This window comes from Haliotis rufescens, unplaced genomic scaffold (assembly GCF_023055435.1).
Source record: "Haliotis rufescens isolate VD_foot unplaced genomic scaffold, xgHalRufe1.0.p SCAF_18, whole genome shotgun sequence".
Classification (NCBI taxonomy): Eukaryota; Metazoa; Mollusca; class Gastropoda; order Lepetellida; family Haliotidae; genus Haliotis; species Haliotis rufescens.
In genome coordinates this window covers 4,153,033-4,441,390 of record NW_025963868.1, presented here as the reverse complement: position 1 = coordinate 4,441,390, position 288,358 = coordinate 4,153,033, and the positions used below count along the sequence as shown (strand labels likewise).

Sequence of the window (288,358 nt, the reverse complement as noted above, 5' to 3'; positions counted from 1 at the left end):
TAATTGTTAGTGATGTTATCAAAATTAGAAGTTGTGTTTTGACCTTGTGTTGTGTTAAGTCATTTCCGTATGTAACACAAGTTAGCAGAGAGGGGAGAGAAGAAAATCCCATAATAATTTGAATGTGGTTCTTTGTGAGAGTTGCAGAACATTCCATCTACAACAACAATTGTTTTGACATTTAAAACTGACATGTTGACCATTGAGACAGAGGTTTTTGTATTCAAGTTAAAGTTAATTCAGTTGATATGATGTGTTTGTTTTTGATACCCAGGTTTCTTGCGTTGAAAGGTGGAATGTGGATTAACAATTCCTCTTGTGCGAAAAAGTCACTACTGTTGGGCGTGTAGTACTGTTACATGTCATGTCACTACTGTTATCAGCCTAAATTATAGTGAATATTTATAATTTTCTAAAAAAAATTGTTTTATGTGTTATTATCTAATAAATAAGTATGTAATTGTATGTTATGAAAGCAATCTGCCAGAACAAATGTTGTTTCAACACAAGAAGACTTGTGTGATACCTTCAAATCTTATTAAAGTGTAAATTAACAAACCAGATCTTATCATCAGTTTTTACATATTTTCTTCAATTTTGTTTCTTCGAACCTTTCCGTGTATAACTTTTCAGAGAAAAGGATATTATCACCTAAAAAACTCAGTTCAACTGACAATCCTTACTTTAAAACATGTAACAGTAGTGACTTATATTTTGCATTTTACGTTTTTAAACGTCTACAAAAGACATACATGTATTAGGATCAACTAAGGTTGCAAACTCTCCACCTTAACAATTAAACATGTTCTGTTTTGACTCTTTCAACACCGTAGGCCGGTATACCGGCCAAGAAGCCAAAAGTCCCCAGACACCATAGGCCGGTTTATATATTTATTAACCTACCTGTTATATCATTCATTTATTAAATCATTCACATTTCACAATGTCTGAAATATGTATTCCATTTCAATTTATCATTTTCTATCAATAAATTAAAAAATTATTCACTATTTCCCGCAATGTTATTGAAAATAAAATACTAATACTAATAGATTTCGGCAAAAAAGCGTCATTAGAAACCAATTTTTATCCAATGAAATCGAATCTTATAACTACGAAAAAACTCAAGGCGATGTTACGAGCTTGTAGATGAAGGAATAAGCTTTCTAGCGATGTGTCATATGCCAGTCTTCGTCGAATGTGTTATTCATACGAAGCCTCGAAAACGGGGGTATTACTTAATGTTACTGAGCGGACAGTCGCTGTTATCGGGAAATGGGTGATGACAGATACAATTTATAATTCTTTTTAAAATGATTATCCAATTACGTAAACAATGAAAATAAAACAGAAATAGGTAAGATGATTTTATTTAATCTTATATTTGCCGAAAATCGTCAAGTTTTCACTTCCTTGGTCCTTAATCTGGACGTTATCAACGTTAACCACGAACTTAATTAAGTTGTAAATGCATAATTGAAATAATGTGATAAACATGACATTCATATTTATAAACCATAGGATAAGACCTTTCGAATGGTGTATAACATGTAGTAGCAAATATATTTTACAAGCAGATATTTTCTTTGATAAATGTTAGCTTCATCCATCACACACGAGTCTCTGGGAACTCGGTGTCCCAGCAGTTAACACTTCTGGTTGACTGGTGTTGAAAGAGTTAATCAAGGAAAAGAAATATTCCTTTTTTGCAATTTATAGGCACGAAATACCTTACAAATTTTGAAACTGACTCATCCATATATTTGTTAGTCGTGGTATTCAACAGTTTCTAAAATGTCAACCAACACATACATTGTAAGAAAGCTGATCAAGATTTCAAGATGATCATATAGTATGAATATCACAGTGACATGTCAGGCATTTGGTAGGTGACGGATAGTAGATGGAACTTTCTGAATATTACTTACCTTGCACTACCAGCTTCTGTCCACAGTCAGGGATGATTGGTCCCCCTGAGCCTAGTGAGCCTCGATAACACTTGTAATGACCTTCGTCTTCCCAAGTTACATCAGAGAGCACGAATCTAAACAAACCAGTTCCCGATGATGACACGTCTCCAATAAATCTCACTCTAGATGTGAACTTGTCACTGGCAGCTCTGACATCATTGTGGCTTGTGACATGAAGAAGGCATGTCTTTGTCTCGCTGTTACAGACACTGAACTCCCTGGTCCCAGGCTCCGGGAGAATCCATGACAACGTTGCATAGCTGCCAAACCTGACATGCTCAGTTGTTGGCACTGGAAAAGAGAAGATTTATGAAAGATTGACAAGAGGTAGAATTACAAAACATATATGACTTACAAAACACAGAATGTGTATTCTTTGTGAAAGTGCTTTCAACAAGGAAGTTCATGCTTAAGTACATGTAGTGTACCTCGTCTGCATGTAAGAAACCAATTACTGTAAAATATCGTATAAACTACGAAACTGTCAGATCCTATACAAAAGACATTTTTCTCAATACATCTGACTGTTATCATACACACATGAGTATGACTATATACATTGTAGACACTAGCTGTACACATGTGTTGCACTTCCGTACTTTGTTGTTAAGAGCCACATCCTTGCATCTGAACCCATAATCAGCAACACAAGTTTACACTGGGACAAAAGGCCTTCATGTTTGAACCAGGACACAAGATCGAGTTCTTTCTTTTCATTTGTATTGTTTCCCATGGACAACTGCTCTGTAATCAAAATGTTCTTATTTGTGTTGGCTACTGTAGCTTAGCGAGGGTTTTATTTGTACAGTATTTTGTTAGTTTTTTTACTTCATTATCAGCTACCCTCTTCATCATTGTTTATGTAATAACGCTATAACACTACATGTTTTGTGTAAACAAAAAAATTGTTATCTTCTCTACAATACGACGCCGCGATATGACTGGAATACTGTTAAAAGCGGCGTTAAACCCAACTAACTCACTCACTCACTCTACAATACGAAAGTGAAAACTCTTACTCATCTAAAAACAAATCAGCAACCATATCAGTGACACGCACTCGACACAACAACAACATCACCTGGGCCTACAGTCACTTCTTTGGTCCCTTGTGATGAAAGGTTCACCGTCAAGAATATGTTGCTTGTCTGTGTGGAATTTGCAGTCGCAAGTGATTCACATTTTCAAAGCGTAAATCTGAAAGATCTCTTTTCCCGTGTCAACATGTATCTCATCTTAAATTACTTGAAAGAAATTGGTCTGTATGATAAATTATAGATATGTTTGTGAATAATTTTATGCTTATATTAAAATTCGGTGTGATGCTATTATCAACTGACATTATTGAAGGATCAGTCTAGGAGTTGAAAGTACTGTATCATGCAGGAAGCAGAGGTACTGTAAGTCCCCATGATCCCCAGCGAGGTTACTGGTTACTGGTGGCCCATAGCCCGTGTTTTAAAACTGTACATGATATTGTCATGCTCAAATATATTTTATAAATGGTGTTTAAATATTGTATGCTCAAATATGTTTCATAAATAGATTTTAAATATAACTAAATTGTGAAAATCTTTACTTGGTCTTGTTGCTATATGGCTGAAATAATGCTGATGCGACGTTAAAGTTTAACTGACTCACTTCATCTTCTATCAAGCTATGTTCCCCAGAGAAGTCTCCGTTCGTCAGACCAGTTCTGTTTCTAGCGTCCACAAAGAACCAGCAGCACGGGAGACAATGCATTTGCAGCTGCACCACCGAAACTGTGGAACGACCTACCTTCCCAGACGTGACTAATCAATTGCAAGACAGGCTTTAAAAGACAGATTAAAACCCATCTATTCAAACAAACATTCAAAAGTAGTGATACAGTTTGTAGGTTGTCCTCGGGCCTGTGTTAAATGGGCTGTCACAGATGTCCTCAATTATGATACAGGTGAGGTGGGTGAAATAGGGTTCAACGTTGCGTCCAAGATTATTGCACTTATATAAGCGACGTGCATGTACGTGTGTGTGTGTGTTTGTGTGGCTGCTTGTACTAGTCCGGACTGATGCCGATTTATAGTGCTAGCTCACTGAGATACCATGCCGCAGTTTAACATGAATACCCCACTCGGACACAGTATACTGACTCCGAGCCGACCAGTCCTTGTTTTAGCCCCTTAATGCCGAGCGCCAGACAGGGTAACAACAAGTACCATCTTTTAACGTCTTTTGGTATGACGCGGTCGGGGATCGAACCCCGGACCTTCAGCTCTCAGGGCGGACGCTCTACCACTAGACCATGTAGGCGGTCTTATGATACAGGAGGGGGCTAATTGATATTGTATTTTTCATTAAAGCATCTGAACATTTTTTTCCCAATAATTCCTATTCCCACAAAGCCCCATAAACACTTAATCCTTTGTTCAAGGGCTAGTCAGCAACTTCCAGATGTATATATTTTTATGATTTTTAATATTTTTATTTTTATTTTTATTATGTACAGATTAAAAGGTTAAAAAAGAACAACAAAGAGAAGTTTGGGTGATCCTGGCACAGTCAGGTAAGTTAGGCTCATCATAATTATTATTATCATTATAATAATTATGATGACGTACAGATTAAAATTAAAAAATTGCAACAAAGAGGGTTTGGGTGATCCTGGCACAGTCAGGCTGGTTAGGCTCATTATCAGCCCAGGGCCCTTACCCCCCCCCCCCCCCCCCCCCTTACACACAGCCAAGACAACAGCGAATGGGACTTCTCCCAGGAAGCACTGCCTAGTCAAACCAACCCAAAACTTTTCGGAGAATGTGATGACTCCCCAACACTGCAGCCTTCTGCATTACCCAGTATGTCAGAAGGGCTGTATTCCTGGTAGCAAACCCGGGTACTCTCCCAATGTCAGTCAACAGATTGGGAGGTACCAAACCTAAGGCACCGAGAACAATCGGGAGTCGGACAACTTGGTAATTGGGATGCAAGCGTGACATTTTGAAAGGGAGGTATGTTTTTCCTGAATCTTGTCAATCACATTGGTGTCAAAAGGGATAGAAAATTCAATAATATAAATGATTTTATTGGATTTATCAAAAAGGACAAGATCAGGGTTGTTGGCCTGGAACGTCTGAGGCTGTATACGGGCCTATTCCAAAGAATTTTGTATTCATCATTTCCCATGACGCCCTCTACATATTCTGGCTGGTAACATTGTGTGTCAAAACCACAATCATGGCGAGGACGGTAATTATTATTATCATATACAGATTAAAATAAAAAATGCAGCAAAGAGGGTTTGGGTGATCCTGGCACAGTCAGGCTGGTTAGGCTCATCATCAGCTCAGGGCCCTTGCCCCCTCCACACGCAGCCCAGACACCGAATCGGACTTCTCCAAGAAAGTGTTGCCTAGTCAATCCCACCCATACAATTTCGGAGAATGTAAAGACTCCCCAACACTGCAGCCTTCTGCATTACACAGATTGTCAGAAGGGTTGTATTCCTGGTAACAAACCTTGGTACTCTCCCAATGTCAGTCAATAGATTTGGAGGTACCAAACCTAAGGCACCAAGAACAATGGGGAGTCGGACAACTTAGTAATTGGGATGCAAGCGTGACATTTCTAAAGCAAGGTCCGCATATTTGCCATGTTTTTCCTCAATCTTGTCAATCACATTAGTGTCAAAAGGGACAGAAAACTGCAGTGATATAAATGATTTCATTGGATTTATCAAAAAGGACAAGATCAGGTTTGTTGGCCTGGATACGTCTGAGGCTGCATACGGGCCTATTCCAAAGAATTTTGTATTTATCATTTCCCATGACGCCCTCTACATATTCCGTGGATGTACCCTTGTGTCAAAACCACAAGCATTGCAAGGTAATAAAAGTATCGGGCCACACCAAAGCTGAACATCCACTGACAATGTGTTGGACAGGGAGTATCAGTACAGTGATTCTCACCCCAACAATGTTAGATAAGGAACTTTATTGGGGGGATTTGTTCTTATTGCTATCATCATGTGATTCTTCTTTCTAAATATCAACATACGATCTATAAATGTTCTCAGGGGGCACTGGTGGCCCAGTCGTAGTGCAGAGTTGCGTCCAATGGTCACGGCAGAAACCTATGATTGTGGGTTCGAATCCCGGTTCACCCTGATTATGTTCCTAGGTTTGTCAGCACCATACCCATGCTTGTGGGTTTCACCGAAGTTGTAAACGTCTGAGACCTGCATCACTTCGAGCTTTCCTCCCACATTAAGTTGACACGCCGTGATATAACTGGAATCTTGTTCAAAACGGTGTTAAACCCAACTCACTCACTCACTATGTCATCACCATAATTAATCAATTTTTAGTTATAACCTACACATCACCTAAAACTCATAGATCTCAGATCGCCTAACATCCATGATCCTCGACCAAAGCGACTCACTGGAGCAGGCCAAGTAATTCGACAGGGGTGCTTTCATAATGTGACATACACTAATTTAGTCTACTGACGATTAATTCTTAAAACAAAACACAACATACAACATAGTAAGGACGTATTACATTTCAAAATTAAAGAGCAAGTAGTATAAGGGTGATACCAAAGAGATTAATATAAAACATAGGTTTAATAGCTGGGCCTACTAATGAAAACAAGCAGAGAGCAAACAAACTATGGAATACGTACACAGCCACACAAATTACAAAGACGACACAATCCCCCTAAAGTGTGCCTCGTTATAATTAAAACCCGGAATGTTATCAATTGAAACAAACACATTAAATCACACAAACCACAACAAACCGAGTGTGCACGCATTCGGTTTGTTGGGTCTCCATTGAAAATGTGGCAGATTTAATCCTTATGATTTGTAATTTGTGTGGCTATTTTTAATTAAAGTGTGTAACTATTCCATAGTTTGGATGCTCTATGTTGGTTTGCATCGGTAGGCCTGACAGTGTACACACAATACTTAAGAAAAGGTGAGAGAGATGTACTTTACTTTTGAGCAGGAAACAGAAATATATACAACTGTAATATTAGTTTATTAAATCCGTAGCCTTGGCGACTTTCAACATTAATTCATAAGAGACAGATAATTTGTAATTATGTGTTGCAAACAATGACATCAATTAAACAATTAGTATATACCAGACAATCTCCGTGAAATGAGAACAGCCAGTGATTTACAGAGCAAGATATGTCAATCACAAATAACCATCCGTCATAGTAACCTAAGTGCAATTAATCAGAAGCAGACACTTTTGGTTCGCTTTCCTAATCTCGGTGTTTATGATGTGATAATCCAGGAACTGCTCGACTAGCTTTCACAATTAGTTTGACTTCCACTGATGATAACAGAGAGCTTCTTAAGAACATAGGTCATGCAATTGTAAAGAAAACCATGATTAAAATTAGTGCCAATAAGGTCTGGAGTATTGATGACAGCGATGTATACTACTGTTTTATGGATGTCTGGAGAACAGAAAGAATAGGAAAACTTACATTATCAAGGTATTGATACAAGCACTAATTGCAATCCAACGAGACTGCATCGAGGTCATGATAGTGGTGATAACACTATCGCTGAAGATAAGGCTATAGCTGACGCATTAGGTAACATTAGAATGGGACTTGGTGCAGCCGGTGTTGGTTTATTATCAACTATAATCGCCGTGCCTATCGTACTTGGCATGGAAGTAGCACCTGGAGTCGCTGGACTGGCAGGAGTAGCTCTTTAATTTATTTCTCGTAAGAAGCATTGTTTGGTTATGAATCGAGTCTAGATGGCAGTGAGCCAGAACCCCCATTCCCTGAAGACGACAACCGACAGGGAGAGGCAGGCTGACTGCCAGGGCCTTGCAGACTTGATATGACGGAAGGATCTGATATGAATATTATATGCCCTGTCGCCATAGTGCAGGATCAGTTTTCGTCATTTAATGAAAGCGTATAAGGTTTTTTTCTTGATTTACGTATGCATCTCTGGTGTTTATGCTTGCAGGATATGTATGTGATATGATCAGAGGTAATTCAGCACAATGAAAGAAGATGAATCTTGGGATGTTATTTACATCAAACCATGACTGTCAATCTTTCTTTTTTAATATCCATAGCCAATTTTCTCAATGTTCGCTGCTGAGAGGTAACTAGACATATGACCATTCATATATATATATATATATATATTATATGATATACTGATGTATAAGATATATATGATATATTCATATCCAGGCTTGATATTCACTTAAGAGTGCATATTCGATCAGAACTGTCTTGTGTTGTTCATAGTGGAAACTTATTTCAAACAAACACAGCTGTGTAAATTTGGGGTGTGAATAATTCACGCAGACAATGATTGTTGATTTTTTTTTCTGAACGTAAAGACATTAACATGAGCACTGAACACCCTTAATAACAAGTCTTAAAAACTTGAGTACTTGAGTTACGCTTGTATATCTGGACTATCCGGCTTATCCAGTCTTTGGCACATCGTCTTTGTTTCACTTGGTATTTAAAACCTTGATATACAAGGCTATTTGTCTATTTACAATGAAGTTCTTTAGCGTTCCTGGTATTTATATACTACCTTACTGATTACTTTTAAACTGGTCACTGCAAGTGCCTTAATTATGAAAAATTTCCTGAGTTTATTTACATGTTAGCTTTCATAGGTTGTGATGGATACTTGTAAAATCCTCAGTTGAGTTCACTCCCTAACTACTGTGGGGGTTCCTGGCATGACTTCTGTGTTTGTATCAACACAGTAACTGCTAAAAGCGGCGTAAAACCATGCTCACTCACTCAGATTAACTGTTAATCCTCAACAGTGTGCTGGCAAAGTGGGGATAAACCTGTGTCAAAGACGATCAAACTTAGTTTGAATACTTTTTTATCTGTGACATCTTCCAACTAGTGACATTTAGTAAACTTGACAAGTGATTTTGAATATCAATATTCGTGTTATTATAGTTTATCAAATTGTAAATAAAACTTCAAGAAAATTGTGCTACACTCTCTTGAAAAATGTATGGTCTGTGGGTAAGGTTAAATGTCACGTCACATCAGCATTTTTTCAGTTATATTGCGGCGAAATAATTACCAGCTTTTACGACTACGTGTGACATGGCTGCTTTTACATTTCTTATACAGGTGCTTGACTGCCTCAGTAGTTCATGATCAGTCAGAGTTTTTATTGTATTAACAAATCAGTCACGTTTGCAACAATAGATGTTATATTTGTACCGCAGTTACCGATTAACAACTTAAGACATATAGACAGCGAGTCGATACATAACAAAAGTTTTGGACACGATTGACAGTGAGAACGTTGGAGTATATAATGCTATATTGTAAGGTAAATCACTTTTGACATGTTTAAACTCACTTTAAGGCACAAGACAAGTCAAAATTGGCCGCCCTGATTATGTTCTCATGTTTGACAGCAACTATGCTCGTGAATTTCAGAGATGGCTATGATATTTTACCTTGATGTTATTACAATAAGCGAAAATGTCTTCAAAGTCTGCAGTCTGTTTAATAGTACAAAAATAAGGGTGTTAAAAATCTATCAATGTTTTCTTTTATTGAACACAATATTTGTACTGTATTGCTGTAAATAATCTACACTGCTGCCCATCTAACTTAAAAATATATATGTATGATCTTCATATGCCACGGTCTGTGGCCAGAAAAGCAAATACAGTTATGTCTTTTGACCTCTATTATCCCTGCTTACGCTATCATAATGTTTAATTTCAGGCTGCCACACCAAGCGTGAATAAGAGTTATACATGACGCATATACATATTTGTATATATGAAACATTCTAGTTTATTGTGGATACACTGGGTACACATACATAATAAAACCCCGTGACCGATAAATTGGTGCCATGATATGCAGCCAGAAAGGATCTTGTTCATTTCCAGGCCATCCTTATAATCGTTTAATCCTACTACATGCATGGTTAGAGGCAAGATCAAAGACGCCGCCCAGCATTTATTAGACAGTAAACAAAGTTGTCCGTTTTGCTTTGAACCAACATCCCCACCCTGTCGGTAGGGGTTATTTAATCTGTGCGCACATAACTATGTCCAGTCTACCGCAGGGTTTGTTGCGGTGTTAGTGTCGAATGGTTTTGTCACTGCAAACACGAAAACGCCGGGTTTTTTTCGTATATGGTCATTGGACGGAAAAACGACATTATTTGGACGTTTTCAAACCATCGTTTTTCCGTCCAAATAACATCGTTATTTGACGTAGTATATATATATAGTCTGTTACCGTTCTAAAGTCATCCTCTCATATAAGATTATATTGTTCATAGTATCAAAGTTAAATCAACAATATCAAGAGCAGCGATTTAAAACTACTGAAACATCCAAGCACAAGGCTGTTATCAAGCGCTACTGCAGACATGATGCATCGTAAAAACTGTATCGTGATGTCTTCAGAAATACAATTATACTACGAGATAGTACGGCTAACGCTTACTCACCGGTGGGACGTAGACAATATCGCTAATACAGATATAACGTATTTGAATGTTAATACTAAAGACAAACACTCATTATTTTTGCAGCGACGATATAACCCTTGTACACGTGTATTGGTAACTTTCATCAGTTTTGCTCTTCATTTTGATAACTTTGTTTTCACATATACATGTAGCAATACCCGACAAGCATGTCATACATAATTATGGGGTAGTTATCAATCTTGTACTGACTTACTCTGGTGTTTATGAGCGAAGTTTAATGGCTTGGGTGTTATACCCCTGTTTTTCTGGTAATCCTATTATTACTTTATTTCTATCTAATGACGGGGTATTCTCAGGACGACGACCCCTCGAATTTTTCCATTCGCAGGACGACGACCGCCGGTACGCCTTTGATGTGTGGTGTTGTTTTAGGAGGGGATTAACTCCTTGGTTAGTGTCAAAAACTGAAATGTGTTTACTGAATTGGTGAACTCCGATTTTGATAATCTAGTGAGTACCATTTACTCAACTGATTGACTCAACAGTTACTGTTATAAATCTCCGAAAAATGGTAGTCTGTCGCAGTGGACTGCAAGCCCTTCAAAACAAAAATACCAAAAACCGACCTAAATTAATAAATCAAATACTTAAAAGCTCCAACGACCTAACTAAGGCAGGCAAACAAATAACCTTCTTGTGGATACCCGCCCCCGTAGGAATATACGGTAATGAAAACGCCGATAAAGCAGCTAAACTATCCCTCAAACTCCCAGAAATAAGCTTAAACTTACCCATCTCAAAATCAGAAATTAAAAGTGTAAACAAGCAAAAAATCACAAAAATGGCATAACCTATATCTAAACTCAAATAGCCAAATAAAAAAAGTGCTCAGCAAACCACTAACCAAACCAAAAATTCTCCATCCATCCAAAATATTCGACAGAGTAATCACTAAACTCCAAACAGGACACACCAACCTAAATAACCACCTAAAAAAATAAAAAAAACACACTACAGGTAACTGCCCACACTGCAAACAACCAGAAACCCCAGAACACGCACTCATCCACTGCACACACTACCTAACACATCGAACCGCATTACAAACCGCCCTCAATCTAAACAAGGCTCTAACTCTAGAAGCAATACTAATCCCATAAAATAAACTAGAAAACTTCAAGGCCTTAGGCGTATTCTTAATAAAAACGGAACTAATAAAACGCATCTAAAAACACAAAAACCTACCAAATCAAAATAAACAAACATCCACCATACCCAGCTCCCTTAGTTCTCCTCCCCAATCCCATCGGCATCTTTTCCAAATCTCAAAATTCCCAAATTCTATATAAGCAGCCCCTAAAACCCCCCTCTTGGGTTACACAGACCACTTTCGCCCCTTTCGGAAACACATTAAATGGCCTGGCCGGGCCCGTGTGCAAAATACGCATCAGTCGGAAAGCGCACGTTAAATCTCCAAAGTAAGTAAGTAAGTCTGTCGCACGTTAAATCTCCAAAGTAAGTAAGTAAGTAAGGTAGTCTGTCATCATTTTCGATATGGCAAACGCGCAGGTACAGTACACGTTTCTTCCAACTGCACGCGGCAGTAGATACCTTTGTACTGGTGGTTACACCTACCGAGTTGGAAAAAGGATGAGGAATGACTGGATTTCTGTGTGCAGCCGACACCATCTACGGAGATGGAACCTTTTACGCGACTCCACGTCTCTTCTACCAGCTCTACACCCCCCACGCCTTCGTCGCCAACAAGATGGGTTGAGACAGAGCAGGAGCCTTGGAACCATTTCAACAACGACAGCCCTCGCACCAATAACCACCTGGAGGGATGGCATGGGCATGGGAAGTCATCGGCAAAGCCCACCCCAACATCTTTGAGCTGATAAGATTTCTAGGAGCTGAACAGCAGAAGACAGAGTGTAATCTGCTACAGTACCAGGCCGGCCAGCGTCTCCCACCACAAAAGAAGAAGTTCTGTGATATACAACGCAGAATCGATCAACTGAAGACCAGATTGATCCAGAATGAAGTCAGCGTAATTTTCTTTGCTGACCAAGTGTCTCATCTTCTCAAACTGTCTTAATTGCCCATGACTTTTACGTCATCTTGTACATATACATTCTCATTATTTGTAAATAAATCAATATTCCATCCTTATTGTCTTTCATTCGTTCGTTTCAAATCCATTTCCACTTTTTTACTTGCTCGAGTTGTTAAAATAACACTCGATACCCATTGTTCAACTAGATTGGCGGATTAAAATATTCGCAGGACGACGACCTCATTTTTTGCTAGTTTGTTTTCATACGACACAGGGGGTCGTCGTCCTGAGAATGAACCCTAATGACACCCTGTTCTCTGGATCACGGCTCCGTGACTATCCATAACAATTAAGATGAACATTCAGTTCAAGTAAATGAATGAGTTTGTTTTGACGCCACAGTCAGTCAAAAAACAAATGCTGTGAGGTTCGATTACACACTTCTACTAGGTCGAATACGTGGATCCTCAATTTCTCCCTAAAGAGAATCATAGTTCATATGCTAATCCATCTGCGAATACCGTCCCGCTCAAAATGACCTTACTTGTTGCTTAATCTATCATCTATTCCCCCACTCTCACCCCCACCCCCCACGCACGCACAAACAGACACACACACAGACACACACACACACACACACACACAAACAACGGACCTAAATAACCTGGACAGGGAATACTGCTGATAGCCTCTGGTCAACTCAGCCGCGCTATCGCAGAATGTTCGTCCAACTCTGCAGGGGGCATTCTCAGTGGCTTCAAACGCACTGAAATGTTTTCGCCTTGCATCCAAGGTGGTCGACAAGTGAAATCGTTTGAAATTTGGCTATTTTAGGTGGCTATATCTTTTTTGATTACCCAATAAAGTCAATTCATAGTAACACGGTTGTGAAGAAGCTTACAACTTACAACTAATCGTGCTCACATAAAGTTGTAGTTATTATGTCACTGTTTTATTTCTTTAAAAATATATTACGTGTTCATCAAAAACAATTAAGATGAACATTCAATTTCCGATACAAGTAAATTAATAAGTGTGTTTTACGCCACAATCAGTCAAAGACCAATGTTGTCCGGTCAGATGACACACAATCCACCAGGTAGCACATTGTGTACACCCTATCCCCATTGAAGTCTCTACTGTGGGTATTCCTGGTAACAAAAAGGCGCCATGTACCTAGGTATCTCATAAATACATTCATGCGCGGCATTCTCTACCTCGAGAAGATCATATAGTTTACATGCTAATCCGACTCGAACTACCATCCCGCTCAAGATGAATGTTTTATGTAAAATCCAACAGGCCCACATTTACACACACACGCACAAACAAACAAACAAACAACGGACCTAAAAAACCTGGACAGGGAATACTGCTGATAGCCTCTGGTCAACTCAGACGCGCTATCGCAGAATGTTTGTCCAACTCTGCAGGGGGCATTCTCAGTGGCTTCAAACGCACTGAAATATTTTCGCCTTGCATCCAAGATGGTGGACAAGTAAAATTCGTATTAAATTTGGCTATTTTATGTGGCCATATCTTTTTTGATTACCCAATAAAGTCAATTCATAGTAACACGGTTGTGAAGAAGCTTACAACTTTATAACACTTATTCATCTCATTCCAATAGAGCTAATCGTGCTCATATAATCCATATATCATCAATACAAGTTACTTCTTATATAGGCATCCCTCCAGGTTGAATGACAAAAATATATATGTAAATGGTATGATATTTTTTGTAATGTGTAAGCATAGAAATCCCTGGAGTTGAGATCCATTTTCATTGTGTGCAAATTGTGTTTATTTTCATGTAGAGTTACAAGTCATCAAATATTAGAGTGTCTTACAGTGCTTCAGACAACAAGAGAGCTGTACTTTTGAAATAGTCAACCAGTGCACTAACAAGTTGCTACTGAGCATTTAGCCAGTGCTTGTGATATTTTCTTCAGTCTTTTACCCGGCCTTCACCCTTGCCAAAAACTATCTCTTCCAGCATCAGCCACCCTGTATTACAGAAACTTATCAAATGAAACAGCAAAGGCTGATTGTTGTCAGAGACCATAAAACAAGATTTCAATGAAAAAAGTTTATTTTAATGAGCATAGAGAAAAACATTACATACATCAGATGGAAATCTTTCACGAATCACCTCGACAACACAAGATGGACTGACTTTTTTCTGATTCTTCAACTATTTCTGCAAATCCCCAAAGTGAACCTCTTGTTTATGAGGTGTAGATAGATTCTGAAATAAAAAAGTGTCTTTTGTTAGTCAGGCTTTTATGTCAATAAATACCAAAACAGTTTATAGTTCTATCATGTTGACATGATGTGTTTATTACTATAGGTTTGAATACTTCTTGAAATATTGTGGGCATGTTTCAATATCACTGATGTAATTTAATAACCTTACAAGATACATATGCTTTCACAACTTGCTGGCAAATAAACATTTATGGTACTGGAGATTTATTTTACTTGTCAGATTTGTTTGTTGTGCATGATGACACCGGTGGGGCAGGATACTCTCACCTTTCGCGAACACCTGGTATTATCACTATTTGATAGCGATTCATTAACGCGTGCTCATGATTTAGTCAGTATCGTACCATCGACTCTGTTTTTTTTACAGATTTCATATGAATAGAGAAAGCGTTTTTGTCACATTATACTTTGTCAAAATAATATGTACACTGACTAAATAACTGTAAAAGAAGGTGGTAATAATCTTCAGCAGTGTCAGGCATATCACTGGGTGCCTGAATACAAATAGCATCAGTTAACTGAGTACAAATTGTATCAGATCTAAACTTTTATATGTCATTCACAGTATACTTTCATTTGTCATCCACACTACACTTTTACAACAAAAGACAACAATATAGAATATAATAGATACACAAAATAGTTCAATACAGAAATTATTTGCATAAAGTATTTACATTGTGTGATTATTTATTGTCAAAATATTATTTTGTACCTCATACTGTGAAGCATGGTGTGCCATGCTTCTGGTGTACATTGGACAGCGACTGTACACCATGACGGACTGGGAACCTGTACTTTCTTGGCATCGGTGTCTGGCATGACTTGGCTCAAAACTTCATATTTGAAAGATACAACATAGAAACATTAACACTATTGTCATCTATATCTCACCATCACAAAATAAAAAATGGTAACTTGATTTTTTTCATGTATAAATTGTATATGTGTGTATGCATTGAACATGAAATTTGAATATTTTGGATCGTGACTGGATATTTCGTCAGCTACAAACCAGCAAAACCAGATAAATAAAAAATATATAAAGCCTAAATAAAAAAAATAAACATGTTGCAACGATGTATTTTTGCGGCTTTTTGCTTCAACAGTCTGAATCAAAATGATTGTACATGATTATTTAAAGATTAGGTACACACACAAACACACACACACATAATTTCAGTGAGTTTATATAATTTATAATTTGTTTTCCTGTGTTATTATAAAGTTTATTAATTACCGAAATGAGATGATTTGTGTATATTCCAGACGGGAATGGCTGTAAAACTAAAACATTACGTAACACAACTTACTCCATCAACAGGCGTTTGCTGCATACTGCAACGATCAGCTGATCAGGAGTATCGACATAACCATGCAGGAAGTGAACATGTGAACGAGACAACATCGCGGATATTCATTATTATCAAGTGAAACTATGTACAAATATCACTCTACCTCTGCTAAAATACATTTCTTAAATACTACTGTGGTTAGAATAAACTAAAACAGCAAACTTACCTGATCGAGTTACTTCATTTTTAGGGCGTTTGCTTACAAAAACATCCCAGTCAGGGTCTTGATGAGAGTGCTGTCCTTTTAGCCCGTTTCCATATAAGGATCGTACACCATCGGATTCCGATCAGTTTCAGCACAGGACCATGTAACTAATAATAGTAACAAAAACGGCCTTCGGCGAAAACGGCCTTTTGGGGCGAGTTTTTTTAATTTTTATTATTAGTTACATATGGTCCTGTGGTTTCAGAACCAACAGGTATCCAAACTCTCACGGAAGACGACAGCAACTCAGCAAGAGCCAATATGCGCAACACAAATGAACGAATAAGCGCAATTCATACTACGGACCCTTCCAACCATAATCGCGAATCTTACAGTAGGTTATCCATGCATTGTTGTCTTCTCAGTGGCGATTTGGAAAAGGAAATAATTTTAGAATAATTGTGCTTAGCGTTGTATCTTGGAGAGCTCGGCACCGAACAAAACAATAGGCTGCTCATCTGAGAAGATAGAACCACAGACCCCTACATACACCACGTGAAACGCGTCTAATCAAGTCTTATGACGTCATTCCTTTATCAATTTGCACCAATGACGTCATATTGCATAAGCCATGGTGTGTTTATTATGGAAATAGAACTCTCTGTAAATGTGAAAAATATGAACCGATTTTATGAATAAAATAAATTAGATACGTGTGATATTTTTATTGTTTTGCCTCCGAAACTACTAGGTAAATACTTTTCATGATGAAAAAGTACAAGAAAAATAGGTTTATTTTCGTGTGAACTTGCCCTTTGAAGAAAACGGATATTACCAACAGTATGTCAGCCAACTGGAAGATCCACTGCCTGCTACATTCCTTATATACTTAGTGTGTACTAGACGTAACATCCGAAGATTGATAACGTCATTTTTAAGACAGTACAGACTATGGACCCGAAAGATAATATGTCCAGAACGCGTCTGCTGTATATAAGAGGACGCTATGACCGGAAATGTTATAACGTTAGATCGCGAGGGCGAAACATTAAAGTAGATACACGAGAATGCGGATACTGGCTGTATAACACCAAGACATGCGGTTGGAAATCAATCACTGACATGAGATATGATGTTAATTAAACACACAATTTTGCTTTCATATGAAGCATTATGAGGACTTGGGTGCCAATATGCAAGTATTACACGCATTCACATACAGAAGAAATATATAGTTGATGTAGTATATGTTTTAATTAATCTGTACACATGTATAGTAACAATAAGCAAATAAACAAGTCCATGGAAAATGCTTTGTTGAAGTTAATGTTTTCACTTTGACATAATTTATCGTAACAGAATAAGAGAGGGTTTGGTATTCCGATTGAAAGTACTAAAATAACAACAGTTGTTTACTGAACAAAGCTTTTTATGATACAAACATTGACTATTAATTTCTTCTCTCGTTTTCCAATGTAGTTCACTTCAAAATTCTTCTCTGTTTCTAAACTGTTCGGAAAAAAAGTTAACATGATCACAAGGTAATGAACTTGTTAAATGTTACCTTGTGAGATCTGTCAAATCTAACACGAATTTGACGCTATCTTCTGGTTTAGCCATTTCCAATTTCCTCAACTAGTCACTGGGAACGTTCAGGAAAATGTTTCCTTTCTCCCTTAATCCCATCTTTCATGCATGCAAAACAAATACTTAGTGAGATCTTTACATAATCCATACAATAAACTAATGTGCATTCATTCAGATATTGATGGGTGTAGGGAAAAGTCCCTTTGAATGTTATGACTTAACACACATATTTATGTACAGTTTTACAGATTATAATGATATGAATATCAAACTTCATCACCACTTGCAAAGTTCACTAAAATTCCACCACTGGGAAGTTGTCACAGATAAACACGGATGTTAACCAAGTCTGATCTTCTTGGGTTTAAACATATTTATTTTCACAAAAGTGTCAAAATGGATTGGTAAACTAGCGAAGCGTTTATGTTAATACCGCTCCATTACACATGACATATTACAATGAATACATAAATGAAGGTTAGAGGTAACAAATAACTTGTACATGCCAAGCTAGATGTGTATATATAATAAATCTATTTGCAGTTTATTTTAAAGAATCATTTAACTGAAAATCTGCCAGTTTTTTTATATAAAGTGTTGAATAGAATTTAATATTAACATTTGCTCTTCCTTACTCAAATCCGAATTTCCGCATAACACTGTTTGTAAAGAATAAACCATGTTGGTAAAAATGCATTTCATTTCGAAGAGCATAGTAATTTGTAAACACAAAAAGAAGTGTAGAGCATCTTCGGTATGATATCCACAGGAACAAGTTTTTGTATCAAAAATATATCTGTTATACTGATATGCAGCCAAGCCTGAAGCGACTGTGAATGATTCGGCATAATCTGCTTCCATAATTTAAATCCCAGTGTATATCATTATCTCCCTTTACGTGAAGCAAATTCTTAAATTGTGTAACGGACTCTGCCCCCGTTAGGTTTTCTGGTAACATATTCCAAAGTTGTGTTGTAGCTGGTATAAATGAATCTGAATAAGCTTTTGTTTTACACTTCACAGTTTGAAGATTAGTTTAATCCCTTAAGTCATAATTTGTGTTTTCCGAAACTGTATTAGGAATAAGCCTGCAAATATTTTCCGGGGATAAATGGTTATTCATTTTGTAAAACGTTACCAGTTTTAAATTGTATCTTCTGTCTTTTAATGACCTACAATTTGTTTTATTGTAAATCTTCTGATGACTCGTACCCCGGACAGTGCCACAAATGGTTCTAAGAGCATCTAAGTGTAATTTTTCCAATACGTTAGCTTGTTCATTAGTACAGTTGTCCCAAATATGACAACAATAATCAAAAATTGGTAAAATAAATGATTTGTACATAGTTTCTAAGGTAGTTTGGGATAGACGATATTTAACATTTCCTTACAATATCATCAATGTGCATTTTCCATGTACAATAACTTTGTAAAGTCATGCCAAGGTGCTAATGACTTTGTACATCTTTGATTTCTGTACCATTAATAAATAATTTAGATTTGCGACTATGGTTTACTTTATGGGTAAATTTAATAGATTCAGTTTTGGGGGGACTAAATTTAACATGCGATCTGGCAGCCCATTCTGAAATTCTGTCCAAGGCATTATTGAGATCACGAGCTGCTATATCAGGATCTTCTATGATCACATACACAGATGTGTCATCAGTAAAAAGTCTTACATTACTATGTATTCCTTCAACAATGTCATTGATATAGATAATAAACAATGATGGTCCTAGGACCGAGCCCTGTTGCACACCTGCCAAGACATCTAAGCTATAGCCATTTATAACTACCTTTTGATATTGATTTTCTAAGTAACTATTAAACCATCTCAATAAATTTCCACAAATACCTTAATGGTGTAGCTTATAAATTATTCCTTTGTGCCAAACTTTATCAAAAGCTTTACTTACGTCACAAAATACAGCTCTAACTTCCTTAACTTCATCTAAAGCCTTTGCAATAAAGTCATATAGATATATCAACTGATTTAAGGTGGAGTCTCCATGCGTGAATCCAGATTGTAGGTTAGTGGGCACATTATTATTCCTTAAATGGTTGTACACATGTTTTCATAAACATTTTTCGAATATCTTGGCAAAACAACTTGTGAGCGCAACCGGTATGTAATTTGTACATTCATTCACGCTGTTCTTCTTATGAATAGGAATGATAAGAGCTTCTTTCCATAGTGATGGAAATATTGCTCGTTTAAGAGAGAAATTGAATAGTTTAGTAAGGATTGGGGCTAAACTGTTTGCTGTGTTTTTAAGTTCTTAATTTCCAATACCGGGCCAGCTGCCTTTGTGGTGTCAACGGACAGTAGTATATCCCTAACTTCATCTTCAATCAAAATTATATTTACTAATGGATTTACAACTTCATCTGATTCTTCATGTGGAAGGTGTATATCAGGATTACATATGCGAGATTGGTCCACAAAGAAGTTATTGAGAATATTATCAATATCCATGGAATTATCATACATCCTATCCCCAAATAAAATTGGGTGAAAGTTGTGTTTTGCAGTTTTAAGTTTAAGAAATTTCTCTACTAAACGCCACCAAGTCTTTGTACCATGAGAACTATTTATTACAGTATCAATTTTCGATGCATGTGCCATCTTTGCCTTACGGACATAGTCGATTACTTTATTTCTTAACAGCCTAAAATTTGCCAAATCAGCTGTAGTATTATGTCTTTTAGCTTTCTTATGTTGGCGATTTCGTTTTCTTATTGAGAAACGTATTACATTATTGATCCACTGTGGATCCTTTGATCGTATGGTAACAATTTTATTAGGAAAACGTTTATCACAAACTTTTATAATTCGAGATGTAAGTTCGTCAGTAATTGTGTTCACATCCCCCGATGTGAATAATATATCACTATCAATATTCAGAATGTCAGTATTTAAGCCATCTATGTCTGTTGTAGAATAATAGTACACTTTACGTTTGTAGGAATAACATTTAGGGATTATTTCTTTAATGGTTACAAATATTGGACAGTGGTTACTACAATCTGGATGAAGTACACCCGAGTCCCCTACACTATCAATATCTGTCACAAAAAAGTAAATCTATCAACGTACTGGAATGTTCGGTGATCCTCGTAGGCTCTGTAATAATTTGTGTAAGTCCATGAACCATTTGAAAATATTCGATTTTTGGATTATTATCTCGAAGTATATCTATATGAAAATATCCTGCAATTACAGTGTACATATTCATATCGACTGCGTTTCCTATTGATTGATCAATTAGTTCCCAATACGCTTCACTCTTATAGTATCATTGTTTAAGCCGTAGGTGTTTAACTGTCTTGGGTCACTTTGAGTCGGATTCGGATATTAAGTTTGTCCATCTGTGATTGTCGAGTAATCTTTGCTCATCGTGTGTTTTGATGAATATGAGTCCATCGCTGGTCCACGTGCGTATTATTTTACTCTCCATCTGTAGCTTTCGAGCTGTGGCAGCGATCCTTGATTTGTATTTAGTCAAATCATCATAGATGTATATTTTCCCTTTGAGTGACTTAAGCTTGGATCGTTGCTTGATGAATTCCTTTTTGCTGCGGTAACTACGGATACCCCCGACCTAAAAGTCGGCGGTATAATTAGTCTTTCCATTCGTATCATATAACATCATCTTTTATCATAATTTCTTAGGGTAACTCGATGAATTCATTTTGAGGACTTGCAGCCAGGAGTTTATGACTTTCAGCTGTGAATAATAAATAGAGGAAATCTACCACTGTCTCCATAAACCATTGCGCTAGATGTGTTGGGTTTTACACCAAGATTTTTTACATGCAAATAAGAGGACTTTTTCGATATCATTAAATTGGTTTAATCCCCATATTTCAGCACCGTAAAGTAAAATTGGGTTAATTTCAACATCAAAGATCTCAAAGAATGACTTGTAACTGATATCACCAAGGATATGTATATTTTTTAATATACCAAATAAAACCTTTTTGGCCTGAACTGATGCTTCTCTTACATGAATAAACCAATTTAGTTACTGAAATACACACCCAAATATTTATAGTGTGTAGTCACATTCAAAATTGCATCTTTGAAGGACCATTTTTCATTTTTGGCAAGTTTGCAACCATTTTTGAATGCAATAATTTTAGCTTTGACTCTATTAACAGTGAGTTTCTATTCATCAACGTACAGTCATTTTCTAAGACATCAATTTGCTTTTTCAAGTCACCAGCTGTGCTTGATAACATGATAATATCATCTGCAAATAATAGAAGAAAGAGATGAACGACATCTGGATGTAATTGAACGCCGTTTGTACAATTGTTATGGATTTCCGATACTAATTGATTTATGAAAAAGGAAAATAAAAACGGACTCAATATACACCCTTTGGGACGCCAAATTTGCATTCAAACATATCAGACAATAAACCCTTGTCTCGTACACACGTTTTAACATTTTCATACATACTAGTACTACATAATAACTACAACATTTTGGATCCAAGTCCACGTGCAGTAAATAATCTCCATAGTTTACACCTGTGTATAGAATCAAATGCTTTAGAGAAGTCAACAAATAATCCATAAAACTTCCCCCCTTTATTGCTGATATAGCGCTGTATTAGAGATTGCAGAATAAATACATTATCAACTGTTGAATATCCCTCCCTATATCCAGCCTGTGATTCAGAAAGTTTATCCATGGTATTGGCCCAAGACACAAGTCTCTTGTTAATAATAAAAGTAAATATTTTACTGAAGATACACAAGAGAGTTATCCCTCTGTAGTTGTTGACATCATTAGAAGCACCTGCTTTATGAAGCGGAATTAAAATACCAATAGACCATGTTTCCGGTAAGTATCCCTCTTCAAACGTCATATTAAATAACAATTCTAGGTATGGGACAAGTAGATCGGCCGAGTGTTTAAATAATTCAGAAATGGTGCCATCTGTTCCTGGAGATTTGTTACATTTTAAATAATGGATGGTGTTTAATATTTCGTCTTTTGTTATCGGCATATTGAGAATATCCTCTGTAATATCTTTAGTGACATCATCACTGGTACAGTCATCTTGTAAAATACTCGGAAAGTGGTCTGACTCACCAGCAAACAAATCTCCTAAATGTGCAAAAAAGTCAGCAATCTTAACATTATTTTAAAATTCTTTGAGTTCTTAATGTTATTCTCCATACATTGCTTATTGTGTTCAAAATATGCCTGCATACAGCATTATATTTGTTTTTTACGTAGTTGTAATCCTTCAACGTGTGAATATCCTTATATTATCCAAACCTATTCAATGCTCTACGTCTTTTACGTTTCAACAGTTCACATTCAGTATCAAACCATTCATTATTGTATTTACTTGTTCCAGCTGGCTTCTTCATATCATTTGCCGCGACACATAATGCATCTCTAATACACTCTATACTTCAATCAATTTCATTAAAAATCATATCAACAGATTTATCAAGTAATTCTTGTATATAATCGCACAGCATTTTTTCCCATTTGGAACTTTTTAGAGTCCCATTTGAATCTAAATGAATTTTGATTGATACCAGTGTTATTTACATTTTCGCAGGCTTCCCAAGCTTTTAGCTTCAGGGTGAGCGGGAGATGAGGTGACTCTGCACGTGATTGAATAGCAACGTCATGGGCAAGCTAAAACACTCCCGCATACGTAATTACATAATCAATTACGCTTGTCCCATTTTGCCCAATGAATGTATCATCCCCAATTTCACGGTCAGTTCCTGATCTTCCGTTCATGACATGAATGTTGCATGACGAGCACAACTCCAACAAACATTAACCAAAGTTGTTACATTTTTATCACTTGAGAAACGATTTAAACTAAAATAATCGCACATAGAATCCAGCTTTATGTCATCTTCTACAAAATCAGGCTTCGTTCCTGTTCTGGCGTTAAATAGTCCAAGAGATAGCATGGAATTTATTTACCTCAGAGGTCCAAAAGGTTTGAAATGTAGATCATGAAGAAGATTGAGTATACTTTCGAGAAATCAATTTCTTTCAAATTGTATCTTGACCATTTCCTCACAGTATGCCATTAAAGGCATGACTCAGCAAAATTTTTTAGCGCACATGTGATTAAGGAAAATGCGAAAAGTTTAATAAAAATTGAAAATGACTAAAGTTATTTGGGTATTGAAGTGAAGGTATGAGCATATACTTTATAAAAGAACACAATATTGTACCCACTATATCAAAATGTCTTATCTGTGATAGGAAATATCATAATATTTATGATTTTGTTTGCAAAGTACCATCTTTTGTTTCTTCTTACTCCTGTAATATGAGGTTTTAATTATCTCAGTAATTTTGCTTTACAAGCCCAACATTATAGAAACAATATTATTCATTTTCAATACTTTCAAATGATTATTCATGAAGATTCAGAGTTTTATTCAAAGGAGTCAGGATGATTTATTTTTGGTAAAGGGAGATAACTCCATCCTAAAATCATAAACTGTGACAATTCAGACAGTTCAAGTACAATTAATGTAATTAAAAGGACCAGATTTGAATAGAGCTAATCAATTAACCTTTCTAATGAAGTTTTAGTATATAATTTCAATCAAGTGCAATGACTGGTCCCTGATGCCAAGATGGCCGCAATGCTGGAAGCATGTAGACAGCAGGATGGAAAAGGTGAGTTGTTGTAAATACCCTTATCATTATCTTTCACACTGTTTGTCATAAGTTGTGTAATGATCCACAGAATATATCATCACCAGTTCAACAGTATAAAGTCTTGTGATTAGTTATAAAGCTCCTGCAAAAAGTTAAGGCTATCAAGGGAGACTACTCTTAATTTCAAGTATTTCCAGGGAGCAGTTGTTGTATTAGTTTGGGGCTATTCAAGTTTAATTAATCATTTATAAAGCAATTTGTTTGTTTTTTAGATGTTGTGTAGTAGCAACACCATTCATTGACTGCAGAGGCACTTAAATATGAAGAATGGATGATCAAAATCTCAAATGTATTCTGCATCTGGGTCAACATTCAAAAGAACCAGTCAAAAGGTTTGACAGTGAGTCATGGCAACAAATACAAAATGCTGCCAAACTTCGTCTGAACAAGTATTCTTCATCAAAATACCATAAAGCATGTGAATATGTGAGAACTCTAGATCCATTGAACTGTCCTATGGATATCATATCAACTGCTACAAAAATTTCACAGCTATTCCAAAAGAGAAAACTGAGCACCAAAGAAATGCATCTATTTTACTACGTTCAAAATTGCCTGGTATTGCTTGTACTTCCTCTGGGGTATTTGAAAATGTGTGCATTTTCTGCAAAGCTGTTTCAAAGCATGTTGGGAATCATAGAGAAACACTTGAAAGATGTGAGAGTTTTGATGCTGAAGAAAAAATAAAATCTGCTGCTGAAACCCTGTGTGACCAAGCGCTACTTGCTCAGATTTGTGACGTAGATTTCATATCGAAGGAAGTAAAATATCACCATTCTTGTCGTAGGCTTTACCTCAAAAGAGCAGAAAATATATCCATCAATCATGGAGCATCTATGGAGCACTCAGACAACAGCAAAGAAAACCTGAGCAATGCACATGAGACAGCCTTCAAGACATTGTCACTCTATGTTGAACAAGAAATTATTGTTAAAAATGGCGCTGAATACCTCACATCTCTGCATAAACAATATGTGACATGCCTTGGGAGTGAATCTAAATACAGTGCACAGAAGGTGGAAGCTAAATTGCTGAACAAGTACAAGAATGAAATAAAGAGTACCAAATCCTCCAACAGAAAAGGAAAAGTATTTTTTTCTTCAAGTCTATCAAATGAAGATGCGGTCCTGTACGCTGAGGCACAAGCAAATTCCAATTCTGCACGTGTAGTGGACGCAGCTTTTATTCTGAGGCAGGAAATAATCAGGATGAGAGATGAGTCAAAGGATCTACCATTGCCCTTGTCAGCACAAGTTATAGGAAAGGGTAATGGCCAACCCTCCAGTGATTTAATGCGATTCTTTAGAACATTGTATACAGGCTCTCCAAGGCCCAAAGATCCACCTAGTGTCATGGCTGAAAGATGCATCAGGTCATCAGCAGATGACGTTCTCTACAATACTTCAAATGGAACTATCAAACCAGGTAAATATCTAAATCTTGCACTTGGGCTTAAAAGTATCACTGGCAGCAGGAAAGTAATTGAGATTTTGAATCATTTTGGACACTGTGTAGGGTATCACATGGCTGAAATGTTGGAAACGGAGATGGCAACATCTGTATCACAAACTGAATCACCACTTCCAGATGGTCTCCTTCACTCACCTGGACTTCACACTGGCACAGCATGGGACAATTATGATGAGAACACAGAAACTCTATCAGGTGCTGGGACACTTCATGACACAGTCGGTATATGTTACCAGGATATTCCAACAGCCCCAGTTACACCTGAAGATGTTCCAACACATACATCTTTTAAAGCAGGAAGAAGAAAGAGATCATTCCAAGGAGAACAATCTTACATCCAGCCATACATGAAGAAGCCTAGGATTCAAAGGTTTGAGTATCCATTATCCGAAGATGAGGAGCCTGCAAATTATGTACACTTCAGACACATTGACATGCTCTGGATGATGGGTTATTCGTGGAATCAGCAAACCCCAATGTGGATCGGATGGAATGCACGATGGTCTGAGGACTATCTACCACAACAAAAAATTGGGTATTTGAAAAACATAACAGAGCCACCAACACAACTGAATGTGGTTGCTAAAACACTGAGGCTATCTCAAGAAGTTGCAAAAGCCTGTGGGGAAAACATGGCACTTGCCACTTATGATTTGGCTGTAGCCAAACTTGCATTGCAGATACAGGCACAAGAAAAACCCACCTATGACAACGTGTTCATTTGCTTTGGAGCTTTCCATATATCTATGACTTTTTTTGCTTGTTTGGGATACCTCCTGGATGGATCTGGGGGACCATACCTCTTGACCGAGACTGGTGTTCTTGCTGGTGGATCCCTCAAGGGATTTATCAGTGGTAGACATTACAATAGATGCAAACGCCTTCATCCAATACTAGCCCTCGCGTTCTGGAAACTACATTTTCAGTCCTTCCTTGACAAGCACCCTGGAATTGTTGATGATGACATGAAGCAACTGGTGAGTGAAGTCGGCGTCAATCCAACATCAGAGTCTGTCAAACTGGCTTTAGAAAAGAATGCAATTCAAAGAATCCTTGACACATATGATGCCTATTCGGAGGAGACAAGGAATGGGGCTCTTGGGACAACTGCTCAGTTCTGGATCATCTATATCGATCTTGTAAACCTCTATCTGATGTTTAGCAGGGCCTGCAGGACGTGTGACTTCAACCTTTTTGTGTACTGCCTTGGACGGATGTGTCCAACTTTCTTTGCTATAAATCGTGCAAATTATTCAAGATGGATGACCTTGTATCACTTGAATCTACTGAACATAGATATCACACACCCGGGAGCAAAAGAGATGCTAGAAAATGGAGGACTTTCAATAAAGAGAAGCACAAATTCATTCTCCAGAGTACCAGTTGATATGGCACTTGAGCAAACTGTCAATGCTGATGCGGCTTCAAGGATGACAGGAATTTCTTCGTTCATACAATCAGAGTCTGCTCGCACAAGATGGATGATAACTCGCTCTTTAAGAAGCGCAGTGGTGTCAGGTCTTCTTGAGATGGCTGGCCTTGACAGAAAAGATGAAACTTCTCGTGAGCAAAGGCTATGTCGGGTTGTGAGAGATCACCAGGATGTTGAGAAACTTCTCAATGCAAAAGAAAATAGTTTGAATCCATTCAGTGAAGCATGTCCCAACTCCAACCTCTATTGTATCAGTTCCGGAAAGGCTGTACGAGATGAAATAGCCAATGATCTTGTTTCTGTGCTACAGAAAGGAGAAGAGTGGTACAAGCAATTTCAAGATGGCTGTTTCAGTGATGCTCGTCGGTTTGAAAAACCTATTCCCAGACGTAAAGTAAAAAATTTTGCTGCTGAAGCTGTGAAACTTTCATGCACAGACAAAGATAAGAAGGTAAATGAGCTGAAATGCACAAGTGATCTGTTTGGAAGACTACTGTACCTAGCTACAACCTCAAACATCAACCTGCATGAAGTCTTTCAATATCCCTTGACTCCAGTACCTCTTTGCTTTGCCCACATAGACGGCTCTCTCAACAAGACTGACAAATCAAGGCTTCTGTACTGTCTTGAAAAGAAGGTCAAGGATCACTCACAAGCTGTCACTCTTGATGTATGCATTGTTGATGGGATGTTCTTTGTACAGTCTCTCACGAACGTGTTTGTGTGTGATACATACAAGAGTCCATCCATTAAGGATACTGAACGGCAGATGCGTGGTCCGACTGAATTTGAAGCCTTAGTGACAGGTCCTCTCCAGATTAGACCAAAAGAATTCCATCAAGCATTGAGGTCTCCAACGTTCAAATCATCGCTCCTGAGGTTTCTTGTAGAAGAATGGGCAAAAGATGAATATAATTCAATATTGTCAGGACATGAACTGTATGTTGCCATCGACAGTGTGTGCTATGTTTTCACAGCCTACAGTGGGCAAGTTGTCAGATCACTTGTTTCCCATCTACAGTCTGGCCACGAAGAAGCAGATACAAGATTGATATTTCATGCATGCAGTACCAGCAGTGACTTAGAATCGCCAAGGATTTCAGTCAGAGCATCTGATACAGACGTCATTGTCCTTCTACTGCACCATCTGAAACGAATGAATGGTTCTCAGGTATGGATTGACATAGGAAATAGTAGTAACAACACCAGACGCTACATTGATGTCAATGCAGTAGCTTCAGCTATTGGGGAGGATATCTGTGAGGCTCTTCCTTCTTTCCATGCATTCACAGGTTGTGACTACACTGCAGCATTTGCCCAAAAAGGAAAATGTCGTCCATTTCATATGTTGGAGACATCAGATGCATTTCAACAAGCTTTTTCTAATTTGGGAAGCCAAGACGAAATCACAGAGGAAGTTGTCAACATTATCGAGCACTTTGTTTGCATAATGTACAATAAAGGTGACATTTCAGATGTCAACGAGGTCCGTTATTGTATCTTCAAGGACAAATATGCACCTCGTTCTAAATCAGGACCACTTGATAACGTTAAAGGCTGTGATCCATGTGCCTTTCCCCCTTCGAAGAGTGTACTGCTTCAACAACTGAACCGTGTTCACTATGTATTATCTATCTGGAAGAACGCTCATACTGCAACACCTGCATTAAGGTCTCCGGATGAACATGGTTGGAAATTGGTGGATGGCTCATATTCAGTCATCTGGTATAACGGAGACCAAATGCCAACCTCAATACACAGGAAGCTTGATACTTTCTCCTCAGATGACTCTGATGAAGATGAGTTTTCCAATCTGTCTGATGATGACACAGATAACGAGGGCAGTGACTCGGACATTCATTGACGAACATGAACAAAGACATACTGAAAATTGTTGTGTGCAGGATAAACAGTGATATCATTCAAGAAAATTGTGAGATATACCACTAACTGGTGAAATTTGAAAGACGTTTTAAGAACTTGAATCAAATTTTACATTCTACTCACGAATGATAGCTACAATAGAACATTTTGAAGGAGGAGTTATCTCCCTTTGGTGTATTTAAAATATTATAGAGTTAATTTAAAAGTAGCACTAGTTTATGTTTTTGCCAGAAAATGAATAACCTTTGCAGTGTTTTATACTGGCTATGCCCCATTCTAACAAAATTGACATAAGTTTCATGAATTTGGGGAATAGTTTCGTTATGAATCCAATCAAAAGTTGAAGTTTACAAAAAAATAACTCAAATTGCCATTTTGACTGTAAAAAAAAAATATAAATTAAATACAATTTGTCAGTTTTTTGTTTTCATAATAAAATATCATCTTTCAAGATTTGATTTAACATAGAATTTGACAACTATAGGTAACACATACATATCCTGATCATCTCTGAAAACATGCTGTCACCTTCAGGAAAAAGTGCTGAGTCATGCCTTTAACGCCCCCTACTGGCAAAATGGTCAAGATGTATTTTGTAAGAAATATGTTTTTAACTACCCCAGACATAATGCAAATGTTACAAGTATTCAAACCATATGGACCTTTCGGGGTAAATAAACATACCCTATCTCTTGGACTAAAAGGGTCCAACACAAATTACAATAGCATCTCTTAATTCTGATAGGAGTCCAACAAACTGTTTTGAAATATAGTGATGCCATTTTTACAATAAACAGATAAAATGTTATACCAGCTAGATCGCTCAGGATGGATATATACACGTGCATATAATATGTCAGATAGACGGCCGAGCAAGGAATTACCAAAATATATATATAAACAATTTCTCATTATTTTACACCATTTAATATATTGCGGTAGCTGCTTCTTTACAAGTACTATTATCCCACCTGAAAGTCTACCTGTCTTAGAAAGTCTAACAGCATCTTTACTATAAACGTTAAAGTCTGTGAAAGTGACATTCACATCCTCTACATTATCCAACCAAGTTTCGGTGACTCCAATTATATCAAATTTGTTCACATAGTTCATTATCTGTTAACTTATATTTGATGCCTGAGACATTCCGGAAGAGAAAGTTAATGAAGCAATAATTACTGTCGCTTCTCTCACTTGATGGGTTCTAAGTCTTAATGAGCAGTAAAATCAGCGTAAAGACAGTGTATAATATTGACACCTTTCTTCACCAGTTCCATCTCCCTTCAATACCCTATAAGGAGCCAGTGGCAGAAACACAACCATACGCTAAGAACCTTAAGGAGTAGTTTATAGAATTGGAATGTGGACAATCCTACGTCGGCGAAACATCCCGCCCCATCAAACATCAAAACCAGAATCAAAGAGCACAATACTTGAACCATCAAATCGCACAATATCACCAACTGTCCAAATCACAACATGAACTGGAAAAAACGTCCAAATCCTCTCCAATAACCTCCATGACTTGAAGAAAACGAACAGAAGCTGTCCACATTCGCCACCACAAGCCATCCATCAACAGAGGTCAAGGCTAGTTCATCAATTCCGCCAACTTTGAACTCATAAAGCAATAATCACTAGGGCTGAAACGATATCCCGGGACACCGATGCATCGCGATTCACTCCATACGATACGGTGTGCGATTTGTGAGGTGCTGTATCTCGATATCACGATACGTTTTTTCAAAGACGTATGTATATACATTCGTCTTTTTTTTGTAAATAAACTTTTATCACAGATACGTTTCAAATGTGTTTTAACTTTTTTTCAATACCGTAGGCCGGTAGACCGGCCAAGAAGCATCGAGTCCCCAGGCACCGTAGGCCGGTTAACCGGCCAAGCCTTAGTCACGCCAAAATAGTATATATATTTATGGACCTACCTGTCACACCATTCATTTATTAAATCTATCACATCTCACAATGTCTGAAATACGTATTCTATTTCCATTTATCATTTTTTATCGATAGATTAAAAAAGTTTTTCACTATTTCCCGCAATGTTATTGAAGATATAATTCTCGGACACACACTTCAACAACGGGTGCACATTGAACATGTCAAAGAGCATAACAAAGACGTTTCAAGCAAATCTTTAAATAAATAATTATACAAAGTGGTAAATAAAATCAACAAAAATATATCTTAAAGTGGTCAAACTTACAGCTAAGTTATTATTTCCATCTTCTCGTGCGATCGCGTGTAATGTTAGTCAAATGACATCTCGGCTTTCGTCGCCTCGAATTCCCGGCTCGGACACGATGTTCAATGCCAAAATATACGCATGAAAACTCTTTGTCTCAGCTTGTAACCTAGCATGATACATCCACGAAGCTCCATATTTTTAATATAGATCGCGATTTCCTGCATAAAACGTTCAGAATAACACAATTTAACCAAAATATCGTAAAAATCTGAAATTTTCGAGGATTTGTAATTCGATTGCCTGCCTCGGGTCACGTGCTCAAATTTGACCAATCATGAACCATGTAGCAGATTTCGGCAAGAAAGCGTCATTAGAAACCATTTTTTATCCAATGAAATCTTATGTTATAGCTACGAAAAGACTCCAGGCAATTTTACGAGCGTGTAGATGAAAAAACAAGCTTTCTAGCGAGGTGTCATATGTCAGTCACCGACGAACGTGTTATTCATACGAAGCTTTCGAAAACGGAGGTATTTCTTCATGTTACTAAGCGGACTGCCGCTGTTATTTGGAAATGAGTGAAAACAGATACTATTCATAATTCTTTTTACAATAATTTTCCAATTACAGTGTATGTAAACAAATGAAAATCTTTAGTTCTTTTGAAACTTATATTTGCCCCAAATCGTCAAATTGTCGCTTCATTGGTCCTTAATCTGGACGTTATGAATGTGTTAGCTTACATTTTTTTTTATTTACAACGAACTTAATTAAGTTGTCAATGCATTATTTAAATAATGTGATAAACATAACTTTCATATTTATAAACACTAGGATTAGACCTTTCAAATGGTGTATTACATGGCTGTTGCTATAGATCTAATTGTTTTTAATTGTTTTTTTGCCTTTATACATGAAAATGGCAAATCATTAGTTACTGGACACTGGTACATTTAGTATTTACTCCTACCATCTAGTCACAACTCACAAATATGTAGGACTGTAACTTTTGTGTTTGCTAGCCATTACATGGAAATGGCAGATGATTCATTAAGTTAAAATACTCATTACAGTATATATTATTTTACTCATAAACATTCATTCACTTTCATTTAATTTTTCACTTTTAATAAACTAAGTTTAATTCATTCATCTCTTGTCTTCTCTTGTCACTATGTGTATCGTAGCGTATCGAGATACGTATCGAATCGTGATGTAAGTATCGAGGTACGTATTGTATCGTGACCTAGGTGTATCGTTGCAGCCCTAATAATTACCTCACCTATGTACACATAATCCTGTGTAATTGGCTTTTTGTCTTATTGGCTTCCTCATCATGCGTCCTCTGTCCACCATGTTTCAGTATTATCCTTCTGTTGTCATTGTTTAACCTACTCACGTTAATCTCTCTGATGTATGCAATTGCTGTTTGTCTTCGGCCTACTATATATATTCTGTACCACGTTCTTTATTCAGCCTTATTTGACAACAGTATAAGGATGTATGCAGAAACGTCGCCTTTACAGTTAAAAAAAGAAGTTGTTATCCATAAATTGTCTCTACTTTGTCGTCCTTCAACTTCTAAGTTCAAATAATTCATAGGTCAGTGAGTTTGCAAATAGTTAAGACATCTAGTAATTCTAGCACTATATATCTTATCCCACTCTGTACCCTTTATTTCAGAATGAGTGAATGCATATAATGCATATATACGTGTATGTTTGTTTATAGGTATCTATGTTGTTTATGTGTAATGTGAAGTGCTCATAGCTATATATTATGAGTATTACATGAGTATGACTATTTGCTACCCCACCCGATTTTCCTTGAGATGGAATGTTTGTATTTGGATGCAGTCACCATAGTCATCATACCGTATGCGCCTCACAGGGTATGATTGTACTTTTGTGTACAAAACGATCATACATGTATACTGATGCATGCATACACTTGTTTTAACAAACTGCATTCTTGAATGTAAATGTATGAGTTCTACTTTATAGCTATGCTATTTTTCTGAGTGACCTTGAAAACATAGATAATTTCATCCTTACATATCTATGGATGTGAATATGTTTTATGAAGTATATGTTTAAGGGCGTTGTGAATCTTCAGTACACTATGACATGTGTCAAAGTCAAAGATATTTATTGCATGTAATGCCTCGGCCCATATACAAAAGCGTTACAAATAGGTAGTTTTACATGTTTGGTTATGTACTCGTGTTTAACAATTTGTTTCTGAGGGAAATTGCATTTTTAACATATATTGCCAGTTCGTAATATGACAGCAGCATCTTTTGAAAAAAAGAAGAGAAATAAAAGCAGGTACAGGGTAATTTGACAGATGGCATTCTGGTATGAACATGTTTCTTAGATCACAGTAAAAAGGACAAACAAAAGTAAAATGAATTTAATTTTATATAGCTGATTGACAAAATGGGCACAACCTCTTCGACTTCACCTTGAACATGTTTCTTCCTTCATTTATCATGAGATCTAACAATCCGAGCCTAAATTGAATAAATGGACGTCAAAGGGCTTTATGTGTTAATGTAGATAAGTATTTATCTGGTTGAATAGGACTCTTAGAAGTTCTATAAAAGTCATTCATTGTACCTTGAAGTGTTTTCTAGAGTGGAATGCGATTCCTGGTAAAACATATAGACTGTTTCAAAAAGAGTTTAAATCACCAACTGTTTGGTTTAACCATACAAAGCCGTAGCCATGATAGATAGATCATCTTTATTTCCTCGAAATGATGAAGATACATTGTTATGAGATATATGAGTTGATGTATCGCGGGTATCTGCAACACTCGCCATGGACCATGCAATTGGGTGTTGATGGACCAATGAAAAAGGGGTAGCTTTTCGAGACTATGGTATCGCTGAAATGCCCATACTTCTGATCCACATAACAGGATTAGTTTTATTTGGGCATCAAATAATTTTTTAAAAATATATTCAGTGTAAAAGCTCCTACTTTCTGCGAGACAGACATTACATTACATTGATTAAGGCCTTCTTTGCACATAATGTTAAGTCCGAGACACTTTTCTTGAAGTTCATTGTGTGGGTAAACATTATACCAAGATACCTAAATACGCATGCGTGAGGCGTGAGGAAGGCTGATATTTTGAGAGCTCCGACAAAAGTGAATAAAATTGTGTGTTTCAACCGAAATATTTACTTTAGGCAAGACATATCCTGCATGACCATATTCCAAGGACAATTCTCATAACGCTCATCGAAAATTTGAAACTTTTAACGTTGCAACTGCCATACTTTCAACTCTGTGTCTGAGTGAGCGAGAACCATCACTAATAAGCCCGCTATGTCGACAACTCGTGTTAAGCTAACCTCAGACTCTGAGACACTCTCCAGAAAAAGGGAGTTGGAGAAGAAAGTGGTTTTGGTGAGGCAAAGGACGATAATGTTGATACACCGTGTACAAAACAGTTAAACATACCTCGGAGGAAAACAGTGGAAATGATCTGAGTAAACAAAACAATATAAATAACTCTGTCCTTCTGTTTGCCATTCGCGAGGTTGGTGATAGAGTGTTTTCTAGGGAACTTATTCTGGCAACCAAACTATCTGATAAAATTAGAGAAGTTGTTCTTGAAGAAATGCAGAAACTCAGGGATGAGTTCGGGGATAAAGTGTGACATATATGTCCGACAAACTCCAACAGTTCAAGCAGAAACATGTAGCAGACGACGCACATCTGAGGTCCAAGGTTCAGGTTTTAGAAAAAACTATGCTTCACCTACTGCCACTTACTGTGAAAATGTCATCGTTATAAACCATATACCACTTCAAGCTAATGAAGAAAAGAGCATGACCATCACAGAAAATAAAGTGTCTGCACTCTTTAAAGATGGTCTTAAATAAAGGGACATCTCTGTTACTGGTGTGGAGCGAAAGAAAAGCGCCAGTAAAAGACCAGGCATAGTGATTGTGCAGGTCAGCAATGCTGAGCAGAAATCATGAATAACGAAAGATAAGTCAAAGTTAAAGCAACACAAGCGATACGAAAATATCTAGACCCTTGTAAAAGAACTAGATAAACAAGACAAATGTTAAAGGCAGCAGTATTTTTAAAAGGAAAGTACAGAATTAGGATTTACGACTGTGCCATTGGAATTGTGCTGGTTGGTCCACAAAAAGTAACGAAAATTCTATTTTCAGAGAAAATCTTATCAAGGCTAGTGAGTATGATATCATTTCCCTCTGTGAAACATTTGTATGCGAGATTGAACACATACAAATTGAGGGTTATAAATGGTTCGGTCATAATAGAAAACAAGTCAACATGAAAGCTAAACGGGGCTCAGGAGGAGTATGATTCCTTTTCAAGAACAGCTTAACCAATGTGTTCGAAATCTCAGTTTTAGATGATACAATTGAATATGTTTTATGGCTAAAATCAGAAGCCCGCAACATCACCCTCTGTGCATGTGTGTCCTATCTCTCACCTGCAGGACCATCTCTTACGAGGGACCCGGATCTGTTCTTCAGTGACTTGCGACACCAGGTGTATACATATCAAAATGAAGGTATCTTGTGTGTTTGTGTGTGGCGATTTCAATGCTAGATGTGGAATTCAAATGGATTACATCGAGGGAGTGGACAAAACACATCCAAGGTCAGTCATTGATTGCAATGAAAATAGCTATGAAGCTATGTTTAACGACTTTCTTTGTGATGTCAACTTCTGCATGTTGAACGGGAGGGTTTGTGACAGTGACGACTTTACATATGTTTGTACTACAGGGCGATCGGTTGTTGACTATGTTGTAGTATCGCACGAGCACATTTGTCACTACACAGATTTAAAAGTTAAATCCATGTCAAGCATTATCTCTCCGCTTAATATTCCAGTGCCTGATAAAATCGCAAATCATTCTGTGCTCGAATTCAAATTTGCTATCAACGTTTTTGATCGGTAAACTGTTGGTATTGCCCCAGATCGTCATGAGCGACTCGTAGACCAGATATCCCTTACGATTTCTTGATATCACAGAACGATGTGGTACGTTTACATAACTGTATCAAACGCATTTAATCAAGTTTGAATGCACACAATTGTCTTAATGAAGCTTACGACAGATTCACATCTCTTATTCATCATGAGCTTCATAAACACCGACATCTGACACCGATGTTTACCGATATTCACAATCCTCTGTCATACAGGGGTATCTCTCTTATTTCTGTATCCTGTAAAGGAGCTGTTTGGATCACCTCTACATCATTTGTACAATAATCAAAAATAGAAAACAATCAAAATTATCAACATTTTGCTGTTTTATTGACATGAAAAATGTAAACAGAGATTGTTTATGGTTTAAAATATTAATAAATGGCACAAACAGAAAAATGTTTGAAGCTGTTAAAAGTTCATACAGCAATGTGAAGTGCGCTGTGAGAGTAAATGGTTTGCTTTCACCCTGGTTTAAGGCCCCACGGGGACTATAGCAAGGATGCCTTGTCTCTTAATTATTGTTCTCTATTTACATTAACGACCTGGCGGCCAATATACAAAGTATGAATTGTGTTGGTGACGTAAATGATTTAACTATTGGTAATATGTTAAATGCTGATGATACTTTATTATCGGATAAACTGCAAAAATGTTAAAAGTTATCAATGAAAAGTGTCAAAGTGGAGACTTGCACTTAATGCCACAAAAACTAATATTGTTCATTTTAGGCCTACCAACACAAATTGCTCTACAACCAACTTTTCAATTGGTGAAACTCTTTTGAAGCACACTAACAGTTATAAATATCTTGGTTTGTGGCTCAACGAACACATGGATTTTAAGTTCACAATTAATGAAGTCAAGCTTTTGGTGTTTTATTTACAAAATATTTTGATTCTGGTTGTTATACTTAAAGCAATTTATACTTAATTGTAGGAATCCTTGGTTAAGCCTATTATGCAATATGGTGCTTCCATATGGTTTTTTTATGAACATAAAAAGTTAAACACTCTGCAAAACAAAGCATGTAATTTTTTCTTGGCCTTAGACGTAATGCGTTTAATGTTGCCGCCAGGGGGGAGATGGGTTGGAAATCATGTGTCACTAAGCAACGCATACGTGACAAGCACGTGACCAGCAGTGTTAACAGCCGTGTGTTCAGTGTCTGTAGATAATCTGTGCGAATAAGTGACACAAGGACTCAAACAGGTAAAGCTTTGCTATAATCTCGTGTGTGAATGTATTTGGCATCTCCCAGCGTGAAATGGGTGTGTCAGTTGATGTTTTGAGGGCTAACGCCGGGCATAAAATCGGGTGTGAGGTTGTTTGTGTTGACATTGTCGATAATCATGCTATGTGGAGGTGTTGAAGGCAACCCAGGACAAGCAAACGGGGGTAGGTACTTTCCAAGTGACACCAACAGAGGCAGAGTACAAACCAGACTGTCAGCGAGGAATGTTACAGGTCAGTGTTTGCCAGAAATGGCCGTCATCGCGAAAACGTTGAAGGCAATTCAAGTTGAGATGTCAGCTATGAACCTGAAAGTTGATTTTATTTTTGTCAAAGATTATAATTACGATGAGAGACTTGTGAATTCGAAATTGGAAAATGAAGATTTAAAAGAAAAGATTAAAGATCAATCTAGAAATGATAACAGTGAGGCTCAATCAAGAAGATCAAATCTCATATGTCATGGCCTGAAAGAGGAACGTGGAGAATCATGGGATATGAGTGAGTCGAAAGTTAGAGCCTTCCTCCATGATCAAGCCCGGAAGGAAGGATGTACCGCCTTTCTTAGCTACGACAAGCTAATTCAAACGGCAGTGGGTACATTCTAGACGAAGCAACATCAAAGCTGCAACAAATTGGGCAGCGTCCTAACTGCGTGAAGAGATCGTCCCGCAAACCTATTCGCATTGAGATAATCAACATGCAGATATGACAAGGGGAGATAACTCGGACAGTACTTCCTCTGAAGGGAGACAACGCGAGTAGAACGGCCGTGACTCCAGTGATAGACAGAGCTGTGATGCCCCTCAACCAGTATCTAATTTTGCTACTGTCCAGAAAAACATTTTATCAATTGTCACTTGGAACGTAAATGGTCTTCCGATCTACTCTCTCCTGCAATGATTTTGTATATTTTTCTACAAGTTTTGATATATTTGGTTTCTTAGAGACGATTTGTTGTGATGCACAAAATCTGTAATGTAAAACTTTTGATGATTATCATTGTTTTACATCAGAGGCAAAACGTCGGCAGAACCATGGACGACTCTCTGGGGGAATTTATGTTTGTATAAGCAAAGCATTAAAATCATATTTCAAGCAGATTAAATGTAACTGGGGAAATTTTGCACAGAGCACAGATAATCAACCACCATGGTTTGATAAAGAATGAAATAATCGCAAGGCTGAAAAGTACAAATGTCTATATAAGTTAAGGAAATTTAAGTGCGAAAAGAACATCAATGATTGTATATCGGCCAAATCCAACTTTAAACATTGCTGTCAGCAAAAAAAGAGTTTCTATGACAGTAAAACAGCTGATGATATAAAAGAAGCCGCCTGCCAGAGTAACTGTAAACAGTTTTGGAAATGATTAAAACACCTTCTCTATAGTGATAAAGGCAAATCATCTATTTCCCCAGAAGTGTGGTATTTCTATTTAAGAATTTTGTTTCTAGTCGTATTACTGAAAAAGAAATCCAGGACACTATTGCAGACTTAAAGTTGGGAAAAAAACCAGGAGAGGACCGTATACCGCCTGAAATGATCTATTAGCCCCAGAAGTGTGGTATTCCTATTTTGAGAATTTGTGAAACCTGGATCAACGAACTGATCATTTGCTGTTTGATCAATCCATTCATCTTACGATTGTAACGAATTGCCACTTACTGACGAATTGTTATATGGTCGTATTACTAAGGAAGAAATCAAGGACACTATTGCAGACTTAAAGTTGGGAAAAGCACCAGGAGAGGACGTATACCGCCTGAATTTTTAAATCTTTCTAATAATTATTTTCTACCACTTATAGTCTTGTTATTTAACAAAGTTCTTGATAGCGGAGTGTTTCCTAAGGTGTGGAATCTAGGGATGATAATACCATTATACAAAAGTTGAGTTGAAACGGATCCTCACAACCACAGGGGCATTTCTCTTATGAGTCAGTGAGTTGGGTTTTACGCCGCTTTTAACAGTATTCCAGTTATATCACGGTGTGTCAGCTTAATGTTGGAGGAAACTCGAAGTGATGCAGGTCTCAGACGTTTACCACTTCGGTGAAACCGACGAGCACGGGTATGGTGCTGACAAACCTAGAAACATAATCGGGGCGAACCGGGATTCGAACCCACAATCATAGGTTAGACGACTGGGCCACCCGTGCCCCCTTCTTTTTGATGAGAAAATAATGAAAATCCAATAGCTTTTGGTGGTAGAGCTCTTCATGGCAGCGAAAACAACTGGAGTATTACAGAAAAGGAAGGTTTAGCTCTAGTTAGATCATTTCGACCATACCTTGCAAATTCCAAATTCACAGTCTACACTGATCATATAGCATTGAAATGGCTGAAATCCATCAAGGATGCCACAGGTAGGATAGGGCGATGGTCTTTGGAACTTTCTACCTACACTTTTGTTCACCGCAGCGGCAAAGCCAATGGGAATGCCGATGATCTCTCATGTAGGGAATATGAGGAAAATGTTAACTGTAATGATCAGACAGAAGTGGATGCTGAGAAAATGTCTTCTCAGTAACTTCAACTCAGCAAAGCAAATCAACAAGCAGTACCACAATCTTGCCAAACACACATTCATCCACACAGGTCACACAGACAACTCAGACTGAGGATATTAGCACACCTATTGTTAATCACTTAAAATCAGACGCACAGACGACACATTGGTCAGTCGCCTTTGAATATGAAGAGAATTATCAGTCAGTACCAGTTAATGTTGTTGCAGCATTACATGCTACAAATGCTGAAGTGACTCAAGAGACATTGGTTGAAGTAAGTATAAAAGAACATCCAAATTTACGTCATCTACAAAGGATTTGTTCAGATTTCATCCAAATCTTTGACTACAAAGAGGATGATGTCCTTCCACAAGATGAAAAAGATCGTCAAAAGATTCTTATCGAAGCCAATACTTTTGAAATTGATGAAGGCATCCTATACAGATTCGTTCCCCAAAGACAGAAAGACCATGCGGACAAGTTCATTAAACAGCTGGCAGTCCCAAGAACCCTCGGGAATCAAGTCCTGCAATCCTACCATGACTCAGAGTTTGGCGGTTGCTACCATGGGAAAGAAAGGATGCACAACACCATGAGACCTTAATACTTCTGGCCCAAAATGTACAGCGATATTGCTACTGAAATCCAGACGTGTGAGGTATGTCGACAGATCAAGAGGCACTACTAAGGCAAGAAGGCACCACTTCGTCCACTACCTGTAAAAGAGGTCTTCAACCGATGGCACGTTGACATTCTCGGTCCCCTGCCAACAACACCAGACAAGTACAAATACATTTTGGTCACCACAGATGCATCATCTAGATGGTGCGAAGCCTTTCCACTTCGGACCCAAGAAGCCAAAGAAGTTGCAGATGTTCTCGGTATGGCGATCCAAGGACCTTAATTTCAGACAGAGGTCAGAACTTCATCTTCGTGAACTTTTGGCTATTAAATTTACTCATACCAGCCCATACCATTCTCAAACAAACAGCTGTGTAGAAAGGCTCAATTCCTATATCAATCAATCACATGCCTATTGTAACATGTCTCGAAATGATTGGCCCCGTTTTATTCCTGGCATGATGGCCTATCTGATTGCCCCAAATTCATCAAAACAAAAATCCCCATACGTTATGATTTTTGGCCGAGAAATGAGAGCTCCACAAGATGTAGCATTAATTCCAAAAGAAAATTTAGGCCACAATAACAAAAGTTTTCTTTCAAATTTGCTTGAGGAGCTGGCAATCACTGGAACAATTGCAGCTGAAAACACTGCGCGGGCTAAGGAGATGTATTCTGAACAATATAATCGAAAGGCTAAAGAACCAGAATTCGCCGAAGGTCAAAGAGTTTGGCTTTACTGTCAACAGGATGAAAAAGGCCTTTCCAACAAATTAACCAAAAAGTGGTATGGTAGCTATTTTATCATCCATATAGGTCCAAATTATACCTCCACACTACGCCGAAGTTCTGACGACAAAATACACAAACCACTGGTCCATGCCAACAGTCTGAAGCCATATTTTGATCCTGCTGAACTTTGACCGATAAATGAAATGATTTACAGGAAGTCATCATGAACAAATCAGGAAGCGGCTTTCTCGACTTTTATTCCAGACTACGTTTTTAAAAATATATTGAAAAAAAATTCAAATCAATATTTGAAAACTGATCAAAAGAAAATTCTGAAATGTCCAACAAATGGCCAAAATGACTACTTCCAACAGGCTATGGAAAGCAAGAGATAAACAATGAAGCAAGAGATAAACAATGAAGCAAGAGACAAATGATGTCTCGCATTCGGAATCAGTCGTTCAGTCCATAACTGTCGTTCAAAATATCCGTGGTTTAACTTTTTGAGGTTGCATAATTAGAAAACACATTCCGACTGTCAGTGTCTCAATCTGGAAGGCAATACTCTGATTGATCAGAAGAAACGTCCTTCTGACGTGTCACCTTATGGGATGTCCTCAGAAATGTGTTTAGTGGTAGCGAGAGCAAAGATCTGATTTTAATTAGATTGATTTTCCACCTCGTCGAATTTGAAAATGCACATTTTAAAACCAACTTAAACCTGGTAGCTTAACAGTAATGCCAAACAGAAATGAATGGGAACCTTTTTAAGACATCCCCTTCAAAACCGACCAGCTTAGTTGACCAGTCACTTGAAAGATGTTCAGTCAGCATTGTTGCTGTTGTGTGACGCTGTCAGTTGCACCACATCACTGATCAGTGAAACGAATATATGCTGCTCAAGTTTCTGTTTCAAACTAGTATGTTTGTGTAGTGGCAATATGAGACAAACATTCACATCAAGCATGGTCCAGGGAAAATCATTAATACAAACAGCAACTATAAATGTGGTGAAATTTCCTAAATACGTTCATTGTTGGTAATCACCTTATCGACTATGTTCACTAACGAATTTATAAAATATATTTGCTTAACTGGTAATAGTACCATGTCCAATATAGTAATAAACTGTAATCAGAGAAGCATTTAGCATTAAGGCTTTCGTCTGTAATATCAACATATCAATGAATATAAGCCATTTTTGCAAAATTTTGTTTTGTCAAATGAGAAATAGATGTCTCATTAAAAAGTACACTCGTGATCATGTTTCTTGAATTGACTTTCAATCATAAGTCCAACTTACATGTACCGCATGTGACAAAAGTCACAAGATGTTCGTCAAAAGGAGAAATTTATAATTACATTGATTTGTAGATACATTGATAATGAGCTAGAATTAACTGATAATAGACAGGTGAGTGAGTGAGAAAGAGAGTTGGGTTTAACGCCAATTTGAACAGTGTTCCAGTTATATCATGGCATGTCAGCTTAAGTGGGAGAAAGGCCCGAAGTGATGCATGTCTAAGATGTTGACCACTTTGGTGAAACCCAGTAACACAGGTGTGGTGCATCTCCCGAGGCAAGGTAGTTAACTGACTATGAAAGTCCAGTTTCAACACTTGACGAACTAGGCTGGAATTATGGAGTTATATTTTGTTTGGACTAACAAGCTTATGCATAATCCAATCAAAATCGCGTTACGAAATCGACATCCGGTTCGTAAAGCCCCGTGCAGATTTCAGTCGATTGCAGGATTTGCAAAGCATGTGTACTGCCAACTCGGCATCAACAGTTATTGTCCAAAGTCTTCATGTTTTTAATCAAGATGCTCACGTGATTTAAAGCACTTCGCAAAGAAAGACCCGTTATACAATATAGATTTTGATTATCGATCAGATTGTCTCGACTTGGCGTCGCCATTTTGTTTGAAGCAAATGCAAGTGATAGGAGTGGTGGATTCTGATTGGTAAATAGGAGGGTCATAGACGGGACATAACTCGTAATCGCCACTGGTGGCACTACTAACGAGCCCAGAAATTCGAGCCTATTTCGGCAAGGGTGGAAACTGGAATTTAAACTCTGTTCATTACCATACCTCGGGAAAAAGAGGAATGGTGCTGAAAAACCTAGAAAGTAATCGGAACGAACTGTTATTCGTGCCTTAAGGTCGCAACGCTACACAGCAAATATGCGGCCCCACAACCTGCTGGATGCCGAATTATTTTCTGACGCAAATTTGTATAAGATTTGAAAAGTGAAAGTTGTGCGACAATTGTGCTAGCGTGGCACTTGATCTACCTGACTCCGACTATTAAATTACTCAGAGATGTAGAATATTGCTATGCGCAGCACTTGTTCATTGTAACTCCTGTCACTTAGTGAAAATTTGATTTGGATAAGGGTAATATATTTTCGTGATATTTTCTTTACAAGGAACCAAACACAAATATTGATATTGAAACTTCATACGTTAGGTATAAAACATAACATAAGAAATGAAGAAATCGTACTTCATGAAAAAAGGAAGTAAAAGTGAAATGGATGGCCCTATATCATTAGTCCTTAAAATCCAACATTCTCCTGACTGCTCAAGTGCAATTTCAGTAATGTTGCACCATTATTAATGGGGCGCTAGCCCTATAATCAAATGTAGTGAATGTCTAAAAAACGTCAACACTGGTTTTATGTCTTTCACAAAATCACAGAAATACGACAATGGGATTTTGATTAATATATATCTCACATAATTTTCGTTCACGGTATGGTAAAGCTCGAATGGAATTAGACGCTTTTTCGACAGAACATAAAATTACTGATTTTACCATGTAAATAATGACTTGAATAGATAAATAATAGGACAGTATATCTTAATTGGAGAGGACACGCACCTGTTTGGACTCATTTTTACGTAATCAAAGAACCAAAAGAATATTCAAAAGCAAACAAAAATATTTTCAATTTTGGACATATATTTGTTCGATGATATCTGATTATTTCTATTCTCCACTCAGAGTTATACAACAAAAGATCCAAAGAAAGCTCCTTTGGTATAGAATTATCAGGTTCGACCAACGGGTAACATGGCACGGTTTATATTTTTCGTACTTTTTACAATTCCTGAAGAAATAAAGTAAACCCTTTACTATCATGTTATCACAATATTTCTAAAAGGGTGATCCCATTTATTCAATAATATAAAACGAGGGGAATAATTCGTAAATCATTTGTGACTCACGTGCCCTTGGCGACACATCGTTCTGTCTGTCAAACGACATAAAAAACATTCCAAGACCAAGACAATTCTTCCAACATGTGTGCATATATATTTAACAAAAAATGTTTTCCATTTTGTTGAAGTAATATATTCAGTTTTAGTTTTAAAATAAAATAAAACGGCTTTTCACTAACAAGTTCATATGAAATTACAATATTGTCTTTAACACACCAAATAGTGAGTGAGTGAGTTGGGTTGAACGCCGTTTTTAACATTATTTCAGTTATATCGCGGCGTGTCAGCTTAATGTGGGAGGAAAGCCCGAAGTGATGCAGGTCTCAGACGTTTACCACTTCGGTGAAACCCACGAGCACGGGTATGGTGCTGACAAACCTAGAAACATAATCGGGGCGAACTGGGATTCGAACCCACAATCATAGGTTTCTGGCGTGTCCAGGGGACGCAACCCTGCACAGCGAATCGCGGCGCTTTAGACGACAGGGCCACCCGTGCCCCCCTCACACACACTAAATAGATACGTATATGTTGCAGTTACATTTACATTTCATCTTCACCGTGAAGAGCCCGGGTAGAATAGGTCTTCAGCAACCCATGCTTGCCGTAAAAGGCGACTAACGAGATCGGGTAATCAGGCTCACTGACTTGATTGATGCATGTCATCGTATCCCAATTGAGTGGATCGATTCTCATGATGTCAATCACTGGATTGTCTTGTCCAGACTCGATTATTTACAGACCGCCGTCAGATAGCTGGAATATTGCTGAGTGGGGCGTTGAACAGCAAACCAAACCAAAACTGTTTTTCACTATTCATATTCAACATTCAAAGCCTCAGTAAAGCTTTCAAAAAGTTTAAGGGTAGACATGTGGAGGACATTTCCAAATTTGATGCATCAGTGACAAAAATGATGTCCGATGCAATTCCCTATGTTTTTTAGGTGAACAATTTACTTGCCTTTGCACGGGTGCCACCGGTGGGGCAGGGTACGCTCACCTTTTCGCGTCTACCTGGTGTTATTACTAATTCATAAACACATGCTCATGATGTAGTCGGAATTGAACAATCGACTCTGCTTTATGCAGAGATTTCTATTGGATATTTAAAGGGATTTGTCGCTTTATATACAGGGTCTAGGACCAAAATTTGATTCAAACTTCAGTTAGAAAACCATAAACACTTCAAACAGTTTCATTCTATAAGGCTTGTAAGTAAATACGAATGTCATGATTAATTTGTTTAAATTAGTGCGTTTATTTTTTTCCCAAACTTACTGCTGCTAGTCCTGTAATCTCTTACATCTGTGAAGTGAATAGTAGGATATGCGAAATAAGGCAATTCAAATGAGCCAGGTAAATCGGCCGTGACAGAATTTTCTGAGAGCTATTTCGAGAGCTAATACGATCTTTTTAACTTAAATATGGAATGTTTACTGCCAAATACAGTATAGCAACGTGTGCTCTTCCTGTACTTAGTAATGCCGTTGTTTGGATTAGCATTTTATTGTCTTCAAATGACTAGATAAGACATGCGAGCTACGCCAGAGTTGCATGTGCGATGATAATATGAATCAGCTGCTCCCGCTACGTGTATGTTGTTATACTGTGGTGTCAGCCTTTCTACAAGGTATAACAATTAGGTATCAAATTTGCGTGGGACGGGTATTTAAGATTAGGTTAGACAGGATTCTGGATAAGATTCGATTCGATTCTAACAAAGAGCTACATGCCTTGGTATTTCGCTTCAAATGTAGGTTCCAGATAGTAGATGTGACGTGTGTACATGTACTAGTCAGTTAAAATTTAATACTAATGCGACGGTAAATTTTAACTTACAATGTTAGGGAAATCCATTTCACTATTCTTTTTCTTTGTACGATATCGCCATTTCTTATGATTTGTGATGTATAGCCAAATTTCACAGTAGTTAAGAATTGCAATGACCTAGCCCTAATCACAGTTGAGTTGTGGCCCTTTTTCCTTTTGCACATCAACAGCTATCGAAGTGAAATTCCGTCAGTACTACAAGTTCTATTCTTAGCATTGAATGGGTAATGCTTTACCTAGCCATACAAATCCAGTACGTCATTTAGAAATTAAGCTGTAGTTTGTTCACAGACAGTACCACATGCACTTTGGATACAAGATCATAGCAAGTAATGATTCAGATATACCTTTGAACTATCTTGTAAAGGAAACTAGATATCAACCAATCAGTTCACACATGACTTCAAAGAAATTATTGTCAATAAAAGCAACAAAGCCCTTTCCAAATTTACCAAAATAATCCCTGCAAAAAGCAGAGTCTATTATTGAACTTTGACCATACCCTGAACATTCATGAAACACTATCAAATACTGATGATACCAGGCCCCGGGATCATGAAAGTGGTCTTAGCTCAAATTTTGCTAAGCACGAATTTTGTCTTAAGTTTTTAAGATTTTGCTTAGCTAAGATTCGGTCTAAGACTGGATCTTGAAACGGTCTCAGCAAAATCTTAGCTAAGTGTAAGTCTAAGACCGTCGTCATAGGGACACGCGCACGTAATATCGCACTACTGTAATCATTGGATGCCGAGGTTATTTTTCTGACGCACATTTTCCTAAGATCGGAAAAGAGAAGGTTGTTCGAGAATTGCGCTCACTCGGCACTGGATCTACCTCTGGCTATAAAATTACGCAGTGATGTAGAATATTAAATTTCCTATCTGATGGTGTAAATTTAACTGGAAATATTAAACCCGTTTGAAAAAATGACGCTGCTAAGTTTTGTCCGAGAATTTATTCTGCGTCGAAAAACAAGAAATTTCTCCGCCAATAAAAGTACTGTGCGACAATTTTTTTAATTTAGCAGCATTACCGAAACTGTGAGCAAACAAAATACTGCCCAATATTTGAACGACATAAATATATATCAAATGGAGTTATATGAGTATGTATAACGACATAAATTAAATGCAAAATATAGCCTGCCGTAAATGACGAAAACTGATTTACCGCTATCACGTCAAAAGGCGACAGAGAGGGTTTACACACGTTCAAAGGAAAGGGGGCATAACTCCGCTATGCTTAGCACTAGTTTATTGTAACTAGGGTCACTTGGTGAGAATTAGCTGTGGGTAAGGACAGTGTATTTTCGTGGTGTTTTGTTCACTAGGAACCAAACTATTCCAACACAAATATCGATATTGAAACTGTATACGTTTAGGCATAAAGAACCCATCAGAAATGATGAAATTATACTTCATAAAAAATGAATGATAGCGAAATGGATGGCCCTATGTAAACCATAGATTAGTCCTTAGATTCCAACATTCTCCTGATTGTGCAAGTGTAATTTGACTAATGTTGCACCTATCTAATTGGATCACTAGCAGTATCATCAAATGTAATTAATTACTAAGAAAATGACACAATTTTATTTGACGTCATGGCTGCTTGTTTGTCTTTGATAACCTCGGAGAAAGACGACACTGGTATTATGATTGATATATATCTCCCCTAATTTTCGTTAATGATATGGAAAAGTCCATGTGTAAAACGGAATTTGACGCTTTTTCGACACAACATAAAAAGACTGCGTTTACCATGTAAATAATGTCTTGAATAGATAAACAATTCGATAATGTACAGTGTATCTTAATTGGACAAGACACGCACCTGTTTGGCATCAATTTTACGTAATCAAGTACTCAAAAAATTATTTCAAACCAAACAAAATTATTATTCAATATTGGACATGTATTTGTTCATTATTATGTAATTATTTCTCATCATCTTGTCTCAAAATTAGATCATAAAAGATGCGAAGAAAGCTCTCTTGTTATAGAATTATCAGGATAATCGTATAAGGATAATCGTCCACCAACTGGGTACATGGCACGGGTTATATTTTAAAACTTTTTTACAATTCTTATAGAAATATAGTCAACAGTTTAATATCTTGTGGTCACAATATTTGATAACAGATGAACCCACTGATTATATAATGCAAAATTAGAGGAATAATTCATAAGTCGTTTGTGACTAACGCGCACCTGGCGAATCGTTAGATGTCACTGTTCTGTATATCAAACGGCATAAAAAAAAATCCAAGACAAGGACAATTCTTCTAGAAACGTGTGCATATATTTTAACGACAAATAATATCAATTTTCTTTAAGTTATATCTTCAGTTTAGTTGTACAGCTATTCGAGGACACTGTTTACATGAACTTTTAATATTGACTATTACACTCCCTAGAAATACATACATGTTGCAGTTGCATTTACATTTCATCTAGTATCACTTGCCCAAAATAAAGAAATATCGTATACGACACTATAAACTTATCAATTTCATATGTGAGCATTGTTCAAACAAACAGGATATTATTAAAGGTTCATACATGTTGTGGCCTATATCTACTTATGATATCATATTGAACATTGATTAATATCCAAAGTGAAATTAAATGTGTGAAAAAATGGACACAAGACATGCACGATCTACATCATAATTGAAACTGTAAATAGCCTGCTAGGAAACAATGATCGTGTGTACTTTCATTCAAGGACCTTCACCTCGAAGAAATTAACTAATATGTACAACATATATTGGCGTATGACATCACTACCTGTGACCGACTTTTAAAAAATGGCGTGTTGACTGTCAACAGTAAGCGGGATTTTACAAGGGTACTTTCGTTGATTCAGGGTTCGTATATTCATAAATGTGACATGTAAGTAATCAGACCCATTCTGACAATCTGTGTACTGGTTTTTGTTTGTTATATTTTTCATTGAAACCAACGGAAAGTCCGATAAATACCGATGAATACCGTTGTCGTTGTGCATGATTTTGCGTCAGTCATGACAGGAACTTCGACAAGTTCTGTTGAAAATATCAAATCATTGCAATGTTTATATTCCCTAATTCTCCCTACGATTCTCTTCCCGTGTATATTCTGAAAATGCTGAGCCAATGTACTCAACGAATAGACGAATGGCTTTGTTTACATTTCCAACAAGTGCACTTTTTTCAGCGTTCGTTTTCACACCTCATTTATTTTGCTTCATTACATCTAGACAATTTGTATTGGTGACAAAGACCATTTGACATTTGATTCTTAAATGTATGAGGAATTCAAGGATGTAGGTATCGCAGCTGATTTTGAAATATACGTGATGGTATTTGCGTCTCATTACCGGTGTACGTATAACGTGATTTTGTAAACACTATCCAATATGGCTGACACAAAACGACTGAGCAACTGAAGGTGAAAAGCCCCAGTGGCAACAAACTGAAGGAATGTCAAAACTTGAATGATAGGTGGGAGACTGTGGGAACGGGGTAGAATCTATGCCAGTTCACCGGTTAGACCAACCATGAAAAAAATGGTAGAACGACGAAATCTATATCTCTCAAAGAGCACTTCGTCGTCGTACAGCTCAAGGGGGTTGAATCGGTCTCGAAATGTCCGATGAATTGCTATTTTGTCCTTTTTAGCCCGTAGGCGACGCATGAGGTGAGCAACCTTTGCCATCTTTCGTTTCAAGAAATTTTATCTTAAGTCTACTCAGGGGCAGTCTTAGGACTAAAGATCAAATTTTGTCTTAGGCTTAAAATATTCTCATTGATTGTGCTTCCTGATCCCCGATTTAAGACAAAATTTGGTCTTAAGTCTAAATCTTAAGAGTTAAGACAAAATATGGTCTTAAGTTGTTTCATGATCCCGGGGCCAGGTGTTTGCGATAAGGTGAGACAACCAGTGATACCTGTCACAACATACATGCAAAAGCAAGGCAAGTGTTCACCTGAGAAAAACAACCAATGGAACATATGGAACAAGTCAAAATAAGGAATTGTATGTGCAAACACTAATGAATGTAATTTTGAATGAAAATAATAAACAACAGGATTAACTTGTATAATTGTCATCGCCATTATTAATTAATATTTTGAATTCTTGTCTTATATATAATTATTTTATTATAGCTGCAGGGATAAGCCCTTCTTGATAAACATATGTTTTGTTGCCGACTGCGGGTTGACCTGGTATGGCGACAGGCCGCTAGATTATACCAGCTCCTGAAATCAGCCACCACCCTAACATAGTATAATGACAGCAACAGGAAAAGTAACTCGAAAAAGTAAACAGATACACCTGAAACAGCATCGCAGGCAGAATAGAAGAATACCTCCAAAAACTGAATGAAAACACGACACATGTAGCGTAAAACGACAGGTCAGAAAACGAGGTAGGCGAAAAGATTGAATTTCATAAAAGAAGTTTAAAGAATGCAAACTTCAGAACTCACACTGAAATGGAAGAAATAAATTAGGAAATAATGAAAATGCGTGATGTGGCTGATAACAAAACGTCGAGATAGACACTGAGCAAATCGCATGTGACGGAAACGAAATAAAAAATATTAGACAATATTAGACAATACTAGTTTCAGATTTCAGAAAAGAAATTGAAAATAAACTGCTTACACAAGAAACTATTCCCGAAAACAAAACTTGCTAATCAGTGGCATCCCCGACAGTGAACAGCAGAGGTCTAGCATGTCAGAAACCTTTCTTGAACATGTGGTTTACTTTAAAGATTCAGCGGCTGTCACAACACACTACAAATAAGCTTACAAAAACCTCTCCTTAACCTATAATTGTGAAATTTGTACATATGCCTGATACACATGATGTGCGGCAAGCTTGTATATCAAACTCGACAATGTCGAGTGACAGAAAGTTATCGATCCGTACATATCTACATAATGTTCTGTACAGAAGCAAGATGGCGACAAAAGCGTATACACTCTCCGCACAGAACACAAAGTGCAGTCTAAAATGTACGAGAGAGATATCGATGTGATCCTCGAGTACAGAAAAACATATAACCTCTGTGTGTGTGTGTGTGAGAGAGAGAGAGAGAGAGAGAGAGAGAGAGAGAGAGAGAGAGAGAGATAAGCACGTCGATTTGTCTATCAACATTGACCACATGACTGCGTGAAAGACACATTTCTCACATGTTTTCTAGCGGTATCTATGCCGAGGGATAAATAATGTTACTGACTTTAACTGCACGTAAGTAACACAACATCTTCAAAAAGACTTTCTCTGTAAATATAATTAGTCCTTACAACATAAGACACTGATTTCTATCTTATTGTAACAAATAACATCGTTGAATGTAATTGTCAAACACAAGAGTTCCGTCTTATTACTATGATGTCTTCCAGGTGAAGTTGTAATTGAATACATAGACGATTGCATGTGACGTGCATATTTATTATGAAGTATATGTTTGTTTTTACTTTTGTTGAATTGATTCCTTACTACACTACGAACTGTTTCTTTCCTGAGCACTGCCACTGTCACATATACAGTATCAGATGTCATGTACAAACATTCTAACAGATACTATCTATATACCTATGCTGTACCACCCTAATAGAATTAACATACTATATTAACAAGCATACGTGTTTGTTTGTCTGTTTGTTTGCTTTTCAACAATCTTCAGATTGGCATCATGAACATACATCCGCGCAATTATATCAATTTTGATACGATGACATGCAATCAACCAAGTCACCAAACGTGAAAACCCTCTCACAACAAGCACAAGTTGCTGAGGACCCTATATATTCATTAACACCCAGAATCCCCACAGGTCAAACAGAATTCGAGCACTGCACTACTGCAATAAGAAATGACATATAACAAATAATCAGCAAACAATGAGTTTTAACATGTCTGGAAATACAAGCAACGAAGCGCTTTCCGTATTCATACTAAATCAATGACATATATGATTTCATCGGATTTATCAAAAAGGAAAAGATAAGGTTTGTTCGCCTTTATATGTCCGAGGTTGTATACGGGCCTATTCAAAAGAATTTTGTATTTATCATTTTTCATGACGCCCTCTACATAGTCTGGGTCGTACCATGGTTGGACCGTTGGGTAAAAACCACAAGCATGGCGAAGACAGGGGTTAAAGCATCGAGCCACTCCATCAGGTCGCTTAACATACTGGGTTTGTGCCAAAGCTGGGGATCCAATGACAATGTATTGGACAATCTCATTAAATTCATTGCATAATCTACATTTCATATTTACATTTTGATGCTTCATTTGTTGTCAAAATTACGGAAAGAGGGTGGAAGTCAAGAAGTTGCTTCCATTGGATTATGTTGGTTTCTTTTATAGTAGTCCATTTGTTAGTTAGATTAATATCACGCAAGCAGAATCTGGTTAACTACATGGTTGTATGTTCACAATAAAGAAATGACAGAATATTTTGTTAATTCCTGTTCAATATCTAGATTACTCTTTATAAATGTTTCAACCTGTGGCAACAATCTAACAGCGTTCAGTAATTAGTCTATGTACTGTTAAAAACCATTATTTCTAATGAATAGAATAATGAAATATACCATTCCTGCATCTTAATACTTTCATTTTTCTTTCACGCTTGACTATTTTGTCCTTTAACCGCTTTTCGTGTGAACGATTATAAGAAAAAAACATTACTGACGCCAAATTGACCTAAATTCAGTGATGATATTTTTCTAAGTTAGTAACATTGGATAACAGCTTTTGATAGTACAAAATTGTTCCTATTATTTAGTATCTGTATCTTAAATCTTCAAAACTTAGAATACCATTTTCATTACAAATATTTTTGATAAACTTAATACCATAATAAAACACATGCTTTATAATACATACTCTTAAAAAAAAGAAACTTGACATAGATGTAAAACCACTTTTTGCCTAATATCTAAAATAATGACATTAAATGAGAACCAAATAAGTCAAACAGAAAGATGATGTGTCTATAATTCTCGAAAACACATGCAAAGCACATAAACGTAGCGTTTGGGGATCAATTTTACAGCTTCATCCAAACGCAACCGCCTGTAAAAAACGTGCAGCACAGGATCCTGCATTTAGGCAAGCAGGCCCCCTAAAAATTTGTTCATACAGTCCTTATAACAGCAGTGGAGGCGGTGACAGAATGCCAATACTGAATGCAGCTCAACGGAACAACGCCATTGGGAGATTACAAGCTGGAGCAACTCAGCAAGAAGTGGCCAGGTACTTTGGCGTATCAAGACAGACAATCTCCGCACTGTTGACCCGATACAACAACACCAACAGAGTTGACGACAGACTAAGATCAGGAAGACCAAGGGTGACAACCCAAGCAAAAGATCGATACATCCGGCTGCGACACCTCCGAGACCGCACTATCACAGCCACGTCTATAACCACACAGATCCCTCGGGTACGCAGAATACCAGATCAAATGGTACGCAACAGACTTAGGGAGGCTGGACTTTTTACACGAAGACCTGTTCGACGTCATGTATTGACCCCACGTCTACTGGCGGACCGTCTGCTTTGGTACCAACAGAGTGTGGGCACGTGCAAGGTGGAGAAATGTACTGTTTACTGACGAGTCCCGTTTCCTACTCATACGTGCTGATGGGCGCGCACGTGTCTACAGACGCCGGGGTGAACGTTACGCCCCCAACTGTGTACAGCTGTGTGCAGCTCCCATTTGGTGGCGGGAGTGTCATGGTATGGGCCGGAATTCATCACGGTGGTGGAGCCTCTCGTGCATGTGGCAGGTGCATTGACAGGTGTGCGTTACAGAGACTTGATCCTACAGCCTTACGTTCTTCCTCATGTCAACGTTCATGGCGGACAGTTCCAGCAGGACAATGCTCGACCGCATATTGCATGTGTTTGTCAGGACTTCTTACAGCACAATAACATCCAGACATTACCTTGGCCAGCCCGGTCACCAGATTTGTCCCCGATTGAGCATCTGTTGGACGAGTTGGATCGACGCGTTCGCAGAAGGAATCCACCGCCCCAAACACTTCCGGCGCTTCTTGATGCACTTCAGCATGATTGCATCTATGGGTCGTCGGTGTCAAGCGGTGATTGATGCACGTTGTGGGCACAACCGAAACTGACATTTTCTGTACCCCTGTGATATTAACTGTATCGTGTACGTGTGTCTGTCTAGGAGACACGATTAATGTTTTAAACATTGTGTGCATTGATCTTGAAACAGCGTTTCAATTATGGTTTCTGTGTCCTATTTTGAAACAATCGCATTATATTACATTTTGAAAGTCAGTGTCAAGTTTCTTTTTTTGAAGAGTATATGATGAACCATGGATTGTTGTATATGATCATTTTCAAACTCATGTTTTCTATAAATGTAAATGATCAATGCAGTCAAAACATCTCTCCAATAAGGAATGTCCATAGGAGATTAACAATCTCCACTATTAGAACAATGTGAGAATATGTATCTTTTGGGACGGATGTTATTGCTACTTGGATTCTTATTTTTAAATATCGTTTGATGGTGGATAGTTAAATGCATTTATAATCATTCTCAGACCACCCTAAAACTATGCTGGAATCATAATTTTTTCTTTTTTAAATTGTTTTTCGTTCCATAGAAAATGATATAATATTGCGTTGATTCCAAGTATTAATGTTTTTGGCAGGTTAGGAAGTACAGGGGGAATATTAATAACACAGAGATTGTTACAGAGGAATTAAGACTGATACTTAAGATTTTAAAGTCTCCTTTGAGCCGTTCCAGCATTCAATCATTGCCTAAAGTTGTATTATACAACTACTTCCCAACACAGCACCTATTCAGATTGCTTTGGTCTTATCCATATGTATTTTAAGGCAAGACATTTATAAAAAAAAATGTATATTTTGTCAATGGCTGACAAAGAAACTGAGTATCGTCAGCATATTGTCTTAATTTGAGCTATCTGGTTCATTTTCTGTAATACCCTTTTCATTAGATTTATCCCTTATCATTATACCTAGTAGTTCAACTAGGTACGTGGCACCGGGTCTCCCTCTCTACATACCTTTTCTAACATAAAAAAAAGATGAAGGCGACCATTTTGTACAACAGACAGTGAATTATTGGTAGTATTATATTCTAGTATCATAGATAATATCATAGAGTATTCAAATATGTTCAGTTATACATAACCCAGGAATAAAACAGAAACTGATTTAATCACAACATCAACTTGGAAAAAGTCCAAATCTACTCCACCAACCTCCATGACTTCACAAAATGAAAACTAACATTTGCCGCCACAAGACATCAATCAACAATCAAGGCTATTTCGTTCCACCAACCTGAACTCATTAAGCAATAATAACCCCACCTATGTACACTTAATCCTGTGTAAATGGCTTCCTCGCCATGTGTTCTCTGTCCATCATGTTGCTACAGTATTATCCTTCTGTTGTTAATACTTAACTTTCTCCTGTTTATCACTCTCATGTATTCTATTGTTGCTACCGTTAATCCCCCACCTACCATATACATGTATATCTTGTACGATGTTCATTATTCAGCCTCAAAATTAGACATCAGCAAGTACGTATCAGAAGTCGTCAGGATATTAAAAAATGCTCTCCTTGTTACTACTTCCAATGTCAGCTTGACATGGGCAATCCTTCGGTAAAAGTTTGTTCCCTCTCTAATGAGTGTGCCACACGTTGCACACGAGTGGCGAGCGGGACGCACACCCAACGCGTTGCACACGGGTGTCACACGTGTGACGGACGAGTTGCACATGGGTTGCTTAACGCGTTGCCCATGCGTTCAAGGGGAATGAACTTCTAGGCAGTAGTGTACATACATACATGCGAAGAAGTTAATAGTCCAATATTCGATCACCAATAAACATGAGCCGCGACTTTCAAAACATGAGAAAAAAGCAACTATCCAGTCAATATCGGGTGTGTCCTCCCCAAGCTTTGATGCAGGTTCTGACACAGCGCCGACCAGAAAAAGTCTGTCGTCTAATGGCGTGCTCAGGGATCAGACTTGATTCTGCCTGCAATGCCTGTGCTGACGCCTCTCTCGTCTTTTGACGTCGCTGACGTTGCCTAATCTGTCGTCCCAGGTGGTCCCATAGATGCTCTGGTAATGCGGGCTGTATTAGGCGTGGCGTTATCTTGCTGGAATAACGTTTGCGGTTGACGTTAAAGAAATAGCAGTACAACTGGCGTTAACACTTAATTAATGTAGAGTGCAGCGGTGAGATTGCCATCAATAACAACCAGATCCGCCTTCATGTCTCCACAAATCGTACCAAAGACCATTGTACTGCCACAACCGTCCGTTCCCCTGGCCGCCGGGAAATACGCACCCTGACATCTGCTTTGAAGAGTTGGAACCTGCCCTCATCGCTGAACAGTACTCTGCGCAATATTCTCTGCTGCCATTGCTCGACATTCCTCCCCCAAATCATTATTTGACGTTGATCTTCACGTGTTAACGTCATACTATTGAACGGGCGGAAGGCTCTCAGAACATGGAAAGGATATCGTCTGGACAAAGTCTGTCAGCTGATGGGATGACCAAGTGTATATAGTGATGACGTCGCAGTGAGGTATCTGTTCCTTAGGTGAAGCAGCCGTAAATTGCGGTCTTCTTGAGTGATGGAAACTCTGTGTGTACTGCTCGTGTCTGCTGTTCAACCTGTCTGCCAAAACTGGCTGATTAACGTCAGTATTGTCCTTCTCGAACAGCCTATTACCCCAGAAACATGGGCCTGAGTTGCCTCCATATCCAATATTCCCCATCCTCTTTCTCTATGTTCCAATGTTAATCGAGGCATGACCATTTTTGACAACTGAATGTGCCAATGCCAAAGAACATTTTTGAACCCGTTTTATGCCAGATTTACATACATTTCTGTATGATTTTTCACGTTCACATTGGCTTGACGTTCATTTCAACAGGACTTCTATCAAAGAAATGCACAATTAATTGGGACTCATCTGAAAACAAAACTCGTGACCAGCGACTGTTACCCTACTTTCGACGTTGTGTACACCATTGACGACTGTTGAGGGGCGGCACAACAATTTGATTCACGGTTTGAGCTCAATTATGGTTATGGACAAATCGATCCCTTACTCTTGTTGTTCACCTTGGACGATCTGAACAGGGTCAATTAACATATTGGGTTAGTTGGTACCTGTTCCATAGTCTGCTAATCACAGACTGTGGAACATGGAACCTACTAGCCACTGCACGCGGACGTTTCCTGTTTCCAACATGTTAGTAGCTCGTAGACGTTCCGCGCATTGGAGACGCCGCATCGCCAATTCATACACAACACATGAATCAAAATCAGTATCAATAAGAAATAATGGTCCACAATGATTAATCTTTTTGCTCGTTGTTGTTTAACGCCGCACTCAGCAATTTTCCAGCTGTATGGCGCCGGTCTGTAAATAATCGAGTCTTGACCAGACAATTCAGTGGTTGACATCATGAGCATCGATCCAAGGAATTTGGATACGATGACATGCATCATCCAAGTGAGCGAGCCTGACTACCCGATCCTGTTAGTCTCCTATTGCGACAAGCATAGTCGCTTTTTACGGCGAGCATGGGTTGTTGAAAACTTATTCTGCCCCGGGTCTTCACGGAGTCCAGAGATTAAGCGCCCTTTCTTTGAAAGTGACAAAATCAGGAATGAACCTCGCAAATGTGTCTTCAAAGTATAAGATGTGTTTTGGTGTTTTACTGACATAAACGTTCTTGCCTTTGATGTTTGTCCTAAACACTTATCTTTGTGCTAATACTTGATACTAACATTTATATTTCATTACTTCCAACTTTTTCTAAAGAGCATATGCATAAGGGATAGGGCAACGTCTATAAACGTCCTCTGGGGTTGGGACTTGCGCTGCTGGTGCATCTGCCATTGGCTCGGAGACTGTTAACTGTTCCATTTGTCCATTGATAATCACCTATCAGAGCCAATTAACTGTTGGCTTCCCTTGTGAAGTTTCCACCTTTGTCATGTTATTACTTTATTGTTCTTACGGGCAAATGTATATGTTCTCTGCTTCATAGCATTAATTCACCTGATGAAAAAGTAAATTTATGCTCTTAAGAGTTGTGTTCCTCATTATAAAGAAGTTGACCATATTTCCTTATATAATTATGTGTTTTGAGATTGAGTCCTAAGTATCTGCTTGTCTATTTTGAGGGCAAGCAGTTAGACGTATCGGCTCATTGTGAAATATCAAATGGTTTGGTAGATGATGCTAATTATTCATTACAGTTCTTTTTCCCAAAATTGAAAAATGAAAATAGAGCAAAATTCACCATATTCTGGCTTATTTTTACTAATAACTCAATTTGTGAGAGGCTTTAATTACAAAAATAAGAATAATTCAAGTCTGCTATGTGTAAACTATCACATAAATGATGAAAATAAGGATTCAATGCATACACTACCATGAAAAGCTTTTTGGGGGGACTATATTTAATTTTCTCTATTTTTACAACTGAAAAGTGTATTTGGACCCCTAAACAGTATCTGCCACCAACACATTTGACCACAACCACCATGTTCTAGTCTGTTTGATACAAACAAATAAGAAAAACCGATGTTTGCTTTGTTCCACTATGGGGAGGGGTATGTCGTCAGTTTGAGGGTCTGGCCACTGCTCTATATATCAACACAAAAGGGTTCATCATATCAACACCACATGCACAAATATATGCTCTCTGCATCCTATCATTCATTCACATGATCAATGAGTAAGCAAATACTCCGAAACGTTGAGAACCTCATATTAAAGAAGTTGACATTCATAAATTCTCTCTGAACACATCAGAGGATACATAAAGAGCGAATGAAGCTTCCGGCAATCCAAGCAACTCGGGAAAGACCTATTTTACCATATATGTAAATCAATTATGAACTTTCCAAAAGCATTTTGATGGGGTTACTTAGTGCCCTGTCAATACAAAGTGTTCTCCTCAATGGCTGTAGGAATGCTTTTTTTATTCACGAATAAATCACAATATCACAATGGCCACAGAAACACACTAAGACAGCCCTTATTATAAATTTGTTATATTTCACCACTTTCTACAAGGCACTGTGTTTTCGTAGCTTTCGGCAAGGGGAGCAATGTCAAATCTACATTTGTCTGAGAGTTACACAAAGTATGTCATCTAGACTACAAGTTATCGGACTTCTATTTCGTGTGGAAGCCTCGGTTGTTGAGTTGGTTAGATTGCTGATTTTATGTGCTGGCGATTAGGTGCCTCACTCTGAGTGTGTGGGTTCCAATCCCGAATGAGACTCAAAACAAAACGTACTGTCATTTGTTACTTTACTAAGAAAGGGCAACCCTCAAAATCATTTGTTATAGAATCAAATAGAATTGAGAAAGCAGGGTCACATATGTCCTCACACTTCAGCAGTTCGATTTGAAATGAGAATGTACCAAAAAGAGGCACTAGATAAGTTTTCATTTTTTTCTCTAGCTTGATTCCATAAACTTATCTTCAGCTCATCTCTTGGTCATAGACACAAAAAGCGAGCATGCTGAAGATGCAAAGTCAGGTTACCAATGTCAGGTTGCATGAGCTGCAGACGTTTTGGAAGAACACAAAGTACAACATGTTTTCACAAAGTACACACAAGCAACCATGACAGCCACAAGCAAATATTAAATGTATGGTATCATGGAAAGGAATGAAAGGAAGAACAAAGTAAACAAAATATCAGAGAAGTACACATCTACAAACCTGTCCACACAGCCTTAAATCCCTTCCTGACAGACAAATTCAAATCACTTGTTGTAAACACAACCCGGTAGTAGACAGCTGACTGGACAGTGTAGCCCCGTCTGTCTCCACTTAGAAGGGCAAGGAGGTTGTTGGAGGCGTCATAAACCTGCAGTTTACAAAAGGAGGATTGAGTCCCATTTTGACTACATTCCAATTTGCTTGAAAACTAGCTGTAGGCAAATTCGGATTGAAAAACACTCCTACAGATTCTTACATGTGTAGATAGTATAACGATCAAAATAAAAATATAATACATGAATAAAATATTACCATATTATGATTTTCGCAATACATACTAAAACCGAAATTATTGGGAACATGTCAATTACTCTTGTTTTCAGTAACAGTTATTGTTTAATGTAACCAAACATTAACACACTCATAATAATTACAGGACAAATACATAGTTTACCAATCCACAAAGTTCCAAGAAACACATCTTGAAATATGTTTACACAAGAAATTTATGTTCCCTTCACTAAACCCGCAAGAGCGTTGACCCAGTCCGTCCAACCTTAAACTGACAGCACATATTGCGTGTAGCATACTTGTAAGCAATATGTTTTTCTGTAACACTTATAGATGGCTACCTAGTGCAGCCTTCACCTTTATAGGTAACGTCCATTTCGCTGGTGTATGGGCAGTATATCTTTTCGCCCCTAAACAAGGCTTATCAATTGTCATGTCCTGTAATATGTTCTGTGCTCCAGTGATACATCAATAATAACCTGGTTTGCTTACATAGAACAGTAAACCATGTTAATGTAAAATGTGACCGGTTTGATCAGTTGATCGTTCATTCTAAATCGTTTTGTCCCTAAATTTCACGCTTTTAAACATGATACATAGTTTAGTATGTGTCCATGGGTACGTCGTATTATCGCTGATAAGGATACATGCATGCATTCAGTGCAGTGGTTACAGGCGGTGGTACGCAAATTTTGAAGCTCTTACATGTATGCTGCATGTCAAGTCGGTCAGATAATTGTGAATTGTGACAGCAAAACAAGTATTTAGTAGGGATATAACTGAAGAATTTAGAATATTATGTTCAGGAAATAGTGAAGTAACAGGCACTAACAAAGTATATCATAAAGAAATATCCGAAAAAACAGATGGAAATCACTGAGATCATGATTGTATTTGTAATATACATGGTTGGAGACTGTCCGGATGATCGGTGTCTGTTTGTTGCCATTATGCTTTTTCTAATGTGTACTCATAAGCCCTTGAAATTTCTTCCTATTTTCTGTCTGTAAAAGTATTTTCTGAAAGAATCATTGATCTGATATTTTAATTGCACGCTTTGTTCCATATTGGTTCTTATTGCTTTTCAAATAACATACATGTTTACAAACCTTGACAACATCATACACTTCATCCGTAATGAAATCTTCAAACACGAGGGTGACCAGTGTCTCTCCTGCATCAATGATGTAGGTACAGTGCAGATAGTTGCCGTAATTGCCAGGGTAGTTAGGTGAGGTGAAAGAACCAGAGGAGCCTGTGTAGCGCTCACCGCATCCTGAAGTAGACACAATAAGGCTTGTGTGTATATGGTTGTTCATTATGTTTCTTCTTATCAAGAAATTCGAAAAATCAAAGAAATCCAAAACTGTTGAATAGGTAAAAGGTGAAAACGGTCGCGCAAAACGTAACAAAATCTCTTTAGATGTAGACGATTATATTTTTCTCTGCCAATTGTAGCATAATTAAGAATAAGTTATTCAAAGTGTAGAGGCAGTAAATTTAGAGTTTAGGCTAAATGTTGATGTTGAAAGATATAAAACATATCCCCATGCAGAAAGGTACTGTCATTATCTCACCAAAGAAAATAACTAACATGTCCTACTTATGTGTGACAGATGAACTGCTTTCAGAAATTCCGACTTCCACGCATATCTTACAGCAAATCTGTGAGATGCTTTAATTGTACTATCACCTGTGAAAACACTGATATATTACAATAAACTTTTAAACGTTTGTCTGTCTATACATCTGTACATCTGTGACCACAAACCTATGCTGATGTGGCACCGGCGCGGTTGAAGTATTAGAGGACTATGGCTTTTTATAACTGTAAATGATAACACTTGCCCAAATCAACAACTCTGAACTTTAGGCTACATGCACGTAGCAGTGACCAGGAATAACTTTCTGTAACTATTACCCTGTTACCCTGTTGGCAAAAGGTTACGAAGGGGGCAGAGGCTGAGCGTGATACCTCTAGTCGTTGTGCAGAGTTGCGTCTCTCAGTTGTGCAAGGATCTACTGATCATGTATTTGAATCAAATATTTGAACTCAACATACCCTTCAGGTGATCAGCACCAGTTTGAAAAAGGTAGTACGACGTCTATGACCTGTTTCACTTTCGACACGTCCTGGTGTAACTAAATACTGCTCTAACCAGCGTAAGTACCAACTGACACACTCACCATGTTAATATAAAGGTGCAAAATTTAACGAATCAGACGACTTTTCGTCGTTCTCAATTGTTTCACAATTACACAAATTGACATCTAGATATAACCTGATAATTAGATATTAGCAAGACCGTAAAGTTTCATAAATACTTCCTGAACTTATAACGAATCAGACGACTTTTCGTCGTTCTCAATTGTTTCACAATTACACAAATTGACATCTGGATATAACCTGATAATTAGATATTAGTAAGACCGTAAAGTTTCATAAATACTTCCTGAACTTATATGAAACCAAGTCACATGACACAAACAAGGAAGAATACTTTGTGAGGGTGGATTATATTTACTTTCTTGTTTCTATATATAATTCAGGCTTCTTTGAGAATTAAATAGCCATCATAATAAACAGATAGGATAAAAATAAGTCAAATTGCTAAATAATAAACAGCAGTCCACAAAATGAGGTAAAGGTCGCCACATTATGTTGGACTCTCAAAAGAAACCTTTCAAAAAAATTCAATAAAATCCATACAGTGCAGTGCTTCTGTTTCTTTTGCGACATATCGGACCTAGATATTAAAAGATCAAATGTTATGAATACTTTCCATAACAGCCTACAAACACTCATCAACCCACTGCTTTGCTGGTTATGCTATACCAAATGAGGTTTAGGTAGTCCAACAGCATTAACGAAATTAATAGATGAATTGTTATGAATACAGATTTCGAGCAGTAGCCAAGCCACTATTTTGCTATATCAATAAAATTGACTCCCTGTTGGGCCATCCAATTGGTGCGGCTACCCAGACAGCAGCCAAGCCAACCAATACAAGTTAGAAACAATGTGTCCAATTTGTGTGTTATTCTTTTTTATTGTTCTTTATATATCCAAAGAAGATGAGAGGTAATAAGTATAATGCCCAGTTATGGGTTTAACGCCATTAGATAACCTAACCATTTCAAGTAAGATTTGCCTTTAATTAACCAATTAGTCTCGCACCAGTCTTTCAGAAAAATATAAAACTGAGCACTTTTAGAAGTATAGCGTCAGGATCGGCCAGCAGTGTGAACAATACAGAAGTCTTTTCCTATATCTTTACAATGAAATAGGTTTTTCGAAAAAAAAGATACATGTTACCAATGGAAAGATTACTTGGCGCAAAGTACTCTGAAGTCTATACATTTTGTGAGACGTGATTTCCAAAAACGTGTTCACATTGTAGGCATGTGTTTTGCCTCAAAATATATAATTAAATAAACCCACTCGAAAATCGGATCAGATAGGTTTGGATGACATTCGACAGGTTCTGGTTTATCATCGAACAACTAGACCGATCCTTCGAAAATATTTTGGACATTTTGATAATTTATCAGCAAACTGCTGATGGTCGGTGACAATCTGAATCTGAATGTTCATGATTTCATCCCCCTTTGATGGGGCATTTTTAAACATCACTAACAAATTTTAATATTCTAAAGGCCGTTTTGGAAGGCAACCAGTCAGTGTTCTACAAAATGAACTGAACTGGGGACCTATCTTGTGATGTCCTGTGGCACGATATTTCAAACGAAGTCAATGCCAATGTTCTGGAAATATCTGGCAGACATCAGACAAGGGCATGATACACTGTACGTATGTTCGGAACCGAACCCTGAACTTCGGCGTGATCGGCGAACGCAATAACCATTAGGCTAGCCCACCATTACACTTCCATTTTGACGTTCTTGAGAATGTCTGCTCAAAAACAACAAATTGGTCAATTGCTTCCAACTTCCCTGTAAATCATGTCAAGGTCAAAATCATCAATGTTGATCAAGACACTTTGCCATCAAGTGTGAAACAAATCAATTCCAATGTTCTGTAGGGGTCGACCCCATTGCTCAAATCCAAGTAGTCCACATCTCGGACTAATTGTTAATGTTAAATGGATTTAAGGAGAAATCAACTAGTCCCTGAAGATTTTCAACAGCCTCGGACTGACGATGTACTGGCCATGTCTGTGCCTGGAATCTGGATATATCCTATTGACAAATAGCAAATTGGACAAAATGAATGCATTCCATACACTTCAATCAAGATCATCATTATCAAAGGGGTCTGCAAGACACCTTGGCACCAACTCGGGAAACTTCAAACTTGCCTTCCAACCTTCCCACCTAATATAGATGTGATCTCTAAGCGCACGTTTTGAAATATTTCACTCAGAAAAAAGGTCGCCTCTTTCATTCAATGTCTGTGGACTTCCAAAATAACCTTTCAACACACCCAAATATAACTCACAATAACTGTTTCCTAATTGTTTGAATTACGTATGATTCGCATAAATGTTCAGCTTTCAGGAGTTTTTGTACCTCAAAAAGGAAATCCCACAAATTAAAAAAGCGTCAGCCAAATATTTTAGCACCCGTAACGGCCACCCGTTGAGCATATAGTCCAATATTTCTTTTTTATGTTATCATGTTTATTTTACATTTAATCAAACAGTTTGTTTTGTTGATGACAATATTATGAGAACACTCAAGTTCCTCAATTTCCGTAGGCCCGTGAAGATCCGGGGTAGAATGGGTCTTCAGCTACCCATGCTTGCCGTAAAAGGCGATTATGCTTGTCGTAAGAGGCGACTAACGAGATCGGGTAATCAGGCTCGCTGACTTGGTTGATGCATGTCATCGATCCAAATTGCGTGGATCGATGCTCATGATATTAATCACTGGATTGTCTGGTCCAGACTCTATTATTTACAGACCGCCATCATATAGCTGTAATATTGCTAAGTGCGGCGTTTAAACAATTCAAACCAAACCAATTTATGTAAATTAGCAACTTTCGGTGAACTAATTACAGAATTTGTTAAATCAAACTTCGCACTACACCTCTACTGTTCACTGAACGTGTTCACTAAGTTTGAAAAGAATGCAGTAGTTTTCAAGTTATAGGTCGCACAAAAATGTCCTTGGAAGGATGGACGGACGGACGGACGGAATTCCTTGATACCACTATATATTACCGCCCTTTTAGGTTGGGGTACACAAATCTGGATTGTTACATCATTAATAGGATGGAACGGAAATACGCGTCATGATACTCTCATACTCTTACAATCCTTTTGTAAGATCTAACTTAGTTTTCCAAAATATCATGTTTAATTCATCTCATGTTAATTCCTTGGATAAATTTCCGCCAGTTACAAGGAACTTAATTACATCCAAAATGAATTACAATATTCCTAGTTTATCCATCATTGCTGAAACCAAAAGCACACATATCTTTCCCTTGCCAAATTCAAAACAAGGGGCATATAGGGCATGTATCGCTCACCTGGATATTTACACAATCATGACAAAATATACATTTGCATTGTACATGTACATAATGCTGCAAAGATTTCGTAATTGTGACTCTGTCAGCTTTTAAAAGGGGTGGATGGCAAATCTGACAGCATGAACGTGTAGATTTCTAGATACAAAAGTAGCATAAAGATCTTAACCGTTTTCATGTAATGATCCAGGCAAACAAGTTGTTTAAAGCAAAAGCGCCAAGTTTCCACTTTTTCGACCCGACCCGCCCCTCAGACCCTTGGTTGTGTCAGCCCCACCATTTGTACAATTTGTAATCCTCACCGCCGGAGAAGGCTTCCAACCTAATATGGTTGATTGATATCTATCTCTTAGTTCCACAGGAGAAGTCGCTTAAAGCAATATAGCCAAATTGCCACTATTTGGCCCCGCCCCTCAGCCCCTTGGGGTGTCAGCCCCAATATTTGAACAATTTTGAGTCCCCACCACCTAGGCATGCTTCCAGTCCAAAAAGTGGTTCAGAAGAAGTCGTTTGAATAAAATGTTGACGTACGGACGAGGGACGACTGACAGGGGAGGAACAACGCACGGAGGACGGACAACGGACCGACGACAGACGCCACGGTATGGCGGTACGGACCCGGTGAGCTTATAAATGACATAATTAACTAATTTATCATCTTCACTTGATAACTGTTTGTTGACCTGGGTAGCACTTACAGTTGTCTTCATTTATTTGTTGTGTATTTTTGCGTAACATCAAATCTTAAAGTCTCAATCCGAAATTGTAAGGGATTCCATGGTCAATGATCTTCGAATTATTTTATGACACGATGACAGTAGGGAAAAGTAAGACAAATTGGTAGGATAATAACATAATACAGTTCTTCATTGCAAGAAGGATGATTCTGAATTTTGAAGATGTCAATAAAAACTCTTTTTTGAGTATTCCTCATTATGCGCATGCATTGTATTATATAATTTCATATGTATAAGGCTCATATTTTGTCCGACAAGATGGGTACGTTTGAAGAAGACAAAAGGGGGAAATGTGCCCTGTCTAGGGCTAGGTTTATTCAGATTACTTTTCATGACAATTCTTGTTTCGGGGTGGCAGAAGCAGTTTTATACAGACCAACAGGGCAAGTGTCATTGCATTCGAGCAAAAGACTGGTTTTCAGCAGAATATGCAAAATAGAGCACATAAGGAGCATAAAGTCGTGGGGTATGTCCAATAGGAAAGGATACATATGGCAAGTAAATATTGGGAGACATGCCTTACTGTTTCGTTTACCCTGTCTTGGAAATGTGGGATCCATGACAGCCACTGTAACGGTATGGGTAATCATGTACACAGGGACATTTCTGTTCACGCCACCCAGAACACTGATACAGCCAGGTTCTCCGGTCCTGGTGGTTTAACTAGCTGCTTTACAACAATGACTGGTCTTCCGATCTCCCAGTTGACTTGTTCTGGATTTATCTGAGTTCTCCAGCCGTGGTACTATCTCAGTAACAATTTGATCTGCTAGTTTTGATCGTAATGCAGACTTTCTGGGTCTCAGACAACTTGTTTGTTTACTTCGACTCATTCTGAGATCTTTTCGGATATTTATGACTTCTTCTTGGTTATGTGTTGCTCCTCGGCGGAGAATTCTTTCCCGAGAGTTAGGGAGAAGCTTTTCAGGCCAATGGTCTCACACAGGCACTCAACGCTAGGTTATCACTTTAGGATCTTCACTTCCTCTAAAAAAACATCTGTTTCTTCCACATGAGGTTTAACATGACAATGCTAGAATCAGTGGGGTGGAATGGCTTCAGGCATTCGTTTGGTGATATGTCAACACAGGTTTGGTCGCTTTTTGTAGCCATTATGGTTTAGCTTGTCATGTATTGTTTGACTTGGTGGCCAAGTGTTTAAGTGAGTGAGTGAGTTAATATTTAACGTCACATCGGCAGTATTTCAGCCATATCATGACGATAAGTACATTAAAAATACATATATTTAGAGTGAATAAAAACCGGTTAGCAATGGATAGTAAAATAACTAGATTTATCACAGATTATAATAAAAACTAGTAGAAAGCCATAAAAATATAACATCATATGTAACAATACAAGATAAAAATTAGCTATTTATCGCCAGCCACTGAAGAGAGATCACCATGCTAGGGTCCATGGGGACTTACAGTACTTTTTTTTACCAACATGGACCCCAGCCGGATTTGCATCATCCCTTCAGCTGTTGGCGATTATTGACAAATTTAGCAAACATTAAAACAACACATATGCTACCATTAAAAGAGTGGTACAAATAAGTATACTTTGAAAGACTTGGTCTTACATACCCTCTCAGGGGGGTGCCAAGTGTTTGAAGGATATAGTCCAAGAGAAGGGAGTGATTTATTTCACCCAAGAGGTCCATATAAGTTAATGCAAGTTTGAAGACAAAAAAGGCTGAATTTACCAAAAATGTTTGTCTTACAAAAATCTGATGGTCCATTTTCAAACTAGGGGGCGCTGAAGTCATGACTCAGCACTTTTTTTGCATAAAACTACTTCCAAGTAAATGGATGTTTTCATCAAAAATAATGTTTTTTCTTTTAATATATGTTTTCAAAATAGATATAATTCAACAACATACACAGTCTTACACAAAACTTGAGCGTTCTGATATATTTCTGGTGCAATAATACCGGAAAATTGCAAAAATAATCAATGTTGACACTTTTTGTTTATTTCCCTTCCTTCACATTGAAAAGAAACATTGCATAAATTCTATTTTCTGTCACAGAAATGTGTCAGAAATTAAGGTAATATATTTTAACCATTCCATTAAAATGTTATTGCGAAATAAGTGGCGATGGTCATATCATAAATGTTGACACAAGGGAGATAACTCTTTCCAATGGTATTCATAAAAGTTGTCATTTGGATGCATTTTAAGAAATATGAAAGCACTTCGGGTGCGAATCTTTAGTTAATGGATCATCAGTTAAAACAAGTTCCGTTTGAAGCTATAAAGAAAAGCACAAAAACATTTCTCTCTAATGAAGTATTTTACAGCAACTTCAATTTACAATACTTATCCCTTAGCATACCTTATAGCAGTTGCAATGAGAATGGCTGCAAAAGAAGTTTCATGTCTTATTTGGCCTAAACAAAACGTATTTAGTGTATGTGTAACTATGATAAATAATTTGATATTCATGATATTATATTATATACAATCTGTGTAATGTTTGTGAAAATCTTGATTCTCAAAACATATCAGTTAGGGCATCAGATACAGGTGTACTTCATTAATTACAACGCCTGGAAGGGGGGTCTGTCCGGATTGATCCCGGGAACAGCAGCAACAACACAAGACGCTATTTCGACATCAATGCATTTGCTTCTGTAATTGGCAAGGACATATGTCAAATACTTTCATCCGTACACGCATTCACATGGTGCGACTACACAACTGCATTCATTAGAAAGGGAAAGTGTTGATCCTTGTAAATGGTACAGTCATCAGATGCCTTCAAGTCAATATTTAAATGTGTGGGCTTGTCACAGACACGACCAGAAAATTTATTTCTGGAATTGAATATCTTGTGTGCACCTTATATTCCAAACCGGAGATGTCAGACATAAATGACATTTGATTAGTATTTTTAAACAGAAGTATGCTCCTTAAACAAATTCTACTCCACTTGACAGGTGTGACCCACGTGTGTTTCCGCCACCCAAGAGAACATAAGTTGAGAATATCAAACGAACAAACTTTGTATCAAGTGTTTGGAGAAATGCTCACACACCAACTCATGTTGAATATGCACAAGAAGGACATGGCTGGAAGGTAGAAGATAGAACCTACCAAATTGTTTGGTTTGATGGTGACCAAATGCCAGTTCAGTCAGTGAAAGTGACACAGACACAGATGAAGAAGATTAATGTTCATCACGTCTTGAATATGTGAGCTGGTTATACATGTCATTAGCATCCAGAGAACTAAAGTAAATAGCTTAAATAACCATTTGTGTCCTACTAACATGACTCTTAGAGCAGGCAACAATCAAATGGGTCAGTAACTGTTTGATTTCTGGCATCTAGATAGCCAAAATTTGAATAGTTGAAATACATCTGAAATACGAACATGTGGTCATTTCGATTCTCAAGAAGAATCTCACGATATTATGAATTTGAAATTGATTATCATAGTAACATGAAAACTAAATAAGACATGAAACTTCTTATGCAGACATTCTCATTGCAAATGCTATAAGGGAGGCTAAAGAAGAATTATTGTACATGGAAGCTGCTGTAAAATACCTCTTTGTATTGAAATTTATTGAGAAATGTGTTTGTGCTCTTCTGTATATTCTTTATATTAACTATAGATAAAGATTCTTATCTTAGGTGTCTTCATTTATTTATTTTTTAATGTATCCAAATGACAACTTTAATGAATACCAAATCAAAGAGTTATCTCCCTTGTGTCAGCATTTATAATATGACCATGGTCACTCATTTCGCAATATTCCCGTGGGGACCCAGGGAAGATAAACAAGAATGTGTCCTCAGCCCAAAACCAAAACTAAAAATCGTCAACAATGTTGAGTCTCAGACTCCCAAAATAACACCAGAACCAGAACCAGAACCAGTTAAACTTACAAACAGGGAAAGGCAATTATTAAAAAAGAATCAGCTGAGAGAACAGCTTCAAACACCAAAGGCCACCTCTCCTTTAGAGGTCCCAGTGGAGGTTCATTACTCCTTTTGGTCCTCTGGACATGGAGGTAATTCCATCTCCACATGATACCACATAGGAGTACTACAAAGTCTTCCTCACGTTCGCGTGACATTTCTCCTGTGGAAACACCCCCATGAATCCACAAAACATAATACAATGGAATTGCAGAGGTCTTAAGAAGAATTTTAATGAAATACAACTTTTAATGGCTCTTCTATCCTTGTGAAGCAGAGCATAATCCATAGCCCTGTTCCACTCAACACTACTCTTCAAGCTGTTGCTGTCCGTGATACTTTGAACACAGTGTTTACACTGTGTTCACTGTACCTTCCACCTTTCTCAACTATCCGTCAACCAGATCTTCAGACCTTGTACGATCAACTCCCGAAGCCCTGTATCATCATGGGCAATTTAAACAGTCATACTCCCCTGTGGGGGAGTACTGACACAAATAATAAGGGGAAAAGTCCTTGAAGATTTTATCTCAAACGATGACTTATGCATCTTCAATGATGGTAATACCACATATCTTCATCCCGCCACTGGCACATACTCTGCCCTTGACCTTTCACTGACGGATTCAAATATTTTAAATGAATTTGAATGGTCGGTCCATGATGACCTTTGTGGAAGCGACCATTTTCAAAACAATACTTACAACTATCAATCCGTCAGACGAACCACCTTCAACAAGGTGGAACTTTACAAAGGCCGATTGGTCTTTGTTCCAAACACTATGTACTGGAAAACTATTACCTGACAGTTTCAGGAATGTTCCTAATCCTATACAACTTTTTTCAGATATATTGAATGCTATTGGAGACGAAAGCATTCCTAAGTCCTCTGCAAACCCTCATATACGTAAACCATGGTTCAATAATAATTGTAAACAAGCTAGGGAAAATAAGAAGAAAGCTGAAAAATATTTCTGACGACATCCAACTGTCCACAATTTAAATAACGTTAAAATCACGGGCGCTAAAGCGAGACGTACCTTTAAACAGAATAAGCGTCAATCCTGGAGAAACTATTTATCAAAAATTAATTCCCGCACATCCATGTCCAAGGTGTGGAACATGATTCAAAACATTAAGGGAAAAGGATCCAAATCTGGAGTTCACCATCTCAAAGATGGTAATACACTTTTAACTACTAAATCCGAAATTGACAACAAACTTGGTGACACTTGGCAAACCATTCCGCATCATCAAACTATAATCCTCAATTTCAAAAACAGCAGGAAAAGAGAAAAGTCAATTTTAACTCTGATAATGGTGAGGACTATAACGAAACATTTTCCCTCCATGAATTATATACTGCCCTAGGGCAATCTCATGAGACTGCAGCAGGAGCTGACAACATCCACTATCAGCTCCTGAAACACTTGCCCAATTCATGTTTGGAAACGTTACTTAGTATATTTGATGAAATATGGACAACCTGAAATTTCCCTTCTTCGTGGCACAATGCTATTATTATTCCTATTCCAAAGCCAGGACGGGATCATACAGATCCATCCAACTACCGTCCAATATCATTAACTAGCTGTGTTTGTAAAACCATGGAGCGCATGGTCAACAATCGATTAGTCTGGTACCTGGAGACCAATAACCTCCTGAGTGACATCCAGTGTGGTTTCCGAAAAAAACAGAAGTACCATTGACCGTTTGGTGCGTTTAGAATCGTTTATTAAAAGGTCCATTGTTAACAAACAACATACTGTATCAATCTTTTTCGATCTAGAGAAAGCATATGATACAACGTGGAAACATGGTATTTTAAAAGTTTTGCATGAATTTGGATTGAGGGGCAGATTACCTCAGTTCATATCTCAATTTTTAAACAACAGACAATTTCATGAGTACGAGTGGGGATCTACTCTGTCTGATCGTTTCGATCAAGATCAGGGCGTCCCTCAAGGCAGCATACTATCAGTCACCCTTTTCAGGATCAAAATTAATAGTCTCACTGAAGTATTAAACAATAGCGTTGACGGTTCACTTTTTGTAGACAATTTCAACATTTCTTGTTGTGATAAGAATATGAATACAATAGAAAGACAGCTACAGCTCTGTAGCTACAGCTCTGTCTTAACAAAACTCAAAAATGGGCAAACGAAAACGTCTTCGAATTTTCTAAATCCAAAACAAACTGTATTCACTTTTGTCGTAAATACAAACCTCACAAGGATCCAGATTTAATTTTAGATGGTACTCCTATCAAGGTAGTAGAGGAGGCCAAATTCCTGGGCCTCATATTTGACCGTCATCTCACATTCGTACCACACATTAAATATCTCAAGGCAAAGTGCCTCAAGGCTCTCGACTTGTTAAAAGTCGTTCAAATTCCGAGTGGTGAGGGGATCAGACCACCCTCCTTCACTTGTACAGATCGCTAATACGCTCCAAACTAGACTATGGTTCCATTGTCTATGGTGGAGCCTGCAATTTAGTAAAATTGGACACTATTCAGCATCAAGGTCTAAGACTCTGTCTTTGAGCTTTTAGGACCTATCCCGTGAACAGTTTGTATGTGGAGGCAGATGAACCTTCACTCGAACTGTGCCGCATTAAACTTTCACTGCAGTATATCACTAAATTGCACTCAAATAAATCTAATCGAGCATACAATTGTGGTTTCCACCCTCAATATTAAAACCTGTTTCAAAATCTATCAAACCTGGTTCCACCACTTGGAATGAGAATTCAACCACACATCACTGCAGCTAAATAGATTTAAATATTATATCACCTCACCGTCTTCTGCCTTCTCCTCCCTGGCAGATGGTGAAGCCAGAAGTAGACCTCACTCTAACCAATCTAAAAAAGTTGGATACCAATCCTTTGGTATATCAACAATCATATAACCAATAACGCTCCAAATATAATTCTCACAGGTCCATTTTTACAGACGGGTCTACGGATGGTGGCAAAGTTGCAAGTGCCACCATCGTTGGATCCAGAACTGTCTCCTCAAGAATCCCAGATTTGAGTTCAATTTTTACTGCTGAGGCCAAAGCTATCCTAACAGCTTTGACCTATATTCAACAACATAACCAATCTAAACATTTCAACATCTTCTATGATTCTTTATCTTGCCTTCAGGCACTTAAAAGTGTCTCACCATATCAACCTATTATCCTTGATATTTTAGAACTCTATAATGTTCTTTCCACTTGCCAATGTTACATCGTCTTTTGCTGGTTACCAAGTCATGTTGGCATAACAGGTAACTCAAAGCCGATGCTGCAGCTAAATCAGGTCTTGACAAAACGTGATCTCCACTACTGATCCCATACAGTGATTTCAAACCAACTATCAAATCTTATACTCGGGATCTCATGCAAAAGAGGTGGGACACCCAAGTAGGAAGCAATAAACTACACGAATTGAAACCAACAATCGGTCATACCTACTTGGGTTGTCAGTCAAGACATGACGAGGTCGTTTTACGACGATGTCGTATTGGCCACAGTCGGTTTACACACGAATTTCTGCTTAAGACAGATGAGGACGAACCTCCTAAGTGTATCCCTTGTGATGAAAGGTTCACCATCAAGCATATATTGCTTGACTGTGTGGACTTTGCAATCGCAAGGGATTCACATTATCAAAGTGTAAATCTACAAGATCTCTTTTCCCGTGTCATCATAAATAACTTGAAAGAAATTGCCCTGTATAATAAATTTTAAATGTGTATGTGAATAATTAAATGTTTGTTTCTTACTTTGGTGTGATGCTACTCTTAACAGACATTATTGAAGGCTCTGTCCAGGAGGTTAAAGTACCGAAAAAATATTGCCCCCCTGCGTGACACGTAATCCTATCATAATCAATGTAACTATCATCAACCAGTGTTTTTAAGCCAACTCACTGATGAGTTGTTTTTTTTAATATTGGCTAGCACTGTGCACAGCCACCAGTGGCTAAAGTGATGACGTAAATCCTGCTTGGGTATCATGCAGGAAGCAGAGGTACAACTTGTTTTTAAACAAAACTTTGCATCAACGACTAAATTGTAAATATATTAACTTGGTGTCGTCGCTATATGGCTGAGATAATGCCGATGCGACGTTAAATTCTAACTCACTCACTCACTCATTTCGCAAAAACCTTTTAATTACTTTAAATAGCATGGTTAAAACTTATCTTAATTTCTAACACATTTTTGTTTCAGAAAATAGAATTCATGAAATTTTTTTTTTATGCGAAGGAAGAGAAATGATTGAAAAGTGTCAACATTGATTATGTTTGCAATTTGTTGTGCCAACACAAGTGTTATTGCACCAGAAATATATCAGAACGCTTAAGTTTTGTGTAGGTTGTTGAATTCTTATTTATTTTAACACCAAATATTAAAATTGTCTTTTTCTTTGATGAAAACGTCCATTTACTTGGAAGTAGTATAATATAAAAAAGTGCTAAGTCATAACTTCAGCGCCCCCTAGAGTGAAATAATCTGACTTTTTAAAGGAAATCATTTTTGGAAAATTCAGCCTTTTTTGTCTTCGAAACATGTATTTACTTGTTTGAATCTCCTAGGTGAAATAAATCGCTCCCATCTCTTGGATATTCATCAGATTCAAATTTAGCAACGGTAGGCGACGTTAGGAATTTTTGAACATGCTTACAAATTTCCGCCGTCGCGCTGCAGGAGCGAGCAATGGGACTACAATGGCAGTACTCCGGTATGGCTTCGTTAATGTCGGTAGAGCACCGGTAGCGCCCCGTAATGGATCGGCGGCTCTCCTGTTGCTTCAACGTGTAGCGTGCTGGTATCACTGTGATACCGTAGTACGGCCGAATACCACCGAAGTAGTACCGATGCGCCGACTACGTGATACCGGAGCTCCACCGTCACATCGGTAGTGCATCGGCAGCGCAACAGTATCACTCTGCTATAGCTCCAGTCAAATGTGGTACATCGGTATAACATCGGCGGCGGATCAGTAACACTAAGGTGACAGAAAAGTGGTATTTGGTAGCACATCGGCTCTTACATTGGTAGGACAACGGTATCTCAATGGGAACGCCGGTACTACATCGGTATTGCTACGGTCAATTTTGATTTTTCAAGTGCTTTCTCGCCGGAGCTCCGCCGATTTTCTCACTGTTGTTAAATGTTTGCTCTGGTTTAGTCCTGGTGAGGTATATCGGTAGTGTGTGACAGGCCCTTTACATCACAAGCAAATAAAGCCCTAATGGCAATATACAGGTATCAACAGAGAGTAGGTAATATTATTTGTACTGATCTTTTCAGGATTTTTGATGCAATGGTGACACCAATATTGTGCTATGGTTCAGAAATCTGGGGAACAACATATTGTAAAACTACTGAAAATGTTCAGACAAGGATGTGAAAATATGTCCTGAAAGTTGGTAAAAGTACATGCAATAGTATGGTACTGGGTGAATCTGGTGGAGCTCTACTTCAGCTTACATACATGTCAAGGGCAGTTAAGTACTGGTGTAGATTAATCACTCCAGATAGATATAGGCTATCTCATCAGTGTTATTTAATGTTGAAGTCTCTTGATGATGCTGGCAGAATCACATGGGCTACACATTTCAAACATATGCTATTTCAATTTGGGTTTGGTTTTGTATGGATTAGCCAGGATTTTGGGAATATTGACATTTTTATCAGATTATTTAAGGTAAGACTTCTTGATCATTTTAAACAAAACTGGTATTCTACACTACCCTCTTCTCATACATTTATAACTACACTACTGCCTAGAAGTTCATTCCCCTTCCATGCATGAGCAACGCGTTACGCAACCCATGTGCACCCCGTTGACTTCATCGAGGCACTGCACTGAATTGTCATCAGGTTGTAACTTAACGATGGCTTTCAGGGAGGATAATGTAAAGGTAGTAAAAATGACTTTAAACTTTAATGTGTGGGTACACTCCTTCCACACCCGCCCCAACCCCTCAACGTGTGCATGGGTCTTATGTCTTGATCCTTTTTACATAATCTAATAACTATTTAGTTGTGTTATGAACTAATATGTTTATGTTTTAAGGAAATGATTCTTATTAGTATGTTTCCACAAACATACAAATAAATCCTAGCCCCGACATCTGCCATCCTAAGATAATTTTATACAGAATGTATAGAGTATCGATACAGGGATATTGTACCTTTCCCTCATATTATCAACTAAACATACATACACTTGGAAGGGTGATATATATTATTTACGGATTTCCATTTTGAACGAGGAAAATAAAGATAAAATCTATGACTATTGTCATGATAATAATTTATTACATCATACCTGATTTTGGTGTAAAATACTTTTGGCAATCCGAAATCTGCTCTTAAAACTTCGTACAATGACGGACCGCCATCGTGTTGTAGTGGAAAGAGTGTCCGCCTGGATACCCGTACTTGTGAATGTCTCCCACATTTGACAACAGCTGTAAAAACTGTTGGTCCCACTTTCAAATTTTATATTCTGTATAACTAAACACATTGTTTGGAAATTTTTATGTGAGTGTGCAATTCCCTTTTTGACTTGCACCATATGTTCACGTGTTTTTCGGGTGAACAATTGACCTTCCTTTTCATGTGTTTGTGATGGGTGCCACATGTTTATGATATGATCGGAATCGTACAGTGGACAGTGTTATTAGCTGATATTACTAATGAGCATGGACATGATTTGAACGCTTTTATCAACACACACTGATGTGTAGCTCATATGTTGTACCCCAGAAAAAAATAATTATCCTGATAAATTCCAGATATTGCACATTTCATTGCAACCTATTATCTGGTACATCTAATAAAACATAAGAACTGACAGAGATCGGGCTTCATAAATCAAACACCCCTTTCTAACTGTTGTAACCATATAATCTATACGCGTAAAGCTCTCTCTATGACATCTTGAGTTTTTCTTACCTATTTTATTTTAAAATTAAAACAGTTCACAACTTCAGATTAGGCTATGGAACATAATAAAACAAATTTATTACGCTGATGACAGAGTTCACAACGAACACCAATTACATCATACAATATTAAATGTATTTTATTCCTTTGTGTATAGTATGTTAGATAAACTGCAAAAAGCGCTAATTTGAAATGCTGTCACTTCAGTTACCACACCATGTGACAATACTGTGTCTACATTCTGAGAAAAGTACCTCTCTTTGTAAGGAATCGTATTGATGGCCACGCATATTCCTCCATTGGGTTCCACTTTTTACTTTCATGAAAATAATGATTGTCACTTTGTTTTTTTTCTTTGTGGAGACTTTAACGTATGAGTGACCAACAGTTACAACTCGTCTGATCCGGCTCAACTCGAGGTCAGAAGAATAAATGTTTATTGAGAAGGACTCAGTTATTTATAGGAACTGACCACTTCAATGTTCTTGTCGGTGCAAGTGCATCTAAAAAACCGTTAACACTTGACCTGTTTCTTAATAAGGTAATAGGCTTACCCATATTTAATTTCATGTCCCTCGTTACACTTGTAAAATCTCTGAAGAAAGTCTAATTTTTTCGTTATGGGGTCCAAAAGAAAGTAAAAGAAAGATTCATTACGTTTGAAATACCCATGATATGTCCGACATACAATCCCCGTTTATGTCCCAGTGAAGCAGATAGAGCGGGGTAGTTGTGAGTTCACATCACCCAAATATAGCCTCAGTCTACGTTTGCTGTAGATGTAGATCACAACAAATCTATCAAAATTGAGATAATCACCTAACAGTGACAAGACATTTTCTGGCACACGTCATGGATGTATGCATAGAGACTAATACTCACGGAGTAATGATATTCCACAACATACAGCTGATACTGTTACGTTTCAATAAGTTCAGGCCATAATGTTTATTTAGACAATGATTCCACAACTATTATATTAATCTCTTTGAGAAACATTCCAGCAAATGGAAAACAAATGTCACATAATGAACATATTTTCTTGTCAACGTTTTTGAAGAGCTAAGAGATCTTGCATTTAACAGGTATCCTAGTTATGGTTATAGTTATGGAAACATGCGGTGTAATCGGGCAGTGGTTGTACCATCAAGTCAGTGATAGCTTTGTTTTGGTGAAGAATGCAATATATTAAATTCCAAGATCACACAGACATGCACTGGCCAAATTCAAATAGGAAACACCTTTTCCAGTAGACACTTGCATTTATGACAATACACTTATACATCTCTTACTGAAACAATAGACTTGTGCTCCTGCATTATATGTGATGGTGAATTCCATGTTATAGAGCACTGCCTTTTCATGCAATTAATAGAAATATGTTCTGATCATGATTTTATGATTTCTTCATCACAAATAGAGGTTTGATGTTCAAAACTTAAAATTAGTAAACCAGTTATGAAGAACAGGTGATGTATATCCTTCCAATCCAGAAGACTGTTTGTTTTGTGCACAGATGAAGCCAGATACTTTAAGAAAGTATTAACAATGACGTTTGTGGTAAAGGATAAAACGTCAACGCCAGAGAATAACAAGTCTCGATTATCCACCAAAACATATTTCATTGGGCGCAAAATGCAACATAGTGGTGAAAATAATATGAGTGGAACACGGAAAATCAGTGAAGACACCAAGTGTTCGCGAAAAGGGTAAGCATACCCTACCCTACCGGTAGAACGCGCCACTCACCCAATTTGCATAAAAAAGTATGTGTGTGTTGCCTGACAAGGCACATCCGTACTATGCAACCCAGCGGCGGCATGTTAACAAACCAGACAATCAAGTGATGGACAAATAGAAGAAAGAAACATAAGCCTGGTGCGCAGGTTGTTTTCTAACTTTGATTATTGCGTAAGAGAGTTATCTCTGATCATATTGATATTTAAATCATCATTGCATAGTGTCCTTTGCTCGGTATCATCCGAGTACATTATCATAATTGATAACATCTTGTCAAATAACAGTTTGAGTGAGTGAGTGAGTGAGTGAGTGAGTGAGTGAGTGAGTGAGTGAGTGAGTGAGGCTGCTTTTAGCAATATTGAAGCAATAATGAGGCGGGGGACACCAGAAAATGGGCTTCATACATTGTACCCACGTGGAGAATCATACCTGGGTTTTCGGCTTGGTGAGTGAACGCTTTAACCAAAAGGGTACCACTCTGACACCAATTTGAAAACTAAACAAGGGCAATACACAAACGAATAGCATCAGCATAAACCTGCGCCCCCCCCCCCCCCCCCCCCCCCCCCCCCCCCCCCCCCCCCCCCCCCCCCCCCCCCCCCCACACACACACACACCTATATATATATGTATGTATATATATAAGATTCTCTAAAACTAGCAGTACTGTACCTGATTTAACTGTTCAAAATACTTGTGCTTCATTAATATTTCCAAATTCTGTTGGACAATTATAAGCACAGAGTAAATCCTGTTTTGTGTGTGAAATGAAAACTGTTTGAGGGAATTTGATTGAAAGAACGTATCAGTTTATGGATTCCAAATACATATCATCACATTACAACAAAATCATTGTACAATCAGTTGAGTCATATACTCACGTATGACATCAAGCACCTGTCCACAGTCAGACATCTGATCCCCTCTAGAGCCTGGTGAACCCCTGTAACATCTGTAGACACCATGGTCAGAATTCCACACAACATTATACACCAGGAAACTGAACACACCAGATCCTGACGAGTCAATGTTCCCAGTAAACTCTGCTCTTGTCCTGTACGTGCTAGTGATGTCCACCTTGTTGTAGTTGGTCACATGGAACACAATATCTGATGAATAACGTCTCACTGTAAACTCCCTGACAGCAGGCTGGGATAGTCTCCAGGACAAGGTTGCATTACTTCCTTGACGAGCATATACCACTGCACCAGCTGAAACACAACACACCGTCTGTACTGTTGGGAAGTGGTTAATCAACAAACTGAACATCAAAATTACTCGGTTTTTCTCATTTTGCTGTTCTGCAATGTAACTGTTAGTGATACTAGATCACACATATCCAAACAAACACAAGTACTTACTTCAGACATTTTTCAACATAGACACTTTCTCACAATTTCCGTCAAGTTGTTGAGAGAGATGGGAACTTGTTAGGTTTGATGACTGCAAATTGCATTCGATTTCCTGACACAATAATTCTCAACTAGCTAAAACTAATACTTATTTTATAATGTAACAAACATAGAGATAGAATATGTTCATGCTTATTTGCATACATTCATCTTATATTCAAAACACAAAATATCCTGTTCAGGTTCTTGTTTCTTTCTATGACCATATCCATCCCGCCTTAAATGTTTAGAATGAAACACAACTCTTAACTCCTCTCTTTTCTTAGAAATCCTAAAGCGTACTGGTGTGAAATAAGGCTTATCATGGGGCCATTGATGCTTAATTCATTTTCATTCCCCATTAGAGATGAACAGCAGGACAGGCCATATCTATTGATATTTTATTTAATATATCTAGGATTATATTTCATATGATCATATGAAAGTTTGTTTTGTTTGTTTGTTGTTTAACGCCGCACTCAGCAATATTCCAGCTATATGACGGCGGTCTGTAAATGACAATCCAGTGGTTGATAACGTGAGCATCGATCCACGCAAGTGGGATACAAGGACATGCATCAACCAAGTCAGCGAGCCTGACCAACCGATCCCTCTTATGACAAGCATAGTCGCCTTTTACGGCAAGCATGGGTTGCTGAAGGCCTTTTCTACCACGGATCTAAATGAAAGAGGAGAGTGATAAATGTGCAAAATGTGCTCACTATTCAGTACACAATGGCATAGAAGAAAGATAATGTTATAATGTTGGTTGGCTAAATACACTGGGTTTTTTTCAATGAGATTAGAATTGATTTTTTCACAAGTGACATCTAGCATACTATTCAGGTGTTTTGGTCTTATTTACTGCTCATACCAAGGACTCCAACATGAGCCCGTTCGGAATCAAACCACTTTCAACAGGATTCACATATGAGATCTTAGATACTTACAAAGCAAATGAAAACAAAGCTTAATAGAGAAACTAGACTAAAAACGGACTGACGAAAGACATCAAAGGATATTCAAAGCATAAACAATTCTAACAAATGATGACGTACGAAGGTAGAAGAATAGTAATACTTCTACTGAAATCAGGACAACTGCCATGTTCAAAAAGCTTATGTGTGCTTGTAAACATGCATTGTTTTCTATCAATACGTAAAGAAGTAAGCACATCATACATGTCTAAGAAGAAACAAATAATTAAGGTAATTAAACTTCTATTATCAGGTACCAAGGGGTATCTCCTAGTCATAATGTAGCAGTACTGCTTTAGTGATCCTGGTGACCTTGAAGTACTACCAGTAGCCTTGAATTTTGCGTGGCCATATGTTCATACAACCCTTTTGGGTTCAAATATCAACGACAAAATAGTTACATCTTTAGAGACAAGCAGAAGCATCGAAGCACCTCTTTAGTCATATTCTTGATCCTTGTGGCGACAGACAGCAACAAGGGGGAACCATCTAAATGGGGAAAATCGAACGGGTTTACTTGATATTAGCAGCCGTATTAAGGAACGCAAGTTGTCTTGCCTTAATGTTCAGTATTATAAGATATTGTTTCAATAACGGCGTTGTACCTAGTTCATGGGATGAGAATGTATGTAACCTGATACCAAAAGCTGGTATTAAAGGTTCATGTTACCTGCTAGAATATAAAGGTATTATGGTTATTTCAATCCCTTCATTACATGCAGTTATATTAAATACTCGACTGTCTGGTTGGTTGGAGAGCAATACTATTTAAGCTGGTGAACAAAAGGGAGATTCATCTCTACGCATTATCTACTTTAATTCAAAATAGAATAACCTGAAAACAATCAACTTTTCTCAGTTTTGATGATTTAATAAAGGCGTTTGATACCTTTACAAGAGATAATTTGCAGTTCCAGCTGCGAAGAGCTGGTGTAAAAGGCAAAATACTGGACGCCATACAATCTCTATATCGTGATGTTATTTGTTTTGTAAAATTGAATGGATATTTCACTGAACGTTTTCCTGCTTATCGAGGAGTAAAACACGGCTGTCAATTCTCCCCTTCTTTATTTTCAGTGTACATTCATGATTTAGTTGAATGTATTAATAATCTCAATTGTGGTATTCAAATAAACGATGTAAAATTATCTTTGCTGTTGTGTGATGTTGATGTCGAGCGCATTGCTCCAGATGAAGCGTCTCTACAATCTATGCCTAATGTCTTGAATGATTGGTGCAAACGTTGGCGTTAATTATAAATGGTAGCAAGACAAGAAGTGTACACTTAAGATGTCCTTCTGTAACATGACCAAAATTCAATTCAATTGTGGTGATGTCACATTACAGAATGTTGAATGTTACTGACATCTTGGCTAATTGTTCAATTACTTTTTAGATATAGGAAGAACTGTTAGGAAACACTATAAATCTGCCAGTCACGCCTTACCATTGCTATTTGAGAAATTTGATGTTGCAGAAAGTATGTCTAATAATGTATGTGTTAAGTTCTATGAATCTCTGGTTGAACCAGTCATGTTTTATGGATCAGCAATATGGGGTATAAACAAATGTATGCAAGTTATTATCAAAGAAAACAGAGCATGTCGTATTTTGTCCGGGTGTATGTAAAACCACTTTCAATCTTGATATTAATGGTGATATGGGGCTTGCCTCACCATTCATATAGTACAAACTAATGTTTTTAGACTTTTTATTAAGTTAAACAACAGTAATTTGACAGAATTTGCTCTAAGGTTTTTAATTGGTCTAAAATAACTGTAAACATTTGGCAAGTAGAGTAGACAAAAAGCAATCAGCTGCAGTTTAAAAAATTTTTATATTACAACATTTGCTAAAAAGATTATTGTTAAACAACGCTTTCACAGCGTTAATAACTGGAATAAATTATTGATGGGATTATCACAGGTCAGTAGATTGCAACAAATTAAGAACATTTTTTTTTTAGACATGACTCAAGCCCCTAAAATTGAAAAACAAATCTTACAAAGTTCAAATTATATAACTGACGTTAATTCAAGGTAACTCGTCACGCCCCCAATAGCCATACTCTTGACCCATATGGAATCCATACCGGTACTATATATATACAACACAGGTCCCCGCACAACAAATAAAATGATCCAGATATATTATGTACCAATGCAATAAAGAGCGGGAAAACTTATGGTACCAAGGTATTTGTAATAAGAACAGATTGAGACTGCGCGTAGGTGCTGAAAATGGTGTTGATACCAACAAAGAAGATAAGGCTGTTGCCGACGCATTAGGTAACAGATTCTATATTCCCCTAGTCTTTGAATTACTAGATTCCCACATGCCCTTTTATCAAGCATCCCTAGGCGATAGGTTAGAATACGAACTCACTTTAATTGACTACAGTAGAGTAATCAGAACTGGTGGTGAAGATGCTAGCTATTCCATTGACAATATCTCTCTGGAGTACGATATGATAACGGATCCCGAATTAGCCAGACAAATTCGTAACCATTATACAGGAAGTTTAGCCATTTTGTACGATCGCGGGCTGAGACACCGAAAGATCACGAGGGTCAAAAAAGATACGATGTGGAATATCAATCTAAACGTTCCCACGAGGTCGTTGAAGGGTATTTTAATGTTGTTCGAGGACCCCTCCGATGCGTTTAAAAGAAATACTGAGAAGTTCTACAATCCAAAGATTACAAAAGTAGAATTGACTATCGAGGGCGTTCCTAATCAACTATATAGTCAAGGAATGCTAGCGTATCACCAGTGGGATGAGATTAAAAAACTCCCTTCTATAAAACGCTCCCCGGAAGTTATCGCGGTCGTGAAAGATCTGTCTCTCGGGAGTGTATCGATGGGTGAATACCTCACCATGAAGTAGGCGCTATGGCTCGACATGCGAACAACGGACGATGACCAACTACACGGCAGTGGGAGGAGAATAGAAAATGCTAGCGAGGGTGTCACCCTACACATAACGAAGCTCCAAACGGCTGGTAAATTAAACATATATTTGTACGTGATTATGGATGTGCAACTTAATATACAGAATGGAAGATTCGTGCAAGCAATCTATTAATCATCTTTTCCTAAAGATCCCCACTGCGCTATCATATGCGGGCAAACGGGCTGTGGAAAAACAGCTTTTATTCTAGATATTTTAGTCATTATCGGGACGTTTTCGATCATATTATTATTCTGTGCCCGACTATAAGCGTTAATAAAACCTACCTATTGAGAGATTGGGTAATGAATGACGACACAGTACACAGAGTCGATCCGGGCGATCATTTACAAGACTGCCTCCAAGTATGTCACGAAAGATACAAAGGAGAATCAACCCTTTTCGTAATAGACAACTGCAGCGCGAGTAAAGAACTCACAAAAAAGAAAGATATGCTTTAGTATTTAGCATTCTCCGGACGGCATACTCAGCATAGTGTTTGGGTACTTACTCAAAAATACAACTCTGTCCTGAAAGATCTCAGAGAGCAGACCAAATGGGTAGCACTGTTTCATTGCAAAGACAGAGATTCATTCGAGGAATGTCTACGTGGAAATGATGTTATTTATACCAAGCCCCAAAGAGATAAAGTAAGAAAACTGTTATCGGCAACGAAGCACTGTAAACTCGTATTAAAAACTGATCAACCAGCTGCTTATGCAATTGCTTAGCAAAATTATAGCAAAATGTAGCAAAATGTAGCAAAATATAGCAAATTGAACATTAGCAGTTAATATTACATAAAATGTGGTTCGAAATCATCATTCTTTCGCAACAGTTCATTATTACGGGTTGTATTGGATGTCATATTATATTATGTTAGACTTAAATATCTCCTTAGGTATTACATTATGGAATGCGACAAACTCATCGAACAAATGCTCAAAGAATCTGAGCCTGATCAAAATGTAGATAAATCTTTAAATAAATCTTTAGATAAACATAGAGAAAGACTCGCGGCTTTAGTAGCCGGTGGAAAATGTTCTCAATATTTGGGGAAAATTATACCATCGAAAAAATTGATAACGACGAAGAGATTAAAAGACTGTATGCGCGTTACGAGTCTAGACTGGGAGCTACCATGACTAAAATGATAGGGTTGGCTATGTTACAACTATACACAGTCGTAGCTAGTACGTTTCTCCCCATCCCGGCAGACAATCGCATGTATTTATGCGAATCTCTAGAGAAAGACCCATTCATCGAACATGCTATAAGCTCAGTGAGCTGTGAGTTTTATCATAGATACGGAATGTTCTTAGCTCCGTTCACCACAGCTTTAATAATGGCTAGGTATTGTCAATTTAAACATACGTGCCCACTAAATAATAAAGGAGACTCAACAGGTGACACCACAACAGATTGTGAACGAGGAAATAACTGCACAACCACAACAGATTGCGGAACAACGAGTGAATGAGGAACCACCACCAGTGATTGCACCACAAACACAGATTGCACCACATGTGAATGAGAAAATACTAAAAGCTAGAGTGACAAAGAAACTCTTTGAAAATAGCCGCAGGAAGAAAGGGAGGACTGGCGAGGAAAGCGAAATTAATAAATAATTCAAATATTAATCCGATTAAAACATGGGCACTAGTAGGAGTTGCTGGTATAGCGGCTGTATCGTTCTTTTATAAGACCGGAGAAGAGAAAACGTCACCCCCAATGCAACAACAAGTTCAATTAGAGGTTAGCCCCCATATAATGCTATAAGAAGCATGACTACTCCAGTTACAGACGGTAAAATGTTGGTAAACGCGACTTATCATTCAGCGGTGGTCACCGGCTTGGCCATTGGCTATGCCCGTATGGCTAAAATGATTACTAAAGCCACACCTCCGAAGCTAGATTTTAATAGTTATGATATACCATTGATGATTCTGGATATTGGATTAGCAATGGCAACGAAGGATATGCTCATCAAACAAGGGCTTATCCCGGAAGACATAATGAAGTAATTAATTAAACATTTGAATATATTATATTCATATAAACCATGGCAACAATTGCGATGATGGTCGATGGAGCTATTGTTAATGCTCTAGCTTTTTCGGGGAGTAATTTTTTATTTTCTTGTATGAGGGAATCAAAAGCTAAAGAAGTTGAAGAGGAACGTAAACGACATAACAATGCTTTAGAACAACTCGAAGCAGCCCAGTCACAATATATGAGGCAGAGAATGAAGAGATTAGATTTTATTCATGAAGAAATGCGTAAGGAAGGATATTCAATTCAAACGTTTAAGGATGTCGAATCTGCCATGCAAGAATACTTCCTCGTTTATGGGAAAAAACTCGACCCAATACCGAGACCAACAATGAGTCAGTTTTATACACCGTCAGAGGGACAAAAGAACCGCGAGGTCGCATTTGTGATTATGGGATTGACTTCTGTATTGATTTTCAGCTATACCATGACCTAGTTAGCTAATCTATAAATAGCGTTGGCTGACTGCCTAATCAATATCTCACCAGTGTAGATGTGATTTGCATTTAGACAAATGATATGATAGATGTATAACCATGAATAATTGCATATTTACACTCATGGGTAAAAAAACGTATGTAACTGACGCTGTGTTGAAATTTACTGCGGCGTACACAATTATTACATCAGGTGCGGAAACATAAACTATACGTGTTCTGTATGCGGGATACGGGTCAAAGGTCGTTATTGTTTATGTAAGGAACACGGTGCTGATAGGGTCAGGAACCAGATTATTTATGCTAGGAAGAGAGATTACATCAATGAGAGGAATAGGTTGGGGAGAATACGTATTTAGATATATGAAAAACAACCAATTAGACATTTGTCTCATTTTGCATATACCATATACCATTCAACCGCTCCGGAACATATCCCCAGAATCAATTCATTTCTGGTCGAAAAAGATGGAAAATATCATTATACGTGGAAAAACTTTTTTAAACAGGCTATTATACGATCAAACTAAATATCAGGGAAAGAAATATTTCTGCGAAAGATGCCTACATGGGTACAGCAGACAAGATCTATTAGAAGCGCATAAAGAAGACTGTAGAGGTGTTGGACAGACTGCTATCAGGATCGATATGCCTAAAGAAGGAAAAAATATATTAAAATTTGAACATTATTGTAATCAAATGCCAGTACCGTACGTAATTTATGCCGACTTCGAAGCGCTTATCAAACCCATAGAAAATACCAACCATAATAATCAAGATAGTAGTTTTACGTACAAAACTCAAGAACACATTCCTTGTGGGTTTGGATATATAGTTGTAAGGTATGATGGGAAAACAAACACTCCTGTGATTTACAGAGGTCCCGATGCAGCGGGAAAGTTCCTAGAATATCTACAAAATGAAGAGAGTATAATCGGGGAAAATTATAGTGTAAGAAACCCATGTGTATGAGGAGGGATGATTGGAGGGCACATAAGAAATCAACGAGTTGTCATGTTTGTAATAAACCCCTGGATAGGGATTCCGTAAGAGATCATTGTCACGTCACGGGTAATTATCGGGGGGCCGCTCATAATGAGTGTAACTTGAAACTAAAAATGAATTCTCAAACAATACCCATCCCCGTTGTGTTTCATAACCTTAGGGGATAGGATTCACATCTCATTATGCAAGCTATCTCAAAGACCGACGGCGGTTTAACGCGCATTCCTAACAATATGGAAAAATACATATCGTTCTCGTTGACTAAACCTATACATTATAGGGAGAAGGATGGGAAATCTAGAATAAAGCAAAGTAATGGGCTTAGATTCATAGAATTTAGGCGATTATCACGATCTGTACTTAAAAACTGATGCACTGTTACTCGCCAATATATTCGAGATATTTAGAAAGACATGTTTCAAACAATACGGCTTGGACCCGGCATGGTACTATTCCAGTCCCAGACTATCGTGGGATGCATTGTTGAAGAAGACCAGCGTAGAACTAAAACTATGGCAGCTAAAAGGTATTCTAAGGCTAATAATAAATTAGTGGAAGGATATGATCCGAGTAAACCCGACACTCACATATTATATCTCGACGCTAACAATTTGTACGGATGGGCTATGAGTCAACCTTTACCCACGGGTGGTTTTGAGTGGGTAGATGATATCAATGTGAACGATATCCATAATATCGATGCGAATAAAGGATACACACTAGAAGTTGACTTGGAATATCCAAGTTCGTTACATAAAGATCATAACAGTTATCCGCTAGCTCCCGAAAGATTAATGGTTAATAAAGATTGGATGTCGGAATATCAACGCTCCTTGATGGGTAATAGTAGGTTAGCTAACGTAGAAAAACTCGTACCAAATTTGATGGATAAGACAAAATATATAGTTAACTACAGAAATCTCCAGTTATATCTATCGTTAGGTATGAAACTTAAGAAAATACACAGAGTTTTAAAGTTTGATCAAAGCCCTTGGATGGAGCCCTATATAAGGTTGAACACAGATTTAAGAAAGATAGCTACCAGCGATTTCGAAAAGAATCTATATAAGCTCATGAATAACTCAGTATTTGGTAAAACTATGGAGAATCTAAGGAAGCGTGTTGATGTTAAATTAGTCAGATCTAATGAGGAAGAAAGACTCAGGAAACTTATAGCCAGTCCGGCTTTTAACAGAAGCAAGATATTCGATAACGACTTAGCCACGTTGCATATGCAGAAAAGTAATATAAAATTCAACAGACCGGTGTACGTCGGTATGAGTATTCTCGACTTGTCAAAACACTTAATGTATGACTTTTATTACAACGAACTTAAGAAGCAATATGGCAATAGATGCGAGGTGTTATATACTGACACAGATTCTTTGTTGATGGAAATACAAACCGAGGATGTGTATAAAGATATGGCAGAAAAAATAGATATGTACGACACGAGCGATTACCCGAAAGATAATCCACTACACAGCGTAGTAAATAAAAAGGTGTTAGGTAAGATGAAGGATGAATGTGCTGGGACTCCTATAGTGGAGTATGTAGGATTAAGACCTAAGATGTATTCTATAAAGAAGTCCGATAATTGGGAGATAAGAAAAGCTAAGGGCGTTAAGAAGTATGTTGTAAAAAAGCATATCAAACACGAACAGTATAAAGAATCATTATTCAACCGTAGAACGTTCAAACACGAGATGAACTCTTTAAGAAGTTACAATCATAGGATATATGGATTAAGAATGAACAAGACATCATTATCCCCCTTAGATACAAAGAGATGGATTGATAATGATGGTGTAACTAATTATGCTTATGGTTATGGTGGTAATACCGTACCGTCGGGAACTATGAACAACTCTTCTCGTACAAATGCCCTACCCAGTCCATCTTGAAGATAATAAAGAATAGGCTCTCCTTCTTTCGTAACAAATCGACTAATGTTATATGTCTTAAGGGACCATATGGGATCGGTTGCGCGACGTAGGCCTCCTTCAAGTTCACCTGCCTGGTATAAATATCTTACCCTTACTCTGTCCGGAAGTTTTCGTTCTTGGCCTCTCCTCTGTGCTGAAGATTCGGAAGTCACGGATTTCATTTTAATAGCATCGGATGGTTTCTTCCCTATTCATCTTGTTACTTCATTATTCAGCGCTGATACAACGGCTGATAATCGTGTCACCCATTCGGTTGATCTCAATCGTTCCGATTTCATTTCGATCCCATACTGATAGCCAAACAAACGTTCCCCTAATGTCTGGTTAAATCTTTCGACGATAGCTTGACTGCGATGGGCCTCTTTTTCACCACGCCTGATTTTGACATCGTGCTTTGTTAATAGTTTAGTTACCGATCCCATAAACTCGCGACCGGGATCTACTTGAAATAGCTTAGGCCATTTTAGCCGTCCGCGTTTATATATGCGACTCAGTGCATTAGCTACCTCTGTTGATTCTTTCGAGGTTAATGGCTCAGCCTCTTTGTATCGACTAGCCACATCCACTACTGTTAAACCCTATTTATACGTTTTGCGTTTTACCTTATCGTGGGGAAGAAACAAGAGGTCAGCCTGATGAACTTCATTCGTTGTAAAAATATCAAACTTCTTCCTCGGTATATAACGCGGTGCTAGTAAATATATTTGCCACATCGCTTGTTTCTTTAACCAATCCTTTGCCACATCTTTAGATACCTTAGCCGCAGTGGCTAATTTTTTTATAGCTCCTACACCTTTCCAATATCCTCGTGGGCTATAGTAAATTTTATTCATTATTATTTAATATTGATGTTTCGTTTAATACAACTTTTGACTATCATTGAATCGCATAATCATTTTGGCATAAAAATGCCACCTGTAGTAGCAGTATAGGTATATGAATCCGGCTCCACTGGAAGTGGTCCAGAACCCCTATTACCTATACTACTCACTCTGAAAGACAGTTGATAGGTTTTCATGAGAGGATTGCTCATTTCTCCTGCCAAAACCCATCCCGGAAGCTTGACCACTGTCTCAACAACGTGAATATACTGAATCACTGAATTTGGCTACACTACTGTATTTTAAGCTGTCACTCCTGACTATTACATAACGGGTCCATCTCACTTACGAAGTTCCAGGCCTCCGCCCCTTTATGTTTTTTAAAAGAGTTTAGAATTCTACATGTTTTTAATCAATAATATACCTGACGGCCCTATTGGAATTCCAGGCGTCCACTATATGTTTTTTAAAAGAGTTTAGAATTCTACATGTTTCTAATCAATAATATACCTGACGGCCCTATTGGAATTCCAGGCGTCTACTATATGACAGTCATAGTACACATTAGTACACATTGCATACATTACTGATAGTGTGAAACGACTTTTCTTCTTGGCATTGTCTGTAATAAGTTGTTTTTTTATGAGTAACATCCTTTTCGGGTACCATATAAACGGTGATTTCCTACTGTCTGGCCAAGGAATAATCCCTACTGTGTTTGTTTAACTGTAGGCGATTTGGATGGCTATGGCCAAGTCTCTTCAGGTTTGAAAAGCACATCTCGAGATGATTTGTTTGCTCGTGAATAGACACATTGAGTCCGACGAAACTACTTCGCCAAATGGCAGCATGGGTGTCCCAGTCGTCTAAGGCGCCGCTTTTCCATGTGCATAATTGCGTCGCTTGGGCATGCCAGAAATCTATGATTGTGGGTTCGAATGCCAGTTCACCCCGATGGAGTTTCTAGGTTTGTCAAGCACCATACCTGTGGTGGTTGACTTCCCCGAAGTGGTAAACGTCTGAGACCTGCATCACTCCAGGCTTTCCTCCAAAATAAAGCTGTTACGTTGTGATATAACTGGAATACTGTTAAAAGCGGCGTTAAACCCAACTCACTCACTAGGCAAAGAACCAAGAAAATTGAATCCGTTTGCTATCATCAAAGGTATCATTGCTATCTGAGGACAGGTTACACATGTCACAAAGCTTCGATCTGCTTCTCTGCTTGTAGAATGTGCACGGAGACTGCAATCTCTCGATCTGCTCAAGTTAAGAGATTTTGTCAATATCAAGGTTGCTGTCTCAATGCACAAGCGGTTGAACAGAGTGAATTAAAATTAAACTGATTTCTCTTTGAGGTAAAGACAGATATAAAGGTAGGTTATTCAAGGTACAAGGTGGTACTGGATAGGGTATATGTAGGAGTTGTAAAGCTCGGGTAGTTCAATATCTTCTGTGGCGTCGCTGTTACAGCGCAGTCTGTTTATATTAGTTGATTTTGCCACGTCTTTCTGCCACCATTTTATAATTGAGCCATCTGAAGACATTAACCAAGAACTTGATATAGTATTCTACAATAGTTATCCTAATCTAAAGAAGAAATCGACAGGTCTGTTGATGATAGACTTGTTTATTTACAAGATAGCGTGGCTCGAACAGCGGCAGAAATTCAGAAACTCAAAACTGAAAAATATTTCGTATGAAAACCAGATGGGCACTGGTTGCAGTAACATTTCAAACCAGAGACACTCGAAATTTTGAAGCAAATGAAATTTGCTGTTTCTTACTCAAAATTGGACTATTTGCATGATCCACTTTGTGGGGAGGTCTCACGCATTGATCGAATGCAAGAATAAGCTGATTAAGCTAGGCAACTCACCAGATGGAGGTTGGGAGACGGTCCGCCAATATGATTGTCATGATCTTTCTGATGATTCTGGCAATGATTGGCGTATTTCTTGAGCGGAAACCAGAGCTATCGAGAAACTGTACAAAAAGATCATTTATCATCAGCTGTCACCACGTGGCATGGTCCAGCGTAAGGGCCAGCTACGAGTGGTAAAGTTTTGTTCGTTTGTTTGTTGTTTAACGCTGCACTCTGCAATAATAAGATAAGATAATACGTAAGATGGCGCAGTTGGATGTAGCAATTTTGGGCGGGGGTGGTTACTCGTGGTCGTCCTGACCTTGGCGGATCACATGTTGACCCATGCTGTGGAAACCGATCCCATTAGCCTTGTGATGGTGCTCGGCGCTACATTAAAAACCCTGGCTACAGCAGCTAGTTGGGATTCCCCTACCTGCAAGCGGCCTATGACGTTCTTTCTTTGCACTTCTATTAATCTTGACATGTTGTTGAACTGTTACTGTTCGATTGACGCAGATGCAATGCAATCAAAAACCCTGCACTTTAATAATGGTCATAAAGCTGCTGCACGTGAAGTACGTGCAGTTCCATTGCCCTTTTGTTAATGCACTGTGTGCGTTTTTCCGAATCGACGTGTTTCACGTGTTTCACGACTTTAAGATCATTAAGATCTGGGAAATTTGTGACAGACACAATAACTCATTAAACGTCTTCATTTTGCACCTCTTGGTCCGCTTATTTTGCTTTTCTGGCCAAACATATCAGTTTTGCGTTTCCTTTTTGAAGAGTACATATGTATTCAGAGGTTCAGGGCAATTCCTGGAAAATGAAAGCAGTTCCTATCTGAAGTTAACTGAGAAAACAATATGTGAGATGCTTGACTTTCTCATTGACAACATCTACGTAAAACCTGGGGGTAAGAGTTTAGGTTGGTTGGTTGGTTTGTTGTTTAACGACGCACATTCAGCAATATTCCAGCTATATGACGGCGGTCTGTAAGTAATCGAATCTGGACCAGTTAATCCAGTGAATTGACAACACATGAGCATTGATCCACGCAATTGGGATCGATGACATGCATCAACCAAGTCAGTGAGCCTGACCACTCGATCTCGTTAGTCGCCTCTTACGACAATCATAGTCGCCTTTTACGGCAAGCATGGGTTGCTGAAGACCTATTCTAACCCGGATCTTCACGGGTTGAGCAGTAAAGTGGAAAACTTGGCATTTGGTGTCTTGCAGTTATTCTCTAAGGCAATAATTATTAGTATATATCATAATTTCTAGATTATAAAAATAACTTGTCCCCATTAGAGACTGGTATCCTTACCTATCCTGCTTACCTTCTATAATAAGGATAGAATAGAAAGATAAGGCTAGCAGTTTAAGTAACATCAGTTCAAATAAGGCAGAAAACTACTCTTTCAGATTCCATCTAATCACTTGATTCATGACCTCATGTGTATTCCTTTTTAATCCATCAGAGGTGTGTAAATACATTATGCATCACATATTCTTTGTTTTGTGTATTTTTAAAGCAAGACCTAAGACCTTGTCTCGACATGTCATACCTTTATAAACGGGGAACCTATAGTAACTAGTAACTAGTCTTTAACATTGTCCGGTGCTGCTGAAAGTCTTATCTTTATTTTACCTCACTTAGTTCGACACATTCACAAAATCGGCCATAAAACAGTAATCCCATGTGCCTCCAAATTCGTTTCCTGGGTAACAGGTGATATGATTGACATTCACCATTTCTCAAAAGAGTTTTTGTTTATCATCAAGATCGTCAATGATGATGATTCCTTGAAACATATTTCAGGAATACAGACCATTGTCATGTGTCGATTCCCAAACTGAATCTCTTTCACAATATAGAAATTTTGGAAACCACATCTTCCAATAAGTATCTTGGTGTTTATTTCACATATCAACTTTCATGGCATTTTCACGTCAACCAAGCTGCTATACAAGCTAAAAAGGTTTGGACTGGTATATTTAGACAGTCTCCATTTCTAAGAGACATCTCATTTAGATCATATTTTAAATTTTTTGATACAAAGATAATTCCAATGCTACACTATGGTGCTGAAATCTGGGGTATAAAAATCCATGATCAAATTGAAAAAGTACATTTGTTTGTTTGCAAGAAATATTTAGGAGTTAAAAATAGTACATCCAGCATAATGATACATGGAGAAACGGGACGATATCCGCTGTATATTCAATCCTACTTAAAAGTTATTAAATACTGGCTTCGCTTGATAAACATGACTAATGATAGAAACCCTAGGAAGTGCTATGATATATTAAAACTCTAAGGACAGCACTGAGAAACGAAATTGGGTAACAAACGTAAAAGATTTATTATTTATTTCGGGTTTTAATTAAGTGTGGTATAATCAGTGTGTAGAATCAAAACCGCTCTTTTTAATGTCCTTCACCCAGAGACTAAAAGATATGTACTTGCAGAATGTTTAGAATTAACGTCCAAATCAAATAAATGTTTATATTATAGAATCATGAAAAGTAACATTGAAATTGAGGCATACCTCTGTAAACTTGAGTTTAAAAATTTAGGACTGCACTAGCACGATTAAGATGTTCCTATCACAACCTGTATTTAGAGACTGGTAGTGGTAGATATAATCACACTGATAGAAGAAACAGAATATGCACATTGTGTAACACAAATTCAATTGAAGATGAGTTTCAAATTCTCCTGGTATGTCAAGCTTACAAACATTTACGTGATAAATATTTGCCATATTTCTACTCTATACACCCGAATGTCCATAAGTTTGTAGATCTCTTAACTTCATCTAATGATACTATGTTATGTAACCTGTCAACACGTCACCTACATGTGCATGTAAATACACATTGCACTATAGTTCTATGGCCTTCTAAGTACTGAATAAAACTGTGTGAATTGCCTGATTAATTGTTTTTCATCAGTTATGAACAGTTTATATTCTTTTTATCAACTAATGTTTCTTGCCCAACCTTCAAGGAATGAAGACTTTGATTCAGCATTTTCTCTTCTGCTGCCTATTATTTGGTTTATTTTTTATTCCAAATTGATTTTTGATATTTTGACGTTGATTGCCATGAGGAACGTAATTTCAAGTTCTATCCAGGATATATCTTTCCTTGTTTCCTCTAGTGTTTGAGCAGCAGCATACACGCAGCAGTCAAGGTCATTCAAAGCAAAGGCCGTATTGAGAGTGACAGAAATTGCATTAGGTATAACCTTGGAGGTAGTATACCCACATCCCTTAATTCCAACAGAAACCAATATAATATAATGATCTAATATATGATCACTGGACCAGATGGCCTCCACGTAATTCGACAGAGGTGGTTTCATAATGTGACATCCACTTAAACTTTATTTTAGTGATGAATAATTCTTAAAACAATACAATTCTGTAAGTGCGTTAGATGACGTCACCCAGCCAAGCTTTATCCCCCGCCATCGCCAGAGACCTAGCATTCAACACTATCTCACGCTAAACCCACATTCTCCTCAAACATCTTAGAGGACATGTTGAAGACACAACAAAACACTATGCACACTAAATCAGCGGATTCACATCACATATATGGCTGATATTATAAAGAATCATCATTCATCCCTGCAGAACCAGAAGTATCCCCTTGCCAATCGGAAGACAAGGTCATTGAGGTAAAGCTAGGGTTCTTTGTAGTGGAAATGGTAGTCGGGTCTGAGACCCTGTACCCATCATGGACTTGCAGATACATGCTCGAGAGGGGCGCAACACAGTACCCATCCTCCATGAGGATGAACATTGATCTGTAAGTGTTCAGCGCTCGATGCTTGGACTTAGTCTTATTGGACTTATATTTGATCTTGGTGACCACAGACATCACAACAGTCATGGCCTTTTTCCAGAAACAAGGAAGAACCAGATCAATTGGAATTATAAGTGATACTACTCGTTTCTTTGCGTTGGCGAAGCCGATCAGCTGCAGGTTAGATGCTTGTCATATACAGAGGAAGTTTAACATCTTGGCAGACAGTTTATCAAATGGGAGAGGAAAGTTGCTACGGAATGGTGTCTTCATCGAGATACAGATACTGAAAACTCCTCTCCAGGACTTGTTCACAGCATGTTTGAACGACAAACTCCCAGGGTACATCAGTCCAGTATCGGATCCAGTATCGGATCCAGTATCGGATCCAGTATCGGATCCCAAAGAAAGTAGACGCATTATCGATTAAATTGACGGGGATATTTGTGAAAGCCTTCCATATGGTCTGCATTATCATTCTCAATTCTCCGATATGACCAGTTCAGTCTTGGTTTCCCAAAGGGCTTTTGCTACCCCAGGACAAACTACTCAAGTTACTGGTATCCTGAGACTTTCTCTATCAACCAATATCAATATCAGTAGTGAAGACAGTCCACATAGCCTTCATCTTCATCAGTAACTCTGCTCTTGGAGACCATCTTCATCAACCATTCATTACAACAGTTAGGAGAAGCTCTGTCAATGACAAAGAGGCAAAAGGGAAAGGTATTCCTTTGTTTGCTGATGTCCTGTTTCATCTCCACCAAGGTCATAAGTTCTGTCACAGTACCATCGCGATGATACACGTTAGCCCTAACCACAGTTCTCCTACATGATGGATTTGCATTTGGAGAATACCCCGTCCTAAACACACTTATTCGATTTTTTTAAGGATGTCAAGGCTCCACAGACATTGCCAAGATGAAAGCTATCAATCAAACCCATTGACACGTGCAAAAGACCCAAAAGACTTTTCCACAAGCCATTACTACAGTAGCCAGTCTCAGGACTCGATGATCTTGACTTCACAATCCTCACTCATGTGGAAGACCAGAGTTCCATAACAATCTCTATCCTGTTTGTGCAATTCGATTTTACCATGCAGATAAAATATTCTCCATCCCGTGCAAGACAGCCTGCGCTAAAGACAATACTAAAGCCATTGGTTAACGGCTGGTATAAAGCTCATAAGTCAGGGGAATGGTGTCAAAGCCACCGTAGGGGACGTTAGAATGTGAAGTGTTGTAATCAGTCCGGGAAGTGACGTTTACTACATATTTGTTGAACTCCAGATCTTTTTAGGTAGTTCAGGTAATTGTTTACCAATATATTGGTCCAAACAACGGAAATTGGGTTGTTTTAGGAACGCTTAGGTGTCCTATGGGTTGTGGATACTTGGCAGTGAAGAGGTCTTCTGTTGCAAATCTGTAGATTTTGTAGTATGACGACAACCAAAATGCATTATGTATGGCTATTATGTAATAGAGGTAGTGGTCCTTGAATTATTAACAATACTAACTATTGTTCTATTTTTTAAAACAAGAGTCATCAGAAAGTTGACATATTCCCCCGGCAGCTGTCTGTAAAGTAACCACCAGTAAATGTGCAATTCTGTATGTAATGAGTCAACAGTTGAATGTTCTTTAAGAAGCATACATTGTTTACCCACTGAATGGTTTTCGAATTCTGGCCCGGAAACGAACCCGCTCCCCAATGGAGTCTAGGTTCAACTTTTTTCCATAAAAATATGTAAAAAATAATAATTCTTAAAAAAAATATCAAAAGGCACCACTTCAGTATGTGGTTGATAGCTTTGCCAAGTTTCGATCAAATACATTGAATGGTTTTCGAATTCTGCCCGGGAAAAGGAAATGATTACGGACGGACGGACGGACGGACTGATCACTATATCCCCATTATATATGCAACTAGTCAACTAAATTGTAAGGCACTCGTGAAGAGCAACCTCCTCTTGGTTAGTGCTGGGTAACGCTAATAGCTCTTCCCCCGTGTGGACTCGGGGTAGAATATGTCCACAGCACCCCATTGCTGGTCGTACGAGGCGACCGAATTGGGCAACCCGTTTGCCGTGGGTTGTGCCCCTGTGTCGGTGGAGGACGGGATTCTGGTGGTTGAGGGCACTGGAGCCAGGAACAGTGTTCATTTTGCCCAACACACCACTTCGACCCTTACTTCACCTAGACGGGTGGTAGTATGGGCCCGATTCTATCAATCGGCTGGTCATGTCATGCCCTGTGCATGGACAATCTCTTATTTTGAATCACATGTCCAATGTTAAACTGTAACATTATATTCAAAACTGTTGTATTGTTACTTTTGCCTAGTCACCTATGCTAGAAGGCGGTGGCTCATGGGCCAATCTGGTGATATAGACCTCTGAATTCCGAGTTTCTTGGGAAACTTGTCATGGGCCGAACCAGTCAGACATTTCTTCTTTTGGAATTCTTGGCTATTTATGTCTGTATTTCTGGAGTATAACATCCTTGAAACCCTGGTGTTGCTGTCTGGCTTCCACTGCAACATCATCCTTGTTGGGTGGGGAGCAAGGTTGCTGAAACTTATTCTCATACCATGGCTCAACTCTCACAATCTGGTTCATCCAAAGCAAATAAGAGAAGACATTTATCTTCTTCTGATGATGATGAAGAAGTATCTACTTTAGGAAAGGATTCTTGGCCAAGATTCTTGGTCATAGAAGCTGCAGATGGTAGTCCATTAAAACTTAATCCTTTTGCTGTATCCAAGGGCATCCAAGGTGTCTGCGGAGACGTTAAAAATGTTACTCGCCTCCGGAGCGGTTCACTTTTAGTAGAATGTGTGAAGAGGCAACAATCTCTCAATCTGCTGGGTCTACAGCAGTTTGTAAACACCCAGGTTGTTGTTTTAGCACACAAGACACTGAATACGTGTAGAGGTATTGTCAGAGACTGGTCGCGTTGTCTTTCAGACATGACAGAAGAAGACATTGTATCTGAGTTACAAGAGCAAGGAGTATCCTCTGTAAAGCGTTTTACAAGGAAACTGGATTCAAACATTATCAAAACAAACACATATCTTTTTTTACTTTTGGACTGACAACACTTCCCAAATCCATTAAAGCAGGTTATTGTAACATCGGTGTGAAAATCTATGTACCAAATCCACTCCGATGTTATACATGTCAAAGGTTTGGACATGATGCAAGGTCTTGCACGAACAAAGCAAGATGCTCACGCTGCAGTGGAACTCATGAGAGCTCCGAATGCACAAATGACATGAAGTGTGCCAACTGCAGTGGTGAGCATGTGGCATCTTCTAAATCCTGTCCGAATTTTGTACATGAGACCAAAATTATCACACTCAAATGCAAAAATAACATCTCTTATTTTGAAGCAAAGAAATTAGTTCCTGCACAATCAGCACCTACCACTAGTCTAACATATTCAGCTGCAATTTCTTCTTCTTCTCCAGTCACTCCTACTAAATCTACATCAGTCTCGACTTCCTGCCAAACAGTGATATCTTGGATTAATGAAGCCCAGATAAACTTAGATGAAAACATACAAATATCACAACATTGTCAACGTTCTTCAGCCAGCCAGACTGAGGAACCACAACCAGAAACAACCCTAGATACTGATTCTTCTCGTGAAATAGTCCAGGGTGTTGTTCACTTCACAAAAACACAAAAGAAACAGCTAAAGAAAAGGACCAAAGCTCTTCAACATTTGGAGGTGTCATCTCCTTTGGCAGCTCCTGTTACGGTTCAAAATTCACTTGACATGGACGTTGCTCCTTCTCATTCAGTGCCTTAAAGTGGCACATCCACACGACCACGGTCCCCAGTTGAACCTCCATGAGCCAGTCTATCAATTTAATACAATGGAATTGCAGAGGACTTAGGAACAATTTTAGTGATTTTCAATTATTGACACAAGATTTACAACCATCAGCTTTTAGTTTACAAGAGACATATCTAAAAAATACAGATAAATTTGATCTTCGTCGGTACACTTCATATCATTCATTTTCACCTCCAGGAGATAAGACATTGGCGGTGCCTCTATTTTGGTGAGGCAGGGTATCATCCATAGCCCTGTCTCTCTTAAATGCAACCTTCAAGCTGCTGCAGTTAGACTTTCTTTGCACATAACCTTCACATTGTGCTCCTTGTACATTTCTCCGTCTTCCTCCCTTCAGCAGTCTGACCTTCAAAATTTGTTTGACCAACTTCCTAAAACCTGTATCATTATGGGAGATCTGAATGGGCATAACCCTCTATGGGGAAGTACAGACTTCAATGCTAAGGGGAAACTTCTTGAAGAGTTCATTTCAAATAATAATTTATGCATCTTTAATAATGGTTCCGACACATATTTACATACCGCTACAGGAACTTTTTCTGCACTTGATCAGTCACTCACAGATTCAAACATTTATAACGAATTTGATTGGTCTGTCCATGATGACCTATGTGGCAGTGACCATTTCCCCACAATTCTTTCAGCTAATAACCCAACTGATGATCCACCTGCGACAAGGTGGAATTTTACTACAGCCAATTGGCCATTATTTCAAACACTTTGTACCGACAAATTAAAATCTGATATTTTTATCAATGTCCCTGACCCTATTTAGTTGTTCACGGACAATCTAAATAATATTGCTGATATAACTATTCCCAAGTCCTCTGTTAACCCACATATTCGTAAACCATGGTTTACAGATGATTGCAAACAGGCTAGGAAGAGTAGGAGGAAGGCTGAAAAATACTTTTGCCGTCACCCTACAGTACACAATTTAAATAATGTAAAGATAAATGGTGCCAAGGCTCGACGTACGTTCAAACAAAATCGGCAACAGTCTTGGAGAAACTTTGTATCAAAGATTAATTCTCGTACACCAATGACAAAGGTGTGGAACATAGTACAAAGAATCAAAGGGAAGGGTTCAAATTCTGGCGTTCATCATCTTAAAGATGATCATGGTCAACTAACTGACAAAGTAGACATCGCAAATAAGTTGGGTGAAACTTTAGCCAAACACTCTTCATCAGCCAATTATAATCCCAAATTTCAGAAATATAAAAATCAACAAGAAAAGAAAACTATTAATTTTAATTCAGATAAGGGTGAAGACTACAATGAAGTATTTTCACTACAGGAGCTCAATACTGCCCTAGCATTTAGCCAAACACTCTTCATCAGCCAATTATAATCCCAAATTTCAGAAATATAAAAATCAACAAGAAAAGAAAACTATTAATTTTAATTCAGATAACGGTGAAGACTACAATGAAGTATTTTCACTACATGAGCTCAATGCTGCCCTAGCACAGGCTCATGATACCGCAACAGGAGCTGATAATATCCACTATCAGCTCCTTAAACATTAACCCAATCCATGTCTAGAAACACTTCTAAATATTTTTGATAATATTTGGACAACTGGACACTTTCCTCCTTCCTGGCACAATGCCATTGTTATCCCTATACCAAAACCTGGCCGGGATCATACTGATCCATCTAATTATCGACCTATTTTGTTAACTAGCTGCGTTTGTAAAACCATGGAACGCATGGTCAATAACCGATTACTATGGTTTTCAGAAACCAATAATCTTATTGCCAATATTCAATGTGGTTTCCGCAAAAATCGAAGTACTATTGACCATCTGGTTCGTTTAGAATCATTCATTAAAAATTCCATTGTAAATAGCCAGCATGCTGTATCAATCTTTTTTTATCTTGAAAAAGCTTATGATACAACATGGAAACATGGTATTTTAAAAGATTTACACGACTTCGGTTTAAGAGGCCGTTTGCCTCATTTTATATCGCAGTTTTTAACGGACAGACATTTTCAAGTTCGTGTTGGATCAACCCTGTCTGATCATTATAATCAGGGAGTTCCACAGGGCAGTATCTTGTCTGTTACATCGTTCAGTATAAAAATAAATACTCTATCAAAAGTATTTATTGACTCAATTGATGGGTCATTGTTTGTGGATGATTTTAATATCTCATGTCGTGGAGAAAATATGAGCACTATTGAACGCCAATTACAGTTGTGTCTTAATAAAATTCATAAATGGTGTCTTGAAAATGGCTTTAAGTTTTCACAGACCAAGACCAATTGCATCCATTTTTGTTGGAAATATAAACCTCATAAAGATCCTGAACTCTTTTTAGATGGCACTCCAATCAAGATTGTAAAAGAAGCCAAATTTTTAGGATTAATTTTCGACCATCATCTAACTTTTTTGCCACATATTAAATATCTAAAGACAAAATGCCTGAAGGCCTGAGATTTGCTAAAAGTCGTATCAAACTCAAAGTGGGAAGGGGATCTGAAAACCCTTCTTCACTTATACAGATCTCTTATTCGCTCTAAGTTGGACTATGGCTCCATTGTGTATGCCTGAGCTTGCAAGAGTAATTTAAAAAAACTGGATTCAATCAACCATCAAGGATTAAGACTTTGTCTTGGTGATTTTCGGACTTCCCCGGTTGACAGCCTGTATATTGAGGCTGACTTTTTAAAACAACACCGTATTAAAATTGTCTCTCCAGTATATTACTAAATTACGTTCCAATCCCTCAAATCCTGCTTATGACTCCGTTTTTAATCCCCTATATGAAGAATTGTTTCAGAAAAAAACTCCACTTGGAATTCGGCCCAAATCTCATATTAATGCTGCAAATCTAGTTCTGGACATCATCACTCCTTACCGACCTTTGTCTTCTCCTCCCTGGCAGTTGGTGAGGCCAGAAGTAGACAGTTCCCTCACACGTTATCTTAAATCTGACACTAACCAGCTATTATATCAACAGGAATATTTACAATTAAGAAATAAATATGACACTCATCATTCAATCCTTCTGATGGGTCCAAGGATGGTGGCAAAGTAGCAAGTGCCACTGTCGTTGGATCAAAAATATTATCCTCCAGAATACCAGAGAATAGCTCTATTTTCACTGCAGAGGCCAATGCTATTCTTACAGCATTGATATACATTCAACAACAGTCTTCGTGTAAACAAACTATCATCTTTTCTGATTCTCTTTCTTGCCTTCAGGCACTAACTAATATGTCTACGACTCATCCACTGATTTCAGATATTTTAGAACTTTACAATGATCTTTCAACTGTCCAATTCGACATCGTCTTTTGTTGGTTACCCAGTCATATGGGCATAAAAGGTAACACAATGGCTGATGCTGCTGCGAAAACAGCACTCAACAAATCTGTGACACCACTTCTTATCCCATACAGTGATTACAAACCTGTGGTTCGATGTTACATCCGAGATCTGATGCAAAAGAAGTGGGACACCCAAGCAGGTATGAATAAGGATCCTCCGTTTTGTATCCCTTGTGATGAGAGAATCACGGTCAACATGTCCTGCTTGACTGTATTGATTTTTCCATCACAAGGGATAAATATTTTAATGTCAAAACAGTGAAGGACCTTTTTAGCACTGTTAATTCACATTTAATCATTAAGGTTTTAAAAGATATCGATCTACTTCACAAATTTTGATGTAAAAAGTTATGTTTTTTTATAAATCGGTAGTGTATAATTAGTAACTGAGACTGTTCGTGGCTATACCCTCAACGGGGGTTGAAGTAGCGTAAAATAATTGTCCCCCTGAGAGGGTATGTAAGACCACCTCTTTCATAGTATATTTATATCTACCTCTATTTTAACTGCAGAATATTTGTTAACTTTTTATATCTGGCTAAACTCGCAATAATCACCAGTAACTTTGGGAAGTGTAAATCCTGCTGGGGAACCATGCAGGTAGCAGAGGTACCGTAAGTCTCCTTGGTCCCTAGTTTGGTGATCTTAACCTTGTTGCTGGCGATCTATAGCCCCATTTTTATATTGTGTCGTACCTTAATAATCAGAATTTTTTAGTGTTCTACAACTAGTTTTAAGTCAATCTGTGATATATTGCTAGTTATTATACTGTCCCTCGTCGACAGTTTTTATACCTCTTGTATAACTTGTTCAAGTCACATTATGGCTGAAATATTGCCGACGTGACTTTAATTAAACTCACTCACTCACTCACTAAATTGTAAACTTAATTTGATCTACCAGACACCAGAAACATGTGATTTACATCACAGAGCAAGAGACGGCAATCACCAAAAAAACATGCGTCAGAGCGAAGGTACCACAAAATAACATCATATAGGAAACGCAATGTCATCGTGCCTGGCGTTCCATTTGTGCATGATCAAAGGTTACTGTGATGATGACTGGTGCAACCCAATTTTCATTACACCTTCATATTGTCAATGGATGTTTTAAAATATTTTTCTTCAAGTGTGTCCACCTCCTCTGAGGACCACTGAATAGAGCCTCTGCCCAAAACCGAAAGGTTGGTGGTTAGATCCCCGGCCCCTTCATACATGAAGACAATACAAAACTACAAAGCTACAAACCTTGAATAAGTTGTGATTGGTGGTGTGTTTTGCCATACGGGTCAGAAAAAGGAGATCATGTTTTTTTTATTGTTACTTGGTGTAAAAATCTATTAAAGACCGAATTCCTTTGTTTTTGATGAAGCCTCCAATGGCCATATTTAAGCTACCAGAGTAAGGTAACTCACTTAAGCCAAAACCGGGAATGGAAGAGAAATTATTGACAGCATAAAACAAGTTCTCGTTTGAAATCCTTGCAAAGCTGTTCAGAATTGTCCATGCATTGGCCGAACTTGGACGACCCTTCACATACTGATGCATCACACACTGACATTTTGACAGTTTCGATGCAAATATTAGGTAGACGAGATCAGTTTTTTTAAGCTGAGAGGATGCCGTGTAGTAATTGATCTTGATTTATTTATTTCTCAATTTGCGTTTTACACAAAAATATAATTCTAAAGTTCATCATTGAAAGCAGTACATTATATAAATGTACAAATAAAAAAGCCGTTAATTAATACAAATAGAAGTCTTGCATATGCCATTTACTGGAAGTAGGGTAATGCCTTTACAGATAGTGATAGCAATGGTGATCGGGGTTAATGGCTAGACATCTTCATATAGCTGGAATAGTGAGTGCGGTGTTAAACTACAACGGTATGATATACGGCAAAGTGAGAGGACATCAAACATGACAGTAGAAGATATAGCTGTAGCAATTTTAAGCACAGATATACTACAGAATTTAGTATTTTGGCTAAACATGTTTAGAATATGCATGGGAAGAGAATCGTTGCTAGAATTGGAGAATTAAGATTAGATACATTGCAAAGATTTGGTAAATTCAACAGAAATTGTCAAAGTTTCTGTCGGTCGTGACGCCATGCCTGACATAAAAACACGCACAACAACAACGGGATTTATCAGATTTTCTGACTATTTCTCTTGGTTACAATGAAAAATAAAAACAAATAACAAAACACAGATTGTCAGAATGTTTCCATTTACTTCTATGCCACATGTACGTATTTACGATCCCTGAATCAACGAAAGACCCTCGTAAAATCCTGCATACTGATGTCCGTGAACAGGCCATGTTGTTAAATTCGGTCAATGGTATTGATGTCATACGTCAACATTGTTGTAAATATTTGGTATTTTCTTTGAGGTGAAGGCTGCTGAATGAAAGTAAACACGATCAGTGTTCAATTATGATGTAGAATTTGCATATATTTTACATGTATTTTCACACAATTAATTTCATTTTGGATAGTTATCAATGAAGTTTGAATACTGAACGTAAGAAATTGGCCAGTTTAATGTGTCGTATATGATTCTTTCCTTTAGACAAGTGTTTGAAGATGAAATGTAAATGTAACTGCAACATATACATATTTATTTGGTGTGTAAAAGTCAATGTTGTAATTTCATATAAACAGGTTAGTGAATAGCCGTTTCATTTTATTTTAAAACTAAAACTGAATATATTAATTAACCAAAATGGATGACATTTTTTGTTTAATATATATGTTCACATTTTTAGAAAAATTGTCTTGGTCTAGGAATGTCTTTTTATGTTGTATGATGGACAGAACGGGGATTTGCCAGGGGTGCGTTAGGCACAAATGATTTATGAAATATTCCTTTCGTTTTAAATCATTTGATAAATGGGATCACCATTTTAGAAATATTGTGATAACAGGATATTAAAAGGATTACTTTATTTCTCCAAGAATTGTAAAAAGTATGAAAAATATAAACCGTGCCATGTTACCATTGGTCGAACCTATCCTGATAATTCTATACTGAAGGAGCTTTCTTTGTATCTTTTATTGTATAACTTTGAGTCGATATGAATATAAATAATCAGATAATAATGAACAAATACATGTACATGTGCAATATGAAAATATTATTTTTGTTTTGAAATATTCTTTTGGGTTTTTGATTACGTGAAAATGATGCCAAACAGGTGCGTGCTTTGTCCAATTAAGATACACTTATCTCATCTCATTTATCTATTCAAGTCATTATTTACATGGCAAAATGAGTAATTTTATGTTCTGTCGAAAAAGCGTCCAATTCCATTTTACACATCGAGCTTTTCCATACCATGAACGAAAAGTATGTGAGATTTACCAATGTCCTAGGCAGTATTTTGTTCACTCACACTTTCCATTAAGCTGCTAAATAGAACCAATCGTCGCACAGTACTTTTATCAGCTGAAAAATGTGTTTTTTAACGAAGAACAATATCTTGGACAGCACTTACCAGAGTCTTTTTTCGAACCAGTTTAATATTTGCAGTTAAATTTACACCATCAGATAGGAAATTTAATATTCTACATCTCTGTGTAATTTTATAGTCGGAGTCAGGTAGATCAAGTGCCACGCTAGCGCAATTGTCGCACAACTTTCACTTTTCAGATCATATTAAAATTTGCGTCAGAAAAAAAAATCGTCATCCAGCGGGTTGAGGACGGTCGAGTTGTGTCCATCAGGCACGAATCACAGTTCGTTCCGATTACGTTTCTAGGTTTTTCAGCACCATTCCTCATTTTCCCGAGGCATGGTAATCAACTGACTTTAAAATTCCAGTTTCCACCCTTGCCGAAATAGACTGAAATTTCTAGGCTCGTTAGTAGTGCCACCAGTGGCGATTACGAGGCATGTCCCTTCTATAACCCTCCTATTTACCAATCAGAATCCACAACTCCTATCACTTGCATTTGCTTTAAACAATATGGCGGCGCCAAGTCAAGACAATCTGGTCGATAATCAAAACCCATATAACATAACGGGTTTCACTTCGCGAAGTGCATCAAATCACGTGAGCATCTTGATTTAAAACATGACAACTTTGGACAATATCTGTTGATGTTGAATTGGCAGTACACATGCTTTGCAAATCCTGCAATCGACTGAAATCTGCACGGGGTTACAAACCGGGTGTCGATTTCGTAACGCGAGTTTGATTGGACCATGCATAAACTCGTTAGTCCAGACAAATTATAACTCCATGATATAACTGGAATACTGTTCAAAGTGGCGTTAATCCCAACTCTCTTTCTCACTCACTCACCAGTCAAGTATCAGTTAATTTTAGTTAATTATCAACGTATCTACAAATCAATGTAACTGTATTTTTTTCCTTTTTACAAACATCTTTCGACTTTTGTCACATACGGGAAGCGGGACTTATGATTGAAAGTCAATTCGAGCAGCATGATCACGAGTGTACTTTTCATTGATACATCTAATTCTCATTTGACAAAACAATATTTGGCAAAAATGGCTTATATTCTTTGATATGTTGATATAACAGACGTAAGCCTTAACGCTAAATGCTTCTCTGATTACAGTTTATTACTATATTAGACATGGTACTATTACCAGTTATGCAAACATAAATTCGTTAAAGAACATAGACGATAAGGTGATAACCAACAATGAACGTATTTTGGAAATTTCACCACATTTATAGTTGCTGTTTATATTATTGATTTTCCCTGGACCATGCATGATGTGAATGGTGTGAATGTTTGTCTCATATTGCTGCTACACAAACAGACCAGTTTGAAACAGAAACTAGTGCAGCATAGATTCTTTTCACTGATCAGTGATGAGGCGCAACTGACAGCGTCACACAACAGCAACAATGCTGACCTAACATCTTTCAAGTGACTGGTCAACTTAGCTTGTCGGTTTGAAAGGGAATGTCTTAAAAAGGTTCCCATTCAACTCTGTTTGGCCTTACTGTTAAGCACACAGGCTTAAGTTAGTTTTAAAATGGGCATTTTCAAATATTGACGAGGTGGAAAATCAATCTCATGAAAATCATGTCTTCACTCTCGCTACCGCTCAACACAGTTCTGAGGACATCCCATAAGATGACGCGTCAGAAGGACCTTTCATCCGATCAATCAGGATGTTGCTTACCAGATTGGGACACTGGCAGTCGGAATGTGTTTTCTAATTATGCAACCTCAAAAAGGTAAACCACTGGTATTTCGAACGACAGTTATGGACTTGACGACTGATTCCGAATGCAATACGTCATTTATCCCTTGATTCATTGTTTATCTATTGCTTTCCATAGCCTGTGGGAAGTAATGTCATACACATTTGGCCATATCTATTGATCAGTTTTCAAATATGGATTTGAATTTTTTTCAAAATACTTTTAAAACCGTAGTCTCGAATAAAAGTCGCCAGTTTGAAACTGGAATGGTAAAGTTGGGTAACTACATATATGCAAAACAACAATTGCCTACACAAATTGTTTTTAATTGCTTTTCGCGGCAATCCATCGGTTTGACCGATAGATTAACTGCCCATTATCAAGGGGAAGCTACTCTAACCCTAGTCCATGAAACGTCATGGCCAATCAGACGTTGTTCACAGTCAGCCAGACATGTCATAAGTGCAGTCAGATGTACTCACAGCGACAATAGGAAACAAGGTAATTATTCGAATGCATTTTGGCAAAATCCAGCTGTTTGAATTTGTGAAAAAGATTCCAAGCCACAGAGGTGTACAAGCAAAGCTATGGAAAGTGATCCCGCTTGGCTAGTGCCCTCGCAATATTGTTTCCCAATCTCCAAAGTTGCCTAAACTTGTAAAATGACGCAGCTACGTCACAGTTAGACACATATTTTGTCTTTTAGTGTTTTCTCTTTGATAATAAATGCAATTATCCCAGTTATTTCTCCGGATTTACGTTGGTTAATTCTGACTCGATTGCCGAATGACAAGGGCGACGCCAGTGAAATGAGTCCCAAGTTGACCTTTGATATTTGCATGTATAAAATGTATCTGCCGAGAAACCCACCCATTATATGATAAGGAATAGTTATCCTAACTAGTAAAACGATAAAGCGCTCATTAGTGGCATGTTAAAGCAATATAAGGAAACATAACTTGTTAAATTTCTGCAGGCTCTCAGTATCGGTGCAGCTTCTATAATGAAAGTCACAGCTCGTTAAATTGGATAAGGGAATCTCGGTATATTAGCGATATTTAATGGCTAGTGGCCATAGGAAGATAACGCCTACGCTTGTATCACAGTGGACCATTTAACAATGAATATTTTTTACAGAAATCATGTGCGTTAAATGCGAGTTGACACTATTTTTTAAAGTGTGTTTTTTTTTTGAAAAACTACAATATACCACACGGTAACATTTGTGCACTTTTGCTTGTTCTACAACGTTTCTGAAAATATTTAGGCCTCCATTTTCATTAAAAAACCATCATGAACTCTTAAAAAAAAAAGAACTGTAAAGCCAGATTTGTGCGAGATAGGAAAATACATTTATAGGAGAAACTGTACAAGGTATTGAGCCAAAATGCAGTGGAGAGAACACTTGGTGAATGTTGTCATCTCAGTTATCGGTACATAGAAAAAGTCCGAAGTGAAGGTCAGCTCCATCAATAACGCGTGTGTCCCCCCATTGGAATCGATAGCGGCATGACATCTCCTGCCCATAGAAGAGACAAGTATGTGAATCAAATCCGAGCTGTATGCAGTTGAGCATTGTCCTGCTGAAATACACTATTGCCGTTGACTGCAATTGGGAGGACGTGTGGTAGGAGAATTCCGTTCATGTATCGTTGAGCCGTAAGGTTGTCCTGGATATGGACCCAACCTGTTCTGCCATGATGAGAGATAGCCGACCACATCATAACACAACCCCACCAAACCTTTCCACTTCCTGTACACAGTTTCCACCGTAGACCATCTTTAATCCCCTCGATGGAGGAGAAATCTTGATTCATCGCTGAACCAGACATCACTCCATCGCAGTTGCAATCGCATTCAAATCAGATCTTAGTTCTCGCAACCGCTCAACAAAGATCTGAGGACATCCCATTATGGGTTACGTCAGACCAACCTTGCGCGAACTTTGACTGACCATTCGAATGACCAATCAGAAGGCAGCTTTCTCGTGCTTTATGGCACTAATTGGCGACTATGCTTCGAAAAACATTATGACAAATTCTTGATTACAAATTTGAAACCTGAACAAAAGAAGATTGTGGAATGGCTAATATACTACCTATCAAAAGTTTAGACTCACTGAAACCACTCACTATATCTCGTAAGAAAATCGTATTTGTGAAAGCTACCGATAAAAAATAACAAAATCATTCATTTAGGTCTTCATATCCTTGTTCACAAGGACGTGTGCATTGATGATTAGTGAACCAGAATGCCGTATTGGCTAGTACCATACAAAAGTGAAATTGCAAAATTTAATAATGGGTATGACCACCCCTGGCTCCAACACAGACATTGCATCGACGTTGCATACCACGAAAGAACAGTTCAATCTGCAGCTGGGGAATGTTTGCCACTCCTCAAACAATGCATTGCGAAGTTGGCGAAGGTTAGCAGGGGGAGGAACTCTGGCATAAACACGCCGTCCCAGCAGATCCCAAACATGCTCAGTGGGGTTCTTATCGGGTGATAATGCTCGCTAATCCATTCGATTCACCCCATTTTGTTGTAAACAAGCTGACACGATGCGAGCTCTGTGAGGCCTGGCATTATCATCTTTGAAAACCGCGTGACCTGGCATGGCCCTTAAGAATGGAAGCACAATAGGAATGATGATCTCGTCCCTGTATCTCTGGCCAGTCAGATTTCCATCCTGTACCAGTAAATCAGTTCTTCCAGTCAGGGTGATACCTCCCCAGACGATAACGGATCCACCTCCAAATCGATCATGCTCCACAACAGCAACGTCAGCGTACCGCTCTCCCTGACGTCTGTAGACTGGGATCCGACCATCGTTGAAATGCAGATTGGACCTTGATTCGTCGGAGAAGAGTACCCTTGCCCATCTGCGGGGACCCCAGCGTAAATGCCCATTTCCCCAATTCAGTCTGTTCTGACGGTGGCGTGGTGTAAGAGGGGGTCTTACAGCTGGACGACGTGCCCGCAGTCCATAGTGACGTAATCGGCGGCGTATTGTTGATACAGATACACGTCGTCCTGTAGCTTGTTGGAAAGCATTATTGGCTGCTGTGGCTGTAATGTGTCTGCCCCTGAGAAACAGCAAAAAGACGCATCGGTCATCTTGCTGTGATGTTACCCTTGACCTACCCGACCTGGGTCGATCCTGGACGGAGTTGGTCTGTTGAAAGCGTACCCAGAGGTTGGAAACTGCCTATTGGGATACGCCAAGACGTCTGGCAACAAACCGTTGTGATCTGCCATCTTGTAGCAGTGCCAAGGCTTGATGTCTTTGCTCAATACGGAGACTTCTCCCTCTACCCATGCTTGCATTAAAGAAGAATTTCTCCACTAACTCAGAAGAGCCAACTGCAATCCTTATAAAGATGAATTGCACGAGTATCCCGCGTCAAATTGCTGCTAAAACACGTGCATTATCGTGCATGTGAACACCTGCGTTTTGGTGCGAATTTTGTTTAAAAATGTGCGACATTTCACAGAGTTTTATCAATTAATGAACGAAAAACTCTAATCTTTTCACCGATACAGATTTGGTTTTACGCCACAACAGTTCATGTGCTAACAGTACCTGTACAAAGTTTAGAATATTTGGCATTATCTGGTTTGAAACAGTTGAGTATAGTGAGTGACTACATTTACACTGGTGAGTCTAAACTTTTGATGGGTAGTATTAGAAATCACATTACGATTGTCACTTTCATATTCTGATAAGGGATGCTCTGGATGGTCGGATGAAAGGTCGATCTGACGTGACCCTATTGGGGTGTCTTCAGATCTTTATTTAGCGGTAGCAAGAACTAAGTTCTGATTTTAATAAGATTGTTGCAGTTGAGGCCATACCTTGTGTTGACGACACCAATGCAGTCATTGTTGAAGATGCTGTCTATTCAATATGACGCGTCGAACAGGACGTCTTGCTCGTAGACCGGTTCCTCTTAAACGGTTTCGTACGGTCCTGTCTGATATTCTGTGCAGTCTAGGTATTTGGGATGCGGTTGAGGTTGCTGTGGTCGTCCTTTCACGTAGCTTGCGCAGTCGGATGTAGCCATCTTGGGCGGGGTGGTTACCCTTGGTCGTCCGGACCTTGGCCAATCACGTGTTGACCACTGCTGTTGAAACCGATCCCATATTCTCCTACCACATATAATATTATATCAAATATGTGATGGTGCTGGCCGCTACATTGAAAACACTGGCTATGATGTTATTTCTTTGCACTTTTGTTAAACTTGTCATGTTGTTGAAACTGCAACTGTTCGATCGACGCAGATGCCAGGCAATCAAAAACCCTCCACTTTAATATTGGTCATAGTACTGCTGCACGTGCAGTACGTGCAGCTCAATGGTTCTTTTGTTAACGCACCGGGTGCGTTTTTCTGAATCGTACGTGTCTCCTGACTGATGGTTTGCATGTCCTTGTTGTGATCTTTCTAATTCGGGAAATTTGTCCCTGACGCTATAACACATTAAACCTCGTCATTTTTGCACCTCTTGGTCCGCTTATTTTGCTTTTATGTCCAAAAATGTCCGTTTTGCGTTTCATTTTTTTGTTGAGTATATTTCTTTGTGCTCTTATGGCAACCTCTTAATACTTATTAAATAATCCTTCACCACGTCTGACTTAATATAATATTATATCACATATGTCAGTCTCTCTCATTAATAACTACACAATTGTCACAATACATACGTATACTTAATGTATGTGATATTGTCTCAAATTGCATTACTTTAACTTTTTTTGTGGACACATTATTGTGACACGCAGCTCCTACCAACATATGATTCTCAAAAGAGATAGAAACAAATGCACTGCTTTTCAGCGGCCAAGGGATATTAGCTCTAACAGCTGGTGTTACTCTACAAACAAATATTGTCTCCGTGTGTATGGTCGTCATTGTTTAAACATGTGATCTATCTATTTTGGCCTAATTACACGGCTTGTATAGCTTTAAAGGTTTTTGGCAGCAGGGCTGTGATAGAATATTCTCGCTACAGCCCACCTGGTGTACATGATGGAGGATGCAACTTAATACTACCTACTCTCTTCGTAAACTGACCATAAACATCTTTCTGATTTATTTAGGAAATTATAATTACTTCAGAACCTATTATCGGCCAATTCAGCAATGACGACAAACACCTAATTGTCACATGTTCAGTGACAACACTTTGGAAATCCCTCCTGCTATGTTGACGGTGTCGGCCATTTGTATTGTGTGCACTTGAATTAAATGCATTATACTGCACTGACCTACTGAGACATGTATTTGCAAAAATGGCACTATTAAAATCTTGTTGATGTGACCCAACTCAAAAGGCTGTTACTATTGGCATCTTGAATATACAAACTATTTTGTTCTGCGAGAAAGTTGGTGGTTATGTGGTCTTAGTACACACATCAGATCATCCAACCCACGGAATAAAATAGTGTAAAAAAATGGTGGACGAAACAGAGCCATTAGAAAGTATTAGAAAATAGTGCCAATGTACTGTAGCTCACCTGGATATGTAGTCAACAGTTGCTCTTCTCATTGCTACTCCCCTCATTGATAAATATTTTCTGCATTAATACTGAAGATCAAATGTATTAACTGATATTAAACAAATAAATAGCCATCCACAATGTTTCTATTTTTTTATAGAAGGGTCGACATAAACAACAGGTAAACACTTCGCGCAGAATTTCAACTCTGAGCATCATAAAAGATTTTAAGGAGGACATTTTTTTTCTAATACCTTACAATTTTCCATTTGTTTCACAAAAAACACAAATGTATTATTAACGCAATATTAATAAGACAAGTTCCTTGAATACGTCCAATAGTTATTTCTTCACATAATTGAGTTAAAATGAAAGATTATGATATTGAACATGTTTAACTGTTGCAATTAGTCTTGTGGAAAGATAGGGTCATCTTGCACTAGAAAGATATATTAACTTTCTTTTTGTAATTCTCGTAGCGAATTTTGATGTTCCCAAGGCGAAATATTGTCCCATAATGTCCATTAGCGGCAATATTGGATTTCCGACGAAACTATATAATTGGCATACCTTTTTAACGAGCCATGTACACAAACATACGACTATTTTTTGGGTGTAATTAGAGGAAGTGATTGAAAGGGATATTTTCAAGATTGAAATAATATATAAACAAGTAGGTACATATAAACACGAAAAATTTGATAATGTCAGCATATTTTACCCATAGACATGCAGATATCTATCTAAATACAAAGCAATTGGATATAATTTCCATGAAGTCTGGAAGAAATAGTATTTAATTCACTTAAATTGATAGCTATTCGATAAAAAAACTAACTGCGAGTCACAGTAACAAAGAAATAATTACACTGCTTGTTTACTTTACTATATCTAAACATGTCACATAACATATCACACCCGTGAAGATTCCAGGGTAGAATAGACCTTCAGCAACCCATGCTTGTCGTAAAAGGCAACTAACAGGATCGGGTGGTCAGGCCCGCTGACTTGGTTGATGCATGTCATCGGTCCCAATTGCGTGTATCAATGCTCATGATTTCAATCACTGGATTGTCTGGTCCAGACTCGATTATTTACAGACCGCCGTCATATAGCTGGAATATTGCTGAGTGCGGCCTTTAACACCTAACCAATCAACCAACCAACATAACATACCAGAGTATTTTTGTTTGTAATTTGGGTAATTCTGGAAAGACTTGCTTACGCGGATTTAGAATGAATTGACTTCCATTGAAGTTGTTACCGTCTAACACACGTCCGAGATAGTGTAACACGTTATATATCTGAGGTCTGATGAAATGGAAGCTGTGCCTAAGACCCTAAAATACATGGTTGTCATTCGAAAGGCTGATGACCCAGATGTTTTGAAACAATGGATGTGCATTTTCCTCCTCCCGTATCCCTATTATCCCCTGCAGTTAGTATTACACATCCTCCTAATGTTGCATAACTGAGGAATTCGTTACTCGTGATTCTAGTGAAAGTGACGTCTGGTGGTATGAGTTTACTTGAGAGTAAGGAACACTCCACAGCAGTCAGAAGTGCTATGTTGTGGTCTCTAAATGGTAAGGCTTGCAATGTATCCCTTGTTCATATCACAGTGCTAGCATATCGCAATTGTTTGCTACTGTGGTGGGAAAAACCGGTAGCTTCTACAGTCAAAACACATTCAGTTTTAGTGACTGGTGATGTCGCGTTATTTGCTCCGTCTTCCCGAGGCAAGAGAGTTAACTGACTTTAAAAGTCCAGTTTCCACCCTTGCCGAACTAGGCTGGAATTCCTGGGCTCAATCGTAGTGCCACCAGTGGCTTTCCAAGTTATGTCCCGTCTATACTTCTCCTATGGACAATTCAGATTCAAACAAAACGGTGGCGCACAGACAGGATAATCAATATCCAATTGTGTTAAAACGAGTCTTACATCCCGAAGTGCAGTGAGCACCTTGATTAAAAACATGAAGAGATTTAGAAAATATCTGTTGACAACGAGTTAGCGGTGCACATGCTTTGCAAATCCTGCAGTCGACCGAAATCTGTATGACAGTTTACCCACCGGATTTCGATTTCGGTGCGCGATTATGATTGAACTATGCATAGACTCGATAGTCCAGCCAAAATTAACTCCATAATACCAGCCTAGTTCGGCAAGTTAACTCACTTGCCTCGGGAAGATGTATTTGCTCAGGCTGTAGGTGTAAGTGCTCTGTGTGCTTTTTTCCTGTAAGATTTTCGGCTACAGCAGGGCCTGTAATATGCATCTAGTCATACGTTTGACTCTGTAAAGTCTTTTGACGAACTCCTTGCATTTGTGCGACGTAATGAGGAATCCCGTAGTTCACAAGAGCCAGGGCTGAAGGTTACCACTTAGTCGGTAGTTAGTGCCAAGGATGATTCTCAGGCCAAATCAAAGTGAAGAGATATTATGCAGCAGTAAGTAGCAGATATAAAGTACTTACAACAATGAAACTACTGACGATAGGCAGGACTCTTGTAGGGGTGGATATATCTATAATACAGTTAGAGGGCATGCAGGCCCAGTTCAATGTCAGTGGTATGGTGGTGCAGAAAGTTTATACTCAGATTAGAGATTACTGTGGACTAGATAGTCACCTCCAGAGAGGTTATGGAGTTAACACTGATCACATGCATGATAGAGAGAAAAGCCACGAGGGATCTCCAAGAGAGGGACGCTGGTAGATCCAAATCATAATAATATGTCCCACAACGGTAAACCAGATGTACATGCAGGTATGTTGTTAGAACCATTTTATTATTAACATTGTTCGCATCTCCCATTAGAGCCTTTGACAAATCTCTTGGAAATTGAGTATCTTGATTGATTAGCACTTCAATATCTAGGATATGTGGCAGTGGACCTTGGCACGCATGGGGTTGGTGACATCCTTGCTGTTATCTGATCCAAACGTACAGTAAATACAACTGCTCAGTTTCTATTTTGATAGGTACCAATGTGCTTAAACAATTGATCGAAACATGTCCCCGTGGGAGTGAATCAAGGTTTCTACAAAAGGCCAAAATTGAGACCCAATTGTACTTAACATTCTTGACAATATTTCTGAGAGAAAAGGGAACTTCTCAAGCACAATAGATGAGGGTAGTCAAAAGTGCCGAGTCGAAGTCTATTGTTGTTTCTCAGAAAAGCAGCATACTTGAAGGTGGATATGTTGACAAGCGTTTGAGTTATGCTCAGTCGTGTGCTTTGATTCAGGCCACACTTAGATCAGCTATACCCTCTGATTTTCACATAGAACTAAACAATTTTATGTACCACTGTGAGTACCAAGATACTGACTAAGTAGGCATTAACGATGTCACTACTAGGACCATCATGATCCCACCCAAGTCATTTTGTGAGATGCAACCTGGCACAGTTGAAGATTTTTTTGGTAGTCAAGTCGGGTACTTCTCATCTATCTATGGATAGAGATACTTGTCAATTAAATGCCTTTTTTGCCGGAAAGTGTTGACATGGATACTGAAACATGGACTTTAAAGGATATTAATGCAGGAGGAAGTTTGATGTCAACTTTCAATGACGTTGTTTTTCAACCTAAGGATTGATAATATTTAGGATTTACAGTCAAACACAGGATGAGTCCAGGCAATCTAGACCATTTTTTCACATTACTTGGAACAAATTGCAACAGAATATATTTCACCCCTAATGCATTTCTTCAAGGTTCCCAAAATGCCATACAAAATGGCAAACATGTCAAATTTGCATAATCAAATATAGCCACCAATGATCAATATACATTGTTTCTTCCATAATTCAGATGAGGCTGAGGGGCGGTCAGGTAGCCTAGTGGTTTAATTGTTCGCTCGTCATGCGGAAGACCAGGGTTCGATTCCCGACATGGATACAAAGTGTGAAGCCCATTTCTGGCTGCCCCCGCAGTGATATTGCTGGAATAATGCTAAAGATGGCGTAAAACCATACTCACTCACTCACTCAGATTAGGCTCAATGTTTTGATGAAAGAAGTATGTGTTGTTTTGCAAAATAGCAATATATTATGTTTCCAAAACGATATTTACAACTACTGAATGTTATTGACTTTTGACAAATAAAAAAATAATCTACATGAACGCCAATTTCAAGATTGCCGTCAAGTTTTCTAAATGTGTGTTTAGAATGTTAAACGTATATGCATATAACTTGGCACACAAACACACTATAATATAGTTGATACTTTGACATAAGACATTTTATCACCAGAGCGCCCTGGTGGCCACAAATTCCAAGATGGTCACCAAGAGATTGATGGATAGACATTGAATATCAATACACTGTCGGCCTTGATATCATATTTGAGTGATTTGACCTTCTACATTGGGGCACATAGACTCAAGAATGCATGTAGAATACTCAGTAATTTGCATCAATCCAACATAACCACCATAAATCATTATTTATCACTCATATGATATGTTTTGGCGAGTTTAAATATCCCTGTTGACCCCTGTTGTACCCTAGTGGTTACAGTGTTCGCTCATCACGCCAAAGACGCGGTTCGATTCCCCATATGGGTGCAGTGTGTGAAGCTCATCACTGGAGTCTCCACCGTGATGTTCCTGGAATATTCCTTAAAAGCTGCGTAAAACCATACCGGTTGACTGACTCACCCCTTGCTTATCTTACATTAAGATACTACTGCCGAGATATGACCCAAAGAAGAAAAACTATGTATATTCTGCGAGTATGAGGATTTTATGATCCTCCAACGACAATTAAGTAATCAACAAGATATCAAATTAAGAGCAATACCAGCCAGTCTAGAGACTCCAGTGGCGATTTTCAAACACAATAGGTTCAGCAATTCCAGTTGAGAAACGACAGCCACATAAAAGCCGCGAAGTGGTGGACACTACACCCAAACACTGACTGCTCTGTGATACTTTTTACAAAGTCACATTTGGCAACTGCGATCCTTCTCAAAATGCTGTTTTATTTCACTGATCTGATGAAATCTGAAGCCATCAACATTTCTGCAATTTTATCAACCATCTGATAAAGGCCCATTTTATAATAGACCATTAACAAGAACCCTCAGTTAGTTAATCAAAAGTGTCTTGAGTGTGAACACTTACCATATAGGATGTCTAGTATATGGTGTAAATATCTCAGTGAGTGAAGTACGACCTCTTTGGCACAGACCCCCTCTAAAGTAAAGATTTCAGTTCATCTTCGCGTAGCATAACACCACAAAGTTGGGGTTCATGTTTTCGTTTACACTTAAGCTTCAGTCCCTGTTATATAGTTCCCTGTTGTACAAATCGTCTGGTTCATCTCCTAGCTTTCAGAATAATTGTCCCCTCAGGTATAACATTTAACATAGGCAAGTCTTCATGGAATTAAACTCCTAATTCATTGGAATGCGTGTTTATGCCGATCGCCTTGTTAGCATATAACAAGGATTCGTTGCTATCCGAGTAACTGACAGCAATCCAACGTGAGAGCTTATATGTCATTAGAAAACTCCAACTGTTTATTTTTTTCATTAGCCAATGTTTCTTTATATGGCTCTTCTATCATCTTCTAAAGTTTTATGTGTATTTCCCTTTCTTTTTGTATCTCAGCAACGTTTGATTTATTCGATACTAGCAAACAAACAAATACTTCCAGAAAACGCCAGTTCATTTACGTCTGCACCATCTATCATCATTGTAATCGCCATTATTAATTAATAGTTTGAATTCTTGTCTAATTATTTTATTAAAGCTGCAGGGATAAGCCCTTCTTGATAAACATATGTTTTGTTGCCGACTGCGGGTTGACCTTGTATGGCGACAGGCCGCTAGATTATACCAGCTCCTGAAATCAGCCACAACCCTAACATAGTATAATGACAGCAACAGGAAAAGTAACTCGAAAAAGTAAACAGATACACCAGATACAGCATCGCAGGCAGAATAGAAGAATACCTCCAAAAACTGAATGAAAACACGACACACGTAGCGGAAAACGACAGCACAGAAAACGAGGTAGGCGATAAAAATGAATTTCTTAAAAGAAGTTTAAAGAATGCAAACTTCAGAAATCACTCTCAAACGGAAGAAATAAATTAGGAAATAATGAAAATGCGTGATGTGGCTGATGTCGAGATGGACACTGAGCAAATCGCATGTGACGGAAACGAAATTAAAAATATTTGACAATATTCAGAAATCAGAAAAAGAAATTGAAAAAAACTGCTTACACAAGAAACTATTCCCGAAAACAAAACTTGCTAGTTGGTGGCATCCCCGACAGTGAACAGCAGAGTTGTAGCGTGTCAGAAACCTTTCTTGAACATGGGGTTACTTTAAAGATTCAGCGGCTTCCACAACACACTACAAATAAGCGTACAAAAAACTCTCCTAAACCTATAGTTGTGAAATTTGTACGTATGCCTGGTACACATGATGTGTGGCAAGCTTGTATATCAAACTCGACAATGTCGAGTGACAGAAAGTTATCGATCCGTACATATCTACATAAAGTACAGAGGCAAGATGGCGACAAAGGCGTATACACTCTCCGCACAGAACACAAAGTGCAGTCTAAAATGTACTCGAGAGATATCGATGTGACCCTCGAGTACAGTACTCGAGAGAGAGAGAGAGAGAGAGAGAGAGAGAGAGAGAGAGAGAGAGAGAGAGAGAGAGACATGTTAATGCTGATAAGCACGTTGATTTGTCTATCAACATTGACCACATAACTGTTCCATCTTGAAAGACACATTTATCCCATGTTTTCTAGCGGTATCTATGCCGAGGGATAAAAAATATTACTGACTTTAACTGCACGTAAGTAACACAACATCTTCAAAAAGACTTCAAGACGTTGTAACTCTGTAAATATAATTAGTCCTTACAACATAGGACACTGATTTTTATTATTATGCAACTGATTCATTTATTCAAAAATACTTGCGTTCGATACCGGAAGTGCATCAGTTACTGGCAATGTATTGAGTTTGTTGTTTACTTATACTTGGGCGGTTACGGTATGAATTTGGTATGCCATCGAAGGAAATGAGAATGTTTTATACATCTTTATGTATATATTCACATTTAATTCAGAACACTTCCAAACCTTTCCATCCAAACCTGCAGTGTTTTATGCCACAGAGACAAAACAATTCTTATTTGATATGGACAAACATGTAAAGAATGACAAAGTACACGAAGTCATCCAGCACCAGTTTAACAAAAAAGTCAAAGAACTTAAGCCAAGCAGCTGACTGCCGGACAGAGATGAGTAGGGAGGCGCTAAGATCACGGATCCGTAATGACCCGGATTTTACGACCCGGTGACATTTGTATATGAATGTGATTATACATACCAAACCGTGGTGCATGTATACTGATGCATACATATATTTATTGTAGCGAACAACATCGTTGAATGTAACTGTCAAACACAAGAGTTCCGTCTTATTACTATGATGTCTTCCAGGTGAAGTTGTAATTAAATACATAGACGATTGAATGCGACGTGCATATTTATTATGAAGTATATGTTTGTTTTTACTTTTGTTGAATTGATTCCTTACTACACTACGAACTGTTTCTTTCCTGAGCACTGCCACTGTCACATATACAGTATCAGATGTCATGTACAAACATTCTAACAGATACTATCTATATACCTATGCTGTACCGCCCTAATAGAATTAACATATTATATTAACAAGCATATGTACGCGTGTTTGTCTGTCTGTTTGTTTTTCAAAAATCTTCAGATTGGCATCATGAACATTCATGAACATTATATCAATTGTGATACGATGACATGCAATCAACCAAGTCACCAAACGTGAAAACCCTCTCACAACAAGCACAAGTTGCTGGGGACCCTATATATTCATTAACACCCAGAATCCCCACAAGTCAAACAGAATGTGAGCACTGCACTACTGCAATAAGAAATGACATATAACAAATAATCAGCAAACAATGAGTTTTAACATGTCTGGAAATACAAGCAACGAAGCGCTTTCCGTATTCATACTAAATCAATGACATATATTATTTCATCGGATTTATCAAAAAGGAAAAGATGAGGTTTGTTGGCCTTTATACGTCCGAGGTTGTATACGGGCCTATTCCAAAGAATTTTCCATTTATCATTTTCCATGACGCCCTCTACATAGTCTGGGTCATACCATGGTTGGACCATTGGGTAAAAACCAAAAGCATGGCGAGCCACTCCATCAGGTCGCTTAACATACTGAGTTTGTGCCAAAGCTGGGGATCCAATGACAATGTGGACAGTCTCATTAAATTCATTGCATAATCTACATTTCATGTTTACATTTTGATTCTTCATTTGTTGTCAAAATTACGGAAAGAGGGTATAAGTCAAGAAGTTGCTTCCATTGGATTATGTTTGTTTTTTTATTGCAGTCCATTTGTTAATTAGATTAATATCACGCAAGCAGAATCTGGTTAACTACATGGTTGTATGTTCACAATACAGAAATGACAGTATATTTTGTTAATTCCTGTTCAATATCTAAATTACTCTTTATCAATGTTTCAACCTGTGGCAACAATCTAACAGCGTTCAGTAATTAGTCTATGTACTGTTAATAACCATATTTCTAATGAATAGAATAATGAAATATACCATTCCTGCATCTTAATACTTTCATATTTCTGTCACGCTTGATTACTTTGTCCTTTAACTCCATTTCGTGTGAACGATTATAAGAAAAAAACATTACTGACGCCAAATTGACCTAAATTCAGTGATGATATTTTTCTAAGTTAGTACCATTGGATAACAGCTTTTGATAGTACAAAATTGTTCCTATTATTCAGTATCTGTATCTTAAATCTTCAAAACTTAGAATACCATTTTCATTACAAATATTTTTTTATAAACTTAATACCATGATGAAACACACGCTTTATAATATATCCTCTTCAAAAAAAGAAATTTGACATGGATGTAAAACCACTTTTTGCCAAATATCTAAAATAATTACATTAAATGAGAACCAAATAAGTCAAACAGAAAGATGACGTGTCTATTATTCGCGAAAACACATGCAAAACACATAAACGTAGCGTTTGGGGATCTGTTTTACAGCTTCATCTAAACGCAACCGCCTGTAAAAAACGTGCAGAGCAGGATCCTGCATTTAGGCAAGCAGGCCCCCCTGCTGAATGGATATAAAAAATCCACATCAACGGCTGTTCATACAGTCCTTATAACGGCAGTAGAGGCGGTGACAGAATGCCAAGACTGAATGCAGCTCAACGGAACAACGCCATTGGGAGATTACAAGCTGGAGCAACAGTACTCAGCAAGAAGTGGCCAGTCACTTTCACTGCAAACAAGAAAACGTCGTTTTTTTCCGTATATGGTCATTGGACGGAAAAACGACTAAAAATTCATTAAAATTGATTAATTGGTGAGCGTCTAGAAAGTGTCCGGAAAGGGGTCGAGTTTTTCAAGCGTAAAATGGACGGAAAAACGATGTTTTTTGCCCAGCCTTGTGCAACTGTTAACGGCCAATGAGAAGGCGCTGGTCCCCCGACGCACGTGATGCCTAAGGCTTCCTTTCGGAAGCATTAGGATTCGTATTTCTGGCATGCCTTGCTCTAGTATCTGTCGCGCGTAGTGCAGCGAGATTTGCTGATAAGCCAGTTTTAGGATATGTAACACGTTAAAGGAATTCAGACACGCGCCAAGAAGTCAAACCAAACCATGTTACCAAGTTTATTGTGATAACATATCCCTCCGCTATGCACAGTTACCTCTATAGGATAATGGGTTGTGTTTCATTGGGTTATAACAGTAACTATTTTTTTATGTGAAGTTTACAAGATATACGGCTTTTCCATTGGACGAGAGGTCGGTCACATGACGTTTTTCACGTGACTGAATTCTTGAAATGACATAAACACTGACCACTTCCACATTCCTGGGGAAAACCCTGGGAATTCCCTGGTATATGTACGAATTCATACAGAAGCACTGTTTCTCGTTATTTAGACCCTTTAATTTTGAACTTAGCGTCTTAGCTTACTCTGGGATAAGTCAGTGAGTCTGCTTGCATAGCCCGTTTAAGGATACCCTCGCTACAACCCATCCTAGAAAAATAAAAACGAAAAAAAACAAAACATCCAAACTATCGTAGTGACAATCTACAACAATCTATGAGTTTACCTTAGTATCTAACTGACACATCTTTACAATCACCTTTCAATGATCGGCCAATTGATCAGTGATGACAAAGGCTTGAAATAACCACAGGTTTATTAACAACTTCGGAAATATCTCCCGTCACGTTTATCGTGTCAGCCATTTTGACGTTTTGTACTTGATGTAAATGTAAATTGTGATTGACTTACTGAGGCAATTCTTTAACAGATCTTCTCATCTACTGAGGATATTGTTTGGAATATATTTCTAATAAACAGACTAAAAGGGATGTTCTTGGCTTTTGGGGGAACTATTCTTTTCTGGGATGGCCTATTAAAGCTAGTAGTAAGTGAAGGCACCATGCGTGTATATGATCTGTTATTATATGTGTTTAAATTACGGTTTTTGGGCGTTAATAAAATACACAGACGCAAGTATATTCTAATCAAATCAATTGGATAAATGAAGCAGCCTGGTTCCCCGGGTGTGCTGCGCTGGCGCTACACTGACCCAGGCAATGACTGCACAATGGCCGCCTCCACTAGACAAACAAACATGGCGGACACGCCATGTATTTCTGTAGAAAAACGCTAGAACGGGTGGTTAAATATTTTTCTTAGCATTTTCATGAATGCTCTTGCAATGTATAATGTCACGAGAATAACGTCCGTTGTTACTTTTAGTGAACATTATTTAAGCTGTTTCGAGACTCGAAAGTGTTCGTCACATCGGTGAAATGTAAACAATGACACACACCACATTTCCAATATGATATGCGCGTTAATATTTCGTGTCAGCTCACTGTTATCACGAAATCGTATACATGAAACGATCTGCATTTTGCAAATTTGATGAAATAAATATCGCCGATTATGCCCCGTTTTTTCCCATTTCCCATTTTCCCATTGTGAAATGGTGGTTTAGCGGAATTATTGAACGCCCAGTATCCTTAACAATCGTGTTTAATGATAGGGTCTGTCATTGGTTCAGATATTTGGCCTCTGGATTTTATTCACGTGAAAATCCATTTATTTGACATTTGTTTCTTTATTACACAATGAAATTAATCATAAACATATCTAATAATTTTGGAAACATATTGGATTAATTTCAGTCTAGTGTTCCTGAACTAGATCTATGTGTGTTCTTGTTAAAATGTCGGGTCTCAATGGGATAATAATAAAGACTATGATCATAATTAATTTGGTACAGTGGCATACACATCCATGAACATCTATATGATGCAATATAGCCACTGGGGAATCCGTGTACAGAACAACATAAAGAAGTGTGCATACCATTATTATTGAAAAATAGTTATGATTATAATTACCATGTTAGATGAAATATCTGTGTACGAAATTATCTACAAATAAACGACTCAATAAAAGAGGTTAAGTTACATTATTGTTCAAGCAAAGGACAAAAACCCAGCCTGATCATAAAGGTCCACTCGCTAATTAGGTTCTTGTTTACTTAAGAGCAGAGTTGGCCATGTTAGATGATATAACCAAAACCCAGGCGCTCCGGCGGGGGGACTAACTGGTCTTGTTATTGTGTGGTATGAGCTGTGACGTAGACCCAAGAGAATAATGTAAAAAATGAGACCAACTCAAGTCCATAATCATTGGTCTAGATTTCAACAGCTCTTGTCTGAAATAAAGAATTGTTCTGTGCTCCTTTTTAATTGCATTATTTTCATTCTGTAGACATGGATAGACCAACCAGGAAAGAAATTGATGGAATATTAATATCACATGTTACCACTGATCCAGTCAAATTCATCACATAATAATATATTTAGTATTTGATATTACGACATTTGATTATCAGGGCATGATCATGTACATGTTCACTGTAGTAATGTACATACTAGTCAACTTGATTATAATTTTTATTATAGTGTAGCGCGGCATGAACGATTACTATATCATCCTCACTTGTCATGTATTACCATGAACAATGGACGACAATTCGAAAGTCTTATTTGAGCTATAAATAGCTTCAATAGGGACAGTGCCGGTGTCAGTACAATTTTCGAAGTTAAAAATATGTATCTACAAAATATAATCTGAATCAGCCAAGAACAATATTTATTTATTAACGCTTACTTACATGGATAGAATTGAGGCAATCTAGGCTTGACAAATAGTTCTAGACTTGAGTTGGATTCCTTTTAAATTTATTCTCTACAGTGTATGGACTTGGAGACGTACAAGAGCGACAGTATCGCATGGAGAACTGGAGAACTGGGTCAGTGTAATCGGATATGTTGTGGAGTTTCGGGTTTGGGCTGTTTGCTGAATAGAACAAGGGCTCACGAACATGGGCACAATGTAGAGATTAAACCATTAGCACCTCTGTTTATATAAGATATGTTATTGTGATTTGAAATCTCTTTTGAACAATTGCGAGTTATTGTATACTCTGTATTCTTTCGTTATGGTAGAATATATATTTTCTATGTTGCTTGTTGAATTATCCACAAATAATGAGAACTACAACGTAAACCTCTCTCTGGAGATATACAATAATACTACTGAAGGGCATATCTGACTAATCGACTAATATTTCTTTCTTAAATACTGTCCGTTACAGGAATTCTCATCATTATATTATACGTTGTATAGTTTAAAAGTCAAATAATGGCGAATTGTGTATCTTTCTACATTTTGAATTCATTATAATTTCTGCAATAAAACCTTAACATCAGATAGTGATATAAACGAATATGATCTATACTGTGATAAATGAATTATTAATTTCGTATTATGAATTAAATAAACTGAAATATGACAGTAAAAACAAATTATTTTAATCTGTTCGTGTGAAAAGGTAACGAGAGATCTAGGCAACTCACTAACGTAACCATTTGTGAAAAAAATCAAATATTCAAAGTTTAGGGGTTTGAACATGTACATTGAATGACAGACAAGAAAGCAACGCAATAATTAAATTATGAATCAAATTATGTTATAAATATAACAGAATATATTGAAAATATAAGTTTAATTTTTAATTGTTGGAAGGTGTTTAATACTAGTTTTTGTTTGAGTGTTTGTTGTTAAACGCCGCACTCAGCAATATACCAGCTATATGACAGTGGTTCGTAAATAATCCAGTCTGGACCAGACAATCCAGTTATTATCATCAAGAGCACCGATCTACGCAATTCGGATACGATGACATACATCAACAAAGGCAGCGAGCCTGACCACCCGATAATGTGAGTCGCCTTTGTACAAGCATGGGTTGTTAAGGCCTTTTCAAATCCCGATCTTCACGGGTATTCTTTTAATAATAAGGTACAATGAAATTATGTATATGTCCATAATAAGTGTGTATAGGTAGATGGATAATATGTCCACACACGGCAATTAGATGATGGGTTCTGTTACAAGTTATAAGTCCACATTTCAAGACTTGTATTTGATATTCTTAGCAACTCCACAAAAGCTACACAATGGCGACAAAACGGTACCAGCACCACAGATACCAATAACACATTTTTTGAACATGAGATACATATAATTACTTTAAAGTTAAAACTTTTATCTAAATAGAAAATTAGATTACAAAGAAACACTTCCGACATTTTTCGTAATATATTTTTGTTTGGAGAGAGAAGTAGTGACTGGAATCTGATGTAAACAGGTTTTCCCTTCCGCTCAGGCCTCACTGCAATGCTATAGCCCCAAATGAAACAGTCCTAGATGTTCAACAGGTTCAGGCTGAAATTTCCATGTCACTGGGGCTCTTTTTAAATTAAATATAGTTTCTCGTTTTAATCTCGTTTTTAATCAAAATAATAGCCGTGAGGTACAACTATCCAAAAGATCCCATGCATGTCTATATATCTTCAGACAGACTCTCCATGTTCCTATCGATATGTGTCAAAATACAAATGAATGATATATTACAGCACTGGTGAATAGGTTATATGCGCATGTCAGCGTCGATCCAACAATATCCTTTTGCGCAAAATACATGAATTACGGATGAATTAAAGTAGTAATAACGTTTAACGCAAATATATGTCCAAATGTATGTACATCAGTATCATCTCGTGATCTTTATTCGTGCTTTAAGCTCTTTTTCTGCAGGAGAGTATGGTGTGTTACATCACACCAGAAAGCCAGTTCCAAATTCAAGTCATAATTTCATGGTCCGCCTTGTATGTTGGAAACCAATATCGCAATATGGCTGAATATTGTTAAAGGTGGATTAACCCGATTACTCACATAATTATTCCATTTTCTTCATGCACGTTCTACAATCATCTACGAACACTATCTGTAAGGAGGTATATCTATATTCATCCAAATGTCCATACATATATGTCCAGATATATATGTATGAAACAAGTCGTCCTGCACTCTTCCTTAAAAGGTTAATGCTAAGCATTTCCTCTGTATGTATTTATATATGTAAATATCGTTTTAATGTCAACGCAATGTCAAAAGTCCACAGTTTGTTTAATAGTACAAAAAGTGTGTTATAGATCTATCAACGTTTTCTTTTATTGAACATAATATTTGCACTATATTGCTGTTAGCTGTAAATAATCTAGCCTCCCCATGTACGTAACTTACATATATTTATGTATGACCAGAACAGCAAATAAAGTTCTGGTAGATAGGTACCTCGGAGATTTAACGTGCGCTTTCCGACTTAAGCCTATCTCGCACACGGGGAAGCACTTATACTATTAGGGTAAAAAAGCGTAATGATTAAATAAAGAAGTGCAACCCCCCAAAAAAAATATAAGTTTACAGCCTATTCTAATAAAGTTAAGGGGGTTGGGGTTTGGCTGGGTGGGAGTGGATGATAAAGTTTGGGCCTGGGGGTAGGGGGGCAAGCGTGGGAAGGCACGGCGTCGGCTGGCGAGCGTGTGTGGCTAGAAGTCTAGCGGCGGTATCCTTGTAGTAGTCTCTTGGTAAGGAGGGCGGCGGTATTGGCGACGAAGTGGTTTGAGGTCGGTACGCAACTACTCTGGAAGAAGTGGTACAAGTCTGTGTAGTTTGTGATGTCGTACTCGATGTCCTGTCCCCACTTCTTGTGCACCATGACGAAAGGGACTCCTTGTTTGGCGTAGAGATGTTCCTTTGGGGTGTTGATCTGGTCAACCTTGAGATCCGGCCGGGCCTTGTAGTGGTTGATCGGAATATCTGACTTTGCCACTAGTAAATAAAGTTCTTTGGTATTACCTCTTTTATCCCTGCTGACGTTATCCTAATGTTCAATTTCAGTCTGCCTCACCAAGCGTAAGAAAGCATTGTACATGATCTGATAAACCACACAGATGCAATTAAGCAAATGAATATTTGCTGTGGGCAAATATCTATTTTCTATATATATTTGTGGATATGAAGCATTCTAGATAATTGTGGGCAGACAGAATTGTGTTTATTTCCAGGCCATCCTGATCGTCGTTTACTACTATAAGGTGTATGGATGGAGGCAAGATCAAAGGCGCCGCACAGCATTTATTCGATAACAGACGGGGTCGTCCGTTTCGCTTTGAACAACCACCCCACCCTGTCTGTAGGAGTTATATAATCGGTGCGCAAATAACTGTGTCGAGTCCACTGCCGGGCTGATGCGGTGTCAGTGTCAGCGATGAACATGAATGCTCAAATTATAGACCTGTAACACTCACAAGTTGCTTAGCCAAAATATTTGAAAAATGTATATTCAATTCTCTGATAACAGCAAATATAACCTTAGAAATAGATTCAACATACAAACAATCAAATGTAGATCATTTCTTCTGGATATGATCAACCTGCGGAACCCTCCATCCGATGAAGTAACTAATGCTCGCTCATTAAAAGAAATCAAATCCTTAATTAATCGTTCTGATGCAATTCTTAATAATTTTGACTTCAAATATTTTCGTAGATCATGCCAAATTGTCCACTGTCGCCTTAGGCTCGGCTGCAGTGACTTAAACGCTGATAAGTTTAGACGACATGCATCAGACATACCAGACTGCACTTGTGGATATCACCTTGAAGATGCAATTCACTTTTTCTATAACTGTCAAAAAATATGATAATATCAGAAACACTGTGTATTTCTACACACATGGGTATGCTCTAAAAATGATATTACATGGCAGTAGTTAAGCAGTTCTACAAACATGACTCTTCTTAAATCAGTTCACGACATCATTGTCAAAAGCAAAAGGTTTGAGTAGCTTAATTTTATGCATGTAGTAAAGGAAAACTGCATTACCTTATTTCACAGACACCACTTGCTTCAGTGTATTGGCTTCGTGTATTTCATTTGTGCATTTTGTATGTTTATGTTCATCACTCTCTTATATATATCCAGCTGTTGTTAAGTTGTTACCTGGAGAGGTATTACATAAGCAAATTTTGCTTGTTTACCGATCCAGATTTCTTTTGAAATAAAAATACGTTTAAGCCAACACTACTAACCCTAAAACACATGAATGTAAACTATTCAAAAAGGGGCACTAATCTCTGGCTTCTTCTCGGGTGTCGGACTCAAACTCAAACTCATTTATTCTTAGAATAACATGACATAAATTTATCTACAATTTTTATTATGTACAATTTAACAAAAATAATAAAAATAGGATACGTGGATACTAATACAATTTACCAATTGTATTGTACACATTGTTAAGGAATTTAGATAGGCCTTTTAGATTTCTTACACTGTTAGTGGTCATAATTTTCTTAAATGTTTGGAAACTTAAGATATTGCTTATTTAAGAGTTCATATCGCCGTTGGTCAAAAGCTTCACATTGGAAAAAATAATGCAATTCATCTCCACAGCGATAGAAACACAGAGTGGACACTGGCTGTCTTCCCTGGGAATGTTCAGCCATCGACCAGTTTCAACTGGTAATTCTTGGTTAGAAAGTTCTGACTTTTAGTATTGGGATAAATATTGATTTTGAGAGAAGTAGATATTTCTCAAATGAAGGTTGATTCTTCAGGTAATACGACCTTTGGATTTCCGCTTGGGCTTACTAGCTGCCGTGAGTCAATTTTCTCGTTAACGCAACCGAGCGTGACAAGAGACTGGGCTACCAGTCTGCAAGGACAGCTAAATAAACTTACGCATTTTTGAAAACTGATTGGTTACCCGTGATCTATGTAGTTTTCGACAAAGGGCGCATGGTAATTAATTTCTTCAGCCTAAACAAACAGACAAATAACGGCGAAAGCTCGTCGGATGTCGTTATTTGGAAATACCCCTGATGGTTACAGTTTAATAATAAAAAAGTATCCCTGAGTGAAAGCATTTGCTGATTTCGGATTGCGTGGATGATACAATTACTACTCCCTTGTTGTCATCCACATTTTCTGGTATAACCCTACACTTGTGTATTTGTCGTAATTCACTTGCTGCTCAGTTAATGAATTTATAACATGTATACTTAGTTGTAGCACCACTCAGATTACCCGACAAAGGTTCAAATTTGGTCTTTCTTGTACCTGGGGTAATTATTCAATCTAAATCCAGGTTTGAAGTGAGGTGGAATGTGAGTTATGTAATATGCACGTGGCAGCCCAGCAAGAGATGTATGATCAGTTGCTTTACTTTTTCTTGTAAATCAACTGATCATTCCCAGACATCAAAGGATCAACAGGAAATACGTTGATTGATTAATTAATGTTATCTTGCACAGTGGATATGTCAAAAGTAAGTGTTTACATGTGAAGGTAGGTTTTCTTAACCTAGGGAATACACTCATATCATGGCGTGAAGTACAGATGTAGAAACAACATACTTTGTTCATAGGGTAACCGATAATACACTGACTGGTTGTTCATTGTTATCTAACTCAATGTATGTTTTTAAGAACCGTGGACATTATAAAAATAGTTGTCACGTGGGCTTTCTCGGCTAACTTGGCACCTATGTGAAACAATTGAAACAAACTAAGTGATCAGTTAAGAAACAAACACGGGTTATAATATTCGATGCATTTAAATAACGTTTAAAAACGATATATTTAAATATTTTAATATATTTCATATATATTCCAAATATTGTTTCCAAATAATTATTATTAAAGTATTTGCTTCTCACATAGACATTTGACATCGAATAAGTGTTTTTGTACAGCTGCACACGCAAAGGATATTGTTCCTTTATGTTGATATTCCCGGATACATTATAACTTTGGTAGGTTGTAATAATGATATTTGCATTTTGTTTTCATTCATTCGCTGCAGCTTTAAACAGAATCATTCTTGTTCCTTTCCGTTTGGTTGGGAAGTTTTTCGAAGCGCGATAGACGTTGTTTTCACAAGTATTTTCTTTTGTAAGCGTGTATATGTTACAGTCAATGTGTAAAATATGATACACTCAGGCAATTTATTAAATATCTAAATATTTCAGTCATTTTACAAATTGACTGAATAATCCATTCATTTATTTAACCGACTGACTAAAAATGATAAAGACGATCAAAAGAGCTTAAACACATGACAATATATTAATTAAGCTAAGAAAAGAAGCCAAACAATACAGAACTGTACTTGGTGATGATATTAAACATAAACAAATATTTGGAATTCGTTATCATATTAATAAAGATGGACATATTTTTCAGTTAATTTGTAAAATAAACTGAATATTTAGGCGTTTAATAAATTTCCTTAGTGAAATCTGTTTACATTTTGAATGTAAACATATACACACGGTAAAATAAGCAATGTTCAGATGAAATATTTACTTTGTGTTGCAAGTCAAAATAGTGTACACGAAGGTCGCACAATAACCAAGCAAGTGACTTATCAAAACTGCATCACCATTACCGATGCTCCCCACAAATATACCTACATTTCCAAAACTGTATTTCATTTTTGTTGATCAATGTGACCATACGTCCTTCTGCTATCATTCAAAATGCGCTTACGAATGGCGAGCACAGGTCGCGAACAAGTTTAGATTTCTGCTATATCATCCGGGTACTCACTTGGAAAATACAGTAATGCACAGGTAACAACTACTCCCGCGGAATTGCTTCAGATCAGTGCTCCTTTGTACGTTGAAATACTATATATTGTGAATGCCAAAATGATGTATCAAGGATCAAGTAGAAGAAACATTGACCGTAGCTCTGGGAGTTTATTCAACAGACCCGTGAAAATAACACTGCTGTATCTTATTATTTATTTTAGATGACGCAGTCAAAGCTCACTTTTCCTGGCGGCCATTATCGAACGGCCAGCTAAAATACAACCCCGCGCTTACGTCTACAGGTCTCTTCCTGTAGTACGGTAATTAGTATTCTCTCCCTCAAGTGTATCCTCAATGATATAACCCACCCTCATTAATTACATGCTGCTCTTTTCCAGCCTCACGGCTATGGAGCTGTGATAAAGAGTCCAAGTCATCATAAAGTAATTAGGGTCCAATAAAAACAATGCGCCGCCAAACCTCATACATATTATCACTGAAAGTCGTACTACAGACCGTTAATGTCAAATCACAATAAAAGCATTTCAATTGCAATAACATGTTCCAGGACCATTTATTCTCTTAACACCATCGGATTTAGAAGCAATGGTCGTATAAAACAAGACAGATTTATTTAATCACAACAGTATTCATGTTATTCCCACAAAATCACATAAAGAAAGGAGACATTAGCAAAGACATGTGTATTATCATTTTTCGTCAGGATAACAAAATTGTCTCTCCTTGTTACCACCTCCAGGTTCAGCTTAACACGGGTCCTCCTTTGGTCAAAAGTTTGTTCCCCCTCTAATGAGTGTGTCACGCGTTGCACACGAGTGGCGGACGGGGTGCACACCCGTGTGCAACGCGTTGCACACGGGTATCACACGCGTGACCAACCCGATGCACACTGGTTGCGTAACGCGTTGCCCATGCGTGTAAGGGAAATGAACTTCTAGGCAGTAGTGTATCTACAAATCAATGTTACTGTAAATTTGTTAATGCTGACTTCCTGCATTCCTGTTCATTTATCTGACTCTACCTGTAATGGGATATCTTCAGATATTTGTGTAGCGGCAGCAAGCACTAAGATCTGATTTTATTGAGATTGCGTGGAAAATTTACTTTTAAACCTGTATTTGTTCTGCAAAGACTAGCCACCCAAGAAGCATTCAGACTGCTCTGCTACAAACCCCTTAAACACATCAAAAACAGATTCTGTTATTTTTAATTCAGTTTATTTCGTAAGTGTATGTTATTGGCCATCAGCCCATGAATCCATGATTACATTTGTATTATAATCGATGTTAAGCATAAGTATTATGAAAAGGCCAAATGAAAGATTGAAGAATGCGATGTACACTTGTGCAAAAGAGTTTTCATACAACAGGTAAGCGGGGTGCTATCATCCAAGTCTATTAAACAGTGTTCAGTTATAATATTTATCCTAACTACTAGATCGATTAAGCCCTCATAAGAGTCGTGTTAGAGCAACACAAACAGGGACACATAACAAATTCTTTTGATTTACTGTTACCATGATCACATATATAATTCCATTTATCAAAGGCAACATTGTTTTGACAGTTGTTGTCCTAGTAATTAACTTGTTCAATCAAAGAAAGTGCTCACACATTTGTGCAATGTTCTATTAAAAAAAAGTGGGATAAATAATAAGGGAATGAAGGTACTGAAAACCCAAGCAAACCCAGCAAAGACCTAGTTTATCACTTACGTAAATCCTCTATAAATCTCTCAAAAGTACTTGGATAGGATAACCTGGTTCCTTGTAAATACAAAGTGTTGTCCTCGCTGGCTCTCAGAACATGAAGATTTTTTCATGAATAAATAAGTTATATTATTCGAAGTAACCAGTTCTCATAAAGCAGGGTTAACATTTCATATAACCAGTCCAGTCTTACATAAGCATGTTCTAAAAGGAGGTACCAGACAGAATCCATTCTGTTTCCAGAATGATTCTCCCTTTTCCTGGTCCCTGGTTTGATTTCCTTGTGAAGCTCATCTATGAAAATTTGGTCATAGACAAAAATGAGAGCATGCCGGAGATCTACTGCAGTCTAACATTACCCATGTCAGGCTGCATAAGATATAGACACTTTGGAAGATCACAATATACAGTATGTCTTCACAGAGCGGTTTGTACATCAACAATTACGACAACAAAAAGGGGAAATTCCAATATATCCAAAATATACAAAATACATGTTGTACATACACTGTTTATTTTGTATATCGTAAGAACAAATTTGTTAATGCAGCCTATACAAAGACTGTTTATTGTCTGTATATGTGGGCATATTTTAGCACTGCTTCATTCAGTTTCTTTTTCTTTCTTTTTGGACTTTAGTAAGGCTTACGTTAACTAACTACATGGAGTATGTTGTTGATTGTTATTTCTTATATATAACTTCACTGAAAACATCACCAATGATTATGTACGGGACTGTATTCTTGTGTATGTGACAATAATATTTTAATAATACTTTCATAATGATCACTATATTTGGAGGGTTATCACATAATTTGTATTAATTGATGTTGATAGCATTTAATAAAATAAAGAAATATAACATTTGAGCAGACTTTAGTATCGGAAAGATCAATAATATAATATGTTCACTAGTTCAATATTATAAAAAGCATACGTCGATTTCAAGACTCCAGCTGCAGCTTCATTATTCAAAGATAATTAAGGACTGACTGTATTTCTTTCAGTTCATTGAGGTATGAATCGAAAAAACGACAAAAACGTTTGTAAGAATCCGCTTTGTGGATTCATACAGTTTGCACAACGGTTTTTCGATTCATACCTCAATGAACCGAAAAAATACACAGTCAATGCTTATAATTAAATTCGAGAACGTAAAACATATTTTATCTACAATAGTTTAACCAAAAACAGTTGTATATATGCAAACAGACAAAAATGACGAGATTGATAAACATTCCTGGCGTGACATGAATCAGGTGATCGTTTAATTTATGCACATAACTTGACACGCCTACACAGTCAGTAGCTAATCAACGGAGAGTAGGATCCAAACAATGTTCATTGGACCTGTCAATTAAGGCAAGAGGCGAAAAGAACTGCAACAGTCAGACTGTAACCAACCGGAAGAAATATGTCCGGGAGAAGGCGGCTGTTTTCAAATAACATGGTCAGTTACCGCCAGATTCAAACATAACTTCCCTGATTACGTAAAACATAGCTGGAAAAATGCAAGTTAGAAATGAAACCCAAGGACATGAAAGTTGAACTGAGGCGAGCGGGAAAAAAACAGGCAAGCGAGCCTGCACGTTTGCTGTTTCATTTAATCTCGGCCTTCGGTTTCAAAGGGTAGTTTCGACTATGCATATGCATGAAAGTCGCTAAATGTCCTGTGCATGACGATACATGTGAGCAGAAAGGGAATTCCCTCGACTTTAATATTGGGAATCCGCAACATTCCGAAGTAATAAAAGTAGTGAGCCTCGGTGGGCGTTGCTTAATTTTGTACATTCATTGGGAAATGAATACAATAACACGTGACCAATTCAGTTAATCAGAATGCAGGAATTTCAATGAACACAACGACAATTCAATTATTACATAATAGTATGATACAATGTGTAACTGCTGTTAAATATACAACAGATTTTGTACAATGATAAAACATAAATATACAGTGTATGCCAGCTTTTTTACAAATAATGAGTGAGTGAGTATGGTTTATTATTTGTAGCAATATTCCAGCAATATCATGGCAGGGGACACCAGAAATGGGCTTCACACATTGTACCCATGTCGGGAATCGAGCCCAGGTCTTCGGCGTTACGAGCAAACGCTTTAACCACAAGGCTACCAAACCGCCTCTTTTTACAAATAAGAACATCTATATATACAATTAGTGTACTATTACTTTACGAGTAGTTTTGTACAATGATGATACAATAAATACAATAAAATGCATACGAGCTGTTTTTTACAAATATGAATATATTAAAATTTTTGGAATTAAGCAATATAATATTTCCGCATTGCAATCAAACAGGCCATTCATTTAAACCATCACATATATCTGTCCCTTGGCAACACCGCATGATTCTTTACCACAGGACCCGTGAAGATCCAGGTAAGAATAGGACTTCAGCAACACATGCTTGCTGTAATAGGCGACTATGCTTGTCGTAAGAGGCGACTAACTTAGTTGATACATGTCATCGTTCCCAACTGCAGTGATCGATGCTCATGATGTCAATCACTGGATTGTCTGGTCAAGACTCGTTTATTTAGAATATAGCTGGAATATTGCTTAGTGCAGCGTAAAACAACAAACACACACTCTAAACACACAGTGGTACTTCACAAAACCGAAAATATTTTATCTGTTTACATCAGCACACATCACTGTAACATCCTATCGTGTTCATCATGGACTGACCACAACAGTGTTAGCCATTATAATGCTATCTTGATTGATGTGTCAAACCGAACCAAACCATATATATGTATGCATATGGTATGCTTTTTTAACCCAGAGTGGCATTAATTTAACCCAGCCAGGCTTGTTTGCCAATCTGGCCATGTAAACTTAACATGGAATAAAACATAAAGAGCGGCTTCAATTATAATACTTGTGATGATATCTAATCTTTGCATATTTCAATTACTTTGTATTAAATTTGTAAAAAGGATATATATATACACCTGGTCATAAATATCGCACCAACCACTTTTTTCACAAAGTAAAACTGGATCTTCAACCTCATAAAAATGGTGCTTAGGAAAGCACATTAAACTCTTTTTATGGCCTCATGTGAGCGTTCAGTCAGAAAATTGACAACACAAGACCGAATTTGAGCACTAATTGTGGGTTTAATTGCAGCAAACTAAAGTTCACTAAAATCACCGTGAAATAAGTATGGCTGCCGGAGTCGCTACAACAGACACACAACGCAGTTCACATTTCATTAATGTCGAACACACTAGTAAGGTCCACTATGACTGGCTAACTCAGTATTAGTGTAACCGCCTCGCACTTGGATAACATGTTCTACACGTCTCATGCTGGTCACCAGACGTCTGAATCTCTGTTGGGGGATCTGTTGCCACTCATCATGCAATGCATGGGTCAATTCCTGAAGGTTCTGAACTGGAGGATCCCTTGCTCTCACCCTACGTCCCAAAATGTCCCACAAATGCTCAATAGGATTAATGTGGACTTCTGCAAGGCCAGGGTAGTGTCTCAATGGTGTTGTGTTGGAGATGCTGAACAACAGCTCGAGCACGATGTGGTCTGGAATTATCGTCCATGAAGACTGGACGTGTGGCGAGAGCATGTTTATCGAAATGAGGTACAACAGCACCGCCCAGGATCAAGTTCTGGTACCTCTGTCCATTCAGTGTTCCGGGAACTGTGATGAGATCAAGTTTACGACAACCCCACAACATGACGGATCCACCCCCAAATGGAACATCAGCTTGAATGTTCCTCTGATCATATGCTGTGCCTCTCTGCCTCCAAACTCGCGCCCTCCCGTGTGTATGATGCAGCAAAAATCTGCTTTCATTGGACCAGTGGATCCTGCTCAATGTCCACAGGTTCCAGCGAGCACGTGCCTTGCACCAGGCTAAACGGGCATGGCGGTGCTGATTTGTGATGTCTGATTGGTCGTCTTGCTTTCAATCCTGCAGAATTTAGGCGTCGTCTGAAGGTGCTGATGGACACTCTGTTGTATGAATGCCATCCATGTCGCAGCTGTGTACAAGTAGACTTTGGGCTTCGTCTAGCTTGGCGTACGAGAGCACGATCTTCCCTGTCATTGGTTTTTCTCGGACGTCCAGACCTCGGTACATCCTTCACTTCACCGGAAGCAGTATGCTTATGTATTAGCCTGCTGATGACAGTGTGATTAATGTTCAGTTGTACTCCAATAGCACGACATGACATACCAGTCTGGTGCATACCAATAATTTGCCAGCTTTGGTTCTGAGGCACTGGACGCATTTCAATGGCTGGTCAGAGTGAGTGATTGAGTGAGTGAGTGGTTTTACGCCGCTTTTAGCAATATTCCAGCAATATCATGGCGGGGGACACCAGAAATGGGCTTCACACATTGTACCCCTGTCGGGAGTCGAACCCGGGTCTTCGGCGTGACGAGCGAACGCTTTAACCACTAGGCTACCCAACAGCTCCTGGTCAAAATGAAGCCTAATTTATGCCTAAAACCAAATTTTAGCTGTATCAACAAACATAACATTCGCCAAAAGAGGCTATGTGCATGCTGCATTTTTAGCAATCCAACCCCCGGTACAAGCATGCTCAATTCAAGCATGCACGTGCATCTCGGAAAAGGGTGTGTTTGTGATATTATCTTCACAGATTGTGTAGTATATGAAATCTGTACTTGTAGTTTAAAAATTCCGATAATTATATTTTCTACTTTTACTGAAAAATGTGTGGTGACGAAGTGTATATATATATATATATATATATATATATATATATATATATATATATATATATATATATATATATACAGTCAAGTCCCGTTAATCCGACATCGACGGTTGTGTATATATTCTTGTGGTTTGAATTATTTTCATTACCGGAATACTAACATTTAATATTACAAGTAAAAAATATCAGTAACATCTCAATATGTCTAGAATTAATTCCGTGTTCCAAAGAGCGTCTATTTAAACGTCTTCATTTTTCCCTTGTTAATAATTTGTATCTGTAACATTTCTATATATTTTCATGTGTCTGTTGTACATTAAATTTACGATCGCAGCTTGTTGAACAAGACTAAGCTGAGCTCATTTATTTCAATATGGTAATAATAAGCGAAATTCCACGTCTATTGCATCAGGATATGATGACTATTCATATATACCGTACAGACCGACAGCTCAGCACAAACCAATTTCCACACTTTCCAGTGATTAAAATAAAGCTATCACCGCCTAAGTAATCCACTCCGTTTGCTAATCTCCTATTTGCACTGCGGCATGTTACTATCCACATAGCGGCCTACCGTACAGACCGACGCCTCAGCACGAACCAATGTCCACACTTTCAAGTGATTATAATTTAGATATCACCACCAATGCAATCACCTCCGTCTGCTCATCCGTTATGTGCATTAGACCATAATGTCTACTCACATACCGTGCAGCGCTCCAGGAAAAGTACCTGTCAGTATCAGTGCAAGGAGAGTACGAAAACCCGCTAAGACAGTGGAGTACTAATTAAAACTTAAGCACAAATTTCAGTAATGTTACGCTCCACTTAATCAGTTGTATTTTAAAATTTGCTAATAATATTAGTTGACTTAAAAACACTGCATTTTGCACATACAGAACAATTACATAACAATACATAGCAATTATCACCCTTTTCCAATACATACAACTAAAACATAGGGCGACTTAGAAACACTGCATGTTGCACATACATAACAATTATATAACAATACATAGCATTTATCACCCTTTTCCAATACATACAACTAAAAACATTGGGCGACTCAGGAAACACTGCATGTTGCACATACAGAGCAATTATATAACAATACATAGGAATTATCCCCCTTTTCCAATACATACAACTAAAAACATTGGCGACTTAGGAAACACTGCATGTTGCACATACAGAGCAATTATATAACAATACGTAGCAATTATCCCCCTTTTCCAATCAGTACCACTAAAAACATTGGGCGACTTAGAAACACTGCATGTTGGTGAGGTGTGAGGTGAAATTGGGTTTAACGTCGCGTCCAAGATTATTGCACTTATATAGCGACGTGCATGCACGTGTATGTGTGTGTGTGGCTGCTTGTACTAGTCCGGACTGATGCCGATTTATAGTGCTAGCTCACTGAGATACCATGCCGCAGTTTAACATGAATACCCCACTCAGACACAGTATACTGACTCCGAGCCGACCAGTCCTTGTTTTAGCCCCTTAATGCCGAGCGCCAGACAGGGTAACAACAAGTACAATCTTTTAACGTCTTTTTGTATGACGCGGCCCGGGATCGAACCCCGGACCTTTCGCTCTCCGGGCGGACGCTCTACCACAAGACCACGGAGGCGGTCACACTGCATGTTGGACATTCAGAACAATTATATAACAATACATAGCAAGTATCCCCCTTTTCCAATACATACAACTAAAAAACATTTGGCGACCTAGAAACACTGCATGTTGAACATACAGAACAATTATATAACAATTCATAGCAATTATCTCTCTTCAACAACATATACAACGAAAAACAACTTTGAACGTAAACAGCATCGTTACAAAGTAGTTTATGCTGTGTATATCTCATCAATACGAAATTGTTAAGACTTTGTATATCTCATCAATACAAAGCATTTACAAGCGCGTATAGCTGGACTTTTTGTGCGGTGAACTAACCTGTATCAGCTGCAAGGTGATGATGAAAAGGTGTGAAAGGAGACAAATTACAAAGTAAACAAGATATCATATAAGTAAACATCTACATACCTGTCCATACAGCCTTAAATCCCCTCCTGACATCCCTATGATTCGTAGTAAACACAATACGGTAGTAGACGGCTGACTGGACAATGTAGCCCCCTCTATCTCCACTTAGATGGACAAGGAGGTTGTTGGAGGCGTCATACACCTGCAGTTTATAAATGGAGGGTTGAGTCCAGTTTTGCCTACACCCAAATTTGCCTCCAAAAAAAGGCATTCCCTTTGTCACCAATTGTGCTCGCCTCCTTGATTATCTGGGTTTTTTTATGCATAAGAGCCAGAATTTATGCCCGGCTCAGCAAAATCAAACTTAAGGTTCCAGTAAATAGATGATCTGAAATCGTTAAACAATTGCTACATATGCAATTCACTTTCACTGATTTAGCCGCCTGGGCTGGAAATAAAAGAGAACAGATATATGGATTTCACCCCTGTATATACAGTATGGTAGATGTGTGCCTGTATCACATAGCCACGATGTTTTTGCATGTTTTCCTCCGGCCCCAAATCTGGCCAAGCCACTTTGATATCACTCAGAGAACCGCTCTACATCTCAAGCTTTGGCGGGTAAACATTGATGCACTGCATCTATGTCATCTTGTGTCATCTATGGGGACTGAGGTATTCCAGAATATGCCCTACTTTGCATGACGATACTCGTTTCTGATTGGCTACTGAATGGGCCTTTATTTCACCAGGTCCCTGCTGACAAATTCCATATACCCCACTGGGAAATGTCGAACTTCATTACTCTAACCAATGGGAATACAATTATATGATAATATTATCTCGAAACTGAACACCTATCTAATGTAGTTTAGCTAACTTAACAGAGCATATCCGATTGTGATACATTGGTGATAACTCGATTGTTAATGTCGTCAGCTGGATATCTGTCAAGATGTCCATGAAACGGTTCTCTAGCTATATGGATGAAGTAATATCAGAAAAACGGTCAAAAATTATTCCAGTAAAGAGGAAGAAATCGCACAATGCATCTTCCAAATTCGACGTGACTATCTCGGGCATAAGGGACAGAACACATTATTTGAGGAATTTGGTACGTTGCATTTAGCTCAAGTTCTCGGTATCTTTTAAATGGATCTTCGTATGGTGTGTTTAACATCACTATCAACACACGAGCTGTGAAATCGACAAGGTCACTGACCACTACTGGTACAATTATACTTCCATGCTCTATTCCTTCTTGGAATAAATGACTTATAGAAACAGCGCACACTACCTTGTATACGTCTTAACAAAATAACAACTATACATACCTTGACAACATCGTACGATGGCTGCGTAATGAACTCTTCAAACACGAGAGTGATCAATGTGTCTCCGGCATCAATGATGTAGGTACAGTACAGGTTGTATTTGTAATTGCCAGGGTAGTTAGGTGATGAGATAGAGCCAGACGAGCCTGTGTAGCGCCCACCGCATCCTGAAGTAGATACAATAAGACTTCTGTGTATGGCTTGTTTACAAAGTATTGCCTTAGATCAAGAAATTACAGAAATCCAAGAAACTGAAAACAAATGACAATTGTGTGTGAATAAGTGAAAGGTTAAAAATTTAATCCAAAAGGTAACAACATCAATTAAAATGTGGAAAGATATTTTTCTCTGCTAATCAATGCATAACTAGAGTTTAAGCTGAATGTAAATGTTGAAAGGTATAACAATGTAACTTTTGCTGAAAGGATTTGTCCTTATATTACCAAAGTAAAAAGGTTTACTGATACTTTCTCCTCTGTAACTAAAGTAAACATATATGTTGCACCATAAACCAATGCTGATGTTGCACCTTGACGGTGGATACATTAGGATTCTATGGCCTCAAACTGAGAAAAAAGTATATCTGTCATATCTAAAATCTGTCAATTTACAGGACGGAAAATAAACAACAGTTTATCAGTTACTTCACCAAGTAAGGAACTCTGAACAGTCAATAAGATGTATGTTGGTAGCAGTGACCAGGAATAACCTTTTGCAATAATTACCCAGTTATAAAAAGGGAAGAACAGGTGACCTATGACACTGGGAGTAGTTTTGCAGAGTTGCGCCCCTTAGTTGTGAAAGGATCTGTTTATCACGATTTTGAATCAAAGATTTGAATTCAATATGAACCTTGATTAGCACCATACTGGTATTTGTGATGTTAAACAAAGTAACTTTTGGTTCACTTTTGACTCTAAACGCTGTTCTGAGCTGCGGAAGTACCAACTCGCACACTCACCATGTTGCTATGACTGTGCCAAAGTCAACCATAACAGCCGTATATGCTTTTCAATTCTTTTTGAATGAAATAATAATTCTTGTCATTCTAAATTGTTTCACACTTAGGCAAAATTTCATCTTGATATAACAAGAAAATCTAATATTAGCAATACAGCTTAGTTTCTAGAATGTATACTGAAATGAAACTCAGTGTATATCAGTAATGTGGCCTTGTCATCTACCTCACAAATTGAGGAAAGTGGATACTATCATACTTCTACTCTCTACTAACAAGAGGGATTATTGACATATCCATAACGGAGAGATTTACGTTTTCTGTCCCTAAAATGAAATTCAGGTTTCTTTAAAATTTAAAATAGTCATCATAATAATCAGATCTGCAGGTTTCCAAATCATCTTAACTACCAAATATGTACCAAATAAAAATAATCAGTGAAAATGTTCACTGAGACCCTTGAAAATAAAGGTCAATATCAAATCAATACAGTGTGGTAAGCTCGCCACTTTAATTCTTGGACCTTTTAAAAACATTTCAATAAAATTCATGCAGTGCAGGGACTCAATTGTTAAAATGTTTCTTTGAGACATGTGTCCTAAACATTGACGGACATTTCAGATGAGTGTTGCGACATTTATTGCAAATGTAAAAACATGGACAACTGATTTCTTAAAATGTAAACTGAACCAAATTAAAAACTTCACAATCCTAAAATTTTAACATTTTGACCAGTTATCAGTGTGGGCCCTTATTGTGTATTTAAACAGTAATGGCCACGTATTGTCTTCAGATAACACCCATTTTTGTCCAGGTGAATCGATCAAAATCATGTGCACAGCACTATAGTGGCAAAAGTGTTTTTTCACGTGCAACTGGTCACGTGGCCATAATATCGCACGTGTTTTCAGCCATACTTGTTAGCGGTCATTAACAAAAAAAGAAAAACACAAGAAAACAAAAGTCTTTACGGCCATTTGTCATGCCACGCCTTGGAAATGTGCAACGTGAACGTGCCATCATCATATTGCAGACGGGAACGTCCGTAGCCGAAGTCGCAAGGACGATGGGTTGTAGTCGACGGGCTGTTTATGATTTACAGACGCATCTACAGCAAACGGGTACCACCGCTGATCGCCCTCGGCCAGGTCGACCACGTGTGACGTCACATGCAGAGGATCGTCAGATTGTCTTACGTCACCTCTGTAACCGATTTTTGACGGCTACATCAACCTGTTTAGGGGTAGACTGAGTGCGCAAACTGTTCGAAACCGTCTGAGAACTGCTCACTTTCAAGCACGACGGCCATACTTCGGGCCGATTCTGACTCAATTACACAGACGTCAACGTCAATTCTGGGCACAGCGACACTTACGATGGACTCAGAGGAATTGGAATCAAGTCGTCATCCTGATTTAATCTTCGATTTACTGATGGTAGAGGAAGGGTGTGGAGGCGCCGTCATGAGCGTTACGCCCAGTGTTGTGTACAGGAAGTTGACAGATTTGTAGGCGGAAGTGTCATGGTGTGGGGTGCTTTCTGTGGCAATGCACGTTCCAGGCTTCTTGTCATCCGTTGCAACCTCAACCCTGCTGCTCACCGCGACCAGGTACTGGCACCAGAACTTCTGCCTTTTATGGCAGCACATGGACCCGGTTTGATCTTCCAACACGACAATGCCAGACCCCACACAGCAATTTGGACAAGGAATATCCTGCAGAATGCGGGAGTCAACGTCATGGACTGGCCGTCAAGGTCTCCCGACCTCAATCCCATCAAACACGTCTGGGATGCTCTTGGCAGAAGTCTGCGCACTCTCCAGAACCAACCACAGAATTTGCGAGATCTTGCCACCATTTTGCAGCAACAATGGCGTCGTCTTCCCAATCATGTGTTCACAAGCATCACAAGGTGCATGCGGAGGCGTTGTGTGGCAGTTGTCAACGCACATGTTTGCCATACACGCTACTGAATTTGTGTGCCATCAGATTCTCGTGCTTGGGACTTATGATTTAAACTGTTGATGTTATTACCGAATACCGTAGGTGCTTGAAACAAATTATGGTTGCCACCGTCAATTAAAATCCTTCTTTGGACATTAATGATTAAAAATTACCTTCTCTGATACATTTGTCCGTTGTATATCATATGTGGGATTGCTTTTAAAAATTTGAAGTTTTTAATTTGACTCAGTATAATAACCTGTAACAGCATTGACGGACATCAGAATAATGACAACAGTAGACGGATGGGTTATCTTGTATACCAAATGAGGTAGTCCTGATGAGGTTTAGATATTCTACCACCATTAACAAATTTAAAAGATTAAATGTTTCGAAAAATTCCATAACATACTTTGAGCGATAGTCAACACATTATTTTGCTGGTTGTGTAAAGTTGGATGTGTCCTGCTTTGGCCCATCCAATTTGCAAAACATCTTTGTTCAATGAGCCGTGAAGGCAGCAACCCGTATATATATATATGTTTTTAGAACAAAGACAAACCGTGAGCAATGTCAAAAGCATAGCGTCAACCAATTAATCCATCAGTGAGTCACTGATCGTGGTCTTCTGACACCGGCAGCAGTGCCAACAATACGGAAATGTTTGGCTATATGTTCTGAATGAAAACAACATGTTACTGAGGGAAATATTACTTAACAAAAAGGAAAGTATTTTGATGTCGATACATTTTGTGAGATAGATTTCGAAAACCTAACACACATTGTAGACATGTACTCAGTGACAAAGTATATATTTTGCTTGACCTTTAAATCGTCACGTGCCATGTAAAAAAATCTGATGGTCCATTCTCACCCTAGGGGGCGCTGAAGTCTAAAGTAAATGCGATAGTTTACATACATACTGTTGTGTCATTAAAAGCCTGCGTGTAATATTATGTGTCTATAGTGTTTTCAAGCTAAGAGAAAACTGCTTGTTTGATATGGTGACTCATCAGGTGGTATGCGGGATGCTGCCCTTACATCTTTCCACCGTAGGTAGTAACCTATATAAGAGCTGTACAGTGATCCGTTGCAGAGTGTTTAAACAAGCTCAGACATGTCAGGGGCCTTTCAGACGAGTCAATGATGTAGGGGTGATTCATTCATAAAACACACTAGAGGCTCAGTCTAAGTATGTATTGTGACCACACCTATCACCCCTCGCATGGTTGTGATGGCAAATGTCAGATGTTTGAATGGAAACGTTTATCACCTGCTCACAGTGAACTCATCCTTTTTTGTAACCCTTTATAAACTGAAGAGCGGCATTAAAATTTCATATTGTTGTCTGCCAACAGCCGAGACGGACGTTGTGTAAATTTAAGCTGTTACACAGTGTGTTACCAAGGTAATTGAATGTTATTCCAGTCTAAGTATGTATTGCCACACCTATCACCCCTGGCATGATTGTGATGGCAAATGTCATATGTTTGCATGGAAACGTTTATCATCTGCTCACAATGAACTCATCCTTTTTTTATTACCCTTTATAAACTGAAGAGCGGCATTGAAATTTCATATTGTTGTCTGCCAGCAGCCGAGACCTACGTTGGGTCAATTTAAGCTGTTACACAGTGTGTTACCAAGGTAATTGAATATTATTCAAGCACAAAAACCTTGCTTTCAAAGATATCTTTTAAACACTGTTACATGGTTAAATAAGGAAAGTGAAGTATTTTATGGTTGAGATAACAAAATACGATGCTATCCTTATGATACATTACTAGTATAATTCGCAACCGAGACCACAACATCGCACTTAATCTGTATTTATGAAGCAGAAAGTCTGTTGCTAATTTTAAGAACTTCTATAGTTTGTTTTATTTTGTTTATAGAATGGAATCGAAACAAAACTATCCGAACAGTGTGATGACACTGTCTGAGTTGGAAAGTTTGGCCACTGTGAACAATTGTACAGATGACCTAGACGTAATCTCAAACGAATTGAATTATTAACACCAAGAGTGAGTGCACATCCTGTATCTACACCAGTGTCGTCAATAGGTAACATCTGTAACATCTGCCAGAAGTCCTTTAAGCAGCAGAAGGGATAACTTGGAAAATCATCGCTGTCACCTTAAACGGCAGCGATCAACACCTACTGGCTCGGAACCGAAACGTCACTGCTTACAACCACTGTCAACTGATAATACACTCCACCTGCTCCACCTGCTCGACTAGCAACCTGTAACCGGTAACTGACTCGAGGTATCATAGCAAGCATGCGGTGGTCTACAGAGGACCACAAGTTATTTCTCACTTTATTGACAACTTGCTGGTGGAACAGAAGGTAATTAATAAGTATCTGAAGGACATTGAACCTGTGACACTGACTGGAACTGACGAAAGAGTTTTTCAAATGGCTGATCAATGCCACATATGTTGTCAACCATTCAGTGACCAGTCATGTAAAGTTCGGGATCATAATCACGTGATGTCTGGTTATAATTACCGTGGAGCAGCACATCAGAAGTGCAATCGCCAATACCAAGTTAAAAAGACAAAAGGAAGAGATGGGAAGAAAAGGGAAGAATATTTTATCCCTGTTATCTTTCACAATCTCCATGGCTATGACAACCACTTAATCATGAAAGAATTAGATAAAACAGTCAATCAAAAACTCAAATGTCTGGCTGACAATCTGGAGAAATACATTTCCTTCTTAAATGGAAAATTGAAGTTTATCGACTCCTTGCAGTTTCTGAATTCACCTTTGGAAACTTTGGTGGACAATCTGAGGGCTGAAGGGTCAGCAAAATCTAAGATCTTTAGGGATGAATTTCCACATGAACAGCACATGAGCTTGCTATTCAGAAAAGGAGTGTATCCCTACGATTTTATGATGAATCCTAAGGTGCCATGAGTAAACTTCCCACCCAAGATCACTTCTACAATACTTTAACTGATAGTTCTATCTCTGATGCAGACTATAAACATGCACAGCAGGTTTGGTCTACCTTTGATCTCAAAACCATGGGATACCACGACCTGTATATGAAATTTGACGTGTTACTGTTAGCTGATGCTTTTGACAACTTCAGGGATACAGCTTTGGCCTTTTATGGTATAGATCCAGCTAGCTATGTATCACTACCAGGTATGGCTTGGGATGCTATGTTGAAAATGGGGAATGTAGAGTTGGAACTCTTGACAGATTTAGACATGCATTTAATGATAGAAAAGGGATTGAGAGGGGGTATTTCCATGATCTCGACCAGGTACGTGGATGCTAACAATCCACATGTCAAGGACTATGACCCTAATGACCCTAACTCCTATCTCATCTATCTGGATGCCAATAATCTCTATGGTCATAGCATGTCTCAGTGTCTCCCTGAACGAGATTTCAAGTGGGTGGAAGATGTTGATCAATTAGATGTGACAAGTATCTCAAATAATGCAGATGTTGGATACATATTAGAAGTAGATTTAGAGTATCCCAAGGAGCTACATGACAGTCACAGTGATTATCCGCTAGCCCCTGATGCCATGTTAGTTACTGACGACATGCTCTCCCCTTATACCCAAGAGCTTAGAAAACAGCTGTGCATTAAAGGTAAACCCTCGGAGAAACGTGTTCCCAATTTGTATGACAAACATCACTATGTGTTACACTACATAAATTTGAAGTTTTACCTCAGTCAGGGTATGAAACTGACGAAAACCCACAGAGCCATAACAGATAATCCATTAACTAAAAATTCGTATCTTAGGTGCTTTCATTTTTCTTAAAATGTATCCAATTGACAACTTTTATGAATACCAAATCAAAATGTTATCTCCCTTGTGTCAGCATTTATAATATGACCATGGTCACTCATTTGTCACTTCGCAATAACCTTTTAATTACTTTAAATGAAATGGTTCAAACTTATCTTAATACATTTTTGTTACAGAAAATAGAATGCATGCAATTTTGTTTTAATGCAAAGGAAGGGAAATGAACGAAAAGTGTCAACATTGATTATGTTTGCAATTTGTTGTGCCAACACAAGTATTATTGCACCAGAAATATATCAGAACGCTTACGTTTTGTGTATGACTGTGTATGTTGTTGAATTTTATTTATTTTGACACAAAATATTAAAATTGAAAACATCAATTTACTTGGAAGTAGTATTATGCAAAAAAGTGCTAAGTCATGATTTCAGCGCCCCCCTAGTGTGAAAATGGACCAACATATTTTTGTAAGGAAATAATTTTTGTCTTCGAACCATGCATTTACTTGTCTGAATCTCTAGGGTGAAATAAATCGCTCCCATCTCTTGGACTTTTATTCATCAGATTAAAACTTAGCAACGGTAGGTGACGTTAGAAATTTTTGAACATGCTAAAATAATTCCGCCGTTGCGCTGCCTGAGCGAGCAACGGGGCTACATTGGCAGTACTCCGGTATGGCTTCGTTAATGTTGGTAGAGTACCGGTAGGGCCCCGTAATGGATCGGCGGCTCTCTGGTGGCCTCAATGTGTATCGACGTGATACCGGAGCTCCATCGTCACACCGGTAGTGCATCGGCAGCGCAACGGTATCACTCTGATATAGCTCCGGTCAACAGTGGTACATCGGTATAACATCGGCGGCGGATCGGTAACATTAGGGTGACAAAAAAGTGTTATTCGGTAGCACATCGGCTCTTATATCGGTAGGACAACGATAGGACAACGGTATCACAACGTGAACGCCGATACTACATCGGTATTGCTACGGTGCTTTCTCGCCGGAGCTCCGCCGATTTTCTCACCGTTGTTAATTTTTTGCTCCGGTTTAGTCCTGGTGAGGTACATCGGTAGTGTGTGACAGGCCCTTTACATCACAAGCAAATAAAGCCCTAATGGCAATATACAGGTATCAAAAGAGAGTAGGAAATATTATTTGTACTGATCTTTTCAGGATTTTTGATGCAATGGTTACACCAATATTGTGCTATGGGTCAGAAATCTTGGGAACAACAATTGTAAAACTACTTAAAATGTTCAGATGAGGATGTGAAAATATTTCCTGAAAGTTGGTAAAAGTACATGCAATAGTATGGTACTGGGTGAATGTGGTGGAGCTCTACTTCAGCTTACATACATGTCAAGGGCAGTTAAGTACTGGTGTATATTAATCACTCCAGATAGATATAGGCTACCTCATCAATGTTATTTAATGTTGAAGTCTCTTGATGATGCTGGGAGAGTCATATGGGCTACACATTTCAAACATATTCTATTTCAATTTGGATTTGGTTTTGTATGGATTAGCCAGGATGTTTGGAATATTGACATTGTTATCAGATTATTTAAGATAAGACTTCTTGATAATTTTAAACAAAACTGGTATTCTACACTAACCTCTTCTCATACATGTATAACTACACTACTGCCTAGAAGTTCATTCCCCTTACATGCATCGCCAACACGTTACACAACCAATGTGCAAGCCGTTGACCACTTGTGTGGAACCAGTCCGCCACGCGTGTTACATCCGTGCGCATCGCATTGAACACGGGTGTGCACCCTTTCGTCACTCGAGTGCAACACGTGACATACTCATTACAGGTGAAACAAACTTTTGACCAAAGGAGGACCCATGTTTAGCTAAGTGAGTGAGTGAGTAGGGTTTTACGCCGCTTTTAGCAATATTCCAGCAATATCACGGCGGGGGACACCAGAAATGGGCTTCACACATTGTACCCATGTGGGGAATCGAACCCGGGTCTTCAGCGTGATGAGCGAACGCTTTAACAACTAGGCTACCCCACCGCCCCCATGTTAAGCTGAACTTGAAGGTGGTAACAAGGAAAGAAATGTTTGATATCCTGACGAAAAATGTCAATACACATTGTATCATATGTACTTGCTGATGTCTCGTTTTTAGATGTGATGGAAAATGTGAGTACTGTTGTGGCTTCTACATGATGTTTGCAATGGTGAGAATACATGATCCTGGTAAATGTTATTGCTATTCAAGTGCTTTTTTAAAATTTTGACATTTAAGGTCTGTAGTACGACTTTCAGTGATCATGTTTATGAGGTTTGGCGGAGCATTGTTTTTATTGGACCCTAATTACTTTATGATGGTTGGGTCTCTTTGTCAACCTCTCGTGAAGCATGATGCACAACTTACCGATTACATGTAAGACATGAATGTTTTATCTCACACTCTTACTTCACGCATGGATAGATTCGAGGAGAGTATGGGCAGATTAGAAGACAATGTTTAAAAAAAGCTAAAACAGACGTTTAATGCCAAACTGATAGAGAATCGGGAAGATGTGACTAGGAAAGTGAAGGAGGTGCACGACAGACGAGACATACAGCATATACAGTGCAACGAGAGAGACGTGCTCAATAGAGAGATCAATGAGCTGAGAAACAGAGCTGTTGGTAGAGATGAAGACATATAAAACTAAACATTGTGCTCAGGAATGTTGCAGAAACAGAGGGTGAGAATGTTAGAAATAAAGTCAAAGCCATGATCAAGGATGGTTTGAAACTGAGAGGTAAAGTGATAGACAAAGCTTTGAGAAAACTATCGACGGATACTCGCCACCCAGGGGTGTTAAAATTGAAATCTTGAAAGCTGGGAGATACGAGGAACTATAGAAACGTCTATGTTATGGCCGATAAAACCCGGCAACAACGCAAGTACGAATCAAATCTGAGAACAATAGCTACTGTGGTGGGGGGTGACAAGCTCTCGGTGAGGGGTGCACAGTTGCATCTAACACGATCACATGATGATAACAAACACACCGTCAGAAACACGGACAGAACGGATCGAGGTGACAGTGATATTGACAACCACGATAGAGGCAACAGTACACATGTGCATGACTGTCGGGAGACAGAGAGCAGGCGAGACTGGCTTGATGGAGACAGGAGACCAAGAGCATCCAACAGGAATGGAGGGGACAGGAGATCACCTGCAACACAGACCGGGGACTCTCATCCATGGAGGCAGGATGGTAGAAGATAGGCATTCTGCGGGTTCACGAATGTTGCTGGCTGGACAATTCTGAACAATAGTCTCATATTACGCCGCGAACTGTTATAATCCGGTGACTTAGATATAATTGATATAGCCGAAACTCACCAACGTCAAGACGACGAATTGACAATAAATTGATATACATGGTTCGGACATAACATAACTTTATTGCATAACTATGCTAAACATGGATCTGGAGAAGTAGGATTTCTCATTAGGAACTCTTTTCTTGATAGTTTTAAGAGTGTCGGTATTGAAAATAAATCCAAGGAAGGTATACTTTGGATAGAGCTCTCAGACCATAGTAACAGCAAATTTTATATTTGTGTTTGTTATCTTCGCCCAGAAAATTCGACAAGGCATGTCTGTGCTAGAAAACATAATTGGGGCGAACCGGAATTTGAGCCCACAATCATGGGTTTCTGGCCTGCCCAAGGGACTCGTTATTAGAGTGGACAGTCATGTTAGAACCAACAATGTTGCTGTTAGGGAGAAGGTTGTTGTTTATGCATCTAAGTACTGTACTTCGAATGTACCAGGTGATTTTCTTACATCTAATGATTGTCGTAACCAATTGAATGATATCATTTTACAACTTGAGGCTCCTACTCACTCCCAGATTGATCTCGATACTTGATCTGACAGGTTAACTCGGTTAGTTCATAATGAAATGCACGAGACGTAAAGTTCTCGCTCATATGTTCCTTTTTGGAAGAGGAGTAATAAAAAGAGGCGAGGTGGAAAGGTGGAGGTTTGTTTTGGAATGCAACATGTGAGGCGAAAAGAAAGTGGTGTAAATGTAAGCATGGACCCGGCAGAGTGAGTCTTAAGCATAGTTTTGTTATGAGGAGAAAGGAGTTTGATAAGCCTGTTCAAACAGCTAAGCGCGATATGTGAGTGAGACTAGCAAACAAAAGCAGAGAGACAGAAGCAGATTCCAATGAAAGTTGTGTTAAAGGATGGTACAGTGAGTGAGGAATGGAATACAGTGCTAGATATATGGAAGAGAGATTACTGTCAGTTGCTGAATGGGAATGCTGGATCTTACAGTGAAATTGTGCATAATGACAGACAACATGATGAAGATGTTCATGTCCTTTTCAATGCCAATATCACAATGTTTGAAGTAGCTAGAGCTATAGACAGAAGTCACCGTGGCAAGGCACCTGGCATAGATGGTATTCCTACTGAATGTATAAAATCTCAAAATGTAATATCAGCAATGCATAAAATATTTAACTTTTGTTTAAGCACTGGTAATATTACCACAAAGTGGTCGATGGGAATAAATAACCCTATACAAAAGAGCTGTACATTGAACCCTACAGATCCCTTATCGTATAGAGGGTTAACCCTCACGAATGCAATTTTCAAGATGTACTTTAATGTCCTTAATCAAAGATTACAATCTTGGACAGAATCTAACGGTGTATTGAATGATGCCCAAAATTGTTTTAGAAAAAAGAGGTCCACTATGGACCATATTCACACAGTATGTTCAATTATAGAAACTAGAAAAAGAATGAAAAAATCATGGTTTACTTCTCTTATAGATTTTAAAAAAGCCTATGATTTCTATTAACAGAAATCTGCTATGGCAAAAACTTCACAATGTTGATGTAAATGGAATCATGCTAGTAGCGCTTCAGTCACTTTATGTTAAATGAAGAGTGAGAGTAAATGGTATGTTTAATTTACATCCTGGTTTGATGTTAATCGTGGCTTGAAACAAGGGTGTTTACCGTCTCCTATAATGTTAATTTTTTTCATCAATGACTTGCTGAATGGTATGACTGAATCCAAACTTGGCATTAATATTGATGGTACTATTATTTCTGCCTTAGCGTATGCTGATGATATTATTTTATTTGCAGAATCTGAAGATGACTTCAACAAATTGTTACACATATTGAATAACTTGTGTGAAACCAATGATGCTGTTATTTACGCTAATAAGTCTCATGTTGTACATTTTAGAAATCCTAGCGTCCCAAGAACCACACAACAGATTTGTATGGGTAGTTCGGATTTAAAGCCCCATCTGCGGTAGGAACTACCGCACTCTAGTGGGCGGAGCTTATACGAGTGATCTGACAGGTCAATATGACGTCATGATAACACACACATTTCACTGGTTATTACGTAAACGGGTGACGTCATGTAAACACCCACCCACGTGGGCCGTTTGACAACAAGGACGTAAGTTTTAATGGTAATAAATATCTATCAAACGATTCCAAGACTTTTCAACAAACGCGTAGGTCTTTGGTTTCAAAACCCACCTGCCATGTCGTCTTCACATCTTCATAAAATGATACCGCGGAATGTCCACGATATATCCAACGCAGTCCATAAAATGATACAGCGGAATGTCCACGATATATCCAACACAGAAATTATAGACGTTCTTGTTCTGAGCTATTCTAGATCTCCCGACGACAACGAATTAATACGTTTGTCGTGATGAATATGAACAGTGTAATTGAACAAAAACAACAACATAATATGTGTCACGGCACCAATCGTTATCCTGTGGTGTACGGTATATCTGCAGTTTATAAATAGCATTTCTCACATATACATGGTAATCGGTGATTTCAACAGTGTTTTTCTTCGTTGTGTTCGTCTTGCCTTCATCTGGAATCTGGATGACAACGATCGTGTAAAAACCCCTGGTAATGGTCAAAAATATTTTCACGTGATCAAAGTAGTTTTTTTTGTCGTTTCCGTGACATTTTTTCATTGCCCGTAGCAATGTATTTTGGCACACTTGTCACACTTGTCCGATGAAGCTCTTCGTGCCGAAGTAACTCGATCCGTGAAACTTGGCGGGTCCCAGTGACCCAGATCCCTCTTGATTGGCATGCCAAGGTTCATTTGCATAAGGCCATCCATATTTTTTGTATGTGTTTCTCCCCTCAAGCCTAAACTAACCAGAGAGCGACCGGACGAGATAAAATATATATTACTTATCAAAAAATGTCTTTCAATACTTGTGTAAGTTATTTTATGACATTTAAAAAAAGAGTTTAAACACTTGGTACTAGAATCTAGTCTATGAATTTGTTTATTATGTAGATCGATTCGATTCTTTAATAAACAAAGGAACAAAGATAAAGTTGATCTGGTTCTTTTATAAAGTTGAACTAGTAGTATTTCTTTTAATAGATCGGTGCGCAATTTTCCACAGCGGCAGCAAAATTAAGACACGAAAACATTATATTATTTCACGTCGCAATGGAAATAAGAATATTAAAATACGGACAGCCTCACAGACTTCGAAATGATGTTCAAATAAATATTTGTTCACATTAATTCTGTCATGTGCGAGAAAATGGATTTCAACATTATTTTCATCAAGCTTATTCAGGTCGCTGGCTGCACAGATCATCCTCTCTTGTAAACTACTTCGGCATGAACACATGTTTTGTCGCGAAGCTCAAAGCAACAATGTTTCTCTCAGATACATTTTTTTCTCCATCCATGACGAGCATATGTCATAATGTGCCTCAACAACCTTCCTGGTCAGTTGAATTCAACAATGTTATACACACGGCCTCATTCACAGCTTCATCACAAGATTCCTTCCAAATACCCACCACGTGATCAGGGTTACGACCTTGGGATGAATTAATAAATTAATTTGCACTTTTAGAAAAGATTTTTTTTGGTGAATATTATTATTCAAAAATATCCTGTACATGGTACTTTGGGATTGCACTGCGGATTTATTTTATTACTTTATAAAACTTTTTGTTTTCCCCTTTCTGACCTCGCGATCTCCTAGCAACCACGCCCCATGAGTGCATCGAGTTGCTGCTTACAACTGACAAGAACTTTGCAATTTCGCTTGTCTTCAATATGAGCAACAAAACATTTTCATGTAAATCCTAATTTGACGAAGAGTTGTTCGAGATAATCAGGGAGCCTTTGGTCATTTCGATTGTGACATTGGTGACTTTATCGTGGAGAAAGTTCCAATTCAAGATGACTTCATTCCGATTCACAACTCGAATCGACAAGATGGCGCCTCTCTTCCCGCCCTTGCAAGTGCAACAGAAACTTTGACAAATTCAGTGCCGATTCTTGGGAGTAGTGAATCAGTGTCACAGCGAGATTTCATTGTGGAACCAGATGAAGCCGAATATGTATGTTCACACTTCTTTTGTCAACCATGCGTGACACGGCACAGACAATCGCAGTTAGGGAATGGTGCGGCCACCTTGTTGCAGAAATTCGTCGATTCGAACACATTGTTTCTGGACTGAGCTAAATAAACGAAGTGTTTGGAGAGATCGTAGATACTTGGACTTGAAGAAACGGAATTATACGTTGCAGCAAATGAAGGATTGGTTTGGACAAAACGGGAAAGGGATCCCAGATTGTATTTTAAAATTTGTGCGCGAAGTGTATCCAAATACCGCGAACAAAAAATACATGGGACAAGTGTGGATCTAATGATCAAACTCAGTTTTGTGTGTGAAAATTCTGTGAAAGAAAAGGAAATTCATAATTAAAGTTGTCTTGGAATATGTGTATTGGAGTTTTCGTTTATCGTAAGTACAATATTATCCGGATACGCCTTCTGTAGGCCAAAACATCAAGTATATTCAGTTACTTATTTACCAGTTGCTTATGTGCATTGTTATGTTGATACACGTAACATATTCATCTATTGTAGTCAAGCTGAGAAATATTGGCGCAACTTCTGGTGCTTCAAATTAGGCCCCTTCCTAAACACTAGTTGAAAAATCTCTGTAAAAATTTACGTTTTATGGATATAAATTGATTATTGTGTGGCACAAATCTAACTGTTGAATGCAAATGACCAAAGCTAAACAAATATCTGTAATTTTCGGATTGAACTGAAAGAATCGCGTCAATTTCGTATTTAAGTATCGTTACTGTTACATTAACTGAAACTGATGTTCTGCTGCTGTTCTGCCGTAAAAATATACAACACAATACACTTTGACCACAAATGCATTAAATGTGCCACATGTACGCATGACCATGTGCTTTGCTATTTATAGCGCAAACGTAAATAAGCTCCGCCCACTGTGATCGATGCAGACGCCAAACACGATCGATTCGATTTTTTAGGATAAAACTACAGAAAATTTATTGACTTATATCTTGATATGGAGCCATTTGTTGTATCCATGGTTTGTCACTCAAGTTGATACGAAGTTTGACGGTCAATGGTGATCTTGTTCCTGTATGGTTTTCAAAAAACGTCTCCCGACACTCGGTTGTGTTTACATTGTCAGTCATTGTTCGAAACTGAAACACCGCCACCTTGCGGGCTATTTATAGTCAGGGTGGGGCTTTAAGTGGTGTTAACTGAGGAGTAATAAAAAGAGGCGAGGTGGAAAGGTGGAGGTTTGTTTTGGAATGCAACATGTGAGGCGAAAAGAAAGTGGTGTAAATGTAAGCATGGACCCGGCAGAGTGAGTCTTAAGCATAGTTTTGTTATGAGGAGAAAGGAGTTTGATAAGCCTGTTCAAACAGCTAAGCGCGATATGTGAGTGAGACTAGCAAACAGAAGCAGAGAGACAGAAGCAGATTCCAATGAAAGTTGTGTTAAAGGATGGTACAGTGAGTGAGGAATGGAATACAGTGCTAGATATATGGAAGAGAGATTACTGTCAGTTGCTGAATGGGAATGCTGGATCTTACAGTGAAATTGTGCATAATGACAGACAACATGATGAAGATGTTCATGTCCTTTTCAATGCCAATATCACAATGTTTGAAGTAGCTAGAGCTATAGACAGAAGTCACCGTGGCAAGGCACCTGGCATAGATGGTATTCCTACTGAATGTATAAAATCTCAAAATGTAATATCAGCAATGCATAAAATAATTAACTTTTGTTTAAGCACTGGTAATATTACCACAAAGTGGTCGATGGGAATAAATAACCCTATACAAAAGAGCTGTACATTGAACCCTACAGATCCCTTATCGTATAGAGGGTTAACCCTCACGAATGCAATTTTCAAGATGTACTTTAATGTCCTTAATCAAAGATTACAATCTTGGACAGAATCTAACGGTGTTTTGAATGATGCCCAAAATTGTTTTAGAAAAAAGAGGTCCACTGTGGACCATATTCACACAGTATGTTCAATTATAGAAACTAGAAAAAGAATGAAAAAATCATGGTTTACTTCTCTTATAGATTTTAAAAAAGCCTATGATTTCTATTAACAGAAATCTGCTATGGCATAAACTTCACAATGTTGGTGTAAATGGAAACATGCTAGTAGCGCTTCAGTCACTTTATGTTAAATGAAGAGTGAGAGTAAATGGTATGTTTAATTTACATCCTGGTTTGATGTTAATCGTGGCTTGAAACAAGGGTGTTTACCGTCTCCTTTAATGTTAATTTTTTTCATCAATGACTTGCTGAATGGTATGACTGAATCCAAACTTGGCATTAATATTGATGGTACTATTATTTCTGCCTTAGCGTATGCTGATGATATTATTTTATTTGCAGAATCTGAAGATGACTTCAACAAATTGTTACACATATTGAATAACTTGTGTGAAACCAATGATGCTGTTATTTACGCTAATAAGTCTCATGTTGTACATTTTAGAAATCCTAGCGTCCCAAGAACCACACAACAGATTTGTATGGGTAGTTCGGATTTAAGTGGTGTTAATTGAGGAGTAATAAAAAGAGGCGAGGTGGAAAGGTGGAGGTTTGTTTTGGAATGCAACATGTGAGGCGAAAAGAAAGTGGTGTAAATGTAAGCATGGCCCCGGCAGAGTGAGTCTTAAGCATAGTTTTGTTATGAGGAGAAAGGAGTTTGATACGCCTGTTCAAACAGCTAAGCGTGATATGTGAGTGAGACTAGCAAACAGAAGCAGAGAGACAGAAGCAGATTCCAATGAAAGTTGTGTTAAAGGATGGTACAGTGAGTGAGGAATGGAATACAGTGCTAGATATATGGAAGAGAGATTACTGTCAGTTGCTGAATGGGAATGCTGGATCTTACAGTGAAATTGTGCATAATGACAGACAACATGATGAAGATGTTCATGTCCTTTTCAATGCCAATATCACAATGTTTGAAGTAGCTAGAGCTATAGACAGAAGTCACCGTGGCAAGGCACCTGGCATAGATGGTATTCCTACTGAATGTATAAAATCTCAAAATGTAATATCAGCAATGCATAAAATAATTAACTTTTGTTTAAGCACTGGTAATATTACCACAAAGTAGTCGATGGGAATAAATAACCCTATACAAAAGAGCTGTACATTGAACCCTACAGATCCCTTATCGTATAGAGGGTTAACCCTCACGAATGCAATTTTCAAGATGTACTTTAATGTCCTTAATCAAAGATTACAATCTTGGACAGAATCTAACGGTGTATTGAATGATGCCCAAAATTGTTTTAGAAAAAAGAGGTCCACTATGGACCATATTCACACAGTATGTTCAATTATAGAAACTAGAAAAAGAATGAAAAAATCATGGTTTACTTCTCTTATAGATTTTAAAAAAGCCTATGATTTCTATTAACAGAAATCTGCTATGGCATAAACTTCACAATGTTAGTGTAAATGGAATCATGCTAGTAGCGCTTCAGTCACTTTATGTTAAATGAAGAGTGAGAGTAAATGGTATGTTTAATTTACATCCTGGTTTGATGTTAATCGTGGCTTGAAACAAGGGTGTTTACCGTCTCCTATAATGTTAATTTTTTTCATCAATGACTTGCTGAATGGTATGACTGAATCCAAACTTGGCATTAATATTGATGGTACTATTATTTCTGCCTTAGCGTATGCTGATGATATTATTTTATTTGCAGAATCTGAAGATGACTTCAACAAATTGTTACACATATTGAATAACTTGTGTGAAACCAATGATGCTGTTATTTACGCTAATAAGTCTCATGTTGTACATTTTAGAAATCCTAGCGTCCCAAGAACCACACAACAGATTTGTATGGGTAGTTCGGATTTAAGTGGTGTTAACTGTTACAGCTACCTGGGTTTATTGTTGACTGAGCATCTTGATTATAACACAATGGCAAAGACTGCGGCCAAATCAGCTAACAGAGCGTTAGGTCTACTTATTTCCAAGTTTAAGACAATAGGAGGTCTGCATTTTAGCACTTTTTCTAAGTTATATTACACTATGGTGTGGTCTGTCTTAGCTACGGCGCATCTGTATGGGGTAACCGTGATTACCTACTGTTAATGCAGTACACCACCGTGCCATCAGATTTTGCTCTGAATGGGTGATACCGGGTGGATACCTCCGATTGTCAGACAGTGAATATGTATAGCTAGACAATGGTGTCATTTTTGAAATATGCCTGATGGATTAAATATAAAAAAAATTATGGGCTGAAGGCTTTCAGCCAATCACAAGAACTGGAACTCACGTTTTCAGGCAAAATTGGCCGACCAAAACATACAGCATATTTTCAACATCACCACTGGTTTAAATACGAAAGATATTTCAAGCAAAATACAAGATGTCCTCATGAAAAAATATCTAAAAGCTGCCAGAAATTTCTATGGAAAGATAATGTTCATACTGGTGAAAGTAAACTCCGTACGTATAGGATTTTTAAAGATTGTTATTGCTGTGAAGAGTTTTATGCCCCGGAGTTACAGATCTGCCTGTACAAAATTTAGATGTGGTATTGCACCTTTAAGGATCGAAACAGGCAGATATACTAATGTAAAGGTTGAAAACAGAGTGTGCTTTAATTGTTTTTATTTGTTATTAGTTTGTTGTTTAACAAACCAACAACAAACCACAACAATTAAAGCACACTCTGTTTTCAACATTTGTAATGATCATCTTGAAGATGAAAAACATGTTTTATTCGAATGTCCACTATACATTATTTACGGGTATAATGTCTAAAATGTCCAACTTTTTAAACCTTTCAAACAATGAGAAATTGTGTGTCCTTTTTAAACATGAGGTATATGTCACTGCCAAAACCTGCTTTTCAATATTACAATGCAGAAAGCTATTGCTTTATTGATAAAACGTTTTTATATGTATATATCATCGAGTTCTGTCTATCGTCTCTCATAACTTTACATGAGTGGCGCTGTATTATCATTTTTATGTATAAACGACTATTTTATGCATGTTTTTTTTATGATTTTTACAGCAGTGATACGAAAATAAAATATCTGTCTGTCTGTCTGTCTCAGCTCCATAGCCGTGACGCCTTGTAAAGGGCAGCATTTGTTTAATGAGAGTAGGTCATATCATTGAGGATGCACTTCAGGGAGAGGGTTCTACTAATTACAGTACTACAGGAAGAGACCTGGCCCGGGATCATTAACTAACTTAAGACCATATTTTGTTTTAACTATTAAGATTCAGACTTAAGATCAAGTTTTGTCTTAAAACGGGGATGACGAATCTCAACCTATGAGAATATCTTAAGTCTAAGAAAAAATTTGATCTTAAGTCCTAAGACTGCCCCTGACCAGGCTTAAGACAAAATTTGTTGCAAGAAAGATGGCGGAGGTTGTTCGCCTCATGTGTCGCCTAGGGGCTAAAAAGGAAAAAATACCAATTCAGCGGCCATTTCTACGCTGCTTCAACCCTCTTGATATGTACAACAACGAAGAGCTCTTTAAAACATTTAGATTTCGTCGGTCTACCATTTTTTCCACCGTTGGTTTAAATCGGTGAAGAACTGGCACATCCCACTCAGCGTTCCCACAGTCACCCACCTATTATTAAAGTTTTGACATTCCTTCAGTTTGTTGCCACTGGGGCTTTTCACCTATTAGTTGCTCATTCGTTTTGTGTCAGCTATATTGGGTGGTGTTTACAAAATCACGTTATACGTACACCGGTAATGAGACGCCAATAACATCACATATATTTCACAATCTGCTGCGATACATACATCCTTGAATTCCTCATACGTTTTAGAAACAAATGTCAAATGGTCTTTGTCGCCAATACAAATTATCTAGATGAAATCAAGCAAGCTGTGCTAAAAAAAATGCACTTGTTGGAAATGTAAACAAAGCAAAATTCAGATTTTACACAGTGTAGTATTTTGGACGAGGCATTCGTCTATTCGTTGAATACATTAGCTCAACATTTTCAGAATATACACAAAAAGAGAATCGTAGGAAGAATTAGGGAATTAAAAATAGATACATTGCAATGATGTGATATTTTCAACAGAAATTGTCGAAGTTTCCGTCCTGTGTGACGCCATGACTGACGCAAAATCACGCACAACGACAACGGTATTTATCGGAATTTCTGACTATTTCCGTTGGTTTCAATGAAAAATATAACAACAAATAACAGTACACAGATTGTCAGAATGTGACTGATTACTTACATGTCACATTTATGTATATACCAACCCTGAATCAACGAAACTCCCCTCGTAAAATCCCGCGTAGTGTTGACAATCAACACGCCATTTTGTAAAAGTCGGTCACCGTTAGTAGTGATGTCATACGTCAACATTGTTGTACATATTAGGTAATTACTTGAGGTGAAGGTCTTTGAATGACAGTACACACGATCACTGTATCCTGCTATTTACAGTTTCAATTATGATGTGGCACTCGTGAAGAGCAACCTCCTCGTGGTGAGTGCTGGGTAACGCTAATCGCTCTTCCCCCGTGTGGAACCGGGGTAGAATATTTCCACAGCACCCCATTGCTGGTCGTAAGAGGCGACCGAATTGGGCAACCTGTTTGCCGTGGGTTGCGCCCCTGTGTCGGTGGAGGAAGGGAGTCTGGTGGTTGAGGGCACTGGTTCCTGGAACTGTGTTCCTTTGCCCAACACACCACTTTGACCCTAACTTCACCTAGACGGGTGGTAGAATGGGCCCGGTTCTATCAATCGGCTGGTCATGCCATGCCCTGTGTATGGAAAACATTGATGTCATTCATGTTTTGTATTTTTGACACCTGTAAATGAATGTTCTCATTGGAAATCATATGTACACTTTTGCCTAGTGTCCCATGCCAGAAGGCGGTGGCTCATGGGCCAATCTGGTAATGTTGACCTCCAAACTCAATATGTATCCAATTTCTTGTCATGGGCAGAACCAGCCTGGCACTTATTTTGGTATACAGATATTGCTGTTTGTGTCATATTTTCTGGAGTATAACAACCCTGTAGCCCTGGTGTTTGCATCTTGGAGATCCGGTGCATTGCAACACAGTCTATTATGATACTCCATGGTGGGTGGGGAGCAGGGTTGCTGAATCACTTCAACATAATCATGGCTCACTCACAATCTGGTTCAAAACGACGCCATTTAGACTCAAGTTCGTCCGATGACGCTGATACTCTTCCACCTGATTCCTGGGCTCGATTCCTTGTGATCGAAGCCACAGATCATGAACCGCTAAAGCTGAATCCCTTTGCTATATCCAAAGCCATTCATGGATATTGTGGAGAAGTTAAAAATGTCACACGATTGCGTACTGGATCTCTTCTGGTGGAATGTTCGAGGAAACAACAATCCCTCAATTTATTATCAATTAAACACTTTGCTAATGTTGAGGTTACTGTTTCAAAGCATAGGACATTGAACTCTTGTCGTGGCATTGTTCGCGACAGGACACGCTCCCTTTCGGACATGACGGAAGATGAAATTGTTTCAGAACTCAAATATCAAGGAGTACAAGCCGTCAAACGTTTCACCCGAAAGGATGAAAAATCAAATATTGTCCTAACGAACACATATTTGTTCACGTTTGCTCGTCCATCAGTTCCAACTTCAATTAAAGCAGGTTATGTCAACATCCGAGTGGATGTGTATGTCCCCAATCCACTCCGATGCTATAAAAGTCAAAAGTTTGGTCACGGTTCGAAAACCTGTAGCCGCCCCGTTGTTTGCCATCGTTGTGGTGGCAAACACGAGAGTGCGGAGTGTACTGAATATCTCAAATGTTCAAACTGCGAAGGCCAACATATGGCCTCTTCCAAATCCTGTCCTGTGTATCAAACCGAGACCAAAATACTGAAACTTAAATGTGAAAAAAACATCTCTTTTGCCGATGCTAGAGAGCTTGTTGCCAGTCAGTCAACAGCTCCTTCAACTCTAAATTATTCTGCTGCTGTGTCCAAATCTGCAAAAACATTTTCATCGGTTCTGTGTCAAACCGATTTGACATGGGTCAATTCTGACCGACCTGTTACAAGTGCTTCTGTCCGTGACATTCCAATCTCTGACAGTAAATCCGCATCATCACCGTGTTGTGTTCAGGCTGAAACACAGACTTCATCTGAGGCATCTCCTGACGAGCCATCTGTTCAGGAGCGTAAATTATCCAAAAAGCAAAGGCAAAGGTTAAATAGGAAACAATCACCTAGCACCCTCTCTTCTTCGGAAGTGTCTCTTCAGAACTCCTTTAGTGCTCTAGACATGGAGGTGACTCCATCGTTAGGCACTAGTGATAGGAGTTCATCTTCCTCACGATCACGTGAGAGATCGCCAATCGAGCCGCCATGAGTCACTCATCAAATTTAATTCAATGGAACTGTAGAGGACTTAGGAATAATTACAATGAGTTACAACTCTTAATACAGGATTTTAAGCCATCTGTCATATGTTTACAGGAAACATATTATAAGGATACTGACAAATTTGATATTAGAGGTTATACCCCCTTCAATGTATTTTCCCCTCCTGGTGCTAAAGCCACTGGAGGTTCTTCAATTCTAATGAAACACGGCGTCATCCATAGCCCCGTTCAACTTACTACTCCGCTTCAAGCTGTTGCAATCCGTGTGACTTTGCACATTGTTTTTACATTGTGCTCGCTATATATCCCACCATCTTCTTCTCTCCGACAGTCTGAACTTCAAGCTCTCTATGATCAACTCCCAAAACCCTGTATCATTATGGGTGATCTAAATGGGCACAATCCGATTTGGGGAAGTGTTCAGACAAATAATAAGGGGAAACTTTTGGAAGATTTTATTTCTAACAATGACTTATGTATCTATAACGATGGCTCAAACACTTATCTACATCCCGGTACAGGTACCTACTCTGCACTGGATTTATCACTCACTCACTCTGATTTATTAAACGAATTTGAATGGTCCGTCCACGAAGACCTCTGTGGCAGTGATCATTTTCCAACTATTTTAAAATCTGTCTTACCTTCAGATGTTCCTCCTTCAACAAGATGGAACTTCACTAAGGCCAACTGGCCTTTATTTGAAATGCTTGCATCCAACAAATTAAAACCTCATCTATTTATTGATGCGAATGATCCTGTACAATTATTTTCAGATGAATTAAACAAAATAGCAGATGAATGTATTCCTAAGTCCTCTACAAATCCACATATCTGTAAACCATGGTTCAATAATGACTGCAAACAAGCTAGGAAGGCACGGAAAAAGGCTGAACACTATTTCCGTTGCCATCCTATGGTCCATAATTTGAATAAATATAAAATCTTAAATGCTTAAGCCAGGCGTACGTTTAAACAAAATAAACGGCATTCTTGGCAACATTATGTTTCCAAGATAAACTCACGAACGCCCATGTCCAAGGTATGGAACATGATACAAAAAATTAAAGGTAAGAGTTCTAAATGTAGCGTCCACCATCTTAAGAATGGGGATGAACTATTAACAAATAAATCGGATATTGCAAATAAACTAGGTGAAACGTTAGCTAAACATTCTTCTTCCTCAAATTATGTCCCTCAATTCCAAAAATTTCAAAAACAGCAGGAAAAGAAAACTATAAATTTTAAATCAGATAATGGGGAAGATTACAATGAAATATTTTCGATCCATGAACTTCATACTGCTCTTGGACAATCTCATGATACTGCTACAGGAGCTGATAATGTACACTATCAACTCCTGAAGCACTTACCACAACCGTGTTTAGAAACCCTTTTGTTGATTTTTGATCAACTATGGACAACAGGTAAGTTTCCTTCTTCCTGGCGTGATGCCATAGTAATACCCATACCGAAACCTGGACGGGATCACAGTGATCCCTCAAATTATAGACCCATTTCATTGACCAGTTGCGTTTGCAAAACCATGGAACACATGGTCAACAATAGATTAACATGGTACTTGGAATCAATTATTTAATTACAAATATTCAGTGTGGCGTTCGAAAGAATCGAAGTACCGTTGACCATTTAGTACGGTTAGAATCATTTGTGAAAAATGCAATCATTAATAACCAGCATGCAGTGTCTATCTTTTTCGATTTAGAAAAAGCGTATGTCACAACGTGGAAACACGGGATTTTAAAGCATTTACATGATTTTGGATTGAGAGGCCGTTTGCCTGAATTTATATCCAAGTTTTTAACTGGCAGACAATTTCAGATCCGCGTGGGCTCTACCCTGTCTGATCATTATCATCAGGATCAGGGTGTCCCACAAGGCAGTATTTTGTCTGTCACTTTATTTAGTATAAAAATAAATAGTCTTTCAAAGGTTTTAAGTGATTCAGTAGATGGATCACTTTTCGTGGATGATTTTAATGTTTCTTGTCGAGGAAAAAATATGCATACAATAGAGAGGCAGTTACAAATCTGTCTCAATAAAATTCATAAATGGTCCCTCGAAAACGGGTTTAAATTTTCGAAATCAAAAACTAATTGTATACATTTCTGCAGAAAATATAAGCCGCATAAGGACCCTGAGCTCTATTTAGATGGCACCCCTATCAAAATTGTTAAAGAGGCCAAGTTCTTGGGCCTTATTTTTGATAGTCATTTAACTTTCCTTCCACATATTAATTACCTTAAAGCTAAATGCCTGAAGGCACTCGATTTGTTAAAAGTAGTTTCTAATTCTAAGTGGGGAGGTGATCAAACAACCCTCCTACACTTGTATAGGTCATTGATCCGTTCAAAACTCGATTATGGCTCCATCGTCTACGGTGGAGCCTGCAAAAGTAACTTTAAAAAACTCGATACTATCCATCATCAGGGCCTAAGGCTTTGCCTTGGAGCCTTTAGGACGTCACCAATTCACAGTCTGTATGTAGAAGCGGATGAACCTTCTCTTAAACAACGCCGTCTGAAATTATCGTTACAATATGTCACTAAATTATATTCTAATCAGTCAAATCCAGCTTTTAACTGCGTCTTTAATCCTCTTTACCAAGATATTTATAATAAAAAATCGTCTGTTGTTCCACCACTTGGAATCAGAATCCAGTCTGACATGTCTGCCGCAAATATTAAATTGCAAGATATAGCTCCCTTTCAACTGTTTAAATCACCTCCTTGGCAAGGCCAGAGGTAGATCTTTCCTTAACAAAATTAAAGAAATCAGTTACTAACCAATTAATTTATCAACAAGAATACCATCAATTAAGAAACACTTACGACACTTATAAATCTATATTTACAGATGGATCCAAGGATGGTGGCACAGTTGCTAGTGCCACCGTCATTGGATCCAGAACATTATCTTCACGATTACCTGATAGCAGTTCCATATTCACAGCAGAGGCAAACGCCATTTTTACAGCACTAAAATATATCAGTAATCAATCAAAACATACACAATTCATTATTTTCTCTGATTCACTTTCATGCCTTCAGGCAATTAAAAATATGTCATCCAAACATCCACTTTTAATCCAAATTCTCGAATTATTTAATGATCTTGCTACTGGCCAATATGGTTACCAAGCCATGTTGGCATCACTGGTAACACAATGGCCGATGCTGCTGCTAAAGCAGCACTCACCAAATCTGTGACACCACTTCTCATACCCTACACTGATCATAAACCTGCAATTAGATCTTACATTCGTGATCTGATGCAAAAGAAGTGGGACACCCAAGTAGGTATCAATAAATTACATGAAATTAAACCAAATATCGTTTACACCTACTTGGGCTGTCAGTCCAGATTTGAAGAGGTCATTATGCGACGATGTCGTATTGGCCACAGCAGATACACAAATGAATGTTTATTAAAAGGTGAGTATCCTCCGTTTTGTATCCCTTGTGATGAAAGAATCACGGTCAAGCATGTCCTGCTTGACTGCATTGATTTTTCCATCAAAAGGGATAAATATTTCAATTCGTCATCTATTAAGGATCTTTTTAGCAGTATCGATTCTCGTTTAATCATTGGTTTTTTAAAAGAAATAGAGTTGTGTGCAAAATTTTGATTGTGTTTTGTGAAATATAAATATTTTATGATCGGTAGATTAAATTAGCAACTGAGAATGTTCGTGGCTGTATCCTCGAGGGGGGTTAAAGTACTGTAAAATTATTGTCCTCCTGAGAGGGTACATAAGTTCCACTTCTTTCAAGGTAAATTTAGAACTACCGTGTTTTTAATCGTAGAATATGTGTCATTTTAAGATGTAAGGCTAACTCTGCCAATAATCACCACCACTTGAAGGGATGATGTAAATCCTGCTGGGACCCATGCAGGTAGCTAAGGTACTGTAAGTCCCCATGGTCCCCAGTATGGTGATCTCCCTTCAGGGGCTGGCGATCTATAGCCCGTTTTTATCATGTTATTGTTATGTATAAGTGTTATCTTTTTTATGATTCCATACTAGTTTTAAAATCTTTTTCTGTGATAAGTCTAGTACTTTTTACTGTCCTTCGTTGGCAGGTTTTTATATAAGTATAATTGTATTTATAAACATAAAACCTTGATAGTCACGATATGGCTGCAATATTGCCGATGTGACTTTAAATATAACTCACTCACTCAATTATGATGTAGATCGTGCATATCTTTGGTAAATTTTTTCACACATTTAATTTCACTTTTGATATTAATCAATGTTCAATATGATATCATACGTAGATATAGGCCACAACATGTATGAACCTTTAATAATCTCCTGTTTGTTTGAACATTGTTTACATATAAAATTGATAAGTTTATAGTGTCGTATGCGACATTTCTTTAATTTTGACAAGTGTTAGTAGATGATATCAAACTGTTTACTATATTTCTCCAAGAATTGTTACAGGTTCAAACATATAACCCGTGGTGGATGATTATACTTATATGATTATCCTGATAATTTTATACCAAGAGAGCTTTCTTCGCATCTTTTATTGTATAATTTTGAGACAAGATGATGAGAAATAATTACATAATAATGAACCAATACATGTCCAATATTGAATAATAATTTTGTTTGGTTTGAAATAATCTTTTGAGTACTTGATTATGAAAAATTGATGCCAAAACAGGTGCGTTTATGGTCCAATTAAGATACACTGTGAATTAACGAATTGTTTATCTATTCAGACATTATTTACATGGTAAACGCAGTCGTTTTATGTTGTGTCGACAAATCGTAAAATTCGGTTTTACTCATCGACTTTTTTTCATACCATGAACGAAAATTAGGAGAGATATATCTCAATCAAAATACCAGTATCGTCTTTCTCCGACGTTATCAAAGACATACATGCAACCACGACGTCAAATAGAATTGTGTCATATTCTTAGTAATTCATTACATTTGATGATACTGCTAGTGATCCAATTATAAAGGTGCAACATTAGTCATATTACACTTGCACAATCAGGAGAATGTTGGAATCTAAGGACTAATTTATGGTTTAGATAGGGCCATCCATTTCGCGATTACTTACTTTTTATGAAGTACCATTTCATCATTTCTGATGGGGTTTTCTATGCCTAAACATCTACAGTTTTAATATCGATATTTGTGTTGGAATTTCTGGGTTCCTCGTGAACAAAACACCACGAAAATACATTGTCTTTACCCACAGCTAATTCTCACCAAGTGACCTTAGTTACAATAAACTAGGGGCGGTCGGGTAGCCTAGTGGTTTAAGCGATCGCTCGTCACGCCTAAGACCCGGGTTCGATTTCCGACATGGGTACATTGTGTGAAGCCCATTTCTGGTGTCCCCCGCCGTGATATTGCTGGAATATTGCTAAAAGCGGCGTAAAAAACATACTCACTCACTACAATAAACTAGTGCTAAGCATAGCGGAGTTATGCCCCCTTTTCTTTGAACGTGTGTAACCTCTCTGTCGCCTTTTGAAGTCATAGAGGTAAATCGGTTTTCGTCATTTACGGCAGGCTATTTTTTGCATTGAATTTATGTCGTTATACATACGCATATAACTCCATTTGATATATATTTATGTCGTTCAAATATTAGGCAGTATTTTGTTCACTCACAGTTTCGGTAAATCTGCTAAATAAAAACATGGTCGCACAGTTCTTTCATCGATGTATGCTAAAAAGCGGAGACATTTCCTGTTTTTCGACACAGAATAAATTCTCGGACAAAACGTAGCAGCGTCTTTTTTTCAAACCGGTTTGATATTTACAGTTAAATATACACCATCAGACAGGAAATTTAATATTCTACATCTCTGTGTAAGTTTATAGCCGGAGGTACATCCAGTGCCGAGTGAACGCAATTCTCGAACAACCCTCACTTTTCCGATCTTAGGAAAATGAGCGTCAGAAAAATCATCGGCATCCAATGATTACCGTAGCACGGTATAACGTGCGCGTGTCCCTGTGACGACGGTCTTAGACATAGACTTAGCTAAGATTTGCTAAGACCGTTTTAAGATTTAGTCTTAGACCGAATCTTAGCTCAGCAAAAGCTAAAAAACTTAAGACAAAATTCGTGCTTAGCAATATTTGAGCTAAGACCACTTTCATTATCCCGGGGCCTGTAGACGTGAGCGCGGGGTTGTGTATAAGATGGCCGTTGCTTAATGGCCGCCAGGAGAGGTAAACATTGAGCTAAGCAGTGTTGTTTTCAGGGGCTTGTTGAAGAAATTCCAAGCGCTATTGTCAATATATCTTCTACTTGATCTTAGATGCATCATTTTGGCATTTACAATATATATATTTTTAACGTACATAAATAGTTTACTCGTCATATGTCATGAGTATTTTCCAATTCTATTGAACTTACAGGCAATAAATGTAATTTTTGGTAAATATGAAACGTCTCATGTAAAACATGAAGTAAATACGATAGTAAATAATAATATTCAAATCGCATTAGAATACAATCATAACTAGATACATATAAAATCCTAAAGCCTGTATTCCACATTCAGAGCCAGGAGGAAAACTCATTAAATAAAGGGAAGAAGTTTGCCTTTACATATATGTAGAGACATCATCTGAATATGACTATATATGTAAATGTCACGATACTGTAGCTATCTACACGAAGTATTAAAAAATGGACATAAGGTCACGGAGACGAAAGCTATAGATACTATACCATATTCGATGTTTTAGGTGATAACGTATATTATTTGATATACTAAATTCAGTTATTGATATCTTCAAATCGACTTGCAATTTCAGTGAACATTTCATTATATAATAAAATCAAATTTGTGATATAAATTCTTTCTTTGGTATCCATAAATGAATTATTGATATCAAGTAAGGAAAAAATTGTGAAAAGGCGCCCTATATATTGTTCCTTGAGGATTGTATTGAGTAACGCGATTGCATCACGGCTATAATGTTTATTGCTAGTCTTTTTTTCGGCACCATCATTTCTTTCCTCATGAAAAAGGGTTTATAAAATGGCAACTTATAATAAACCAAAGAAATAATACTAACCCGACCTGCATTTATTTATCTCTCTGTCATTATTATCGTTAACATGTGTCTACGTTTAAGTGTACATACTCATAATGTACATCGTACTGATTAAGGAATGACACATTATCGTAACATATATACACTGTATATACATGTAGCTCGCAAGTATTTTAATTCTATTGCACCCGTTACCCCGAATTACTGTGCAACGGTTCACCTCTTGTTTTCAGACGTGCCCATTCAGACAAATAAGTCAGGTGTGACAGTTATCATAATCTCACCGGTTATAAAGATTTGATACATGCTGATTGACACTCTTGATGGGTCAGTGATTAAGACAACAGATCAATACACACGCTTCCTACCTATTCAGTAAGTACGTGTGATTACATGGTTGTATGTGTCCATGGTATGTATGGCTGTATGTACCATTACATGGATGTATGTTGGTTGCTTTGCTGTTTAACGCCGTACTCAGCAATATTCCAGCTACATGACGGCGATCTGTAAATAATAGAATCTGGACCAGACAATCCAGTGATTGATATCATGAGCATCGATCCACGCAATTTGGATCGATGACATGCATCAACCAAGTCAGCGAGCCTGACCACCCGATCCCATTAGTCGCCTCTTACGAAAAGCATAGTCGCCTTTTACAACAAGCATGGGTTGCTCAAGACCTATTCTACCCCGGATTTTCAAGGATTCAATTGATGTATGTAAATTATGGGTGTGTATTTATGTATGCGTGCGTGCGTATGCAAATGTATGTAAATGTATGTAAGCCTAGATTACAAAATAAATGCCTCGGTCGTTTGAAGCCAGTAATTGTAATAATATATTATAATTTACAAGACAATTAGTTTTCGTGTATAAAGAGAAATAAGGGTATCAACCATATAGGTATAACCTAATAAAACAATGACCGCGCCGACTTCGTACTCAAAGAAATAATTTCTGAACACAAAGCACACTTGAACTTCACTTTAAGGTAATTTGACGACATAGATAACCTCAAAAAGGAAACTTATTATCATATCACATTAGGTAAAGTCATTATTTTCATATGTTTTAAAACATAGATTTCCATTAATTTTGTTACATAATGATCGTGCATGCATATCAACATTTTACATAAAAAAATAAGATTGTCAAACAGGTCAAGGTGCCAATATAATTATCATTCTTAAAATATTACAGACATTACAATCAAACATCAGGTGCAGTATCATTTGAAATACAAAGTTAGTAAATCAAACAAAATAATGAATACAAATCTTTCCTAAGTTAAACAAATATTGCAGTAAAGCGTCTATATCATATCATATCCAGCCATCATGTCAGAAAATAAAGTTGCTGATGTGTAACAGTATTTAAAAAGTTTAAACGAAATTACTTGATAACGTCCTTCAAATTTATCACATAACATCTTATTATGCAAAAAATCTGGTAATTTTACAATATGTAAAATAAATGGGGTGCAATCATAGAAAATACTGTGCTGTATCATCGAAAATATATTATTTGTGAACAATTAGTGTCAAAACATTTGTATTCTTGAAAACAAATGGGGGGAGTCATTTGAGCCTGGGGCGTTATCTGAGCCTACGCAGAGGAGTCGTTTGGGCCTAAGGGGAGTCATTTCAGCCTCCTACACCGGGAAGGAAGCCTACTCTCGCAGTAGGTCACTAGAGCAGAAACTGCTCTTGTGGAATAAGGTGAGTATAGCAGACAAAGTTGGGGGAATATCGACTGTTTTGTGAAAACAATGCTTCAGAAAGATCGCATCCTGTCCCTGTGAACAAACCTACAAATTACGGATTGAACGCCAAAAGTGTCTGTCAGGTTTCTTAATGTTAAATTACTTTTGCTGGAGAATATGTTTCTTGTACGAGTGCTATGTTAAGGCTAGGCTTTACTTCCGTTTGTCTTTATTTACCAGGCCCCTTATGCTAACAAATAGCCTAACTGTTTATATTACTATGTCCTGCTATGCTTTAACTCTAACAAAGCTATAAACTACTATTATATTAGGCCTTAATCTTTCTCCCTCTGTAACACAAGCCATAGGTTCTAGTATTATATTTAATATATCCGTATATAAATAAATCATTTATAATATATAGTCAAAATATATAAATATAAATCTACTATACTCCATGATATTCTATAATAGTCTATGATACTCTATAACACTCTATAATATATTACAATATAATACTCTATAATGGAAAGGAATGGAATAGAATAGAATATGGTTTATATATATTGACTGTGAAGTCAACGTAAAACCTATAACTCATGATAATAATCTTTGACAACTTTCAATTGGTGACATATTGATGAACTTAGCAAGTGTTTATTAATTTTGATATTCATATTATTATAATCTGTCAAATTGTACATACATTTGTGTGTTAAATCATAAATATTCAAAGGGACTGTTCCTCACACCCATCAATATCTTACTGAATCAACATTAGTTTATTGTATGAATTATATGAAGATCTCACTAAGTATATGTTTTATATTTTGCGTGCATGAAAGATGGGATTAAGGGAGAAGGGACATATTTTCCTAAAAAGTCTTCAATAACAATTGGAAATAGCTGAACCTGTAGACAGCATCAAATCCGTCATAGATGAGACAGATCTCACAGGGTAACATTCAAAAGGCTCACTACCTTGTGATCATGTTAACGTTTTTCTTAACAGTTAAGAAACAGAGAAGAAATTTGAAGTGAACAACATTGGAAAATCAGAGAAGAAATTAATAGTCAATGTTTTTTATCATAAAACACTCTCTGGTCGGTAAACAACAGTTGTTTTTTTAGTGCCTTAGAAAATCTCCTTCTTGAGGGTTGTTGTAAGGTCCACTACTGCCAATTTGTCTAGTCAGTTACCCGTGATTTAGTTCAACGTCTCCAAAAATAACATCATTAAAATATTGTACAGTTGTTGGCATCGTCGTTATAGTATAAAACACAAGCACGTTGCCAGAAGTTCTTAGCCTAACCTCCATACTGGATGGCCTCTTTACAAGCAGGTTATGTCGCCTAATATGGCCGACTTGATCGAGTCCTCGGGGTTGTAGAAAGAGACCTACTCTTGCCAATATCACCTCTTAATCGTCCAGGATCCCGCCTAGTACCTTTTTTGAACAACTGGTGATAATGTTGGCTTTAGGTAGCTTGATTATAATTGCTAGTTGGACCTGAGACTCACTGTCGATGTGCAGCTGGCTGCGGCAGGGACATGTAATTCTAATAACAACCACCAGTCGGTTGTACATTTTATGTTAGGTCATGCGAAAATATTGCTGTTATTGTTTATGTTAACCTTCATAACATTTATGTCACTACATCAAGATAAGGAACACACATAGTATATTTTTTTCCTTATCTAGCTTAGTGACATAAGTATTATGATTTTTCTTTAAATATGTAATTCTTATGTACTCCATAACTTCTAGAATGCCAAACAGTTACTAAATATATAGCCAACTTTATGGAGGTGTTCAATTCCAATAGTTTCATAAAACATGGTTGGGGTATATCTCTTGCTGCTGTTACAAAATCATAATACTTAAATCATGAAAGTGTCGATCCAGGAAGAAAGAAAAAAGAAAGAATAGTCCATCTTCCTCTTTGAAAGCTTTGTTACAACAAGGTGCAAGGTGCGATGGAAGGCACCTAACCAGTTCCATTCTTGATATATGCAGCAAGCTATGCGCTTTTGCAGCCACTTCAAGACAGAAATCAAATCAAAGGTATTCGTATTTCCACTGTTGAAGGTTTCAATCGGAATCAAGATTGAGATTTAAAATCCCAACTGTCTTACAACAGCGCAAAGATCAGTTTGTGCAAGTGGAATATGACTCAGGCATGTATTTTGTAAAGTGGATTGTAAGCGCCTATGGTCGATGGTAACTAATGATGATCTGTGCAAGTGGGCCCAGTTCATAAAAAAGAGCATCACAAGAGGTTGTGTTTTACGTGCTGCAGTCATGTTGTTACATACGAGAATGAGCATGTTAAAATCACTTGAAGTCGACAACTGACAGGGAAAAAAGCAGGCTGACTGCAATGGCTTGCGACTTGCTGCCATGGAAAGATCTGATAAGAATAGCAGTTGCCCTGTCGCGGTGCTGCAGGATCTGTATTCAATAATTAAGGAATGCACAGAAAGATTTTCTTGTTTTACGGAAAAATCTCTGGTGTTTTTGCTGGCAGGATTTTCATGCCATATGAAAAGGGGTATACTTCAACAGACTGGAATAAGAAGAATTTCTTGGGATGTTTTTTACATTAAACCAAGAGTATCTCATGGTTCAGAATTGTTCATAATGATGTTTAACATTAAAGATTAGTGGCTGTCCTCTTGTTTGTTTGTTTTACCTAATGACAGCAGTCGGTGTGAATGTGTATATAAAATGATTTCATGGATCTCAGGAATATTTGAATGAAACAGAAATATTGAAGTAAGAAGTTTTATGACATGTCAATATTACAAGCAAATTCAAGAAAAGTCATGATTGTGGATTATTATACCTTTCTAAATCCTAATCATGACGATAGTTGCTTGACCAACGAAAAGTAAACACATGCAATAACAGTGTCAGAGCTATGCAGAAAGTTGTCTCTATTTGAACAACACCACATGTACATTGGAACTACATTTCCAATAAATCAAAAATATATCCATAAATGTGTTAGTCGTGGTATTTAACAGTTTCTAAAATGTCTACCAACAAATACATTGTGAGAAAGCTAATCAAGATGTCAAGATTATCAAACAGTGTGAATATCAAAGTGATATTTCAGGCATTTGGTAGGCAACAGATATGTATCAGATAGTAGACGGAACTTTCTGAATATTACCTACCCTGCACCACCAGATTCTGTCCACAGTCAGGGATGATTGGTCCCTCTGATCCTGGAGAGCCTCTGTAACACTTGTAATGACCTTCGTCTTCCCAACTTACATCAGAGAGCACGAATCTGAACAAACCAGTTCCCGATGATGATATGTTTCCAGTGAATCTCAGTCTAGATGTGAACTTGTCACTGGCAGCTCTGACATCATTGTGGCCTGTGACGTGAAGAAAGCATGTCTTTGTCTCGCTTTTACAGACACTGAACTCCCTAGTCCCAGGCTCCGGGAGAGTCCATGACAACGTAGCATAGCTGCCGACCCTGACATGTTCAGTTGTGGGCACTGGAAAAGAGAAGATTTATGAAAGATTGACAGAGGTTAGACTTGCAACATGTATCACTTATTAAACGAAGAGTGTGACTTAATCATGAAAGTTTGTTTGCAACAGCAAACGCAACATATCACATTGAGTAAGGTCAATGCTCCAGCAGTGTACCTTGTATACATGTAACATCCAACTGATTACTGAAAAACATCATATTAACTAACAAAATGTCAGAGCTCACATTAAAGACATAGTCACAAACACGTGAATAAACTATATATGTGGCAGTGTTGTATGTACAGGCACTCTCTGTATTTTGCATATTTGTAAATATTGCATTGAAATGAAGTATTGGCCTATTAATGTAGTAAACATTTACAGCTGTTGTACTCTACAATGTTTTTTTCAACAGAAACGTAACCTATGTGCTTTTTTACTCGACTCTATATTTAAGCCTTAGCTTCAACAATTATTTGTTGTGGGGTATGATAGGTAGGCTGGGTCATTCTAGAATGTTTTCTGTTGTGTCTTTGTTTAAGTCACCTTACACCTGATTGTTCCAGTCTAGACATCCTAGCACTGAGCATTTTACATGCAAACCAACCATTACACCTCAACGTATTGAGTGACCACAACCGTCCCTTGCTTGGATTTTAAGTTGATCACTAAGATCCTCCGTACAAGTTAGTGTGATATACCCTTCAACAAAAGAAACTTGACATAGATGTAAAACCACTTTTCTCAAAATATCCAAACTCATTAAATGAAATGTGATTAGAATTAGTCAAACAGAAGGAGGATGTTTCCATAATTCGCGGAAACCACATAAATGTAGCGTTTGGGGATCAATTTTACAGATTCATCCAAACGCAACGGGCTGTAAAAAAAGTACAGCACAGGATCCAGCATTTATGCATGCATGCACCCCTGCTTAAGTGGTATAAAAAAACACATCAACGGGCGTTCATACAGACCTTAAAACGACAGTAGACGCGGTGACAGAATGCCAAGACTGAATACAGCTAGACGTCACAACGCACTTGGCAGATTACAAGCTGGAGCAACTCAGCAATATGTGGCCAGGCACCTTGGCGTATCCTAACAGACACTCTCCGCATTATGGACCCGGTACAACAACACCAACAGAGTTGACGACAGACCAAGGTCAGGGAGACCAAGGGTGACAACGCCAGCACAAGATCGATACATCCGACTGTATCACCTACGAGAACGCACTACCACAGCAACGTCTACAACCACACAGATCCCTGGGCTACGCAGAATTTCAGATCAAACAGTACGAAACATATTGAGGGAGGCCGGACTTTTTGCACGAAGACCTGTTCGACGTCATGTACTGACCCCACGTCATCTTGCAGACCGTCTGCATTGGTGTCAATAGAGGGTGACATGGGCACGTGCAAGGTGGAGAAATGTACTGTTCACTGATGAGTCACGTTTTCTACTCACACATGCTCACACGTGTCTACAGACGTCGGGGTGAACGTTACGCCCCCAACTGTGTGCAACAGGTCGTCACATTTGGCGGCGGGGGTGTCATGGTATGGGCCGGAATTCATCACGGTGGTAGGACGCCTATCGTGCATGTGGCAGGTACATTGAGACGTTACAGAGACTAGATCCTTCAGCCTTACTTTCTGCCTCACTTCAACGTTCACGGAGGGCAATTCCAGCAAGACAACGCTCGACCGCATATTGCACGTGTTTGTCAGGACTTTCTACAGTGCAACAACATCCAGACTTGTCCCCGATTGAGCATGTGGGACGAGTTGGATCGACGCGTGCGCAGAAGGACTCCACCACCCCAAACACTTCCGACGCTTCTTGTGGCACTTCAGTATGAATGGCAGCACATTCAACAGCGTGTTATTCACAACTTAATTGCATCTATTGGTCGTCGGTGTCAAGCGGTAATTGATGCAAGTGGTGGTCACAACTGATACTGACATTTCCTGTGCCCCTGTAACATTAACTCTATTGGGTACGTGTGTCTCTCTGTGCGACGATTAACACTGCAAACACTAAAACGTCGGATTTTGTCGTATATGGTCATTGGACGGAAAAACTACGTTATTTGGAAGCTTTCAAACCATCGTTTTCCCATCCAAATAAAGTCGTTATTTGACATCGGAATTTACTGGGAGAGAACGATATCATCAAGCTCCTCCCTTTCTTGATTGACATTGTCAATCAAGCAACAGCCTCTACCAGTGTTTATACTTCTCAGATTTCATTGGTCAGTTCTCGCGTGTTAGATTACAGGCCGGAGTTTGACGCTGTACTCGTACCGCTTAGCGGAAGTACCGAATTCAATCGTTCTGCGCATGCGGATTGTTGAGTACCTTGTCGATTTTTTCTTTTCTGTGCACGCACGATATTGCGGATTGTTTCCTTTAATGTCACCACTATTTGAGGGTGATTCATAAACACATTCGCATGGACGGAATCGTACAATTCGCTATCATTTACGGTATATGTACTTGATCGTCACGCAATTTTAGTCAAAAATAATTAGGAAACCGCAAGGCGAAGGAACGGCTAAATATAGGAAAAGGATTAATACTTTTGCAATCTATATACTCATGAAATCCGCAAACTAATATCAAACTGAACCTGAATAATATGCTGGCTTTCAAAACTTATTTTTGTGGAAGGTGACCTTGGTGTATATTGCCAGATATTATATGCCTATTTTTTTCTTCTGATATTGCTTGGAATTTATGAACATATGTCTATTAATAATGTTAAGGTTCGTCCGCCTTCCAATTGTCCGATTTCATATTTGCATATGACAATTAAGCAGTAATCTGCATAATATTCTAATGTAGTCAACCAAGTTCTGTTGTTGTAAACATATAAGTGTCAAATTCCAAACCTGTGATGTCTTTTGAGACTAACACTTAACGCTTAGTCTCTGAAAATATATAATATCGATAAAAGCAAATAACTCCATTTTAAAATTGAAGGGGAGCCCCAGTGAGATGGGAGATTCAGAGATGAAACTGAGGAAAATCTAGGGCTCCGCATTATGGCAAGGACTTAGCAAAAGGGAAAATGATATGGTTCAGGGAATGTGAGACGGATATGGTTGGTTCCCCCCACACACACCACGGAACTAAAATTGCCTTTGCCTGAATAGGAATGGCTCTGGTCAACTCCGCTGCGCTACCAGGGGGCATTCGGCATTCTTTGTGGCTTGTGCACGCTGCTGAAATGTTAATGCGTCCAAAGATGTCGGACAAGTGAAATCGTGTGATATCTGGCTTTTTTACGTCGCTATCTCTTTCTTGATTATCTATAAAGTCATTTTATAGTTACACGATTGAGAGGGAACTTAATTCCAACATTTACAACCACACACGCACGCACGCACACACATATACATTTTACGTTACACGGCCCTGAATTGAGAAGACGTGATCACGAAGCTCATCCATATTAGTTCCCATCAAAAGCCGAACATACCTTTAATGTGCTTTCTTGCATCAGATAAACATTCACTGACGAATTTGATATAACTTTTGTTAACAATTTAGACATAAACTGTGAATTATGTCTCGTGATTTGGAAGACGCGAGTGACTATGTGGATGCTGTGTTGTCACAGCTGGGTGTACTTCCGTTGGTACCCTTATACTTCTGCGAACCTTCAGCTGCTAAAATACAAAAAAATAGACGTACATGAATTTGAACAGTCTACTACTCCTTATGGTTGCGGGGAAGGTAACATTGATTGTGACAACGTGTGTAACGAGTGTGTTAATAACTAACTCAGACATCCGAGCAGAAATTAACACAATGAGGAGAACGTCCGACAACTAGAACATTCCCATACAATATTCACTGACAGCCAATCATACAAAGAGGCTGGAAGCTGTTACGAGCCAAGTGAATACTAACTTCGCGAATGCTGTGAAAATGACTAGTGACAGTGACTGAGATCGGAGTATTGTCATTCGAAATTTGCATGTGACACTCGAGAATCAAACGATAACAACGTCACAATCCAAGTTGTCAACAAACTATTTCGAGACGGCTTGATATTTGCCTATGTGCGGGCGGCAAGTGCAAAGCAGATGACACGCAAGGATAATAAGCCAGGGATTGTTTTGGTGACACTAGAGACAGTCGAATACGAGAGAAAGATGGTGTTGAAAAAAAAGAATCTGTATGCCATAAAGGCTATTCAAGCGTGTATCTAGATCACACACTCTCCAAAGCGGACTTGACGTCTAGATGGAGTGTGCAAACAATAATTAACGAACTTGGTCATGGTAAAAAGTTGCGTTTCCACGGAAAACGTCACGTAGCTACCAAGAAATAAGGGTCAGTGCGGGTGGATACTGGAATCCAGGTGGATAATCACAGCAGGAAAGCTCTAACAAACAATTTACAGATTTTTTTTTGAAAAATCTTGAATACAACATATTTGGTGTGTGTGTGAAACGTTTCTATGAAAGGACGACGCCCTTAATGTTTTACTTGAATAGGCAATAATAGGAATATCACTAACGGGTATGTTGGGTGGGGTTTTTTTTAATTCTTGTTTTAAAGACTTTTAATGTTTACGTTTTAGACAATGACACAGATAACATTATTTGGTTCAAGGTAGCATCGTGCGTAGATTCAGATTGTGTACTTGTTATCTGTGTTTGCAATCTTGTGCATGCTTGTTCCAGTAGGGCGAACGACAGTGAGAGGTTTTTGTAAGTGTACGTCTACCAAAACTTGAGTTCTGTTCGTATCGGTGGTGATTTTAATTCTTGAATTGGCTCAGAAAAGTATCACATAGGAGTGATAACACAGTAACACAGAGAGAAGTTATCTTCTGTAACGAAAATACATTTGGTCATGTATTAATTTACTTTTGGGTTAACTGCAACCTCTGTTTATTAAACGGCCGCATTGGTTAAAAAAACTTCTCGTATGTAAGGAATGGCTGCTCTGTGGTCGTTTATGTCATAACATCGTCATTAAACGAAGACGTGTGCTAAACGGTCATTTAACCGATGAATTCCTTATGCATTGCGGTGAAAAGCAAGGTTGCGTGTTGTCGCCGACGTTATTCTCAGTTTTTATTAATGACTTGGTTGATGATATTAATGACCTAAACTGTGGTATCAATATTGATGGATTTATGCTGATGGATCTGTCTGTATGCTAGCACGAATACAGAAACATGAAGGCGGATATAGTTATAGTTTGATGGATGTTAAGGAATGGTGGGAGGAGGGTGTATTTAAGTAAGCATGAACACGGATGCATAAGGGGTGGATGTAGAGGTATAGTGAGAGAGGTGTGTATGTATGTAAGGATGAGTACGGATACATGAGGACGGATATAGTAATACAGTGTGATGAAAGGTGGGGAGGGTGGGAGGGGAAAGCATGTGTGTGTGCATGGGAATACCAGGGTTAGCATAGATATAGTGAGAGTGAGCATGGTTTTACGCCGCTTTTAACAATATTCCAGCAATATCACTTTGGGAGACACCAGAAATGGGCTTTACACATTGTACCCAGATCTCTCTTATCTGTCAAAACCATCGACTTAATTGCCCTCACCCCCTGCAGTTTTCTGTCCCATATTGCCAACAAGGTCGACCACAAGGGCGAGGGAAGGGTCGCCTATTTTTGCACTCCCTCTGTCCAGTTATACTGTGCCTATCGCAATATGTTGTGAATGAGTAGCCTTGCTGTGGCTAAACATGTTGTTACAATTTTGCAACAATTTTGATATGTAAACCACAAATATAGTTCAGTTTTATGTCATCTTAACACACCCTTTGAATCCAACTTCGGGTTAGAATAGGTCTTCAGCAAACCATGCTTGCATTTAGAGGCTTGTATGCTTGTAACCAGCGACAAACGAGATTGGTTTGACAGGCTCGCTGATTTGGTTGATGCATGTCATCGTATCCCGATTGCGTGCATCAATGTTCATAATATCAATCGGTAGATTGTCTGGTCCAGACTCTATTACTTACAAACCGTCATCATATAACTGAAATATTGCTGTATACTCTGTTAAACCAAAAACAAAACAAAAATATACCAGAATCCTACTTACACATAATCAAAGTTTCTTTTGAGCTGGCATGAATATTATAAAATAATTAGCAATTAGATATGCTCACAATTCCCTCTATTGTTCTTCATGAATACTGTAAATCATGAAATTAAGGCAATAATGAGTCACCACATTAATGCAAGTATCGACCCCTGTTCAGAAATGCGTTATGAAACTAATGAGAGTAGTCTTGCAAAAAAACACCCACACTGTAGACTCAGAATTCCATAATGTAGCATTGGCTGATAGATGTTCGACCGAATAATATCATTTGTTATCGTCACAAATTTAACTTAGACTGCTGATCTAATTCCCATTAAAGTATGTTAAAAAGTCAATAAGTCCATGGGCTTCTTCACTAAATGTATAGTGTAGAGGATAAGGATATTAAGGATAAGTTACATATTTTAAAGAATTATGATTTTATAGCCATTATTATTCCTTCAGATTATTACAAACAAAAGTTATTATTTTTAAGTATTAAACATAGAGAGAAGTATGGAGATTATGGAGACTATTAACATTGTCATTGTTAACATAGTTCTTAATTCTTAAGGATATTATGTTTTGTTTGTACTTAATGTTGATATCTCATATAAGAATAAACGATTCGTGGTCGTTGTTTATCTTACAATAAACCACTGCAGGGAGAATAAACCACTCGGGGCTCCGCCATCATGGTTTATTCTCCCTCTTGTGTTTTATTGAACGATACATTACTCCCACTTATCGTTTGGTTCTTAATTACATGAATATACACTGACATCATCTCTCACGTTTATCAGTTAACAAAAGCAACAATAGCATTTCCATTATCATAAGAAATCCTTGCCAAAAGTAGAGCCGACTGCACGATTCCGACAAAACCAGGAGCATGATTCGCCATCAAACAATGATGACACTGGGTGCTCGCAAAAAGTCAAACACATGCAAAGCAAGCCAAATCTTTACCCGAAAAGGTACTGGAACACACGGTTCGAGTCAAAATAGAGAATTGCATCAGACATCATAGAGTCAAACCTGGAAATGCCGTCTACACGTCCAACACAAAGCCCCACCGAGGCCCCGAATCCTCTAAAACCGACCAGACAACCCCCGAGCTCGACGCTTGCCGAAATCGAAAGTTCTGATAATTACATACATTTTCCCCTGACCTAAAATAATCTGTACTAAACTACCGGGCAAAAGAAAGTTTTCACTTTAAGAATAGTTGTATCAAAAGCAAAAAAGATGGTACAGGTTTGAACCCCCGCAGAAAACAGTCGCCCAAATACAACATGATCACGACCACAACGCAGATTTTCGAAAGCAGCTTTCAAAATCATGCATTGTTGAAAATATGCAAAACGTGATTTTGAGACATTGGTCCAAATGCACGTGCGTGATTGTGGCATAAATACCGACGTTTGACAGAGCAGGCATTCAGTAAGCAAAAAACCACCAAGAATATTCCCAGACTTACACAAGCGCAACGAGACAGAGCGATCGGTATGGCCAACATGGTGGGCTACTCAACGTCAGATAGCCAGAACCTTCATCTGCTCCCAGACCACCATCAGCAAGTTGATAATCCGCTACCAACAGACAGGACTGACTCAAGACCATCCAAGATCGGGAAGACCGAGAGTGACAACACCGCCTGGCGACCGCTACATCCGGCAGATACACCTCCAAAAACAGATGTGTGACGGCGACGTCAACGGCATCAACAGCACTAGGGCATGCCATCAGCAGACGAACATTCCTTCGACGCCCTCGTTAGGCTGGTATACGAGCCTACCTACCTTTCCGTGGAATGGCCTTGACCCGTCTACACCGTCAATGTAGACTGCAATGGGCACAAACTGTACCTCAGTGGCAGCGACGTGACTGGGCGAGAGTGCTCTTTACAGATGAAAGTCGGTTCTGTCTGTTCAGGAACGATGGCAGAGTTCGAGTTTTTCGACGAAGGGGAGAGCGACTGGCGCCAAACTGCATTAGAGAAGTTCACCCGTTTGGAGGTGGAGGCATGATATCATGGTATGGGGTGGCATTTGTGGCCAGATTACAACACCGCTGGTTATCATCCGAGGAAACCTGAATGCTCAGTGATACAGGGATGAAGTGTTGATATCTTTTGTGGTGCCCTTTATTCAACATCAGCAAAGAGGATTAATTTTGCAACAAGACAACACCGCCCGAATTGTTCAAGACTACCTGAACAACGTTAACGTCAACTTATTGCTCTGGCCACCTTGTTCTCCAGACATGAACCCCATTGAACATCTCTGGGATCATCTTGATCGTCAGCTGAGACAACATGTACCACCTCCAGCGAACCGACAGGAACTTGAACAGACTCTATTGAACTTATGGAACAGGATTCCTGTTGACGTTATCCGCCGACTGACGACGTCAATGAGGAGGCGTGTGTTGGCGTGCATGGATGCCCAGGGTGGTCTCACTCGCTATTGATGACGTGTTACCTGACTACTGTGTCATTAATGGACTCTTCATGCACTTTTTCAATGAACTCTGATTTGTGTAATTTTTAATTTGGACCCCTTGACTCTTTCTTTGTGTATTGCGGAGAATGCAATATCGGCATTACAATGCATTTTCATTCTAATTCATGGAAAATGTATTCTGTTTATAAACTAATCATCATAAATCTCACATATGCCTTTGTTTTTGGTGTTTGGTAAAGTGAAGTCGGTGAAAACTTTATTTTGCACGGTAGTTTAGTTCTGGATTAAATCGTATTCACCCGTATAAATGGTCTCCAGTTAAGGAGACAGAATACTTACACTTTCTGAAAGTAATGTGTGATAAGACACGCACCAAAACAAGACTCTTGATGTCCGTTGCACTTATTTAAAAAATGTTGGGTTAACAAGATGCTTGTATTAAAGTGCTATGCTTTGCCTGCTGTGCTATCATTCTTATTTGAAATACTGACATAACTTGTTACCACTCATCTTTCAATATAAATTTAAACAAGGTTGGGTTAATCACAAACATATTTGTATATAAACCACAGTTATAATCACTTTAATTTGATGATTTGAACATTTCTAATAAGAGACCTTGCTAATTTCACAGCTATTAGCAAGGCCATTATACATTTCATCATAATTATGCTCAGAACACTGTGTAAAAGATGAAAGTCATCTGAAAACGATATAATAAAGAATTTCTTTCAACTAGGTTTACTCCAGTCATTATACTTAAAGGCATCAGGTTAGTCTGGCATACAGACCCAAAAAACAAATAGTCAATACAACCGAAAATTTGGCAAAATAAAGAAAGTCTCTTAGGTCCTTTTTATTATATTTTATAACTATTATTTAACAACTGTTGTTTCTGTAAAATATGTTTATTTCAGAGATTAGATGATAGTCCAGCATCATGTCTGTGGTACGTTCACTGCATCAGTGTTGACATTAACATGATATTTACACGCGACGTCTAGCAATATCCAGCAACATTGCGATATTGGTATCACACAGGCAAGACAGACCATGGAATCCTGACTTGAATTTGGAAGTGGCTTGCTGTATTATGTAACCACTAGTCTAAACCTCATAATCTCCTATAGAAAAAGCGCCAAAAGCACAAATAAAATCACGAGAACAAACTGACGCATACATATCGACATCTATTTGCGTAGTATTACTACGTGAATTCATCAGTATATATGTGTTTTGTGCAAAAGGATATCGTAGGATCGATGTCCTTCTTCGGGTGCCCTTGTTCTATTCAGCAAACAGCCAAACCCCAAGACTCAGCAAATATATTCAATTACACTGACCCTGGCTGGCCCCAGCAGAATTCTCTGTGGAAGTCAGTTCTTCGTGCGATAGTGACGCCCTAGTGTGTCTTGCAGCCCGTAGAGACTAAATTTCAAAGAAATCCAACTCAAGTCTAGAATGATTTGGCAAGTCTAGATTGCCTTACTTCTAGCGCTGAAATTAAGCATTGTTCTGGGCTCCTGTGCATTACATTTTGTAGATACATACCGATACTGCAAAAATTGTATTAGTCTACTGACACCAATGAAGCTATTCATTGCTCATTGTCAACTGAGGATATCATACATTTATCGTTGATGCCGCTTAACACCATAATATACATTATAATCAAATTGACTAGTATGCAAATTACTACAATGAACCTGTACATGATCATGCACCTCGTAATATCAAATACTAATATTTTATTGTGTGATGAATTTAACTGGATCAGTGATAACATGTGATATTAGTTTCCAATCAATATCTTTCCTGGTTGGTCTATTAATGTCTACAAAATAAAAAATAATAAAATTTAAAAGGAGCACCTTCTTAATTTCAGGTTTGAGTTGAAGCAATCTAGACTTTCCAAATCATTCTAGACTTGAGTTGGACTCCTTTTTTAATATATTCTCTTCGGTCTGGGCTCTACGTCACAGCTCATACCACACAACAACAAGTCCCGTCCGTTATAGCACCTGGGTTTTGGTTATATCATCTGACATGACCAACTGTGTTCTAGTACACAAGAACCTAATCAGTGAGTAATCCTTATACGACTGCTAGCAAGTGAGTGAGGGAGTATGGCTTTACGTCGCTTTTAGCAATATTCGAGCAGTATCACGGCGGGGGACACTGGAAATGGGCTTCACAGATTGTGCCCATGTCGGGAATTGAACCTGGGTCTTCAGCGTGACGAGCTAACGCTTTCACCACTAGGCTACCCGACCGCCCCTTCACTGCTTGTAAAAATCTGATATCTCACCTCACAGCTGGTTGTATATATAATTTCTGCGGAATATTCGGAACAGAGTGAGTGAGTTGGTTCTATATATATATATGTGTGTGTGTGTGTGTGTGTGTGTGTGTGTGTGTGTGTGTGTGTGTGTGTGTGTGTGTGTGTGTGTTTGAAATGACTGCAGGGCTCCATTTTGAAAAGAAATTGTGTGAGCTGTTTAACGCCCTTAATATTCCAGTGATATGACGGCGGTCTGTTGTATAAGAAATATATGCAACTTGAATCTTCAATCCTGGAAGTTGTACCTTTCCCGCAAATACAGTATACAGTTTTAAGGTATCAAGTGTAATATACTGTATATTAAATGCAGTATCCAGTGTGTCGCGAGCTCGGCAGTGGGCACATTTCTTTCCCCCCTTCCTCAGGCAAACACGTACTTCATGGGGGCCACGAGGTCACAGGTCAGGCGTGGACTCGTCCGTTGTCTTATACGGCCAAGAGTAAGATCTTCCGGACGACCACTGCACTAGTGGCATGTGGATTTTTGATGAGGCACTGCATGGTCTGGTTTTATTATCTTTTTAAGAATATGACACTTTTAGAAGCTATATATGCATGTCAACCAGCGCGAGTGGGACAGTTTGGAACTTGGAGTTGCATGAGCATTAAGTACCTACAGACAAGACCCTACAATAAAACGCTATGGACCCGCGGACGGACTTTTCAATTCAAGACGCGTCAGGTAGAACTACTACTAAGATGGTGACTTCCTAACTGCAACATTAACTGAACTTAACGCCTTCTTCACCAATTCATTTTGGGGCGACAATGCGACAAGGAGACCTTGAAAATTGTGGTGTTGTCGCTTTGTCGCCATGGTAAAATACAAAAGGGTTATTCAAAACGCGACATCCACTTTGTGTGAGTTTATTGGAGTATAAAACTTCTTAGAGTGAGGGGCAAACTGTATGAACGGCTGAGCTTGATAGCGGAAACCCCAGGGAATGTGGAAGTAGTCCGTCAGTGTTTACGTCATTTCAAGAATACAACCTCGTGAAAAACGTGTGAATGTCAAAGTGTACACTTATGAATTTCGCGGTCATGTGACCGACCTATCGTCCAATGAAAAAACCGTATATGGTGTACACTTCACATTAAAAAGTTACTTACTGTTATAACCAAATAAAACACAACACATTGTCCGTTAAAGGTATCTGTACCTAGCAGATCGATATGGTATCGCAATAAACTGGCTAACATGGTTAAGTTTGACTTCTTGTCGCATGTCTGAATTCCATTAACATAATTCATATCCTAAAACTGACTTATCAGCAAATCTCGTTGCACAGCGCGCGACAGATACTGGATCAAGGCATGCCAGAAATACGAAACCTACTGCTCCCTAAAGGAGGACTTTCGTATCACGTGCATCAGGGGACCCGCGCCATCTAATTGGCCGTTAACAGTTGTACAAGGCGGAGCAAAAGGCATAGTTTTTCCGTCCATTTTACGCTTTAAAAACTCGACGCTTTTCCGGACACTTTCTAGACGCTAACCAATTAATATTTTTTATATGAATTTTTAGTCGTTTTTCCGTCGAATGACCATATACGGAAAAAAACGACGTTTACGTGTTTGCAGTGTGAACTTAGTGTGAAACAAACAAGCAACCAAAAAATGAAGTACAAATGTATTACGAAATTACCTAGGTTTACAAATCAATACAAATTACTGCACAGCAACTACGATGGCAGTACACAATAGAGTGGCAGTACAAAATTCAAGGAAAGTACATAATATGATGGCACTGGTCAGGATCAAATACAAAAATACAATGGTGACAGCAACAGTCAATGATAATAGTATCTGCACTCAGCGGGGACAGTGGTCGAGCTTCCGAGAAAGGTCAAGGCAGGGAATCAGGGACGATGATATTCACAAGAAAGCTTGTCTTTATGTAATGAAATGTGTGAGAGAGATACGAGAGGCACGCTCGTGTCCCGTTATATACAGTCTACTAGCTACTGGAAATTTCAAACATTGCCCTCATAACAAAGAATATTCCACATGTTTCTATAACACACTATCACAGTCCACGGTATTCCGGAAGTTTACACATGACACTATCATCTAAATATAGTATCTTCCTCAAAACTGCTTACATTAAACAGTACTACATTTCTGATAACTAATCAATGTCCAAATACCATTTGCAATGAGCTTCTATCGAGTTACAACAGAAACAATGTAACACAGTTACACAAAACATACACTGCCATATAACACAGTGTATTCAGTTATATTAGGGCACTGTTTAAATATTTGTCAAAATTGGCAATTTATATCGTTGAGGTCAGTAAGACAAAGTAGAGAAAATTTATGGATAAAAAAACTTCTTTATTTACCAAACAAGCTATCAACCTTTCTTATGCCGACCCCAAACCTGAGATCGAACACCTCCGCCAAGTCTTCACTCACCTAAACAATCTATCCAAACTCGTCGACAAAGTCAGATCCTCTGTTCTCCATCCCACATCCAGAAACACAACCAAATGCTGAGAACCTTAAGGCGTAGTTTATCAAATTGAACTGTGAACAATCCTACACGTAGGTGAAACATCCCGCCGAATCAAACATCAAAACCAGAATCGAAGAGCACAATACTTCAACCATCAAATCAGACCATATCACCAACTGTCTCAATCACAACATCAACTGGAAAAACGTCCAAATCCTCTCCAATAACATCCATGACTTCACTTACAGAAAACGAACACAAGCAGTCCACATTCAGTCCACCTATGTACACATAATCCTGTGTAATTGGCTTATTGTCTTATTGGCTTCCTCATCATGTGTTCTCTGTCCATCATGTTTCAGTATTATCCTTCTGTTGTCATTGATTAACTTACTCACGTTAATCTCTCTGATGTATGCAATTTCTGTTAATCCTCCGCCTACTATTTATATTATGTTCCATGTTCATTATTTAGAGAGATTCTTTATTTCCTCTAGAAGTTAATCCGAAGATTATACATAATTAATGAAACGTATTCACACAAACTCATATTACCTGTACATATATACAATACAAGACAGTAGCACCAGTGTGATGCCATTCACACAGTACAAAAGGTTACATCAGATAACATAATCAAGGTAAGTCTTTAGTGTAAGTACATAAGCAGAAAATATCAGTATAACAGATTCCCATGTAACTATATCAATACATTGTGATGAGTGAGTATCAGCACCAAAGAAAAATGACAACATATCTTCTTCATCTTGTAATTCCAACTGGACATTCGTTTCAACATCAAGCAGATCAATAAAAGTAGAAAACAGTTCATTTCTTTCCTGCAGTAGAGCTTCACAATGTAATGTGATGTGATTATCATAATCAAAGGCATGCTTGTTACACAATAAACAGTCCCTGGAAGTTTTGTTTCGTGATGAAACTCTAACACAAAATTTTAAACTTGACCTCTGTTCTGGGTACAGATATGCTAGTTGCCATAGTATATGGCGAGTAAGATTTGTGTGTATTAGCATGAAGCATGAAAGACCTGTATTGACAGAAACTTTTCTGCGCCACATATTTTCTTCATATTCATGAATGGTTTTATTAACCAGTTGCTTCCAGTTTCTATTTTAAGAAAATACACCACAGCTTTTATATGTACAAAGGTTGTTTCATAGGTTATACTTGTTATGAACTGATAATAAATCTCCACATACAGATTTAGGATTAGTTGGATTTGCAATGTATGCACAAAAAAGATGTTTAACAAAACTGTTATAGGTTAAGTTACATAAGCAGCCAAGCAGCTGAAGTTTACAGTTATCGATATAGCCGATCATTGCCCAAAGCCCAAGATTAGCAATAGTGGATTTTGATGGAGATCATTTATCAAGTCCGTGTACAGTTCGCGCTAAATAGCGTTGAGTATTTTCAATGACATTAATGTTTTGACCCTTAATATCAAGGACTTGATTTACATGACAGATTATGCGTTAGTAGTATGCCACCATACATGACAGAGTCAGAGGTTGTTATATTTATATCACCAAGTTTGCAGTTAATATCTAACCCCTTTTGATTTGTCTTAGAGAAGACAACAACATTACTTTTTGAAGGGTTATACGTTAGTCGCCACTTTGAGGCATATGAATGTACTGCATCAAGTACTTTTTGAAGCCCTCGTGGCGAGGTGCTCACAAGAGTTGTGTCGTCTGCAAGCGAAACAGTTGGAATATCTAGACCAAATACACAAATACCACTATTTGCTTGTCTAAGGGCTATTATAAGGTCATTAATGAAGACTAAGAAGAACCAAGCAGAGAGAACTCTTCCTTGTCCGACACCTTGCCTTACATGGTATATATCTGACTGGTCACCCTGATAAGTAACAAAAGCATCGTGAATACCATTTGGTGTAATTTATAAAAAAGGCTGTCCTGCCATATTCTGCCGAAAGCCTTTTCATTGTCTAAGAAAGCAGCATATACGGTAGAATCTCGCTGTATGTAAAATTGAATACTTTCAATAAGGGTAAAAACGGACATTATTGCCCAATGTTCTTTCCTAAAGCCGAACTGAAGCATGTCAGGGAAATCAGGATTTGACTTTATCATTTTTAGTTCAATGCGCTTAACAAAAAGTATTCAAACAGCTTTCCAATGCATGAAGTTAAGGTTATACCTCTATAGTTTCGGGGATCCGATTTGTCATTCTTACCCTTGTATATAGGAATGACCATTCCTAGTCTATAATAAAAAGGAATGTATTGTAGTCTTAACATAGCATTAAACAGGGCACACAGATATCTTATCAAGGATTCACCCCCGTGAATTATATGCTCGTTTGTCACTTAATCAGGCCCATGGGACTTGTTTCTACTCAGTGTTTTTTACAGTTTCATTTACTTCTACAGTGGAAAATTGTCTTTCTAGTTCCTCTTCAGGTGCCCCTATCTCTTCGTGAATACGTTCTAGGGAAGAAGATATTTCTTTTCGAAAATTTTCATCAAAAGTGTCTGAGCAAGATGGCTGAGCTAGATCAGAGTAATATTTTCCCCACAATCTACAAATGTCCAAGGGTGTTGTGACACTCTCTCCCTCATAGTTGAGTTTTGTTATATCTGTAGTTTGTGACTTTTCCTTTCTTACAGTTTTGTATAAGGAATGTATATCAAGTTCAGATGTTTTTTCGATTTCTGTAAGGACTTCCTTCCTTTTACCTTTTTTGGATTTGCGATAAAGGCGTCTAAAACACCTTTTTTTCATTGTTGTAAGATATACGTCCGTTTGAATCTTTATCTCTCGATCTACCATTTTGAATCCAAGCTCTTCGAGCCACCCTCATATGATAGTGTGCGTTATCAAGACCATCTTGTCTCCAAAATGGTTTAAGAAAGAGCTTAAACACACTTTGTGGGATACATTTGTTACCTGCATGTATAAGAATTTCATTTATGATGTCACATTGGTTTTCTAAATTTTGTTGATCTAAGGAGTGGGGATCTGGATTGCCATCATATGCACATTTAATATAGCTATCAACTTCTGCTTGAAACATAGAAATATTAGTCTTATTTGCTTTTTCCCACTTAGGGAAAACTCGATTTATGTTTTGATCGTGGCTAGTTAGCCCTTCTTGTGATATAGAAATATGACAAGGAAAGTGATCAGATATTTCATAAGGACAGCTTGCTATAATGTAACAGTCTGTAATGAAGTTCCGTAGCCATGACGGTAAAAGAATATAGTCTATAAGGCTTCGTGACGTGTTATCTTTTGATCTGCATGTATATCCTGGTCCTCCGAATTGTACCATATTTACTGCATGTAATAGATGTCTATTTTCTATAACGTTTCTAAGTAGCTTATCCCGTGCTGTTAGATTGGCCTTACAAACATCAGCATTTAAATCACCCAAGATAAAAACTGTTCCTAACTCACACAGATTATCATATATGTCCATCAGTTCATCAAGGGCATTACAGTATACAGAGTTTAACACATTTGTAGATTGTAGTCGATATACATCAACAGGCAACAAGGTCAACTGGCAGTGATAAGGTGTTACAAATATAATCGGTACCATGGAGGATCCCACGTACATTCCATGTTAATAAGGACAGAGTCATTTGAACAAATGTGGATAGAGACATGAGATTAAGCATTCTGAATATAATATCACAACTGACAGAGACAGTCTGGTCATAGCCCATTCTGTGTTTAGGTACATAGTCTCTACTTCTGATGTCAGGGGGCCAAAAATCTGACTTACCAGCCACGTTAATTTCATAGTCATCAACGTCCATGTTAACTTGCACAGTATAGGTATCCTGATGGTTATAGTTCATTCTCTTCTTCATGAGTCGCACACATGTCACGCGAACATGTTCGTCCTGGGCATAGTTGTATATCAGATCTTTCACAGTCTCAAAAGGTTCATCTGCTCTAATGTTATACAGCACGATCCGTTTGGTACGCATTCTTGGTACACCTTCAAGAGTTCGATAGGTTTTAGCTAAAGAATTAAAAGGATAAGATTCATATCCAGCTTGTTTACTTCCCGATTCACCTGCATCGTTGTCTTTGCTTCATTGTCTTCGTCTCACAGAGTTCCAGGAATCATTATCACTGTGTTCACCATCATAAGTAAAGTCGTACAGATAGTTTTTGTTGCTGAGATCAAGGCAGTTGTCACCTTTATCTGAAGATGTTGATATTCCAGGATTTGCTGATATATAAACTTAATTTGTCTTCTGTCTATTTTCTGTATGTATCATATGGGCGTCTTTATTTGGTTTGTCATTATTGTCTTTATGTTGGGCACCTGCATTGGGGTCCGGTAAAGTTTCTCTGGTTCCTGGTCCAAGGTTCAGCTTGCATCTCAATTGGATGGACTTCATTTATTGTGGAAATGGTTCCATTTGATTTAGGTCTATTAGGGGTATTTGAAGTATTCAGTTTAGACGCCATATTGCTGACCTTCGTTTCTATGAACTTTAGTTTAGTATCAATTGAGTAGTTCATGCGTAATGCTTCGCTTTCCAGTTCATAGATATGGTCCCTGAAGCATTTGTTTTCCTGGCTATTAATTTTAAGTTCAGCTCTGAGTTCAGCTCGTCGATTTTCTGATTCATTTTCTGATCTTTTAACTCATTCACCTGTACTTCCTTCTCGTAGATAGTGTTTTTCAATGTCAAAACTTCATCTTCGAACTTCTTCTCCAGTTTCTTAATCCTGTTGTCTATTGCATCATTCCCTTGGTTAAAACACTGTTGAGATGGAATGTTTGTATTTGGATGCAGTCGCCATAGTCATCGCACCGTAAAATCAGCATTTGCTGCAGCCACTACGCGCCTTACAGGGTATGATTGTATTTTTGTACACAGTACAATCATACACGTATACTGATGTATACATGCAGTTATATTAACAAACGGCACTGTAAATATATGAGTTCTGCTTTATAGCCATGCTATCTTCCGAGTGACGTTGTAAATGTATACATAGATGAGTTCATCCTCACATATCTATGGATGTGTATATTTGTTATAAAGTATATGATCTTAGGGCGCACTTCAGTACACTAAAACATGTGTCTTATTGACGTGCTTTTTTGTTGTTTAACGCCACACTCAATAATATTCCAGCAATATAACTGCTCTCTGTAAATAATTGAGTCTGCACAAATATTAACTGCCAATCACGTGATGCCAAAGCCTGCAGTGGGTTTCGTATTTCAGGCTGTGTTGGCATGCCTTTCTCTGGGATCTGTTGCACATAGTGTGGTTTTAAGTCGGTTTTAGGATATGTCATCTGTGGAATTCAGATCGCGCCAAAAAGTCAAAATAAACCATGTTACCAAGTTTATTGAGCTCACATATCACTGTGCACAGTTACCTATATCGGACAATCAGTTGTGTTTAATTTGGTTACAAGAGTAATTTAAAGTAAATCTTAAGAATTTCGAGATGTTGCTTCACATAACCCAGCATTTATAGTGATTAGGATGGACTAATATTAAATGAGTCTTTTATGTGTACACATACACGCACAGCACCTTGTACCAACTACCATATCCTTCAGTGGTCGGAATTTGCTCGGATATCATGAGAGATTAGGGTGTTTGAAGTTACCAGAGTAACTGTGATGCGTCTAGCCTGTCTTGTTTGAGCGATGGACTGGATCGTTATCAAACATGTGAGTATAACCCATGTGTTGTATTGATAAATGTAAGTAAGAGCCGATAGACTGCGTGACGTTAATGACCCTTGGCTGACCAGGCGAGTTGTGGAGGAATGTCTCCTACTACTGACCATGACGGTGCAGAACGGAAAATACTTCAGGTAACTGAAAGAGGTAATTGCAGTACGATATGTTGGGAGTCTTTTTTCTTGAACAAAATGTTTAAGACAATCACATTCATAGTTCTTACTATTTCTACATTTCCATCCCCCCCCCCCCCCCCCCCCCCCCCCCCCCCCCCCCAGAATTATGTTTGACAGTACAATTCCCTTATCAGGATTATGGCTATGTTATTTCCCGTCTTGTTTCAGAAGGAGTAGTTCGGCTTGTGATGTCTCTTACAGGTAATTTTGATACATTCAAGTCCGCTGACCGTCCTGTCCCATCTCGTGTCCTTTCAGGTACGATTTTCACAAATTCATACAGATTGACCACTCAACCGCCGTTACAGCCATTCCAGCAATCCCTTTCTCCCCCAGGACCCTTCTCCCCCTATATCTGAGCAGGATTTAGACTTATCACTCAGGGTCTTTTGCATTATTCCGGTCTCCCTGATATTTCCTGGTCAGGTTCGTCGTCAGTAGACAGCAGACACGTCTCATGCTGCGGAATGGCTTAACCGTTTCTTTCATTTCAACTTTCAAAAGTGGAATGATGCACATAAAGTTGATGTTTTCCCACTGTTATTGAAGGATTCGGCGTATAGCTGGTACAAAGACCTTATACAATTGATCAGGACGAAATCATCATTTTTGACGAGATAAAGAAATTGTTTATGGACAAATACGCCCACCCTAAATACTGATGGACCCTTTTAGAATCTTTTGTGGGTCGTAGGTTATCCCTGACAGAATTAAGATCCCCATTCCCCGATACAATACTTAATATACCACCCTACCCTACGTGGCGACCACCACGAAGCGAATTTCAGACGCAGTCGTATCTGGACAAACAAAGACAGCGGTTCACCTCCACCCCAGGACAGATTATGTGTTAGAGATGTGGTGGTAAGTATGTTTTTTCTCAATCATTCAGAAAATTGGACATTTCCAAGTAGTATGCAGGACTAGATACCAATCAGGTTCCCCCTCCCCAAGCAGAAAGCAATTCTAGTCACGATCACGTAGCCATTTGTGCACTGTGCTGAGAAAAATCTTGACCATACTTATTTGAAGTCACATAAATCACCGGTTTCCATTTCTCCATGTGACAACAGGCCTAATTCTTCTCTTTTCCTATCCACGCAAAACGGTTAAAACGGTTTGTAGGTAGGTCAACTAACCCACTCCCAGATGTTGCTACAGACAATCCAATTACTCAGTCTCTACTTTAAAATTCTGATCCGGAGACGGGCATGACAACCTTGCTGTCACAGAAATTAACCCCACGCAGGCATAAACTGCTACCTGGGATTCCTAGGAGGATGACGTTGTCATAGGAAAACAAAGTCTAGCCCATAAAGTCAAAAGAGAGACATACAACAAGATTCACTTGACAATTTTCACTGTACAGGAGGCAACATATTATTACATGATACAGAATCGAAGTCGTTAAAGAAAAAGGGTAAGCATTAGAAATCTGAATATATTTCAAATGAGGTTTCAGATTAATTGTTATATTTCATTTCCTTTTCAGTTATGACACTGCAGATGTGTTGGAGAGGCACACTCTAATATTGATTTTGGTATGTGTTTTATTTCAGGTTTATAGTTATATGATGCTATATGCATGGAGATGGGCCCATATCAGGCAATGCTATAGATTATTTACTACGGTGTTAGATGATTCAATTGGCACAAGGTTATAGAAAAATACAATCGTGCATATATGTTGAGAATGTGTATTGTTATTGTCAAACGTTTTGTTGAGAATATTCAGATTACTCAGATTATGTAGTCCTGTGTTGGTTTATATTGAAAAATGCAACTCATATTCAGAGGTTTCTGACCAAACTAATGTTCTGGTCAGGTTGCATATATTCATTCTACTACTACTTCTACGGGAAGTTACCGGCTGCACAGTCCTTCGGGGACGTTGTAAATATTTCGCAGGCAGTTAAAAAGCATGTGTATATGAGAAATGAAATGAATTACAATATACAAGATATGACGACTACGGGTCCCAAAGTTACACGATATCCTTACAATTACAGTGAAGTGAAATACAATAAGGAGAATGGAAATACAGCCATGAGAACGGAAGGTTTCATGGATATGTGGTACTGATACAAATATATGATTAATAAGGAAAACGTTGTGATGATACATATTGATACAGAATTTTTACAATAATTGGATGTTGCTTACTCGCACGTTTATTAGTGTGAGATTACCGTTTCCTACTTGTGACGACTGTTACCATACTTTAAAGATACAGTTTGTTACTACTTGCAGGTAAAGACTCGAAATGAATCTCAAGTTTATATTTATGTTTATGTAAGTATTTCTTCTTCTTGTGCTTTTTAAGTGCAAGTTTGTAAGACAAATAAACGCATTTCATCCGATCTCGCGGGTATTGAAACAAACCATAACGATATTAAACAAGTCACTGAACAAATACAAGAAGTGGAGTCATTTATTTTTATAAGGTTGAAAATATTGTCTGACTGCCTCACATTCTTAACTGCTGTTCGACAATGAATTGATTAAATGAATTTAGGCATTCAACAACTAGTTAATCAACGCTTGCTTCCAGTTTCGGAAGTTAAGAAACCTTTAAACATGATTCAAAAACGTCTCAGCGCATAAGGATCCAGGTTATTGTTATCGGGAACGCACTGTTCACGGACTTCAGATTCAATTTTAATTTCGCTTATTGTTCCTATCCAGACTAATTCTACTCTCCTTGATGTATATCGCATTAATTCCTTTGGCTTACCAATTAATCCATCAAGTGCGCATGTCAATCAGGTTATGAATTTACCGGATTATCTCGCTGTTTCGGAAGCAAAGGATCAGTACACTGAATTTTCTACTAGGTATTTCCAAACATGTTATGGTGAACAGGAAAACACAGTCCAGTTTCTCATAGTCCAAAGCTAAAAACAGCACTCACATGTACACTAGCTTTGTTCACTCAAGTCGCACAAAAAAGTCAAATCCTTGTGTGATATTAAATTCCGATTAAATGGGCAGTGTTCAAAGACTCTAGAAAAAGAACCAGGTACAATTCTTTTAATTGATATAAAAACATACATGCAATGGTCGCATTGAGAAGCATCCAGCGTGTCAGATTTGTATATCAAAAATTCTTTGTCACTGCATGTTTAAAATTGGATGAATTCGACATAGACATGATAATTCATACTTATGAGAAAAAGGACAACTGCTTCAAAATCATACCCACATAATCTCTTATTTCTATCAGAATATTTTCATTCGTTCATATCAAAACAATTTAGAAGTTTACAACCTCTTCTTGAGGATTCTGCTTTTAAGATCCCACATTTATTAATTGATGATACAGTTTTTTAGTGAAATCGGTAGAAACGACAGAGAATTTTAAATTGATTTATGCCTTATTTCACAGCGTATGAAAATGGCACAGATTATTTCGAATAATGTAACTCCTTTAACACATTTTTGTATTCAACAAGTATTCTTTACTTACTACTTATTGTTTGATAGCCCCAATTTGCAAATTCGAACCCTGATCCAAGTCTACATATATTTCTGGACGAATTGCAGTAACTTGGCTGAAAGCGTTTCAATTACAATTTTATGTAACTTTTCTTTTACCTCTGACAAACCCATATGGTGGGCACCATCATATCTATTCGGTTAATAACTTGCGTAACCTCTCCACCCCACCATCTGGTTTGTGAGGACCGTTGCGAAATACCCTTTGTTCAAGATGGATATTCATGCACGTAATATTTAGTAATGAAATGCCTTTGTTTTAACACCGTTTACGGACCAGCCATTTGTCAGCGTTATAAACTATTGTCGCCAAGGTACAGCGAGTATATTAGATTACGAAATGGTTTCGATATGGAAAAATGCCCCATGTTCAAAGTTCTATGTTTTAAAAATACACATCTTATTTGTTCTCCTCTTTTACAAATACAGAATCACAAGGCGAATGTTTATTCCTACTTTTTACCATATAGCTATTGAAGATAAGCTGTATAAATATATGTATCCTTTTTCAGTTTGTGTGCAGTCTGGCATAAATTTAAAAAAAACAGTTGACTATGTAATTCTTTATTTCTATGGTTTTAAGTGTATATTTTGATAATTTCATCTCCAAACAAAAGTTGCATTGTTCTCCACAAAGGCGCAATTATATTCAAACCTTTTTCTTCAATCACTTTTTGAATACATACGAAATCCGTAAAATTATGTAATATGGATTATATAAAAGTTGTTACAGGCCATGTACCGACTTATGAAGGTTTATTACATGTCATAAAATTGAACTCTTGCCGGGACAAAATAAGCAATGCATTCTCTAATTAACACCTGTAACAAGGGACAGGCCGTTTGTGTTTGTGCTCAGGGACGGTGTTACGCAATTGGTGTATTCACGAAATAAAAACAACAAACTGTAGCCAGGGTTTTCAAAGTAGCGCCCAGCACCATCACAAGGCTATGTTTACAACCCTTAATGTAAAGTTACTATAAATGTATTACGGGTTGCGTGTTAACTCTTAATGTAAAAAAATATATTAAGAGTAACAACCCGCAACCCTTAATGTAAAAATAGTTCTTTTTACATTGAGGGTTAATATCGTACATATCGCTCCTCATTGTAAACAATTCTTATCAACAAAATTTGATTGGAAATATAGGGTACGCTTTGCTATTTTCAAATTTTTCATTGTTTTTTGCTCAGTTTCTTGTAATTATTCATAATAAGCTACAGCGTGAGAAACTGACGTTGCTCAGATCGGAGAATAAGAGGGGTTATTATTACAATGGCAGGCTCGTTATTGAGGACATAAACTGTCCGATATTGGCATTGTTTCTTTTGTCTCGCAACATGACATTGTTGCTTTATATGAAACATGGTCAATAGAAAATTACTTTAGTGATAACTTTCCAGAATATAAACGTTTTTGTTTACCAGCAACAAAAAGGTTCAGGAGGTATTCGGGTTGGTTGGTTTGTTGTTTAACGCCGCACTCAGCAATATTCCAGCTATATGACGGTGGTCTGTAAATAATCGAGTCTGGACCAGACAATCCAGTGATTGATATCATGAGCATCGGTCCACACAATTGGGATCGATGACATGCATCAACCAAATCAGCGAGCCTGACCACCCGATCCCGTTAGTCTCCTTTTACGACAAGCATAGTCGCCTTTTACTGCAAGCATGGGTTGCTGAGGACCTATTCTACTCCGGATCTTCACGGGAGGAATACTGGCTTTGTTATTGATGTTCGATACAGAGAAAATGCGATTACTATTCTGTTGGATAAAAGTATGTTTGGTTTCAGTAGAGATACATTCTGTGTGTTTACATATATCCAACCGGAGAGATCGACCTGGTTTGACAACAAAGATAGACACATAGGGGTAGAGATTTTGCTGTATTTTTTATAGTACCCAGCTGTTACTATCATTGTACTTGGATTTATTTTTTTCTGTTGTTTCATGCCACACTCAGCAATATTCCAGCTATATGACGGCGGTCTGTAAATAATCGAGTCTGGACAAGACAGTCCAGTGACTGACGTCATGTACATCGACCCACGCATTTATGATACGATGACATGCATCAACCAAGTCAGCGAGGTTGACCACCCGATCCCGTTAGTCTCCTTTTACGACAAGCATAGTCGCCTTTTACGGCAAGCATGGGTTGCTGAAGACCTATTCTACCCCGGATCTTCACGGGAGGAATACTGGCTTTGATAAAGTATTCACTGGTAAGATGTGTTATTGATGTTCGATACAGAGAAAATGCGATTACTATTCTGTTGGATAAATAGTTGCCTCTTACGACAAGCATAGTCGCCTTTTACGGCAAGCATGGGTTGCTGAAGACCTATTCTACCCGGATCTTCACGGGTCCATTGTACTTGGAGACATGAACAGTAGACCCGATGTGATGCTGGACTATAATTACGAAGAACGATGTTATTCACCATGTTGAAAGTAATGATTACTTAGTAGATTTTTTTACACAATTTGGGATGGAAAGATATTCATATGATAAAAAATCTTTTGGAAATATGTTCAATTCCTTACATATATATTGTGAATGGAAGATTTGGAACTGACTATCAAATCGGTGACGGTACATTTTTGGGGACTCACTGTTCACGGACTTCAGATTCAATTTTAATTTCGCTTATTGTTCCTATCCAGACTAATTCTACTCTCCTTGATGTGTATCGCTAGGGTGTAGTGTGATAGATTATGTTTTTGCATCGAGTGATGAATGTCTCTGTAAAAAAAACATGAACAGTGCCATTATTTAAATGAGTTCAGAAAAACTAAAGATAACTCATCCCTTATTAAGTACAACAAAGTTTGCAATGAATACAAATAACTATGTAGAATCAAGAAGGACCAGTATGCACAATGTAAAAGGGGTGACCTAGAAAATGCCCCAATCCTATTGATATGCAAGACTGGGGGGACTATTTCTCGTTTTTGTATTCTGAACAGATGGGTATTCAAGATAATCTTGGTGAGGTGGGGGACAGTGAAAGAACTGACAATTGACGTATTAGATTCCCCAATCACCAGATCCGAACCTTTTGAAGCATCAGTGCCAAGAAAAATAAAAAATCAGCTGGTCTTGGCGACATTATCAGTAAATATCTAAAATATTCGTCAGCTGTTATAATACCTTATTTAGAAATCATATTTAACACCACTTATCAAAACGGTGTTTCCCTGAAAGTTGGGCTACTGGGATTGCAAAAGAAAGGGGACGCCTCAGTTTCTGATAATTATAGGGCTATAAGCCTCCTGGTTATATTTTATAAAGTTTTTACATCTATTTTAAACAAATGACGAGTGTATTGGGCTGTAACACTTGTAATATATCTGAATGTCAGTCGGGGTTTCTAAAAGGTTATTCAACTATTGATAATTGTTTTGTTTTAAACTCTGTCGTTCCACGCTATCTTTCACGTAAATGAGATAGATATTATGTAGTATTTATTGATTTCTCTAAAGCATTCGACTCCTTTCAGCGTCATCTGTGGAAGCTATTATACAAAAATGGCTTAAATGCTAAAATGGGTAAAAAGTTACAATCCATCTACAGTAATGTAAAGGTTTGTGTTCGTTCAAACAACAGAGTATCTAGTACATTTGATTGCTTCAAGGGTGTATGCTTTGTCCCTTTTTGTTTTCAGATTTTTATAAACGAATTGGCTACAGAAATGAAACGACATTGTCGTTTTGATGTTCAGTTACATCCGGAATTTATTCATATTTTTCTACTTCTATTTGCGGATGACCTTATTGTGTTTGGCAATACTGTCAACAACATACAAATGAAGTTGAATATATTGCATGATTACTGTTGTAAATGGGAAATGTCAGTCAATTTATCGAAAACAAAAATAGTTGTTTTTAAATATGTGGGAGGTTTATCACGTTATTAAAAATGGTATTATGATGGAAATGCGGTTGAAGTAGTTACTGGATACAGTTATCTTGGCTTGTATTTTGGCAATAGATTACTGAGGTCGAATGTTTTAAATAATACTGCAATTCAGGCAAGAAAGGTGTTCATGGTCCTGTTAAGTAGTATACAATCCTTGAAACCATACTCGCCTCACTTTTATTTCAAATTATTTTATACAAAGATAACACCAATACTTTCATACGGGGCTGAAATTTGGGGGTTCAGTGACATAGAACCATCAGAAAAAGTTCAATTGTATGCCTGTAAGCGTCTTTTAAACGTAAATTTATCAACTTCAAATAATTGTGTGTTAGGCGAGTATGGTAGATGTTCTTTTCAGTCGCTTGCTTTTCAATATGCAGGAATCTCGTTTACCCATAAAAATGTTACAATATGTTGCGGTTGTATGATTAACCTAAGACAACGTAACTTCGGTAACGAAACTGTTATTTTCAGAATAGGATTTGGTGATGTCTGGTACTTACAAACATGTGGTAATAAAACCGTATTTTTAAATATGTTACGTCAGTGGTAAGGAGACAACTTCTTTCAGGTTTATCATAGTGATCTGTCCAAAAGCCCAAAAATGGCTAATTATGCACAGTTAAAAACATCCATTTTATATGAGAACTGTTTGAGTAGTATAACTGTAAATAATTTCAGGACCACATTGAGTCGTTTTCGGCTCAGTTCTCAAAATTTAGAAATTTTGCGTGCACGACATTTCAATATTCCTTGTGAATTTAGAAAACGTAAAGTTTGTAACCTACACAGTATCGAAAATGAAAATCACTTTTTGTTAATGTGCCCATGTTATAGCCACCTATGGCAAAGTAACATTAAATCTAAATTTACATCTTTCAAAATGTTCTGAAGTGTAATACACTACTGTCATCGCCAATGTTGTAAGAACACACATACTCCAACTTTGATAATATGCAATTACGTTGAAACAGCTTTTTCAAAAAAAGAAGCAAAGGAATGTGTTGTATTTTATACTGTTTGCAACTGAATTGCATTTCGTGTGTACAAAAATGGCCAAGGCCTACAAGTACTGAATAAAATGAAGACAAATTATACGTAATAGAATATATTTTTCCTTCAACTTTTCTTCGTGCGTTTTCTCAGTGACAACATATAGTAGAGCCATGGAACTTGTGTTAGTGCACTGCACCTTTCATATTCCAACAACCTCTCAACAACGACATCCTGGTCGTTATTTACAGGTTTTGTTTATGGGTCAACCGATTTTGTTAATTCTTGGTACAAAGGTGTGTCAAAAGACACTATACAATATGACTTTACTTACGTTACTACCTTGATTCCATGGCAACGGAAAGCGGCATCTGCAGAGCTGATTGATCGATATTCAGATATTTTGTTCAAATTTGGTATTTAGGTACAATAAATTTCAGGACTCAACCGAATAGGTTTTCTTACCATCATGGCAATGTAACCGAGTCATCTTATTGGTCAAAATTTAGTTGTTCGACTTTGTTAAAAGATATTTAGATATATTTTTGCACACAAAGCACATTTTATTACAATAGCAACGGAACGAATCCTCGGCTTGGTCAATCTCAGATAGTTAACCGTCTTTAGGACTATTTTCACATACTAATAAGTGCTCTTTATGAAACTAAGTGTGAATGATCAGCACAACATCCAGTAATAAAAAACTCATTCAGAAATCCAAGATGGTCTCACAGTCGGCATTTTGTAATTTAAATGTCTAAAACATCTAAATGAGTAAATATGTATTCATGAATATCATTTCATTAGATTATTAGTGTTTTGTACCCCCACAACGAAGTTGGTTATAATGGAATCAGCGTGTCCGCCTGTCTGTCGGTCTGTCTGCAGAATATAACTTTCCGGATAATTCCTTCTAAATTAATTGGCTGATTTCAATTAAACTTTGTATAAGTGTCCACTTCAAAATGTTGTTGGGCACATTGCAATTGTTTCTTCATTTCGGCGGAGTTGTTGCCTTTTAGTACTTCGTCGTTTAAATTTGTCTGGACAACTTCTAAACTACTAAACCAATTTCGATCAGATATGTACGTAGGTGTAGCTACGAACACTGTACGACATGCCTTCATTTCCATTACCATTGTGGTACCATGGCATAGGAACAGAGGCCTCTGATTTGTTGAAATTTAGTAATTGTCCGATTTCGTTCAAATATGGTATATTGACATGTTATGGGTCTCCGAACTCAACCACATAGGTTTTGTTTTAACTGTGTCAATAGAAAGGAGGCCTCTGATTGCTCCTTTAAGTACTCTACCCTATTTCGTATAATCCTAAAAAAAAAGGGGTTGCAATCATGTCATCCAATATGATTGCAGAGGGACGTTTGGATACTTATGTTAACATTGTCATGTCTGCGGGAGGTATTTAATTCCCGATAGGACAGTTCTAGTTAGCTTAATTTTTATCCGCACATGCAAAGTGTTCGAAAGGCTTTGGTGACGTATTGTCGTCCGTCTTTGTACGGCGTGCCTCATCCGTCATGCAAAACTATTGACAATCCATCATGATTTATTCATAAAATATGTTGAAAGATAGCATTTACAGCTCACCTGGTCAGCTGGCCAGAAGATTGAATGGTCGGTATCTAGCTGACATTGAATACTCTACAGGTCGTATGCGTAATGTTCTTTGTTCCCTGTTTTCAATCAACAATGGTCTTACTACGGGATATGCTAAACTGCTTTAGAAAAGGCTTCATATCCGAAAAACATACAACGTTTCATGGCTATTTTTGACTCGACACGGTACTTGGGAAACCGACGGGCTGGGTTTTTTTTAACAAACACATCATTGCATTTGGAATTCCTGTCCCTTGTAATATCATATGGTTCTGATGTATGTTCAACTGTCACATCCTTAATACTGCTTCAACATGCCCATTATTTTATTTCTAAAACTCTGTTAATGGGCCATTCTAACAACCCACCACCATCTACAGCTTTGTCTGATGTGCTTGGTCTGAGTCATCCTTTCAGTCGTTATGGTATTAGGATAGTAACGGAAATGAGGTTACCTTGCAGTGTATCAAACTTTGATAGAAATCGGTTTAAAGGGTTAGGGATCATAAACCCTTTTATAAAGCCTGCATATAGCAACCAGGTGGTCGTTGTAGAGAGGAAATCTAAAAATGATTAGGTATTTGCACATCTAGACAAAGTAACGATCAATTAAATCTGCGAAGTTTCATGAATGTTCGATGAGTATTATTTCATAGTGATTACCCTCATGTAAAAATTAATATTTTCTGTCACTTCAACCCATAATGTAAATTAAGAGTATATTTTACATTAAGAGTTGTAACAATGGCGAACCCGCAATCCTTAATGTAAAATATTATATATTATGAGCAAGGGTTGTAACAAGAGTTAACCCGAAACCCTTAATGTATTATTTTTTACATTAAGAGTAATTTTTACTTAAAGGGTTGTAACAAGGCTATGGGATCGGCTGGGTCAACACATGTTCAGCAAAGGTCGGGGCGACCAAGAGTAACCATCCCCGCCGAAGACCGCTACATCCGACGGCGCTACCTACGTGAAAGGACGACCACAGCCACCTCAACCGCATCTCAAATACCCGGACTGCGCAGAATCTCCGACCAGACCGTACGAAACCAAACTGTTTAAGAGCTGTAGGTCTACGAGCAAGACGTCCTGTTCGACGCGTCATATTGAGTCGACAACATCATCAACAACGACTGCATTGGTATCTTCAACACAGGGTATAGCCTCAACTGCGATTGAGAGATGTCTGGTTCTGCGACGAGTCAAGATTTCTCCTCCGTCGAGGGGATGGAAGAGCACGGGTCTTCAGACGTCAGGAAGAACGTTACGCCGGACACTGCGTACAGGTGGGTGGGGTTAGCGTTATGATGTAGGCGGATATCTCTCACCAAAGCAGGACAGGTTTGCACCATATCTAGGATATATCAACGATATATCAACGAAACTCTACCACACGTCCTCCCGATTGCAGCCAATGGCAACGGTGTATTCCAGCAGGAAAACGCTCGACCGCATACAGCACGGATCACAAGATCATGTCTTCTTTTTTTGAAGGGTATATATGATTGGTTTGTAGACATCGGTTCAGTTTTAATGGCCTTGATTGCATACTGTTCACTTTGCTTGGTATTGGATTCGTCTAAGCGCAATGACCAGATTATCTCACCATGGAGATTGGGAATTTGTTTTAAACTTTAAGCAAGTGTTGTGCCTTAGGAAATTGTTTAGCATACAGATATGACAGTATAAAACCTCATTTTGCATTTACAAAAGTTAACAGTATCAATACAATCTTATTACGCCAATGAGTCAATTTCTTGTTCTGAAAAGTGTCCATGTAAAGGTATTAATATTCATATTCCCCTTGTTAATAGTTTGTATTTTTATTTATTTTCTTGTGTCTGTTGTACAAAATATTTACAGTCGTAGTTTGTTGTTTATGCAAACAATATTAAGCTGAGCTCGACTTGATCTCAATATAGTACTAATAAACGCAATTCACTGCCATTGCATCAGAACATGATGTCTATTCAATCTTCAAACCGACAGCTCCGCACAAACCAAATTCAAAACTGTAAAGTGATTATGATAGAAGCTTTCAACTCCCAGGCCTGTGCAATCCACATCTTTGCCTAAACTGCTTCATGCACTAGAGTATGTTACGAATCACATAGCAGCATACCGTATAAACCAAGCCAAGCGCAGCACAAGCCAATTTCAACACTTTAAAGTGATTTTAATACAGATGTCACCGCCAATCAGGTCACCTCCGTCTGCTAATCCGCTAAGTGCATTTGACCATAATAAGTACCAGACGCCTAAATCACTTACCTGTCAATTTTGTAAGCGAGGAAAGATATTTGCCATGTTTTTCCTGAATCTTGTCAATCACATTAGTGTCTAAAGGGACAGAGAACTCAATGATACATGTGATTTCATTGGATTTATCAAACAGGACAAGATCAGGTTTGTTGACCTTTATAGGTCAAAGGCTGTATACGAGCCTATTCAAAGGAATTTTAAATTTACTATTTTCCATGACGCCAAATATATAATCTGGGTTGTAGCATGGACCTCTGTGTCCAAACAACAAACATGGTGAAGACGGTAATGAAAAGATCGAGCCACTCAATTATTTTGCTTAAGATACTGTGTTTGTGCCAAAACTGACACTGATAATTCAGTAAACAACTGCCACACATTGTAACTCGAAATCAACAACATACATACATACATATATATATATGCTTTCTTCATCCAATCATTCATTCATGTGATAAATGAGGAGCAAATACTCCAAAACATTGTGTACCTCATATTAAAGAAGTTTACTTTCTTAAATTCTCTTTATGAACACAACAATGGATACATAGTGTGCGAATGAAGGTACCGGCAACCCAAGCATCTCGGCAAAGACCTATTTTACCATATATGTGAATCAATTATGAACCTCCTAAAAGCATTTTCATAGGGTTTTGTAGTGCCTTGTCAATACAAAGCATTCCCCTCAATGGCTGTTAGAATAACAAGACATTTTTCGAGAATAAATCACAATTACCAAAGAAACATACAATATGCTATTAGAAGTAAATACGCAATGCCTCTCGATGGCCGAGTGAGTTAGATCGCTGACGTTGTGTGTTGGGGATTAGGTGCCTTTTTCTGAGAGTGTTGGTTCGATTCAGTACCAGAATTTGTACATGTACTTTACTGAGAAATTTGTAGTCCCAAATACAACATTTGTTACATTGTATTACTTTCTGAAAGTCACTGAGTTTTCATAGCTTTCGGCAATGGGAGCCGTGCCAATTCATATTTACCTGGTCAATCACTGGATTGTCTGGTCCACACTCGATTATTTAAAGACCGCCGTCATACAGCTGGAATATTGCTGAGTGCGGCGTAAAAGAACAAACAAACAAACAAAACAAACATGTTTGTCTGAGGGGTACACAAAGTATGTGATCTAGACTACCAGTTGTCAGACTTACATTTCATGTGGAATTCTCGGTGGTTGAGTGGGTTAGATTGCTGACTTTAATGTGCTGGCAATAAGGTTCCTCCCTCTGAAAGTGTGGGATCAAAACCCGGATGGGGCTCAACCCCAAAAGTACTAAAATGTGTACTTTACTAAGAACGCGTTTGACCCATTTTAATTTGCATGAGCCACAGACGTTTCGGAAGAACACGATGTACAATATGTTTTTACAAACAGAGTATATGTAAGCAACTGTGAAAACGACAACCAAATGTTACATGTAACGTTTTAGTGAAAAGAAGTAAAAGGAGACAAGTACAAAGTAAACAAAATAACGGAGAAGTACATGTCTACATACCTGTCCACACAGCCTTAAATCCTTCCTTGACAGTCCCACCATCCGAAGTAAAGACGACCCGGTAGTAGACAGCTGACTGGACAATGTAGCCCCGTCTGTTTCCACTTAACTGGACAAGGAGGTTGTTGGAGGCGTCATAAACCTGCAGTTTATAAATGAAGGGTTGAGTCCAATTTTGACGACATCCAAATTTGCCTAAAAGTTACTAAAGGCAGATTCGGATTGACAAACACTCCTACAGAGATAATGAGCACGACTCTAAAATGTGTGAATACTATAATGATCAAAAATCAAAATATAATGTTTGAATTATATATTAACATAATAATTGATGCCATATATGTTACTACTGAAAACTAAATTATTGTCAACATGTCCAATTCTCCTGTTTTCAGTAACATTTATAGTTCTAAATAACCAAACATTGAACACACTCAGACTGATAACAAGATAACCACATAATGTACTCATCCTCACAGCACCAGGAAACACATCTACAATCACAACATTTGAACAAATATGTTTACACATGCAATGAACGATCTTTTCAAATGTATCTTCCCTTCACTAAACCACAAGGTGCCCTGACCAAGCCCTTCCAACCTTAAACTGACAGCACATGTGGCATGTCGCATACTTGTAAGCAGTGTGTGTTTCTGTAGCACTTAAATATCATTAACCAGTGCAGCCTTTACCTTTATTGGACAGGATAGTCCGGGTCCCGTGACCCCAGGACCGGTAGATCCCAGGGATGACCGGGTCGCTGTGACCCCAGGTCCGGATATCCCTAGGCTGGGTCAGGAGTACCCCCAGGGATGACCGGGTTGTGGTGACCCCAGGTCTGTATATCCCAAGTCCAGGTCAGGAGCACCACAGGACAATGCAGAGGTCGTCCGGGTCTTCGACCCCATGACACCGACACCTCTCTGTGTCTCTCTCCCTTCCAAATTACTTTCTCATCAGAAGCAACCGAGTCAGCCCCCATTTTGCCAAAATATTAATAAATTTGTATTTTCATCATACTACTTGTTTTGTTGTCGTTGCCCAAAATCAAGAATATAATCTGACTACAGAAGACATCACATCATCGTCATTTTAACAATCTCGTCATTTTTGTCTCCTTTCATAAATACAACTGTTTTTGGTTAAACTATTGCAGATAAAATATGTTTTCGCTGCCAAATTTAATCATAAGCATTGACTGTGTACGCGGATTCATACAGTTTGCACATTGGTTTTTCGATTCATACCTCAATGAACCGAAAGCAATACACAGTCAATCCTTAAGATGGAAATAACTGAAATCATGTTGGTATTTGTGATGTAGATGGTTGAAGATTGAAAAGAATGTATGGATGATCAGTGGCTGTTTTTTTTGGTCATAATGTTAAAGTGATTAAGTAATCATAAGCCTTTCAAAATTCTTCCTATTTTCTGATTGTAAAAGTATTTTCTGAAAGATTAATTAATCCGGTTCATTTACTTGCACGCTTCATTCCATATTGGTTCTAATTGTTTTACAAATAACACAATGTTTACATACCTTGACAACATCATACCAAACTTCCGTATTGAAATCTTCAAACACGAGAGTGACCAGTGTCTCTCCTGCATCAATGATGTAGATACAGTACAGGCCGTTGTTGTAATTGCCAGGGTAGTTTGGTGAGGTGAAAGAACCAGACGAACCTGTGTAGCGCTCACCGCATCCTGTAGTAGATACAATAAGGCGAATGTACATGTGCTTGTTTATCATGCATCTTCTGATAAAAAAAATCAATGAAATCAAAAACTGTCGAGTGTGGATGGGTAAAAGGTGAAGACTTTGGTCCAAAACGTAACAAAATCACTTATATATGTGGAAAGATATTTTTTTCTGCCAATTTCAGCATAATTAAGATAATAAAGATTAAGTTTTTCAAAGTGTAGAGGCACTAAATTTGGAGTTTAGACTAAATGTTGATGTTGAAAGATATAAAACATATCCCCATGCAGAATGGTTTTGTACTTATCTCACCAAAAGAAATAATTTATTGAGGATGAATTACATGTGACAGATAAACTGCTTTTGGAAATTCCATATCTCAAAGCATTTTTACAGTAAATTACAGTTTCTGTCTGTCTGTCTGTCTGTCTGCCTATCTGTGACCATAAACATATGCAGATGTTAGATGTTGTAGCTGCACGGTTGATGTATTATGGGACTATGACCTCTGATGTGAAGAAAATGTTTGTCTGTCAAAGAATCAAAATCTGTCAATGTACCTGACGGATAAACAGTAAATGATAGCAATTTATCAGTTACTGGCCCAAAATGAACAACTATATGTAGGTAGCAGTGACCAGGAATAGCTTTCAGTAATAATTACCCAGAACAGGTGATCAAGTGGTTAGAAGCTGAGTGTGACACCTGTAGTCGTTGTGCAGAGTTGCATCGCTTAGTTGTACAAGGATCTGCTGATCATGAATTTGAATCCAAGATTTGAACTCAATATAATCCCTGATTGATCAACTCTTGTTTGAAAAATGTAATATGACGTTTATGACCAGGTTCACTTTTGACACACAGTGGTGTAACTAAATACTGTTCCAACCAGCGTAAGTACCAACTCACACACTCACCATGTTAACATGATTGTGCCAAATTCAACTATTTGAACATTAGACGCTTTTCCGTCGTTCTCAATTGTTTCCCACTTACACAAAATCACATCGAGATATACCAACCTGAACAATTTATATTAGCAATACAGTTTAGTTTCAAGTCACATGTCATGTCAAGTCATGTGTACTACTAAACTACTACATGTTTACTACTACTTTTATTTCCATACTGGAACATTTACTGTCTCTTTTCCTAAATAAAATTCAGGTTTCTTTAAAATTAAATAGTCATCATAATAATCAGATAGAACCTGTAGGTGTCCTAATTATATTAACAACACGATATGAACAAAATCCCAAATGAGCAAAATGGGACCTTGAAAATTAGGTCAATATCACAATAACAAAGAACGGTCAGCAGACTCTCCAAAATAATGTAAAGGTCGCCATTTCAATGTTGGACTTTCTTAAGAAAATCCATACAGCGCTTCTATTTCTATGGGACGTTTGGGACATAAACAGACCTAACCTTTAATGAATTTGAGGTGAGCGTTGGGACATTTTTCAAAATGTACAAATATGGATAGTCAATGCTTAAAAGTGTGAACAACAGTTAAGGGTACCGGAATGAAACAACAGTAGTCTGTCGGAATACAAGGTACACCACACGAGGTAGTCCTGGTGAGGTTTATGTAGCCCACCAACATTAACAACATTAATAGATTAATTGTTATGAATACTTAACAGACGTCGAGCAGGAGCCAATCCACTATTTTGCTGTTTGAGTAAATTTGACTCCCTGTTTGGCCAACCAATGAGTGCGGCAACCCAGACAGCAGCCAAACTGACCAATACCAGTTAATGTGTCCAATTAGTTTCTTATTCTTAGTTATTGTTTGTTTTATATATCCAAAGAAGATCAGAGGTAGTTAGGAATAGTTCCCAGTTATAGAGTTAAACAATTTACGACCATCGATTTTTTATCAGTCTCAATAACCGAAACATTTCAAATAAGATTTACCTTTAATTAACCAGTTGGTGTCGTACTAGTCTTCAGAAGAAAAAAAAATGAGCACTTTTCGAAGTAAAGTGTCCTGATTGGCCAGCAGTGTTAACAATACGAAGTCACACGCTATATCTTTGCAAATGAGGGTTTTTTTTCAAAATAAGAGACAGGTCACTAACGGAAAGATTACTTTGCTCAAAGTATTTTGAAGTCGATAGAGTTTGTGAGACATGACTTCCAAAAACGTTCACATAATAGGCATGTGTTTTGCGTTAAAAATATATTATGCTAGTGCCATTGTCTTTCAAAAGTTTGAAAGAGTTAATCGTATCCAACCATGGTTAAATAAGTATACCCACTCGATAAACGAATCAGATAGGTTTTCAAACGAGTTTTATATTTTTGTTTTCTGTTGTTTAATCTGTAAATAATTAGGCATTAACAAAACTATCATCAATACATAACAAAAGGGGTATTTTCATATCTGTAATAAATTTGTAAATTGTTAGTGAAATCGTTCTAAAATCAAAAGTCTGCTATAAGTGTAAAAGCAAAAATCATTTAAAAATATTTATTGCGTTTTTTAACAATATGTACATCAGGCAGTTGCGAATATCTGATTACAGTTAGATGTACATTAATGTTATAGAAACAAACAAAATAATGTCACGGCTATTTTCGTGCACCTTATGTGAAAATGTATAATGCGTCTGACACAATTATTAAGAGAAAAATCAAATAAAACTTTAAATAAAAGCAACAGAAATTTGGCATTTTGATAAATCTACTACCGTTTCCAGATGACGATAGTAGGCAACGTCAATCGGATATACTTATATGACAAATGTATCGTTAAAGTAACATTGTGGTTGAGTGGTGGATTCTCATATTTGGTTGTACTTTGTGCTTATCTTGGGTGTGACAGACCAAACAATTTTAATGTTAATTTCTGAGAACAAAAGATTATCAGCAGACTTCTCCATGTCAGTGACACCATATCTGGTGACGTACTGAAAGATTGCTGTCATATTTCGTTTTTCGCTCGTTGTATTAACGACATATGAATACACGTCATTTCAGAGGTTCGAAAGAACGCAATGTAAACTTTGCTGACATTGAAATAATATCTTACGCTAAGGTTGAGCGAAACCTGCCATGTTTGATTTCAGTACGTCTGCTAGTATTATGACAAGGCATTTGTCTTTTAAGATATCAAAATGTTTCATCAAAAAGATATTTAAGTCGTGTATTGATTCCTGCAATGACACGTTACACGTTACAAAACAATTTTTTTTCTCATTTCACCAACTAGCATGATCACGACAATTAGAAGTGACGAGCAAAGTAACTTATTTTGGTTTGTCTGACTCAAAGTCTTGACAATAAAACATAAACATTGCATTGAGCAACTAGTATTCATATCGATCAGAACGTGTTGTCTAAATTGTGGGGAGGGTTTTCTGGTATCAGTTATTGCAAATAAACGGGCAGTAGTCAGGTATGGCCCCGAAGAACACTGAAGATGTCCAACATCTCGCCCATCCGCCCAACAGTAAGTGTTGTTGTAGTTCGGCGAAATGCAGAATTTAACAAATGATCGATTCCCTGTTTCAATGATTGTATCACATTTGAAACTTTTCCTTCGCACTTGGTAGCTACACTCGCGATATTGTTTACATTATATCCGATAATGTGTCTATTCAGTCAAAAATATAGGGAATTATTTCTAGAGAAAACAAATCGATAATGACTGTTTGTCACATATGCATGCCTCGTTAAACAATTTTTTTATTGGATTAACTTTTGCTCATTTTAAACTATGATTCGAGGGAAATGAGTTCACATTTGCATAAACAGCATCCTGTCAAAAATTGAAATGAATTTACATCCTTTGGAAATTTACAGGCCAAATGAAAACGCCCGTCTTGCTATCAAACTTATCTTTAACTCCCGGAAACCATCCACATTTGTCTTCCTTATAACTTTGCAAAGCTGTATTAATGTGTATGCATATGCATGTACAAGGAAACAACATCACATCTTGCCACTGATTTAACAATCAACCTATCGCCAGAGCATAGTTCAAACAGGCCCTTGGCAGTCAGAGTAGAACACATTATCTATATTTTCTCTTGTTATGCACTGTACACTGTATTGGGTGCATGTTTCAAGAAATAATGGTAAATTTTATAATGAATTGTATATATATTACTTATCCTATCTCACTCTATGGGGGCGGTCGGGTAGCCTAGTGGTTAAAGCGTTCGCTCGTCAGGCCGAAGACCCGGATTCGACTCCCAACATGGGCCCATTTCTGGTGTTTCCCGCCGTGATATTGCTGGAATATTGCTAAAAGCGGCGTAAAATCAAACTCACTCACTCACTCACTCACTCACTCTATGGATTCCTCCTACTTCTTTCGATCCCTTGCTGGAAACGTCCTTGACCAAAGTTTCCAGCTTCAAAGCTTTAGTTGCCCAGCCACCCATGCATCAACCATGACGACCATCCCAGTACCTAGGTCATGCACCCGGATCTCGTGCAGCATGCTGTCCTCGATCTGATTCATTGACTGCCTGATCATTCTCTTTCTTGGAGCTGATAGGCTAGTGTAACTGTGATGCGGGATCGGAAGGGCGGGCAAAGATCATGTGAGATAGGATAAGTGTGAGTGAGTGAGTGAGTTGGGTTGACGTAGCTTTTAACAGCATTCCAGTTATATCACTGTGTGTCAGCTCAATGTGGGAGGAAAGCCCGAAGTGTTGGAGGTCTAAGACGTTTAGAACTTTGGTGAAATCCATGAGCACGGGTATGGTGCTGACAAACCTAGAAACATATAGGGGTGAACCGGGATTCGAACCAACAATCCTAGGTTTCTAGCGTGCCCAAGGGACGCAATTCTGCAAAGCGTATCGCAGCGCCTTTGATGTCTTGGCCAACCATGCCCCAAGATAGGATAAGTATTATAAATACACAACAACTTATCCTAGGTCTCTTTGCATTTATCGCACGGTTCGACGGTCGGTTGCAGATTACCCAAGTCTGTATTCTGTATTCAAAACTTCAGCGTTCAGAAGTATTTCTGGTGCAATAATACTTGTGTTGGCACAACAAATTGCGAAAATAATCAATGTTGACAATTTTCGATCATTTCCCTCGCCCTCATATTGAAAAGAAACATTGCATAAATTCTATTTACTATAACAGAAATATGTCAGAAATTTAGATTATATTTTGTAACCATTCCATTAAAAGGTTATTGCGAAATAAGTGACGATGGTCATATTATAAATGCTGACACAAGGGAGATAACTCTTTGCAATGGTATTCATAAAAGTTGTCATTTGGATACATTTTAAGAAATATGAATGCACCTCTGGTAAGAATCTTTAGTTAATGGATTGCCAGTTAAAACAAGTTCTGTTTGAAGCAATAAAGAAAACCATAAAAAAAACATTTCTTTCCAATGAGGTATTTTACAGCCACTGCAATTTACAATACTTATCCTTTAGCGTACCTTATAGCAGTTGAAATGAGAAGTTTTATGTCTTATTTGGCCTACACAAAACGTATTTAGTGTGTGTGTATTCATGATAGAATATCATACACAATCTGTGGAATGTTAGTGAAAATCTTGATTCTCCAAACATATCTGTTAGGGCATCAGATACAGATGTACTTGTTTTGCTGCTTCATCACTTACAACACCTGGAAGGGGGACCTGTCTGGATTGATACAGGGAACAACAGCAACAAAAAAAGACGCTATTATCGACATCAATCCAGTTGCTTCTGTAATTGGCAAGGACATGTGTCAAATACTTTCACACGGTGCGACCACACAGCTACATTCATTAGAAGGAGAAAGTGTTGACCCTTGTAAATGATCCAGTTAGCAGATGCCTTCAAGTCAACATTTTAATGTGTAGACTTGTCACAGACACGACCAGAAAACGTTGTTTCTGGAATTGAAAATCTTGCCTGCACCTTATATTCCAGACCGGAGATGTCCGACATAAATGACATTTGATAAGTATTTTCAAACAGAAGTATGTTCAAATTCTACTCCACTTGACAGGATTCGAGGGTGTGACCCACATATGTTCCGCCATCCAAGAGATCATAAGTTGAGAATATCAAACGAACAAACTTTGTATCAAGTGTTTGGGGAAATGCTCACACACCAACTCATGTTGAATATGCTCCAGAAGGACATGGCTGGAAGGTAGAAGATGTAACCTACCAAATTGTTTGGTTTGATGGTGACCAAATGCCAAGCTGCATCACCAAGGAACTGACGACCATACCTCATGATTTGAGTATGAGTCACAGTTCAGACAGTGAAAGTGACACAGACACAGATGAAGAAGATTAATGTTTATCATGTCTTGAAGATGTGAGTTTGGTATACATGTCACTTAGCTTCCAGAGAACTAAAGTAAATAGCTTAAATAACAATTTGTGTCATACTAGCATGACTCTTAGAGCAGGCAACAATCAAATTGTAAAGTAACTGTTTGATTTATGGCTTCTAGATAGCCACAATTTGAACAGCTGAAATTCGTCTTAAATGCGAACATGTGGTCATTTCGATTCTCAAGAAGAATCTCAAGATATTATGAATATGTAATTAATTATCATAGTTACATGTATACTAAATAAGACACAAAACTTCTTATGCAGACATTCTCACTGCAAGTGCTATAAGGGAGGCTAAAAGATTATATATTGTAAAGTGAAGCTGCTGTAAAATACCTCTTTGGATTGAAATTAATTGAGAACTGAGTTTGTGCTCTTCTTTATATTTTTTATCAGAGCTTGTTTCTGATAATCCATGAACTAAAGGTTCTTATTTTAGTTGCTTTCATTTTTCTTAAAATGTATCCAAATGACAACATTTATGAATACCAAATCAAATCCCTTGTGTCAGCATTTATAATATGACCATGGTCACTCATTTCACAATAACCTTTTAATTACTTTAAATGGAATGGTTAAAAAAATTCTTACGCTGTTGTGCTGCCGGAGCGAGCAACGGGACTACAATGGCTGTACTCCGGTATGGCTTCGTTAATGTCGGTAGAGCACCGGTAGCGCCCAGTAATGGATCGGCGGCTCTCTGGTGGCCTCAATTTGTACCGTATCGATGTGATACCGGTAGGGCATCGGCAGCGCAACGGTATCACTCTGCTATAGCCCCGGTCAACAGTGGTACATTGGTATAACATCCGCGCCGGATCGGTAACACTAAGGTGACCGAAAAGTGGTATTCGGTAGCACATCGGCTCTTACATCGGTAGGACAACGATAAGACAACAGTATCACAACGGGAACGCCAGTACTACATCGGTATTGCTACGGTCAATTTTGATTTTGTAAGTGCTTTCTCGCCGGTCAACAGTGGTACATCGGTATAACATCGGCGGCGGATCGGTAACATTAGGGTGACAAAAAAGTGTTATTCGGTAGCACATCGGCTCTTATATCGGTAGGACAACGATAGGACAACGGTATCACAACGTGAACGCCGATACTACATCGGTATTGCTACGGTGCTTTCTCGACGGAGCTCCGCCGATTTTCTCACCGTCGTTAATTTTTTGCTCTGGTTTAGTCCTGGTGATGTACATCGGTAGTGTGTGACAGGCCCTTTACATCACAAGCAAAAAAAGCCCTAATGGCAATATACATGAACCAAAAGAGAGTAATATTATTTGTAATATTATTTTCAGTCCAAATGCGTTCATGTCTTAGAGATACTGGATCATGTTATGTGATATGCTCACACACTAATACTTTTTGACTAGCATCTCCAAAAGCAACAATGCTGATGTCCTTAGCATTCTTCCGCCAACCATGTCGGGCATCTGACATAATGTTAATACCATCTAAATGTTTATATCCATCTACTTCTTCCAATAACGCTTTGTCTCAGGAATCTCAGATTGAACAATGTTCTTGTAAGAATTCAGTTGATCCTTCCTATATCTTTGTGAGAGACTTCCAATACCAGCAGCTGAATAAAATCCTTTATACTAGACAGGTATGAAACCACTGCCGTAAAATGCATGTCCAAGTTTCTCCTTAACTAGGAATTTGTTGTTGGGAAGATAAGGTGATGATGCTAAACGGTACTGGTGTGACGTAGAACACCGCACTTTCATCGTTAAAGCATGTCCTTTGTAGTTGGTCTGCTTTAGAGACAGTTTACTTGAAAATTTCCGCCCAAGCTGATCTGCTACATCTAGGCACATTTTCATGGATGACTTGGATATGACGAAAAACCTGTCATCAGTGTCCCCAGCCCCTGCTCTGAGGTGTGTCACGGTTGGATCTTCTGGGACAGTCAGGCAATGGTTTTGGAGGTAGTACATCAAGACACGATCGAGTACGGCAGCTTTATTGGCAGGCATATTAGTTTCTGCCTGAAAATGTATGTTCACCTGAAGAATGCCTCATCATCATTACCAGGTACTTCAATAGTGAAGCGCGCTGATCGCCCACTTTGATCCGCCATAGTAAAAGATCACTTTTATCTGTTAGATAATTCAGAAACAAGAGATTTTGTTGTAGTCAGTAGTCAATTGAAAACAAAATGATAATGAAGTCAGTCACTAAGACAAGTGCTTGCCAGAGCCCACTTTTTTAGAGGTAGGGGAGGAGATACATGGCAAAACAACCATGGTACAGAAAATGGTAATTAGAGTGTGTCTAGAATGATCAGTGGTTGGACGTTGGGGTTAAAGGAAATATTGACATTAAATTTACTGAAAGATGACCCAATACCAATAACAAATATATCTTGCACAACTGTCTCCACCCCCACTGATATAGAATGAAGGGTCCCCCAAAGTGTGCCATGCTATCATCCCAGAGCAGGAGGCCAGTGCATGGGGGGTCAGTTTCACTCCTAGCTGATGGGAGAATGTAATTTGAAACCATGAATGATATTCTCTTTCCATCCAGACAAGTTGCTATGGATACTCACCGCACTCTGGCTATCTGACTGACAGGAGGGAAATTAAAATTTGAATCACAAAGTTTATATTTCTTTTCTAAATGCAGACTTATTTGACTATCTGTACCGATGTTTTTCACAGCAAATATTCCTATCAACCTTTTGCATGGTCCTAACAATTATCATCTTGAAATACTAGATAGTATTCGAAATATTTCATAAAATGTATTTGAATGTTGCTCTGCTCTTAGCATTAAGACAGTTGGTGCCATACTGGGAGGACACACCCCCTGCCTCTTTTATACCCGCATGCCGGCCTTTAAACCATCAACCATGATGTCTAAAATAATACATTTACCATTATCGTTGAAACAAGTCTTGTGTGTTTTATATTCTTCATTTTTAGTTTTGTATAATGATAGAAGAGGATAAAAAGAAATAAACTTGCCACAAGCTCTGGCTTTTCGGGATGAAGGCAACGAGCTTCCCGTGGATAAGCAGTATAGTCACAATAAACACGTTTACCCATATACACCCCTACATGCACATACACATACACATACACACACCTATACATATAACCATACGTGTACACATATATACATATACATACGTGCACACGGATGCCAGAACATATTCACATGTGCATGTACATATAACAGTACTCAATATGCATTCCAAATTAAACCAAATAAGGTGTAAATCAAACAGTCTACAGATACATTTTTTCACAATTTAACTTACATATTGTGCCGGTGAATAAGCAGTCCATAATGTAATCACGGATATACACTGATAAATATCGGTCGCTATGAAAATATGTCTTGTCTGTGTCACATAACTGTGATAGTCCCTCACGGCAAAAAGTGTTTTCACTCGTTGACACCCCCCTCCTCCCCCCCCTCCCCCCCCCCTCCCCCCCCCTCCCCCCCCCCCCCCCCGAGCTCTTGCGCGTGCATGATATAAATACCCAGTAGATCGATGAGATACATTCAACACATTGAATTGTCCAACATATAGCCTATTAAGAGACAAATATAGCACAAACTAATCTAATTTCTGAAAGCCATAATAAAACAAATCTGTTCTCAGTGGAGTTGCCTCCCTTACACCAGTCTGTGGCTGGAATCACAAACCGGTCACATGATACTCGGAAATCGGCTCGAGTCAACAGATCAACAGATATCGAAGTTTCCAGTTCGATGATGGTGATGTATTACCTCGTGCATTCGTAGTGATAGTCTTAGATTCCCCAAAATATCTGGAAAAAATCACTGAAAGCCGGTATCACGAAATATATTCGCCCCCAGAATAAAATCTCCCCCCGGCGAATTTATACCGGTACAGTTCCGCACCTCTCGAAATAAAATCTCCCCCCAGAATATTTCCTCCCCCGGTCGTTTTATAAATACTTGCCATGCAGTTCAATAGTTGATGTTATTTTGGGTTAGGTAATGTTGTAATCTATTTTTAGCCATTGATTCGATTACTTTGCATAAGTTTGAAGTTAGGGATATTGGTCTATATGAGTTAGCTTGATTAGCTGGTTTATTAGGTTTAGAGATTGGTATGACTAGGGCCTGTTTCCAGGGAGTAGGAACCTGTCCGTTTAGGTAGATGAGATTGTATAGTTTGAGTAGTGCCTGGAGTAGTTTTAGCGGGAGATTTTTAATTATTTGGTAAGAAGTTAGGTCAAATCCTGGGGCTGTGCCCTTTTTCCTGTTTTGGATTACGAAGAGGAGCCCCTCCATTGTGAAGGGTTGGTTTATTTCTAGATTGTTATTGTTTGGTTTTTTTGTGGGTTTGTTTTTTTGTTTTAAGTTTATCTTGGAATTTTTGGCTGAAGTTGGTGTTACTGCTAACGGCTAAAAAGTGGTTGGCGAGATTACTTGCTTTTTGGGCGGGGTTGGTTGAGATGTTAATGTTAGGGTTTTTTTATGTCGTTTTAAGCCTCTAATGTCGTGTATTTTGCGCCAGACCGTTCTGGCATCTGTACGGTTATTTATACCTTCGCAGAATTTTTTCCAGTCTCTACTTTTGGCAAGTTGGACTCGTTTTTTAACCTGGTGGTTTAGTTCGTGGGCTATGTTTAGATGTTTGAAGTCGCGTTTTGCTTTATTGAAGGCTGATTTACGTTTTCGTCTAGTCTGTTCTATCTCCTCATTCCACCATGGTACCGTGGGTTTGCCTAGCCTGTCTTAGATGTTTTGAAGGGGATGGAGGTTTTGGCTGCGTTTATTATATAGTCTGTTAGGTTTCTACAATAGGTTTCTGGATCATTATTTTCTATTTCGTTTAAGTTAGCTTCGTTGCAGATATCTTGGAATTGGTCCCAGTTAGCTTTATTGTAATGGAATTTTGGTTCTTGGTTTTCTGTTTGGATTGGTACGTTTGTATTTCCTATGGTTATGTTTATGGGGAAGTGGTCACTACCTAGCGGGACGTCGTGCACTTTCCATTGAGTACTTTGAGCTAGATCTGCGGTGCATAAGGTTAGGTCGATAGCCAACATTTTTTTGGTTTATCTTATCGTACCTCGTGGGTTGGTTGTTATTTAGGAGCACTAGGTCGTTTGTTTCTATCCATTCGGAAATTAATTTGCCATGATTATCTATTTTATCATCCATGCTCCATGTAGGATGGTGAGCGTTAAAGTCTCCTAGGAATATAGTAGATTTATCGCTTATTTTGAGTAGTTTGTTTAGATCCTCAGGTTGGACTTTTTGTTCCGCCCAGTGGTACAACATGTATACATTTATGATGTTTATTTTTCGGTTATATAATGTGATTTTAATGCCGTTGGCTTCTAGGTTTAGCTGTCTTTTTTAATTTCTTCGTAATTTATATCTTCCCTGATAAATATTAGTCCTCCTGCGCTCTTCTTGTTTTTGGTTTAGCTCTGTCAGTTCTAACTGAGTTGTAGTTAGGTAGTGTGAATTTGGATTTTTTTGAGAATTTGGTTTCCTGGATACAAGCAATGTGAGGGCCTTTATTTAGTTTAAATTTAGTTTTTAGTTCATGGCCGTGGGAGGTGAGTCCGTTGGCGTTCCACTGAAAAATATTTAGTCCTTCCATTATTGGGTTCGGGTGATTGGTGATTTAGTTTTTAGTTTTTAGTTTATTCAGTGACTTCTTTTAGATGGAGGTTAAAGAGGAAGAAGGGAAGATGGGTTAATTTTAGATTGAAAGCTACTTTGTGGAAGGATTTTATGCTAGCTTTTGGTGAGTTTTGACTATGCATGTATACTAGGAGTAAGGTGAGGTTATTTAGGTTTTGGGTGTTAGCCGTTTGGGGAGTTTTGCGGTTTAGTTTTTTCTTCCTTTTTGGGGCTGAGAGGGAAGTTTGGTTTGTTTTAGTTGGAGTAGTGACTATTGTTTCCTCAGTAGTGGAGGAAATCTTCGTCATCGTTTAGATTAGGCTTAGCTGTTTGAGTTTCCATAGGGGAGGCATGTGATGTGGAGGGTTGTGTAGGTGTTTGCGGGATGGGTGTAGCTGTGGATTTCTTAGTGTTTGTGTTTTGTTGTTGTGCTTGCTTGTGGGGGAGTGTTGTTGCCCTGTGGGCTATAGGGTGCTTGGATGAGGGTCGTGTTGTGGCTTTCGTTTTGTGGTTTGTTTTGCATGCGGGGGTTGATGTTTTGGCTATGTTGAGAGGTGGGAGGGTTCGTGGTTGGTTGAGTGGGTGCTTGTGTGTGTGAGGTGGGTGCGGTTTCTCGGTAGGGGCCCCAGACAGAGCTGTCGGTTATGGGTGTGGTGTTTGTTTGTGGGATGGTGGTTGGGTGTGGTGTAGGAAGGAGTGGTTTGGATGCTGGTGTAGCAAATTTTCGTGTTTCGATTTTGGCCGTGTCTATGTTTATGTGTTTGTTTGCCTGCTGGGTGAGTGTGTGTATGTGTGGGCATTGATTTGAAAGTGAAGTGTGTTGGATGGATTTGCAGTGGATGCACCAGGGTGTGCATGTGCCTGGGCAGTCTGTTTGTGCGCATTTTTTACATTTAGTTTTAGGGTATGTGCATTGGGAGGCAGTGTGATTGTATTTGAGGCACTAAACCCAGATCAAAGCGGTTTCACTCCTGGCCGCTCAACCCTAGATAACCTCGCCCGACTAGAGCAAGATATTAAGAGAGGACAACTAAATATACAATATACCACAGGCATCTTCTTAGACTTCTCTAAAGCTTTCGACATGGTATGGCACGACGGGCTAATACAAAAACTTTAAAAAATAGGACTCAAAGGTCAGATAATAAACTACATCCAGGACTTCCTAAACAATCGTAAAATAACCGTGGGTATAGACCAAACACTATCGGACCGATGTCCCCCAGAAAATGGCACTCCCCAGGGCAGTATCCTCAGCCCCACCCTCTTCAATATAATGATAAACGATCTATTCGATGGCCTATCCCCTAAACTAAACACATCAAAATTCGCGGATGATCCGCACTAAAAGCATTAAAAGCATTAAAATGGCCCAAAATTTACTCAAAAAATCTCTAAATAATATACAACAATGGGCTGACAAATGGGGCTTCTCCCTTAACTCAGAAAAAACAACAGGAATAGTATTCAAACTCCCAAGTTAGAGCCAGTTAGGCATCTTAGGGTGTTTAGGTCTTTACTGCATTTAGTTGTTAGGTTTTGGATGTGAGCATCCCAGGTGAGATGTTCATCGAAAATAAGTCCTAAGAATTTGGTTTGTTTTTGAAATTTGATTATTTGGTTGTTTAGCTGGCTTCTGATAGAGACGATGTTTAGTTTATATGCTAGTCGTTAGGTATAAAGATTGTTTAGAAACTTTAGAAGTTCTAGGACAGTTATTGACACGTGTCGTGTCAGCCCTATGGCATTCGCGATTGTCCACTTCCAGAAAACATCCTGTGTTGGTTTAACATGAATTAGTAAAGGTTAATAAGGGATGTTCAACACGTTAATTAATGTCAAAACACTGTCATTTCCTGCCCAGGATATCACACCCCTACACGCTAAGGTCGGTGAGAAACATTCTAATCAAAGAAAACACACAGTCAAGACTCTAGATTCCCGTCGTCTAGCTACAAATCCTGTGATGTATTAAAGGTTGAAGAATTTTGAACTGAACTGTCCGAAAGTTTATATCTAAAATTTTGGAATTGGATACAGTGATAAAGTCTTATATCAATAGGTAGACTCATAAATATTGGTTTTATGTTTTAACGGAGATATGATGTTTTCTTATGAAATATCGCGTATTAGTGTAATTTGCATGCTTTACCATTCATTTTACCGTTCTAACCCATGTGAATGTTGTAATATCAGTCAATCGGGTGGGAAAACACCCCAATCCTCGCTCTATAAAGGGGTATGTCAATCATTTTGCAAGTTTAAATGACCCCTGATACTTTATGAATACTTTATGACAGTTTATGGAGTCAAAATCAATGCTGATTATTCATAAACTTAATGCTTCGTACTATAGGCCTGTGGCCTCTTCAGTGCTGAATAAAGATTGAAAATACATCAGTCAATCAAAGAAGAAGGTAACTTTATACATCAGAGTTCTTGAGAATTAGTTCATGTTTTGTTCTTAGACTTACATTTCAACCATCGATTGTGTTCACATGTAGACTCAAACTGGTATATTAAAAAAATGTATACAGACAACAAAAACTGTATTAGAAACAACAAACTCTGTAAACTTTTAAGCATAGTTTTTGTATAGCATTTCAAAAGCCTGGTTTGTTTGCATTAAAATTAAAACAAAGGAATCTGTAATTAAAATGTGTAAGGTGAAAAAGCTTTTACATAAAAGAGCAAAATACATGGGGGAGAGTAAATATATAATTCTATATAACTTTTCTTGAATGGAGCACATTTGAAAAAAAAGACAATCCAAGCATATTCGATATTACCATGTTTAAAGAATTTATATCAGTCATATATTTCTAACGTAGATCACCCGTATGTAACCCAGGTATAGCATGCATAACGAGGAACATTGTAATGTTGGTACAGTTTAACGTGACTTCGTGCTTTAGCATTACACATTTTCATATTCCTCTAGGTTTTAATGTTTATTTGTTTATGTATTTTTTATTTATTTTTTTCTCTCCTTTATTTTTTCTGGGTTATATATTTATCTAAATATACATTTAGTTACTTGTGTGTGTGTGGTTGTTTGTTTTTATTTGTTTATTTTTATTTTTATTGATTTTGCGGGGTTTTTTTCTTTTCGGGTGTGGGAGGGTGGGGTGGGGGGTGGGGAGCACTTTTCCTTTCGTTTTTCATAATCATATTTTTTTTAAGTTGTATATAACGTATGAATCCCTTCTCGGATTCACCGCCAGCCGGATTGTAACAATTACATGATCACTTTGCTTTGTCGATGCCGGTTGATGTTGTTCAATACAGGCTGATAGTGGGTGTTTTTGAATCTATTCTACATGCTAAATCATTTCGGGAAGATGATACACATTTCTCTATATTTTGGGTTGCTTTGCTTATATAATTTCCGATTATCATTCTTAGTTTTACTTTTTCTCTTCTGCTGTGGTGATATCCATCCGAATCCAGGACCTTTGCATAGTCCAGATTTAAAGATTATATATATCCAAACGTACGCAGTCTTAAAGAAAAAGTAGATTTTATCAGTGCTGAATTAGATAGTTATGATGTTGTATGTTTAACAGAAACCTGCTTGCACCATGATATTCTAGCCACTGATATTACACTGATACCATTTTCATATCGTAGCCTGTATTAAGGAATATATTTTAGATCTAAAATCAGAGTATAACGGACAGCCTGAGCTGGAGGCGCGCGTGGATATATTGACAGTTTGTACGTAGTTAGTGTTAAAACCGAATGTTCGCGAGGATTAATAAAATTTCTGAACTCTGTTACAACAGTAACCGTACATGTATTTGTTACATTAAGTCATTTCATTCAAATTTGTTTGGTATGATTATGTCTTATAATTATTTTAGGATGGAAGGTACAGTTACCAAATAAAATATGCTGAAATATCAATTCATTATGACCATATTTCATAATCTATTGTTTAAAGTAACCCTCCTTACATTAAAGAGAACTATTTAAAGAATATAGTACTTAAAGACATTGCAACAAACCGAATAGTCAGGGGGGAGACTTTATACTGAGGGGGGAGACTTTATACTGAGGGGGGCGCGAAACATATCCGCCCGGGGGAGATTTTATTTCAGAACAGATTCTCCGGGGGAGAATTTGTACGGGAGAGAGTTTATACCGGGACACCGGCAGCAAATCATTAAAAATTTGTACACAATTAGAATGGCCAACAGCAGGGTTTAGGTTGCGCATGGATACATCAACAGACAAGGCATGGGACACAATCAACGCAGAATTGTGGATGTTATACATGAATGTCAATCCTTTCAAACCTTTCAAGCAGCCTTCACAATCAGCAATCGCACCAAACTTTGGTTTTTGTTTGGATTAGAAGGGTTTGAACTTAACAATAGCCCGCTAGTACAGGGCTAGTACAAATCCCTGTAGGCTGGTACATATTTCGAAATTTCCCAATTGTTGTTTACATTAAAAGGGCACCTCATCTTTACTCAGTCTAGTAAAGCTTTTGAGTTTACTCCTAACCTTTCCCTGGAAAATTTTGGCACAGGCAGCATTACCACTCTCCTCGTGTTTGCTATCAGTGTAATATGGAGCCACCTATTCTCAAAGTGCTGATTGAAATAATCAGCTGGAGGAAATCAACTTGCCCCAGATGTTAATATTTTTCAGTTTAACAATAGAATTTTCCCCAAACCTGAAATCATTGAGCCAAACACCCATCAAAGGAGATCAGCTGTTAGAATACCTGGATTCCTATCTATTGTTAACTAAAGCCAGTATTTTTGGTTGTGGTTTCACAGAAGGATTCACTTACATAACACGTGTCCCAGAGAGGCATGTTTAGTTTGTTTGCTAGAATCAGCGCAATATGGAACAAACTGTATTTGAGAAAATGTGAATGAAGTAAGTTTAGACAGAATGGCCGATCCATATCATAACACACTTTTAATGCTTTTTGGTTATTCATGGTAAATCCTCGTGATATTCACTTGCCTGGAATCAAGTTCTTGCACACATATTATATCAGCAAAGCATTACAATTCACATGTGGTATAAGTAGCTCAATATTTGGAAAACAAAATCCACCTTCATCAAGTGGATAGTGCAAAGAACGGTACATTCCCAAGGGGAGTTAATGCATTACTCCGACGACTTTCTATGCTGAGGATCTGGAATGGATAATTCTGAATGGCAATAAGTCCTGTCTTTATTATTAGCAACTTGTGATGAATTACTAATGCCAAAAGCCAGCCACAAAATAGTAACACCAACCCCATTAATAGATTCCCTTTGAATTCAGCTTGACACAGTCAGAATCGAGTAAACCATAGCAGCAATCGAAAATTTTCTTGGTTCTCTAAATTACATAGGTATGGCCATAACCATAGGCACAGCCTTACTTCGGAGATCCACTGATTCGATTTTGGGATATTAAGAGTGAGTTTTAGTGAGTTTAGTGAGCCACTTTTAACAGTATTCCAGTTATATCACGGCGTGTCAGCTTAAGGAAAGCCCGAAGTGATGCAGGTCTCAGACGTTTTTCCACTTCGGTGAAACCCACGAGCACGGGTATGGTGCTGACAAACCTAGAAACATAATTGGGGTGAACCGGGATTCGAACCCACAATCATAGATTTCTGGCGTGCCGAAGGGACGCATCTCTACACAGCGAATCGCGGCGCCTTAGACGACTGGGCCACCCGTGCCCCCGTGATATTAAGAAGCTTCATCATATCATCATAAGGTTAGAGTTACAATAAATATGAAGGATGTCTTTCTGATTTGGCTTCCATTCCTAGACAACCTCATTGGAATGTCATTATTCCTGGATCAATGCTGGATTACAAACGAAGCATGACAGCTCTAAACAGACATACATTAGGAGACATCACATGGGTTCGGAGCATACTTACCAGGACGCTGGACTAATGGTTCATGGGCGGAGCATTGGAAGAATATAGGACTAACATGGAACCATCCCACTTCAATCTAAGTTCTGTCTAACATTTGGGCTGATGAGCTCAGGAGCCAAAAAATGATAATAAACAGTGATAACCAGGCAGTTGTTTCCATATTGAACAAGCAGTGAACTACATGCGAGAAGACTATGCAGTTTGTTGGTCAGTCTGTCCTTCATTGTCTCAACATTAATGTATTAGTCAAAGGTTAGTATAAATACTATTTTTAAAAACCAACAAATATGTTCCTTATCTGATGTTTCGCCAGCTGAAATCAGAAGAAAAAACCAAACAAACACCAGTTCCCAGGAATCTGTGGCTTATCTAAAATCTGAGGCCATTGGGGCACACAAAACACCAGTGACGAGCAATACTCAACATACCTACGCAGCTGCATTAAGGTTATTTGACAAGTTTTGTCACCAACATAAAATATCTCTGATTTGGACTGCGAACGTAGATGATATTTCATGTTTCATAGCCACTAAGTCAAGGACGATTATCTCCAGCTTTGCACCGCTACGCTCTGGCTACTGTCCTTCAGACAACCTTTTAGTTTGCAAATGCATGCAGGGATACAGAAATACAGCAGCTCTGGTGACGACACCCGACGTTAGACACCCAATCATAACTGACATGTTAAAGAGCCTAACTACTGCCCCCCAGTCTGTTTGTACATCATGTTATCAAGCTTCTCTACTCCCAATTTGCCAAGTCACGTCACTAACCACACATCTGTCTTTACGCTCCAACAAGGCCAGTTCTTCATCCATATGAGTGGTAAACCTGTCATCAGATATCAGTTCCTACAACACACACTAATTTAGGATAGGAGCCGCAGGGAACACAGGTAACAAAGGGAATACCACATAACATACTTTGCACATGGGGTAGCTGGAAATCTCTGTATATGCTGTGTACATTCGCAGAAATATGTTCTAACAGCTCATTTCTGACAGAAATATGGTTAGTCAGCTCCAGTCTGATATATGGGGCTCACCGGAGAACCGTTTTAAGGCCAGAGGGTTTGGACCTGAATCTTCAGAAGTATTGACTCAACTTAAAATGGTAGAAAATAAGACAATTGAAGTTGAGCTCATTGCTGCCATTCCTACACCAAAAATTAAGATGCAGTCCTTTACCAGCTTAATTTGGGAGGTAATGGTCTCATGGATGTGCTACGAATGGTGAGTTGGGATCTTACAAAATTTCACACGATGCCCTACATTCACTTAATATGGTTAGATAGTCTGCAGAGAGTCACATGGCGGGGTATACCAGACGGAAGAGTGATAGCGTGCAAAGGAAGAGATTTAACCGATTCGGAAGAAAGGTGCCCTGGACCTTGAAAGGCGTGTTCACGGGCACAATGAAATTAACATAGCCCACAGGTTTCTTCAGACAGGTTGGCACCCACCTGTCAGACATTGGCAATGACAAATTTGTTTACTCCTTTGAAGAGGTTCTTGAGGTGTTTGCTGGTTTGTCCGCTCATTTCCAATTCTTGTTTCATTTGTATTTCTGGTCTTATGCTTAATCCACAGGGGAAAGAGCTTGCCATAAGGTCGTGGCAGGCGTAACACGTTTCTCATAAACTGTAAGTAAGTTGAACCTCAACGTACATGTTGCACCTCATGAAGTGTACCACAATCACAGAGGATGGCAGTGTATCTAATGACACAGGATTGACTGGAGCTCACGCCTCAGGTTGTGTTTAGTCACGGAGGATGAACTGTACGTACTGTGTATATTCCAGCCCATTTGGTCATGATGTGTACATTCCAGGCCATTTGGTCACAATGTGTATTGTTCCAGCCCTTTTGGTCATGATGTGTATATTTCCATCCGACCTGATAATGGTTTTGTATTTACTCCTTTGAGTAATCTGTGTACTGTGTATTACTGCTTGTCATGACGTCCGCCTGTATATGGGGCAGTCGGGTAGCCTAGTGGTTAAAGCGTTCGGTCGTCACGCCGAAGACCCGGGTTCGATTCCCGCCATGGGTACAATGTGTGAAGCCCATTTCTGGTGTCCCCTGCTGTGATATTGCTCGAATATTGCTAAAAGCTCCGCCTGTATTGTTATTTAATAAAGCTGCGCCTGTATTTTGCCTCTTAGTATGCTTCTTGTTATCTTTTGAATTAATTCATTCACAATTCGACTTCATCGAGGCACTGCACTGAATTGTCATCAGGCTGTAACTTAACGATGGCTTTGAGGGAGGATAATGTAAAGGTTGTAAATATTACTTTAATCTTTGATGTGTGGGTACACTCCTTCCACACCCGCCCCCACCCCTCAACGTGTGCATGGGTCTTATGTGTTGATCCTCTTTACATAATCTAATAACTATTTAGTTTGTTATGAACTAATATGTTTATGTTTTAAGGAAATGATTCATATTAGTATGTTTCCATAAACATACAAATAAATCCTAGCCCCGACATCTGCCACCCCAAGAGAATTTTATACAGAATGTATAGAGTATCGATACAGGGATATTGTACCTTTCCCCCATATTATCAACTTAACATACATACACTTGGAAGGGTGATATATATTATTAAAGCATTTCAATTTTGAACGAGGAAAATAAAGATCAAATCTATGACTATTGTCATGATAATAATTTATTACATCATACCTGATTTTGGTGTAAAATACTTTTGGCAATACGAAATCTGCTCTTAAAACTTCGTACAATGACGGACCGGCACCGTGGTGTAGTGGAAAGAGGGTCTGCCTGGATACCCGTACTTGTGAATGTCTCCCACATTTGACAACAGCTGTAAAAACTGTTAGTCCCACTTTCAAATTTAATATTTTGTATAACCAAACACATTGTTTGGTATTTGTATGTGAGTGTGCAATTCCCTTTCTGACTTGCATCATATGTTCCCGTGTTTTTCAGGTGAACAATTGACCTTCCTTTCCATGTGTTTGTGACGGGTGCCACATATTTATGATATGATCGGCATCGTACAGTGGACAATGCTATTAGCTGATATTACTTATGACCATGAACATGATTTGATCGCTTTTATCAACACACACTCATGTGTAACTCACATGTTGTACCCCAGGAAAAAATAATAATCCTGATAAATTCCAGATATTGCACATTACCTTGCAACCTATTACATGGTACATCTAATACAACATAAATACTGACAGAGATCATGCTTCATAAATCAAACACCCCTTTCTATTTGCTGTAACCATATAATCTATGCGTGTAAAGCTCTCTCTATGACATCTTGAGTTTTTCTTACCTATTTTATTTTGAAATTAAAATAGTTCACAACTTCAGATTAGGTTATGGAACATATAAAACACATTTATAACGCTGATGGCAGAGTTCACAACGAACACCAATTACATCATACCATATTAAATGTCTTTTATTCCTTTGTGTATAGAATGTTAGATAAACTGCAAAAAGCGCTTATTCAATGCTGTCACTTCAGTTACCACACCATGTGACCATACTGTGTCTACATACTGAGAAAAGTACCTCTCTTTGTAACGAATCGTATTGACGGCCAATATTACTCCATTGGGTTCCACTTTTTACTTTCATGAAAATACCGATTGTCACTTTGTTTTGTTTTTTCTTTGTGGGGAATTTAACGCATGAGTGACCAACAGTACAAACTCGTCTGATCCGGCTCAACTCGAGGACAGAGGAATAAATGTTTATTGAGAAGGACCAAGGCATTTATAGGAACTGACCAGTATATATATATAGTGTGTGTGTGTGTGTGTGTGTGTGTGTGTGTGTGTGTGTGTGTGTGTGTGTGTGTGTGTGTGTGTGTGTGTGCTTCATCAATATCTCCAAATTGTGTTAGACAGTTATAAGCACAGAGTAAATCCTGTTTTGTGTGTGAAATGAAAACTGTTTGATGGTAATCTTTTGTGTATTGCCCTTGTTATATATATATACATAGTGTGTGTGTGTGCTTCATCAATATCTCCAAATTCTGTTAGACAGTTATAAGCACAGAGTAAATCCTGTTTTGTGTGTGAAATGAAAACTGTTTAAGGGAATATGATTGAAAGAACGTATCAGTTTATGGATTCCAAATACATATCATCACATTATAACAAATAGCATTGTACAATCAGTGTGGCCATATACTCACGTATGACATCAAGCACCTGTCCACAGTCAGACATCTGATCCCCTCTAGAGCCTGGTGAACCCCTGTAACAACTGTAGACACCATGGTCAGAATTCCACACAACATCATACAGCAGGAAACTGAACACACCAGATCCTGACGAATCAATGTTCCCAGTAAACTCTGCTCTTGTCCTGTACGTGCCAGTGATGTCCACCTTGTTGTAATTGGTCACATGGAACAGAGTAATGTCTGATGAATAACGTCTCACTGTAAACTCCCTGACAGCAGGCTGGGGTAGTCTCCAGGACAAGGTTGCATTACTTCCTTGACGAGCATATACCACTGCACCAGCTGAAACACAACACACCGTCTGTACTGTTGGGAAGTGGTTAATCAACCACCTGAACGTACTTCAGCACATTTTTCAACAAAGACACTTTCTCACAATTTCCGTCAAGTTGTTGAGAGAGATGGGAACTTGCTAGGTTTGATGACTGCAAATTGTATTCGATTTCCTGACACCAAATGTCAGGTCAAACTAATACTTATTTTATTATGTAATAACTGGAGATAGAATATGTTCATGCTTATTTGCGTATATTCACCTTATATTCAAAACACAAAATATCGTGTTCAGTTTCTTGTTTCTTTCTATGACCATATCTATCCCGCCTTAAATGTTTAGAATGACACACAACTCTTAACTCCTCTCGTTTCTAAAAAATCCTAAAGGCTTATTATGGGACCATTGAGGCTTAATTCATTTTCATTCCCCATTAGAGATAAACAGCAGGACAGGCAATATTTATTGATATTTTATTTAATATATCTAGGATTATATTTCATATGATCATATGAAAGTTTGTTTTGTTGTTTAACGCCGCACTCAGCAATATTCCAGCTATATGACGGCGGTCTGTAAATAATCGAGTCTGGACCAGACAATCCAGTGATTGATAACATGAGCATCGATCCACGCAAATGGGATACAAGGACATGCATCAACAAGTCAGCGAGCCTGACCACCCGATCCCTCTTACGACAAGCATAGTCGCCTTTTACGTCAAGCATGGGTTGCTGAAGGCCTATTCTACCACGGATCTTCACGGGTTTCATGTGCAAGAGGAGAGTGATAAATGTGCAAAATGTGCTCACTATTCAGTACACAATGGCATAGAAGAAAGATAATGTTATAACGTTGGTTGGCTAAATACACTGGGGTTTTTTCAATGAGATTAGAATTGATTTTTTCACAAGTGACATCTACCATACTATTCAGGTGTTTTGGTCTTATTTACTTCTCATACAAAGGACTCCCACATGAGCCCGTTCGGAATCAAACCACTTTCTACAGGATTCACATATGAGATTTTAGATACTTACAAAACAAATGAAAACAAAGCTCAATAGAGAAACTAGACTAAAAACGGACTGACGTAGGACATCAAAGGATATTCAAAGCATAAACAATTCTAACAAATGATGACGTACGAACGGCGTTAGAGAATAGTAATACTTCTACTGAAATCAGGACAACCGCCATGTTCTGAAAGCTTATGTGTGCTTGTAAACATGCATTGTTTTCTATCAATACGTAAAGAAGTAAACATATCATACATGTCTAAGAAGAAACAAATAATTAAGGTAATTAAACTTCTATTATCGGGTACCAAGGGGTCTCTTCTAGTCATGATGTAGCAGTACTTCTTTAGTGATCCTGGTGACCTTGAAGTACTACTAGTTGCCTTAAATTTTGCATAGTGGCAATATGTTCATACAATCCACCCTTTTGGGTTCAAATATCAACGACAAAATAGTAACATCTTTAGAGACAAGCAGAAGCATGGAAGCGCCTCTTTAGTCGTATCCTTGATCCTTGTGGCGACAGCAACGAGGGGGTACCATCTAAATCAACCGATTTTACTTGATATTGGCAGCCGTATTAAGGAAGGCAAGTTGTCTTGCCTTAATGTTCAGTATTATAAGATATTGTTACCAAAAGCTGGTATTAAAGGTTCACGTTACCTCCTAGAATATAGAGGTATTACACTTAATTCAATCCCTTCATTACATGCAGCTATATTAAATACTAGACTGGCTGGTTGGTTGGAGAGCAATACTATCTAAGCTGATGAACAAAATGGTTTCCGAAAAGAGAGAGATTGAACGGATAATCGATATGCTTTATCTACTTTAATTCAAAATAGAATAACCTGAAAACAATCATCTTTTGTTAGTTTTGATGATATAAAAAAGGCGTTTGATACTGTTACAAGAGATAATTTGCAGTTCAAGCTGCGAAGAGCTGGTGTAAAAGGCAAAATACTGGACGCCATACAATCGATATATCATGATGTTATTGTTTTGTAAAATTGAATGGATATTTCACTGAACGTTTCCCTGCTTATCGAGGAGTAAAACACGGCTGTAAATTCTCCCCTACTTTATTTTCAGAGTACATTCATGATTTGGTTGAATGTATTAATAATCGCAATTGTGGTATTCAAATAAACGATGTAATATTATCTTTGTTGTTGTGTGACGTTGATGTCACGCTCATTGCTCCAGATGAAGCGTCTCTACAATCTATGCTTAGTGTCTTGAATGATTGGTGCAAACGTTGGCAATTAACTATAAATGGTAGCAAGATAAAAAGTGTACACTTAAGATGTCCTTCTGTCACATGGCCAGAATTCAATTCAATTGTGCTGATGTCACATTACAGAATGTTGAATTTTACAAACATCTTGGCTAATGGTTTAATTACTTCTTAGATATAGGAAGAACTGTGAGGAAAGAAATGACTTCAGGGACTACTGAGGACCCAATTTTAACCAACTGAGTTACCGATCCCAGCCCTTCTTGGTACTGTGTATAAGGTAACTATCTCACCAGCAAATTTCCCGCCTCTTGTTGGTGTTTTTGTTCGTTTGTTGTTGATCCTGGTTAGAATAGGTCTTCAGCAACCCATGCTTGCCGTAAAATGCGACTATGCTTGTCGTAAGAGGCGACTAACGGGATAGGGTGGTCAGGCTCGCTGTCTTGGTTGATGCATGTCATCGATCCTAATTGCGTGGATCGATACTCATGATGTCATTCACTAGATTGTCTGGTCCAGACTCGATTATTTACAGACCACCGTCATTTAGCTGGAATATTGCTGATGGGCAATGGAAGTGCAGGTGCAGCAGCACTATGAACGGTATTAAAGTGCAGGGTTTTTGATTGCCTGGCATATGCGTCAATCGAACAGTAACAGTTCAACAACATGCCAAGATTAATAGAAGTGCAAAGAAATAACGTCATAGGTCGCTTGCAGGCAGGGGAATCCCGATCAGCTGCTGTAGCCAGGGTTTTCAATGTAGCGCCGAGCACCATTACAAGGCTATGGGATCGGTTTTCACAGCTCGGGTCAACAGGTGATCCGCCAAGGTCAGGACGACCATGAGTAATCGACCCCGCCCAAGATCGCTACATCCGACTGCGCAACCTTATCCGATGACCACAGCCACCTCAGCCGTATCCAAAATACCCGGACTGCGAAGAATCTCCTACCAGACGCGTCATATTGAGTCGACAACATCGTCAACAACGACTTCATTGGTGTCGTCAACACAGGGTATGGCCTCAACTGCGATGGCGAGATTTCTGGCTCAGCGACGAATTAGGATTTCTCCTCCGTCGAGGGGATGGAAGAGCATGGGTCTGCAGACGTCGAGGAGAACGTTATACCGGAAAGTGCGTACAGGAAGTGGACAGGTTTGGTGGGGGTAGCCTTATGATGCGGGCGGATACCTCTCATCATGGCAGGACAGGTTTGGTCCATATCTAGGGCAATCTTACGGCTCAATGATACATCAACGAAATTCTCCCACCACACGTCCTTCCAAGGCAGCCAACGGCAGCAGTGTTTTCCAGCAGGACAACGCTCGACCGCATACAGCACGGATCACAAGAGCCTGTCTACACAACAACAACCTTGATGTTAACCCCTGGCCCTCCAGATCCCCGGATTTGAACCCCATAGAGCGCCTGTAGAATGAATTGGATAGACGGCTACGGCGACGTCAACCACATCCCAGACGTTGCAGCAGTTGGCTTTTGTGTTGCAAGCCGATTGGGTTCCCATTTCCCAGGATGTGATTCGTATACTCGTCTCTTCAATGAGCGGGAGATGTCGGGCCGCTATCGATTCTTACGGGGACATACGCGCTTTTGATGGCAGCTGACCTTCACCTTGGACTTTTCCTATGTACCAATAACTGAGATGACAACAAGTGTTCTCTCCACAACATTTTGGCTCAATACCTTGTACGGTTCCTCGTATAAATGTACTTTCCTACCTCACAAAAATCTCTTTTTGAAGAGAATATAAGTAAATGTATGTGTGGTCACAACGGTTTTTAATAAAAGCCCCATGGATTGAGGAATGAATTTTTTTCCTTAAGTTTGTCATGTGGGATTGTGCTGTACAAAGTTGAAAAATATTTTGACAGAATGGAACTTTTTTTCTAAGACTGCAAAGGTCAAGCAAATCCGTTGAGTTTTTGGAGAATGGTATTAATTCCATTTGTCTCAAATACTTTCTGTGAAAATAAAGATAGTCCTTCCTTGGTTATATTAAGGATTATGGTTAATCATTCAAACTGGGATTTTATGGTACATTTGCTGGACCAAGCAATATATCTCTCTTTGTACGGATTTTTATGGAGCTTTGGAATCAAGTACAAAAGAGGAATGGACATGTCTTCGGATTTTAGAGCCAAGTCAAAAGTTGATAGTACTGATTTATGGTTTGGGCAGATTTCCTCAGTTGACTTACTGGCCTTACACGTAGTATTAATTGATATGCCATTTGAACCAAGTTCTTTGATCAAACAATAAATGTGGTGATGCTTACATATAATGTTTATGTTATTTGTGGTGTCGTCATTTGGAACAACTACAAAGTTGTCATGAAAGTTGACTTCCGGTTGCGCATGATCGGCCGCTAACGGTTTTTTTCCGCTGGCTCACACCGACCCATGGATAAATTGTAACAATCTTCATTAATGGAGGCCTAAATACCAACTACAAACATCAGAAACCAAAGAAAGTGGGGTAAACTGTTAACTTTGGTATCTATTTCTGTGATTTTGCCAACCTTACGACTTTTGATATTTCTGTGAAACGAAATACATGTCGGACACTCAGCGCCTCACTCGCAGTAATATGGCTAACATGACTAATGTTGAGGAGATTATTAAAGCTTCTGAGAAAAGACTTGCTGAGCTAATTAGAAAAACAAAAGATGAAATTCAGGAATCCATTGACTCTTTAAAACTGGATGTTTCTGACATGAAAGAAAATGTGAGGGGAATTGAACATGACGTTGCGAATCACGACAGCGAAATCAAGAAACAACGTGAGGAGCTATAAGCCAAAAGAAGCCGTCGTTTTCAGCTAGAGAAACAGGTTACTTTTGAGGGAATCCACGACAGAAAACCAAACTTGCTCATCTATGGAATTCCGGAATCCCCGGAAGAAAATACAGAACAGGTTGTTCGGGCATTCCTCGTCGATAAACTAGCATTCTCACAAACCCGAGTAGATGACATATACTTTAAGGTGGTACTCCCTGTATCGGGGTATCAAAAGAAACACCGCCCTACATCCCTTCATCTATATGCCGGTTCGGGAAGCTGTCTATGGAACCAGGAAACTACTACGAGAAACCGTGATAAGTATCCAAACTGACTTGCCAGAAGAAGAGACGAGCGATTCTGAGTAGGGAAGCGTCATCGATTCGTGACGCGGATAACATCATCTGGACAAGAATAAGAGTTGTCTCAGCCAAAGTGATCCTTGAGACCAAAGATACCAAGGAACCAGGATCTTCCTGGCGCAGGGTTGACCAGTAGATATTGTAACAATAACAGGACGCGAACACATTAAGACTCTCTCTGTTTACATGTAACTCACTGCTGATAATACTTTCTCACAGACAATAAATAAGTAAATAAATGCTCGGTCTTATATTATTTCACGGCATATAAAAACTGTCGAATTTGTAACATTTTGGGGGAGTAATTTATTTTCCATAGTCAACATTTTGACAGATTGTTACATGTCCAGTTTGGTTCGTAAGATAGGTTTCTACACACAGGCAAAATGTTCAACACTCAATGTGTTGAGTTGTACTCGTCGACCTCTATTTATAACATGCACGCGCAAGGTGAGAGAAGTAGGGTCAACGAGTGCAAACACGTGTTGCTCAGATGGATTCTCGCGGTTTTGCGGCAAGGACAACACGTTATTTTGTGGTGACTGTAATGTGTCAGTGTATCATCGTGAGGACATGTGGAATTACTTTTTCCCCGGCACAATATGTAAGTAACATCGTGAAACAATTTAACTATTGCCTGCTTGCTTTAACCCACCTCATTATGTTGAATACTATATGCATGTGCTATATGTGCTTGCAGCCGTGTTTACGCATGTATAATGTATATATGTGTTTATTTACGGTTATATATATATGGGGGTGTATGTCCATGTAGGTATATGTAGGTGTATATGGATAAATGTATTTATTATGACTACCCTGCTAATCCATGGGAAGGTAGCTGCCTTCTCCATCTCAAAAGCCAGAGCTCATGGCAACAAGGGATATTTCTTTGTTTTTATTCTCTTAATCATCTTCAATCGTTTTTCAAAACAAAAACTCATTCCAGTTGGTACATGCCTATATTTCAAGAGAAAGATGGATTAATAATACATGGGAGTAAATGATAAAATACATATAGTCTCAGCTAATTGTAGAGGCCTAGCAGCAAAGACCAAAAGAAAAGAAGTCATGAATTTATATAGAAAAAAAAATTCTCTATCATTTGTTTGTAAGATGTTCATATTTCCAAAGATAATGAAAATCTTATGAAAAATGAATGGGGACGTGATAGTGTTATTGCACCGTACAAGTCAAATACACGAAGTGTAGCAATCCTCTTCAACAACAATTTTGAATATAAAATACACAAGACTTGTGTTGACGATAATGGTAATTGTATTATTTTAGACATTACGGTAGATGGTGTAAAGTTTACGCTCACCACAGTGTATGCCCCAAACTCCGATCACCCTTCATTTTACAAAATATTATTTGAAAAAATTGATAATATGGATAATGACTCCTTAGTAATATGTGGAGATTGGAAATATCCCTGAAGAATCTTTAGATCTTACAATTACTGATTCGCTATTCTTAGAGGCATTTTTTATGAAAGTAAGAGGAAAAACTCTTATTCTCATCTTCTACACACTTGAAAAAAAGTAAAAGAGAAAAAATATAAAGAAATAGAAAAAGATATATTGGAATTAGAAACACGAGTAAGGAACGACTTTCAAAACGTTAGCGAAACATTGTTATCCAAACTGTCAGAACGGAAATCTGAGCTCGAAACAATTAAAGTAGGAGAAATGAGAGGAACTCAAATACGTAATAGAATACAGTGGTATAACGAAGGAGAGAAACCAACTAATTACTTTTGCCACTTGGAAAACAGGAATTATGCGAATAAACTTATCAATACTATTATTACTGACAAAGGTGAGGAAATAAAAGATGGTTCTCTAATACTAACCGAACAGAAAAACTTTTACGAAAAATATACAAGTCGACAGACGATATTGACGCTGAAGGTTTAGGTTGTTTAAAAGACATAGCCACTCCAACTTTATCCGTCAATTAACCAATGACAGGCGTACACATCACGTGATTAACGACCTCACCGGTTTACTTAGGTATTTAAGGACACACACGCCCCTAAGCAATGCTTCCTATAGTCACTTATCTACTGGTGAAGCCCCACTAGTCAGTTTATCTTTATATTTCTGCGACATCATTAGGTATGTCGACTAACATAACGCCGGCCCCGTCCATCTCAAATTTCGAGAGCTCTACTTCCAGCACCACGGAAATAGAAGTTGATGTCCATCTAGACCAAGATGGAGGCAATCCTTTAAAACGGAAACGGATTACATTCGGTAACATCCCCGTCAACACCGGCGTTGAGACCAAAGCAGTGTCTTTACCACCGGATCTTATGCAATCCTACAAAGATCTTCGTAACGTAGTGAGCAAACGTGCACGAACCCAAGTACAGTCAGATTACTTAGGTGCATGTATCACAGGTGGACTGGTACCAGACCAGTTCATGACCATACCACCGGTCACACAAACTACGTACTCCATGGATCTCGCCCTACAGCGCAGCAACGCTGTTAAGACCTGCTGTACTACACCCATGAGTACACAAAAAGAACTTTTAGAACGCCTGCTTGTTTCAGTGAATGAATCAGTGAAACTCTTGTAAGATAAAATCGTCTCCAAAGTAGACCCAAACTCTCAAGCAGTCAAAGATAGAGAGCACAAGTCCACACATGAAAAATTCAACACTAGATTTGTGAGCCTACAACAGGCGACCATCAAATCTGACCCCTTTGCCGCCAAATTTAACGTGCAAGGGGCCCCGACCCAGAAACGGGCTAAATCTCCCAAGTATCGCCGCTCGAGACAACCATCACGTGATCGAGGTCATTGACCACGCAGACCACGACAGAACTTCCGCCCCGACAGGGGCAACCAAGGAAAAACTTCTCGTGACCTTAAACGGGCCTTAGACTTGTTGTCAAAACGCCTGAACTAACAACAACAGCTTGTGCAATAGACTTTCTATCCTTAATCTGAACAACAATTCAGATAATAAATCTGGTGAAACTTATCAGGACAACTTTGTTATAAATCTCTCCAATTATGACCTTGATCAATCCGAATTAGAATTAGACTCACCTTTAGCCCCACCCCTAAGGTTTACTGACAAAAGTAAAACCTTTTCTGATCTGAAACAATTTTTCAGAAAGCTACGTCTTACACACCTTTTCCATGATTCTTCTATTGATGGTACTTCACACCCATTCCAAAACACACTGGATAGCAAATTCGGTCCCAAAAGTACTTGGCCCCCTAGACCCTACACCGACCCAACGCTTGAGTCGTTTATCAAAGCAGTCTCCAATGATTTTTACAAACTTGGTAATATAAAATTCAGACGCCAGAACATCACCGGCGCGCAAAGAACTGCACTACAACAGCTAAAAAACAATAGTGAAATCATCATTAAAAAGGCTGATAAAGGTTCGGCAGTAGTAATACAGAAGACTACTGATTACATCAAAGAGGCAGGGAGACAGCTCTCTGACACTAAGTTCTATGTCAAATTAGACCAGAAAGAATTTCTGAAATCGTTGCCAAGGAACCAACCAATCTGTTCCTTAAAGAAGAACTATCACACAAATGTTTTATGGGACTCTTACCACAAAACACAAAAGCAGGCATATTTTACCTGCCCCCGAAAATACACAAATGTTTGTTACCAGGAAAAAATACCGGGCCGTCCCATCATCAGTGGGAATGGCACACCTACCGAAAATATCAGTAGCTTTGTAGACAAACACATCAAAGTATTTGTTAGCAAATATCCCCGTTACCTCAGGGATACAACACACTTTATACAGAGATTAGAATCACTTAATCTCCCTAACAACCGAGACATCATGTTTGTTACTATGGATGTAACCTCGCTGTACACTAACATATCTAACGGCGAAGGTCTTAGAGCAGTTGCACAAGCCATTCGTAAGTTTAAACCAGATTGGCAACTCTCGCCCACGGGTTTACTTTCTCTCCTTAAAATTGTCTTACACAATAACAACTTTGTGTTCAATAACCAACATTATCTACAAGTTTGAGGTACAGCGATGGGGACCAAAGTCGCCCCATCCTACGCCAACATTTTTATGGGAGAATTAGAAACTCGGACTTCTACGCCCGATTTATTGACGACATATTCATGATTTTGACACTAGGAGAAACCCGCCTAGCTGCATTCATTAACTATCTTAATAATGCACACCATTCCATTAAATTCACCGCAGAATTTTCCAGGAATAAAGTGGCCTTTTTGGACACGTGGGTCTTATTCAACCAAAAGGAATGCAAACTGCAGTTCACTTTATACAACAAACCAACGGACACACATTCCTATTTGTTGTACACGTCTTGTCACCCCAGTCATATTAAAACAAAAGGGCCATTCAGCTAATTCCTGAGACTTAAGAGAATCTGCTCTTCTGAATCAGATTATGACACACACAGTAGAAATCTCATCAACTACTATCTCAAAAGGGGTCACCCTAAAAAGACACTACAAATCCCGGGCAGACGCGTGCAAAAGAGAATCAAATCACTCTTAGCAACCAAACCGAAACCTGCTCCAATCAGGAAACAGGTGCTCATAAGCGACTACAATCCACTGAACATGGAGCTCAACAGGATCATTAGAAACCGGTGGCATCTACTCACCGGATCTGACACTTGCAAAAGTTGTTTATCAATTCCCCATGTCTCGGCCTATAGAAGGAATCCCACAATCAAGGATTACCTAGTCAGGACAGTACTAAACTACCCACCTACTAAACCGCAAATGAGCGGCAAGGTAGTCAACTTCATAGATAAAAGTTGCAAGAGAGTAGGATGCAAAATTTGCAATTCCTTACGCAAAACACATACGTTCCACAGCTCAACATTAGGCAAAAAATTCAAAACCCACAAGTTTGAATGTACAAGTAAAAACATAGTTTACTTGCTTACTTGCAACAAATGCAAGAAACAATACGTCGGGGAATCCAAAAGAGAATTTCAGACCAGACTGAAAGAACACTTTGAAGACATCAGCTACAAGAGAGACAAACCTGTAGCCAATCACTTTAATAGTGATGATCACAGCGCCAAAGATGTAAGATATAACATCATAGCACAACTGAAGGAAAACCCTGAGTCTCCTGAAACCACAGTTAAGAGGAGATCACTCGAACTGAGGTGGATCTTTGAGCTAAAAACGTTCCACCGCACGGTCTCAATGACAGAATAGTTGGCTGATTATCCCCCCCCCCCCCCCCCCCCCCCCTTTTTTTGGTCACCTTGCTGGGGTTTTTTCTGACAAATCAGCCCCATTCTCAGTCGACAATTCCAGCACACGCCAGTCACACAACAATACCAACACCGCATTGTGACGTCACAATCACACCAACATAACAAAGTTGCGTGACGTCATTACGTCATGAAGATAACAGTCTATCGTCTGTAAACCAACAGCCCATCAAGATGTTGGCTTTACACTCCTGTGCTGTCTGTGGGGAAAACTATACTTCTAACCGTATCGAGTGTGCAATCTGCACTAAATCCTTCAAACGGCCCGACGATGCACGAGCACACGTCAAACGCATACATGGACCTTACCTGGAGGCAAACTACAAGAAGGGCGAATATCTCATTAAGAAGTCTGGAGGACAATCCTGCCACAACAGTAACGTGAGTGTAAAATCCCACACCACATATCATCGTTTTCCATCTCCCTGGATCCCGGTGCCGCCCTTTACTTAATGGGACAATTACGTCATCGCAGGAGGCGACTTGGACACAGAGCCATGGACGGTGTTCCCCCAACAGAACCCGGGAACAACTACAAAAACCAAGCCGGTAGCATCGCCCTAGAACTCGACAACATCCTAGAAGAATACTGGGAACTCCGACCCGGAGCTACCCACACGGACATTCTCCAAACCAGCATGCTACTGACCTTGTCAATTCCAGCATCCATTAACTGGCACACTCAGCAACCCGCTTGAGATCTACCCATTGTTCCCCACCAGCCGTATATTCCACCAAACACTGGACACATTATTTGTACAATTTTATCCCATTTTTGTCATATAATAATAAAAACACAACACGTGTTTATTTCACCTTTTATTCCACTCTCTCGTTTTCCTTATGCTCAGTATGACATATACAGAACAAACATTGTTGAACAAATATAATCACTTATGTTCATCATATGCTACAATCTCGTGTCCTAACCTAAAATAGCTTTGTTAAAACAACTGTGTCATTTAGAACAAATCATTGTCATAATCACGATCCTTACAACCAAATAGGTGTCTGTTAAAACCGGCGGCCACTTTCCTCAAACCGGCGACCACTCACTACCGCCACCGGCGACCCGTCCAGGCCACCGTTAACACATTCGGTAATAACACCTGCGACAAAAACAATAATTTGGTTCAACTAGCATATTCAAACCGGCGACCCACCGGTCCATAAATGCATCAAATAGTCACAAAGCCATACACAACCACCGGCGACCACCCATTCCTGGCGGCACCAGTAAGTCGCCACAACCGGCGACTATATATTACGCCACTACACCGGCGACCCGGTAGCGGCGTGTCACCACAATAACACACCTATCCGTCAATTAACCAATGACATGCGTACACATCACGGGATTAACGATTTCACCGGTTTACTTAGGTATTTAAGGACGCACACGCCCCTAAGCAATCAGTCCGAAGAGCGCAAGTCACGCGAAACTAGTCACTTTCACTATTGCTTCTTATAGCCACTTATCTACTGGTGAAGCCCCACTAGTCAGTTTATCACTCCAACTTTAAATAACAATCTTTCAGAAGAACTAGATGAAGCAATAAAAATGAACGAGATAGCTGTGGCTATTAAGTCAATGAAAAATAATAAGAGCCCGGGAATTGATGGTTTCCCTATCAAATTTTTCAAATATTTTTGGAAAGATATCAACATTTGGATTTATCGTTAAAGCAAGGACACTTTCAAAAACAACTCTTTGAGTTTAACAATGAATAGAGGAGTTAAAACGTGCATTCCAAAATCAAATAAAGATAGACATTTCTTTAAAAATTGGAGGCCCATTTCTCTTTTAAATGCTTTATATAAGGTTATTAGCACTTGTATAACAAATGGGATAAAAAAGACACTGGATCTCCTTATCAACGATAACCAGACAGGATTTATCCGAGGTAGGTGTATTAGCGAAAACATTAGACTCCAATATGACATCATCTTCGAAACAAAACGATTAAAGAAGAAAGGCCTATTAATATTAATTGATTTCGAAACAGCCTTTGACACAGTCTCTAAGCGATTCATTATGAAGGTTTTAGATAAATTTGGTTTTGGAACTTATATGCAAACATGGGTAAATATCCTGATCTCAAACTCTACTTCTTGTGTCATACAAAACGGTCACTTGTCTTCATTTTTCAGCAACGAGAGAGGATGTAGACAAGGAGATCCGATTTCCCCATACTTGTTTCTTTTCGTCGCAGAAATACTAGGCATAATGATAAGAAAAAATGCAAATATAAAAGGTATAGCCCTTGGAGAAATCGAGCATGTAAAAGGTCAATATGCCGATGACACCAAACTATTTTTAGATGGCTCAGCAACGTCTCTAAATGAAGCAGTAAATACACTGAGAAAGTTCAATAGAATGTCTGGCTTACAAATAAACACAGACAGAACTAAAGCTGTATGGATAGGCTCAATGGCAGGGAGTTCACTCACATTATGTCCTGATTTGACATTGGACTGGCACAACGCAGATTTCGATGTACTTGGAATTAAACTAAACGCTGATTTGATGAACCTTTGGGTTATCAACACTAGAAAAAGACCGGAAACAATTAGAAGAATTCTTTCAAACTGGCGGAAACGCAACTTGACATTAATGGGGAAAATAACCGTAAAAAAAACCTTGGCTTTGTCAACTATAGTTCATATATTAATTGCTTTACCAAATCCCCCAAAAGAATTCATTAAAGAATTAAACATGGAAAGAAAGACAAAATAAAAAGAGTAAACCTAGTTCGAAAATATGAAGATGGTGGCCTTAGAATGGTTGATATTACAATGTGTATTTACTCACTTAAGGTATCGTGTATCAAACGATATCTTTCCAAACCAAACAGCTATCCTCTTTCAGGCTTTCCCTTACAAGACATCTTCAGTTTGGGCGCTAATATTCAAATGCACTTCAATATCACAAACCCATTTTGGAAAGACACATTAGACGGTTTGAACAAATACATAAAAACGCACGAAATAAACGAAAACGATGTTAATGAAATATTAATGCAACCATTGTGGTACAATCATAAATGGATTTATTTGACTCGAACGGCTTTATTCCATTCCCTGAGCTGAAAATAATGTATGGTATAAAAGGTACTTTATTGGACTATAACCGTTTGCTCTTAAATATCCCAAAGCCATGGACAGATCTTGTGCATGATTCAAATAATCTCAACACAATGCAACTAAATATTTCTTCTCCATGGCTTTATTTACTTAAGACAAGCAAAGGTTCTAGCATATTTTATGACAACTTCATTTCATCATCTAACTTTTCAGAAATTTGTGAGAAGTGGGAACAAGAATTTAATAATCAAATTAATTGGAAATATGTATTTTTAAAATATAGAAAATCTACAATAGATACAAAACTATGAGAATTCAAATTTAAATTCTTACACAAAATTATATACGCTAAAAAGGAATTGTTAATGATGAACTTGGTTGACAACAACCTTTGTTCATTTTGCAATTCAGACAGTGAAAACATCGCTCATGTATATTTAGAATGTTCTTGTGTTAAAGAATTCTGGGACGAATTTAATGCCTACATTAACGTTTTTTTCGGTCATGTTTTCATTACAAAACAAGATATCTATTTTGGAAATACAAACAACATCACTTATTGATTTTGGCAAAAAGACACATTTATGTAACACATATTAAAGGAGCAAAACCATATTTTAAGTCATACAGAAATATACTGAAAAATATTTACCATGTGGAATTGTTCCTTGCAAAAAGAAACGGAACAAATAGTTCTTTCTCTAAAAAATGGAGTTAAATGGAAAAACAATAATGCAGACGGATTAGCTTCCTTAATCTATATCTCTTACAATTTTACATTGTATGAAAGGTGAACCTACTGTCATATCACTTCCTGTACATTTTTCCTATTTTAATTAACATGGAATTTGATGCCCCTCATGATACGATGACTATGTACCCTCTGGAATGAATAAAAACAATTTAAAAGAAAAAAGTTGCCATGAAAGGCGGCCAGACTTTGGATGACAGCTTAGTGGGACCGAAAAGGCTGATTCCAATTCCGTTTTCCTCTTTTTAAGTTTGTACATTCTGCAAATGGCAACATCCCGCACTGAAAACCACTCTGAAAGACAGTCGATAGGTTCCTCTTCTTTTTTGGAAGTTAACACAGAAACATAACAGTTTTAGTTTGAATTTCGTTCCACTTACTTGACACAGGGCGCTATTGTCCGTGCTCAAGGAACTTCTGGTTCCCACGGACGGTGATAGTGTGTTATGAAACATGTAGCAATTTCCAGTAGCTTGTTAGGCTGTATATATAGTAGGACAAGAGCGTTTTAAGTGTTCTCACACATATTAGGTCTGTCACACTTTTCATCGCTTTGGAACCAGGTTTCATGTGAGGATCGCTCATCAATCCTGCAAAAAACCCATCTCGGAAGCTTGACCACTGTCTCAACTATAGTCTGGAAGTTGATTTAAGGTACCGACGTTTACTACAATATCTGAAAAACTATTGGACCTACTCCAGTCAAAGTTGGTATGAGATAATTAAAAAGTCATACATAACTGGATATTACATTCAAAGAAAATCGGTGCATGAATAAAAAATCTGTCTATTTAGCTATCACTATATTTCATCAACAACCAGACCTTTTCGGCACTGGTGGAACGAGCATTCATTGTAACAGCCATCTGCATAATGCTACCCCTGCGCCACAGGGCAATATGACACAGTTGAACCAATCAAATCAACTCGAAAGGTTGCACGGGAATAACGCACGCACGAATGTTAGCGTTGGGCGTCTCAAGCATTTATTTAATAATATTTTTCCAGTTATTTTTGCATTCTTTTTCAGGTCAGTGTTAATGACTTGAATGTATCATTCCTTGCCACATGATTATATTTCATGCATCATGTCATTAGGTGTAATATATCATATGTAATTATTTATTTAAACAAATCATTGCGTTCGGGGCTGTTTCGGGTGAAAGAGAATCAAATTCTGAGCAATGACATTTTAAACAAAAATTAAGTTGCCATTTTTTTATGTCTTCCATGGCGTTTTAAATTTCCGATCAAGAGGTTTTGAACAAAGTGACTATTACATAAGGTGTCCATCTCACTAACGAAGTTCCAGGCCTCTGCCCCTTTATGATTTTGAAAAGAGTTTAGAATTCTACATGTTTTTAATCAATAATACACATTACGGCCCTATTGGAATTCCAGGCGTCAAATGTATGAAAGTTTACCTGAAGTGGTAAACGTCTGAGACCTGCATCACTTCGGTCTTTCCTCCAACATAAAGCTGACACGCCGTGATATAACTGGAATACTGTTAAAAGCGGCCTTAACCCCAACTCACTCACTCACTTCTACGCAAATTCGATCCGACTATTGACCACGTGTCTTGGTTATTGAAGCTATAGGCAAAGAACCAAGCAAATTCAATCCGTTTGCAATCCCCAAAGGTATCATTGGTATCTGAGGACAGGTTACACATGTCACAAAGCTTCGATCTGCTTCTCTCCTTGTAGAATGTGCACTGAGACCGCAATCTGTCAATCTGCTCAAATTAAGAGATTTTGTCAAATATCAAGGTTGCTGTCTCAATGCACAAGCGGTTGAACAGAGTGAAATAAAATGAAACTGATTTCTCTTCCAGGTAAAGCCAGATGTAAAGGGAGGTTATTCAAGGTACAAGGCGGTAGCGGATAGGGTATATGTAGGAGTTGTAAAGCGCGGGTAGTTCAATATCTTCTGTGGTGTCGCTGTTACAGCGCAGTTTGTTTATATAAATTGATTTTGCCACGTGTTTCTGCCACCATTTTTTAATTGAGCCATCTGAAGACATTAACCAAGAATTTGTTACAGTTATCCTAATCTAAAGAAGAAATCGACAGGTCTGTTGATGGTAGACTTGTTTATTTACAAGATAGTGAGGCTCGAACAGCCTCAAAACTGAAAAAGATTTCGTATGAAAACGCGAAGGGCACTGCCTGCAGTAACATTTAAAACCAGAGACACTTGAAATTTTGAAGCAATCGAAATTTGCTGTTTCTTACTCAAAACTGAACTATTTGCAAGATCTATTTTGTGCGGAGGTGTCACGCATTGATCGAACGCAAGGATAAGCTGATTGGTCTGCCAATATGATTGTCATGATCTTTCTGATGATTATGGCAATGATCGGCGTATTTCTAGAGCAGAAGCAAGAGCTATTGAGAAACTGCACAAAAAGATCATTTATCACCAGCTGTCACCACGTGGCATGGTCCAGCGTAAGGGCCAGCTATGAGCATTAAAGTTTGTTTGTTTGTTTATTTGTTGTTTAACGCCGAACTCAGCAATATTCCAGCTATATGACGGCGGTCTGTAAGTAATCAAGTCTGGACCAGACAATCTAATGAATGACAACAAGAGCATGGATCCGCGAAATTGGGATCGATGACATGAATCAACCAAGTCAGCGAGTCTAACCACCTGATCCAATTATTCGCCTCTTACAACAAGCATAGTCGTCTTTTACGGCAAGCATGGGTTGCTGAAGACAACTTGTCCCCAATAGAGACTGGCACTGCAAACACGAAAACGTCGTTTTTTTCCGTATATGGTCATTGGACGGAAAAACGACTAAAAATTCATTAAAATTGATTAATTGGCAGCGTCTAGAAAGTGTCCAGAAAAGGGTCGAGTTTTTCAAGCGTAAAATGGACGGAAAAACGATGCTCTTTGCTCCACCTTGTACAACTGTTAACGGCCAATCAGATGGCGCTAGTCCCCCGACGCACGTGATGTCTAAGGCTTCCTTTCGGAAGCTTTAGGTTTCGTATTTCTGGCATGCCTTGCTCTAGTATCTGTCGCGCGCAGTGCAGCGAGATTTACTTATAAGCTAGTTTTAGGACATGTTACATGTTAATGGAATTCAGACACGCGCCAAGAAGTCAACCCAAACAATGTTACTAAGTTTATTGTGGTAACGGCTTTGTACAGTTACCCCTATCGGATAATGGGTTGTGTTTCATTTGGTTATAACAATAACTAATTTTTTAATGTGAAGTTTACAAGATTTACGACTTGGACGCGAGGTCGGTCACATGACGTTCTACACGTGACTGTATTCTTGAAAAGGCGTAAACACTGACTACTTCCACATTCCTGGGGTAAACCCTTGGAATTCCCTGGTACGAATTCATACAGAAGCGTGGTTGCAAGCCCATTTAAGGATACCCTCGCTACAACCCATCCCAGAGAGAAAAAACACGAAAAAAATCCAAACTGTCGCAGTGACAATTTACAGAAATCTATGAATTTACCTTAGTATCTTTTTGACACATCTTCACAATCACCTTTCAATGATCGGCCAATTGATCAGTGATGCCAAAGGCTTGAAATAGCCACAGGTTAATTAACAACTTCGAAAATATCTCCCGTCACGTTTATCGTGTCGGCCATTTTGACGTATTGTACTTGATGTAAATGTATTACGACGCTCTGTCATTGTAATTGACTTACTGAGGTAATTCTGTAAAAGTTCTTCTCTTCTAATGAGGATATTGTTTGGAATATATTTCTTGTAAACATACTAAAACATATGTTCCTCGCTTTGGGGGGAACTATTTTATTCCGGGGTGGCCCATTAAATCTAGTAGTAAGTCAAGGCACCATGCGTGATCTGTTAGTTTATGTGTTTAAATTACGATTTGGGGCGTTAATAAAATACATTGACGCAAGTATATTCTATTCAAATCAATTGGATAATTGAATATGCTTTCTTTTACATATTACATAACATCACTGCACAAAATATGAACAGTTGCAGTAACACACTACGGTAATCGCATTAAACATCATTTTCAACTGTACAGTATTTCAGTATTTCAGTTATATCATGGTGTATCAGACTGATGTGGGATAAAAATCCGAAGTGGTTCAGGTCATCCAATGGGTGTTCGGGAAAAAGTGAGCGTATCCTGCCACACAAGTGGCACCCGTCACAAACACATGCAAGGACAAGTCAATTGTTCACCTGAACAAAGCACGGAAACACACAATGATGCCCGTCCTCAGTTTTACCGAGCATGTAAATTAGTTTGTCCGTCAAAAACATGGACGAGTATAAACAATATGTTCATTCACGTAATACATGTCATACATTTGACAAAATGTATTGACTCGGAGCATTATTGTTAATCACAGCGTATGCAGTTGAACTCATCACCCATCCCATTATTGATAACCCTTCTATGAAATCAGAAGCTTCAACACTCTATCTTTTAACTGGCATGTCAGACTTCTATTTCATTACTCAGTTTTATTTGCACGGATTACTATGGAAGGGACATTGTCTCTTTGTCGCATTGTCGCATTGACGCCTTTACAAAAACAAGCAAAACGTGTCAAAATTAACAAAAGCGCGACAATTGGCCATTTGTCGCATTGTCGCGTGTTCGCATTGTCACTCTTTGATAATCCTTTTCTTTATTTTACAAAAGGGCGACGATGCCGTAACGCGACATTTCAAGGTCAAAATATGTCTCGTCGCATTGTCGCCCCATCACAAATGTGTATAAAAGGCGTAAAGTTCAGTTATTGTTACAGTTAGGAAGTTCAACCTGATAAATGTACGTCTTGAAATGAAAACACAAGTCCGTCCGCGAGTCCATAACGTTTTATTGTGAGCTCTTCCCTAAAATTGCTTAGTGTTCAACTCCCAGTTCCAAACACGTAGTACCTCCTCAACAATCCACATACCTCCAGTGCAGTGGTCTTCCGGAAGATCTTACTCTTGACCGTATTAGACAACTGACGAGTGCACGCCTGACCTGTGACCTCGTTGCAACCCTCGTGATGTGTTTGCCGAAGGGAGAGGTGTAGGAAATGTGTGCTCCAGCCCAGCGCAGAGCTCGCGACACACTGTATACTGATGTATACAGTATATTGCAGTTGATATACTGTATACTGCAAGCGATACTTATTTGCGGAAATGTTACAACTTTCAAGATTCAAGATTCAATTTGCATATATTTCATATACAACAGACCGCCGTCATAGATCATGGAATACTGCTGAGAGCGGCGTTAAAACAAATTGTTTTCATAATGGAGCGCTGCAGTCATTTAAAATAGAACCGTATACATATGTACATGTAGTACCAACTCACTCTATTTGTTTCGAATATTCAGCAGATAATATATTATTAACCAGGTCTTTGGGAAAAGATATCAGATTTTTATAAGCAGCCACATGGGGATGATAAAGGACCCCTCGCTGATTAGGTTCTTGTTTACTTAAGAGCAGAGTTGGCCACGTAGATGATATAACCAAAATCCGGGAGCTCCGGCGGGGGGCAAGCTGGTCTTGTTAGTGTATGGTATGAGCTGTGACGTTGACCCAAGAGAATAATGTAAAACATGAGACCAACTCAAGTCTATAATGATTGGGAAAGTCTAGATTTCCAGAGCTCTAGCCTGAAATTAAGAATTGTTCTATGCTCCATTTTAATTGTATTATTTTCATTTTGTAGACATGGATGGACCAACCAGGAAAGAAATTGATGGAATATTAATATCACATGTTACCACTGATCCAGTTAAATTCATCACACAATAATAAATTAGTATTTGACATTACGGCATTTGCTTATTAGGGCATGTTCATGTACATGTTCACTGTAGTAATGTACACACCAGTCAACTTGATTATAATTTTTATCAAAGTGTAGCGCCGCATCAACGATTACTTTATGATATCCTCACTTGTCATCGATGTATTGACATCGAACAATGGACGGCAATTCGAAATTCTTATTGATAGCTTCAATAGGGACAGCGCCGGTGTCAGTACAATTTTCCTAGTTAAAATAAGTATCTACAAAATATAATCTGAAGCAGACAAGAACAATTTATTTTTTATTAATGTTTACTTTCATGGATAGAATTAAGGCAATCTAGGCTTGCCAAATCGTTCTAGACTTGAGCTGGACTCCTTTTAAATTTATTCTCTATGGTCTGGGAGACGAACGGGCGTCAGTATCGCATTGAGAACTGGGACAGCCTTTATCAAAGTAAACGGATATGTTGTGAAGTTTCGGTTTTGGGCTGTTTGCTGAATGTATAGAATTGCGAGTTATGTATACTCTGTATTCTTTCGTCATGGTAGCATATATATTTTCTATGTTGCTTTTTGAATTATCCACAAATAATGAGAACTACAATGTAAACCTCTCTCTGGAGATATGCAATAATACTACTAAAGGGCATATCTTAAAAAAAAATGGGACTTCCCGACAAATATTTCTTTCTTAAATACTACCCGTTACAGGCATTCTGATCATTATATCATACTTTGTACAGTTTAAAAGTCAAATAATGGCAAATTGTGTATCTTTCTACATTTTGAATTAATTATATTTTCTGAAATAAAACCTTAGCATCAGATAGTGATATACACGAATATGATCTATACTATTATAAATGAATTATCAATTTCGTATTATGAATTAGATAAACAGATCTACGCATTTGGGATACGATGACATGCATCAACCAAGTCAGCGAGCCAAGTCGCCTTCGTACAAGCATGGGTTGTTGAATGCCTATTCTAACCCAGATCTTCACAGGTATTTTTTTAAATAATAAGGTACAATGAAATTGTGTATATGTCCATAATAAGTGTGTATAAGTAGATGGATAATATGTCCATACACGCCAAGTAAATGGTATATGCATTAATTTAAATGCAAATGATTCAATGATGAGTTCTTTCACAAGTCCATATTTCAAGGCATGTATTTGATATTCATAATAACTCCACAAAAGCTACACAATGGCAACAAAACGGTACCAGCATCACAGATACCAATAATACATGAGATACATATAATTACTTTAAAGTTAAAACATGTATCTAAATAGAAAATTAGAAGGATACTCTTCCGACATTTTTCGTATTTTGTTTTCGTTTGGAAAGAGAAGTTGTGACTGGTATCTGATGGGTGCAAACAGGTGTTCCCTTCCACCCAGGCCTTACGGCAATGCTATAGCCCAAAATGAAACAAGCCTTGTTCAACAGGTTCAGACTCAAATTTCTATCCCACTTGGGCTCCTTTTAAATTTAATTATAATTTCTCGTGTCGATATGTGTCAGAAGAAATGAAATATTATAGCACTGGTAAATAGGTTATATGCGCATGTCAGCGTCGATCCTATAATATCCTTTTATGCAAAATACATATATACTGATGAATTAAGGTAGTAATACTACGCAAATATATGTCCAGATGCATACATCTGTATCATCTCGTGATCTTAATTCGTGCTTTGAGCCCTTTTTCTACCGGAGATTCTGGGGTGTTACATCACACCAGAAAGACAGGTCCAAATTCAAGTCATAATTTCATGGTCCGTCTTGTATGTTGGAAACCAATATCGCAATATGGCTAAATATTGCTGAACGTGGTATTAACCCGATTACTCACATAATTATTCCATTTTCTACAGTCATCTACGAACACTATCTTTAAGGAGGTATATCTGTATCATCCAAATGTCCATACATATATGTCCACATTTATATGTATAAAGCAAGTCGTCCTGCAATCTTCCTTAAAAGATAAATGTTAAGCATTTCCTCTGTATGTATTTATATAATGTAATATCGTTTAAATGTAATGCTGATGCAGTAAACGTACCAAAGACCTAATGCTAGAATAACATCTAATTTCTGAAATGAACATATTTTACAGAAAAAAAACAGTTGTTTAAACAATACTTATAAAATATAAGAACAAGGAGCCAAGAGCCAAATATTGGGATGTGTTGGACATATTTGTTTCGGGGTCTTATGACAGACATACCTGATGCCTTTAAGTATAAAGATAAGTAAGTATAGATGTTGTTCATATTCAAATATGTTCGTGATTAACCAAACCTTGAAAAATATTGAAAGATGAGTGGTTACTATTTATGCCATTATTTCAAATTAGAATGAGAGCACATCAGGAAAGCATGGTACTTTAATATACGTATCTTGTTAACCCAATATTCTTTTTTAAGTAAGAGCAGCATGTAAATCGAGAGTATAGGTTTGGTAAGTGACTTATCACACAGTACTTTCAGAAAGTGTGCATATTCTGTTTATCGGCAATAAATAACATAAGACGATTCATACGGGTAAATACGATTTACTTCAGAACTAGTATAGATTATTTAAGGTAATGTAATCAACAGAACCTTGGCTGGGTTTGAAGGATTTGGGTCCTGGCTTGGGCTTTGTGTTGGACGTGTAGGTGGCATTTCCAGGTTTGACGTATCAATGACAAAAATGATGTCAGATGCAATTCTCTGCCTTTTCGGGTGAACAATTGGCTTGCCTTTGGATGTGTTTGTGGCGGGTGCCACTAGTGGATCGGAATGAGCTCGCGTTTTTGCGAGCATCCAATGTCATCATTTATTATGATGAATCATGAAACATGATCCTGATGTTGTCGCAATGGTGCAGTTGGCGCTACTTTTGGCAAGGGTTTCTCATGATAATGGAAATGCTTATGTCGCTTTTGTTGACCGATAAACATGAAAAGATATAATGTTAGTGTATATGGTCATGTAATTAAGAAACAAACGACGAGTGGGAGTTGTTTATTGTACGATAAACAACGACCGAGACTCGTTTATTTCTATATGAGATATCAACATTACGTACAGCCTCTTTTAGGGTGTTAAATTAGGAAAACATACACGCTTTACAATATTTACCCGTACTTAAATAATGATGATTCCTTGAATAGAATCCGACAGCGGCCATGCTAGATAAATCCATTTTAGGATTTGAGTTTGGTCCCGCATATTCTCACAATTTTCTCGTCGATTATCTGTACCTTTTCTCCCAATACCGATTGTCATATCACTCTCACTTTCGGATTCTCCAGCAACATTTATTGGGAACAACTCACTAGACACATACCTCTCAAAAATAAAGTCAAATTTACAAATTTTACTTTTCAAGTTGTGAGTGCATGTTCGAATCTCAATAAATGACGTCATGATAGAACAATGTTTTATCGTGAAATAAATATCGCTTCCTTCTTTGTTCTTTGTGATTCATCGCGTAGCTATCTTTTATCATCAAATGCCAATTTCTAATTGCTTTATCATGACGTATCCGTGTCATGTAGCAAAAACATACACAAATATCGACTTCGACGTTGAATAGTGTCATGAAATATGATTATCCTCTTGTGTGCAATATTTCTGGTTGATAAATCTAACATATTCTTACTTTAAGAATAGCGACTATACATTATTATATATCCCTTATTAGGTCTCTGTAACATTTGCAAAATGATACAAATATAAAAATACAACTGAACCTAAATGTAATGTTTTAATATCCTTACGTTGCTGAGTGCAGCATGTAACAACAAACAAACAAAACTAGTATCTTTAAGAATTATGTTAACAATTCCGATGCTAAAAATAATCTCACAATCTCCATACCGCTTTCTCTCTATGAAAACATAATAACTTTTTTTTTTAATAATATGAAGGAATAATAATGGCAATACTATCATATTTATTATCAGTATTTATGTAACTTATCCTCAAGTGAAGTAGTCCTCCACACTATACATTCAGTGAAGAAGCCCATGAACATATGAACTATGTAACATACATTCATGGAAATTAGATGAACAGTTGAAGTTAGCAAATGATATTATTCGGTCGAACGTCTATCAGCCATCTATTCTATTCATGAAGAACATTTCACGTGGGACCAGCAGAGGGAATTATGACTATCGACTTGCTAATTATTTTTTATATTCATGCCAGCTCAAACGATCTATTGGCTTGATTTATTGTTATAGTATCCACAAAATAAGTAGGATCCGATTTTTTCCGTTTTTGTTGAAATAAAACTGAATAATATTTGCTGTTTACATATCAAAGTTTGCCAAATTGTTACAAAATGTTTGCCCACAGCAAGGCTACGTTTCCCCAACATATTGTGCTAGGCACAGCATCACTGGACTGAGGGAGTCTTGTTCAAGATATGTCCCCCATCATTGGATCCAGCACAGTCTCCTCAAGAAACCAAGATAAGTTCTATTTCTACTGCTGAGGCCAAAGTTATCATAACAACTTTGACCTATATTAAACAACAAACCCAGTCTTCAAACTTCATCATCTTCTCAGATTCCCTTTCTTGCCTTCAGGCACTTAAGTTTCTCCTCGAATCACCCTATAATTCTCGACATTTAAAAAGTATATAATGATCTTTCTACTGGGAAGAGTTAGCTCCCTTGGTAAGTAGAGGTGTTCACACATCGATAAATAACACATTTTTACACATTTAGTGAGTGAGTGAGTGAGTTTGGTTTAACGCCGCTTTTAACATTATTCCAGTTATATCACGGCGTTTAACACATTGAAGTAACTCGAGATGCAAGAAAGGTCAGATGGGGGTATCAACTGAAGTTTGGAGGGCGAGAATAGGGTGTTTTGTGCACCCCCAAAGGCGTGAGATAAATAGGTATGATTCAACCCTACAGCCCCACGAGTGAGTGGACGCCGTTTATGGCGACAGGATACAAACTACTTCTGTGCAGTGTTGTGCTTCTGTTTGTCCATGTAATGATTACAGGATAAAGTACAGCAACATGGATCAAAGATCTGCGTCAATCATTTATTCCGCCACCAACACTGTTTTCCATCAGGTGACTTATATTATCGACGAGAAACAATGTTTACATGTCGAAAACAGGACACTCCAATCATAAATTGGGTTCACCCGTTTCTACCCACGTTGTTACACAGATCCAGCAACATTGAACTAAACCCTTGACCCTCTGGTAGCGAACGAGGCGACCTCAAGAAAGCTATAATTAATCAAATCAAGAAATCAGAGGACAGGTTATCTAAAGATATAAGTTCAAGTAAGGATGAGATCAGATACATGAAAAGAGATATCAGTGATTTGAAGTCAGTTGTCAGTTCAACTATAGAACCGCATGACATACTGATGGAAAGTTATTTTTATGATTTAGAATCCAAAATGGAAAACCAAGAACGCAGAAACAGGAGAAATAATGTAATAGTATATGGAGTGCCTGAATCACAACATGAATTATATAAATCGTGTAAGGAGAAAGAACTTGAAGTACTGAATAGTGCCAGAGAGATAGAGGATAAATGTCCCCCCCCCCCCCCCCCCCCCACACACACACACACACAGACCCCACCCACCCTCAATTCCAGAGATGTAGAACATGCGCACCCTCATAAACCTCGACCTCTTATCGTGAAGATGCTACACTGGGACGACAATATAGAAGCTGTGTCAACAATTGCCTACACAAATTGTTTTTAAATGACCTTTCGCGGCAAACCATCGGTCTGTCCGATAGAGTAACTGTCCCTCACCAAGGGGAAGCTACTCTAACCCTGGTCTATGAAACGTCACGGCCAATCAGACGTTGTTGACAGTCGGCCAGTCCTGTCATAACGTTGCGAAGTGCAGTGAGATGTACTCACAGCGACAAAACAAAACAAAGTAACTATTCGAACGTATTTCGGCCAAATCCAGCTGTTTTAATTTGTGGAAAAGATTCCAAGCCGCAGGGGTCTTCAAGCACAGATGTCGAAAGTGATCCAGCTTGGCAAGTGCCCTCGCATTATTGTTTCGCAATTTGTATCTCCAAAGTTGCAAAAACTTGTAAAGTGATGCAGCTACATCATAGTTAGACACAGATTTTAATCTATTCTTTCAATAATGAATGCAATTATCCCAGTTCTTTCTCCAGATTCCCGATGGTTATTTCTGACTCGATCGCCGAATGACAGGGGCGATGCCATGTTTATTTATAAACAGTGAAATTAGTCCCAAATTGACCTTTGATATTTGCATCAATACCCGCATATGACGCCAACGGATATCGTTGTTTATCCCCCGCCACGAAGTGGAAGGGGATATAGGAATGGGTGCCGTCCGTCCGTCTTTCCGTCCTCCTGTCCTTCCATCCGTCCGGTTTAGAAAACCATAAACAAGTCAAACAGTTTCATTCTATAAGGATTGTAAGTAAATACGAATGTTATGATTAATTTGCTTGAATTATAGCGTTTACTTTTCTCCCAAATCTACTTCTGCTAGTCCTGTAATCTCTTACATCTGTGAAATGAAAAGCAGGAAATGCCAAATAAGGCAATTTAAATGAGCCAGGTAAACAGGCCAGGACTGTGAATCTTCTTACAGTTATTTCAAGCGCTAATACGATCTTTTTAACATAAATATGGAATGTTTTCGGCTAATTAGAGCACAGCAACGTCTGTTCTTCCTGTACTTAGTAATTCAATTCTAACAAAGAGCTATATGCCTTGGTATCTCGCTCCAGATAGGTTCCAGATAGTAGATGTGACGTGTGTACATGTACTAGTCAAAGTCAAAAGAAATTTATTGTACAAAAGGCCTCCGGCCAATATACAAGAAAGAGTTACGCATGTAGATACAATCATAAATGTTACACATTGGGATATACACGTTGTTTGATTAATTCATTTCTTTTGGCTAATGCATATTTAATATAAAGATTTAATAAATTAGATTCGTTGTTTGTTGCCAGCATAACTACAAAGGTGTTTATCGGTGACATTGCTTTAAAATAATCTTTTATATATATTTTTCGAAGATCATTGTAAAATGGACAGACAAACACAAAATGAGTTTCATTTTCTATCTCCAGATTACACAATGGACAAATTCTTTTCAGTTTTTCAATGGACAGTTTTCTTCCTTCATTTAAAAAAGGGCTAGTAAACCAAGACTAGTCGATATTTAATAAAATGTCCACAGAAGGAAGATTTGGTCTATTTTAATCACACACCCAAAGGTCTGTAACAATTGACGAAAACTACGAGTGACATGGAGGGCGGATGGTGGTCAGGGGGCTGCAGAGAGGGTCTTAAAAAACTTAACAAAACGCTCTTTTATTCCCCACAAGAAAGCGAATGTGGCATACCCGAATGATCTACATGATAGTTATACATATAGTTCTATAATCAGTTTTGAGAAATAATGATAAATCTACTAAAAGTTATTAGGACTTTTTTCTTGTTAACTCACACTGTAATATCACAATTCAAATAATGCAACAATTTTGTGTTCTACACCAGATAACCTGGTTTTTTTTTTATTAGTCGTGTATCAATTTCATGATTTTGCATCTCTTAAATCGTCAACGCCTAGTATCTTCTAGAAATGACATTTAGTCACAATCCGTTTTGTCAGGCCAATCCTATGCGTAAATCCGATATGGACCATGTCTATGTTTATTTGTATAGATAGTGTGAACTTTATTGTTGTGTGTAGATGCCTGGAAAAAATGTGTGAAAAACAACGAATACACTGCACGGGAAGGACATTTAGCGTTCATGCATGATATAAATTAGGCACATTTTAAAACCCTGTGTACAGAGACAAAATCAATATTGAAGTTTTCAATTTCATAAAATGATTGTGATATTATCCATTGTCAGTATGTCAATATGCATTGTGGTATGTCGGCGTATCTCTGGATTTAGTCTTGTTTAGGACTGTACTGTGATCTTTTTAATGTCGGATGCTTTTCATGTGAAGCTTATGATTATAAGAAATGTAGCCTACGATACTACAGCAAAACAAATGCAATAGTGTTATAAGGTTAAAATGCATCTAAAAAACATTAGAAAATTGAAACAAATTAAACCTTTGATACAATCAATGATGTTGTTGCACTGTACATAACGGTCATGACAGAAGCTTTGGGTACAGAAGGGAATCGATAGAGTCAGTCAGGTTTTACCTCTCTGTGACAAGTCTAGCCTGTCTTGTTTGAGCGATGGACTGAAACATAATATGTGAGTATAACCCATGTGTTGTGGTGATAAATGTGAGTAAGGGCTGACAGACACATTCCAGGCCCTGGTCCATTTTGGTCCAGACTCGAATATTTACAGACTGTCGTCATATAGCTGGAATATTGCTGAGTGCGGCGTTAAACAAGAAACAAACAAACAATCAAACAAACATAAACTCAAGCTGGAATATTGCTGAGTGCGGCGTTAAACAAGAAACAAACAAGCAATCAAACAAACATAAACTCAACCAGAAGCGTCAACTCATTTATGTTCAAAGTCACATAATAACAAAGCTGTATTTTTAACGGTGAGTGTTGTATTTTAAAATATGGTAATTTTACAACATGTTTGCATAAACACTGACACATCCAGTGGAAGAAATTCATTCTATTGACATGTTTTGCGAAGAAGGTTAACTGTCCAATATTCGATCACCAATACAAATGAGCCGCCAATTTCAAAAATTGAGAAAAAAAAAAGCTTTGATGCAGGCTCTGACACGGCGCTGAGCAGAGAAAGTCAGTCGACTTATGGCATGCACAGGGATTGTTACGTGGAATGCACTCTTGTGACCTGAGTTGGCTATGACTATCCAGACATGTGTACAGCATACACAGTACGTAACATGGTGGCAACAGGTGACTTTCTCACTCCTCTATGATACCACGACCTATTTCTGTCAGTTTTATGTCTGAAATGCTATAATGGAAGCCCAGGTGTTTCAGACCACGTGCGTTCGTCTGCTATCATTCAAATGTCTCAGCAGTGATGTCACTCACTGAAATGAATGAACACTTGAATCTATTAGCTTAATTTGACCAGATAAGTGACATTCTGCACACTCGAGAGATTCCTGTCTGCATTTGTCGATGTCAACTAGCTACAAGTGTGTATTGTCTGTGAAGATAGTCTAGCTTTGCTTCAAGTCTTCAAATATGGCCGACAATCCTCATCAAGCTCAACGGCCTGTTAGTGGTATCAAACCTCCATCACCTCTTGTTATTGAATCCAACATTGCTGAAAATTGGAAAACATTCAAGCAGAAATGGACGAATTATTCTATACTTGTGAACCCACCAGGATATGGAAGGGATAATCAAGAAGCTTTGCTCCTAAACACACTTGGTGATGAAGCCTTAAAAGTTTTCAATGGATTCCATTTTCAAACACCAGAAGCTGAGAGAACTGTCAAAGAAATTCTAGACAAATTCGAGGCATTTACTATTGGTGAAGTTAATGAGGCATATGAGAGACACATCTTCAATCTCAGAAAACAGAAGGAAGGAGAGACATTTGAAAATTTCTTAGGATCAATCCGTTCTCTTGTGAAAACCTGCAACTATTGTCAGAATTGTATCTCTTCAATAATAAGAGATAGACTCATCCTTGGAGTAAGAGATCCCGACACTCAGCAAGCACTGCTCAAAGAGAGGGACCTCACTCTAGAAAGATGTATCGACATCTGTAAAGCCACTGAAAATGCGTCAGTTCTGTCAAAGTTGATCAGACCTGAACCTATCAATAGAGTTTCAATAGACCCTTTGAGATCAAGGCAAAAGAAGCCTCTTCGATCAAGTCAAAAGATGAATTCTCCATCGAGAAGTCAGAGACCCCAATCCCAGCATGAAAGAGACTGTAAATTCTGTGGTTATTCTCATATCATGGCTCGTAGAAGTTGTCCCGCAGGGGGAAAAAAGTGCACAAAGTGTCACCAGCTGAATCATTTTGCACCAAAGTGTCCCAGTAAGAAGCAATACAGCAAGTCAACAATGTTGAGCTTCCAGATGAAGATTGGATAAATTATGTGCATGAAGATTCAAACACGGACAAGCCTGCTAAATGTAGAATGACTGTGGAGGGAAGAGATGTCGTCTTCACTATTGATCCTGGTGCTGCTGTTAATATCATTCCGTCTTCTATTGTCCAGGACAAGTTGAAGAGTCTGAAACCTACAACTAAAAAGTTGAAGATGTGGAACGAGACTGACGTCACTCCTCTTGGGTGCCTAAACATTCTTGTTCAGAATCCTGCTAACAAGAAAAAGTATTCTGTTGAATTTGTTGTTGTAAAAGAGAACTTTGCACCTCTACTAGGTGTCAAAACTGTTACACTCATGAACTTAGTCACAAATCATGAGAAGAATATGGAGCGTGTTGCCAATATTGAAGTTACTGAGAAGTTCAGTGATGTGCAGGATGGTAAACTTGGTACTTTTAGTGGTGTTGTTCATCTGTCAGTTGATAGTGCAGTGAGGCCAGTTGTGATGCCAAACCATCTTGTTCCTGTTGCACTGCACTCAAAGTTGAACACTGAGTTAGACAGACTTGAGAAGTTAGGTGTGATTGCACCTGTCAGTGAGCCAACCCCCTGGGTAGACCAAATCACAATTACGCAAAAGAAATCAGGTGAACTTCGAATTTGTTTGGATCCGCAAGAAGTAAACAAAGCCCTTTGTAGAGAGCATTACACTCTGCCTGTGCTTGAGGATACCTTACATGAACTAGGAAAGTCTAGAGTTTTCTCCAAAGCTGACTTGTCATCTGGATACTGGCATGTCCAACTCGATGAGGAGTCAAGTCTTCTTACGACCTTTCAAACTTGTTTTGGTCGTTATCGATGGCTCAGGTTGCCATTTGGACTTTCTGTGTCATCAGAAATCTTCCAAAATAAGTTGATTCAAGCCCTTGATGGTCTGCCAGGTGCCGTCTGTATTGCTGACGATGTGCTAATTCATGGTCGGAATCTAGAAGAACATGACGCTCATCTTGAAGCATTTCTAGCAAGATGTCGCGAGAGCCATATCAAGCTGAGCCCATCAAAACTTGAACTGTGATGGAGTGAAATCACCTTCATGGGACATTTGATAACCAATGATGGTTTGAAGTCTGACCCCGAGAAGGTCCGAGCAATTCAAAACATGGTTCCACCAACAAATCTTGAAGAACTTCGACGTTACCTTGGTCTTGTGAACTACTTGTCCAAGTTCTTGCCAAACTTAACTGATGTGCTAGCTCCTCTGCGTAACCTTGTCAGAAAGGATGTTGCCTGGACATGGTCCAGTTCTCAACAGGAATCCTTCCAAAAGGTGAAGGACATGGTTACCAAGGCACCTGTATTGTCATATTATGATCCAGAGAAAGAGCTGACAGTTGAGAATGATGCGTGTGAACATGGCATTGGCTCAGTACTAATGCAGGAGGGAAAGCCTGTCGCTTTTGCCAGTCGCTCGCTAACTGTCACTGAGCAAAGATTTGCTCAGATAGAAAAGGAAATGCTCACCGTGACCTTTGGTCTTGAGAAATTCCACCATTACACATATGGTAAAAGTGTAACTGATCACAAGCCACTAGTGTCTATCATCAAGAAGCCCTTGTCTAGAGCTCCCGATAGCCTGCAGTCATTACTACTGAGGACCCAGCGATATGTGTTCAATCTTCAGTATTGACCTGGAACAGCTATTCCTATTGCTTTCCAGAGCGCCGTTGCCTGACAAACCTTCCTCTGAAACTGTGTATGTGAATAATGTCTATCATCTGTCAATCAAGGACAAGCTCATGAATGACATTAGAGTTGCAACTGCATCTGAGTGAGTGAGTGAGTATGGTTTTACGCCGCTTTTAGCAATATTCCAGCAATATCACGGCGGGGGACACCAGAAATGGGCTTCACACATTGTACCCATGTCGGGAATCGAACCCGGGTCTTCAGCGTGACGAGCCAACGCTTTAACCACTAGGCTACCCGACCGCCCCTCAACTGCATCTGATGAAACCCTCACCAAGTTGAAATCAACTATAATGGAAGGATGGCCAACACATAAGGAGAATCTGACCTCTGAGCTTACAAGATGGGATAATTCTTCGTGGACGTAGAGTTGTCATCCCACTTGCATTGAAAGATGAGATCAAGAGAAAACTTCATGTTGGTCACATGGGGATAAACTCTTGTCTACGCCGTGCAAAGACACTTGTGTTCTGGCCCTTGATGTCAAGTGACATAAGACAGTACTTCGAGTCCTGCGATATTTCTGCTCGATTCAGTGATAAGCAATCACCAGAACCTCTGATTTTGCATGAGATTCCTGATCATCCCTGGGAAAAGGTGGGAACTGATATTTTCACCATTGAAGGTAGGAATTACCTTGTGACTACTACAGCTATTTCTTTGAAATTGACTTTCTGCCAGAAACCACTTCTGATGTTGTGGTTACCAAGTTGAAGCACCACTTTGCTCGTCATGGTATACCTAAAGTCGTCATCAGTGACGGAGGACCTCAGTATACCAGCGAGAAGTTCAAGAACTTCAGTCAGTCTTGGGGTTTCTCTCATGGAACTTCCAGCCCTGGTAACAGTAAAGCTAATGGTGCTGCCGAAGCTGCCGTTAAAGTAGCTAAAAGGATGATGAAGAAATGTCTAGCTGCTAAAGAGGATCCTTACCTGGGATTGTTGAATGTGAGAAATACACCGACTGAAGGCGTACAAACAAGTCCACCCCAAAGACTATTTGGTCGCCGAACGCGTACTCAAGTTCCTTGTACGTTAAAGACTATTCAATATGATTCTGGTCCGGATGACAAGCAACAACTTGAAGACAAAAGGATGCTTGTAGTTGAGAGACATAACCGGAAGTGCTCAGGAAGACCTCTCAAACCCTTACAGGTTGGTGATACTGTCAGAATGCAACCCATTCAAACCGGCAGGAAGGAATGGAATGAAGCTAGTGTGACAGCTGAGATCAAACCAAGAACCTACTCTGTGAGATCTGATAATGGTCACTGTTTCAAACGGAATAGACAAAAATTTCGTCTTGCCAGAAAGTCTAGAGTTGAGGATGATGTTAATCTTGAGATTCCAACATTCCCAAACTGCCAGTCGCCAAGAAGATCTAGAGATGATGAACTTATCCAGGATAAGCAATGTGTTCAGTCTAGTGCTAACCTCTCTAATACTCAGACTGATTCTGTCATTCCAACAAGAGATGTTCCAAAGAATACCTTATCTCCAAAATCTGACATGTTTAAGACAACGTCTGGGAGAGTAGTTAAGCCAGTTAAACGGCTTGATTTGTAATTCTTGGATGTGTTCTTTAACAGTTTTCAAAAGACTGGAATAATAATGTGTTTCTGATGTTGTTTAGTTAAAACTAATAATTTTGTCATTGCAAGTTGACAGCGAACTTTAATTCAGGAATTATAGGAAAGTGCTTTAACAGAATGTTATAGTGAACTGCATACTGTATCCCAGTATATGGACCGCCTCGGTAATGACACTCATTTCTTGGATTAATGTACCTAAAGTTTTATTTACTTTAATTACTTTATTTGTTTTCCTCAAAGGAAGGGAGATGTTACGTGGTATGCAGTCTTGTGACAAGAGTTGCTTCCCTTGGCGTATGTCAGCCATGCAAGTTCTAATAAACGCTGATGCTTTAACCTGAGTTGGCTATGACTATCCAGACATGTGTACAGCATACACAGTACGTAACAGGGATCAGACGCCATTCTGCCTGCAGTGCCTGTGCCTGCACTTGTCTCTTGGCTAACGTTGCCTAATCTGACGTCCAAGGTGGTCCCACAGCTGTCCTATTGGAAACATGTCAGGAGATCTTGCCGGCCAAGGAAGAACGTTGTTGGCATTGAAAAATGCTCTCGTTATGCGGGATGTATGATGCGTGGCGATATCTTGTTGGAATAAGGTGTAACGTTGAAGAAATGGCAGAACAACTAGTGTAAACACTTCAGTGATGTAGCTCGACATTCCTCGCCCACCTCATTCTCTGACGTCGATGTTCACGCATTAACGTCATACTCTTGAACGGTCGGAAGGCTCTCAGACTATTGTCACAAAGTCGTCTGGACCAAGAGCGTGTTGTCCCGATGACGTCCCTGTGAGGTATCTGTTCCTAAGGTGAAGCAGCCGTAAATCGCGGTCTTCCTGAACGGTGGCAGCTCTGGGTCTACCGCTTCTGTCTGCTGTTCCATCTGTCTGCCTAAACCAGCAAACTGACCTCAGTATCGTCCTTCTCGAACATCCGATTACCCCAGCAACAATGGCTCTAGTTGCCCCCATAACCAACATTCCCATTGCCCATTCTCTCTGTTCAAATGTAAAGTGAAGCATGACCACTATTGGCATCTGAATGTGCAAATGGCAAAGAACATTTTCGCACCCGTTTTATACGAGATTTGCAAACGGGTATTTATCCAAGAGCTATGCCCTTTTCCGAGCAATAAGGGCATTTTCACACCCAGCACATGCATTTTCGTATGTCAGTGATAGGAATGAATAAGTTGCGTTTACGCAATAGGGTTTAATCGATATAAAAAGGTAATTTGACAGTGGTTGAAAATATATTGAAAACAATATTTGAGGTGACATACATACATACATACATACATACATACATACATACATACATACATACATACATACATACATACATAGCTGGAATATTGCTGAGTGCGGCGTTAACCAACCAACCAACCAACCAACCAACATACATACATACATACATACATACATACATACATACATACATACATACATACATACATACATACATACATACATACATACATACATACATTTCTGTTATGATTTTTCACGTTGACATTGGCTTGACGTTCATTTCAACAGGACCGCTCCTATCAAAGAAATGAACAATGAATTGGGACTCATCTGAAAACATGACTCGTGACCAGCGACCATTACCCCACATTCGACGTTGTCTACACCATTGACGACTGTTGGTAATACCTCGATTTGCGAGGGGCGGCACAACACTTGACCGTCAAGCATAGAGATGAGCTGCATGTAGACAATTTCTAATTGTCTGACCTGTTGAATTTGATTCGCGTTTTGAGCTTGATTTTGTAGAGCCTGGTTTTAGATCAATCGCACCTGTACTCTTGTTGTTGACCTGGGGCGCCCTGACTGGGATCAATATATTAGGTTTGTTGGTACCTGTTCCATATTCTGGTAATCACAGACTGTTAAACATGGTACGTTTTGGCCACTGCACGCGGACTTTCCCAGTTTCCAGTATGCCAGCAGCTCGCAGACGCCCCGCGCGTTGCAAACGCCTCATCGCCAGTTTATACACAAACAATGAATGAAATCAAGTAAATTTCACCTGTATGATAAGCAGAATCAATAAGAAATAATGTTCCACTCGACCTTTCAAAAGTGTCAAAATAAGGAGTGACCAACGCAAATGTGTGGCGCTACTGCGTGCGGCACGTGCAAAGTATAAGATGTATTTTTGTGTTTAACAGACATAAATGATGTTTGATGTTTGTCCTCAACACCTATCTTAGTCCTTATACTTGGCATTTACATTTATATTTATATTTATATCTCCTACTTTCTTCTGAAGAGCATATGCATGGGGAGAGGGCCACATAGGGAGTGTCGAATAACATTCCGCAATTCCATGGATCATTTATGTCAATAAAATTTGTTGGAAAATAACTTACCTGTCCATACAGCCTTAAAACCCTTCCCGCCATGCTTCGTAATAAACACAACACGGTAGTAGACAGCTGACTGAACAATGTATCCCCTTCTGTTTCCAAATAGAGTGACAAGGAGGCTGTTGGAGGCGTCATAAACCTGCAGTTTATAAAAGGAAGGTTAAGTCCCTCTTTGACAACATCCAAATTTGTCTACAAAGTAACTGGAGACAAATATGAATTGAAAAACACACCCATACAGATATAACTCTTATGTGTGTGAATTTTATATAAAAACATTCAATTAAAAATATGTGAAGTAATTGATATTATATCCAAAACATTTACAGTACCGGCGCTTAGTCTGCATTCAAAGAATACTTCGACATGGTTTTATTATTTTAAAAAGAGGTTTACAAATAATATACAACTACTGGCATGATGGGTATCGTAGACATATTTTCATGTGGTTGCCAATCCATTTCTGACCCTAGTCTTTATTGAAACAATATACATTTCACTGTTGGTTTCATTCATGTGAGTGCTATGAAATGAAACCAGATGCTTTTTAGCACATGCCTTAAGTACAAGTGATGAAACACTACCAACTTTGCAAAGCATAATGATATTTGATTGTGTAATCATAAGCCCTTCAACGTTCTTCGTATTTTGTCTCTCTAAAAGTATGTTCTTAAAGATTCAATAATCTGGTGTATTGACTTGTATGTTTCATTCCATATTTGTTCTAACTGCTTTAAGTCCCCGTGACGATTCCGGGTTAGAATTGGTCTTCAGCAACCTATGCTTGTCGTAAGAGGCAACTAATGGGATCGGGTTGTCAGGAACGCTGCATTGTATGATGCATGTCATCGTATCCCAATAGCGTGGATCGATACTCATGATGTCAATCACTGGATTGTCTGGTCCTGACTCGAGTATTTACAGACCGCCGTCATATAGCTGGAATATTGCTGAGAGTGGCGTTTAACAACAAACAAACGAATCTAACTGCTTTACAAAGCAAAATATGTATATTAAATATAACACTTTGTTTACGTACCTTGACAAAATCATGCTCATCATATGTACTGAAGTCTTCAAACACGAGTGTGACCAATGTGTCTCCTGCATCAATGATGTAGGTACAGTACAGGCTGTTGTTGTAATTGCCAGGGTAGTTTGTTGAGGTGAAAGAGCCAGACGAGCCTGTGTAGCGTTCTCCGCATCCTGAAGAAGATACAAAAAGGCGTGTGTGCATGGGTTGTTGGTAATGTATCTTCTTATCAATGAAATAAAGCGTGTGGATGAGGAAAAACTGTGAAATGCATTACTGATACCATCACCTCTGAAAATATTGGTATATAAAAATAAACATGTATATATTGTTCACTGAGTAACTAAAGTGTTTGATTGGCTGTGTGCCTGCCTGCCTGCCTGTGACCATTAACCTATGGTGATGTTGTACCTCTATGGTTGATGTATTATTGGCCTATATATGATAGCTACGCAATAAATCGCAAAGCATAATGAAACACGAAGCGTGGTTTACCTCACGATAAAACATAGTTCTATCATGACGTCATTTCTGGAGAACTGAATATGCGCTCACAACATAATGATGTCGTAAATTGGATCACGTTATTTTGGAGAGGGAGGTGTCCAGTAAATTGTTCCCCGTAGATGTAGCTGGGCAAATCAGATAAATGCAATGGCTGAACGATCGCAATCAAAAGAAGTAGAGATATGACAATTGGTATTAGGAGAAAAAGTACAGATGTCGACGTGAAATTTGTGAGAATAAACGGGAAATACCACACATATTCTCCCTGCAGTGTTTTATTGTATGATAAAGAGCTTCCACTCGTCGTTTATTTCTTTAATAGCCTCTGATATGAATAAAATGTACTTATATCTGTAAATTTAAATGACGGATAAACAGTTATCAATGACAATTTATCAGTTTCTGGCTCAAATAAACAACTCAACTCTGAACATTTAATTAATTAGGCTACATGTATATGTTTGTGTGTAAACCAGCAACAACCAGTTAGTGTGCAGTTGTCAATACGTTCCATGTTTCACAGTCTGTGATAAGCAGATTATGGAAAAGGTACTAACAGACCAAATGTTTGACGATCGACCCCGCTTAGGGTTTCCCGTTCAATGACAAGAGTACAGGATCGATCCTAAACTAGGCTCTACGAAATCGAGATCGAACGGCGAATCACATTTCTGCAAACTACATGAGTTCGAGTTACTGGCAAGCGATTAGAGATCGTGTACATGCTGCAGATCTCCATGCTCGAGGGCCACGTATTATGCTGCCCCTTACCAATCGTCATATTGCCAACAGTCGTCAATGGTTTATACACCGGGGTAATCGTCGCTTGTCACGTGTCATGTTTTTAGATGTGACCCGATTCACTTTGCACTTTTTTGATTGGTGTGGTCGTTTCTGACCACGACGAAATCAACAGCAAGCCAAATTCAACATGAGACATCATAACAGATTTTATGGTGCAGTGATTCACCTACTAAATTGTGCTTTGGGGACCTAACCGAACCTAGCCTCTTAGAATATTTCAGAAAATTGTAGGGACATGTCCCCAATGTGCAAATAATGATAACCAATTCTTAAAAAATTGTGAACAACAGTGATGGGTACCAGGAAAACACAACAGTAGTCTGTTGGACTATCTGGTATACAAAAATGAGGTAGTCTTGATAAAGTTTAGGTAGTCCACAATCATAAAAATTAATAGATTAAATGTTTTGAATACTTTCCATAACATGCTTCAAGCACTAGTCAACTATTTTGCTGGTTAAGTAGTGTTGATTATCTCTGGGAATTATTGTTTGTTATTTATCAAAAGATTACTAGAGGTAATTTAGTATAATGCACTGTTACAGATTTAAGCAGTTTAACATCATTGATAATTCTCAGGCTTTTAATTATCATCGTATCCAAGCATGGGTAAATAAATGTACCCACTCGATAAAGAAATCAGATTTATACATTTGTTCTGATGGCAAGTATTATCAAGGATAGGATGTGACTTATTACTATCAAAATGGATTCTGCATGTTAAAACATTTTCAATAAAACTTGGGCTTACCCTGGAAAATATTTTGGACATTTTGATAATTAATCGGCACATTGCTGATGGCCAGTAACATCTGAATCCGTTATTCTAGAGATAACTGTCTCAGGACATTTACGATTTCAGATTTCATCATCTTTGGATAGAACATTCCTCCACAGTATGAACACATTTTTTAAAAAATCTACAGGACGTATGCTTCCCCTGACCTTCACTATGAGGTCACAGTAAAGGTCAACAAACACCGCCATGACACCTTGACAATAGAACCAAATCAATGATGAATGAGTAACTTTTTACACAGACTTTAGCAATATTCCAGCAGAATACAAGCGGGGGACCCATGCCTTCGGCTTGACAAGATAACGCTCTAACCACTAGGCTACCCTAGCCCCCAACTTTGTGTCAAGGTTCTGGGGAAATTCTGCTCATAAACAAATTGGACAGTTGCTTCCCACGACCCTGTAAATCATGTCATAGTCACCATTATCAACTGTGGTCTGCAAACAACCCCAACTACCCTCAGATGTTCAACAGGGGTAGACCCCGCATGTCAATTCCAACTGGAAATTAACTTGTCCCTGAAGATTGACAAGTGACTAGGCGTATGCCTGGGTTCTGGAGATACACTGCTGAGCAACAACAAATTGGACAAATGCTTACAATGAACTTGACCAAAACGTCAAGGTCATCATTAATAACTGGGGTTTGCAAACACCACGCATTGGCAACAATTCTGATCCAAATTCAAGCAGAAGTTCTTGGGGATGGTCCCACTTGAAATTGTCAGTTGTATAAAAAATCAGATATGAACTGAGGTAATCTGCCCCTTGATCCAAATTCATGCAAATCTTTTAAAATACCATGTTTCCACGTTGTATCATATGCCTTATCTAGGTCTAAAAAGATTGATTCAGTATGTTGTTTATTGACAAAGGAATATTTGATAAAGGATTCTAAACGCACCAGATGGTCAATGGTACTTCTGGGATTTTTTCGGAAACCACACTGGATGTCACTGAAGAGGTTATTGGTCTCCAAGTACCAGACTAATCGATCGTTGACCATGCGTTCCATGGTTTTACGAACACAGCTAGTTAATGATATTGGACGGTAATTGGGTGGATCTGTATGATCCCATCCAGGCTTTAGTATTTGGAATGATAATAGCATTGTGCCACGAAGTAGGGGAATTTCCGGTTGTCCATATTTCATCAAATGTATTAAGTAGCGTTTCCAAAGATTAATTGGGCAAGTGATTCAGGAGCTGATGATGTATGTTGTCGGCTCTTGCCGCAGTGTCATGAGCTTGCCGCAGGGCAGTATGCAATTTATGAAGTGAGAAAGTTTCATTGTTGTTAAAATTTACTTGTTTCTTTTCCTGCTGTTCTCGGAACCTCTGAAATTGAGGGTTATAGTTGAAAGATGAGGAATGGTTTGCCAAAATTTTACCATGCTTTTTGTCAATTTCAGATTTACATTTACTACTAACAACTAAATGACTTTATCGAGCGTATTCAAACCATTGGCTAATTACGCCCGTAACCTAATCACCCCTTTTAACTGAATCACCCCCAGGTCAGCACAGTGCCCAGGGCACTGGATCCCGCGCAAGCATCACCCCCTCCTTTGTTACATCCTGTGGTCAACCATTCACGCACCATCCCTCTTCATGTACACACGTGTTTCGCTGTATCTAATCGCTTTTGCTTTGTACGTTTTCTTTATACACAATCGCGACCGTTTTGCCGATTACACTACGAATACCATCTATTTCAGCACCCCTCGTATCGCATTTATTCGCTCTACTCCCTAATTTCACCCTCGGGGCATTTTATACTTGTGGATTACCAAATCACCACCCCGACCTTCCGTTATGCCTCCAAAGAGAAGAGCAGCCATCAATCACAAGCTTGTGAGTGGAGCTAAGCAGGCAAGGACAACAGGTAGGCAAACCCCGGGAGTACACATTGTACAGGAGGCAATAACTGATGGCAAGTTTTCAAATTAAGGGAATATCGAAGGTGGCACGCCTATGCTTCATCCCAACAATACAATTAAATGATGCGCAGGCATCTACCTCGGGTACCCAGGTAAATGAGCAGCTGGAAAAAATACTCCAGTTGCTAGAACATTCAGCGCCCGGCCTGGTTAGTGCAAACCATCAGGTAAGGCTTGGTTTTAGTTCTCCCGCCATTTCTCTCAACATAGAGGGAATCCCCGATGCTTACAACGAGGCTGATGGTGACGCGGCTTGGCCAGCCAATCAGAACGCAAGATATGGGGATTCCCTATCCTTCTGTGCGGATGGAATAGACACACACGTCAAACAACAGGTGAGAGAGAAAATCTGGCGTGGCAAGTTTGTTGACCTAGGCACAATCCTACCAAACACCGAGGAAAGCCACGAGGATGGTACGATAACTATGGCGTATGAATCCTCAGGAAAGATAATTTTTAAACCGGTAAAGCTGCAACCAAAGCGCCTGTCCCTGGCATGCTGGACTTCTGCTTTCCACAGAAACAATAAGAACGGCGGCACGTCGATTCGGGGGGGGGGGGGGGGGGGGGGGGGGGGGGGGATGCCTGGTCAACCTACGACCAACAATTCCAACACAGAATGTCAAGGGACCCCTCACGCCACTTGGACAACATTGACGGGGAGTTGTGGCTGAAGTACATAGTCACACAGCCGGTACGTCAATCGAGTAAGGCGGACGGGGCGCAATGGCACAGGGGGACATCGCCAGTAAGGTATGCTGGGATTTTACTAAATTTGGTTGTAGCAGGCACAACTGTAAGTACACTCACAAATGTTGTAAGTGTGGCAAAATTTCCCACGTCTCTAGGATCTGCTTTCGAGGGAATGGGGTCCAACAGACCCCATACAAGCCCAACCAGCCGCCAAGAAATTCAATTCCCTTCCCCCATGGATCTCAATGAAATGTCACCCTTGTTACACCAATATGCTAAGGTCAATTACAGAGATGCAAATTACTTATGGGTAGGTTTTAGTTTTGGTTTTAAGCTCAAGTTCCAGGGAAGCCGCACAGGCCGCCTTGCACGAAACGTGCGATCAGCCACATACCACGACATGGCAGGCTATGTCAAACCAAAACTACAAAAGGAAGTTGCCCTTTCAAGTGGCCCCTTCAAGGACACCCCCCTGGACAACCTCCAAGTATCCCCAATAGGCATGTTGCCCAAGAAGCAGCCAGGCTATGGCCAGCATTTGGGTAAGCATGCCATTATCACCATTATCCTATTATCCTATCCAGGGGTAAATCTATAAACGACTTTATAGACGCAGAGGCCAGCTCCGTGGTGTATGCCTGATTTGATGAAGCTGTTCATATGGTTCAACAACTGGGAAAGGGAGCATAACTAGCAAAATTCGACATTAAGTCTGGCTTTAGAATTATACCAGTCCACCCATCGGATTTCGAGCTACTCGGCATCAGATTCGAAGGTGAGTTTTATTTTGATAAATGCATACCATTTGGCTGCTCCATATCTTGCGCCATATTCGAAACATTAAGTACCTTCTTGCAATGGTGTATGCAATCCCATCTACCATCGTGTCAGATCACGCATGACCTGGATGACTTCCTAACGGGGGAGGGGGGGGGGGGGGGGGGGGGGGGGGGTGCACAGCAGGCACCAGCCACTACTCAGACAACCTCAACGGATGCGTGAATACACTGGAACAGATTGGGGTCCCTATTGCCCACGACAAGACGGTGGGCCCCACGACCCAACTGACATTCTTAGGACTGGAAATTGACACCAATGCAATGCAGATCAGAATCCCAGAGTCCAAGATCAAGGAGGCGACAGGGGAAATCCAAGACATCAAGGTCACAAAAAGGGCCCTTCAGTCCCTCATAGGCAAGCTTAACTTTATGTGCAGGGCTATACCAATGGCAAGGGCATTCAGCCGTAGGCTAGTCGATCTGCTTAGCAAAGGTAAGCAACCATTTCACCACATTAGGATTGCCAACTGGGTCAAGGAAGACTTACAAATGTGGTTACCATTTCTCATGCGTTATAATGCCATTTCAGGCATCCGCGGACCAGAACCCCACACCTATCCAGAACCCCACACCTATGGCTGATCTGAGGCAGGAAGCCGGTAGACTCCTACAAAAATCTCTGTCTACGAACACTTACCAAACAGGCATCAATGCCTTACACCAGTTCCGGTCCGCACACCAGCTACAAGAGGTGTGGCCAGTCCCGCTGGATCAGGTTGTAAACTTTATTGCTTATCTGTCAGTCACTTACCACTCCCCTAACACAGTCATAACATTGCAGCGCTGTCTTCTCAGCACAAATTCCACGGGCTCACCAATTGTACAAAACATTTCCTGGTGGGTAGGATTTTAACAGGCTAACACAAATCAGCGGGCCGACCAGACAGAAGAAAACCCATCACTGCAGATCTGCTGCAGGTAGTATCCAACAATCTGCCACACGTATGCTCGTCAGCATATGAAGCCAGACAGTTCAAGGCAGTCTACTACACAGCCTTCTTGAGTTTCTTTAGGGTAAGAGAGCTGGTTCAAACAGGACCCTCAAAACCATCCAGAATTGAAGCTTATCGGGCAACCCCCAGCAGCTATCAATCCATCTCCCACACTCAAAGTCTGATCCGTACAGGTTTGGGACAATGTCATCTTTACAAGGTAATCCGCTTTGTCCTGTAGTCGCCACCAGCTACAGGGCCAGGGCACGACAGCACTTGCTCCGGAAGGGCACCAGTAAGGACCAACCGAGGATGCTATGGCTGGCACGAGGGGGAATAAGATGGACACCATTCTTGATGCACAGGTCAAGACGACACAGCGAAGCCCCAGAGCCCTCATCATTCACCTTGGCTCCAACGACCTGTGCTCGGTCATGGTCAGGCAACTCTACCTCGACATGGTGGCATCAATCCTTCGGATACGACTCCAGCTTCATCATATCCGCAATGCTCTCCAGGCGCTTCTGGCACGATGCCAGGGATCCACTAAAGATCGAGGAAATGCGGAAGAATATCAACCGCTGACTGGCCAACCGAGTCAAAGAGCTCGGCGGTACAATAGTGCCAGTGCCAGTGCCAGTGCCAGTGACAAATGACTGTGTGTGTTTACAGACAATTTATTGCATGCCCTGGCACTTGTTTTGCGCTAGAAAGGATGTTATCTCCACAGGTTAGTGTTTCTTTTCAATACATAGGCAAACTGGGCAACAATGCTATCTCCGCGTATCACTTGGCCGTGGGTGTGGGGTAGCTTTGTGGCGAGGTTCTTGTGGGCTACACTGCTAGTAACAAATTAACTTGCTTCCAAATTAATACTCTTGCTTAAGGTTACCTGCTTTTCAGCACGAACCTTTCCGGGGTTACCTGCTTCTCAGTGGGAACCTTGTCTCTCCCGACTTTTCAGCCGAGGAATCGTAAAATAACCTATGTTGGGCAACCAATTACCACGGATATGGGCCCGGCGGCGGAAGTCATCTTGTCAAGCGGTAGCTGACAGTTGGACCCCGGCGGTAGTCGCGACAATGGTTTTACTAATGGGGCCAGGCAGTGGTATCTGCTTTGGCTGGCTACCTGGGGCCAGGCAGTGGTATCTGCTTTGGCTGGCTACCTGGGGCCGGGCAGCGGTAGTCTATTGTGATTATTTAAACACAGCATTATACCATCATAAAGCCTTCCGTTTGTTGATATCCTAGAACCAGGCAAAGTGTAAATTGTATATCCAAAACACAAAGTAAGCAGTCAAATTCATCAATCCAAGTTTTTGTGAAACTGATGACGTCATACTGTGCAATAAATGAGAAAACCTTTTGATTCCACTCTTATTTGTAATTCCTGAGATGTTCCAAAACAACAAGTTCAAATATGAGTCATATGGTTGACTGAAATGTTTGATTGGCCACATCCGTATTTCTCAGCAGCTGATAGTTGGTTATCTTCTATCACTGAGGCATGACTGATTGTTCAACACTAGATGCGTTTTGGAGAGCATATGCATTGTTGTTATCTGTATATGGAGATCGACTCGGCATTCTGTTGTCATAAGGATGACAACGTGCACATTTATTTGATGATAGATTTTCAACAACCACCGTTCATATAATATCCATGTTTATTACACAGTTTCAATTCTGAAATAACTCTCTGTTTCATTGTTAGATCACTGGATACAGTATAACAACTGGTCCTTAACGAATCATGGCACTAGCTTAGATTTGGAATTGAGTTGACAAAAAAATGGGCGATAATTGGCCTTCGATGCACACAAGCATCTGAACCTATCCTACATGTATGTACATCAACAATACAGTCCAAAAGAAAGGGATTGTCTGTTGTAGAATTCTTCTATAAAACACAAACAACATCTTTACAATCAAAACTTCTCTCATCAGGTTTCTCATATAATATTATTTCTTCGCCTAAATTGTTCCACTCTGTTAAAATTCTGCATATCTTCAATGGCATGGGCTAATCACTTGTCTGTGATTCCTATTGAATCCAGTCTCTCAAACGCATCAACATGCAAACGGAATAATTTTTGTTGATTTTTTACTTTGGCAATGTCATCATGTATTTCTTTTACCACAATGTATATCTTTTGATGCTGACAAGAGACAAGAGATTAAAGTGAGCGAAACCACCGGAAAATCTCCTTCTTGAGGGTTGTTTTAAGGTCCATAGTTCATCGTCTCCGAAAATAATATCATTAAAATATTGGTCAGTCGTTGGCATAGTCGTAAAGTATATAACACGAGCACGTCGCCGGAAGTTCTTAGCCTACCCCCCATACTGGATGGCCTCTTAACAAGCAGGTTACACAGGTTTTTCCGTATATTGTCATTGGACGGAAAAACGACTAAAAATTCATTAAAAATTGATTAATTGGTGAGCGTCTAGAAAATGTCCAGAAAAGGGTCGAGTTTTTCAAGCGTAAAATGGACGGAAAAACGATGCTTTTTGCTCCACCTTGTTAACGGCCAATCAGATGGCGCTGGTCCCCCGACGCACGTGATCCCTAAGGCTTCCTTTCGGAAGCTTTAGGTTTCGTATTTCTGGCATGCCTTGCTCTAGTATCTGTAGCGCGCAGTGCAGCGAGATTTGCTGATAAGCCAGTTTTAGGATATGTAACATGTTAATAGAATTCAGACACGCGCCAAGAAGTCAAACCAAACAATGTTACCAAGTTTATTGTGGTAACATATCCCTCGGCTATGAACAGTTACCCCTATCAGATAATGAGTGTGTGAGTGAGTTAATATTTAAAGTCACATCGGCAATATTTCAGCCATATCGTGACTATCAAGGGTTAATTTTTATAAATACAATTAAACTATTATCAGACTTATCACAGAAAAAGATTTTAAAACTAGTATGGGATCATAAAAAAGAATAACACTTATACATAACAATAACATGATAAAAACGGGCTATAGATCGCCAGCCCCTGAAGGGAGTTCACCATACTGGAGACCATGGGGACTTACGGTACCTTAGCTACCTGCATGGACCCCAGCAGGATTTACATCATCCCTTCAAGTGTTGGCGATTATTGGCAGAGTTAGCCTAACATCGTAAAATGACACATATACTATGATTAAAAACACGGTAGTTCTAAATTTACCTTGAAAGAAGTGGAACTTATGTACCCTCTCAGGAGGACAATAATTTTACAGTACTCTAACCCTCCTCGAGGAAACAGCCACTAACATTCTCAGTTGCTAATTTAATCTACCGATCATAAAACATGTATATTTCACAAAACACAATCAAAATTTTGCAAACAACTCTTTCTTTTAAAAAAACAATGATTAAACGAGAATTGATACTGCTAAAAAGATCCTATATAGATGACGATTTGAAATAATTATCCCTTGTGATGGAAATATCAATGCAGTCAAGCAGGACATGCTTGACTGTGATTCTTTCTTCACAAGGGATGCAAAAGGGAGGATCCTCACCTTTCAATAAATATTCGTTGGTATATCTGCTGTGGTAAATACGACATCGTCGTATAATGACCTCTTCAAATCTGGACTGACAGCCCAAGTAGGTGTAACCGATAGTTGGTTTAATTTCATGCAATTTATTGATACCTACTTGGGTGTCCCACTTCTTCTGCATGAGACCCCTGATGTAACATCTAATAACAGGTTTATAATCACTGTATGGGATAAGAAGTGGTGTCACAGATTTGTTGAGTGCTGCTTTTGCAGCAGCATAAGCCATTGTGTTACCAATGATACCAACATGGCTTGCTAACCAACAAAAGACGATGTCATATTGGCCAGTACCAAGATCATTAATTAATTTGAGAATTTGGATTAAAAAGTGGATGTTGCAAAGAAATATTTTTTATCGTCTGAATGCACGAAAGTGAATCAGAAAAAATAATGAATTGTTTATGTTTAGATTGATTACTGATATATTTTAGTGCTGTAAAAATGGCGTTTGCTTCTGCTGTGAATATTGAACTGTTATCAGGTAATCGTGAAGATATTGTTCTGGATCCAATGACAGTGGCACTAGCGACTGCGCCACCACCCTTGGATCCATCTGTAAATATAGATTTATAAGTGTCATAATTGTTTCTTAGTTGATTATATTCTTGTTGGTACATTAATTGGTTGGTGTCTGACCTATCGGATAATGGGTTGTGTTTCATTTGGTTATAACAATAACTAATTTTTTAATGTGAAGTTTACAAGATATACGGCTTGGACGAGAGGTCGGTCACATGACGTTCTTCACGTGACTGTATTCTTGAAATGGCGTAAACACTGACTACTTCCACATTCCTGGGGAAACCCTTGGAATTCCCTGGTACGAATTCATACAGAAGCGTGGTTGCATGCCCGTTTAAGGAAACCCTCGCTACAACCCATCCCAGAGAAAAAAAAAGAAAAAAAAATCCAAACTATCGTAGTGACAATCTACAGCAATCTATGAATTTACCTTAGTATCTATTTGACACATCTTTACAATCACCTTTCAACGATCGGCCAATTCAGTCGGGATCAGTGATGACAAAGGCTTGAAATAACCACAGGTTAATTAACAACTTCGGAAATATCTCCCGTCACGTTTATCGTGTCGGCCATTTTGACGTATTGTACTTGATGTAAATGTATTACGACGCTCTGTCATTGTAATTGACTTACTGAGGTCATTCTGTAAAAGATCTTATCATCTAATGAGGTTATTGTTTGGAATATATTTCTTGTAAACATACCCTCGGTTTGGGGGGAACTATTTTATTCCGGGATGGCCTATTAAAGCTAGTAGTAAGTCAAGGCACCATGCGAGTATATGATCTGTTAAGTGTTTAAATTACGGTTTGGGGCCTTAATAAAATACATTGACGCAAGTATATTCTATTTAAATCAATTGGATAATTGAATATGCTTTCTTTTACATATTACATAACATCACTGCACAAAATTTGAACAGTTGCAGTAACACACTATGGTAATCGCATTAAACACCATTTTCAACTGTACAGTATTTCAGTTATATCACGGTGTATCAGACTGATGTGGGATTAAAATCCGAAGTGGTTAAGGCCATCCAACGGGTGTTCAGGAAAAGGTGCACGTATCCTGCCACGCAAGTGGCACCCGTCACGAACACATGCAAGGACAAGTCAATTGTTCACCTGAACAAAGCACGGAAATACACAATGATGCCCGTCCTCAATTTTACCGAGCACTTAAATTATATTGTCCGTCAAAAACATGGACGAGTATAAACAATATGTTCATTCACGTAATACATGTCATACATTTTGACAAAATGTATTGACTCGGAGACAATCTCATTAAAATCAGATCTTAGTTCTCGCTACCGCTAAACAAAGCGGTAGCGAGAACTAAGGTCTGATTTTAATGAGATTGGACTCGGAGCATTATTGTTAATCACAGCGTATAGACTCGGCATGCAGTTGAACTCATCACCCATCCCCATATTGATAATCCTTCTTGAAGATATATGAAATCAGAAGCTGCAACACTTTATCTTTAATTGGCATGTCAGACTTCTATTTCATAACTCAGTTTTATTTGCATTGATCACTATGGAAGGGACATTGTGGCGTTGTCGCATTTTCGCATTGACGCCCTTACAAAAACAAGCAAAACGTGTCAAAATTAACAAAAGCGCGACAATCGGCCATATGTCGCATTGTCGCGTGTTCGCGTTGTCGCTCTTTGGATAATCGTTTTCTTCATTTTACAAAAGGGCGACGATACCGTAACGCGACATTTTCAAGGTAAAATATATGTCTCGTTGTCGCATTGTCGCCCCATCACAAATGTGTATAAAAGGCGTAAAGTTCAGTTAATGTTACAGTTAGGAAGCGGTAACCAAGTTACATTTGTCGTAGAAGTTCAACCTGATACAGGTACGTCTTGAAATGAAAACACAAGTCCGTCCGCGAGTCCATAACGTTTTATTGTAAGCTCTTCTCTAAAAGTGCTTAGTGTTCGACTCCCAGTTCCAAACACGGAGTACCTCATCAACAATCCACATACCTCTAGTGCAGTGGTCTTCCGGAAGATCTTAATCTTGACCGTATTAGACAACTGACGAGTGCACGCCTGACCTGTCACCTCGTTGCAAGCCTCATGAGGTGTTTGCCGAAGGGAGAGGGGTAGGGAATGTGTGCTCAAGCCCAGCGCAGAGCTCGCGACACACTGTATACTGAATGTTGTATACAGTATATTGCAGTTTATATACTGTATACTGCATGTCATACTTATTTGCGGAAATGTTACAACTTTCAAGATTCAATTTGCATATATTTCATATACAACAGACCGCCGTCATATATCATGGAATACTGCTTAGAGCGGCGTTAAAACAATTTGTTTTCATTATGGAGCGCTGCAGTCATTTGAAATAGAACCGTATACATATGTAGTACCAACGCACTCACTCTGTTTCGAATATTCAGCAGAAAATATATTATAAACCAGGTCTTCAGGAAGAGATATCAGATTTTTATAAGCAGTCACATAGGGATGATAAAGTACCCCTCGCTGATTAGGTTCTTGTTTACTTAAGAGCAGAGTTGGCCATGTTAGATGATATAACCAAAATCCAGGAGCTCCGCCGGGGGGCAAACTGGTCTTGTTAGTGAATGGTTTGAGCTGTGACGTTGACCCAAGAGAATAATGTAAAAAATTAGACCAACTCAAGTCTATAATGATTGGCAAAGTCTAGATTTCCACAGCTCTAGCCTGAAATTAAGAATTGTTCTATGCTCCATTTTAATTGTATTATTTTCATTTTGTAGACATGGATGGACCAACCAGGAAAGAAATTGATGGAATATTAATATCACATGTTACCACTGATCCAGTTAAATTCACACAATAATATATATTAATATAGTAGTATTTGAAATTACGGCATTTGATGATTAGGGCATGTTCATGTACATGTTCACTGTAGTAATGTACACACCAGTCAACTTGATTATAATTTTTATTATAGTGTAGCGTGGCATCAACGATAACTTTATGATATCCTCACTTGTCATCGATGTATTGACATCGAACAATGGACGACAATTCGAAATTCTTATAAATAGCTTCGATAGGGACAGCGCCGGTGTCAGTACAATTTTCCTAGTTAAAAATATGTATCTACAAAATATAATCTGAGGTAGACAAGAACAATATCTTTTTATTAAAGCTTACTTTTTATGGATAGAACTGAGGCAATCTAGGTTTGCCAAATCGTTCTAGACTTGAGCTGGACTCCTTTTAAATTTATTCTCTATGGTCTGGGAGACGAACGGGCGTCAGTATCGCATGGAGAACTGGGACAGCCTTAATCAGTGTAATCGGATATGTTGTGGAGTTTCGGTTTGGGGCTGTTTGCTGAATAGAACAAGCGCTCACGAACAACGGCACAATTTAGAGAATAAATCATTACCACTTCTCTTTATATCAGATATGTTATTGTGATTTGAAATCTCTTTTGGAGAATTGCAAGTTATGTATACTTTGTATTCTTTCGTCATGATAGCATATATATTTTCTATGTTGCTTTTTGAATTATCCACAAATAATGAGAACTACAATGTAAACCTCTCTCGGGAGATATACAATAATACTGCTGAAGGGCATATCTGAAAAATGGGACTTATCGACAAATATTTCTTTCTTAAATACTACCCGTTACAGGCATTCTGATCATTATATTATACTTTGTACAATTTAAAAGTCAAATAATGGCAAATTGTGTATCTTTCTACATTTTGAATTAATTATAATTTCTGAAATAAAACCTCAGCATCAGATAGTGATATAAACGAATATGATCTATACTGTGATAAATGAATTATCAATTTCGTATTATGATTTAGATAAACAGAAATATGACAGTAAAACAAATTATTTTAATCTGTTCGTGTGAGCAGGTAACGAGAGATCTAGGCAACTCACTAACGTAGCCATTTGTGAAAAATGAAATATTAAAAGTTTAGGGGTTTGAACATGTACATTGAATGACAGGGAAGTAAGCAACGCAATAAATAAATTATGAATAAAATTATGTTATTAATATAACAGAATATTTAGAAAATATAAGTTTAATTTCTCATTGTTGGAAGGTGTTTAATAATAGATTTTGTTTGATTGTTTGTTGTTTAACGTCGCACTAAGTAATATACCAGCTATATGACGGTGGTTCGTAAATAATCCAGTCTGGACCAGACAATCCAGTTATTATCACCAAGAGCACCGATCTACGCAATTGGGATACGATGACATGCATCAACCAAGTCAGCGAGCCTAACCACCCGATCATGTTAGTCGCCTTCGTACAAGCATGGGTTGTTGAAGGCCTATTCTAACCCGGATCTTCACGGGTATTTTTTTAAATAATAAGGTACAATGAAATTCTGTATATGTCAATAATAAGTGTGTATAAGTAGATGGATAATATGTCCATACATGTACATGCCAATTAAATGGGTTAGACTGCATATGGTTCAATGATGAGTTCTTTCACAAGTCCATATTTCAAGACATGTATTTGATATAATTCATAATAACTCCACAAACGCTACACAATGGCGACAAAACGGTACCAGCATCACAGATACCAATAATACATGAGATCCATATAATTACTTTAAAGTTAAAACATGTATCTAAATAGAGAATTAGAAGGATACACTTCCGACATTTTCGTATTTTGTTTTCGTTTGGAAAGAGAAGTTGTAATTGGTATCTGATGGGTGCAAACAGGTGTTCCCTTCCGCCCAGGCCTTACGGCAATGCTATAGCCCAAAATGAAACAAGCCTAGATGTTCAACAGGTTCAGGCTGAAATTTCCATCCCACTTGGGCTCCTTTTAAATTTAGATATAGTTTCTCGTGTCGATATGTGTCAAAAGAAATAAATTAAATATTACAGCACTGGTGAATAGGTTATATGCGCATGTCAGCGTCGATCCTCAATATCCTTTTATGCAAAATACATATATACTGATGAATTAAGGTAGTAATACTACGCAAATATATGTCCAGATTTATACATCAGTATCATCTCGTGATCTTTATTCGTGCTTTAAGCTCTTTTTCTACCGGAGATTCTGGGGTGTAACATCACACCAGAAAGCCAGGTCCAACTTCAAGTCATAAT

At 38.4% G+C, this 288,358-nt stretch overlaps 1 protein-coding gene across 1 annotated transcript; it reads right to left on the bottom strand.

Moving 5' to 3' along the window:
• Positions 1-61,406: 61,406 nt before the first annotated feature.
• Positions 61,407-273,928, bottom strand: LOC125381585 (cubilin-like). The gene is made up of 9 exons (XM_048398646.1): positions 273,919-273,928; positions 272,647-272,813; positions 271,611-271,746; positions 235,234-235,566; positions 143,717-143,883; positions 142,443-142,584; positions 80,516-80,845; positions 61,888-62,054; positions 61,407-61,412 (listed from the first exon to the last, which is right to left on the bottom strand). Exons 1-9 carry the CDS (start codon positions 273,926-273,928, stop codon positions 61,407-61,409), a joined length of 1,458 nt encoding a protein of 485 aa, XP_048254603.1.
• Positions 273,929-288,358: the final 14,430 nt, after the last annotated feature.

Bases quoted from the DNA above. Each gene is read 5' to 3' on its own strand.
- LOC125381585 (XM_048398646.1), bottom strand. The intron at 235,567-271,610 runs GTAAGTTATTTT...GTTGTGTTTCAG, and splicing joins TTTTAAGGCTGTATGGACAG to CTGGTGCAGTGGTATATGCT. The intron at 142,585-143,716 runs GTATGTATAGTT...TATAAACTGCAG, and splicing joins CATCGTACGATGTTGTCAAG to GTGTATGACGCCTCCAACAA.